This window comes from Monodelphis domestica, chromosome 8 (assembly GCF_027887165.1).
Source record: "Monodelphis domestica isolate mMonDom1 chromosome 8, mMonDom1.pri, whole genome shotgun sequence".
In the NCBI taxonomy this organism is placed as follows: domain Eukaryota; kingdom Metazoa; phylum Chordata; class Mammalia; order Didelphimorphia; family Didelphidae; genus Monodelphis; species Monodelphis domestica.
In genome coordinates this window covers 187,328,684-187,583,499 of record NC_077234.1, presented here as the reverse complement: position 1 = coordinate 187,583,499, position 254,816 = coordinate 187,328,684, and the positions used below count along the sequence as shown (strand labels likewise).

At 36.3% G+C, this 254,816-nt stretch overlaps 4 protein-coding genes and 1 long non-coding RNA gene across 12 annotated transcripts; 2 read left to right on the top strand and 3 right to left on the bottom strand.

The window, feature by feature from the left end:
* The first annotated feature begins 40,849 nt into the window (after positions 1-40,849).
* Positions 40,850-43,514, top strand: LOC100015912 (translocation protein SEC63 homolog). Its single transcript, XM_056808375.1, is given in 2 exon segments — positions 40,850-41,225; positions 41,228-43,514. Coding segments are annotated over 2 exon segments (2,274 nt in total). The 5' UTR covers positions 40,850-40,942; the 3' UTR covers positions 43,219-43,514.
* A 37,427-nt stretch (positions 43,515-80,941) lies between these two features.
* Positions 80,942-106,508, bottom strand: UPF3A (UPF3A regulator of nonsense mediated mRNA decay). 6 transcript variants are annotated; one of them, XM_056807587.1, is made up of 10 exons: positions 106,088-106,508; positions 102,823-102,929; positions 100,154-100,260; positions 99,298-99,396; positions 99,076-99,186; positions 94,759-94,814; positions 94,509-94,667; positions 91,034-91,194; positions 87,084-87,322; positions 80,942-83,336 (listed from the first exon to the last, which is right to left on the bottom strand). In XM_056807587.1, the coding sequence occupies exons 1-10, from the start codon at positions 106,433-106,435 to the stop codon at positions 83,269-83,271; spliced, it is 1,455 nt and encodes a 484-aa protein (XP_056663565.1). In that variant the 5' UTR covers positions 106,436-106,508; the 3' UTR covers positions 80,942-83,268. The 6 variants fall into 6 exon arrangements, with proteins under 6 accessions (XP_056663565.1, XP_056663561.1, XP_056663560.1 ...); XM_056807583.1 differs by having other exon boundaries at positions 87,028-87,322; positions 106,088-106,499; XM_056807582.1 differs by having other exon boundaries at positions 87,028-87,322; positions 94,759-94,850; positions 106,088-106,491.
* Positions 106,509-108,232: 1,724 nt separating this feature from the next.
* On the bottom strand, positions 108,233-156,838 carry CDC16 (cell division cycle 16). Its single transcript, XM_001364559.4, has 18 exons — positions 156,355-156,838; positions 154,253-154,307; positions 154,054-154,151; positions 153,282-153,320; positions 152,771-152,911; positions 151,255-151,414; positions 146,358-146,449; positions 144,440-144,573; positions 143,869-143,948; positions 135,895-135,944; positions 134,985-135,058; positions 128,833-128,958; positions 126,943-127,095; positions 126,216-126,279; positions 124,305-124,366; positions 122,758-122,893; positions 121,562-121,652; positions 108,233-116,890 (listed from the first exon to the last, which is right to left on the bottom strand). The coding sequence occupies exons 1-18, from the start codon at positions 156,400-156,402 to the stop codon at positions 116,622-116,624; spliced, it is 1,872 nt and encodes a 623-aa protein (XP_001364596.1). The 5' UTR covers positions 156,403-156,838; the 3' UTR covers positions 108,233-116,621.
* On the top strand, positions 156,778-246,531 carry LOC103102877 (uncharacterized). Its single transcript, XR_471312.3, has 3 exons — positions 156,778-156,912; positions 245,729-245,783; positions 246,051-246,531. It is a non-coding gene; the product is annotated as an uncharacterized LOC103102877 (long non-coding RNA).
* Positions 197,261-251,800, bottom strand: CFAP97D2 (CFAP97 domain containing 2). 3 transcript variants are annotated; one of them, XM_056807580.1, is made up of 7 exons: positions 251,634-251,800; positions 226,914-227,137; positions 224,955-225,056; positions 216,724-216,804; positions 214,517-214,635; positions 203,381-203,564; positions 197,261-199,078 (listed from the first exon to the last, which is right to left on the bottom strand). In XM_056807580.1, exons 2-7 carry the CDS (start codon positions 227,076-227,078, stop codon positions 197,735-197,737), a joined length of 1,995 nt encoding a protein of 664 aa, XP_056663558.1. In that variant the 5' UTR covers positions 227,079-227,137; positions 251,634-251,800; the 3' UTR covers positions 197,261-197,734. The 3 variants fall into 3 exon arrangements, with proteins under 3 accessions (XP_056663558.1, XP_056663559.1, XP_007501290.1); XM_056807581.1 differs by lacking the exon at positions 251,634-251,800 and adding an exon at positions 251,480-251,498; XM_007501228.3 differs by lacking the exon at positions 224,955-225,056.
* Between the last annotated feature and the right edge of the window lie 3,016 nt (positions 251,801-254,816).

The following is a 254,816-nucleotide window of genomic DNA, read 5'->3' as shown; positions in this document are numbered from 1 at the left end:
GGGGACCCCGAGGTACAGTCCCCCGGCGGGGACTGCTGGTCCGCGAAGGGCCGGCCAGTCGCTGCCGGTACAGCTTCCCAGCCAGCTCTGCACAGTCGGGATCGCCACCTTGTTTCATCCTTGCAGTATCCCGGGATCCTCTCATTATTCCGCTTCATTGTCTATCTCGACCACTTCAGCTTTGGAAGTGGGCAAAAAACGCCTATTGGTACCTGGCGGCCCCCTCCCCACAAAACCCCACCCCCATTCCATGCAAATCTTCACCTTCGGAGCTCGCTCTACGCCTAACGTCCTCTTGCTTGTGCTAGGCTTTATCAGTCAGTCAAAGCATTGATTTCGCGTTTACTCGGTGTCACTGAGCCGCAAAAACCCAGTCCCTGACCTCAGGGAGCTCCCATTCTAAAGAATTGTTAGTAGATTTGGTCCTCACAAGATAGATTCGAAGTACGCTATGTGGAAGCACCTCGGAAGAAAAGGGAAAGTTGGGGGAAGGGAAACCTGATAAGGTCTGGAAAAGATGGGATTTGTGCTGGCTCTTCCGAGCTGCTGAAAGGGAGAGCATACTAGGCTTGGGGTTCAGCGGATGCAGAAAGGGAGAGCATACTAGGCTTGGGGTTCAGCAAGTACAAAGGTACAAATTCGAGAGATTGAATGTACTGTCCAGAAAAGCTAAATTGTGTGGTGGAGAAGTGAACAGTTTACGACCTCATTGCCCCAGGCAATTAAAAAAAAAGAGTTACAAATCTGTAATACAAATTCCTTAAGGGTAAGGTAGGGTTTCATTCTTTGTCTTCGGGCCTGACTTGGGTGTGTGTCTGGAACTTGACTGATTTCTTTCCCCAAGAGCTCCCGTATGAGACTGAAACACATATCTCCATAACTGAGTATGAATTTTAGCATTCAGACCTGACTAGGTCATCTAGTTCAGCTCCTAAAATCTCATAAATGACTAAAATACAGAGTGCTGATAAAATGGCACATCCAGGATGAAATCCACAGCAACTAATTCCAAATGTTGGACCGTATCCATCATACCACTCTGTTAAGGACAAAGATTGTGCCTTATAAACTTTGTAACTTCCCCATCTCTTAGCATAGCTCCCAACCTCCCCTGTCCTCTCCCCAAACTCACTCTATAATTGTAGATTAACCAATTTATTTGCAATTTGGGAACCTGGGTTATAGAGATGTGAGTTTAGGAGCCATTGAGTCCAATCTTATTTACAGATGAGATAATTACAGAAAGATTAAGGGATGGGAGTCAGAATTTGAACCCAAGTTCTTTCTGACTCTAGGTAATAATTAGCTTCCTCCAAGAAAGAAGGAATTTTCCAAGAAGGAAGGTTCAAATTACATTGATGAACTTGGCTGTGTCGTGATATTTTCACCCATTTAGATGAAAAGTGGGAAGTTTGTCTCCAAACTTCCATTTCACACCTGTCATTAGGTTATGTCCCAGAATGTGATTTTTAAAATAAATAAATAAATAAAACTTTAGAGTCTTGTATTATACTTCTTTGTATCCCCATAGTCCATTGCACTGTGGTTGGAATTTAAATATTTGCAGATTGGGCCTGATGCCATTAGTATTGTAAAAGGAAACAGTTTTTCAGGGCAAATTGTCTATATTGGTACTACTGAATCCTGAGACCTTTGACTCAGACTCTAAAAATATGTGAGCCAAAAAAAGTTATTTAAAGGGTGAACTTTAATGTGATTTTTAATTTCATGTATTTAAAAACCATGCTGTGAATGTATTTTCTGAATTACTCAAAATTTTTCACTATATCTGATGCCATATGCCAAGAAATCTGTTCCTGCCCATCATAGCACAATGTTTAGAATTAAAACTAGGATTTGAGCTCCTTGCTTAAGAGCAAAGCCTTATTTCTATTTTTTTCTTTCTTTGATTAAAAAAAAAAACTCAGTAATTTCACAGATGAACAAAAGTCTCTTTTTAATCTGTCTCTTCCCAATGGTGAGTGTTGGATGTTCATCTTTAAATGGGCACTATCATAGGATTAATTGCACGTAATAAGTGTAAATGAAACCAATGGCTTAGGTGACATAAGTTATATACAAGGTAACCTTTAATAAGGAATTTTATTTTTCTCTCTCAAGAGGCTTTTTCTTTTCTTTTGCTTTCTATGGCTGAATAAGCTATTTGAAGAAGTATTTATTTACATACTTGGCTTAATTTGTCTATTCCTTAAGAAGTAGAATAAATCCATGGTACTTAAAGGGCCTACCGATACTTTTTTTTTTAATAAAACCCTTACCTTCCATCTTGGAGTCAATACTGTGTATTGGCTCCAAGGAAGAAGAGTGGTAAGGGCTAGGTAATGGGGGTCAAGTGACTTGCCCAGGGTCACACAGCTAGGAAGTGTCTGAGGCTAGATTTGAACCTAGGACCTCCCATCTCTAGGCTTGGCTCTCAATCCACTGAGCTACCCAGCTGTCCCTCTACCAATACTTGAGTATGGATAGATTATAATAATGTATATTGTAAGCCACGGGTGTCAAACATGCAGTCCCCATGACTACCACCACATTGCTGCTTGCAGCACTCTGGAATGCTGCCTGAACCAGTTTAAAATGAAATTGGGAAATATTTAACAACATAAAAATACAATAGAACATAAATAATGTTACTATGTCACTATGAGAGCCTCAGAGATCCTTATGTAAGCTTTAGTGACCCCCCCCCCCATTTCTATTTTTTTGACACCACTATTGTAAGCAATAGCCTAGATTTGGGGTAAAAATGGCTTGGGACATTTTTGTTTAGAAGGTTTTCTCAGATAAGGTATAGATGTTTTTGCTTTTTTTTTAACTTCCACTTTATTTAGGAAAAAAGTTTTACTATTACCTTTTGTTTTTAATATCTTCATTTAGCAATGCATTCTATTCCCATTCCCTTCCCAAAAAATAACAAAGAAAAACTTGAAAAATGCATTTTGGCAAAACTAACCAACATATCAACTGAGTCTGAAAACATATCTCATACTCCACGCCCATATTCCCCCACCTTCACAAAGATGGGAGATAAACATTTTCATCTCTTTCCCTGGGACCAACTGCATTTATTTTTCATTAAAGATGTTAAACAAAGATACTCTGGAATTATCTGAATCATCAAGCAAATAGCATAAATATTATGGGATCATATAATTTGTAGAAGTAAGAAACTTTAAAGATTAGTCCAACATCCATTCTTCTGCCTTGGAACCTATACTTGATATCAATTCAAGAATCTAGCTACCTTCCTCTTGAACCAGATATTTAAAAGATTTGGAAAAAAAAAAAAGTAAAACAGTGCCACACTTCTCACTAATTTTTTGTCTTAAAAAAGTTATTTTCATTTAAAAATGTTATTTTTGTTGACATGTAAAATGTTTATTAATGTTATTTTAAAATAAATTATCAAATATTTTAAAATGTATCTGCTTTAGTTTCTAATATGGCATATATTGCTATAAACATAAACAAAAGCTCTTTGGAGTCCTCTAATTGTTAAGGGCTAAAGAGGTCCTAAGACAAAAAGTTTGAGAAATTCTGTTCTAGAAGGAACAGGTAGAGGGTATGGCCCAGGCCATAAATGACTGAATGAATGAACAAGAATTCATCAAATGATTACTATGCGCAATGAACTAAGTATACAAATAATAGTAAGAGGGTCTTTGTTCCAAAAGAGCCCATGTTCTCATGAGTGGGTGGGACAGAGAGATCTTATGGTCCTTGAACTACAGCAGCAAAGAAAATTATCAACTTCATTCCATTGATAAAATCATATTGATATCGGATATTGAACTATTTAAAATTGCCAAGGACTTGAGTGGCATGAACTTTTTTTTCTGAGGCTCCAGTAACTTAAGCTGTATCATCCATGGGAGCTATTGCTAGCTCACTTTTACCTCCACAGGAATTCTTCCCCCAATGATGGCTTCAAGGGTTAGGCTGGAAGCAGGATCAATATTCTGATGGGTGGGAAGGAAAGATAGTGCCATTCCCAGGGCTTTTAGACTTGCTAGTCAGTGGCAGTTGGCATTGGTGGCAGCAAGGAAGATGGGTTTCTTCCCATAATGGTGGAGAAAGAGCATTTTATTTTCAGACTGGAACAAAGGAGATGTAGAGATCCAGAGTTATTACCAGAAGCCTGGAGAAAGCTGAATTGGTTCTAAGCCTTTTCATTTAGGGTCAATTAGATGATGGAAGGCAGTGGAAGGAATTGATTCTCTTAAACATCAAAGAGTATGATTATCCTTTCTTCCTTTATTAAGTTTTTGGATATCTCTGTATTCTCTAAGTGGGTATCAGGGAGTTAGACTCAGCAAATGCCTGGAGATTGAATTCCCAAACTGGACTGAACATATATTTGCCAATTGAGAAGATATTACATATGAAAAACATACTTGACTTTGTTACAGGTGTGGTATCTGAGGTATATGATGTTAATACATTCATACTTCCTACTTCATAGAGATTGCTGGAAGCAGTTTGTAAATTTTAAATGTGAGTTGCTGTAATTACTCTACATAATATCTCAGTGAGGGGGAAAATGGGTAGCTCAGTAGATTGAGAGCCAGGCCTAGAGATGGGAAGTCCTAGGTTCAAATCTGTACTCAAACACTTCCCAGCTATGTGAGTCTGGGCAAGTCACTTAGCCCCCATTGCCTAGGCCTTATATAAGGGGTAAATTTAGGGTTGAAACTAAATATATTTTTAGTTGGTCGCCAGGGTTTTAAATTCTAAATCCCAATGAAATACTCAAGTCAGAATGGAATTTTATGGTGGTTTATTTATAATACAAGGAAGAAATTAAGAATGAGAGGGAGAGGGAAAAGGGAATTGATCTGCTGTGGTCTGTCTGAGTCAGGCAGGAGTTCAGAGGCCTCAGCCAAGAGGCCTCTCCAGAAAGCCAAGGAAAAGGGGAGACAGCCTTATAACTCACCACATGATCATCTTAAAGAAAGCAGTCTGAGGTCTCAAGCTGAGCTCCTCCTGGGTCAAATTCTACAGCCAAGTCTGCAAAAGGTCCCTCTCACAGGAAGTGATGTGAATTATAAAGGCAGTTCTTTACATCACTTCCTATGTCTCACATGTACCAATGGTGGCTTAAACTTGGTTTAGGACAGCCCAGGGGGTCAGTCAGTCGTTTCTGATTTGTCACTTGCTAGCACACACAAGTCATAGACCATCCTTCCCCACACTTAATCCTTAAGTGGGGGTGTATACATTCCTGGTTGCTAGAATTCTAAAGACTAAGCAGGATGGAGTAAAACTAAAATTGACACCACTCTTCTGCCTTGGAACCAATACAATACACAGTATTGATTCCAAGATGGAAGGTAAGGGTTTAAAAAAAAAATATATATATATATATATATATCAGTGAGCTACCTTATTAGTTCTCTAACCATGTTACCTATATTTGTATAGCCAAGGCTATTTTCTTTCTTTCTTAAAAAAAGACTATTTTTCCTCAATTATATGTAAATTTTTTTAACCTTTTTTTTTTTAACTTTGAGCTCACTCTCAGCAATGCACTGATCTAGGATAATCCTGAAAGACATGATGGGGAATGCTACCCACCTCCAGAGAAAGAACTATTGGAAATGTCTTTCACATCAGTGTATTTATTATTTTATTTTGGGGTTTCAATTATGCATGAATTTGCTTTTACAACAAAGATCAATATGGAAGTGTGTTTTATGTTACAATAAAAAATAAAATTTTAAATTAGAAAAAAAAAGAAATTTTGAGCTCCAAATTCCCTCTTCTTTCCCCTCTCTGAGATGGCAAGCAAATCAATATAGGATATACATGTGCAGTCATGCAAAACATATTTCCATATTAGTCATGCTGTGAAAGAAAAGAAACTAAAGCAAAACAAAGAATAAGAAGTATGAAGAAATTTTTTAAAAATATGCCTCAATTTGCATTCAGACTCCATTACATCTTTCTCTGGAGGTAGATAGCATTTCTCATTATAAGTCTTTCTGAATTGTCTAGCCATGCCTATTTTCTCAATCTTCATTAGACTGGTCTATTTTTCTTGACCTTCTGTTTACTTGCTGATAAATCTTTTAACAACCAGCGCTCTGAAAACACATGACACACTTCTAAATTTAATCTGCATTTGTAACATTTTCTCTATCACTTCCTTAAGCTTGCTCTAAACAATCAATGACAATAAATCAAGCCCTGATTTCTGGGATATAAATGTTCGCCCTGAAATTTTACAAAAATTTCCTCTCACTACTAAATTTACCTTAGAATTTTTGGTAATTAATTTCAGTATCATTCCATTCAACAAATGCTTAAGCATCTATTTTGTGCCATAGTAGGCACTTTGAGGATAAATAATAGAATAAAAAAATATAATTTCTGACCTCATGGGGCATATAATCTCATAGGGGGGTTAAAGCTTATATTTCAGTATTCCAGTTGTTCATCAACCTCATTACATGAATACTACCAAGAATTTTGAGCAAGTGATGAAATGACTAGCTCTCTAATACCATTTTTGAGAACTGGGAAACATCCCAAAATGTAATACAGGAGGAAACAATAACACAAAAAGGCTAGCTAGCATTTCAGAAAAAGAATGTTGAAGATACATGAGCAAAAAAAAAACCAAAAACCTTCCAATATTGTTAGTAAAATATTAAAAATAAACACACCCAAAGGAAAAATGCTAGAAAGAAATAGGAACCATTAGCAATAACTATAGGAAAGAAGTTAAAATTTTCCTGAGACATGCAATTGAATAATAAATCCTCTACAGAAAATAAGTAATTAATATTAGAGAGTGGAAAGAGAAATTATTTGACTTTGGTAAAGAGATCTGTCATCCGTTTTTGTTCTTTTTAAAGGAAAGAGGTGAGATTATAATGAAATTGTAAAGCATGGAGATATCTATAAAAATGTAAATTAAAATAGAATCAATAAAATAATTGGATTGTCCTGCTTGAATATGAAAGCTTGACAACTCAATTTATCTTTCTGAGCTCCTTTCTTTAGTCTGTAATCTTTATTTGTAAAGTCATCAAATTCCCCAAAGAAAGTGAAGAAGAAGAAAATGTGAACATTATATTTCGGAAAATCACAGATGGCAGTTTCTCAGAATTCTTGACTTTTGAGGCACAAATTGAAGAGAAACTAAATCCACTGGACACCCATGGAAATCAAGGGAGACAACTCACCCAGAAATATTGTCATCAGATTACAAAGTTTCACTGACAAATAATTAATTTTATAGGCAGCTAAGATGAGAAGCCACTTCCAATAAATCCAATAAAAAGTTATTAAGTGCCTACTACATGCCAGACACTTGTCAAGGAATACAAATATAAATTGTTTAGGATTCATCATCTAAAATGAGAAATAACAAGAAAAACTCAAAATAGCAAAATTTTAAAATCAAGGGAAACTAGAGTCAAGTCAAAGTTGAATGCCCCTTCATCCACACCACAGAAATGAAAGGGAGAAAAAATTCAATTCTCCAGAACTATTCTGGGACTTTCTGCAGGAGAAAATAAGACTTTGACATTCAAATCAATTCCAGATTCCTCTCCAAGATGTTTAGATGCACTTCACAGATCCACCAATAGTGTCCCTATTTTACCACATTCCCTCTAACATTTGTCATTTTGCGCTTTTATCATTTTAGCCAATCTTATAAGTGTGAGATGATATCTCAGAGTTGTTTTGATTTGCATTTCTCTAATCAGTAATGATTTAGAGCATTTTTTCATTTGACTATATGTAGCTTTAATTTCTTCACACCCCAAACGATCTGTTTTTATCTTTTGACCCTTTATCAGTTGGGATCTGGCTCAGATCCTTATAAATGTCACATTTTCTATATATTTTCAATATGAGACTGCTATCTGAAAAACCAAAAAACTTCTCACAATTTTCTGCTTTCCTTTTAATATTAGCTACAGTGTAGCAAAGAAGAACAAAACTGATGCAAGGAATGATTGACAGGGCGTGAGACTCAGAATTCTGTCAGGATTCCAAACTGTTGAAGAGACAGTTCCCCAACTGGCACTTTGGACCTGAAAGAAGGAGGAAAGAGGTATAATTTTGAATCATCTTGAACCCATCCATTAAACAAAAATCCTTGAGGATCTTCTAGCTGAGATGGAAGAATAACTCCAGTCTTCCTGGTGGACAGCCAGAATCACTATCCTGCTGTGACATCTGAAGACATCAGCTGAACTCCTGTTTCTGGCTCATCAAGGACTCCTTGTGAGAAACTGATCTCATCCCCTGATGGACTTGCTTTTAGATAACTTAGGGTTTAGTTTAGAGTAAGTCAGATAGGGTTTATATAGTCGGTTAAAGAGTTTAGATTTTCACCTTTTCCACTTTCCCTTTCCTTCATCCCTTCTATGTCAAAATAAATTCTATATTTATAAGTTTATCCCTTTGTGTTACTTTCCTTCCCCCTATCCAAATTATATTTACTTTTAACAATACTTAGTTTTTGCCAAACTGTTTTCCAGTTTTGTCAGCATTTTTTTAAAAACCCTTACCTTCCATCTTAGAATCAATACTGTATATTGGTTCTAAGACAGAAGAGTAGTAAGGGCTAGGCAATGGGGGTTAAGTGACTTGTGCAGGGCCACACAGCTAGGAAGTGTCTGAGGCCAGATTTGGACCTAGGATCTCCTGTCTCTAGGCCTGGCTCTCAATGCACTGAGCCACCCAGGTGCTCCCTCTCAGCAAATTTTACAACTTGTAAATTCTCATTCCCCAAAGCTTGGAATTATACTTTTCTATCAATCAGAGGGTTACTATAATCTTTTACTGCTGTTTATTATATATCTGTTCTGTTCTAATCAGTCTTTCTATTTCTTAGCCAGTACCATATAGTTTTGTTAATTTTTCCTTTATAATACAGTTTAAATTTGGGTACTGCTAGGCTCCCTTCATATTTTTCATTACTTACATTGATATTCTTGACTTTTGTTCTTCTAAATGAATTTTGTTTTTTAGGTTTTTTTCTAGCTCAATAAAAGTTTTTTGGTGAGTAGATTAGTTTAAGTAAGGTTGTCATTTGTATTATATTAGCTCTTCCCACCCATGAACAATTAATATTTCTTTATTTATTTACATCTGATTTTAATTTGTATAAAATATTTTATAATTATGTTCGTGTAGTTACTGGATTTATTTTGGCAGGTATACTCCCAGGTACTTTATTCTGTATATGGTTATTTTAAATGGGGTAACTCTTACTATCTACTCTTGCAGGGCTTTACTAAATGAAATAGAGAAATACTCATGATTAATATGGGTTTGTTTTATATCCTGCTCCTATACAAAAATATTAATAATGTTTCAGTTGCATGTATACAATCATATCTGCAAGAAGGAATCATTTTATTATCTCTTTGTCCAATTGACTTTGGTCTTGTTTGTCTTTAATCAATAACTTGAATAAATGCATATTTAAGCAATTTGCATATGACAGGAAGCTAAGAGAGATAGCCAGTACACTTGATGATAGAATAAAAACCCCAAAATATTTTAGGCTAGTTATGAGTCAGCAAGCTAAGGCCTATGAGCCAAATATAACCTACTGCTTATTTTTATTTTTATAGAGCTCATGAGTTAAAAATGGTTTTTACATTTAGAAAAGTTTCATTGTATTTTAAAATGTAAAAAACCATTATTAATTGAGGGGCCATATTAAAATAGTCTGCCAAGGTAGATTTTGTCTTTGGGCAATAGTTTGCTGACTCCTAGGCAAAATAGAACCTCATGGAAATAACTCATTGGGACCATTTTACACCTATCAGATTGACTAAAAGGAAAATGACAAATGTTGGAAGGAATGTAGGAAAATTGGGACACTAATACACTCTTGTTAGATTGGTGAACTAATCCAACCATTTCTGGAGAACAATTTGGAACTATGCCCAAAGAGCCATAAAACTGTGATCTTTGACTCAGCAATACCATTAATAGATCTGTACCCCAAAGAGAGTTAAATTTTTAAAAAAGGAAAAGGACCTACAGGTATGAAAATATTTATAGCAGTTCTTTTTGTGGTAGCAAAGAATTAGAAATTGAGGGGATGCCCCTTAGTTTGGAAATATCTGAATAAACTATGATATCTGATTGTGATGGAATGGTATTGTGCTATAAGAAATGGTAAGATGCTTTCAGAAAAACATGGAAAGACTTTCATGAATTGATGCAAAGTGAAGTGAGAATATTGTACACAGCAAAGACAATATTGTATGTTGATCAACTGTGAATAATGGCTATTCTCAGCAATACAATGATCTAAAATAATGCTGAAGGGCTTATGATGAAAAATACTATTCACCTCCAGAGGAAAAAACTAATGGAGTCTAAAAGCAAATTAAAACATACTTAAAATTTTCCATTTATTTAGTTAACTAATTTAGAATATTTTTCCATGTTTATATGATTCATGTTCTTTCCCTCCTCTCCTCCCTTCCCCCTCCTGTAGCCAACACGCAATTCAACTGGATTTTACAAGTATCATTGATCAAGACCTATTTCCATATTATTAATATTTTCAATAGAGTGATCATTTAGAGCAGGGGACTCCAAACTTTTTACACAGGGGGATAGTTCACTGTCTCTCTGACTACTGAAGGACTGGACTATTAAAAAAAAAAACTATGAACAAATCCCTATGCACACTGCACATATCTTATTTTAAAGTAAAAAAACAAAATGGGAACAAATACAATATTTAAAATAAAGTACAAGTAAATTTAAATCAACAAACTGACCAGTATTTCAATGAGAACTATGGGTCTGCTTTTGGCTAATGAGATGGTCAATGTCAGGTTCCATATTTGTCACTGCTAGCCATAACAAGTGATGCAAGTGTGCATCAGTTGGTCTAGATCTGGTTAGAGATTTCAGCTGTTTCATTCTGGAAAAAGTCTGTTCACAAAAAGCCAGTTATGGGGTAGTACCCTTTGGCATAAGAGTATACAAACAAAAACAAATGCATTCAACCCCACACAGTTCAAATCACTACATCCCACTGTTCATTCTGGATCTTTTGGTGCAGCATGTTTTCTGAGCAAGCATCTTCATGGCACTTTCTAAAAATAGTTCACTTTCTGGATTTGGAGAGGTAGTATGTTTCTTACCTAAAATTATTCTCAAAAGAATTTAAACTTTGCATTTTAGAATAATACATTAGAATAATATATTCACCCCCTGAAGAGGATGGTGAAAAACACAGGGATTACTTAGGGATGCATGGCTGGGTTAGGAAGTATATGAATCAATGGCAAGAGAAATAAAAAAAAACATCAAAAGAAAAATCCAAATAGAAGAGAAAAAATAATTTCTGGATGAAATATAGACTATCAAAGTCTTATGTGTAAAAATTCAAAGTTAAGGAAAAATAAATCTATAACAGATCCTTGAATCAAGGCCCAATTAAACTGATTTAAGCAATTATGCACTTTCCCAATCAGTAGTCAGGATTACAGAAGGTTTGCCACACCATGAAAGACAGAAAAGGGATTTATGGCAGCAAATCAGAGCCAGAATAATTGATATTATGTATTTGATATAGGGTGTGTGTTACAAGGAAGTCCTGCATTTAACACATGTTAAATAGCTGCAGCCTCTAGTCTAACACATGATCAAGTCCTTGCACTCTTCGTGCAGAATATCATCAATCCACAAAGGATTGGTTTGATCTCTTTGACCTTGTACTCGATTGGCACTTTGCAAGTAGCTTTGTGCTTCTTTGGCACTGTTTAATGGCTCTTTTTGTATTTCCTTCTCCTGGAATCAGACAGAATCATTAAACAAAGTCCCATAATTATTTTTAAGCAATCAGTGGCATCATTTTTATAATCTAAAGCTTTTTGGGTATGCATTGACATTAGGGCAAATGTATTTTAAACTTATATTACTGCAAAATCAAAAAAGTTAAAGAAAATCTTCTCAATACTGGTGACACGTGCTTCAAATACAAAAGAAAAGAAAAAATAAAACTGAAATAGTTTATTGCACATGCAAGCAAAAACAATAAAAACGTTTTAAAAATCAAAACCATATAGTTTATAATCATTGACACACTGAGTCAGCTAAGAAAAGGTAGAATGCAAAGGTTTTCAACAAAAAAATAAGATCCATTTCCTCTTCAAATTTGGCCATGATCCACTCTGTGTGAGTGCCAATGATTTTCACAAAGTAACAATTTTTCATAAAGAACAGTAGTACAACAGGTAATACACATTCAAAAAGTATCAAAACCTCCAAAGTTATAATAGCCCATTTAATGACAATAGCAAAGAAACCCACTATCATTAGGATTCACGTGAATCTGTTGTGTGACATTTAAAAACCTATGAATTGATGGATATTTGTCACAATTTTTTACAGATGTAGCAAATCTTTCAACCTTGGCAAATGTATTTTTATTTTAAATTCTATTACTGCCATCATTACAAAAATGTGGCAGAGGAGTCTAGAAAAAGAAAAAAACCCCTCTGTACTATCGATGTTGGGTCTAAAAATGTCACCAAGAATCTAGATTATTCTAGTGGAAGGGTAGAGTAAGCTGAAGAGTTACAAATGAGAGATACTCCCCTCTTGGGAGCCATCTAGGGGTAGCATGACCTAGGAACAACTTCCCAGCTCCTTTGGTATGAGACTGTTATGTCCTATCCACTCACATTTTTACAAATGTGGAGGTGGGGATTATAAGAGTGCTTCACTTCAGCTACTAAAATGGACTCTACCTCTTGTTACAAATAACTCAGAGGCAGCCAAAATGATCAGTCAGAGTTATTGAAAAAATTTAAAAATCATGTCTAAAGACACCTTAAAATCAATTACATATTTAGCTCATTAAATTCTCTAAAGGTTGTTATACAATTGTAACCAGTTTTGATGAAGTCCATCCATCATCTTTGTAACAATTAACAAAGCCAAAATGGAAGAAAAAACTGTATTTATGGGCTTATACAATGATAATTTGTTCATTATAGTTATAGGGGAAAGGTAACAGAATATAACAGTAGTTAAAACACAATAGATTAAAATAATTTAGTGTAACAGAATAGTATTGATCAGATTAATATATAAACTTAAAGCAAACCAAATTAAATCATAAACAAAACAATCAGCAAAATATAATAAAATACAGAGACTTTCATAAAACAATGGAGTCTGAAAAGGCTCAAACATTTTACATCCAGTCTCTTTAAAGTTCCTTCTCTATCTGTTCAGATTCCTTTTGTCAGAGCTCTGGGATCTCCCATAGTAAGGAAGAACAAGGTTTTGAGAACTCCCAAACTGGATGAATCTTAGAGACTGGGCAGGCCCAAATGGCAAAGGGTTGTAGGGAGATGAATTTTTCCCCTGAATCTCAGGCAAGATAATTAAAACGTTCAGTGCACCCAGGAATGGTAGAAAGAAAAAATTCCTAAAACTGGTAGCTGTTTGAGACAGGTAATGGACTGCTCTTTCATAGAGTGCCCCATACTTGCAATTTTACTTCCTGTTTAGAAAAAGAACCTTCCTTCTCCTTCCCCCTGGGGTAAAAAGCTATGCAGCAGCTTGCTTTTCCTGACACAGGGAGTTAGGGGGCTAATTAGTGCCTAAGAAAAGCACACCATGGTTTTGTAAAATGGAGATTTGAACCCTAGACTTCAATCCCCAGAAGTCCTTGGTATTTCCCAGAATTCCCTATAATCTCACCTGAGTCTCCACCTGGGCAAGATCACAAGGAGTATTTAACTGGCAGCAACGTCTACTTCGCTCTCTTCCATTTGCAAGGATGTAGTGAGTAAGCTAAGCTCGGGGGTTCTGAATTGGCTAATAAGCCTTAGGCACATGGTTGTCTTATTTTGTATCGTTATCCTTGATTTCTAATTAATCCTTAATAAACCACTTAAAATATAATATTTCTATTACTAGAGACTAAGTTTAATTTTTATAGCTTTGGACACCACAAAGGGATGTGATGAAATACCCTCAATCTTCTTAACTTTCCTAAACCTTTTCTCTGCTGTAATTATCCATAAGTTCAGTTTTTAATAGTTTATTTTGATCAGCTGTAGAGGGAACAACTGCCTAGATCATTTTTTTAAGCCACATTTCTCCAAGGCTTTTCAGCAAAGCTTCTGATTCAACTCGCTCCTGCTGCCTGATTGCTGCCTCCAGACATATGCTCAGGACCTGGTTGGCCCTGCCCACTCACCTGGTCCCAGCCCTTCCCACTCCTGCTCCTGCTCCTGCTCCTGGTCTTCAGCCATTTCTCTCACCTGGCCAAATTGATTTTAATTAAATTGATTTTAAGGGTTTTTTAGACATGATTTTTATATTTTTTCCAACAACTCTGGCCATTTTTCCTGCCCCTAACAGGAGGTAAGGTCCATTTTAGTAGCTGAATTGAAATAAAATTATAACCTCCACCTCCCACATTTATAAAAATGTGAATGGATGGGACATCACAGTCTCATACCAAAGGAGCTGGGAAGTTAATCCCAGGGCATGATACCCCTAGATGACTCCCAAAAGAGGAGCATCTCTCATTTATAACTCTTCAGCTCACTTTACTTCCACCAGAATGATATCTAGATTTCTTTTTTTTTTTAAACAAAAAGAGATTTATTAATTTAGAAAGTAATGTTGAGAGTGGCCAGGAGGATAGCAAGGTGGAACAGCAAGATGGGGAGCAGTTCCTTGGGAGGACAGCATGAAAGGAAAGGCTGTTCCCCCATGGGGATAGCATGGATGGAGAAGCTGTCCCCCAGACGACATGAGTTCTGGGGTTTATATACTCTTTAGATGCTATGTCCTAGTGTGGACATGACCTAGAGTGTTAGTCCCTCAGGCATTTGGTGGGGTGAGGTGGTCATCTGACTGGGGCCTGCCTGGAGGCATAAAGAGTCATTTCTTTGTCCACCTTAAATCTAGAGGACAAAAGAGGGTAAACATCTCAGGACCCTAGGTGGGGTCATTGGGTGTTTCTAGGTTAAGAGTCACAAGGATACAAAGGCAAGGTAGTTTCCCTGGTAATAGTTTGCCTGGGTTTTGGGGGTACAGTGCCCATGTCATCTCCCCCCTCTCCTAATATATAAGGGAAAAGGGACAGTGGTCTCTGTCTTCTGTAACTTCTTCACAGCTGAGAATGGGCGTAGGGATGTCCCTGCCTATAGTTAGGAGAGAGAGGTATTGACTGTAGGCTGTGTCCAGAGCATCAGGCTGGGATGGTTGCCGGGGTTATGGTGGCATCTGGCATCTGGGTAACTCCCATGAGTGCTTTTACCCTAGAAGCATCTAGAGAGATGACAAGGTTACAAATATAAGGTCCACATATCCCACAGGGGAGTAGCCAAAACTGGAGTGGTTGCTAATCTCCTTAAAGCCTCAGATCTTGGATACACCTCAGAGGCATTGAGATCTTGGGCTAGAGTCCTGGGGTTCTCTCCACTTTGGGGGTGCTTCATACAGACCCAACAGTTAGAGGGACCCACTTTGGCTAACACTTCCCCAAGGTGAACCAGAGAATTATATGTCCAGCTGGCTGGGTATGCATGATTTAAAACATAGAAGAAGACCCAAAACTTAAGGAAAGAAATAGTTATGGTCAGGTAGCTGGGAATCTGCTTGGAGATGTGAGGGATGTCCAGCAACTGCTTCCCCTGATCAGCAGACAGGTCCAACTTTAATACACTGGGATGAAAATGATTGAGAAGAAAACTGTTTGATAATTTTAAACAAAAACCCATTTTTGGTAAGTTTAAACACTGCTAAAATCTATTTTACAAAACTGATCCGTGACTTTTCTATACAAACTGAAATTTCACTGTCTGACAAAATTAAAATTAGGGTGTTATTTTCACAATTTTGAAATAAAATACCAATAAATACCTCTAATAGACAAATTTAAGCATAACTTCCTTTTGGCTACCAGACAGGGAAAGGAGTTTTATCGGGTCTTCTTATCTCTCCTTGTTTATCTCAAAACAAGATAATTAATAGGTTGTTCTACAAGTTGAAAAAAACCTTAGTTTTAAAAGTGTAAGACATTTAAAAATCCCCAAAATAGGGGTGTCTCACCAGTTGTCTCTCTGTTCAGAATCAATCCCCTTCCTCTCTGCAGTAGAGGAGAAGGTAGATCTGATCAGTGAACTGATAACTATCCAGTTTCCTTCCCCCCATCTCCACCTGGGTTTCTTGGCAGGCCCTTGCCTTAAAATCCAAGTGAAGAGTAGAGTTTGGAGAACTGGGATCCTGGTGAGAGAATAAAGCTAAAAGATAAGGAGCTTTTGTCCATAAAATATGTCCAATTGCCACCTGGTGTTAGAATTTAGGGTAACAAAAAGCCAATTTCCTCATCTTTTTTTTGTTTGTTTTTGATGTTGCTCAGCTATTTAACATGAGAGAAAACAAACAAACAAACAAAAAATCCAACTGAATTTTCTCTCAGGCTGCTTAGGTTTGATCTCTTCCCAACAGGAAAGGCCTTCAAACATGCTTCTCCCTTTGTCTTAATTGGGGGGGCTAGTCCCTATCTGGCTTGACCTCAGGCTGAAGAAAATAAAAAATTTCAATTTTAGGGTGCCATGTATAGGCCATGCCTCTTGCTTACCAAGGATGTAATGTGGCCAGTCAACATTACAAAAAGAAATTAGTTGCTTTTTCTTTAAGCTGTTTAGTGCCAATTTTTTCCAATTTTTAAGTATATACCCCAAAGGGGAATCTCCAGGTACTCTCTATCTCTGTCCCATTTAGATGCAGGATGGCTAATTCCACACTGGAGGGTCAACAACTGTGCATCCACAGAGGTTTCCCGACCAAGAGTACTCAGTGTAAGACTGAGGCGAGACTCCCCACACAAAAAGAGATTTATTAATTTAGAAACTAATGTTGAGAGTGGCCAGGAGGATAGCAAGGTAGAACAGCAAGATGGGGAGCAGTTCTTTGGGAGGACAGCATGAAAGGAAAGGCTGTTTCCTCATGGGGACAGCATGGATGAAGAGGCTGTACCCCGATATCTAGATTTCTTGATGGTGTTCTAGACCCAAATAAGTTTTACTTTGTTTAAAAATATGTTTACCAAGGTTTAAATATTTCTACACCTGAAAAACTTGTGACAAATATGCAGTTTCTTTAAATGTCATACAACAACTTATGTAAAATATGATAGTGGGTTTGTTTACTATTGTAATTAATTGGGTTATTGAGAATTTGGGGGATTTTGAACTACTGTTCTTTATAAAAAACTGTTACTTTGTGAAATTCATTTGCTTGTACTCACAGTGGATCATGGCCAGGCATTAAGAGGAAATGGATCTCATTTTTGGTGAGAAACCTTGTATTCTACATTTCCTCAGCTGACACTGTGTGTCAATGATTATGAGCTATATTTTTGAATTTTACATTTTTTAAAAATTATCATATTCTTCTTACATGTGCAATATACTATTTCAGTTTTTTTAAATTTTTTCTCTCCTTTTTATATTTAAAGCACATGTCACCAGTATTAAGATTTTCTTTAACTTTTTGATTTTACAGTAATATAATTTAAAAATATATTTGCTATAATGTCAATGCATGCCCCCAAAGCTTAAGACTATAAAAAATGATGCCACTTATTGATAAAAATTATGGGACTTTGCTTAATGATTCTGTCTGATTCCAGGACAAGAGAATACAAAAAGAGCCATTGCACAGTGCCAATCGAGCACAAGGTCAGAGACCAACCAATCCCAAAAGGGTTGATGAAAATTTGGGGCCATGACAAAAGGACTTGAACCTAGTGTTGTGATGCTTGACATATGTTAAGATGTAGGCCTTCCTTGCAGCCACGCTCTTTGTGAAAATACTTATAGATAAGTATCTCAAATTTGGCTCCTAACTGGCTCCTTTAATCTAGTTCCTATTCTGTCTTTTATAGTGTGGCAACTTTCTGTAGTCCTGGCTACTGACTGCGTAAATGCTTAATTGCTTACATCATTTTAATTGGGCCCTGATTCAAGGACCTGTTATAGATTTATTTTTCCTTGACTTCGAATTTTTACACATAAGACTTTGAAAGTCTATATTTAACCCAGAAATTATCTTTTTTATTTGGATTTTTTTTCATGTTTTTTAATTTCTCTTACCAATTGATTCATATAACTCATAACTCAACCATACATCCCTAAGTGATCACTGTGTTTTTCAATCACCCTCTTCAGGGGGGAATGTAAAAATATTATTATTATTTTAAATTGCAAAGTTTAAATTTCTTGAGAGAGTAATTTTAGGTTAAGAAAAGTGATACCTCTCTGAATCCAGAAACTGAACTGTTTGGAGAAGACACCATGAAGATGCCTCCACAGACCACATGAGAAGATCCAGAGTGAACTTTGGGATGTGGAGTTCTGAACTGTGTGGGGTTTGTATGTATACTTTAGTGCCAAAGGGGACTGACCTCTAACTGACTTTTGTCAATGCATTTAGCAATTATTGGTTTTGTTCTCTTTTCCTCTTATTCTCAAATTATTGTAATTTCAAAGTTGGTATGTTTACAAGACCCAACAAAGAGATTAGTCTTCCTTGGGCCTCGGGGGGAATGTAAAATGGAGATTTGAACCCTAGACTTCAATCCCCAGAAGTCCTTGGTATTTCCCAGAATTCCCTATAATCTCACCTGAGTCTCCACCTGGGCAATATCAAAAGGAGTACTTAACTGGCAGCAGCACCTACTTCGCCCTCTTCCATTTGCAAGGATGTAGTGAGTAAGCTAAGCTTGGGGGTTCTGAATTGGCTAATAAGCCTTAGGCACATGGTTTTCTTATTTTATATCTTTATTCCTTGATTTCTAATTAATCCTTAATAAACCACTTAAAATATAATATTTCTATTACTAGAGACTAAATTTAATTTTACAGTTTTTACCAGCTGCCCTCAGAGCGGCTCCAAGGACTCCTAGCTTCTTGGCGTCAGCAATCAGCAGTTCAGCAGAATGAACAGCAGTTGGGGCTAGGGCTAGAGCTGAGGCTGGGCCAGGAGCAAGAGCAAGAGCTCAGCAACAACACCAGAGGCAGCAGCAAGGAACAAGGAATATGGGCTCAAGCAGATGAGTGAGAGATAAGCAGTTTATCCCTTCTCCTACCATGTCCCTCAAAGTAAAAACAGCTGGACTGGTGGGGAGGGAGGCCAGGCAAAAAGTAGAGAAAGAAGAAGTAAGGCAGCAGCTCTAAATAGAGTTCAGAGTTCTCTCAGAGTTTGCAAGGATGGGTGGGTGGGTTGAGTGGGCAGAAAAGCCTTAGAAGGAGAAATGTGGCTTAAAAAAATTTTATCGAGGTTATCTTTAAAAAATTGAGAATTCTATCTCCAACTTCTGGTTGCCATAAATGTAAAAATTAAAATTAAATATCAACAATTAAAATACCACATTTTAGGAAATTTATTAATGATTATTGGAAATAAAGGAATAAAAAGGATACAAACTAAAAACCACATACCCATGGCTAACTATCTTGTTAAAACCCCTATACTTACCACCACCATCCTTGCCAGCAAGCCAAAGAGTTTGGGACCCTCCACGTCACTGCCTAATATAACAACAGGAAGTCAGTGGGCTCCCCGGAAATGTAGTTCTTTTTTATGGTAACAGATTTTCAATTATACTTAATTCCCTTAGAATTGTCCTAGATCATTGCATTGCTGGCAATAGAGAAGTCCTCTACATTTGATTGTGCCACAGGGTATTAGTTTCTGTATACAGTGTTTTCCTAGTTCTGCTCTTTTTGCTCTGCATCAATTCCTGAAGGTTATACCAATTCACATAGAATTCCTCCAGTTCATTATTCCTTTAAGCACAATAGTATTCCATCATCATCAGATACCACAATTTTTTCAGCCATTCCCCAATCAAAGGACATCCCCTCATTTTCCAATTTTTTGCCACCACAAAGAGCATGACTATGAATATTTTTGTATACACATTTTTCCTCATTATCTCTTTGGGGTATAAACCTAGCAGTGGTATGGCTGGACCAAAGGGCAGGCAGTCTTTTAAAGTCCTTTTGGCATAATTCCATATTGCCTTCCAGAATGGTTGGATCAATTCACAATTCCACCAGCTATGCATTAGTGTCCCAATTTTGCCACATCCCCTCCAACATTTATTACTTTCTTTTGCTATCATATTAACCAATCTGCTAGGTGTGAGGTGGTACCTCAGAGTTATTTTGATTGGCATTTCTCTAATTATAAGAGATTTAGAATACTTTTTCAAGAGCTTACTCATAGTTTTTATTATTTTACCTATTCATATCCCTTGCCCATTTATCAAATGGGGATCAAAACATACTTTTAAAATAACTTTATTTTTCTTGTTTTTTTTAATCTGTTTTCTTTTACAATATGATTAATATGGAAATATGTTTTGTATGACTGCACATATAGCCTTTATCAAATTGGTTGCAAGCTCAATGTGGGGGCAGGGAAATGGATAGAGAGAAAATTTAGGAGTAAATTTTTTTAAAATAAATATTAATTTTTATATGTAATAAAACAAAATATTTAGATAGATTTTATAAGATCATCTAAGATGAAATTCATAAGAGCTAAATGTAAAGTTTTGAGGGTTAGACAGTAGTTTGTCAGAAAAAAGAGTGTGTGATGGGGAAAGAAATTTAATGAACTATGAAGTCACTATGAAAAGGTAGTTTAGAGGTAGAGTAGACAAAGTGCCAGGCCAAAGTCAGGAATTTTCTTGAGTTTAATTCTATCTTCAGATACTGGGCAAGTCACTTTACCATGTCTGCCTCAGTTTACTCATCTGTAAGATGATCTGGAGAAGGAAATGGCAAACCACCCCAGGATCTCTGCCAAGAAATCCTAAATGGAGTCATGAAGATTCAGATACAATTGAAAAGTGGCTGAACAAAAACAATAATGAAAAAGGTCAATATGTGCCAGTCTTGATGTGGCAACCAAAAAAAAAAAAGATAATGTGATACTGTGCCTCCCAGAGTATTAAATAAAGGTACCAAAACATTTCTATATTTCACTAATCATGATAAAAGAGAAAGATGATTTTAAAATACTGTTTAAAATAATGAAAAACATGCTAACTATTTGGGTATTTGTCTACAGACCTATACAAAGGCAACTATCAACTATTTTTTACTAAAAATAAAAGATTTAGTTGGAAAATATTGACTGATGTTATTTAAGAAAAGTATAGGAATAATACAAAAATAGGACTTGAATGATTATATATGTACACACACATACACACACATATTTATATATATAAAATCCAGTTAAATTGCTTGTTAACTCTGAGAGGGGAGTAAAGAGGGGGGGAGATAACAAGAATCATGTAACCATGGGGAAATTTTTAAAAAGAAAATTAAAAAAAAAAGAAATGCATAGCTCCTAGAAATAGATGCAATCATCCCACTGGTCTCTGCTCTAGTTAAACTACATCTGGAGACATTGTTCAGTTCCGGGCAACAGAGTTTAGGGAGGATCATAGATCATAGACTTAAAACTGGAAAAGTCTTTAAAGGTCATTAAGTTTAGCCTCCTTATTTTACAAATGAGGAAACTGAGGAACAGAGGTTAACACTTATCTAAAAGCCACATAACTCAACTGAAGTGGGATACCAAGTCCAATGGCCTATCCACTGCATAGTGTTGCTTGAGGAGAACAATCAGGATCATGAAGGACCTTGGGACTCAGTTGAAGTAATATGGGATAGTTAGCCTACAAGATAAAAGATTTAGGGGACATAGTAGCTCTGTTCATTTATTTGAAGGAGTATTGTGTAAAAGAGGGATTAGACTTCTATTTGGCTTCAGAGGATAAAACCAGGAACAACTAGGAGAAAATTCAGTGTTAAATTTAAAGTCAGGAAAAATTTCTTAATGGAACTATTCATAAGTGGAATGGGTTTCCTTGAGAGATACAGGGTTACCCCTTTACCTGGAGACTGGATAATCACTTCTTGGCTATACTGAAGTGGGAATTCCCTTTATGTTTGGAATAGACATTTGGTTACTGAAGTCCCCCCAACTTTGATATGTGAGGATATGTGAATAAACCTAAAGACAAATTGGATCCACTGAGGGAAAAATAGCCATACAGACTTGCTTTTTGAGTTTGCCCAGGATTCCATGACATGACCAGGATCTCAAAATAGCAGCTCAAAAAGATGGTCTAAGTAAAACCAAAATATAGACATCTCCTGAAAGTCTCCTTCATAATAATCCTTGAGTAATAATAATCCTTCATAATAATCCTTTTTTCTAACTGTAAGATCTAAATTAATGTCCAGTACTCCACATAATAATTTTTATGAAGTTTATTTAAATAATCACTTGAAGTAGAAGGAATAAAAAAGAAATAGAAGTATAAAAACCTAGTTATATAACAAAAATAAGGCCATGTGAGTAAGTTTTCCTGCCTGCTCACCTCATACCACCTCCACCAAATGGGATCACAGGAAGAGAGAGAGAGAGTCAGGGCTACACAAAATTTATATCCTCCATGCATCAGCATGTAATGTGAGAAGGAAAGTGGGATGATGGGAATTGAAGTTTTAGGGTTCAGATCTGATTATACAATCCCCTCTGTGATTCCCATGGGAAATGAGCATGTAGAAATCTCTCAGATTTATGTGCCTAGTTTCCCCATGGAATCAGTAAACATAACCAACTTATATCTCTAAAGATCTTCAATTAGAGGTACATGCAATATGCACTTTCTAAGGGGAAATTATAATAATTTGGGGATAAGAGGGAAATAAAAGAGAAAAAGAACAAAACTAATGATTGGTAGGTATATTGACAAAAAGCCAATTGGGAGACAGTACCCTTTGGCATAAGAGTGTACATTCAAAATAAATGCGTTCATTCCCCCGCAGTTCAATTTCACTATATACCAAAGTTCATTCTGGATCTTTTGGTGCAGTGAGCGGTTTATATAGTCATCTCCATGGTACTTTCTCCAAACAGTTCACTTTCTTGATTCAAGCAAGTTTCTTAACCTAAAATTACTCTCAAATAAGAAAAAATATAAATCTAGAATTTTATGACAATAATACAATCCCCCCCCCCCCGAGGAGGGTGTTGACAAACACATGGATCACCCTGGGATAAATAGCTGAGTTATGAGGTATATGAATCAATTGTTTAAAGGAAGCAAAAAAGAATCCTAAATAGAAGAAAAAAATAAAAATTTATAAAAATTCTGAGTAAACAAGAATAAGCTCATAATAGGTCCTTGAATCAGGACCTAATGAAGTCATATGTCCCATAAGTTTGTAGGACCATTGCAGCAATATGCACTTACCCAATCAGCAGCCAAGACTATAGAAAATTGCCACACTGTGAACTTTAGATTATTCCGCCCTACTTAGTCTAACAAAAACAGGAATGTCTACACCCATGCTTAAGGATTAAGTATTTAGGAGCATGGCCTATGACAGACATGTGCTATCAAATAACAAATTCAGAAACAACTGACAGACCCCTGGGTTGTCCTAAGTCAAGCTTAAGCTACCATTGGTACATGTAAGACACAGGAAAGTGATGTAAAAACTGTCTATATATTTCGCGTCACTTCCTCTCCCTGGCCTCTTTGGAGGCAGAGAGGTGGCTGGTGGAGCGTGCTGAGCGTTTCAGCATCTTGGGTGGCAGCTGCTATTGTCTGGGTTTAGTGGTGAGTTTTCCTTGATACCTTACTGGAGGAAGCTGAGTAGCCTAGTTCAAGTGAGGCATCGTTACTGAGCTCTAATGGAGTTTAGGCTGATTCTTTCTCCTTTACCTTCCAAACACTATCCTCTTAGAAAGCCACTAATCTTCTTCAGAGACCTCGTGGCGGAGGACTTTTAACTCCCCCTGGCACAGGCCAAATGGTAGAAATCCTTCACCCTTTCCCTCTCCCTTCTCCATAATTCCTTCCCTCTATATTAATTAAACCACCAAAAATTTCCAAACTGACTTGGGTATTTTATTCGGGATATTCCCTGGTGACCAAAATTAGTTTTAGATTAGGTCACAACCCTAAAATTATCCTTACAACACTACAAAAGGCAGAAAAGGATCTAGATTTTTGCAGCAAATAGGAAATAGCATTCCCTGGTCTGATTTTAACTTTGCTTTCAGGGATAGGGGGGCCAAGATGGCAGCTAGACTGAGGTACTTTGTCTGAGTTTGGCATGGGGAAATCCTGTGTCTAACATTGTCAAACAGCTGCTTCCTTGAATGTGGAAACAAGTCCTCTCTCTTGGCACAAATTCTCATCAATCCCACAGGGATTGGTTGATCTCCTTGACCTTGTGCTCCTTGGCACTGTACAATGGCTCTTTTGTGATATCTTCTCCTGGAATCAGACACAATCTTAAATCAAAATCTTATAATATTTAACAATCAATGACAGATTTCTATAGTCTAAAGTTTTTGGGTATGCATTAATATTAGGGCTAATTAATATCATTAATTTATCTCAGTGCAAAATAAAAAAAAACATTAATGTTTTTCAGTCCTACTATCTTTATTTGTATGGCCTATACCTGGACTAGAAATAATACCATTGTAAAATCCCATAGTCAAGTTGTGCAGGGAACCAACAAACCTCCACTTGTTGACATGGTCACAGTAGGGAGCTGAGAACTGCAAAGCAGCCCCCTGAGAACAAAATCCTCCTGCTGACCCCCTTCTGTGACTTCCTTCTCTTCAACTCTCCCTACTAATGAATTTTGTTTCCTTCCCAATATGGGAGAAATAATATGAGAGCAAATACTTTTAGGATCAAGATATATATATATATATATATATATATATATATATATATATATATATATATATATATTTCCCACTTTAATCCTCCTAGATTATTGCTCCAAAACTATTGCATTTACAGAATTAAAGTCCAAAGATCATTACCCATTCCCCCCCTCCCTTCCTTCTCCATAGAGCTACATTCACTCCCATTACAAGTCAGGCAAGCCAAGAACATCAATCACCTTCAAGACACACTCCACTCCACTGAATTCTGCTTATGGACAGAAACCAAGCAACATTGTAAAGTGCTTTAAAGTAACAAAAGAAAAAAAAAAGAACTTGTAAATTGAGGAAAACCCCAAATCTTGTCTGTCACTAAATTGCCCCCTAACCTTGTACTTAGCTACGAAATTTTTTGTTACCCATCTCCTAAGTAATTGTGATTGATTGTGAAAGCTGAACAAAATTAAGAATGATTCTCCTAGGTCAGGGAGAACTAACCTCTAGATCACCTGTTTATGACATTCATCTATAGCAACAGTGTTTCATTGACTATCTCCTTAGGCTACATGTCTGTTGTTAAGTTCCATGGAAACACATATCTAGAAAATTGATTGTGTGCCAAACAAGTATGTAATTACCAGCCTATATAATAAATGAACCTCCATGCTATGGCAGAACACTATGTGATGCCTAAGCACTTGGCCTGAGCATACAGTGTCTCTCATCTCCATTTTTCAACCAGATTGTCACATCTAGACAGTAACCTCAGACCCTCAGAGAGACTGCTGGACGGCTCTCTTTAAAGTTGGGCATATACTACAAGTACCAAAAATGAGAAGAAAAAAAACTGAAATACTTTTTTGAACATACAAGGAAAAACAATAAAAAAAATTTTTTTTTAAATTTATAGTTCACAATCAGTGACCTACTGTGTTACTCAAAGAGAGGCAGAATACAAAGATTTTTCACTGAAAAATGAGATCCCTTTCCTTTTTAATTTGGCTAGGATCCACAGTGTGAGTGCAAATGATTTTCACCAAGTAACAGTTTTATAAAACAGTAATATAACAGGCAATACACATTCAAAGAAGTATCAAAATCCCCCAAATCACAAGAGCCCATAAATTCTACAAAGGTTACTGATACAAATTGTAACCAGTTAGATGGAGTACATTCAGCATCATCTATGTAACAATTAGCAAAAGCAAAAAAAAAAAACACAAAAGGCTGTATAGGCAATATGCGACCTCAATGGATCTGGTGGCAAACTCAGAATCCATAAGGAATTATGGCCAAGCCAAGGAAAGGGTTTGCCCAACTTGATTATGGGCTTTTACAATGGTGTTATCAATAGTCCAGGTATTGGACAGTATAAATAAAGACAGCAGGACTGTGCAAATAAAAACAGTGTAACAGAACATATAGCTAATAGGCAAAACAGAGAAACTTTAAGTGACATAGTGTAACATAATATATTAGATTAGATGTGGAGGAGAGAAAAAGAAGTCTGCAGAAAAGACTGGAAAAGCAAAGACTTCTTTAGTAGCAGCAAGGCAACGATCCAGGACAATTCTGAGGGACTTATGAGAAAGAATGCTATCCACATTCAGAGGAAGAACTGTGGGAGTAGGAACAAGGGTAAGTTTTGGGGGGGTCTCCATCTTTCCAACTGACTAAACTTGAGGTTCATCAGATCTTACTAGGTTACTTGTAACTAAGTTCCAAGTTTGGGGATTTCTAGATTCCATGTCGACAGTTTCCACATCTGTAGAATAAGGATTTTGGAGAAGAGGATCTGTGCAGACCCTTTCAGTTTTAAATTCCGAGGTGGCATTCTTTGATCTGCCTTTTCACTTGCTGGTGACTACACCTAGGTAGCAACTTAAAGAACCCCTTCTTAGATTCTAGGAGATTTTTCTATCTCTCTCTGCAGAGGATCTCTAGTCCTAACTCTGGTCCCAATTAGGACCTTTCCCGTCCTCATGATATCAGTGCCTAACACTGAAATTTTTTAAGGTTAAGGTTAGACACCCTCACTCCTCTTCACTGGACTTTTATATGCCTATCATTCCTGGCCACAAAAATTGTCTTAAAACTTTCATAAATCATAAGGTGTTACCAAAACATTAGTGGGAGGGATAAGCACGAGCAATTCATCTTCTCCTATCATTCTTTCCAACACAACAAAGCCTTTGACCCCTTTCAAAACCATACTTTTGAGATCATGTATCTCATAAGTGAGTACTTACCTTGTAATATCTCCTTGGCTGATCTCCTATAAAAGAGTGTATCATTATAGAGATTAAATATCTTTCATCAGCTCCCAGGCATGTAGAGGCATGCACATAGGTCAGAGGAGAAACCTAGTGGAGGAAAAAGAGTAGAATAAAGCAGTAGGATCATGAATACAGCTGGGAATGTTATTATAGAACTAGTGCTAAGATAATTTAAGGTGTGTACCTACTCAAAATCTCCTTGAAAACAAATTATATTTCGTAAGTGGTACTGAGTGGTAGCTCTCTATAGAAACCTCACTATCAAGTCTCAGCTAACATTCTTCCCTGCCACACTGATATCCATTAACTCTGTTTATAAAACATAAACGGTAATATCCATTGTGGCTCCAAGTTATATGAAAATCCTGTTGATAGTTTAGTAATGTTTAGACTTTATAAAACACAGGAAAAGATTGCCTGTAGGCCATGCTGGCACTGAGGACATGCTTATATGTACTTCATGTTGTCTATTTGGATTAATTAGATGTCTAGTCTTTAACTAGGTTTAATATCGTATATTCAAATACAATTTAATTTTAAATGTTAAAAAAGTTGCCGCATCATATTGCTTTTCCCCCCCTCTACATCTTCTCTAAAAAAGATCTTTTTGGAGACTTTCCTTTTCTTCATTCCTCTCCAACGTGGTAGGTCTTTTTTTATTTTTTATCACTACCCACCCTCTTTAATTATTATTATTTTTAATGAATATGTTAAACTGGATATACAGCTCACTCTAAAACCAGAAATATATGGATTCTAATTTGTCCTCAGACATTTACCAACTGTGTTACCAAAGGCAAATCACTTAACCTCTGAGTTTCAATTATCTTTAGAAGTAGGAATAATGCTACTACCTATTCCTTAGGATTGTTAGGAGCATCAAGTGAAATAATGCATGCAAAAGTTTCTTGAAAACATGAAAGTGCAGTAAAATGGATCAAACAGTAAACATTTATTAAGCATTTACTATGGGCACATCACTGTGCTGTGTTGGAGACATAAAAAAGCAAGGTAGTCTGTTCTCAAGAAGCTCAATATCTATTAGGAGGAGACATATTTAGAAGGCTTCAAGTGGTAGGCTGATTGAATGGCCTGTGGTTGATGGAATGGTTTTAGCTGTGGATTAGGGTTTACATATTTATTTATGGTTTTAATGTTTATCACTCCCTATTCCAGGGAATTCTTCACCTTTTCCCAGAATAGCCCACCCCTGGGCATTCTGGGATGTTCTAGGCAGAAAAAAATATTTTAAATGGGCATAAAGAAGGAGGGCACAAATCCAGGGACAGGTGTGTTTTGGGGTCTGACATATCATAGGTGAACTTAAGGACACCGAAAAGGGAATAAAGGTCATGTGCAAGTTTGGGGGAATTCCCCTAGACTGTGAGAGTCTTCAATGTGGATGTCTTATGTTTCCTCTATTGTCCCACCTGCCATCATTTGTCAGTGTTGAAGTCTTAGGACCTCCTGGAATGCCCTTATCTAGGTAGGGAACATAGGGAGGGTACAGAACAATACAAGACCATCATAGGTGATTAATAATACTGAGCAGTTGAATGATTTATAATCCAGATTTTGTCATTTATGCTTAACTAGTGATAACTGGTAAAAAATACAATATTTCAGAACATAAGAATCTCACTTCTAGCACTGCCCATCTCCATCAATTTGATTTTTGTGGAAATAGTCAAAAGTAATTCATCTTCAGGACTAGTTAATGAGGTGAGTAATCAAGTTGGAGAATATTATTGAGGGCTTAAAATGTGATATAAGTCTAAAACCACTGATAGTTCATGATATAGTAACAATAGGGAACTTTTATTAGCCATATATCTGCTGTTATTCTTTCTCTGTTGAAAACAGAGCAGCTAATGCTTCTAGCTAATTTTAAAAATTGCTGTAATGATAATTACATCCTTTGGAAAGAGGAAAAAATGACAGCTACTCTTCTGATCATGACCCTCAGGAACAAACAGATAACAAGCATTTATGGAGCTCTTACTGTGTGCCAAGCAATGTACTAAGTGCTGGGAATACAAAGAAGATGCAGAAAGTTCCTGCCCAGAATGAATGTCTATTCTAAAAGAGGGAAACAACACATAAAAGGAAGCAGAAAAAGGATAGCAGAGTAGAGGATGAAGGTACCATAGACATGGCAAAGAAAGTTGTTGTTTTATTTTATTTTCAATATGTTTTATTTTTTAACATTAATTTTTTAAAAATTTGAGTTCCAAATTATCTCCCTCCCTTCCATCTTCCCTCTTTCATTACTTTGAACTTCTCCTCCATCTCTGAGATGATAAGCAATGACATAGATTTTACATGTGCAATCATGTAAACCTTTTCCTATATTACTTATTTTATGGAAGAGATCTCCAACAAACAAAAAACAAACAAACAAAGAAAAATATATTATATTCTGCTTTGTATTCAGACTCTATCAGTTCTCTCTTTCTTTTAAACCCTTACCTTTTGTTTTTAGTATCAATTCTACAACAGCATCAACAACAACCAAAAAAAAAACAACTAGGAAAAAGCTTCAGAAGAAGATGCCATTAGGTAAAGAGGTACTTCTACCAGATTCCTTTTTATGACACAAATATGGTGCTTAAACAGGAAGAGCAAAAACTATAGACCAATTTCCCTAATGAATATTGACACAAAAATTTTAAATAAAATGCTGGCAAGGACATTATAACAATATATCACAAGGATCATTCATTATGACCAGGTAGGAATTATATCAGGATTTCAGGGCTGGTTTAATATTAGGAAAACTAACAGCATAATTGACCATATCAATAATAAAACCAACAAAAGACTTGTGATTATCTCAACAGTCAGAAAAAGAGCTTTTGACAAAATACAATACCTATTCTTATTTAAAAAAACCCGCAAGCACATAGGAATAAACAGAGCCTTTCCTTAAAATGATAAGTAGTATCTTTCTTTTTTTTTTTAAATATTATTTTATTTGGTCGTTTTCATACATTATTCACTGGAAACAAAGATCGTTTTCTTTTCCTCCTCTCCCCTTCCTCCCCCCCTTTCCCTCTCCCATAGCTGACGCATGATTCCACTGGTTATCACATGTGTTCTTGACTCGAACCCATTTCCCTGTTGTTGGAGTTTGCATTATAGTGTTCATTTAGAGTCTCTCCTCAGTCTTATCTCCTCCAACCCTGTAGTCAAGCAGTTGCTTTTCAGCGGTGTTTTTACTCCCACAGTTTATCCTCTGCTTGTGGGTAGTATTTTTTTTTTAGATCCCTGCAGATTGTTCAGGGTAATTGCATTGATACTAATGGAGAAGTCCATCACCTTTGATTGTACCACAATGTATCAGTCTCTGTGTATAATGTTTTCCTGGTTCTGCTCCTTTCGCTCTGCATCACTTCCTGGAGGTTGTTCCAGTTCACATGGAATTCCTCCACTTTATTATTCCTTTTAGCACAATAGTATTCCATCACCAACATATACCACAATTTGTTCAGCCATTCCCCAATTGAAGGGCATCCCCTCATTTTCCAATTTTTGGCCACCACAAAGAGCGCAGCTATGAATATTTTTGTACAAGTCTTTTTGTCCATTATCTCTTTGGGGTACAAGCCCAGCAGTGCTATGGCTGGATCAAAGGGCAGACAGTCTTTTATTGCCCTTTGGACATAGTTCCAAATTGCCCTCCAGAATGGTTGGATCAATTCACAACTCCACCAGCAATGAATTAATGTCCCGACTTTGCCACATCCCCTCCAGCATTCATTACTTTGCATAGCTGTCATGTTAGCCAATCTGCTAGGTGTGAGATGATACCTCAGAGTTGTTTTGATTTGCATCTCTCTGATTATAAGAGATGTAGAGCACTTTTTCATGTGCTTATTAATAGTTTTAATTTCTTTGGCTGAGAATTGCCTGTTCATGTCCCTTGCCCATTTGTCAATTGGAGAATGGCTTGATTTTTTGTACAATTGATTTAGTTCTTTATAAATTTGAGTAATTAAACCTTTGTCAGAGGTTTTTATGAAGATTGTTTCCCAATTTGTTGCTACCCTTCTGATTTTGGTTACATTGGTTTTGTTTGTACAAAAACTTTTTAATTTGATGTAATCCAGATTATTTATTTTGCATTTTGTAACTCTTTCTAATTCTTGCTTGGTTTTGAAGTATTTCCCTTCCCAAAGGTCTGACATGTATACTATTCTGTGTTCGCCTAATTTTCTTATAGTTTCCTTCTTTATGTTCAAGTCATTCATCCATTTTGAATTTATCTTGGTGTAGGGTGTGAGGTGTTGATCTAAGCCTAATCTTTCCCACACTGTCCTCCAATTTTCCCAGCAGTTTTTATGAAATAGTGGATTTTTGTCCCAAAAGCTGGGATCTTTGGGTTTGTCATATACTGTCTTGCTGAGGTTGCTTGCCCCCAGTCTATTCCACTGATCCTCCTTTCTGTCTCTTAGCCAGTATCAAATTGTTTTGATGACTGCTGCTTTGTAATATAGTCTGAGATCTGGGACGGCAAGACCCCCTTCCTTTGTATTTTTTTCATTAATTCCCTGGATATCCTTGATCTTTTGTTCTTCCAAATGAACTTTGTTATGTTTTTTTCTAAATCAGTAAAAAAAATTTTTGGAAGTTCCATGGGTATGGCACTAAATAGATAGATGAGTTTGGGTAGGATGGTCATTTTTATTATATTGGCTCGTCCTACCCATGAGCAGTTAATGTTCTTCCAATTGTTCAAGTCTAGTTTTAGTTGTGTGGAAAGTGTTTTGTAGTTGTGTTCATATAGATCCTGTATTTTTCTCGGGAGATAGATTCCTAAGTATTTTATTTTGTCTTGGGTAATTTTGAATGGGATTTCTCTTTCTAGTTCTTGCTGCTGAGCTGTGTTGGAATTATATAGAAATGCTGATGACTTATGTGGGTTTATTTTGTATCCTGCAACTTTGCTAAAGTTGTTGATTATTTCAATTAGCTTTTTGGTTGAGTCTCTAGGATTCTTTAAGTAGACCATCATGTCATCTGCAAAGAGCGATAATTTGGTCTCCTCCTTGCCTATTTTGATGCCTTCAATTTCTTTTTCTTCTCTAATTGCTACTGCTAGTGTTTCTAATACAATGTCAAATAATAGAGGTGATAATGGGCATCCTTGTTTCACTCCTGATCTTAATGGGAATGGATTTAGTTTATCCCCATTGCAGATGATATTAGCTGATGGTTTTAGATATATACTGTTTATTATTTTTAGGAATGACCCTTCTATTCCTATGCTTTCTAGTGTTTTTAGTAGGAATGGGTGTTGTATTTTATCAAATGCTTTTTCTGCATCTATTGAGATAATCATGTGGTTCTTGTTGGTTTGCTTGTTGATGTGGTCAATTATGTGGATAGTTTTCCTAATGTTGAACCAGCCCTGCATCCCTGGTATGAATCCTACTTGATCATGGTGGATGACCCTTCTAATCACTTGCTGGAGTCTTTTTGCTAGTATCCTGTTTAAGATTTTTGCATCTATATTCATTAGGGAGATTGGTCTATAGTTTTCTTTCTCTGTTTTTGGCCTGCCTGGTTTTGGAATCAGTACCATGCTTGTGTCATAAAAGGAGTTTGGTAGGACTCCCTCTTTGCTTATTATGTCAAATAGTTTGTATAGTATTGGGATTAAGTAGTATCTTTCTAAAAACATAAGCAAGTGCTATTTGTAATGGGTTTGAGGAAGCGGCTGTTTGACAAATCCAGAGGTTAAACTTCCCCATGCCTGTAAAAAACACTTTTTTACAAGTATTTTGGTTTGGCTTTCATTTTGGCTCCCTTCTCCCTGTTATGGAAGGAAAAATCAGACCAGGGAATCATACTTCTCTTTTACCCCAGACTTTTTTCCCTTTTCTCTTTTATAGTATAGCAATTTCCTATAGTCCTGGCTGCTGATGGATAAGTGCAATATTGCTGCAATTGTCCTGCATACTTGTAGGATGTAAATTATCTCAACTGAGCCTTACTGGTGATTCAAGGACCTTTTATTATATTATTTTAGCTCATAATTTTATACACATAGGATATAGAGTTTTTTCTTTCTTCTGTTTGGTTTTTGGGTTTTTTGAGGGGGGGAGATTGAGAATTGATTCATATACCTCATAGCTCAGCTAAGTATCTTGGGGGTAATTCTAGTGTTAGTCAACACCTTCCTGATGGAGAGATTGTATAATTATCCTAAGATCCAAGGTTTAAAATCTTTTAAAGCAATTTAAGGAAAAGAAAATTGCCAACACCCCAAATTAAGAAAGTGAATCGGGGATTCTGGTCAAGATGGCGGCTTAGAGAAAGCTAAAGTTCAGATCTCCAGAAACCCTTCCTTACCGATCTCAAACTATATGCTTCTAGGGCACCAAAATTCAAAACAAACAACAGCATAGACCCCGGGAATCCACCTCCTGGGCCTGGATCAAAAGGTATGCCACCCCCCCGCCCCCAGGCTTTAAAGGTCAGAATTAGGCAACTGGAAGACAACGAGCAAGAATTAATAAAGCAAAGCCAAAAGACCAAGAAATTAGAAGAGAACATAAAATATCTCACTGACAAGGTCATAGACTTGGAAAATAGAGGGAGAAGAGACAATTTAAGAATAATTGGACTACCAGAAAAAACAGAAATAAACAGCAAACTCAACATCGTAATACAAGATATAATCAAAGAAAATTGCCCAGTCCATTACATTCGATTGTACCGCATTGTATTGGTCTCTGTGTACAATGTTTTCCTGGTTCTGCTCCTCTCACTCTCCATCAATTCCTGGAGGTTGTTCCAGTCTCCATGGAATTCCTCCACTTTATTATTTACCTTTTTGCACAATAGTATTCCATAACCAACATATACCACAATTTGTTCAGCCATTCCCCAATTGAAGGGCATCCCCTCATTTTCCAATTTTTTTGCCACCACAAAGAGCTCAGCTATGAATATTTTTTACATGTCTTTTCCCTTATTATCTCTTTGGGGTACAAACCCAGCAGTGCTATGGCTGGATCAAAGGGCAGACAGTCTTTTATCGCCCTTTGGACATAGTTCCAAATTGCCCTCCAGAATGGTTGGATCAATTCACAACTCCACCAGCAATGAATTAATGTCTGGACTTTGCCACATCCCCTCCAGCATTCGTTACTTTCCTTTGCTGTCATGTTAGCCCAATCTGCTAGGTGTGAAGTGATACATCAGAGTTGAAAACCCTTATTTCCAATACTTGCATTATTGTGTGAGGAGTCCATGCCGAATATCTCGAGTGTTCTGACTAAAGGCTGAGATGATTTCACTTAGGCAATATCTGAATCTCTACTCGGAATGACTGTCACTCTATCACCTGAATCAAAGCAGAAGATTCTCCATCTATCTCAGCTCCCATCAATTTTCTAACAAAACCAGACAAGCATTCCCCTTCCTCTACTTGTCTTTTCTTGTACCAGTTATCACTAGGACTGATTTTTCCAGACTATTCTCATTCTCTTCCTCAAGTCTCTCCCACCCTCTGACAGAATTTCCTTGAACTATAGGCATCCAGTTCCCTCTCAACTGGCCCCAAAGACCCAGAGCTTCATAGAAAATTTAGTCCTTTCCCTTGGCATATTTTGAAATATACCAACACTTTCCTGTTTCTTCTGAAGATAAAAGAAAAGGTATCTTGTTCCATCTATCACTTCATAGAAAGGGAAATTAGTGTCCTTTCTTTGGCTAATCTTTATTGAGATAAACTGATTAAAAGAGAGGAAAATACAAGATTTCATTGCTCTCATCATTTCTGGATTATGAAAAAGCATTTTATTCAATAGAGAAAAATACCATCTTAAATATTCTCTTCCAACAAGGTGTATCCTATGCACATGTTGGTGTGAGGAAAAAACAAGAGGGATAACTTTATTTTACCTATACTTATCATTTATTTTAGGTGAAAAATAAAGCCAGGAGATAAAGTCTTGCCAAGTGTAATAAAGATGATAATCTGTGGAATTATTTCTGGTTGTGGTAAATGGATACTCTGGCTTGTGACTAGAGAGGTACTAGAGAAACCTCAGGGTACTTGTTATAATGGAGATACTACTACCAGGGGAAACCTCAAGGTACCTAGTTGTTATAATGGAGATAGTAGGGCAGTAAACAGTAGAAGCTGCAAAAACTTGAGAGGTGGCCTCAGGCAAAAACCTTGCTCCTTAGCTCCATACACAGAAAGCCTGCCCATCTCACTCAGACTTCTGATTGGAAAGGGTAGGAAAAACCACCATAGTGATGGGCAAACTAACACCCAGGAAAAACTATTTCCCAACACCAAGAAAAACAAGAAGAAGGCATTGACCCTGGATAATTTTCATGGAGGAAAAATCCAGACTACAGAGGTAATAGCAGAAGAGGACATACAAATAAATGCATCCAACCCCCCCCCCCCCAATGGAAACTGGCCACAAACTCTTGAAGAATTTAAGTCAGAGTTTATCAAAAAGATGGAAAGATTTTGGCAAGAAAAGTGGGAAATAGTTCAAAAAGAAAATAACAGTATAAAGGACAGGAACTCCCAATTGGAGAAACAGCTGAAAGCCACAAAAAGCAGGATAGACCAAAGAGAAAAGGAAAATCTGCCAGGAGCCACTGTTTGACACAGTCATATATTGAAACCAAGTACTGCAAAGCAGCCCCCAGGAAGGATGGAAACATCCACTGAAACTCCCCTAAGTGACTTTCCTTATTAACATCCCCTTATTATTGGAATTGCTATGATTATTATTCTTACTTAGCCCCAGGAAAAATAGATGAGAGAAACATGCTTATAGGGTTAATACAGATGTCCCACTCTGTCCCCCCAGGATATTACCAGGAGATCCCACTTACAAAATTAAACCTAAGGATTCTTATATACTCACTTAGATAGGACCCTCTTTTCTAGGCATAAAAACTTCTGGCAAATGTGTGCTCTGAATTCCCCAACCTATATCTGGGTCATATTGATTCTACCCTCTGACCTAGCTCTTAACAACAATGTTTCATTGACAGTCTCCCTAGGTTTCCTGTCTATTGTTAGGTTCTATGGAAACATATATGTTGAGAATGAAACTGTGTGCCAAGTAGATGTGTGATCTTGAGGGTATAAAATAAAGCCAGGCCTCAGCCAAGGCAGAACAGTTTATCCTGAGAAACCTGTACTGCAGGTTGATTGAGAAAGCTGTGTCCCATCCATCATTCTGTCTGCCAACACTGTCCCACCTCTAAGACCCTATCCCCTGTGGGAGGCTGGCCCACCCCACAGCAAAAATCAAAACATTATAGTGGAAAAACCAGTCCTTAAAGACCAGAATTAGGCAACTGGAAGCTAATGATCTTGTAAAACAGCAAGAATTAATAAAGCAAAGTCAAAAGACTGACAAAATAGAGGAAAACAAAATATCTCCCTGACAAGATGATAGTTCAGGAAAACTGATCATGAAGAGACAATTTGAGAATCATTGTTCTACCTGAAAACTCAGAAATAAACAGAAAATTTTGACATCATACTACAAGAAAATATCCAATAAAACTGCTCTGATGTTCTTGAACAAGGGGGCAAAATATACATTGAAAGAGTTCATAGAACACCCTCTACACTAAATCCTCAAAAGACAAGTCCCAGGAATGTAATTGCCAAATTCAAGAGCTTCCAAGTTAAGGAGAAAATTTTGCAAGAAGACAAAAACAGACAATTCAGATATCAAGGAGCAGCAATCAGGATTACACAAGATCTGGCAGCTTCCACACTAAAGAACCACAAGGCTTGGAATATGATATTCAGAAAAGCTAGAGAATTGGGTCTTCAACCAAGGATCACCTACTCATCAAAACTGACTATATACTTCCAGGGAAAAGTATGGGCATTCAACAAAATAGAATATTTCCAAGTATTTGTCAAGAAAAGACCAGAACTAAATGTAAAGTTTGATATCAAAACACAAAAATCAAGAGAAACATGAAAAACTAAATAAGAAAGAGATTGAAAAGGGGAAATTTTTTTATTTAAATTTTCTTCTTTAAGGGTTTAAAATTGTTTATATTAATATATGGAAAGATGTTATTTGTAACTCAAAAACTCAAAAAACCCTCACTATACCTTCTTTTCAGCAGTACATGGTCCATTCACAAAGACTGACCATGTACTAAGTCATAAAAACATGGCAAATAAGTGCAAAAGAACAGAAATAATAAATACAAACTATTCAGATCATAATGCAATAAAAATAATAATTACTAAGGGTACATGGAAAGTCAAATAAAAATTAATTGGAAATTAAATAATATGATTCTACAAAATTGGTTAAAGAATAAATCATAGAAACAATAATTTCACTAAAGAAAATGACAATGATGAGACATCCTTTTAAAATGTATGGGATGCAGCCAAAGCAGTACTCAGGGGGAAATTTATATCCTTTAGTTCATATATTAACAAATTAGGGAGGGCAGAGGACAACAAATTGGACATGCAAATCAAAAAACTTGAAAGTTAAGAAATTAAAAATCCCCAGATAAAAACTAAATTAAAGATTCTAAAAATTAAAGGAGAAATTAATAAAATTGAAAATGAAAGAACTATTGAATTAATAAATAAGACTAGAAACTGATATTTTGAAAAAACAAACAAAATAGACAAAGTACTGGTCAATCTAATAAAAGAAAGGAAAAAAGAAAATCAAATTAACAATATCCAATATGAAAAGGGAAACCTCACCTCTAATGAAGAGGAAATTAAGGCAATCATTAAAAACAATTTTGCCCAATTATACGGCAACAAATATGGCAATCTAGGTGATATGGATGAATATTTACAGAAATATAAATTTCTTAGATTAACAGAAGAAATAGAATACTTAAATAATCCTGTATCAGAAAAAGAAATTGAACAAGCCATCAAAGAACTCCCTAAGAAAAAATCCCCAGGGCCTGATGGATTCACAAATGAATTCTATCAAACATTCAAAGAACAACTAGTCCCAATATTATACAAACTATTTGACATCATAAAAAAAGAAGGAGTTCTACCAAATTCCTTTTATGACACAAATATAGTACTGATTCCAAAGCAAGACAGGTCAAAAACAGAGACAGAAAAGTATAGACCAATCTCCTTAATGATCATAGATGCAAAAATCTTAAATAGAATACTAGAAAAAAGTCTCCCACAAGTGATCATGAGACTTATTCATTATGATCAAGTGGAATTTATACCAGGAATGCAAGGATGGTTCAATATTAGGAAAACCATCCACATAATTGACCATATTAACAAGCAAATTGACAAAAATCACATGATTATCTCAATAGATGCAGAAAAAGCCTTTGGCAAAATACAACACTCATTCCTATTGAAAACACAAGAAAGCATAGGAATAGAAAGTCCTTTCCTAAAAATAATAAACAGTATATATCTAAAACCATCAGCAAACATCATCTACAATGGAGACAAACTAGAAGCCTTCCCAATAAGATCAGGAGTGAAAAAAGGATGCCCATTATCAGCTCTATTACTTAACATTTTACTAGAAACACTAGATGTAGCGATTAGAGGGAAAAAAAGAAATTGAAGGTATTAAAATTGGCAATGATATCAAGCTTGAAAAAAAATTTTTTGATATCAAGCTCAAAAGATCAAGCTATCTCACTTTGCAGATGATATGATGGTCTACTTAAAGAACCCCAGAGAATCAACCAAAAAGCTAGTTGAAATAATCAACAACTTTAGCAAAGTTGCAGGATACAAGATAAACCCACATAAGTCATCAGCATATATATATATATATATCCAACCCATTTCAGCAGCAAGAATTAGAAAGAAAAATTCCATTTAAAATTACCCTAGACAATATAAAATACTTGGGAATCTATCTGCCTAGACAAACACAGGAACTATATGAACACAACTACAAAACACTCTCCACACAATTAAAACTAGATCTAAACAATTGGAGAAACATTGATTGCTCATAGGTGGGATGAGCTAACATAATAAAAATGACAATCCTGCCCAAATTAATTTACTTATTTAGTGCCATACCCATTGAATTACCAATTTTTTTTATTGAAGTAGAAAAAAACATAACAAAGTTCATTTGGAAGAACAAAAGATCAAGGATATCCAGGGAAATCATGAAAAAAAAATGCAAAGGAAGGAGGACTTACAGTCCCAGATCTCAAACTATACTATAAAGCAGTGGTCATCAAAACAATTTGGTACTGGCTAAGAGACAGAAAGGAGGATCAGTGGAATAGACTAGGGGTAAATGACCTCAGCAAGACAGTCTATGATAAGCCCAAAGATCCCAGTTTTTGGCACCAAAGCCCACTTTTTGATGAAAACTACTGGGAAAACTGGAAGACAGTATGGGAGAGATTAGGTTTGGATCAACATCTCACACCCTACCCCAAGATAAACTCAGAATGGGTGAATGATCTGAATATAAAAAAGGAAACTATAAGTAAATTAGGTGAACACAGAATAGTATATTTGTCATATCTTTGGGAAAGGAATGACTTTAAAACCAAGCAAGAGCTAGAAAAAGTCACAAAATGTAAAATCAATTATTTTGATTACATCAAATTAAAAAGTTTTTTACAAACAAAACCAATGTAACCAAAATTAGAAGGGAAGCAACAAATTGGGAAATAATCTTCATAACAAAACCTCTGACAAAGATCTAATTACTCAAATTTATAAAGAGCTAAACCAATTGTACAAAAAGTCAAGCCATTCTCCAATTGATAAATGGGCAAGTGACATGAATAGGCAATTTTCAGTTAAAGAAATCAAAATATTAATAAGCACATGAAAAGTGCTCTAAATCTCTAATAATCAGAGAGATGCAAATCAAAACAACTCTGAGGTATCACCTCACACTTAGCAGATTGACTAACATGACAGCAAAGGAAAATAATGAATATTGGAGGGGGTATGGCAAAGTTGGGACATTAATGCATTGCTGGTAGAGTTGTGAATTGATCCAACCATTCTGGAAGGCAATTTAGAACTATGCCAAAAGGGCAATAAAAGACTGTCTGCCATAGCACTGCTGGGTTTGTACCCCAAAGAGATAATAAGGAAAAAGACATGTACAAGAATATTCATAGATGCGCTCTTTATGGTGGCAAAAAACTGGAAAATGAGGGGATGCCCTTCAATTGGGGAATGGCTGAACAAATTGTGGTATATGTTGGTGATGGAATACTATTGTGCTCAAAGGAATAATAAACTGGAGGAATTCCATGGGGACTGGAACAATCTCCAGGAATTGATGCAGAGTGAGAGGAGCAGAACCAGGAGAACATTATACACAGAGACTGATACATTGTGGTACAACCGAATGTAATTGACTTCTCCATTAGTGGCAATGCAGTGATCCTGAACAACTTGGAGGGATCTATGAGAAAAACCACTATTCACATTCAGAGGAATAACTATGAGAGTAGAAACACAGAAGAAAAACAACTGCTTGATTACATGGGTCGAGGGGATATGATTGGGGACGTAAGACTCTAAATGAGCATCCTAGTGTAAACAACAACATGGAAATAGGTTCTGATCAAGGACACGAGTAATACCCAGTGGAATTGTGTGTTGGCTGCAGGAAAGGTGGTGGTGGGATGGGAGGGAAATAAATTGAGTATTGTAACCATAAAAAATAAAATATAATAAAAATTTTAATGTTGGAAATTGCTGTAGCGTGGGGGGCGGCGGCGGTGGCGGCGGTGGCGGCGGCGGCGGAGCAGCCCTAGCTGCGCCACACGAAGCCTGGGGGGCTGGGACCGAGACCGCAGCCGGGGCCGGGGCCGCGACCGCGCAGCGGGGTCGTGGCGGCGAGAAAGGGAAGGAGAAGAAGAAGGAGGAGGAGGAGGAGGGGGTCGTCATGGCCGGGCAGCAGTTCCAGTACGATGACAGCGGGAACACCTTCTTCTACTTCCTCACCTCCTTCGTCGGGCTCATCGTGATCCCGGCCACTTACTATCTCTGGCCCCGGGACCAGAACGCCGAGCAAACACGATTAAAAAATATCAGAAAAGTATATGGAAGATGTTTATGGTATCGTTTACGGTTATTAAAACCCCAGCCAAATGTAATTCCCACAATAAAGAAAATAATTCTGCTTGCAGGGTGGGCATTGTTTTTATTCCTTGCATACAAAGTTTCCAAAACAGAGAATATCAAGAATACAACCCTTATGAAGTCTTAAATTTGGATCCTGGGGCAACAGTAACAGAGATTAAGAAACAATATCGTTTACTGTCACTTAAATACCATCCAGATAAAGGAGGAGATGAAGTGATGTTCATGAGAATAGCAAAGGCCTATGCTGCTTTAACTGATGAAGAGTCTCGGAAAAATTGGGAAGAATATGGAAATCCAGATGGGCCACAAGCCACAAGTTCTGGAATTGCTTTGCCAGCTTGGATTGTGGATCAGAAGAACTCAATTTTGGTTTTGCTTGTATATGGGTTGGCATTTATGGTTATCCTTCCAGTTGTAGTGGGCTCTTGGTGGTATAGATCAATACGCTATAGTGGAGACCAGATCTTAATTCGCACAACTCAAATCTATACATACTTTGTGTATAAAACCCGAAACATGGATATGAAACGTCTCATAATGGTTTTAGCTGGGGCCTCTGAATTTGATCCTCAGTATAATAAAGATGCCACAAGCAGACCAGCTGATAATATTCAGATACCACAGCTAATCAGAGAAATTGGCAGTATTAATTTAAAGAAGAATGAGCCTCCACTTACTTGCCCGTACAGCTTGAAGGCCAGAGTTCTTTTACTATCTCATCTTGCTAGGATGAAAATTCCTGAAACACTTGAAGAAGATCAACAATTTGTCCTGAAAAAATGCCCTGCCTTACTTCAAGAAATGGTTAATGTAATCTGTCAACTAATAATAATGGCTCGGAGCCGTGAAGAAAGGGAGTTTCGTGCTCCAACTTTGGGATCCCTGGAAAACTGTATGAAGCTTTCCCAGATGTCTGTTCAAGGGCTTCAGCAATTTAAATCTCCCCTTCTTCAGCTCCCTCATATTGAAGAGGACAATCTTAGAAGGGTTTCTAATCATAAAAAGTTTAAAATCAAAACTATCCAGGATTTAGTGAGTTTAAAAGAATCTGATCGCCGCAACTTACTACACTTCCTAGAAGATGAAAAATATGAAGAAGTTATGGCTGTCCTTGGGAGTTTTCCATTTGTGACAATGGACATAAAATCACAGGTATTAGATGATGAAGATAGCAATAATATCACAGTAGGATCTCTTGTCACAGTATTGGTCAAATTGACAAAGCAGACAATGGCAGAAGTATTTGAAAAGGAACAGTCCATCTGTGCTGCAGAAGAGCAGCCAGCAGAAGATGGGCAAGGTGATGCAAACAAAAATAAGAGTAAAGGATGGCAGCAGAAGAGTAAAGGACCTAAGAAAACTGCTAAATCAAAAAAAAAGAAACCTTTGAAAAAAAAGACAGCATCTGTTCCATTGCCTCAGACAAAGCAGCAGAAGCAAAAGCAGGCAAATGGGATTGTTGGGAGTGAAGCTGCCATAAAAGAAAATGAAGATGACATATCTGACAAAGGCAGTGACTCTGAGGAAGAAGAAACAAATAAGGACTCCCAAAGTGAAAAAGATGATGGAAGTGACCGAGACTCTGACAGAGAACAAGATGAAAAACAAAACAAAGATGATGAAGCAGAGTGGCAAGAATTGCAACAAAGTATACAGCGGAAGGAAAGAGCTCTGCTAGAAACCAAATCAAAGATAACACACCCGGTTTACAGTCTTTACTTTCCTGAGGAAAAACAGGAGTGGTGGTGGCTTTATATTGCTGATAGAAAGGAACAAACATTGATCTCTATGCCATATCACGTGTGCACATTAAAAGATATGGAAGAGGTAGAACTGAAATTCCCTGCTCCAGGAAAACCTGGAAATTATCAGTATACAGTGTATCTAAGATCAGATTCCTATATGGGTTTGGACCAGATTAAACCATTGAAGTTGGAAGTTCATGAAGCTAAGCCAGTGCCAGAAAATCATCCACAATGGGATACAGCAATAGAGGGAGATGTAGACCAGGAAGATAGTGAAGGCTTTGAAGATAGTTTTGAAGAAGAAGAGGAGGAAGAAGATGATGATGACTAAACAATACTCTGAACTGACTACACTCTTTGCACACATTTGCAAACTTCTTGCTCTTATGCTGGAACTGTACAGTAAACCAGAAACACAGTGCAAAAAGTGTTGTTGAGGAAAGTTGTTTAGTTTTTTTTGCCTAGTACGAGTGCATTATGTAACTTGCCAGTGGAAGTCTAGCAATATTTTGCCATGGGTACAACCTGGAAGATGCTTGTGGCTTATTTAAGCCTCTTAAATTGTGGGATGGTGCATTTATTTCAACAAAAGAAAAAAACATGGTAATAAATCTTTTTTTATTATAACTGTCAAAAAAAATGTTGGAAATTGCTTTCACTTGTAAATTAGGGTAAAAATTAAATTAAATTGAAAAAAAATTTAAATAGCTACCATCACAGTGTTCTGGTGGCATATGTTTTTAAGGCAATGCAAACTGAGCAGTCATATCCACTTACCTCTTAAAAAGGATAATGCTGTCAGATTAGGAAGAGTGACATTTATCACTTTCTTCCTCTAGACAAATACCACTTTGAGATCTCAGGGCTTCTCATAAAGACAGCAACCATTCACTAAATAAGCACACCAATAGTTTGCCAACAGAAATGGAGTCATGGTTCCCATCTATTTATTTACTCATCATCGCTGTTGAACATTTACTGTGCTTCCCCCAACCCCTTCCCGTTCCTATAAATATAAACTGAAAATGCTGGCCTGAATAGAGATGCTATGGCTTTTCTCCTGGCAATTGTTCATGTCTGAAGACTTGACAGAGTGGTTCAGGTTTCTTTTGTTTGCAGGCACCTTGTCCCAAGTCTTTTCAAATAGCACTTACATTTCCCCCTGCAAACAGGAGTGGCAGAAGGTGCTTTCCACCAAGGAGGCAACCACAGGAACCAAGGTAACAAATTTTTTCCGATATAAAAGCTGGAGCGGAGAGCTGAACAAGTGCCATTTAGAACACAGGAAGCATTTGATAGAAACAATCTCACAGAGCTCTGGGTGTCTAGTGGTGGCTTCCAGCTAGAATCTGCAGCGACTAGCCATGACTTCTCTTCTGTTGAACATACTATACGAAACCTACAGCCAGGCTCCTCCTCCTAGCAAGGATTTCCATCATTTTACCATCACAAAAACAGAGGTAAAAATGATTCTTAAAGTAAAGGCAATATATTTCACATTTGACTATTTGGTATATTTATGAGAGTTTTCTTTTTTGGCTAGCAGAAATTGGTGAACAAAATAAAAAATATTCTCCAATAACGAGATAATGAACCCATTTTATCCATAGCCACATGTTATGGAAGCATTTGATCATTCTTAAATACTCAAATGGATTGGTGATTACAATGTGTGTCATCCTCTCCACCCAACCCAATGAATCAGATCTCTTTAAGATGAAATTTTGAATCTGAACTTAATGAACAACAAAGGCATGAGTATTTGCATATACATAGTAGGACAGAAAAGGAGTGCTACACATGAAACCTAGGCATCTAGGTGGTATAGTCACTAGTGCACTGGACTCAGTCAAGAAGGCCTGATTTGAAATCCAGCTTCAGTCACTTACTAGCTGTCTGTCACTGGGCACGTCACTTAACCTCCATTAATCTCAGGGTTTTTTTATCTATAACTTAGTAATAATAGTAGCATTTGTCTCACAAGGATATTATAGTTACCATTTGAGATAAAATATTTAAAATATTTTGCAAACTTTTAAGGTCTTTATCAATTTTAGTTTTCTTTAATAAGCAATGAACAGAGTGATATGCCAGGCCTAGAGTCAGGAAGACTCCTCTTCTTTTTTAATAAAGTTATTCATTTAATTAATTAATTTAGAATGTTTTTCCATGGTTATATGATTCACATTCTCCCCCCCCCCCCCCCGCCATAGCCAGTGGGCAATTCAGCTGGGTTTTACATGTATCATTGATCAAGACCTATTTCCATATTATTAATACTTGCAATAGATTGATCATTTAGAAGACTCATCTTCTTGAGTTCAAATCTGGCCTCAGATACTTACTAACTGTGTCACCCTGGGCAAGACACTTCACTCTTTTTGTCTCAGTTTCCTTATATGTAAAACGAACCAGAGAAGGAAATGACAAACTACGTCAGTCTCTTTTCCAAGAACATACCAAATGGGGTCAGAGAATTGGATGCAACTGAACAATAATAATATCATAAGATGAACCTGTCTTGCTTCTCTGGCCTTCTTTATGACCTTCCTTTTGTCCTTTTTTCCATTCCAGCAAATCAGATCTCAATCCACCTTTGCCTGTCCATTGCTTCATATCTGAAGTTGTTTGTCCCATACTCTTATCCACTTCTGTTGGTAACTGTATAACATTGTTCAAAAGTTAGTCAGGCACCATGCATGTATTAATGAGAATGTGACTACTAGTGGAGAACATCCCCACCTCTCGCTACTCTCCCCACACAGTTTGAACACTTAGAATTAGCATACGTTTTATTCTTTCTAGAGGGAAATTTGAGTGTCTTCAGATAGGGTTGGGAGAGGATGAGAGAATCAGCGGGGATCAGTTTCTTCTTTCAAGTCTCTTATAGCTCTTGTACAGAAGGCACATTCCATGTGTGAACACCCAATGTGTAAATATCTTATACAAAGAGGCAGTGGGGGTACATCATGCCAAGTGTGGGAGGATGCCCCTTCTAGAAGTTGGAGAACAATAAGGATTCTTTGAGCTACCATTTTTCACTGAGTGAAAAGTATCTACTGCAGAGGCTATTGGGGGTGGGAGGAGATGGAGTGGAAATAGGTTTCTGACATTGTGGGAAATTAATATTGAACTGTAGTCATTTTATATGAAACCTTTCTTAAAACCTTGGGTTTTGAAGGTCAGCCAATTTCCAAGTGATTTACTTACTGCTGGGCTTCCAGGCTTCACATTGAGCTGGCTTTTGTTACAGGTGAGGTGGGGACTTGCTCCTTCATCTGTAAACAAGAACTCTCTTAGGTTAGAAGTCAGCAAGCTCTAGCCATCTTGAGCGAGGCAGCCTTTTTGACCTAGACCCCATGGTTGGGAGAGAAAAGTTTCTCTTGGCATCTTTAAGCCCTACCTCTTCTTATGACGAAGTAAAGAAGGAGGGGTTGGGATCTCTAGGTCCATCTTTTCAGTGATGATTTTCCAATCAGAGATGTCTTGGGGAGGGATGAAATGGTAAGTAGCATCACAAGGAGTATATATTGGTCTGTAAAAGAGGAAATCAGGCTAGTTTGGTCCAGGTCTCTGGCTCTGCTGCTCTTGGACCTGGCTCTTTTGCTCTGCTTGTACTTCTTGGCATCCTTTCAGATTAAGGAAGGAGTCATTTGGCTAATTTCTTGAGCAGCCAATTAATCAATTAACTTAAATTTAATATATACTGCCTTTTGAGAATTTCAATCATCAATCATCCAGAATTTACAAATCACATAATATTAGGGCACTGGGCTTGGCGTCAGGAAAACTTGGATTCAAACCCACTTTAGGTACTGATGGAGTATTTGGGTGTTCAAGGAAAACTAGCAGGTCTGGGGTGAGGACCAGTGTTCTGTGCACTATGGCACCACCTAGCAGCCCAGGGAGGATGAGCACCTTTGGTGTGAAGGTTTGCTAAGCTGGTTTCAGGTCTACTCATCTACCTTTGCCATCTATTTTTCTCTCAACTCTCACCTGTGGCTCCAAAAATAGTAGGCATAATATATATAATAGGCATAGTAGCCAGACCCCAGGAAACCATCTTGGCAGATGGGCTAAACCAGGTTAAGGGTAACAGATGGGCCACAAACCTATCTGTGACTTAGGGGCAATGTCTACTACTGGAGGATTGTGAAGACTTCCCCCTGGGAGGATGGGGGGGGGGGCGGGACAGGAGATGGGCATATGAGAAGAGTTTATCCTGTGAAGGTGGCTTAAGCAGGTACTGTAGAGCATTTAAAGCTTGGTCAGTCATTGAAGACTTCAAGGTTATCTACTGCATCTTTATCAACAGTGTTATTTTTAAATTTCCTCCATCTTGCTTGGTCTAGCACCTACACTACATGGGCATGTGCTAGTTAATGACAAATCAGAAATAACTAACTGCCCCCTGGGCTGTCCTAAGCCAAGCTTGAGGCACCATTGGCATGTGTGACGTGCAAGAAGTGAGGTAGAGAACAGCCTCTGGAGTTCGCTCACTTCCTGTGGACAGGGCTAGGTACCAGTTCGTTCTTGGAGCTCGAGCTGGGAGGAGGTCCGCAGGCAGCTTTCCTTCAGATGGGTCATGTGAGTGAAAGGACTGATTCCCTTCCCTGCCTTGGCCCTCCAAGTCCAAAACTCCCTCTGGCTGTGCCAGAAGGTTGAGTTAACCTCTTTCCTTCTCCCCTTCTTGCCTTCTCTCCCTCTCCTTCTTTCTTATTCCCGTTATAATTAAATTACCATAAAACTCCATTCTGATTTGAGTGTTTAATTTAGGATTTTCATAAGTAAAATCCTTGACAACCTTAAATTAATATGTATCAGTCTTTAAAAGTGATTTCCTTATCACAACAGTCACCCTGAATTTTGTCTGATTGCTGAACTTGGATGACTCTGGAAGAAAACGAGACTGACAACTGGGCAACTCTGCCTCACTTAAATCTAATTCATGCATGAGTTAAAAAACATCACCCCATGGTGCCATTGGTCTTCAAAATGAAGTGTGAGCAACAAGATATGTTCTAGCTGAGCAATTGAGGGATTTCTGTGACTCAGTTTTCTTACTTGCAAGATGAGGAATTGGACTGGATGACCTGTAAGGTCTTTTTCTAGCCCCCAATTATGACCCTATGTGATCCTTTGAGTTTACCCATAAAAAGCTACATTATTGATGGTGGTTATATGCATGGGCTGGCCCTAGACATATAATATCTTTTTAAGTCCCCGAAAGATCTGAGGTACTAAGCACTTTTTTGTTCAACTGAACTTTTCATTGTAAAAGTATATAATATGTTAAAAAATTTTTTTTTGTGGAACAGAACATAAAAAATTGTAGGCTAGCCTAGGAACCATAACTTCCATATAAACATTATTTTTAGAACCATCAATGGACAAACTTTCATAATAAAACCTTTTTTTAAAAGTTGAGGACAGTCTATAATAGAATTATTACTTAGTGTAAACACTAAAGTGTTGTTTCTCAAGCATTCTTGGTGAGAATTGCCACTACCCACCCTCCTAGGTGAAGTAAAGGAGACAGGGCAGGTTTGTATAGATGTGGGGGTGGTGGTTAAGGTTGTATCTTTAAATTACTATGCCAAAGTCCAGGACAGAGAGGAAGTGGGTATGATAGAGGAAGTTATTGGGGAGGAGGGAGAAAGCTCTGAGGTTTAGTAGTAGTCTCTTGTTAACCAAGGATGATCATTGTCTTTGTGCATTTTCATCTATGGTGTATAGATGAGTGTGCACAAAGACACTTGTGCATGAAGGAGATTTAAGTGGAAAAGTTGTTGCACAGAGACAGTCCCACTCTCTCGGCGTTGGAAGCCTGGGTCCAGTGGCACAAAAAATCGTTACATCTGGAGACTTCCTCAGCTGCATTGGATGGCCCTGTTGTCTTTTGTGCTTCAACATGCCCTAAGCACTCCACAGTGCTTTGCTGCGTCGCCATCTCAGCCGTTGAAACTTCTTATTGGTTTCTTCAGTCTATTCAGCTGAAGTAGTCTTCACATGCTGGGTGAGCAGAGCCCTGGTTCACCAGGGGTCTATGACCCGATGGCTACCCTCACAAGGTTTAGCCGGCCTGTCGAAGCCATTGCCTGGGGTGTGGCCGCTGCCGCATGCTAGCAGCTACTAGGAGCCACAAGTGAGAGCTGGGTGTCAGGTGAGGGTCAGAGGCTGGAAAGATGCCCTAAGAGGGCACAACAAGCCCTCCATACCAGAGATACTACCCCTCCCTGAGCACCCCATATACCCCTGAGGTTTAATCCTTTAAATTATACCATTTTCCTTTAAGGTATCAGAAACATCCCTGAGTATGTAACCCTGAGTCTCAGAATCATTAAATTTTGAAAAGTAACCCTTTGCATTATTGGTCTCAGTGCTAGGAAGAACTGGATTCAATGTCTCTCTCTGATACATATTTGTTGTATGATCCTGGATGTCACAGAACTCCTAAGTAGTTTTGGCAACTTTCTAAGACCTTAAGGTACAGGCCTATAGTGACAGAGAGTGTTTCTTCATCTGAAAGTTCCTTATATCAATTAAATCACAGGTCCAAACCCTATTCTTTAGTTATAAGTTTCTAGGGTCTATAGCTTTCAACATATATGACATTTAATAATTTGTTTTTTTGTTTGTTTTATTTTCCTTTTTAACATTATTTTATTTGGTCATTTCCAAACATTATTCACTGGAAACAAAGATCATTTTCTTTTCCTCCCCCACCGCCCCCCCCCACTTTTCCCTCTCCCATAGCCTACGCACGATTCCACTGGTTATCACATGTGTTCCTGTTTCTAACCCATTTCCATGTTGTTGGTATTTGCATTAGAGTGTTCATTTAGAGTCTCTCCTCAGTCATATCCCCTCCACCCCTGTAGTCAGGCAGTTGCTTTTCCTCGTTGTTTTTACTCCCACAGTTTATCCTCTGCTTGTGGATAGTTTTTTTTAGATCCCAGCGGATTGTTCAGGGACATTGCATTGACACTAATAGAGAAGTCCATTACCTTCGATTGTACCACCGTGTATCAGTCTCTGTATACGTTTTCCTGGTTCTGCTCCTCTCACTCTGCAGCACTTCTTGGAGGTTGTTCCAGTCTCCATGGAATTCCTCTACTTTATTATTCCTTTTAGCACAATAGTATTCCATCACCAACATATACCACAATTTGTTCAGCCATTCCCCAATTGATGGGCATCCCCTTATTTTCCACTTTTTGGCCACCACAAAGAGTACAGCTATGAATATTCTTGTACAAGTATTTTTCCTTATTATCTCTTTGGGGTACAAACCCAGCAGTGCTATGGCTGGATCAAAGGGCAGACAATATTTTATTGCCCTTTGGGCATAATTCCAAATTGCCCTCCAGAATGGTTGGATCAATTCACAACTCCACCAGCAATGAATTAATGTCCCCACTTTGCCATATCCCCTCCAACATTCACTGCTTTCCTTTGCTGTCATGTTAGCCAATCTGCTAGGTGTGAGGTGATACCTCAGAATTGTTTTGATTTGCATCTCTCTGATTATCAGAGATTTAGAACACTTTTTCATGTGCTTATTAATAGTTTTTATTTATTTGGCTGAAAACTGCCTGTTCATGTCCTTGCCCATTTATCAATTGGAGAATGGCTTGATTTTTTATATACTTGGTTTAGCTCTTTATAGATTTGAGTAATTGGACTTTTGTCAGAGGTTTTTGTTATGAAGATTGTTTCCCAATTTGTTGCTTCCCTTCTAATTTTGGTTACATTGGTTTTGTTTGTATAAAACCTTTTTAATTTGATGTAATCAAAATTATTTATTTTTCATTTTGTGACTCTTTCTATGTCTTGCTTGGTTTTAAAGTCTTTCCCTTCCCAAAGGTCTGACATGAATACTATTCTGTGTTCACCTAATTTTCTTATAGTTTCCTTCTTTATGTTCAGGTCATTCACCCATTCTGAGTTTATTTTGGTGTAGGGTGTGAGGTGTTGATCTAGACCTAATCTCTCCCATACTGTCTTCCAGTTTTCCCAGCAGTTTGTGTCAAATAATGGATTTTTGTCCCAAAAGCTAGTGTTTGGGGGTTTGTCATAGACTGTCTTGCTGACATCATTTACCCCAAGTCTATTCCACTGATCCTTCTTTCTGTCTCTTAGCGAGTACCAAATTGTTTTGATGACCACTGCTTTCTAGTGTAGTTTGAGATCTGGGACTGCAAGGCCCACTTCCTTTGTAATTTTTTTTTCATTATTTCCCTGGATATTCTTGATCCTTTTGTCCTTCCAAATGCACTTTGTTATGTTTTTTTTCTAATTCAGTAAAAAAAATTTTTTGGAAGTTCCATGGGTATGGCACTAAATAGATAGATCATTTTGGGTAGGATGTTCTTTTTATTATATTGGCTCGTCCTACCCATGAGCAGTTAATGTTTTTCCAATTGCTCAAGTCTAGTTTTAATTGTGTGGAGAGTGTTTTGTAGTTGTGTTCATATAGTTCCTGTGTTTGTCTCAGCAGATAGATTCCTAAGTATTTTATTTTGTCTAAGGTGATTTTGAATGGGATTTCTCTTTCTAATTCTTGCTGCTGAGATGTGTTGGAAATATATAGAAATGCTGATGACTTATGCAGGTTTATTTTGTATTCTGCAACTTTGCTAAAGTTGTTGATTATTTTGATTAGCTTTTTGGTTGAATCTCTAGGATTCTTTAAGTAGACCATCATATCATCCACAAAGAGTGATAACTTGGTCTCCTCATTGCCTATTTTAATGCCTTCAATTTCCTTTTCTTCTCTAATTGCTACTGCTAGAGTTTCTAGTACAATGTTAAATAATAGAGGTGATAATGGGCATCCTTGTTTCACTCCTGATCTTATTGGGAATGCATCTAGTTTATCCCCATTGCAGATGATATTTGCTGATGGTTTTAGATATATACTGTTTATTATTTTTAGGAAAGACCCTTCTATTCCTATACTTCCTAGTGTTTTTAATAGGAATGGGTGTTGTATTTTATCAAAGGCTTTTTCTGTGTCTATTGAAATATACATGTGATTTTTGTTGGTTTGCTTGTTGATATGGTTAATTATGTGGATGGTTTTCCTAATATTGAACCAGCCCTGCATTCCTGGTATGAATCCTACTAGGTCATAGTGAATGACCCTACTGATCACTTGCTGGGGTCTTTTTGCTAGTATCCTATTTAGGGTTTTTGCATCTATATTCATTAGGGAGATTGGTCTATAGTTTTCTTTCTCTGTTTTTGGCCTGCCTGGCTTCAGAATCAATACAATTTTTGTGTCATAAAAGGAATTTGGTAGAACTCCCTCTTTGCTTATCATGTAGAATAGTTTGTATAGTATTTGGAATTAGCTGTTCTTTGAATGTTTGATAGAATTCACTTGTGAATCCATCAGGCCCTGGGGATTTTTTCTTAGGGAGTTCTTTGATAGCCTGTTGGATTTCTTTTTCTGATATGGGATTATTTAAGAAAACTATTTCTTCTTCTGTTAGTCTAGGCAATTTATATTTTTGTAAATATTCATCCATATCACCTAGGTTGGTATATTTATTGCCATATAGTTGGGCAAAGTAGTTTTTAATGATTGCCTTAATTTCCTCTTCATTGGAGGTGAGATCCCCCTTTTCATCCTTGATGCTGTTAATTTGCCTTTCTTCTTTCCTTTTGTTAATTAGATTAACCAGTACTTTGTCTATTTTGTCTGTTTTTTTCAAAGTATCAGCTTCTAGTGTTGTTTATTAGCTCAATAGTTCTGTCACTTTCGATTTTATTAATTTCTCCCTTAATTTTTAGGCTCTCTAGTGTGGTTTTCTTCTGGGGGGTTTTAATTTGTTCATTCTCATTATCTTCTAATTCTTTAGTCTTTTGACTTTGTTTTATTAATTATTGCTCTTTTGCAAGATTGTTGTCTTCCAGTTGCCTGATTCTGACCTTTAAAGACTGGTTTTCCTTTTCAGTTTGGTCTGACCTGTTTTTTGAGGCTTTGAGCTATTTCTGCATTTGCATATTTTGTTCCCTCAGATTGCTGAGTTCCTTTTGCATTGTTTCCCATTTTTCCTGCCAGAAGGCTTCCATATTTTTGATAATTTCCAACTTAAATTCTTCAAGAGCTTGTGGAGAATTTCCATTTCTTATGGAAGGTTTTGGAGCATTTGTTTGTGTTTCCTCTTCTATCTCCTCTGTATTTTGCATTTTTGCTCCATAAAATGTGTCCAAAGTCATCCCCTTCTTCTTGCTTTTCTTGGTGTTTGGAGGCTCTTGCACCTCTGCACTGTTTGCCATCTCTATGGTCATTCCTCCCCTTTCCAGTCAGAAATCTGAGTGAGGAGGGCTGGGTCTCAGTGTATGCTTCTGATGATCCGAGACTTCAGCCCCAGGCAAATTGTCCATTCTCCGCAGCTGCTCTGTCTTCCTGGGGAAGCCCAGGGTCTGCACTCCCCTGCCTGCTGGTGTTTCAGGTGTTACTGCTCTCAGTTCTCTCCAGCTGCTTCTCTGCTGCCTTACTTCCACACTCTGAGCATACAGCACTGTCCACAAGGTACCCCAGTGCCTTTTCCCACCCTGAGGTTCCTGTCCTTTTGGGAGGCCCTGCACTCTAGGGAGAGGAGGGGTCCTGGCCTCCCTGAGCTCTGAGGACTCCTGATGGGATTAGGTTCAGTTGGGTTGGTCTGGATGTGCCCCGAGGCAAAAACCTCTGATGAGACTCTGATGGAAGTACCTAGCCACGGGGCTACAGGCTCCCCCTCACCCCCATCTCTCTCTGGCTGGTTCCCTACCTTCAGTGCTGGATGCCCCGAGCCTGGCCCAGGTTTCTTTCAAGGTGCACCCTTCAGAACAGTACTTTTGCTGGCCCTGAGGTTCCTGCTGCTGCTGGGTTGGGGGGGAGGGGTCCTGGGACCTTCCTTCTGCCTTCCCCTTAGACCCGAGTGTTCTAGGATTCTGGCTTTTGGGGGGCATACCTTTTGATTTGGGTCCAGAGGGAGGGTTCCCCGGCTCTGTCCTGTTGTTAATTTTGAATTTCAGTCCCCTAGGAGCATTCAGTTTATGATCTGTAAAGAAGGGTTTTCAGAGGTCTGAACTTTTGCTGCTTCTAAGCCGCCATCTTGACCGGAAGTCCATTTAATCATTTGTTTAGAGAACTGGGCACCAAATAAATCCCTTAGTAGCCATAAAAGTTGGGGCTTCCTAATAATTTAGTCTTTAAAGTAACAGGTGGGAGCAGCTGAGTAGCTCAGAGGATTGAGAATCAGACCTAGAGATGGGAAATCCTAGGTTCATATATGACCTCAGATACTTCCTAGTTATGTGACCCTGGGTAAGTCACTTAACTGCCACTGCCTCACCCCTACTGCTCTTTTGCCTTGAAAACAATACATGGTATTGATTCTAAGATGGATGGTAAGGGTTTAAAAAAATAATAGGCACATATATCTATATCTATACATATATTTATATTTAGAGTCCATAATAATCATTAATTATGATTCATAATCTCTTTGTGCTATTTTTAATGTCAAAGACAATATGCAGAGGGGAAGTGACTGACTTAGGGCCTCACAGTTCATGGCAGAAATGGGAAGAGGGCTCAGGTCTATTGGTTCCCTTCTCACGCTTCTATCTATTTCATATAACACTGAAATGCTCTGCATGGCTATGTACCTACCTTACACAAACTGGGGATCTGAAATATAATGTCAAATTTTGGCCCAAGGGTCAGGAAGAGTTCTGATTCATAGGCACTGGGGCTAGAATGAGGGGGTATCCTTTAAGGGGTCAATTTCTCTCTCTGGATCTGCCCCCAAGCTTGGGTAAATTTTGAGGAGAAACCTATCCTAAAATAAAAATAGGGTATAGTTTGTGTGTAGAGTTTCCCCCAGAAATAGGTAACAATGATGCCTAAGTACTCAGTGAATAATAAGGGTATCAGGTTTGGGACACAGCCATTTATATATTCCTTCTACCACAGAAAATAAGACACAAAGGACTCATAGATATGGCTAAACAAATAGAGTATATCTGATGCACTTAGCCTCTGAGCTCAGTCTCCCTACCTCCACTAGTATTGAGAGGTTCAGTCTCCAATGCTTGGTTATTGCTTTCCCAATTCAGGGTCCTAGGGGTGACCCCAAGGAGTTTGAGGGTTTGTGAGTTCCCATCTGGTATGTTCCTCTACATATTAATTGCTTAGTATTTCTCTAAATGTGGTTTGGGGACACTATCCCCAAGAACCTTTCAGGGGGTCCACAAGATCAAAACTATTTTCATAACAATGTCAAGTCATCTTAATTCCTAATACTCTAAAGATCAGTAGATATGATCCACATAAAAACTCCTTTGGGGGTGCTAAACTGAGAGGTCTGAGAACTGCTGATATAACTAGTAATGACTATCCTAATATTTTGATGCAGGTATTGAGCCCAACCTCAGTAAGCTTCAAAAGAGAGGAAAAGCCCCCAGCGGTAGGAGTCCATAGCATAGTCTCCTGGCAGTCACCAAAGCTGAGATGAGGATACAACCCTGAGGAGCAACCTGCATGGGCCAGTCCAGCAGTAACCCAACTTGCTAGCTGGGACACTCAGTCCTGCCAGCAAAGGAATCATTCATCTCTGGGCTAGGTAACACCCAAACAAAGAAGACTCACAGACATGGCTAAACAAATAGAGGAATTCTGAAGTACATGGCCTCTGGTTGGTGTCTTTCTTGAAAGAATTCCACCTCACACCTCCATAGCAATTAGAACAGGACTTCATTGTGGGTCTGCAGGCAACACACCCTATGGGCTCCTCTCCTCTAGGGAGTAAATGTGTGTTCTTCTCCTTCCCTCAGGCAGGCATGTGTGCCCCTTCTTAAGGGAGAAAGTCTATGCAGCTATTTGGAGAAACAGGGCTGATTGGTTGGTGAGAGTTTTCCCTAATCAATATAAATGACACTCACCAGGCCCTCAGATACTGGTTGTTCCAGTGGGATCCGTTTTCCCTCATCAGTTTGACCAGTGATTTCTTCAATATTATAATAACCAGTTGATAACTCCTCAATACCAACTGACTAAATAAAATCAATTTGCTTTTACAAAGGAATATTTACTGATAAGATATAGCCAAAGGAGAAGAAAAGAAGAAAAATCCTAAGAACCCAACCATATTCTTCTCCACCACCTCAACTCCTGAAAAAAATGGTTACTTTGAAAATGGTGACTACAACCATTCCCCCAATCAATCTCATGTCAATGGGTTGCATATCAGGGCTGGCAAATTGGTTTCCTACTGGACTGGCTCATGCAGGTTGCTCTTTAGGGCTGTATCCTAATCTCAGTTACTACGACAGCCAGCAGGCTCTGCTATGGCCTCCTACTTCTGGGGGCTTTTCTGACCCTCTGAAACTTACAAGGTCCTACCAGCTCATAATCTGACCCATTCCATCTCTGCTACTTATTCATCCAAGAACAGGAAAGAATAGGTATAATACAGCTAAAAGAAGCTTAGGCATCACATGTTCACATCGCAGAATGACCATTCTCCTTACCTAGAGGTCCACAATTGTTCTTCCTCTCCACTCAAAAACCCACAGGGAGAGAAATCTTATCTATTCATGTCTTTTATTTGGTTACTCAGTTCTGGCTCATTGGCTAGTAAAGAACCTTTTCATCAGTGTGTAGTGTCTATAAGAAAGGAGCAGAAAATTACATAGTCTCTGAAGTGAAGAGGGCCTCTCCATCACATCATGCATTTCTGGAAACAAGCTCATCATGTTTCCAAATGGGTTGATACCAGGCAGATCATATTGAGCATACTTTTAGGCCTGCTTCCTCAATGACCAGGCTCCCCATTACAAATAAAACACTCCAATAACCTCATTATGCTTATGATAGATACTGCCCCAGAAGGTAATGATCCTTTGTATAATGGCCAAACATATATTTTCCATTCACCTTGGAGATGCACTCTCTGAGCAAATGACAGTGGAGGGTTGACAAGGTCCAGATTTCCCTAGCTATGGTATATGCCTCTAGGTCTCTAACTCTAGGGTCCTCTTGGTGGTTGTTAAGGAAATCATTTCCCTCTAGATAGTGAGCACTTAACTCCTTTATTTAAAAACTATTGAACTCAAAGCTTTTAAATTTTGTTATCAAAATTGGTTATTTTGTTGATTATGATTTTATTTTTCTCTTTGGTTAAGAATTTTATACTGCCCCTCCCCTGTTATAGTTTTGAAACATGCCTTTTTTGTTAGTCAAGAGACTAAATAAGAAAAAATATCCTTCAATATCCTTGTTAGCCTCTTCTAAATGAAAAAAAAACAATAATTTTTTTAAAAGGCAACTGCTGAACTCAAAATTATTCATGGAGTAATCCCAAAGCTGGAAACATCCATTCTTAGTATCATAATTAAATTTAATATTTGAGACTAAATATTGAATTATAATTGTTTATTAGTAAAAGTAAGAATGAAAAAGAGAGGAAAATATCACCAAGTCGCCCTTAACTGCCAAGAACTTCTAGCCAGGCTTCTTCAGTTTTCCAGACTCCCAGATGATCTGGACCCTTTCACAAGTGGCAGCATGGGAAAGATAAGATCAGAGACTGCTGGGAAGAGTGAGAAGAGTTCTTGATCAGAATGAGGCCCATGCCCAAGAGAGAGACACTTCAGCCCAATCTCTCTTTTTTCTCTCTCACTTTTGCATGATAATACATGTATACAAGTGATAAATCATATGTTTTCAGCTGTTTCCAACAGTTCTTTCTTTGGAGGTGGATAGCATTCTTTTTCATAAATCCCTCAGAATTGTCCTGAATCATTATGTTGATGATAATAGTTAAGTCTATCACATTTGATCATTCCACAATATTTCAGTTACTGTGTACAATATTCTCCTGGTTCTGCTTTTTTTTTCCCCCACACTACATTAGTTCACATAGGTCTCTCTAGCTCTTTCTGAAATCATCCTGTTCATAATGATGTCATTCTTACTGGGGGGGGGGGAGGTTCTCTGATAGAACAGTCTGGATTATGATTCCTGTTCTCCAGCACATCACCAAGTATGTCATCTTTCAGCCCATTCAGGAAGTCAGGGCTTCAGGTGGCCATTCAGTCTTCCCCCATCACATGACTTTCTTAATGTGATAACTATATTTTATGCTAATTTCACATATTAGGAACAAATCTCTGACCCATGCTCAGAAAAAGGAAACAGACAAGCAGAAGATAGCCAGGAACTGAGGGGTCTAGGCACTCGGGCTGTCTTGGGCAAGCAGAGATCACCCTTTCCATATGCTTCTGACTGAAGTTGGCATCACTGTTGGGTAGAGGTGGGGGCTAGAGAGAAAGGGAGAAATCTCTTTCATCCTTTGATACACCATAGTCTGGAATTTCAAAGGAAAAAGGAGTGAAAAAAAGTAGATTCATTTCGCAACTTACTCTTATGGGGAGAGTCCTCAGACAGGAGTTTCTACTCCTGAAACTTGTCCAGCTAATCATCTGGAGGCAGTTCCAGTCAATGGGGACCAATCAGAGTTTACCATGTCCTCCCAGAGAAAGGTTAAGGCATATTTTAGCTCCATGGGAAGAGTCCTCTCCCAACAAAGATCCATGTTCTGTAATATCAAGTTGTTTGGAAGTCAAATTGAGTCAAGATTCTTCTTATCATCCCTGATATAATAATAAAATGTTAGGTGGTTATTTTATTTTGTTTCTTAAAATTTATTTTTGGTGGTATCTTTTTGTTTTGACATCACTCAGATCACTCTGTGGTTCTTAGATCCTTCCCTTTCTCCTCCCAGAGAACCATCGCTTATAACAAAGATTAAAAAAGAAAAGAGAAAAAAATTCAAGAAAACAAAACAGCTTATGAAAAAAATTATTATATAAATTATTAATTGATATTTGTGAAACCCAACCTCTAGGAGAGCAGGGGGAGAAGAAAGTGTTTGCTCATATCTCTTTTCTGGGGTCAAGCTCAAGCTTTATTATTTGGCAACATTTGTTTTTGATTATTTTGTGGCTGATGATTTTTACATTGTTATAGTTATTGTACTTGTTGTATTCCTGGTTCAGATAACTTCACTTTGTATCAATTTATATAAGTTCTTTTCCTGCTCAATAACATGTTACTCTATATACAGAAATGCTCCATATTTATGTAACAGTCTTTGTTGAGTTGTTCCCAACAGATGTACATATACTTTGTTTCTAAGTTTTTGCTACCGTTAAAAAGTTCTTCTACAAATATTTTGGTATAAAGTCTTTTTAAAAAAACAACCTCCATGGGATATATACCTGGAAATAGAATCTCTGGATCATTTTAGTCACATTATTTGCATAATTTCCCAATTTCTGTCCACAATGGATGAACCAATTCACAGCTCCACCAACAATTTACTGGTGTTCTTTTCCCACAACCCCTCAATCATTGACTATTCCAGTTTTTTGTCATCTTTGCCAACTTCCTGGGTACGAGGTGAAACATCAAAGTAATTTCTATTTGCCTTTCTCGTTATCCTTGGTGATTTAATGTATTCTTTCATTTGGTTAATAGGATAACTGGAATCCTGCTTTTGAGAATCATTGTTTGTATCCTAAGAAGTGATTATTTTATGGATCTATATGGGGATTACTTTTACTCATCATTCCTTAAGGCACTTGTAAAGGGATCTGATTTTTCCTGTAAAAATTATTTAGCCTGAAGAATGAGACATAATTATGGACATGGCTAATGGGTAATTTGACTTGTTGGAGTATGACTATTGTTATAAATGAGTTTGTTTTTTTAAGTTCAAGTGTGGCAGGAGTGGATGAGGAAAATGGTTAAAAGAATTAGCAAATTTTAAATTAAAAATGAACTTGAAAAACATTTTAAAAATCAAAATAATTTAAGCCAGATTCTTAGGTTTATAACGACTATGAAAGAAAAACCAAGCCCCTTTCTGTCTCAATTTCACATTTGTGGGAAGTGAGGGATTGATGTTTAGGTTAAACTTCTCCAAAGTTGGTCTCTTTCAATTCAATCTAACAGATTTTTAAAAAGTTGTCGCTGTATGCAAGGCATTGTGTAAGACATCAAGAACACAAAGACAAAAAACAAAGAAGTCTCTTCTCTCAATAATTTTAGTCTCAGGCTTCCTTCAAGATTCAACCAAATCTTTTGTAGGAGCAAGTACCTTCCCCACTCAGATTGTTTTTATTTACATTTACACTTATTTACATTGTATAAATCTTTTATGTACAATGATGTTTCATGATATATGCTGCCTTTCCTACTTTGGCCTTAGAATACAAGAAAGCAGAGACTGAGCTTAGCACAGTACCTGGTTCATTGTTCAAACATTTCAATCATGCCTCACTCTTCACAACCCTATTTATGGTTTTCTTGGCTTGCTATTTCCTTTCTAGATCATTTTTTCAGATGAGGAAACTGAGGCAACTCGAGTTAAATGATTTACTTAAGTTCTCATAGCTAATAAGCAACTGAGGACAGATTTTAACTCAGGAAAATAAGTCTTTCTGACTCCAGACCTAGTATTCTATGTGCTGTGCTACCTAGCTCTTTCCTTTTGGTCTAGCCAGAAGGAATCTTATAAATTCTTTTGCGTTTCTGATGAACACAAATAAATGGAAAGTATATACCAAGCAACACATAGTAATTTTAGTAAGGGTAAAGGGCACTAATAATATTGGAGAAGACAAGAATCAGGAAAGATCTTAAGTAGGAGGTGACACCTGGGTGGTGCTTTGAGATCCCTTGCCTTCTCCCAAAGCACCACCCAGGTGTCACCTCCTACTTAAGATCTTTCCTGATTCTTGACCTCTCCAGTACCCAATTATTAGTGTTTCTCTTGTCCAATAATCATGTCTTGCTCATTCCCTATAACCTTTGCTCCTACTTACCTAATAGCTCTAAACTATGCCGACTGAATGACTAGAAACTTATGTTATCTAGTTTCTAGTGCGGGTGTCACTGTAGCAAGGCAATCATCTCCCCTTAATTGACTCTTGAAATCAAAATTGGCTTTCCATCACACCTCCCAGAGCAGCGATTCCCAACTTTTCCTTCTCTCTTCAGACCTCCTTCCTATATGCCATTTCCTCCTTTTCCCCACTCAACAGAGGATCTTTGTCATACATTACTGAGAAAAGGGAAGCCGTTTCATCACAAACTCCCTTTTCTCTGAGGGAGAGAGATGTTTCTTCCAGGTTATTTTCCTTCACGAACTCTTTAATCTAACCAATGGCCTATTTGTTCCTTGAATGTGATACTTTGATCTTCCATCTCTATGCCTTTACTGAGTTTGCCTCCTCTGAAGCTCAGCTCAAATATTCCCTCTTATATGAAATCTTTCTTGATCTTTCTAACTAGGAGTGGCTCCTTCCCAATGACTTAATATATATTCTGGTATTTATTCAGGGTGTACATGTTATTTTCCCTACTAACTAAGTTGCTTGAAGATCAGGACTATTTTATCTTTATTTCTGTCCTTCTGTGAATCAAGTGTCTAGTACATAAGAGAAGCTTAAGAAATGCTTGTTGAATGGATGAATGAAGAAGTACCTTCTAGACATGGGCAAATAGAATTTAAAAAATGGAATGTTGAACAAGGACTAATTATTTCAGGGAATGTTGCTTATCCTTTGGCTAGAATACAAAGTACATGAAGGAAAATAATTCTTAAAAAAAAAAAAAACAACCTTTTCTTCGGGTCAGTTGGGTGGCTCAGTGGATTGAAAGTCAGATCCAGAGATGGGAGGTCCTGGGTTCAAATCTGGCCTCAGACATGTCCTAGCTGTGTGACCCTGGTAAGTAAGTCACTTAACCCCCATTGCCTAGCCCTTACTGTTCTTTTGCCTTGGAACCAATACACAGTATTGATTCTAAGATGGAAGGTGAGGGTTTAAAAAAATAAAAAAACCTTTCCTTTTATCTTAAAATCAATACTAAGTATAGGTTCTAAGGCAGAAGAGTAGTAAGAGCTAGGCAACTGGGGTTGAGTGATTTGCCCTGAGTCATACAGCTAGGAAGTGTCTGAGGCCAGATTTGAACCTAGGTTCTTCCAACTCCAGGTTGGATCTCTATCCATTCAGCTAACTGCCCTAAAGGAATATAATTCAAATAAGATCCAAAAGGTAGATGGAAGCCAGCATGGAGGTCTTTAAATGCTATGCTGAGGATTTTGTAGTGCTTCCTACAGGCAAGAGGGAGCATACTGTCAGTTAAGATCATCAGCTTGCCATCTTTGTGGAGGATGAATTCAAGAGAGAAGAACCTGGAAGCTAGTCACTTAGTGAGAGTAAGGAATGATGGGCAGAAAACTTCCATCTTCTAGTGTAGCATTGGCAAATCTTTTTGACATCATGTGCCCAAACTGCACCTTCAAGCTGCCTGTGAGCCCACTGCATTATCCCAGACAAAGGAGGGAGGAAGTGCTTGCATTGATTTGCTGGGCAGAGGGGTGGGGCATGTGAAAATTGTCCCCAGGCACAGGAGAGAGAGGGAGCAGAGCAGCCCCCTCTGGCACATAGGGGCATGCATGCCATGTCTTCGCCAACACAGTTCTAGTGATATCTTCCCAAAATCAATGCATGGGAGTATTAGAGCATGGATTGGGGCAGAGGTGACTCCTGAAAGCCTTTCCAGGTCTAAGAGTGCATGATTTTGTGATTTTTCAACACTTCTTTTGAATTTTTTTCTTTAGGTTTTATTTCTTTTCCTCCCTTTCCCTTACTTCCTGCTCTCCTTGACTCGAGCCTCTTTTCTGCCCCTCTGTCTTACATGCCTTAGTCAACATTCGCTCCAGTTGGTTTTGTTGCTCTGGCAGATTATCTGGAAGTCATGGAGTGTAACCCTACGAAATGAACCAGGAGCAGCCTTCCCTCGAGAAGCAAGGAGACTGCATGCTGAATTTGTGCTGGATGAGCAGTTACAAAGCAAGTATTTGAGGATCAGTATTCTAGCATCTGTGCCTAATGGCACCTGTTTATTTCCTGCAGGCCAGGAATGACTTTGGCCATTTTCTTTCTCCTTCTTCTTCAAAGAAAACCTTTGGTTTCTGACTGATTGATCTCTAGGTGGAGTACAAAGAACATTTTAAAGAAGGGAATGCAGGGGCCACAATCACCTTAAAAAAAATCCTTACCTTCTGTCTTGGTACCAATCCTTTATTTTTTAACCCTTACCTTCCATCTTAAAATCAATACTGTGCATAGGAGCCAAGGCAGAAGAATGGTAAGGGTTAGGCATTGGGGGTTACGTGACTTGCCCAAGGTCACACAACTAAGAAGTGTCTGAAACTAAATTTGAATCCAGGACTTCCCATCTCTAGATATGACTCTCAATCCACTACCTACCTACCTACCTTCCCTCTCCTAGTATCAATTCTAAGACAAAGGAGTGGCAAGGTCTAGGCAATTAGAGTCAAGTTGACTTGCCCGGGGTCATACAGGTAGTAGTGTCTGAGACCAGATTTGAACCGACATCCTCTTAACTCCAAGGATGGTGTTCTATCCACTCTGCTACCTCACTGTCCCCACAACTAGTTTTGTTTGAATGCTGCCCAGCCTGAGACTACCCGTCTATTATTTTGTTGTTGTTTAGTTTTGTTATGACTCTTTTTGGCTCCATGAGCCATATGGATCATGGGATTTTCTTGGCAAAGATACTAGAATAGTTTATTGCCTTCTCCAGTAGATTAAAGCAAACAGAGGTTGAGTGACTCATCCAGTCACTCTAGTGATACAACTAGTAAGTGTCCCAGGCTAGATTCAAACTCAGCTGTTCCTGACCCCAGGCCCAGAGCCATGCATTTAGTTATCTAGTTGTCTTATCTGCTATTGATCATAATTAAGAGGAGAAGTCAGATGTTTAATGACCAGAGAGTTGGCCACTAGCCAGGAAGGAATAGGTTCAAGTTCTATCTATGACACTATGGTTCTGGCTATGGGATCCTGACCTCTCAGGGCCACAGGTAGCTCTATGAGACTTTAACATACATATCTGCATTGGCGAGAAAAAAGAGATGGCAAGTAGTTAGCCCAACTCTAGATTACTGATGCTGCATCTTTCCATGCATTTTTTTTGTCTATTGCTTGCAATTGCTATTCCTCCCATCTTTTCTAAGAACTACAAATGCAATATTTCATCTTCATGTTTTTACCAATAGCCACAGCCTAGGAAGCTTTACAAAGTCTACTGGAGAGTACCTTTGGTTTGTTGCTTTCTTCCTAAGGTTATTCTGGTCTCACTACCAACTCTTTGGGATCAGTTTGGGTATGAGCCAATCTAGGTTTCCAGAGGTAAAGAGTTCCCTCCCCATTATTCCTGGGAAGCTTTGGAGGATGCTGGGAGATAGAACCTCTATTTCTTTCTTGGTGGGATTCAGTTTATTATTTGTTTCTCAAGTAGTCCTTCTAAATGAATCCAGACTTCCTACCCATCAAATAGGGTAGTGCAGTAGATAGAGTTATGGGTCTGAAGTCAGAAAGACTTGAGGTCAAATCTAGCCTAAGACACTAGATGTGTGACCCCGGGCAAGTCACTTAATACTGTTTGCCTCTGTTTATTCATCTATAAAATAAACTGGAGAAGGAAATGACAAACAACTTCAGTATCTTTGCCAAGAAAACTCCAAATGGAGTCACAAAGAGTCAGGCATGACTAAAATGACTCAACGGTAACATCCCTCAAATGACTAAAATCCCACATGTGGGGCTTAGAGAAGAATTAGTCGCCCAGTTTTCTTGAGACTAAGGGTAATGTAAGGGTGGTACCAAATCAAAAAGCTACCATCCATAAGCAACAAATGGTACTGGGAACTTGGGCTGGTGGATATCTCAATCAGAAACTAAGTATGATTGTACGTTTGGCTTCTCCTCTGTTCATTTCTGAAGACCTTCTCTAGAACCTTGCTTTCCTTTCCTAATAAACTTACTCTCCTTTGTTTGTTTTTTAAAGCCCATACCTTCCATTTTAGAATCAATAATGTATTGGTTCCAAGGCGGAAGAGTAGTAAGGGCTAGGTAATTGGGGTTAAGTGACTTGCCCAGGGGCACACAGCTAGGAAGTATCTGAGGCCAGATTTGAACCTAGGACCTTCTATCTATAGGTCTGGCTCTCAATCCACTGAGCTACCTAGCTGCCCCCATGCCCCTTTTTTTTTTGTAACCCTGATTTCCTTTTCAAAATCCAGTGACAAGTATCCTTTGCTATGATAAGGAAAGTCAAAATGCCCTGACTTCTTCTCCCTCGAGTACTGTTATTACCAGTTTGTAACTTTCTTCTCTGCAAGTATGAATAACCAAACTCATTTCCAGTCTCTTACCAATTAAACATCCGTATAGGTCTTGTCTACCTATTCTGAATTAGCTCCCATGCTCTCCTGTTCAGACCTGGCTTAACCATACACTTCTTCTTTCTACAATAAGGCTTGTTCTCTTCTTATTTGTAAAGACTAAACAGAATATGTACACAACGATTTTATTGCATTTACTGAGCAAGAAACAAAGTAAACATCTAGGACAAAGATGTGTGTGTATGTATGCAGAGAATATGGGGAGAATTGGAAGAAGTGGGGAGGTTCAAAGTGAATAAATGACCCACCATACAACCAACTTTCATGGTAAGAAGAAAAGAAAGAGGGGGGAAAGGTCCTAAGTTGGGTTTTCCATCATGAACTGGAATATCTGACTAAGATTTACCTTGAATATGCACTTTGGACCCGCATCTGCCCTAGCTCAAAACTCCAAATAACTGCTCTTGGCTTCTCATGTACTCCGTTTTCTTGCTTCCTGCTTGTTTCTTTGATCTTGCCTTCTCCATTCCTCCATTTTCACTCCTCCAAAGTCAATGAGTGGCACTGAGTACTTTTCCCTCAGGTCAAGATCAAAAACCCCTCATAGGCTAGAGATGCTTATCAGGAAGGAACCACCTGCCAGGAACCAGCCCCCAATACCTCCCCGAATTCTTTCTTCAAATCTTTTTGCCATGCTCCAAGAGGTGGTTTACACTACCATGGGACTCCAAACAAGGCTAGTGCTAGCTCATAGCACAACAGCCTAAACAGAAATGTTTAAATTGGCTTTGGCTTATTGCAGTTACTGCCATGCCAATTGCCATTACAACACACCCTCTGGGTCTAAGTTTTATCCCAAATCTCTCCTATTTGAGAAGAGACTAGTTTTGAAAACGAAATCCGTGTCTTTTCATGACCAAATGGAACTCATTTCAAAGACTGGTGAGCTCAATGTTGCTTACATCTTATGAAATCAAATCCTTATGACTTTCCTGATGAGTTTATCCAAGGTTGCAGGTGTGTTGGGCTGTGGAACTGTGGATAAAGTGCCTGGCCTGGAGTCAGGGGAAGATTCATCTTCCCAAGTTCCAGTGTGATCTCAGATACTTACTTGCTATGCGACTCTGGGCAAACCATTTAACCTTGGTTGCCTTGGTTTCCTCCTCTGGAAAATGAACTGGAAAAGGAAGTGACAAACCATTCCAGTATCTTTGCTGAGAAAACCCCAAACAGGGTCACAGAGGAGTAGGATACAATGGAAAAACAATCACAGGTGTGCAGATTTTAATGAAACGCTTGACAAAGTCTCTCGTGGTGTTCTTGTGGGAAGGATGGAGCAATGAAGTATTTATTGATAGGTGATTAGGAACCAGCCAGACCTAGAGAAGTATTTGATTGTTTAATGTCACCATGGAAGGAAGACTTCAATGGAATGACCCAGGAAGATGTGCTTGGCCTTATGCTGGTTAGCTATTTCCCAAGTGGTTGGGATGAAAGGAAGATGGTCTGTTTATCACACTTAGAGATAACAAAGCATTATAAGAGATAGCTAACACTCTTGATCACAGTCATAATTCAAAAAGATTTTGACAGCCAAGAGAATTGGGCAGATCTAACATATGAGCCAATTAATTAATTAGCTAATTAAGTAGATTATTAAGTGCCTTCTATGTACCATGCACTATACTAGATGCGGGGGATGAGAGTAATTAGATACGGTACTGGGTCAAGAACAGATTGCTATATCATCCCATTCAAATCGGTTTATAGTTCAGGCGAGGAAGTAGGGCTAGAGAGAGAGATCTGGGAGCCTTAAAGGCATAGGTGATCATTGTAACTGTGGGAGCTGATGAGGTCACCAAAAAGAGAGGGGAAGACCCAGGGCAGAGCCTTAGCCTGTACTCTATAGTTAGGGATCAGAATGTGGGTGATGATACTTCAAAGGAGACTGAGGGGAGGTCAGAGAGGAGAGAGGAGAATCAAGAAAGTGTCTCAGAAGCATACACAGGCAAGATGTTACACTAGGAGAGGGTGGTTAAGAGAGCCAAATGTCCCAGAGAGAACTATGAAGGCCCAGAAGAGACTATCTCAGGTGTGGCCATTGAAAAGAGATCCTTGGGAACCTGAGAGAGAGAAATTCAGTCGAGGGATGAAGCCAGAATCCTAGAGTCCCCAAATATGTGAGGTAGAAGCTATCTTAGAGGACCTTTCAATTCCCTCCTCTTACAGATGAGTAAACTGAAACTTCGAGAAATAATTTGAAGGTGGCACAGCTCATCATTGACAGAGGCAGGAATGAGCCCTCCCTCTCCTGCCATTAGGGCTATTAGCTTCTGGCTATGACAGAGCCACAAGTCCATGGCAGATGCTCTCTCTGAAGTGTTAGAAACGCTTTTTCTGAAGGGCTGGGGGTAGAGGTGGAAGAGTTCTCAGATATTCCTATTAGTGTAGGCAAGATGGTATGTCCCATAGGCAAAAGAAAAAAAAAGATCTATCAGAAACTTTGTATTATCCTTTAAAGAATCATCAAATTCTGAGATGATGGTAAAAAAGCCACCTAGAGGGGCAGCTGGATAGCTCAGTGGATTGAGAGCTAGGCCCAGAGATGAGAGGTCCTGGGTTCAAATCTAGACTCAGACACTTCCCAGCTGTGTGACCCTGGGCAAGTCACTTGACCCCCATTGCCTAGCCCTTACCACTCTTCTGCCTTGGAACCAATACACAGTATTGATTCTAAGACAGAAGGTAAGAGGTTTAAAAAAAAAAGAATCATCAAATTATAAGGCAATTTTCTAAGCCGATTCTAGTTCTAGGTCTATATTATATTACTTTGGTCTTGAATCTGATGTACAAAACCTGAGTTTTTAGTCTCTAATTTATTTTTCAGTGTATATGTGTTTTCAGACATATTATATATGTGTATATGTATACAAATATGCACACATATGTATAGAAGTGTTAATGAATATATGTTCATAAATAGATGTCTATATACACATGCACATACCTAGACACATGTATGTATATAGGTATGTGTAGGTATATGTGTATATGTACATATATAGAAACATACATATACATACCACACACGTATACCCACATATATACAGATGTGTGTTTGTATACACACACATATATTTGTACAAAACTATTTTTAGCAGAACTTTTTTTGGTGGCAAAGAACTGGAAACTGAAGTGCTGTCCATCAGCTGGAGGATGGCTGACCAAGTTGTGGCACCTAATTGTAATGGAAAACCACTGTGCCATAAGAAATGATAAGCACGGAAAGAATTCCATTGAAATGATGCAAAGTTAAGTGAGCCGAATCATGGCCAAAGGGACATACATATAGAAATAGTGAGAGACGCAGAGGCAACTGGGTGGTGCAGTGGATACAGTGCTATAACTAGTCAGACAGTTCAAATCCAGTCACAGATACTAGCCGTGTGATTCTGGGCAACTTAACCTCTATTTATCTCAATGTCCTTGTCTGCAAAATGGGAATGATAATAGCAGTGTTGACGTGAGGATCAAATGAGATAATAATTGTAAAGCACTTAGCAAAGTACCTAGCATATTGTAAGTACTATATAAATATTATTATGGTGGCTGTTAAAATGGGGATAATAATATAAAAAGGGAAAAAATGCTGACCTTTCAGGGTTGTTGTAAGGATAAAATGAGATATTTATAAAGTGCTTTGCACAGTGCCTGGCATGTTGTAGGTACTATATAAATGCTAGCTGTTATATATATGTCTGTCAGTCTATCTCTTTCTTTCTTTCTTTCTTTCTTTCTTTCTTTCTTTCTTTCTTTCTTTCTTTCTTTCTTTCTTTCTTTCTTTCTTTCTTTCTTTCTTTTTTCCTTTCTCTTTCTTTCCATCCATCCATCCCTCCCTCTGACTATCCATTCATCTGTCTGTCTATCTATCTATATATTATTTTCTGTCTGTCTTTTGGTCTGCTGTCTGTCATTCTTTCTACCTGTCTGTGTTTATCTACTTGTCTGTCCACCATCTATCCATCCACCCATCCATCCATCCTTCTACCCAAATAATTCATCTGTCTATCCATTTATCCATCCATCCATCCATCCATCCATCCATCCATCCATCCATCTATCTATCTCTCTATCTATCATATTCCATATTTATGATTTCATTGGCATAGGAAACTACCAGTAGGGAAACTCCCTCTATCAATGTAGGTCTATTAGCCCATGTTCTGCAACTTCTCATCTTATTGCATTGCCTAGAACATTTAGTGAATAAGTGATTTGATGAAGTGCACACATCTAGTATGTACTAGCTTCAATTTAGGAAGTGTAGCCCATATTGGACTGAGCAGTGAGGTGATACAATAGAATGCCAGGCCTGAACTCAGAAAAACTAATCTTCCTGAGTTCAAATCTGACCTCAGACACTTACTGGTTGTGTGATCCTGGGCAAGTCACTTTACCCTGTGTGCCTCAGTTTCCTCATCTATAAAATGAGCTAGAGAAGGAAATGGTAAAGTATTCCAATAGCATTGCCAAGAAAACTCCAAATGGGGTCACAAAGGATAAGACATGAAACCAATGCAACCAGGATTAGAAGGGAAACAACAAATTGGGAAAAATTTTATAGCAACTGTCTCTGACAAAGGTCAGAATTCTTAAATATATAGAGACCTGATTCAAAATTATAAGAATACAAAGCATTTTCCCAATTGGCAAATGGTCAAAGGTAATGAGTAGGCAATTCTCAGATGAAGAAATTAAAACTCTCTTTAGTCATATGAAAAAAATGCTCCAAATATCTATTAGAGAAAGACATTAAAACAACCCTAACATATTACTTCACACCTATTAGACATAGCAAATATGACAAAAAGTAATAAACATTGGAAGGAATATGGTAAAATTGGGACACTAATACATGGTTGGTGGATCTGTGAGCTGATAACTATTCTGGAAAGCAATTTAGAACCATGTCCAAAAGGCCATAAAACTGTGCGTACCCTTTGACTCAGTAACACCACCACATCCCAAAGAGATCAAAGATAGGGGGAAAGGATCTCCTTGTACAAAAATGTTTATGGCAGCTCTTTTTGTAGTGGTGAAGAATTGGCAACCGAAGGGATGTCCATTAATTGAAGAATAACTAAACAAGTTGTGGCATATAATTGTAATGTACTGTGCCATAAGAAATTATAATTAAGATGAACACGAAATAACATGGAAAGGCTTATATAAAGTGATGCAAAGTGAAGTGAGTAGAACCAGGAGAATGTCATGCAGACATTTTCATATCATAGAAAGTATGATGATTAACTGTGGATGACTTAACTATTATCAGCAACTCAAGGATCCAGGACAACTCCAAGAGACTCATGATGAAAAAAAGCTATCCACTGCCATAGAATGAACTGATGGAGCCCAAATGCAGATTGAAACATATCCCTCTTCATTTTATTTCCTCTATGAATTTTCCCCCCATTTCAGTGATATATATCTTCTTTTACACCATGATGAACATGGAAATATGTATTGTATGATAACACATGTACAATCTACATTATATTACCTTCCATCTTGGGGAGGGGGAAAGAGGTGGGAAAGAGGGAGAGAACATGGATCAAAACATATAAGAACATGATTATTGAAAATTGTATCAATATGTCATCTAGAAAAACATTTTTAAGAGTCAGACATTAGTGAAAATGACTCAACAATAACAAAAGTCTGTATTGGGGAATAGGTTATATTTGGATCAAGAAAATAAACAAACCATTCCATATGATGTTCCCAACATAGAGAAACATATCAGTTCCTCCTTTTTATTTAAAATTCCAAACTCTGATGTTTACATGTGGATTGTTTTTCTTTTTAGAACTGGGTTTTGGCATGAGGGATCTGGTACTTCTAAATAAGGAAGTGTAAAGCTTTTAGTATTCAGGTCTCCACTCTGTTTCTGCCTCAACAAGATGGACTTTGAGAATAAAATGAAATATGTTCATTCATCTGAAAGATGTCATTTTCCATCTGATGTGCTTGAGCAAATCACATTCACTGGGCCATTAAGCGTTACTGTGGCAACTTGCCAAGATGATGCAAATTATCAGTTAATTTTGTTGGTGGTGATTTCAAGTGATTTGCATTTGTAATTATTGGGATGGAGAGGAAGCAAGAGGGAGGCAAACCACCAAATAGTATTTTGAAATGTAAAAAAAAAATGGAGAAATATTTCTATTATTGAGCAGTATAATCTGGTTTTCCTTACAACCAAAATTGACTTTGAACCTTCAAACTCTGCATAATCAGTAAGACCAAGAAGAAAAAGCAACGAATTTGAAATGAGTAGATGATTAGATTTAAATTTTAACTGTGCCATTAACTAGCTATGTGAACCTAGGCAAGTCATTTAACCCTATGAGCCTCAGCTTTCTTCTCAGTAAAATAGAAATTATAATGCTTGATATTATGTCACAGATTGTTGTAAGGAAAATGCTTTGTAAATATTACAGTGCTATATGTGTAATGACAATAATAATAATACAAAACTATCCTTTTGAAAAATGCTAATTTAGGTCCTCATCACTTTCCTCATTAGTTTCTTCCATTCTCAAACTACCACCCACCTCTTTTTCCTAGAGAATAGGTCTGACCATGCCATTCCCCTGCTCAGAAATGTTCATTGACTCCCTAATTGCCTTTAGAATAAAATACAAATTCCTCAACTTGATATTTACTCTCCTCTATCATCTAACTCCCACCTAACTTTCCAGTCTCATTTTATTTTCCTCTCCTTGTAGTTGTTTGGTCATTTCAGTCATCAACTCTTTATGATCCCTTTTGGAGTTTTCTTGGCAAAGACATTAGAGTGGTTTGTCATTTCCTTTCCCAGCTCATTTTATAGATGAGAAAACAGAAGCAAACAGACTTAAGTGACCTGCCCAAGGTCACATAGCTTGTAAGTGTCCGAGGCCAGATTTGAACTCAGAAAGATGAATCTCATGTACCCTGTATAATCTAACTCCATCCTAGTTGCATAGCAGAGGTGAAGTCCTGTTTTGTATATTATCTACAGGTATGATTCTACTTTGGTAGAGAGAATGCGCCATAACCCTGCTTCACTACATGAATGTTAGAGTCAATGGGAAGGTTTTGGAGAAGAGAGATGGTCTTATTTCATAATTCCAGATTATCTTGAGGACTTACTTCAGATGAGAGGCAGACAGACAGATAGATAGACAGACAGAGTCAGAGTCAGAGCCAGAGCCAGACAGAGAGGCAGAGAGAAAGAGAAAGGCAGAGACACAGACAGAGAAACTTTAGAAACTTAAAACATCTAGAGTAACTGACTTTTCAACATATCCCTTATTTCCAGTAGGCTTCCTGGAGCCTCTGGAGAACTTCCACTTGGCTGACCTTGAGGACTCTTTTTACATTGAGCTAAGATCTCATCTTACTCTCACATAAAGAACTCATTCATCTTTGCATATTTTCTGGCACATCCTACTCTGTAGAACTCCTTCAGTTTTTGTTTGCTATCTGCTTGGATAAATGTATTTAATTGCTATTCACTATTTGTGAAGGTCTTTTTTGTAATTGGCATTTAGTGAGAAGAAGTCAATCCTGTGGTTGTCAATTACTTTCCCAGAAGGAATAGCTACCAGAAAACCTAAAACCTTTTTGTTTTGAACCTAAAAAGTTGTATCGCTAGAACAGCAATACTTAGGGAAACAGATAAAATTCTAGTCTGGTATCCATATCTCATGGTGTGTTCTACTACCTTCAAAGGCAGGAACCACAGTTCCTTTTGTAGAGGAGTGGGTAAAGATTCAGAGATATCTATCCTTGCTTCCCATGAGCCACATTTAGACAAACCATGTGGACATACATTACTGACATGAGCAGCACATAGTCTACATGCCATTCCAACCGAACTGGATTCTGAGCTGTTTTGTAAACTCAGAATTCCATCTCTAGCAACTGTATATTCATACAAACCATCCTTCATGCCTACAATGCACTCCCTATATATCCCCTACCTTTTAGAATTTTTGACATTCATCAAAGCTCAATTCAGGTGCTACCTTTTCTATGAAACTTTCTCTGGTGCCCTAGTTTTATTTCAGTACTTCTTTTTTCCTTCCTCCCTTCCTTTTCCCTCCTTCCTTCCTCCCTCCCTACCTCTGTCCCTCCCTCCCTCCCTCCCTCCCTCTCTCTCTCTCTCTCTCTCTCTCTTTCTTTCTTTCTTTCTTTCTTTCTTTCTTTCTTTCTTTCTTTCTTTCTTTCTTTCTTTCTTTCTTTCTTTCTTTCTTTCTTTCTTTCTTTCTTTCTTTCTTTCTTTCTAATTTTCTTTCTTTCTTTCTTTCTTTCTTTCTTTCTTTCTTATATATGTTATATATAATGTTCCTTATATATTTGGGATTTTAAACCCTTGTCAGAAAGTTTTGTTATAACCCCCCCACCCACCCAATTTGTTGCTTTCCTTCTAATTCTGGTTGCATTGGTTTTGTTTTTACAAAACCTCTTTATTATAATCAAAATTATTCATTTTACATTTGTAATATTCTCTGTCTCTTGCTTGGTCTTAAATTCCTTCCTTTTCCATATAACTGACAGGTATACTATTCTATGATTTATTTATTTATAATTTCACTCCTTATATTTAACTCATTTGCCCATTTTGAATTTATCATGGTATAGGGTGTGAGATGTTGATCTAAACCTGATTTTTCCTGTACTGTTTTCTAATTTTCCCAGTAGTTTTTGTCAAAAAATGAGTTCTTGTCCCAAAAGCTGGAATATTTGGGATTATCAGACACTAGCTTGCTGAGGTATTGATCCACCCTTCTATCTCTTAGCCAATCCCACGTTGTTTTGATGATCGCTGCTTTATAGTGCAGTTTAAGATCTTGTACTGCTAGACCCCAATCCTTTACATTTGTTTTCATTATTTCCTTTGATATTCTTGATCTTTTGTTCTTCCAGGTGAACCTTATTATGTTTGGTTTTTTTCTAATACTATAAAATATAAAGTTTCTTGATAATTTGATAGGTATGGCAGTGAATAAGTAAATTAATTTGGGTAGGATTGTCAGTTTTATTATATTAGCTTGCCCTATCCAGGAGCAATTAATGTTTTTCCAATTATTTAGATCTGGTTTTAATTATGTGAAAACTATTATGTAGTTGTGTTCATATAATTCCTGTGTTCATCTTGGTATATAATGCCCTTTTTAAATGGAAAGGTGTTTTGAATCTTAGTATGTCGACTTAATTTCTCTCTTTGCTTTTCAGAACAACTTCAGAAGGTATTTGGCAAGAAAGTGCTAGAATATGCTTTGAATTTATGTCAGGGGCATTATGATTTTTTAATTCGAATGCCTGACAACCTACTCATACACATTTTTTCTTTCTTGAATTTGGATGACATTGGACGATTGTCCAAAACCTGCAAAAAATTCCAAAAGGTAACCTTTTGAAATATTTTGAAGCTAAAAAAGAGAGTTCATTTGAGAAACATACAAGAGCTCCAGGCAATGACCATTGTAGCAATAGGGTAGTTAGTAATTAAACTACCTCCTTCTTTTGGCTTTCCCCTTCACTGGAGGAACTGATTTCCCTGCTTATTAGTCTTCCATCATGGGGTTACTGGCTAATTTATATGTATCTTGTATCCTGTTCTAGATGTACTCAGATATTTGCATATATGAAACAATGATAAACTTCCATGATTCATATACTTATTGTTTCTCTCATTAGAATGTAAGCTCCTTGAAAGCAGAGATAGATTTTTACTAGACCATTTTTAATTCCCCTCTTGGCTTTGCTTCTGATTCTCTAGACTTTGCCACCATCTCCACTCTGGCCATCATCTCTTCTCTTGTCCCCTTTTCACCTTTTATGTACTGTCTTCATCTATTAGAATGTAAGTTCCTTGAGGCAAGGACTTTCTTTTTTGCTTTCATTTATATCAACAGCATTTAGTACAGCAGCCTGGCACGTAGCAAATGCCTAGTAAATGCTTATTAACAGCAAAGGGGAGCTCATTACTTTCTGAGGCAAATTTTGTCCTTACATGGAGCCTAATCCCTTTTCTACAGTTAAAACCCGTTGCTCTAATTTTTTGCCCCCTGGAGTCAAGCAAAACCACTATTACCATAGCAACCCTTTAATTACGTAAGGACATCTATCACTGTCCCTCAAGTTTTCACTCCTCTAGACTATACTTTTCCAGGTTTTAAAAATGAATCCTAACTTTGCATGTTCTTCATTCTCTCACCATCCCAATCACACTCTTCTCTCTTTCGGGCTCACATTGTGCTCTTAGTCCACCAAAATGGGCCACTTTATGAATTCTTGTCTAGTCACATCTCCATCCTAGAGATATTACTGGTTTCTTTCAATGGCTTACAATTATAATTGTAATGAATAGAATTATGTTAAAGGAAAATCTATCATTTCAGTTAGGCTCTATAAGGAAACAAGAAATAAATACCGAAAACTATGGATAGTTCAACAGCTTCCCAATTCCTCAGTTCTAGACTTACTCAGGAATTTGCATACATTCAACAATACCAGAATCTTCATCTACTTATTTGACTCAAGGTTAAAAAAAAAGTAAAGGGATAAGGAGGAGGGAAAAGCTTGCCAAAGAATTCCACAAATATCTGAAACATACTTATGGTTAACAGGTATCACCGTGGTTGTCCTTTGTATTTAAAGAAGACCAAAATAACACCACTGGTCATGTCTTTGACTTGAGCACAAAATGGATTTAAGTGAGGTAGATTTGCACAAAGTGGTTGGTCTACTCTCTTCCAGAGTCACTCAAGTCCAGCTGTGAGACAATTCAAGATGACTGGTGATGGCTTGGGATGCAGCGGATGACCTGGCTTTCTCTGAACCAAGCTCTAAGTGTTCCACAATGGCTGCTTCCATCACCTCTGTGGCAGTTCGAACAAATTGTTCTCATCCACCCATTCCACTAAAGGAAGACTTCATATGCTTGGGCTGGACACTCCCTTAACTCACTAAAGAGGTTGAGGACTCTTGGTTACCCTTAACCTGGTTTAGCTGCCTGCCCAGACAGATTACTGGGATGTGGCTGCTGCATATGCTACAGCTTCTTGGAGCCACAGTTAAGAGCTGAGTGGCAGATAGAAACCAAAGGAGGATGAGCAACTCTGAAAAGAGATCAACAAGCCTTCACACCAAAAGTATTGGTCTTCCTTGAACACCCCACATGCCTCATCATAGATGGTAAAGGCATTGAATCATGGTGGATAGCATCAGAACCAGGAAAAACTGAGGTTTGAGTTTTGCCTCACACATATCAGTTATTATAACCCTGGGTGGGTCACTTAAATTTGGCCCTAGACTTAGATCTTTCCTGGAAGAAGGCGTTTTCTCACCTTGTAGGTCTCTATGCTAATGAAATCAAAGGTCCAAACCTGCTCCCTACTGCCTCCAAACAAAAATGTTAATCACAATTCAAAGATGTCATTGATGAAGTTCTACTCCAGATGCATAAGTATGTTGTTTGCTTGCTTTTAAATTAGGAAAAATATCAGTTGGTTCAGTTTCCACCAGATTAATGATAATGTGTTTCACCAAGTTATTCAATCAACATTTATAATTATGCTATATTTATAACCATTTATCTTTTAAATGCTAATTTTTTTTTCAGATGTGTAACAGTGAAGAGTTCTGGGAGAAGATTAGAACACTGCAGAACAAAAGTGCTTTTGATATAAAGAGAGTGGGTCTAACGGTTTATAAGAAGCTCATAAATTTCCATCAAAAAACTGACCATCAGAGGCAACCCAAACAGAGACGACAAACTGCATTCTTCTAAATACTGAAACAGGAATTTTCATTCAGCAACCAGGATCATAATTGTATCATTTTTTTTAAATTTAATTTTTAAATTTTTTCCATGGTTACATGATTCCTGTCTCCCTTCCCCATCCTGGAGTTGACAAGCCATTCCATTGGGTTATACATATATTATCACTCAATACCCCTTTCCATATTATTCATTTTTGTACTAATCTTTTAAAACCCAAACCCCAAATCCTATACCCAAATAAACAAGTAATAAATCATGTTTTCTTCCAGATTTCTGCTCCCAAAGTTCTTTCTCTGGATGTGGATAGCATTCTGACTCATAAGTCCCTCGGCATTGTCCTGTATCATTGCATTGCTTTTAGTAGCAAACTCTATTACATTTGATTGTCCCACAGTGTTTCCATTACTGTGTATAATGCTCTCCTGATTCTGTTCATTTCACTCCATATCAGTTCATGGAGGTCCTTTCATTTCTTATAGAAATCCATCGATATGAACACAATAGTATTCTATCACCAACAGATAACACAATTTGTCCAGCCACTCCCCAATCGAGGGACATCCCCTCATTTTCCAATTCTTTGCCACCACAAAAAGAGTAGTTATAAATATTTTTGTACAAACAGGTCCTTTTCCATTTTGTCTAGAAGGGCAAGGGCTAGGCCATGGGGTTAAGTGCCCAGGATCATCCAGCTAGGAAGTGTCTGAGGGCAGATTTGAAACCTGGCCTCTAAACTCCAGGCTTAGAGCAGTACCCATTTAGCTACTTAACTGCTCAATGACATAATTTTCAATTTGCACACGATGTCCAAATGGAGTTCAAGTGGTGACGGCAAATCAGTATTTGACAAGTGTGGATTCAGTTTTGAATTTGTGCAAATATCAAATAATTACTGTACTGCCTTCACCACTGAACTCTCTGTGAGTCTCAATAGTGTTGACTTTGATTTGACCTTTGCTTTGACTGAAACAGGTAGACATAGTTGTGTGGGAATTGTACTAAAAATATCCAACAATTTGGACATTGCTTTGCATCATTCTTCCCCTCTTGCCCCCTTATGAAATTCTGTCCTATAAAATAATCAGGGGCACAGTTTAAAGGGCTCGCAGTTTCATTGTTTTGTGTCCCTGCCAAGAGATATGGGAACCTTCAGGAAGATGGTAGGAAAGTGTTATTTTTAGGCTGTAAGCATGTCAATTCTACCACCTTTCCCCTTTTCCCCTCCGCCCACCCCCATCTCATCCTACTTTTGCTTGTTTATCATTCACATTATGGAGACAATGCCAACCTAAGAGATATGAGAATTGTCACCCCCACAAAACTGTCATTTCAAAAAGAGGGTTAAAGAAATTAGGAACAAAGGAAATATTATCAGTCAGAAGCCTTGGGTTTGAATTCAGTTCTGACACTGTGAACCTATTATCTCAACTGTAAAACAGAAACAATCCTACCAACCGCCCAGGTTTGAGGTGGAAGAACACTGTTGACCTTAGGATACCACATAAATGTTGGTTATTAACAAAATCCTTTTAGAAGCCTATAGGTATTTCAAAGGCTGAGCTGCAACTGTTTGCTTGAATGTGAACTGCTTATTTCTCAGCTATGCTCAGGCTTTTAGCTTTTTTAACATTTCCATGTGTTGAAAATAGTGTTTGAGTACAGCTAGGTAGGTAGTAATACATCCCTCTGGATCCCTATGCAAGGGTAGAGGTGTTCCCTTAGGGTGCAAGGGTAGGTTTTCTTTTGCTGGAGTGACATACCCTAGTCTGTGATTTACTAAGGGGTAACCTAATGATGTCAGAGAACTGGAGGACTTGTAGGGTCTTGAAAAATGGTGGACTTGTGTAATTTGGTAGATGTTTCATACTTTTACCATGTTACCCGTTAGTTATTATACACTGTTTGCTTTATTATTATATACCATTTGCTTGATTCTGAATAAACAGGATAATCCAGTATTGAAGCAAGCTTCTGTAGAGAGACAACATTATCATGCTTAGCTCTCCCTAAAATCTATTAAGTTCCAGAATGGAGAAATTTTGCAACTGGGTAGATCAGAGTAAAAATCTGATTTGGAAGAGTCACAAATCCACATACCCATTGATGATACTCCACAGAAGCAAACTACAGGATAGGTAAATGACTTTTAAAACCAAGGAACAAGGGGCAGCTAGGTGGCTCAGTGGAATGAGAGCCAGACCATCCTGGGTTCAAATCTGGCCTCAGATACTTCCTACAAGTGTAACCCTGGACAAGTCACTTAATCCCAATGCCTAGTCCTTATCCTCCTGCCTTGGAACCACTACGCAGTATTGATTCTAAGACAGATGTTAAGAGTTTTAAAAAAAGAGAGAAAACCAAGGAGCAGGGCATTTAATCAACACTTCAGCCCATCAGGAAATGCGGAACCTGCTAGGGCCATTGTAGAATTTTTCACTTACCAGCTATCAATTTACAGTGATTAAGTCATGGAATAGCCTTTCTTCCCTTCGACCTAATGACCCACTTGCAGTACTTATAAGTTTGCCAATTATGAAACTCCAATGGGCATCACTGAAAACTATTTACTACTTAGCAGATCTTAGGAGCACAGAAATAAAGCAGGACTTATCTAGGATCATACAGCAATTGTGTCAGGAGGATTTGAATGAAGGTCTTCCTGACTAATTCCAAGCTTTATCCATTCTCACTCTGCTGCCCAACTTCTAAAAACCAAACATGAAAGACTGTATTACGGCCATATGAGGCCCAATACTCTATTAGCCTCTTAACTGCATGAGAACTGTGACCCAGAGCTAGGCTTACCTAAATTCTCTATCTCCCATCATAATACTTTGTAAACACCTGTTGAAACAAAATGCTGTTCTTTCCTCCTTTCCAATGAGAAGCACTTTGGTCACTGAGATTAAAAAAAGAATCACAAATTATTCAAGAACCACTTTTAAGGTAGTCCTGCTTAAATAGTTATTTTAAAAAAATCTGAATTTACAGGATAAATTAGGTGATTATATTTATGTACATTCAATATGCCATTTAAAATTATCCAACTTATAACATGATTTTCTTATTTTCTTTAGAGTATGCTGACTGAAAATATTAAGCATAGTTGTAATTCCTTGGCAGAAATAATTTTTTAAAATAACTGTGAACTGCCTCTGGCTGAATTTAATTTCAGTGCCCATTTACTAACGGACATTTTAGAAATATTTTACTAAGTTCTCCAAATAGGAAAGTCACTTCACCATGGGACTATTTTGTGGTTGAATTGTTTTTCAGTCGTGTCTGACTCTTGTAATTTAATTTGGGGTTTTCATGGCAGATACTGCAATGGCTTGTCATTTCCTTCTCCAGCTCATTTTAGAGATGAGAAAATTGAGGCCAATAGGGTTAAGTAATTTGCCCAGGCTCACACGGTTAGTGACCGAGGCCAGATTGAACTTAAGAAAATGAGTCTTCCTGACTCTTGGCTTGGCTTGACCCCTATGTCACCTAGCAGCATTCACCATGGGACTAATTTAGGTATTTTTTAAAAGTCGTACTAATTGTGCAAATTTCTTGCCAGAGTAGTTTTATCAGGAGAATCTTTGCTTAACAAATATTTTGTTGTCAGTCATGATCATGACTATTGCTGATATTATTGACAGCAGGACAAATTTGGGATTTCACTAGCAGAGGAAATTCCTGTTATGATCTTCACAGCAACGTAGATAAAGGGGTAAGCTGGGACTTCTGGTTTTATAGTTGCCTGATACAATGGGAGGCTAAACACCTTGCAAAGGGTCACCCTGTCTGTGAATTAACAGAGGCAAGACTTTTGTCTTCTTGCCTTTCCGGATCATCCACTAGGCACCAGGCCACACTACTTCATAGATGTTGTATGGATAGAAATGTGTTACAGAAAGAAGTAAGAGAGTCAAAGATTCTATGCATTCAACTTATGCTTGAAGAATGACTTGTATTTATTCATAATTTACTGGTAAGGCTCTGAGTTAATCAGTATAATGATGATTTGAATTCTAAACATAGGGCTCAAAAGCAACAAAAAAGATTTTTAATCAAGGAAATTGTCAAATAATTAAGTGAAGCTAAATGCTGGAATTCAAACTGAAAAAGAAAGTAAAACTTTGGGGAAAATTAAATGAAATCTACCATATCTGTTTCAATGACAAAAAAGTCTTGGGGCCCCTTTGAGAATTTTAATTCTAACAAAATGTGATAAACTGGAATTCTCCCACTCCAAATTTTTTCTTGGGCACTTTTCATGATCTTATTTGATTTCATAAAAACCTGTGACAAGCAAGTCTTAGCCCTATTTTCCAGACACTATATTTCAAAGTGCATAAATGGTAAAGTACAGGACAAAAAGAAGGTATTTAAAAGAAAATCTTCAAAAATGGTTACTAATATTTGGCACACTTCAGTGGGCACATTTCATGTAGGAATAATTTCAGCAGAGGGTACTCATGTTTCCTCAAGAGGAGCTGAATCAAAATTTGATGTGCCCTATTTGGGCTTCTAGAGGTAAAGGTGAAGACCAAGAATCAAGAGATTTTAGTCTCTTTTGTAGGGAAACTGAACCTCATTTCCTGTCTGAAGGATCCCTGGGTGGCCCAATTAAGGGTTTGCTACTAGTTTTTACACACTCAAGGGAACACAGAATTATTGATTTAGAACTGGAAGAAATCTTACAGGTTATTTGGTTCAATTTCATTTTACAACTAAGGAAGTAAAGCCACAAGTGACTTGTCTGAGGTCACACAAAGAGTAATCAGAAGTTGTAATTGGAATCCAGGCTTGTGAATCGAAATGCAACACCCTTTCATGCATGCACAGACCTTCAGGACATACATATGAGTGTAGAACCATGAAAAGCCCAATAAAGATTTGTCTGATTATCCTCTGGTTTTCCAGGGGTCACCTAGGAGCTTTCTCCATCTAGAACAGCATAAGCAGTGACTCAAAAGTCTTAGGAGTTGGTTTTGAAGAAAAACCAAGGGAAATGACATATTCTTATGGCTTTTCTGATACAAGCTGACTGCACATTTTGTAGGTCATCAATTTCCTAAAACCTAATTTCCTATGGTACTTTGATATTATAATAATTTATTTAAAAAATTTTATTATATTAAAAAAATTCTAATTGGATGAACTAAAACATAAGTAGGAAACATTTTAGAGGAATCGTATTTTCAACTTTGATATATCAAATGTCTTGAAAAATACAATTGAACTTTCAAAACTATAACACTAAAATGTCATATTTAATAAAATATCCAATGTGCAATGCTAAAGGTAAACTAACATTTTTAGATTTAGCTAAGAGGACAAAATACTGTACTTCGTAGTTTCAGACAATTGGAAAAGTCACAGTGCATTAAAAATATCTAAAAACTGCAAAATGAAATAATGCAATTGCCATATTTAGTTCCTACCCTCCGCCCCAACATTTTATTTATTACTTTGGGTAAATCCTACAACTAAAGTGTATGTAAAACCTGAACATATGTGTTAAGTTTCTATCAAATCATCTCTTTAAAAGTCAGTGCCCCAAACAGAAAATAATTAAAAAAAAAAAAGAAATCATACTGCTGAAGTGCCGAGATTTATGTTAGATTGATTTGTTTTAAAACGTAAATGTCAAAACTTAGGAAATATTTACAACATAAAAGGCAAAAAGTGGCTGAATTACAAATTTCTTAACAATATGAGAACTGGAAACTGTGTCACACTTACCCGACACTATAGAGTTCTTAGAAAACTAACACAAACACAATGAGGTACTGGTATCAACATGTCATGTTGTCACAAATGTGCAATGAAGTTATTGTTATTCACAGAACATATTTAAAGTGCCTCAGACTTCAAACTGATGCAACACTAATTTTCTTCATTTTTCTTCACATAATATTTTCTGAAGGAGAAAATCTTCTCTCTTTTAGCTAAATAAATACTAGTTTACACTAGCAGAGTAAACTTAAGAAAACACCGGTCCATAACCGGACAAAAAAGTACATCTTTGTCATATAGGATGATTACTAGATGCCTTTTTTAATGGGTTTTGGCTTATTTTACTGGAATCACATCTAGTTCCCTTTTCTAACTATGTAAGAATGAAATTTGTTCATAACCGTGACAAATATGCCTTGCATGGTGGTTTTATTCTGCCTCTTCACTCTTCTCAGAAGTGGCTCCAGCAGGAATCTCAGCCTCACATTTTCGGTCACAAGTTTCTTCAGAGGACTTTGCAGTGCAGTCAGGAGTTTTACTTGTAGAGCCCGTACGTGTTCGAATACGAGCTCCTGGTTGGTATAACTGCATGGCTGGACGGTCCTACATTGAAAGAAAAGAACACAATCAATCTGCATGAAAGACTTTGTCACTTGAAACAGATTCAAAAAGGATGAACTTGTAGGTATACTTATTCATTGATGAGCAAAGACATAAATTATGGAAATAAAAACCAATCTTATAGTGAACACAGGCAAGCAATATTTAATTGATGCTGAATTGTTCTCTAGGAAAATGTTATTATTTAGATCAAGAATGATTTATGGTAAACTGCATGGGGGCAGCTGGGTAGCTCAGTGGATTGAGAGCCAGGCCTAGAGATGAGAGGTCTTAGGTTCAAATCTGGCCTCAGATGCTTCCTAGCTGTGTGACCCTGGGCAAGTCATTTAACCCCCATTGCCTAGCCCTTACCACTCTTTTGCCTTGGAACCAATACAGAATACTGATTCCAAGATGGAAGGTGAGGGTTTAAAAAAAAAATAAAGCATGATTTATGGAAAAGATTAGCATTACCCTAAGAATTCAGTTTGTAGTAGAATTGTCCCACTGACTTAGGAATAAAACTCAACCATTCATGTTGGTATCAATCTTTACAATTCACTCTTTAAGGTTATATGTATTTGTGAGCATATAAGAAAATTGGGAAATGGAAATGGCACAAGGACAATAAAAAATGTGCTTCTTTTGGGGCCACAAACCAACTCATACTGAGCAATGAATCAAGAACTTTTATTAATGAGTGGTCAAGAGTTTCAGTATCGATTGCTTAATTCCCTTTATAACATTAATTACAATGCTTCCTTCTTATAAAAAACAGTAAGAACAACTTTATTAAATAAAGACAAAAGAAGGAAGCTGATAAATGAAGCACAACATTATGAAAAGAGGACATTTTAGGCTAAATAATATCATTAGGGATAAAGAACAGATTGTTAAAAAAGGATGAGACCAGTGCTTGCTGCTCTTCTGAACCCGATGGTTTACATAATTCTTTCTAGAATATTTGCACCAAAAAAGGTGGGGAAAGTGCTCTTCTATTTATGTATGAGTGAAATGGCCCTGTGGTAGGACACTTCCAGTCCAAATACAGTATATGTAGCATATACCATTGACTCTTCTTTTGTCCACGCATAGGTGGGCGAGTACAAGGAGTTTGACCTGGCTGCCATTTTAAAGTTGGCTCTTATACTTGTGGTACAATGGGGAAAAAGTGGGCGTGGGATTGTACTAGCCTGGTGATCTCTGTACTCTAACCTCTTTGTCGTGTACAGGACTATTTGTAGATCTAAAGTGTTTGACTGGAGAGACTAGTCAATAAATCATGGCACAGAGTCAGTACAATATGCAAGATGGCCATTTTGTCTCTCTTTTTTTGATGTAATTTTGAACAAAAAGGAGAATGTAGGAGAGAATGGAGAGCAGAAGTGCTAATTACCTCCTGTGCCTAAAGAATATAAACTCCTCAATATAAGGATGTTTTTTTAATAGAAGAACTTTCTTATAGCTCTGAATGCAAAATCAGATCCAAAATATATATTATAATTGGCCTTGTATTTACCATTTGTAAAATGATTTCAGATCCTCATTAGAAAGCTATTAGATACAAAGTACTTATTAGTATCATTATTATATTTAATTCACAGAGTTATATGATCCTCTAACAGAAACTGTATAAATACATTAGTTATGCTACTACTAAAATAATTCTTATACCAATAGTATAAAAGAAAAATGGCATCTATATTCAATTGTACAAAGAACACTTATTTTCTCAATCAAGTCAATACAAGAACCTATCACATGTGGTTGAATTATAATCATTTTATAATGTCAAGAATCCACCAAAACCTTTTGATTCATCACGGGCACTAGAGAAACCTTTGAAACTTGAAATCTGGGGGCTATCTTTTTTTAATGGATAAAATTCAAAGGCAATTCAATCACTATTTTGGGCATTGCTTAATAGGTAAACCAACTGTAAAAATCATACTCTAGGTTTACTAAGCTTGGTATATACTAAACAAAAAGAAAGGTAAACTGAACCGAGTCATGCTACATAATGAGGTTGATGGCTTGCAGACCCCAAAGAAAAATATAGATGTCTCACATATTCTCACTTTATCAAGTGATTTCTTTTGTTGAAGAACCTAATAAAAACATGGATATTGTCATTTCCCCCCTGAAATTGGTATACCAGGCATAGCACATGACTTTAAACTTCTTCCTTTAACTTTCTAGCTTTGTTAACCTCTACTTCTATTTTTCAGAAATTTTCATATCCAAAAATCCTTCTTAGCAACTTTCTCTTCTTCACTCCCCAATAAACCCCATCATTTTTGTTCTTCAAAAACAGGACCCTCAACTTTTATCCTCCATGGTTTTTGCTCACTTTTACAGTCACCCATCAACCTTCTGGTCCAACTAACTTTCCTTTTCAACTTTACTGGTGGTCTCAGGAATGGGCCTATGAAAGAGAATCCAACACAATGATTACATGGAGAGCACTGGGATTTTTGGGGGAGGGGAGAAGAAGGAAGATGCTTCTACTAGATTGGTAGTAGGACTGGGAGTGTGAGCCCAGAGTTCTTCCCTTCATAGTATGGCAGGCAAAGATGCCTAGTTCTATTTCACAAGACCAGCTGAGAAAAATGTACACTAATGTCTAAAATGTATGTACCAAAAATTCTACCAGGAAACAACTTTCCAAACATGCAAGGGAAGGGATCCCAAAATAAGAACCTGATAGTCTACTGACAAGGAATCTGTTTTTGGTCTTATAACTGTATACTCTCCAAGGCCAGCTAGTGCACAATGTAGAAATTCAGGTTGTAAACCAGACATGTAACAAACTGTATAGTTTTGTTTGGGGATAGGGTTAACAGTTATATACATGTCCTCTTATAAGCAACTCAAGTCTTTTGGTTCTGATTATTTGATCTGTATAAAAGCTACACCCTTTGAAATTTTTTATTTTTTTTCCCTCTGTTTCCACCACAAGAAAATAAACTAGAGGAATTAAACATCATCTAATTAATTTTGCAAAACCAGTAAAAAGGTTTTTTGGGGGGGTAAAGACCAAGACTCTTAGCTAAAATTAACAATTAATATTAGAAGTCGACTTTACATAATTGTCTCTTTTCCTAACCTCTACTCCATGGATAATTGAGTAATGTATCCCACATTGGCTAAGTAGATCTTGCTCTTGACTCTTAGTACAATTATTCTTTAATAATATTAATAGCAATAACAATATATAACATCAATTAATGAAATGCCAATTAGTCTTGTCTTATTATACTGGAGTATTCCCACTGACTAGTTTCCTGAACTCTGTAACTACCCTGGCCCCATTCTAAATAAAACCTTTTATTAATTAACAATTAGGACTTTATTAGAAGATTCCAGTTAGCTTAGTTTATACTTCACTATTTATAGTTTTTTATTGGATAATGATAACTTCTCTAGTAACTGCTACTGAAATATTAAAATATGGCTTCCTAGGATAATGTTGTAAGCCAGATCTGGTGTGCAGTGAAAAACAAAAGAAAGCATGCAGAGAATTAAAATCAAAGCTTATTTCTAAAAGCCTGGTTGTTGCTGTTATTGTCTTTATACCACCATTTAAACAAAGGATGATTGCTGGAAAAGATGGTTTTAGATTACATAAATAAAAACCATTGACCTTGAAGCATAATTTTAGAAATGAAAGATTATCCTAAATGAATAAAAGAACCTTATTTCTTATGCGCTCCTTTTTGGATGCCATGTCATCACACTTGTCCTCTTTACCAAGTTTGTCTACTGCCTCCACAGTGAAGCTGTAGTTGTGGTTCCCTTTCTTCCCTCTGTCTTGGTTGTATCCTTTTCCCCATTTCAGTTCATCTTCGTTCCTTCTCAAAAACTTGTCAAACTCATAGTGAGTTCTATGTTTTCGGCCATCGTCCAAGCGATACCTTTGTCTTTCAGGTTCTTTTTCTCGAAATCTTCGATCCATATCCCTTTGTTCTTTATCACTGTCATTTTGTGACCTGGGGTTTAATGACAAATTCAGAGAAGTTTAGTTTTGGGTAAGTGTGGTCCAAGATGTTGCATAAACACTGCAGCCTGCTGGTTATTCCTTAAACCACTTCACTCCATGAACTATTTTATGCCAGGCAAAAGACAATGAAGACAGTTACCCTACACATTCCCATTTGCCATTGTAAATAATCTCACAATGACAAGACTTGCACTGATTATGATTAGGCACCAATGAGAGATAATATAACTAAATTGTCAATTTGAGGAGAGACAATATAGCATGTTAAGTCAGAGAACCTGGGTTTGACTCTTACTTATGTAACCTTGGCATACCCTGAACTTCAGTTTCTTCTTCTTTAAAGTGAGAAGTTAAGCTAGATGGTCCCCGAGGCCCCTTTCTATATACTAAATCTATGCTCAATCTGTTGCTGTAGCATAATACTAAAAGAGGTCATATCAACAGCAAGTGAGGGAGACAGGTGCCTGAGGTTGAGGGCACATATGGACACCAGGGAGTGGTAGGGGAAAGAGTACTATTACCCCTCTCCCTATTCCTAACTTTCTGGTCCTTTGAAACTGGCAACACTCCGATGCTCAAAAATGCCATGGCCTTATCTACCCTAACACAATGTGAGGTCAACACCAGAAAGGCACACATGCTAAGCTCTATCCTTGCTTCCACCTTACTTTAAACTTCAGTGCCCTGTAACAAAGGTCCATCCCCTTCATGTTTTTGCTAAGCACACAGTTTTTTTTAAAAGGTTATAACATAACTTTTAGTTATTTGGGAAACATGACTCATTAGATCAAATTAAATCAAATATTTAAAGCTGTCATACATAGGATGGAAATATTTATAACAATAAATAGCAATCGGGAATTTATTATCATGTATTAAATAAGAATACTCACTGTAAACAATGTAATCTTCCTTCAATGTATCTTAAATGTAACAATCTCTTCTTTTTTTTTAATACTCTCATCAACATCTAAGGGTTTTGAAGGTATGAGCCAAATTTATTTTTCAATTTGTATTTCAATGCCAAGGAACAATCTTTAATTTACTGTGGATACTCAATAAATACTTGCTGAGAAACTGATCCTTTCCTCCAAGGAGATCATTTAATTCATTCGTCAAAAACTCTTTTAAGAAATTGGATGTGATAAGAATTTTTCATATTTTAAAGAAGAAACCAGTGAACACAGGAAGAGTGAATAAACTAGCTGTCAAGGATGATGTTGGGACAAAATGTTTAAACACAACATTTCTGACTTACTAATTAAAAATCTTTTTGTAACATTTCTTCCCCTTGGTCATCTTAAAAATCTAAGCCAATTCCTAGTATTGTTTTGTCTCTGTTTTTATAGTCTAATTACCTCTCACTAGATCAAATGTCTATACTGTTCAAACTGCATAAGAGTTTTCTTAAAAGTCACACATTCCTCCCAGCTGTGTGACCCTGGGCAAGTCACTTGACCCCCATTGCCTAGCCCTTACCACTCTTCTGCCTTGGAGCCAATACACAGTATTGACTCCAAGACGGAAGGTAAGGGTTTAAAAAAAAAAAGTCACACATTCCTGAATCCCTACTTTCTAGAAATAGTCTAGGTTCTGCTCATTGTGGCCAGACATCTAAATTTTTTAAAGACACTTTTTAAATGTTTCATAGAAAAATGAATTATAGAATTATGTCAGAAAAGCATAATACCTTTAGGTACATTAAGCAAATAAGCCAACCTTATTAGCTCCCCCCCAATATATTTTAGTTTATCTGAGTGAATGAGTTATGGGTATCTAGTTGTTAAGAGTCCCTTGAAAAACAAAGACTTGACTATAGGGGCCAGCTAGGTGTCTCAGTGTACTGAGAGTCAGGCCTAGAGTTGGAAGGTCTCAAGTTCAAATCTGGCCTCAGACGCTTCCTAGCTGTGACTCTGGACAAGTCACTTAACCCCCATTGCCTAGGCTTACAACTGTTCTACCTTAGAGCCAATATACAGTATTGATTCTAAGATGGAAGGTAAGGGTTAAAAAAAAAAGACTTGACTAATTGTACTCAAATATACTCATTTTCTTTCTACATAAACATAATCATTTCAATTGTTTTTAAATGAGGGGGAAAGCCTGTTTCAGCAAGATATGATAAAATAATTATTTAAAAAAATGAAAAAAGACAGATGAAACAGGTAGCATTTCTTCAAAGGAAATGAGAACAACTTTCTGAAATGTGCTAGATGCCTGACACTCAGGTCTTTTTAAAGTTTCAAGAGAGATTAAAAAGATCTCTCTGTTCTCCAATTTCTCTACTAGAAAACAGATATTTTGTGGAAGATGAAATGAATGATCTGAGAAGCCCTATTATTAGAATTCCACTGCATCAGGATGGAGGGGAAGACTTCAGGGGAGTAATGGAGGTTTTCCTGGAGAAGCAAGAAGCCCAGGAATCAGATCTAAAAAAGATCCTACATGTCTACTACATAGGAAGTCCTGGTTTTTAGAAATAGGTATGTAGAATAAGTATGCAGAAAATGACATGGAACTAGAATTTTAGATCATGATGAGACACTAAAGATCATCTAGTCCAACCTCCTCTTTTTAAAGAAAGACTTAATAAAGCCAGACAGTTAGGCTTCCTTTACAAGCCTACACAATCAGGTAATGGGAGAGAAACTAGAATCTGCGTCTCAAATGCCCTTCTACTATATATGTATCTATTTTATATATATGTATGTCTACACACACACACACACACACACACACACACACACACACACACACACACACACACACTCTCTCTACCTATGACTCAGAGGCCCTTTATTCATCTTTCTCTAGAGTTTAAATGAATGCAATACTGATCAAGTAGGTACTGGTTTCAAGTAATGTAAATAAAACATTTAGTGCCAAAGCACTATGGTATGAGCAATGAAAGTTTACTTTCAGCTTGCTATTCTTAATTGGAAGCACCACTTAAAAAGTGGGAATTTGTATACTACCAGGGTTATGTTTTACAGCAGGGGTTCCCAAACCTTTTGAATATAATTACTACGAGTTTTAGTTATAAAATTTGTACTTGGTTACAATAGTATTTGTATTCATTTTAAAAATAGAAATACAGGGGGCAGCTGAGTGGCTCAGTGGATTGAGAGCCAAGCCTAGAGATGGGATTCCTGGATTCAAATGTGGTCTCAGATACTTCCTAGCTGTGTGACCCTGGGCAAGTCACTTAACCCCCATTGCCTAGCCCTTACTACTCTTCTATCTTAGAACCAATATCTAGTATTGATTCTAAGGTGGAAGGTAAGGGTTTAAAAAATAGTAAGACATATGTTTGTTATTGAGATATGCTGCACACTTTATTGGAGCTAAATAAAGATCAAAATGGCAACGCTTACTGCAGTATGGATTTGCAAACCCCTTGCAATAATATTTGATCTCTTCAGGGCTCCAGAGCTTATGGGTTTGGGAACCATTCTTCTATGATCCAATACTCTTATTATTTGAGGACATATTAAAAGTCAAGGAAGTAAACACACCATTATTCTATCAGGATTATTATTTCCCAGGGATTTAGATGTCATCTAGTAAAAACATTACAAAATGGACATATGGGTACACATAAGAATTTCTAATTATTTTTGACTGACATAGTTTGGCAAAAGATAAATCCATATAGTTAAGAAACATCTGCAGTCTTAGATTTACTGTAATTATGACTCACTTTTCCTTGAGTTCTTTCAGTGAGCTTTCCGAGGCTTTGGATTTTATGCTTCCAGAGCTGGAAGATTTTTCCCATTTTCCTTCTTCAATATCAGCTTCCTCACCTTTTTCTTTCTGCTTTTCTATTGCTGGTTCCTCTCCCTTTTCAGGTTTTTTAAGAAGCTGAAAAATCATACTGATATTTAAACATCAACAAATCATAAAAAGTGCACTCAGCCCATAAGATTTAAAATGTCAAAGAATCATTTCAACTGGGGTTCTTAACTTGTGGACCATATACTTGTTTAAAAAAAATTGGGGGGGAGTGGGAAATAACTTTATTTCAATATCATGGGTTTCCATTGTAACCCTATGTATTTTGCTTTTTTGCATTTAAAAATGTGGTTCTGAGGAGGGGTCTGTAAGTTTTACCAGTCTGTGAAAGGGGTTCATGACACACAAAAATGTTAAAAATCTTTAGTCTAAAAAGAGCCCCTAAAATATAATGTTCTTTTCTTTTGGTCTATAAACACAGAAAAAGGATTAGTTGGATAATAACTTGAAAAACATGTAGTTCTATTTAACTATTTTCCTAAACATTTCCTTTTTTTTTATACCGTAGAACCTTGTTTAACTAAAACTTCATACCCTCAAATTCAGGTATATGTGACTGACAACAGAAAAAATTAAAGGAAGAAAAGTATGTAAAATAAAAAATTTTAATTACCCACTAAATCCATACCATTTTCCTAAGCAGTGTTAAGTTTCACAGCAGTTTGCCCAATCATACTCATTCTCTCTCTAAGAAGTGTGAGTCATTACGTTGTTTTGCATACAACTTCAGCTCCCACAGCATTGGTCTTTGTATGGAGCTCTCACTTGTAACAAGTCATCTCTGCATCAGAGGAGTGCTTCTGTGTTTCATTAATGCTATTTAGTTATTAATAATGGCCCCAAAGGATAAGAGTAATAATGCTGGTAGATTTGATAAGTCTAAGAAAAGTCATAAAATGCCTAGGTGTATTCATATAAGAAATACTTTTTAAGTAATGGGGTTCCCTATTATGTGTAATTTTCAACTTAGGCAAAGGGTCTTGGAATGACTGGTCACATAAAATGAAGTCATAGAAATTTGGGCATCACAGGTTAAATTCATATTTCTAAAAAAACTTTGGGGGGAGAGAGGTGTGTAGGTTTCTAAATCTCTCATGTAGACTAGATTTTGGGATGCAATCCAATAGAGATAAAGATCAATTTTTATTGAATGAATTATAAAAACTTACCTAATGTTTATATATATATATATATATGTAAAATACATACATAATATACAGCAATATTTATTGCAGGCATACATGCACAATATGTCCTGTCTCCTACCTCTGAGAAATGCTTCTTTCAGAAGATTACAGAAATTCCTAGACTCTGCAATGTAAATTCACTACTAGTTTTTTAGAGGGAATGAAAAAAGATGTTTGCTATCCTCTGTCAGAGTCCTTTGTTCAGGAAAGACAGAATTAGTTAATCCCTCTGTGTCTTCTCCAATTCCTTAATTTTTTTTTTAAAGAGGATATTATCAAATATTCCTTTTATTGACTGTCTCTCTAAATTTTCTAAATTACTCTTAGTTTAGAGGTTCCCATACTGACCAGGGAAATTTTCATAGTGAATTAATAAAAGATGACTACAGGTGAAGATTACCTTTAATTTCTTGTGTGCTTTTATACATCCACATATAAGTAAATTCTGAATTTACTTAGTAACAAAACTACATTATGACTAACTTCCACTTGTGGTACACTACACCTCTAAAATTCTGTTCTGCCATATCTGCACAAAACACTATTTTTTTCATAGTGATTCTATGTATCTTGTCTTCCACCAATGAAGGATTCTCAGAGGAAAGCATTCTAATAAACTTTATGCTAGTTATTTCTTCAACGTGCAGTGCCATTTTGGATTCTAAATGTATCCTCTAAGATAATACCACCTCACTTGGTTTGCTATCATCTATGAAGTGGTACTATCATTCAAGACAATGATGAAATAACATGAAATTATACAACTTCCATTCAGGCATTAGTAAGGCTGAAATTAAGGTAATAGGTTTTTTCTATAAGAAGCTGCCACTTACATAAAATAAAAAAGGATGTTAGACTTATGTAAAATTAGGTTTATGTAATATATTATAATGATGCCTCTTTGGGATTTTAATATTACATTTGAGTTGGATTTATGACTAACTACTGTTAAGACTATTCCAACAGCCTCCTAACTAGACTCCTTGTATTTCAACCCATGCTCTACATGGCTGACAAAGTGATTTTCCCAAAGCAAAAGTCTATGATACCTTGCTACTCAATAAATGTCAGAGTAACCTAATTATCTTTAGGATCCAATATAAACTCCTTTATTTAGCACTTAAAATTCTCCACAACTTAGTAGCCACATAATTTCCCTGTAGGTACTCTACAGTTCAGCTAAATTATCCAGATGGTAGCTCCTCACACAAGATATGTCATTTTCTGTCTTTGTGTCTTTCAAGCTGCCAATGCCCTATGCCAGGAATGCACTCTCTCTTCACCTGTTCTCCTCAAAAATCTGGCTTCTTTTTAAAAATGCTTACTTTCTGCCTTAGTAACAACTCTTAGACAGAAAGGCAAGGACTAGAAAAACAAGGGTTAAGTGACTGGCCTAGGATTATATAGCCAGAAGTATGAGGCTAGATTTGAACATGGGTCCTCCTATCTCTAGGTCTGATGCTCCATCCACTAAACCACCTAGTTAGTCCAGAATCTTGACTTTTTAAAAAGACTTAGCTCAAGTGCCACCTTCCTCATGAGCCCTTTCCTGATCTTTCCAGCTGACAGTGCCTTCTGCCCAGCCCACAATGCTATCACATATCTATTTGTATATAATGTAGCTATACACTATCTCTCATTAATATCTAGGCTTTGAGGATAAAAGCTATTGTATCATTTTTGTATCTCCAGTACCCAGCATAGTGGCTGGTACATAGTGGATGCTTAATTAATGTTTGTCAATTGATTGTGAAATATCTCAGTGTATTATTGAGTTGGGTGAAGAGATTAATGTCAACTCTAAGAAAAGGGGGAAATATTTAAGCACAATGATTAGTAATAAAAAGCTTCAAAAAGGCTATTACTGTCCTAACTGATATGTAGGTCTTCAGAATAAAGTTTAAATTAGTTCAGCTGTTTAAAAAAAAGAGTACTAATGAGGTCAAGATTAAAGTTTGATTTTTGTGTGAGTCAGATCATTTTGCATCAAGAAAAAAAATGTTTCACACACACACCAACAGCATACCTAATACCAATGTGATTTCAAAATGCATGCCAATGGTCACAAGTGGAACAAGTTGAAGAATTACTACTACTGACGAAAGTCCCTTAAGGTACATCTTAACAACCATAGACACTAAACAAATATAAGATTATATTTTCTGAAAATAACTTTAAATTCTCTGCCCAAATTACCTTGATTCTTATCTCTTTTTCAGCAATTTTCTTTTGTTTTTCAGCTTCTTTTCTCTTACGTCTTTCCTCTTCTCTACGTTTTCTTTTCTCTTCTTCTCTCAAGCGTTTCTTTTCTAATTCTCTTCTTCTTCGTTCTTCTCTTTTTTCTTCTCGGATTCTCTGAAAGCATGGAGAACTGTTAATATAAATGGTGCAAATAAAAATAAGCAGAAACAGAAAGTTTGTTCATCAGATGAAAGGCCAAACCTACCTGCTTTTCTAATTTTCTATTTTTAATATATTCCAAAAGAGGTGTTGTTCTTCTAGCTAAAATACAAAAAATTGTGATGTAGTATATAACTCCTAAAAGAAATATTTTTTTAAAATGTGTTTATTTTAAAATATTTAAATGAAATAAGCATTAAACAGTTTTATCTCGAGTGATTAATTAATTATGGTAATTGTCACTAATAATTATATAGATGGAATTTTTGATACAATGATTTGGTGACTAGTTTGTGTTTTAACATATTACCAAAATAAGTATGTAAACAAAGTGCACTCGATTTCTCAATTGTTCTATACACGTATCATCCATTTTGTCTAATTTGGACATTTGTACTCAATAAGCTTTTTAAGGACACGATTAGGCAATAATATATTTATTCTTTATATGCATCATTTTCTTTCCCCCGGGACCATCCTTTTTTCCAAAAAAAGTGGCCTAAAGCATTTCATATCTACTACATACATATAACCTTTAATTCCTTACAATGTATATTCCGATGAATCAGTCTCAAATTTTTTATAACCACATAAAAAATACACACCTTAGAATGTGTCTTCCAACCTTGAAGAACATTTTTAATGACTGCAAGTGACAGAAGTATCTTGCAAAGCACCAAACACTATAGAATGAATGTCCCAGGAAACATGTCATGCCCTCACCCTAGAGGTAGAATTTGATTTGACTTAGCTGAATGTCAGGGAATACAAATCCATAGTAGAATAGGACTGGTCACAAAGCATTTGTTTCAAGACAGTGTGACTGTGGTTCTGCAGAATCATTCTTGACATGTGAAAAGATATGGAAGATTGTTTAGATCCATTCTATAGTGGGTCTGGGTAGCCTCAGGGATCCCCAATCAGAAAAAGTCTCTAGAGCAAATCAGTTTAGGCCATTCCAAAGGATTCCTGGGATTTGAATGGCCCAGGCTCAAAGTGGACCAACCAGAGCAACTCTGGCATATAAATATCCTTGAATTATTTCTTTAGGGTCTTTTGGAGAAGAAACAATATCAACTAGAATCTATGGAGCACTTTAGGATTTTCAGCATACTTTGCATACAGTATCTCATCTCACTTACATAACAATCCTGTCAGGAAGATGCTGTTAGTAGAAACATTTTACAAATGTGCAAACTGAAGCCCAGTGACTTGCTCAGGCTTACAAGGCCAGTAAGTGTCTCAGACAGGATTCCTGACTCCAAATCCAGCACTCTATTCACTATATCACCTAGCTAAGTAGGAAAATTACTATTAGAAATGTGGTACTCCTTTATTATATTATACAGAATCTTAACTGGAGTGCTGCTGCTCCTTGAAATTTCATGCATGGTATAGTGAGCTATGGAAGTCCCCTCCAGTGTTCTGGGTTGTAATCTGAGCGTATGTAGTAAGCTGATCAAGGTCACCTAAGCATGCCATTTAGGTAGTATAGAGTTAGCTGAATGGACATTATTTAGAAAGAAGTTAACAGAACCTTTTAGGAAACCCAAGACTGACTCTTTTTTTCAAGATTTGGTTTATGAGGCAAAATTGGCTAAAACTTGTTTTATGACATGCCAAATTTTTCTTGATATGCAGGCTAATTGATCTTATTTATCTATTACAATGTACACACAAAAGTTGTGATTATAACATTATTACCCAATGGAAAGGAGTCTGACTACTACTTAATTTTAAAGCAACGTAAATATGACTATAGTGACATTTAACACCTCATTTTTTATGCTCGTTCATAAAAATGCCTTAAGAAAACAGGAACAATCTGCAATAATATTAAATTCCATAATTAAATATACAGAAACAAGATAACAGAAAGGGAAATATTTATAGCCCAATTCCATTAGGTATTTATTATAATCATTAAAACTAATGGATATTTGAGCACGTACCTGGCTGTAGATAACTGATTTAAAAGGGGCAAAAGCATCTCAAAATGGCATTAGGGTGAAAAAAAGAAGCAAGAATTAAAGTTTATACTTATTTTAACCTGACCTACTTCATTTAAAGGAATATTTTAATAACAAGAAAGAAATAAGAAGTTAAAGGTTCTATGAATAACTTTTGTTTGTTTTCCTTTTAGAATTTTTCAAACATACAGAAGGGCAGAGAAGCAAATTAAAAGTAATGACAATGACTAATATTATATGTTTCAAAGGGTCCCAATTTATTCTTTGAGTGAATATTCTTACTTGCACGTAAAGATAGGTAGCTCTATTTCAATTACATCTTCTTCCAAGAAGCCTAAAATATTTTATTGGAAACATTTACTCAAATAATCCTCTCGGTTCACTTTTCCTGATATTTTATTTTAACAGAGGAGAGTATCCAAATATTTTTCTTAACCATGACAAAATTAATCAGTGCCATAATTAATTAAAATCTAGATTTCTTATTATTTTAAATTCAAATTAGAGCAAATTTCTATCTACAATGAGGTGAAAGTCTTTCATTCTGAAACAAAGAGGCAAAAGAGAGTGATTGTCAAATGAATGGAAGGGCTTTTGTTACTTTTAAGTTTCAAGACTAGAGATAACCTTACTGAAATAGAAAAAAAAGTTAAATCTAAGACAAAACTCCTTAGAGCCAGTCTTTCTTCTTTGGTCATTTAAATTAAATGATACTGAACATTTACTTTTCCCCCATTTTTCCAAACACTCTACTGGAAATATTTTAACAAACTATCATTAGTCTTTACTTTTGTTTTTAAAAAACCCTTATCTTCCATATATTGGCTCCAAGGCAGAAGAGTGGTAAGGGCTAGGCAATGGGGGTCAAGTGACTTGCCCAGGGTCACACAGCTAGGAAGTGGCTGAGTCCAGATTTGAACCTAGGACCTCCCGTCTCTAGGCCTGGTTCTCAATCCACTGAGCTACCCAGCTGCTCCCTTCATTAGTCTCTACTTAAAGAGATTTCATTTCAATTTTATGATCATAGTCAATAATAATCACCAGCACCACCATTTACAGAGCACTAGGAGAGGTATTTTACATATATTATAATTCATTTGATCCTTGTAACAAGTATGGTACAAATTATGTTTTACAGTACGGGATGAGAAGCTTTTCTTTCAGGGCTCTACTTTTTGTGTTTACCTTAATGAATTATCCTTTACTTTGGGATAGACTGGTAGCAACTTCATATTGAATCAATATAATTGTATGTAGCCAATTGTTCAATAAATAATTGATTAAATCAAAATAATTAAATTGAAAGAGACTTGTGTGGAAGATAAAAAGAGAATATTGAAGCATTACATTTATTTCTAGTACCAAGAAGCAATTCTGAATGCTTGTTTTTGTAGAAAAAGAGAGAAATGTCATGTCTTTTAGGCTTAAAAGCTCATTAATAAAAAGTACTAATCAATTGTTGTTTGATGGCCTTTAAATATAAGATAACTGCATATGTGTGCTTTAAGTGGCAATTTTGAAAACTAATTAGAAGCATAATGTTCCTGGATATCTATTTTAAGTGTGTATGATTCTAAGTTAGGAATTTTTAACCTGGGGTTCAAGGACCTCTGCCTCCCAATAGGTTTTTGGAAAGATTTCACAGGGCAGGTGTACCTGAATGGGCAAACAATTACATCTTTATTTCCATTAACTTCTAACTGAAATTTAGTGTTTCCTTCAATTTAAAAAAAAAAACATTATTCTGAGAAGTGGCTCATAGGTTTCACCAGACTGCCAAGGAATCCATGACACAAAAAAGGCTAAGAATCCCTACTACAAATAAATTTTCCCCTAAATTTTTACCCCAAACTTCCCTCACCAACATTCTAATGAAGAATAAATAACTTGATCTTCAGAGCTTGTACTTTTTTTCCCTTTCTCTTAATAGGAGATGATTCTAAGAGTTATTTATTTCCTCATTCTGTCAGCTTACAATAAGAAAGGCAAAAAAACAATGTAAAATAGTAACTTTGAGTTAAAAACTCTTTTTTCCAGTGAGAGGCTACTGTGATTGTTTTCTTTTGAAAGATCACCAATTTAGATGCTACAAGTTTTTATTCCTTGTAGGAAAAAAAAAAATTGCTCAGGAACAAGAAGTTCAAAGAGCTCCAACATACTCATTTGGAACCACTCTTGACTGTCTCTGCCATTTGACAGCTGCAAATTCACATATAATCAATTCTGTAAGATTTTTTTTTAGTGGCTTTTCACAGCCACTGAGGGAGTATTTGCAATTGCTTCCAATTAACAGCATACTTTGATTTCTCCATAAAGGAAAATCTAATATGTACTTTAAAAATCTCTATAGAAGGGAGGAGGGGAAGGAAAAAACAAAAGCAAGCAAAACAGACCAATGAGTTCTCGTGTCTTTGCCTCAATTTCTCCCAAAAGAGTTTCAGGATTGGCACTTATTTTCTCCTCCTCAACACAATAGGCTTCTAGAAATTTCCTATATTCAGGATCTGTAAATAAGAATGAAAAATTATTTCTGAGAAACCTGACAAGATACTTGCAGATAACTATAATTAAATTAAGTGTATTTATAATTGAGCATTAAAAAAAAAAAAGATTACCTTCTTCAATGCTCCCTGCTTTGGCATCTTTTTTCTTTAATTTCTTTTTGGAAATCTTTTGGAATGGAGCAAATTCTACTACAGCAGGATATTCCAGTCCTTAGGAAGCAAATACCACAATATTTTTTACATTATACCACGTGTCTTTTTAGTAGCATAGAACTGTATTTGTGAGGAAAACTAGCTATTTTCTTGAATAATATGAATTAAGCAGAGAAGAAGAATTATATAGCATTGATAATGTGCCACTTTAAGGAAACCTGGGACATGTGAATATAAAAGAAATGGCCTGAGAGTGAGGGAAGAGAAAGAAAAATCTATAAAAAGTAGCTCAAAGAACTTAAGTATAATGTTCTAATATTATTTTATATAGCATCAAACAGTTCTATATGCTTCTATTGCTCCAAAGGTTCTCAGTGGGCCATCATTATAACCCTTAGTCACATGCACAAAATTAAGTTATTTCCAGGACACTTTGCTTACAAAGACAAGAAGAGTGTGCAATATACTAGGAATTTTACACAAAATGTTTTATGATTTTTAAAAAAGTTTTAAAGGAATTATGTTTGCCATATTCTTGAATAATGCCAGATACTGTTACTCCATAAAAATCTTTTGCTGGAATGCTTAATAGTATCAAATAATCACAAGGACATAATTTACCTAAATTACTGTCTAACATTCTGGATGGAATTAAATTAAAAATTAAATAAAACCTCTCATAGTAATATTTTTTAAAAAGAGTTTTCTTCTAAGATGTTAGATTTGCTCATTAGGCATATTTATAACTCATAACCATTTCAGCAAAATATTTATAAAATTCAAAAAATTGTAATAAATTAAAAAATGATCCAACCTTTACTATCAATGAAGACATAGCCATCAAAACGGTCTCTAAAAAGAAGGATGTCATCAGGATTTCGAAAATTAATATATGCTCTTGAATAAAGATGAGGATAAAGACTAAAAAAAAAATAGAATAATCAATTAGGGTGTAACAATAAAAAATAAGAAAAAAGATTCATAACAAGTAGTCTTGCCCATCTCCCAACTTAGATTTCTTTGATGAAATGAATAGCATTTTCATGTGAAACATGTTCTCTCTACAGAAAAAGGATTCATTTTTATATATTAGCAAAAATAACTTTCAAATATTAACCATTTACAACTACATATTAACCAAATTATATAAATATACTGCCTCAAACTGAGGAAGCAAAAACCAAAATATTCTTATTTTTCTCATGAACTCTTGGATACATTTTTATCTATTTTATCTAATTAATCCCTGTTCACATTGATGAGATCAAGAATAGCTAATCTAATTATGGATTTAAAATTTGGTATAAGTGCCAATGTACCAACTATTTGGATTATCATCTTTTATGGTATAACATGGTAAAGGGAAAAATATATTGAACTGGGAGTAAGAGAAGCTCTGGCTTCAACTCATAGCCTTCTCTCTAACTAGTGGTACTTAACATTGGGTTGACAAGTCAGCTGATCTTTCAGATCTTGATATCTTCATCTGGAAAATGAAGAGGATGGACTACATGACCTCTGGAGTCCTTTTAGCTCAAATATGTCAAGATTTTAGATTTTTAGCCATAAAAAAATAGACATTCAATGATCAAGGAATTCAGATGTTAACTGAGGAGAAGATAGGGGAAATGGAGAGTCACAAAAACACAGTCATTTGCTGTTTTCAGTACTAAAAATTGAGAAAAATACATTTGAAAAAGCAGATGGGGGGGGACCCCTTTTTAGCTGAGTCAATTAATTTTTTGGCCAAACTATAAATGATTAACTCTCAAGATCCTTGGGAAATACACAAGCCACAAATGTCTTGAGATATTTCTTATATTGTCAAAGGCCTATTTTGACACCTATTTATTTGCCTAGTGAGAAACAGATCAGATTGGAAACATTACTATATAATACATACATTCAATATAATATTACAAATATTGACTAAGAACCTAATATAAGGGCAAAACACTTTTCTAGGTGCTAGAGAAAAATTAAGAAAGCTGTAGATAAGCAAAACATTATCCTATACTTAAAATTAGCCCCATATTGAGTCTGCATCTGTATTAATGAGCAGTTCTAATTGCCATCCTCAAAAAAATTACATAACAGAACAAGAAAATTTCCAAAGTGTACAATGAAAATGATTGGGAATTGAGGTGATATAAAGGGTATTATATCAGAAAAGGCTCAGAGGTCAAAAATTTTAAAAAGAGCTAAAATAAATGAATTAAGAAAAAAATCACAACAATTCCTAAGGGGATCTAGGATACCAGAGTGAGTTTTTGGGTATGATCCACAAAAGAATAATCACACCAAGAGAAGTCCCCAAGACTTCCCTTGATATCTCTATCAGAAAAGAATTATGAATTCAGTGGACCCTGAATCTGTTCTACTTTAGAAATTATGTTCTTACATAGACTAAAATTTACTGTTTGCTGTTTTAGGTTTGGCCATTCAAGAGGATTCAAAATCCTACTGCTGTTTCTCTTGTCACAAAGGCACAAAATGGTGTGAAAGTCATTTCATCAGTTGTGATGGCTCTAGTTGAAAGTCACTTTACCATATGTATTATGATGTTTTGGGAGTCATTAGAAAAGAAGCCTGTACAGAATAATGAACTAGAGGAATTCCATGTGAACTGGAAAGACCTCCAGGAATTGATGCAGAGAGAAAGGAGCAGAACCAGGAGAACATTATATACAGAGACTGATGCACTGTGGTACAATCTAATGTAATGGACTTCTCCATTAGTGGCAATGCAGTGATCCTGAACAACTCAGAGGGATTTATGAGAAAGAACACTATCCACATTCAGAGGAAAAACTGGTAAACACCAAAGAAAAACAACTGCTTGATTACATGGGTTAATTGGGGATGTAGACTCCAAATGATCATCTTAGTATAAATAAACATCAACATGAAAAAAATTTTTCACCAGACATATGTAAAACCCAGTGGAATTGTGCATCAGTTATGGGAAGGGGTAGAAGGAGAGGAGGAAAGTTCTAAATTGATTAATTAAATAAAATGTTAAAAAAAAAACTCATATATTAACATAAATTATGTTTTTGTGCAAAAGTCATTATTTTCCAAAATAAAAAATTAGTTAGAAAAGTAAAAAAAAAGAAGCCTTTACAGATTCACTACTTTAAAGTTTCTCTTTCACAAATTTAGAAACTAAAATATTTGCAAAGATTTCTGAGGAACCCCAAAAGGTTCACAAAATAAAAAGTTCACCTAAAATAGAACAAAATTATAAGTAAAGGGTTCAGCTCTATTCTTTTTTGTTTCAAAATAAAAGCAAAAGATAAATGCTCTATACTTTTCCCTTAGAGAAAATTTATCCATGTAGTCATAATTTACTTTTGAAAGACCAACCAGCTAGAAGGGTATTTGCAAGACAAAAGGGGGGAAAAGTTTTAGAAAGGGGAAAAATTTTTTTGTCATTTTTACTTAACTGCTTGGCTTATGCTGAAAAAAATAGCTCCTTCTCACCTGGGATCCGCTGTACAAAATTCAAAGTAATCATGAGCAGGAAGTGGATGTAACTGTTCTTCTAGCTGCTCCTTGGTTAGACTTGGAGGAAGTCGACGAATAACAACCTGAAAAATACAAAAAAAAAAAAGATATTAAACTTATTAATGTTAAAGTGTCAATTACATTCTAACCTCTCTATAAAATAGACTCAAAGCCAGCCCAGAGCATGAGTTAATCAAGATACATAATTCAGGAAAGGATGACTTTAGTATTCAAAATTTGTTGATGAGGTTGCTTCAATAAACATTTAATTTTTGTTTAGTTTCATTCAGACATCTTCTGAAAGGAAGTCTTTCTATAATGTTTCTTATTATTACAGGAAAGAAGTTTAAAGATCCTGTGATATCAGAATGCATAAACATCTAAAGGATATGTGCCTAAAACTATGACACAGTAGATTAATCTTAGGGTAGAAAGTTTAAATGATTTGTCTAGGAGCACCTAATTAGTAAATATCAGAGGTGGGATCCGAAGTAAAATTTTTTAGTCTTTCAACCTCAGTATCCTATTCACCATTCCACATTGTTTCTGTAATATAAGTATCTTTTTTTTTAATACTCTTACCTTCTGTCTTAGAATTAATACTAAGTTTTGGTTCCAAGGCAGAAAGAAGGCAATTAAGATTAAGTGACCAGCCCAGTGTTACACAGCTAGGGAGTGTATCTGAAGTTAGATTTGAACCCAGGACCTCCTTTCTTCAGGTTTGGCTCTCTATCCACTAAGTCATTTAGCTATCCATATAGGTATCATTTTTTATGCTTAATAGCTACAGACTAGAATTAGAAATATTTTCACAAAAATCACTGAATAAAAAAAAATTAAGTGCTTATCTCTCAATAGACCTCTCAAAGCCATTTAAGTTTTCATTTGTTTGGGGGAAAAAAAGATATTAACTATATAGAATGTTATTCACTTACCATTCAACTCAACAAGACTTTTACAGTCACAGATTCATATATCAATTTAGAGACCTTAGAAGTCGTTTAGTTCAATCCTCTTATTTTACAGATGAAGAAAAACTGGCCTAGATAGTCAGATAACTTGTCCAAGGTCTTTTAATGCATTTAATCTTTCATTCAATTAGGGATTATTTTGAAAGGCTTCCCCCAATATACTTTATATTTATCTGAACAAAAAATTGTCATTCTCTGTACTCTAAATGCATTGTATTTGTAATTATGTTCTAGAATTACAAAATATTGGGTGACCAGAGTAAAAGAAATGATAGTCTAATAGAAAGCTTATTTGTTGGTAACTAGATTTCAGCAAAGTATTTTGACATGTTACCTTTGGATAGGATAGACATATATAGACTAATAGAATAGTTCTAGGCTCCTTGAAGACAAGGAAGCAGACAATGAGGAAGTGACCATTTTGCTGTACTTTGCATTGGTTACAGAAAATCTGGAATTTGGGGTTCAGTTTAGGGTATTTACAGAAGAACATTGACAACCTGAAGTATATTTATAGAAGTGATCAAGATACTGAGAGGATGAGGAAGCATGACATAGGAGGTTCAATGAAAAGAACTAGAGCTATCTACGTTGGGGAACAGAATACTTGGAAGATACATGGAATACTTGGAAGCCTAGTCTTCAAATACCTAGTCTTGTTTTGTGGAAGAAGGGTTGGATTTGTTGTGTATGAGCCCAAAAGGCAGAACTAGAGGCAGTAAAAGTTGGAGAGAGATTTAGTTTTGATGATGGAAAAATTTCTCAACAATTACAGTTATTCAAAAGTGGGAAGGACTACCTTGGGAGGTAGTAGGGATCTTCGAGCTCTTACTGGATAAGGACTTATTAAGGATTTTGTGGAAGAAATGTCAATTTTAGCATAGGTTAGACTGGAATGCTAGTCCCATTCCTCATCCTTGCCCAGCCTAGGTCCTTCCCAATTCTAATACCAGGCTTTTTACTAACAAGGCTTTCCTACTACTACTACTACTACTACTACTACTAACGTGTACTTTCCTACTTATCAAGCACCATTAGTTTGGTTTCCTGTATGTTCTTCATCTTTCATAGCATTATTACAAATTTTAAAAAATACTCTATTGTTAGTATTAACCATTTTTCAGGTATGATTTTCTTTTACAATTGTGTCTCTTTGTTTTACTAATTTATCTTATCAGTTTAAAACCTATATTGTCAGGTCAGGCTGTTATTTACAAATCTGTTTCCTTTATTCATATTCAGATTACTTTAGTTTCATTCGGAATTATTTGGCTTTTAGAGTATAAACTCCCTGCCAGCCTTCTAAGGCCCAATTTGACAGTCAGGGCTTTTCTCCTTTCACTGGAGATAGGAAGTTTCTGCATTTGATAGTGTGGAATTTCTAACAGTAGGAGGGGTTTATAATCAACAAAGAAATTGTCGAGCTCTTTTTGTGGACAAACTACTGTACTAGAAGCTGGAGATACCAAGACAATAAAAGAAGCATACTTTGCCTTCAAGTAGCTTACGTTCTACAGCAAGAATAACTGCTATTGGTTTGATATCAGCTTGGAACTGAGACAGGGAGGATATAGAACAACTCTGCCTCCTAGAGGGCAAAGATTGAATTTTTCTTTTTTTGTCTTTGTGTCCCCAATCCCTAACACAGTTAATTAAACTGCTGAAGGAGGATGGGGGGATGGGGGAAGTAGTCACCATCCACTAATTTTACAGTCCTGAGGCAATAGAGAACATTGCATTTTCATTTTAAAAACAAATTAGAAGTTAAAAAAAGTCTTTGTCTTAAGCGACTTCCACTTTGCCGGGGGTGGGTGTGGGTGTGGGGGTCAAGTAGAACGGGGATTTAAATCCCCGGGGTTCCCATTTCTCCGATCCCTCCCTTTTCTGGGAACAATTTTCTTCTTACACATACAAGACTTTTCAGTGAGTTTAAAGGATTAAAAAAATCATCAAGGCCCGGCCTTTCTAAAGACCTGTTCCTCCAATTCTTCTGTATTTCCCTCCTCTTCTTTTCGGCTCCCTCAGGCTAAGGTGGCAGCAGCGGGGCTGACCCCCTCCCCCACCGCCGACCGCCACTAGGACTCCGGGGCGCTCTCCCCGGTCCTGAAAGCTCGCTCGATAGCTCTTTCCTCCATTTCTCACTCCTCCCAGGCCTCGGGTCCTCCCGCCCGCCACCGCGCACTCCCTCTCGCCCCCGCCAGACCCTACCCCGCCCCCCCCCGCGCCCCTGGCCTCGAGCCCATTCCTCCCCCTCCCCCTCACTACCCCACCTTGCTCAGGACCGTTTTCTTCTCCTCCCGCGGCTTGCTGCCGCCTCCTCCTCCACCGCCGCCGCCTCCCCCACCACCACCACTGCCACTGCTTCCACCGCCCCCGCAGCCCGAGGCCGAGACTGCGGTCGGGGGCGTCTCCACTTCGCGCCGAGGCGACTCGCGGCGGAACTGGATCTCCATCGCCGTCCCTCCGCGGGAAGATGCCGGTGGAGGCGGTAGGGGTGGAGGCGGAGGTGGTGGTGGCGGCGGCGGCAATAGAGGTTTCTCTTTGCCACCTGATCCCCGCCCAGCCCCGCCGACTCCAGAACCCCCGGCCCCGCTGGCTGCCTCCTTCTCGGACCGCATCACGCACCCGCCGCCGCCTCCGGCTCTTTCTCCCGCCCGTTCGGGGAGTGTCCGTAAACCTCGCGAGATCTCCGCCTACGCTCTCGCAACCCCCCCCTCGACCCCACCCTCCGGCCCCGCCCGCCAGCCAGTCATGCTTCTTGCAGACCGTGTAGCTATGCCTAGTAGAGAAGGAAGAAAGACATGCAGTCAGAGCAGAGCGAGAAGACGAGAGGCATCTTAGAGACTTGACAAAACATTTGGGGTTTCTAGGGATGGAGTCCATGTAACCATGAATGTGTCGCTGTCCATCGAGAAAATTAAAGGGGTGGGGTGGGGCAGGGCGGGGCGGGTTCCGAGAGGAGGGATGGTGAGTTTGCGCAAAGGACCAGGGGAGGTATGTTCCCGCTTTATCTGCATTGCTGTCCCCCAAGTCGTGGGCGGCTAGCCGGGGTGCCTTCCTAGAGCTCCACGGCCGTTCCCATGAGTACTAGATGCTCGAGCTCTGCACTAGAAAGTATTTAAGCCAAAAATAGAATTTCAAAGCTCTCTCTTTTTTGGTGCATAATCCTACCCCAGGAGGGTAGGATTAGATTGGTTCAGAATTCCAGGCCCTTATCAAAGAAAATGCTATTTAAAGCTGTTAGCAAATAGTTAGGAAAAACTTACGAGCTGATTAGATATTAATTATTGGTGCATACAATCCGAAAATTGTTATAAAATATTAATATATGTTCTCTCTCACAGAGTAATTCAAGGTTGTTGATACCGGAAGTTACAGTTTAAGATTCAATTTATCAGAAAAATCATAAATGTTACTTCTGAGCTGCATCCCCAACTCTGACCTAGTCATTCTTGGAAAAATGAAAGACACAGCAGGCATCTATTAAAATAATAAAAATCGGTAGCACGTTATGATATTCGCACGCAAATTATTTTAACCCTTTAAGTCTCCCAAATAATTTTGTCTCTAGGTGCTTCCAATTACAGGGACACTATCAAGAATGATCAAATTCATATTTATTTTTTCTTTTACAAGTGCAGCTATTAATAAATACTTTAAAATTAACATGGAAATAATTTAAAAAATTTTTTTACTGTATCTATGGGTTCCCACCCCCATTTTATGCAACTGGGCAATATTTTTGTTTTGATAGCACCTTTCTTCCAAGCACCTCAAAGAACTCTTTTTCATGACATTTAGCAAATAATCTGAGGCACACCGCTAAAGGAGGTTTCAGTGGCAGAAAAATGAGAGAAATCAGGCCCCTTGACTTAGACTATTAAAACATTCAGAATGTACTTTAAATGTGACATTAATAAATGGCTCATGCAAATTTAATATTCAAATTGGATTTCATGGTGTTTAGAGTAAAAAAATTAGCACAAAATTTAAATGATACAAATGGCTAATATTTTTTAAATGTCATGCTGTTTGCCATTCTTCCCTTTCCCATTTATTACAAGCTATTCGCATTAAAGTCAATTCAGTTTTTAGGTTAAGTAATTTGGATGGATTTTTAGATTACTAAAACAAGCCATCCACAATGAGGTGTTAAAGAGATTTTGAACCTTGTTTCTTCTGTCACTTGAACAACAGGTATACAAAATGATCAACAATTTGGAAGGCTTTGGAGTAGGAAACAATGTCCACTTCTCATGAATATCAGGTTTATGTTTTTACCTCTCTAGTCCACCATTTTGTCAGAAAAAAGAATTCTGTTGAAGAACTTTATTTTTCTGTCCTATATAGGGTTGCAAGATGTGTATGGTTGCATTCATACATAGAATGGCAGACAGGAAAAAAGACTAACAGTATTTAACAAGATAATTAAATTTTTGTTAGTTGGAATTTAATAGTATTTCAACAAACAATGGCCACCTTTAAACAGAACATAATTAATTAGCTTGGGAAACAACATACATTTATAAAATGCTTTTTTATTTACAAAGCACTTTCCTTACAACAACTCTTAAGGGGGTAATACAAGTATTCAATTTTACAGATGAAGAAATGAGGCTCAGAGGTGAAGTGAATTTGCCTAGGCTTACCCAGCTAGAATTAAAGGCTTCTGAGTCAGTGCTCTTTTCGTTCTTTTATGTATTGTATGTGTGTGTATTCCACTCTACAATAAACACTGCCTCTCAGATAGAAAACTTAGGTAAGAGAATATGGTTCCCAACCTTCATGCATATCAGAGAATTATGGTTACAAACACAAATAGTGAATATGAGCATGGATAGAGAAGTGCAGATAAAGGTCTAGCTGAGAAGGATCTGGAAAGGATTCTTGGAAGAGCTGTCATTCGAATTGGGCCTTAAAAGATGTATAGGAATTTAAGAGGCAAGAGAGGGAGGCGAGAGCATATGAACAAATGTAGTTTTACACTGTTACTAGCTTTTTTTATGTTTTGTTTCCTCAACTAGATTGTATATTCTGTGAGCAGAGATTTGTCTTGTGCTTTTTTGTGTTCTTTATCCTAGCACTATCTTTTGAAATTGTAAATAAACATCTGTTGATGATTTAAAAGTGCATGTAATTTCAATACTGAACTTGAAATGACAAAACTCACCTCTGGTAATTTTAATACTGATATAAAAACTTAAGGACAAAGCTTATTTCTTGGAGCAGGTATAACATGGGCTTGTTTAATGCTGTCTTTCTGTCCACCAAATAGAATTTAAGCAGATAGACAAGTGATATGAGTTTAAGGAGAAATGTTTTCAACTGTTTTGGGTGGTCAAGATTCTAATTTGGTGACTTCGTGGAAAAGATAACAATGCTTCTCTAAAAATCACGTTACAGCTAAAGAATAATGAAATCATTTTTTCCTTACTGTTTTCTTATTCAAAAAGATTTGGTATTATCTAGCAAAAAGTTTAGAACACATGTATCAGACTACCCCCTTCAAAAAGATGACTCTCAAACATGTTAATACTTTCAATATCCTGTATGACCTATAGAGAGAACACCAAGTCAGGAGACATTGGGAAAGTCTTGTTTCTGCCATTAACTAGTCATTATCTCTCAGATTGGTCATCAGTAATATGACAAGGTTAAAATAGATGATCTCTAGAGTCCAGATATGCTAGGAGCAAACATTTTTAATAAGTAGTTATATTAAATGTAGAATGTTCCTAAGTCTGTCCTTTATTATTATGACTTTTTTCAAGTTTTTGATGGGATCACAAAACTTGAACTTGAAGGGACCTTGGAGATTATTTGGTCCAATTCCCTCATTTCTACCAATGAGTAAACTGAAGCCCAGGGATATTCAATCAAGTAACTTGCTCCAGTCAAACAAGTCGCATCAAAGGCAGGATATGAACCCAGGCTCTCTTAACTGACAGGTGCAAAGGTATAAAGTCCCTGATATTGTATGGCAAGAATCCATGTTGGTGCCTCTCAAATGCTTTGGAAACAAATGGGTTATAAATCATGAGGGAGAAATGGGTGAGGGTAGGGAGGAAACTGTGCCCTCTGAACCTGCAGTTGGGTGTTCAGGCTTGGTCTGGTTTTCAAAGAAAGCTTAATGAGCTAGGATGGCATAACAGACAGATCCCTGGATTTGGTATTACCAAGACCAAGAGCTTTATCCTGACTCCCACACCAAATAGCTATGTGAACTGGAAATGTCATTTAAACCTCACACTGTGCCTCAGTTTCTTCATCTGTAAATTCAGGGGACTGGATTTGATGGCTTCTAAGGCCATTTCCAGGTCTAAATCTATGAATTTATGACAAAAGATTTTCACTGGATACAACATTTTACAGAACAGGAAACGGAGTATACATTGTTAATCTTCAATGTCAATTACTTCTCTCCATCCAGTCAACTAATCAATTTAATTAGAATTTGATAAGCACCTACTATGTGCCAGGCATTATGCTAAATGAAATTTTAAGTTTAAACTGACCTCCTTAATGTGTTCTCTCTCTATTCCTTTTCCTGCCTCTACAACTTTGTACAGGCTGTTTGTTCCCCAAGTTTGGGATGAATGCCCTTTCACTCTTTAGAATCCTTTAAAGCTCGATTAAGAGAGTCTTCTACATAAGCTCTTTTTTGATGCTAGTGCCTTACTTTTGAAATTTATTTTGCATGTGCATGCACACACACTTTTAAACATAATTTAATATTCTTGAGGTCAGGGATTTTTTTTTGTCTTTATCTCTAGTACTGAGCATAGTGCTTGACATATATTAAGTGCACACATTGTTTTCTTATCCTACTATTTCTTAAGCCAAGTTATACCTTTCTCTATTTCTCCTCTGAGTTATATTTAATTTCAGTTTTCACACAAATCAATTAAAGGAATGAGACAATTTTGCTTTTGCATCTTGAAAAAGAACATTTTGATCATGCAAATCATGTAAGACATCACAATGTATGGGAGAGCAAGAGAGTTCATTTTATTTTCAAAATATCAATTCCCAACAACTATAAGAGCACTCATTTAGGACAAATCATGTTTGTATTGTGATGGTTTATAAAATGCTTTCTGAAAACCCTGTGATGTGGGTTGTCATCCTCATTTTACAGTGGAGCAAATGGAGACTCCAGGATGTTAAGTGTATTTAGGGGTATCCTGGTTATCAATGTCGTAGATGAGGTTTGAATTCAGGACTTCAGACTCACAGTCCAGTGCCTTTTCCTTTCCATTCCTAAACATTGACTGTTTACTGCTACTTTTTGCTTCTATGATATTAAATATAATCATTAAACAATTTATGATTTAAGACTTCATAGACAGAATTCCTTTCCTAACCTTTAAAATATGATTTGAATATACCTGTGGTATTATCATTCTTTCCATTTAAAACAACGGTATTTTTAAAAAGGGCAATTAAGAAATACTAGCATGAATTTTCCTTTAAGAAAAGCGCTTAAAGAGGAGTCAGCTGGGTAGTTCAGTGGATTGAGAACTAGGCCTAGAGATGGGAGGCCCTAGGTTCAAATCTGACCTCAGACACATCCCAGCTGTGTGACCCTGGGCAAGTCACTTAACCCCTATTTGCCTATCCCTTACCTCTCTTCTGTCTTGGAACCAATACACAGTATTGATTCCAAGATGGAAGGTAAGGGTTTTATTTTCTTTTTTTAAAGTGCTTAAAGCAAGAAAGGTGATTTTGGGAAACTAAATTGGTTTTGCCAGATGTTTCTTGATATTAACATATTTGATTTCCATGACCAAAACAAAGTTATATTAACTTTGACCAAGCATCAATTATGGGTGTGAATGACTTCATCATTTTTGTTCAAGGAAGTACCAAAGAAAGAAATGCTTATCCAAAGAAGCTTTTGCTTTCTATCATATATAATTGGCTGTTATTTTATAACCACAAAAATTTATCTCTAGTTTTTTTCTAAAAGAAAATTAAGCAGTTGCTCTTTTTTTAAACCCTCACCTTCCATCTTAGAAGCAATATAGTTTTCATAAACACAGTATTGGTTCCATGGCAGAAGATCGGTAAGGGCTAGGCAAAAGAGGTTCAGGGTCACACAAGTAGGACATGTCTGAGGTTGATTTGAACCCTGGACTTCACTTCTCTAGGCCTGGCTCTCAATCTATTAAACCACTTTGCTGCCCCTAGTTGCTCTATTTTTCTTTTAGATAAATTTTTAGCAAAAATATTCATCTGTCTGAACTGTTAGGAAAATAGGCAATTATGGAAACAAAAATGTATGAAGTTAAAAATTAACCTATTGGCTTTTTTATTCACTTACTATCTGAAATTATAAGCACTGAGAGTAGAGTAGTTGATGAGAAATATATACAAGCTTAAACTAACTTAAGACTTTGTCAACCTAAGACAGCACTTCAATGGTCAAGAGGTTATTTATCTAGCAAATTCACCTATCCAGAATATAGCCAAGAATAGCAGCCAAAACAGAGTAACAAAGCCTTAACATTTACATACATTACTCAGTATTAAGGAGCTCTTGTTCCAAGCTAATTTAATCTTACTTTAGAAGCAATTTCCATCATCTATTCTCCCTGTGTGCCCCAACCCCCAACCCATACTTTAGTTTTATCATCTTTAAAAAGAGGTAGTTGGGCTAGATAATCTTTAGTCACTTGAGCTGGAACATTCTATGATCTTAGATGTGATTAAGATTTCTCTGCAATTGCTTATAAGGGAGTAGGCCAGAGGGGTGAAGGCAAACAAAGTAACAAGAAACAATAGCCGAAGCATAAGGCAGGTAGAAATAAAAACGTTAAAAAGTGTGATAGGCTGGAACTCTTTAGGCAGAGGATAATGGCCCTATACACTGCAGAAGTCCATCAAGGTACCCACCACTCTTTGTTTACGATGATGGCTCTCAGTCACTGAAGAAAAGGTTTAATTATGTTCTTTTCATTAAGATAGCTAAAAATGAACATAGAAAGTCCTTCAGTTCCATCTATATAAGTGCTAGTTATTATCATCACTTATTGAAATCCTTTCCTTCCTTCAAGATGCAGCTTTTGCCATGAAACCTTCACTGACTCTTCTACCAGAGCTGAAAGTAATCTTTCCCTCCTTGAATTTCCCTGAACACTTTGTACTTTTTCTTTGCTCCATTAAGCTCTTCTTCACAACATATTTGTTGCAACCCCCACCCCATTCCATTAAACTATAATAACCTCATTGGAAGAAGAGACTGTGTAGTTTTCTCTTATTATAGCTAAGCCACTAACACCATGCCTTGCACATAATAAATATGAATGTATTGAGCTTATTTTTTGTTGAAAATAATTGAAATTCAAAAACAAGTTTTAGCAATTAAGGGGTAAGCTTCAGTTATCTGCAAATTTTACTGTTGTCAAACATCTTATTACCTGATTACTTTTTTTCTTACAACAAATGGGGGATGGCCCTTTTTTAGGGTTGAGAGCTTGGAAGATAAAATAAATTGGAGCTTATTTCACATGAATCAAAAAATTGCTTCTTTTCTATTCAATTTTTGGTTTTTAATCTGGTGGAATGCAGTTGTTCCAATCCTGGGTACAGCGGAAAATTAGGTTGGTTTTTTTTATACACAAAGGGGAAAACTTCCAAAGGTATTCGAGTTTAGTATTGCCAGTTTTGTACATTAAAATGCTGATTTAATAATTCTTTATATTGGGAAAAAAATCCTTCACAAAACTTTGATGGAATTTATACCAAAGAATTCAAAGTAATTCAACAAATATTAAGCACATATTATGTACAAGGTACATGCACTGAATATGAACTTTTGTGAACTTATGGGTTTTTTCACGTTATCACAGGTCGGGGTCTCCAGTATTACATTTATTTCTAGGTATATGAAGAAAAGCAGCACAGCTTAAAAAAAAGAAAATAGCAGAGATAGAGATAGTATCTCACATTCAACCATAGTTCTTAAAGAGTTTTAAAGTCCTATTGTACAAGATGACCTTGTGCTCCCATAGACTATGACAGTAGGGTAATTATATAAAGCCCTACCAAGCCAGAAAGACTTCAAGGTCATGACTAGCTAAAACAACAAAGACCAAACTATTAGGTTGCTTGAAAGTGAAAGTAAGATCAAACAGGAAACTCATTTACTAGATGGGAATAGCATCTGACAACCAGGTGATGATTATTTTTGGCCAAAGCACTTCATAAAACCTATTAAGAGTGGGAATGAAATCACAAGTTGAAGTACTGCAATAAGGGATACTGATATTGGCACATTTTTAGAGCATCAAAATGTATAGCTTTGGGTAAAGATATTAACTTAGAATATCTATGTAATCCAGCAACTGGATTAATAGGTTATTTTATTCTCCTTTACTTAAAACCAAGTGTCCACTTTTTGTGAACTTTGATACATAGTCTAATAAATGCATAAGACGAAGTTCTTAAGGCAGTTTATCAATTCAGAAAAAATCGTTGTAGATTCATTGTGTATTAATTGGAAATTTAATTTTTCTGTGAGAGAGGAAAGAGGGTCTAGTTCTGTGATTGCACTGTTGTAAAGAATATCCAATTTGGAAATTCCCTCCAGTTATGCAGCTTGGCAACTCCTCTGTAATTAATTTTTAAGGCCTTCACAGTACAGGTTCTTAATTTTTTTGTATTGTGGACTCCTTTGGTAGTCTGGTAAAGCCTGTTCTCATTAAAAAAATACTAAGTTTCAATGACTGGGGAGTTTCAAACTAAACCAGGGAAGTCATTTTTCTTTGATGTAAAAGTAAATTTGGAAGGGAACTCTTTTAGAGGTTTAATCTAAATCAGAGAAAGAAGCTGTACTATAAATATTATTTTTTTAAATCTTAAGAATTCGGAAAATTAGCTGGGGTCATTTAACAAAAATAAAGAAATGAAAAAGAAAAAGAATATGACTTTAAAACCTTCTAAAGTAAGTAATATTGGTAATTCTTAAACATTAAGTTACTGATGAGTTAGTAGAGGAAAGCCAAACATTGATAGCTCTTATTTTAGTTTGTTAATGTGGTTTCTATACTAATGAATCACTGGTCTAGAATAACTCTCCATTTCCTGTTCCTTCCCAATCCATTTGTTACTCCACCCCCACCTCCCACCTTTGTCAAGTTTCTACTCTAATCAAGTCAAAATCAAAGATTATGCTACCTGTTTTTGGGCTTGAAAATCCAGCCAGGCAACAAAATCACCACTGCCCTTCGTACATAATGTACCCTACATGTTCTAGCTCACCATCTGTCATTTTGTGAAATTTCTCAAAACCAATCACTCAGGTAAAATATCTATCCACCTTTGTTCTTATTTCTGTGTGGTCATGGGATCATGGAATTTAGATCTGGAAGGCAATTTAAAGGCCATCCAAATCTAACTTCCTCATTAAGTTTGAGGATACTTGAGAGGCCCAAAGAAGTTAAATGATTTGCCTGAGGTCACATAGCTAGCTGGTAGGTGGCTGATCTGGGTAGAGATTTTGAGTAGATGGGGTGGTAGCCAAAATAGTTATCTCAATGGTACTACCATGCATTATGAACTTAATAGGTTATTATAAAACAAATATTTTTATAAACTGGCAGTAGATTTAAGAAATATCATCAAGCAGGCAATACAGCTACATCTATAATCTTTTCACAAATGGAAATGGACACAACTAAGTTTTTAAAAAAATCAAACATCCCAGAGTCAAAAAGGAACAAGAAAAATTAAAAAATACTTGCTAAATATATACAATGGTATTTGAATTACTCAAGGGGCCATATGTAAAGTTTAACATCAAGTGAGTATGAAATGAGTATGACAGTCTCAAGGTTCCCTAACTGAACTAATTACAAATCTTTTCAGTGAATTCACAGTAGGGTGACTCTTGCTAATTAAAAGTGACTAAACTACAAAAAAAAAATCACAGTTTTAGTTTCAAAATAAGCCACACTACACATTTTAACAAAATATTAGGAGACAAAAAAAAGGTCTAACATTATACCAGAAGAAGGTGCCTGATATTTTCTAAATCAAATTCAGAATATATATAACTAGGAGTCATTTGTTCATAACATTAAAATTATGTACCATTAAAAATAATTACTAGCTCACCTTTCACACAATCTTAGAGTTACATAAGAAAAGTGCTTAAGATGCTAAAATTAATTGCCAAAAATAGAAAAAGAGAACCAAACATTTAATATAGCTTAAAAATTTGGTCATCAATTTGGTATGCAAAAATGAGATGAAATCAAATTTGCCTCCCAAATACTAAAGATATAGAAGTTAAAAAGATCAGTGAATCACTTAGAAGTTTATTTTAAAGAACAAAAAGCTAATTTTGTATTAAGATTCCTTATAATTCTTTTGTGTGTGTTTTTTTTAATGACAAAATGTGCTTCACTGGTAGGCTAAAAGTTTGGCAGCCTTAACACTATAACAACCTTTAGCTGTTTTAAATTAATTTTTATGTGTACTGTAAACAATTTCATATGAATTTCTTAGCATTCATCACAGTTTTAATAGCAGTCAAAGGGTCTCATTACAGTTTAAAAAACAAGACGGTTTACCTTCTTTATTCCATTATGTGTAATTTTTTTTAGAATCAGTAAAATTGGAAAACCATCTGTTGTGAAGGTGTGCTATCCAGTCTTTTAAGGCAGGCATTAGTTCTCCGCTGCTAGATGTAGAGATGTAGTTTAGATTCATATAAAAAATAGCAAATTCTTCAAACATGACAGGGATGTGACAAAATACTAACATACTAGGGCAAATTGAAATTTTGACCAGGGCTTTGAATCATGTACTATGGTCTGACATGGAAGTTTCTAACATCATGTCGCTTTCATTCATTTCAATTTCAAAGGTTTCTTCCAATGGAGGCCTGGAATCTGTGTTTTTCCTTGAATGATGGGAAGTTTCTAATGGGATAAGCCCAGTTTCTTCCAGAGTCTGCCTTTCTATATCAAATTCCCTGAAATCCCATGGAGGTGAAATGATGTTTTTCAGTGTCTTCATTGTATGTACATCAAAGTCATAACATCTCAATTTGTCTTTGATCTCTGTACCTAAAAAACAAAAAAAGAAAAACCTCAAAGTGAGTATTGCCACAATGTCTAGATCTGTCACTTATAGAGATAGAGAACTGAATTTGTGATTTCATTAGTATTGGTAGCTCCTGGATGAAAAAATCCCCTCTATCAGGGCACATTGGCACCAACTCTTAAGAATAGAGAGCTGTTTAGAGTAGATGCCTCAAACTTGTAGCCCACAAAACTCTTGGTGCAGTCTGAACTAGATTAAAAATTAGATGTGAAAAAATGTAACCGAAAAATGTTTCAACAAAATAAATAAAAACATAACAAAATACAGATCATGCTAACTTGTGGTTTTCCAAGTTCATGTACAGCCCACAGAGAACCATTTCTATTTTAATCTGATACCACTGGCTTAAAGCATTAAGAGATTAAGGGATTTGTAAGTCACAGAGTCATGTAAGAGGAGTAGAACTTGAACCCAAGTCTTCCCGATTCCAAGGTTGGCTCTTTTTAAATTAGTAAGAAACTGAGAGAAAGGAAGACACTAGTGTCTTCAGGATCAAAGGCAGAGGGAAAGATCCCATTCATATCAGTACTTTTTGTAGTAACAGCTAAATGAAAGCAAAGTGAATCTTTACTATTTGGTAATAAATAAAGTGCAATATAAAATATTTTTGTTCCATAAGAAAGAATGAATAAGATTTTTGAAAAATCTGAGATAGCCTGTGTGAATATATATGAAGAACAAACTAAGCAGAACCAAAACAATGTATACAATGACCACAACATAAGAATGTGAAAGAACTTTGATCAAGGCAATAATCTTATTTTTGAAGACTGATGAAGCATGTCTCCCTCCTTTCAGAAGAAATGGAAGATTCTAATTACAGAGTAAAACATACACCGCAGGACATAGCCAATCTACTGATTTTTTTAGATTAATAATATTTCTTTATTATGAGGAAGAATTTTACTAGGAAGAAGAAATTCAATAGGAAGTCATAGCAATGTAAAAAAAATTAAACTTTCTTAAATAGGAGATGCTATTCACAATAATGATAAAAATATATAGCAAATATTTGAGCCATCACCTATCAAGATCTACACAAGAGATTTAGAGGGAAAATTATAAGTTTTACAGAAATAATTAAATAATTGTAGAAACATTAAATGTATGTGGAATATAATAAACATGGCAATACTATTAAATTAATTTATAGCTTTAAAGCAATGCCAATTAAAATATCAATGGGTTATAGGTCCTAGAATTAAATAAAACGACAACTATATATATAAGGAAGAATTGTCAAAAATATTGAGGGACATTGTAAAGATTAAAATGATCATGTATTAGATAAAAGAAATAAGCTCAATGGTACAAAATAACTGAGCACTAGAACCAAAGTAATGCAATAGATTAATATTTGATAAATATAAGGCTAAAAAACAATAGAATATGCATTAATAATAATAAAAATTACTGGATAAACTGAATACTACTATGGTGATAAAAATGGAACTAGCCCAACATCTCTCATTAACAAGAAGGACTGACTTATAAAGAGTGTACCAAAAAATCTTTAGTTTGGTTTCAAGATCAGTAGGTTCAATAAAACATACAATACTTCTTAGCTGTTTAGCAAATATAAGAAATTATAGAAAATAGAAATAGACAAACTTAATTAAATACAAATAGCTTTTATGCAAGTCAAGCATCCAGAATAAAAAGATAAAAATTGAGGGAAAATATTTGTGAAAAATATTTCTGGATAAAGTTTTAAATCTGATATGGAACTGACAAACTTAAGAGTAATCTCTATTTTCCCCCCAAATATCATCAAATGATATGAAAAGGTATTTTCAAAAAAACACAAAACACTAATAACCATGAGGAATAAAAAATATCACCATTTTAATAGCAAAAATAATTTTAAGTAGTAACTGGATTTGTGGGGAAAAAAACAACAAAAAAACCCCAGCTATATTACTGAATTACTCTACTAAAAGAATTATGAACTGGCACAATTATGGAAAGCAAAATAGAATGATTATAAACAAAAATAGTTTTAAAGTTTCCTTTAATGATTATATTATTTTAGGTATGGATTCATGAATTCCAGATCATTACACACCTTCAGAGACCATAAATAACTTGTTTCCTGGAAAGCTTTAATAATTTTAACATTTACTGATTCTTTCTATATTGTGAATTTTAGATTTACTCCACCCTGCTTAGTCTAACAAAATAGGAATGTCTACACCCATACTTAAGGATTAAGTGTTGAGAAGGATGGCCTATGACAGACATGTACTAGCAAATGACAAATCAGAAACAACTGACAGACCCCTGGGCTGTCCTAAGTCAAGCTTAAGCTACCATTGGTACATGTGAGATGCAGGAAGTGATGTAAAAACAGTCTATATGTTTCACGTCACTTCCTCTCTCCGGGCGCTTTTTGAGGAGAGGTAGCTCTGGCTCTTGCGGCGGGGAGGTGCTGGTGGCAGCATGCTGAGCATCTTGGCATCTTGGCGTGGCTGCAGCTATTGTCTGGGTTTGGCAGTGAGCATCCTTGATACAGTAACTGGGAGAAGCTTAATATTGTAAGTCAGGTGAAGCATCTTCTCTGAGCTCTCTCGGAGTTTAGGCTGATTTCTTTTTCCTTTATCTTCCAAAATGCCATCCTCTTAGGAAGCCTCTAATCTTCTGAGGAGGCCTCATGGTAGAGGTCTGAACTCCCCTTGGCTCAGGCTAGGCCAGAGACATCCTATATCCTTTTCCCTCTGTCTTCTTCTTAATTCCTTTCCTTTATATTAATTAAACCACCATAAAATTTCCAAACTGACTTGAGTATTTTATTTGGGATTTGAATTAAATCTCTGGTGACCAGTGAAATTTATATTCAGTCTCAACCCTAAATTTACCCTTACAATATACACACAGAGCACAAGACCTAGAGTCAGATGTGAGTTCAAAGTCTTCCTCAGATACTTACTACGTGTGTAACTATTGGCAAGTCACCTTATCCCTATCCATCTTAGTTTTCTCATTTGTAAAATGGGGATAACAATAGCACTGATCTCTCTGCCCCAAGATTATTGAGATAAAATGAGATATTTTTAAAGTACTCTGCAAACCTCAAAGTGCTACATAAATACTAGCCACTATTATCATCATCAACAATAATGCTAATGCCATTAAAGAGTCAAAAGAAGACATAACCTCTGAACTGAGGATATTATGATCTAATGGGGGTGGCAGAGACAAAGCATATTGACAGGTGAAATGACTATAAAATATTTCAATAAATATAAAATAAACTGGAGCATTTTTATAATACTGGCTTTGTATATTCATGGTAGATATTGTGCCACCTATCTAGTCACTATTCCTTGCCTGTTAAAAGTTTTCATTTTGGGATGAACTGGATGATTTCTTTAAGACCTGGAAAGACCTACATGAACTGATGTGGAGTGAAATAAGCAGAACCAGGAAAACACTATACACAGTAACTGAAACATTGTGGGACAATCAAATGTAATAGAGTTTGCTACTAACAGTAATTCTGAGGGACTTATGAAAAGGAATGCTATCCACATCTAGAGAAAGAACTATGGTAGTAGAAATGGAGAAGAAAACATGATTGATCACTTGTTTATTTGGGCATATGATTTTGGGGCTTTGGTCTTAAAAGATTACTCTCTTACAAAAATGAATATGGAAACAGGTTTTGAGTGATAATACAGTTTCATGATTCTGCAGTTCTATTCAACATCATATGAAAAGAAGTGAAAGAGGATGTGTAGCAATTCATGGCAGGGATCTAGTGAAGCCAGCTTGGCAGCAGGATTTGAAGGCAGAGAGAAAAGAATACTGTGGAACAGAACTGGTGTACTGAGAGTCAAAAATGAGAGGGAAGAGTGGAGACATGCATGGGAGAATAGGGGCTGGGATTTGAGTGAAGAGGCAGGTTGACTGGAAGTCCTGGTGAGGAGGAATAATAGGATTGGGGTCCTCAGTTAAAGGGAAAGCTAAAACAAAAGATTATCATCAGATGAGGAAATCTGGAAGTTTATAGAGAATTTGAGAGTTGGAAAGGACCTCAACAGTTATTGAGCCTCTGTTCAAAATCTTTGAGGAATTTATGTATCGATTCCAAAAACTTAGAAATGCTTGTTTTAAAATTTAATTTGGTGAAATATTATATGAATAAGCATTTGATGATTACTAAATCCTACAGCACATCTGTACCAAAATAAAAATGTATTTTGGTATATATTAAGAAAACTTAGAAAGAGGAACTTCCACCAAAATACTACTCTGATGCCTTATCATAACATGAAGACAACCTTGAGTTTTTTATACCAAGATGGAAGTTTTAGATATAAGACTGAGTGAGGAAGGACTAAATGCATGCATGTTGCCAGAAGATAAACATAAGTTGAGATATACTCTTTACTACGAGGTGATGAAATTTTTGGCCTTAGCAATTTATGAAAATTACCTATTATGTTAGAGATAGGTGTACTGATCTGTAGAAATAGTACCTATGCTAATAGTAGACCATTAAATTACTGAATTACAATGAAAGACTTCGAAAGGAAAAAGAGGTAACAAAAAAGTGAATGTCTACTAGAAATATCTTTTACACAGTCAAAAGATGTTAACAAAAACAATACAAATAAGAAAAGTTAAAATCTTACCAATATAAGCTTCAGAATCACCAATATACATTTCAATGCAATGCCCAAGCATAGTAACGGAAAATGTATCATCTCTCCTAAGTCCAAGGGCCTGTTAAAAAAGGAGTGAGAATAGTTATTAGAAAAAGAAATAGATTTGTGAAAAAAGCCTTGTTTTTCCATTTTGTAATGGAACATTACAATGTAACACCTAAGGTACCTTGTATAGAGTCCACTACTTATGAAGAATGGCCAGTTAAAGCAATAGGAGAATATATCATACCAATATCTAAAAATACTAGTTTTCTTAAGAATGTAAATATATCTGACAGTGGCAACAAAGAAAGTTTCCCTTTGGATAGAAATATTATTCAGATCTTATTCATGAGGTTAATATCTTTCTTCCATATCATTTTTAACTTCACAAATTAAATGGAATCAAGTACTGCTCGTTGGTTGTATACTTCATCATTTTGTCAGAGATCCTTCTCTCTCCTTGCAAATTATATATATAGATCTGTTAATTCAATTCTCAAACTGGCTTAAATGCTACACCAGAGAAAAATAATTTTTAATCCATAAAAGGGTAATTTCAAATATATTATGCATGCATTTAACTCATCGTATGAAAATTTATGACAAATATTAAGTTACTCAGTAAGCTTAACTCATCAGTTATAATGCACCTAGCCCTATGTCAAATTTCAAATAGACTCAAAGCTGTTCCTAAGTTTAATATCAGTTACATATCCTACAAAATTATTTTCTCTTGCAAAGATATGAGCCCAGAAGGAACTCCTTGCTCCTTCCCTCAATTTGTATCTGAGGAAATTAAATTCATCCTTCAAGGCTAAAATAAATTATTAAATCCCATTAAGGATTACTTAATTCCCACACTTCCCCATCCCCACCCGGTCTGAATAAAATTCTTTTTCAGAATTTTCAAGACTCTTTACCCCTTCTCTATGTGGTTATTGCAGCCTAATTAGGTTACTTTTGTATGGTCTTATTTTCTCTACCAGACTATATGCTATTGGAATGCAAAAAGAATGCCTTATTCACCTTGTGCATAAAAGGTGTTTAATATATGTTTGTGGAATTAAATTATACAATTTTAAAGTAGTAAACCAAAAAAATCTTAATCTAGCAAAAAGGATTTTTTAAAGTTCAGTGTAGTTTAGTTTCAGTTTTAAGTAAGGTATAAATCAAAGAAATACCGTATGGAAATAATCAACTGCACTTTCAAAGTTTCCCATTAGGCTATGTATATATCCTATGGCAGAATAGGTAGAAGCATTCTGGGGAATCAACACCAAGGCTTGACGATGGTACTCTAGCGCTTCTTCATACTTTCTGTAAAAAAATTGAAAATAAGTTGATATTGAATACATTTCTAAAAGCTCAAATCTCAAGTTTTATTTCTAAAATCCAAGAATATACATTTACATAAGAAATGTCACATAATATTAGTTTACTCAATCTGAACAGTATTTTCTGAACAGTTTATTTCTTTTAGCTATATCATGCTTAGACATACATTCCATATATATATATCAGTTTACTGTGGCTTTCCTGAAGAAATTTATATTTTTGGTATGTTCAAATTGTTACGGTGAATAAAAATTTACCACTTTATCATATAAAGAAGTATTTCCTTTGATTTACCCTAAACACTTTATAGTATGTTATTTGTATTCTAGGAAGCAACACATGAAGTAAAAAAAGGACTCTGAATCAGAAAGATGTTGGTTCAACTACTGCTTCTCACATACGCTAGCTGCGTGAAATGAAATATTTTAGTACAGTAAAAAAAAAAAACATGATATATTTTCTAAGGAAACATGGAAAAGATCTATATATGGTGATTCAGAATAAAATCAGAATAACTAGAATTATATATATATATGACTACCACTATATATGTTTTTGAAAAAAGAAATCAAACAGGATCATAAGTTGCAATTTCAAATTGACTTGGAAGGGAACACAAAATAAAAGTATTGTTTGCTATCTGTTAGTTCTTTTGGTTCTGCCTTGTCAAAGGAGAAAGGATTTAGCTAAGATTTTGTTCCTTGTTTTGTCATTAAGTTCATAATAAAATTCTTTTTTAAAAAATGGTTATCTTTGATTCACTATCTCTGTTAACTCTGTTATCTTTGATAACTTTCTTTTCTTTCTTTCTTTTTTTTAAAACCCCTTACCTTCTGTCTTGGAATCAATACTGTATATTGGTTCCAAGGCAGAAGAGTGGTAAGGGCTAAGGAAATGGGGGTTAAGTGACTTGCCCAGGATCACACAGCTATTTTGGAAGTCTCTGAGGCTAGATTTGAACCTAGGACTTCCCGTCTTTAGGTTCAGCTCTCAATCCACTGAGCTACTTGGCTGCTCCCTCTGATAACTATTTTTCAAGTGAGCTAGATGCTTAAAATTATACTTTGCATTTGTAATTTGAGGACTTAAGATACAAGTGATACTTTCACATAGGAATAAAAATATCAAAACTATATATGACTCAGAAAGATTTAATTACAAGACTAAGTGGCCTCTAAGGATAGAAGAGATCAGGAGGTCTCAGATAGGTGGGAAGTTGAAGGAATGCTAAACATCTCTACCTCCACAGGAGATGTATGGAGATAGATAGAATGGAAGAAGTGGGTGGGGACAGGGATACATTTTATTTCTCTTGCCAAATAGAGTTTATTGTTAAATTATTTAGATGATTATTATAGAAGAAATTATGAAAATGTTCCACCCCATCACTTACTTCAGTTTTCTGCATACGTGGCCCAAGTTGTTCAACAAAGGTTCCCATTTATCAACTGTTACCTACAAAACAATGTCATTAAAATTATTACTTTGTACTTTTCAACTAGATTTGTACATATTTAGTTACTTCATAGATATACCATACAACAATGAGATAGTAAATCAAAGCATACTGGAAACTAAAGTTCTTTTTATTTATATTTTATATTAATTTAATGAGTTCAGTGACAAAAAAAATCAGGTGCTATTTTCTTCTGGCTATTTTGCTATTTGATATAAAACAAAATTTCAAGTTTAAACATCAAGAAATATATTCCTGTGGAGTTGTGAATTGATCTAACCATTCTGAAAGGCAATTTGGAATTATGCCCAAAGGGCTTTAAAAGACTGTCTGCCCTTTCATTCAGCCATACTACTACTGGGTTTGTACCCCAAAGAGATAATAAGGAAAAAGACTTGTACAAGAATATTCATAGCTGCGCTCTTTGTGGTGGCAAAAATTTGGAAAATAAGGGGATGCCCTTCAATTGGGGAATGGCTGAACAAATTGTGGTACCTGACGGTCATGGAATATTATTATGCTGAAAGGAATGATGAACTAGAGGATTTCTACGTGAACTGGAAAGCCCTCCAGGAATTGATGCAGAGTGAAAGGTGCAGAACCAGGAGAATATTGTAGACAGAGACTGATACACTATGGCACAATCAAATGTAACTGTTTTCTACTGGTAGCAATGCAATGATCCAGGACAACACCAAGGAACTTATGAGAAAGAATGCTATCCACATCCAGAGAAAGAACAGTGAGAGTAGAAACACAGGAGAAAAACAAGAGACCAATCATGTGGTTCAATGGGGACATGATTGGGGTTTGGGCTTTAAAAGATCACTCTATTACAAATATGAATAACATGGAAAAAGGTTTTGAACAATGATACATATATAACCCAATGGAATTGTCAGTTCCGGAAGAGGAGTAGGAAAAATCATGAATCATGTAACCATGGAAAAATATTCTAAATAAATAAATATTTTTTTTTTAAAAGAAAGAAATGTATTCCTTAGAAGAGAGCTTATGCCTACAGAAATATGCATACTATTAGAATTGTTGTGGGCTAGGGAAGAGTTAAGTGGAAGATGTGAACAAATGGGACAGTTGAGAAGCAGCGCCTCAAAGTGGAGTCAAATAGTGTGGACAGGAATGAAAGGAAGTATAGCTCTGATAGGCTAGTAAGAATAATGTGTATAATCCTCAACTCCAAAAGCTAACAAAGGCTAAAATTTTTATTTTATAAAAAATGGTAACCTGTTGCTCCAGTGTCCATACTTTTACTAGCCTAAAGGTAAAAAACATATTCAAAAGCATCCAGATAAATATTTCAAACATGGAAAATTCTAAAGTTGTATTAGAAAGGTATGAGATTATAGCAATGCTCAATTCTTAAGTCTGAGATTCAATATATACTGAGTCCTTCTGCTTCAGTGATAGAACCTGCTGAGTTTATGAGCAAATGATGTAATTAATGATTCTTCAACCAAAGATGCAATTATTTTAAGTTTTCTGGATCGGTAGGATATTAGACTAAGATTGGAAATGTCCCAAATAATCAGTTTCCTGTAATCATTCAATAAGCTCCAAATGACTGAAATGGCAAGGATGAATGGCTACCCTGCCACCACAAGGTAGCCTATCCCTGCTCTCTTAAATGGTCACGAATGCAGACAATATCAATTGTTAGATGCTGTGATAAGTGCCTAAGTTAAAAAATATGACTGCTCAATAATTTTTAAAAGCTCTTAATAATGACAATTATTACATCAACTCAGAGGGCAGGAACTGTTTTTATGTAATTCTTTTTCTGCAGTGTCATTTGCAACTAGGTATTTATAATGATGACTAAGTAAATACCTCATTTCCAATGGCTTTAATTTTTTCTAATGCATCAAGAAACCATTTTTCAGCTGTTTTCCAGCTAAAATAAGAAAAAAAGTTAATTGGTTATTTGAAAAAAAAACAACAACAAATTTTACACCCACACCCACCAGTAAACTGGCTTAAATTTACTGAAGAAAAAGATAATCAATATTATAGTATTAGGATTTGATGAGTTAAAGATATAGGAATTAATACATTAAGCAATCAATGTGCATAGGAATAAAAATGTATACTGATGTTTTTAAAAAAGCTAAAAAAAGTTGATGGGATACTAAATTTAGTGAATATGAATTTAGGATTACATTTTGAATAATTTATAAAAATCCTTATTTTATTACTTTATTTATATCTTATTATTAGTAAAGCCATAATAAACACAAATATTCAAAAATTGTGTTGATTGGTTGCAATTTCTATTCACTAAAGGGTTAATCAGGAACAGAATGAAATCCTTTTTGTTTCAACAAAAAATTTCTCTAAAATGTATTATAATTCAGTGATTAAATATAGCATAATTAACATAACAAGTTGTCCTGAATGACTAAGATTATACAGTACTTTTGGGTCATCATTTTGAATAGCAATGCTGAGTGAATAGTACTTTGAGGGTTAAACAAATAGGTAACTGGGTTAACAAATATATAAGGCCCCCAAATTATCATTTTTAGACTGAAAGTGCTTTTTGCCTTTATGTACTTACTCTCCATTTTGAAATGCAACCACTCCAACCTCATGCATAACAAAAGGATCTTCAGGTGCAATACTTAGAGCTTGGCTGAAAAATCTTTCAGCCAATTTTGAATTGTTAGTCAAACCATACTCCAACCCAATATATAGCATTGGTAAGTGACACCTAAAAAGAATGGTAAAATAACATGTTCAATTGCATCAAAACAATTTAATAACTCAATAGAAATTCATCTATATGATCTTTTCTAAAAAATATTCAAATAGCAAACCAGTAACTAGGAATATCAATCTATTTAGGAGTCCTGATAGTTATAAAACAGTCTGCTGATCCTTCTACAACCAATTTCAGCCTACCTTACATTAAGAACGGAACATTAATACTTTTTTATTAAAAACATTTTCCACTAATAATGAATTGGAGCAATTCCATGTGAAGTGATGCAGAGTGAAAGGAACAGAACAAGGAGAACATTGTACACAGACTGATACAATCGAACGTAACAGTTTTCAACTAGCAGCAATGCAACAATCCAGAGGAACGTATGACAAAGAATGCTATCCACATCCAGAGAAAGAACTGTTGGAGCAGAAATGCATAAGAAAAACATATGATTGATCATATGATTTGATGGGGATATGATTGGGGATGTTGCCTTTAAATGATCATTCTATTGCAAATATTAATAACATGGAAAGAGGTTTTGAACAATGATACACATAAAACCCAGTGGAATTGCTTGTTGGTTCTGGGAGTGGGAAGGGAGAAGGGGAAGGAAAGAATATGAATCCTATGGGAAAATATCCTAAATTATTATTTTTAATGGAAAAATATTTTTTCATTATCATAGCATTACACCTCTACAAGATAAAATTACAACTCAACTTATAATATCCTGCATAAACCATGATCATTTCTGTGTGACTTTGCTCTGGAATATCTTATTTCCTCTAGATGGCTGATCTATGACCTCATCTTTTAAACTTTCCTTCATGAAGCATTCCTATCTTCCCCTTTTTAGAAAGTCCTTCCTTCTCCAACTATCTCCTAGCTCTCTCCTCATGTTCCCAAACTTCCCAAAAGAATAGCCTACATTTCTTTTCTATCCATTTATTTCTGTCCACAGTTGAGGTTCCATCTCTAGTATGGCAGGTCTATGCTCACTCTTTAAGGTGCCATCCTATGATCCCTTCTTTGCTCACTCTACATTCCCTCAGTAATCTTAGTCACTCTCATGAATTTAACACCATTATGCTCATTAATTTCACAACTTTATCTTGAACTTTGAACTCGTGAGTTTCTTTCAGTCCTAAATTTCCAAATGTTACAAATTTTTTGCCTGAATGTGTGCCCACACCTCAAACTCAACATGGCTAAAAATTAAATGTATTCCCTTCTACCCCCTACCATAAATGTTTCATTATTTCCTTGCTTGAGAACATACCAATGATTTAATAAGTAAACAAATGAAAGTTTGTTTTATCTTTCCTGTTCACTATTAGTAAGGGGGGATATAATGGAACTGGTGTAAAGCTGAAAGGAAACTCTGAAATCATGTAACCAAGTGCTTCCTTATTAGATGATGGACCAGAAAAATAATTTCTTACCAGAGGGAATGAGCATCAGTGCTGAATTGAGATCCTTCAACTTTAAATCCACTGCCCTTTCTCCTATACCACAGCTGTGGAAATGCCTGCTAAACCCTAAGTCCTCAAAAGGAAGATTTCCTTAATCAGCCACATTTTTTATTCCACCAGAGTTTATGTTATCATCATAAGTTGTTATATAGTAACACAATAGTGGTTTTAAAAATATATTTAGTTTAGAATCTACATTAACATGTAGCCTTTTAAGAGAACCATATAATTCTATGTTAAAATGCTCAGTTTGCTTGTTACATACCCTTTCATTAGCTGTGCTGCTGTAAAGTACGCTGCCATTGCTTGGTCATGCTCACTCTCAACTGCAAATGAATGTCCGTATGCTATCCATGCAGGTCCATAGGTTCTTTCAAGTGTAGTAGCCTTGCTAAAATAAATTCATTAAATTGATACAAATTTGTCAACTCATTAGTAACTGAACAAAGACTGTAAAAGTATTTATTGTTTCTGAGATAAAATAAAAATTCTTTAGCTAGCCATTTAAGGCCCTTCAAAATCTATCTAATGTACCTTCTGATAACCATACTTGCCCTTCACATGCTCACTGTTCCAAATGAACTGCATTATTAGGTTCTCCTTGATCTCATTCCAATACCCCTTTGCTTCTATGCCTTCATAAAGGAATAAGTGTTCTCTCTCATCTTCAATTTGAACTTTTTTTTCTTAAATAGGTTAGAAGTTACTGTTAACATGAGTTGTTATTGTTCAGTTGTGTTCAACTCTTTGTGACCCTATTTGGGATTTTCTTGGCAAATTTACTGAAGTGGTTTCTCATTTCCTTCATTTTACAGATAAGGAAACTGAGGCAAATAGGTAAATGACTTGCCCTGGGTCACACAGTTGGTATATGTCTGAAACTAAATTTTAACACAGGTTTTCCTGACTCCAAGCTCAGCACTCTACTGCATCACCTAGTTGTGGCATAATATACTTCATGTACTAATAATTTGTTCAGCCATTTCCCAGTTGATGTGAATTTCCTTTGTTTCCACTTCTTTGCTAAAACATAAAGTGATGCTATAAATATTTTTATGTGTAACTGTTTCTCCTTTAGCTTGGACAGTTTTCCTTAGGGATTGATTGCCTATAATACTGCATTCTACACAGATGGAAGAAGACATGATTTCTGAAAGGCTGAGAAGGGCTGAGCTATTGTGGACTGGCTACAAATGGAGACGCTTTTCTTCAGAGGGTTTGAAGTCTCTGGAACACAGTTGAGGCAGACAAATGTGGACTTTTGAATAGTGGCCATGAACCAGAGATGTGGGGTTTGTAAAAGGACTCCCAATTCTTATTTTTTGCAACATTTGAGATTACTAAGACCTCTCCTTGTTATCTCTCTCCCAGACAAAGAACCCATTTACTCTGGTTCATTCTATTCTCTACTCCAGGTGTCAAACTCAAATTCCACAACCAACCAGCAAAACTCTTCAAGTTTCTCCTGAACCAGATTAAAATATATTTGGAAAATGTTTGACAAAATAATAAAAACAAAATAAAACAGGCAACAGAGATCTATCTTGTATAAATTCTTCAATTTTCTCTTTATTGCCTACTTTGATAAAGACCTATTTGTGATGACTGCTTGTGTAATCTATGTTTGGTGGAAAGGACTTAAGCTCGTGTTACTTTGATAAGTATTCTTTTTCCCTTGAAAATGATTGTGGAAAGTGGTATTTATGCTAAGCTTCTAATTATAGTGATTTTAAATGACAGAATTTGAGGTCTGGTAATCAGAATTAATTCTAGTCAAGTACCCTTCTGGGAGATATAAGTGAAAAGGGATCTATAATCTGCTCTTCAGTCTCCTATTAGCCTGTGGCAATACTGAATAACATTACTCCTACTCTCTGCAAAGGAGAAATCACAGTCTTCCTTGAAGACTAGGTGGTCTAGACCCCAGAACAGAAGCTATATGATATCTAGCTGTATTTATAATAGCAAGCACACCACATATTATAAGTGGATCTTTTTCCTCTCCCTTTAAACTCTTTGGGATACAGGCCAATTAGTGCTATCGCTAGGTCAAAGATATATAGGTTAGTGACTTTAAAAGGTTTGCCATTCTGACAGTAATGAAGTAGAACTTCAGAGTTGTCCAAACTGTAATGTATATTTTCTATCTATTGCTCCAGCCACAAACAGTTTATTTTCTTCTTCAATTGCTTATTGGTGTATATCAGTTAATTGAGTGCTTTTGTATGTTAAGAAAGGAAGGAGGCTACTTTGTACTAGTAGGAGATAGCAAAAGTATATGATGCAAACTATCCTTTGTAAGAACTGTGCCACCTAGCTGCCTGTGAACATGAGACAATATAAATAAAGGATGATTCTTAAAGTCTTTCTATACCTGTGATTTTTAACCTCTTCTGTGTCATGGACTCATCTGGCAGTCTAAGGACTTTCAGGATGTTTTTAAATACATAAATTATAAGGACTGTGCTTCATATTAAAATAAAAATAAAACAAGTACAAAGGAAATCAAATACAAATAATTTGTTAAAATATTTGAAAAAAACTATTTCACAGATCCCAAGTTAAGAATCCATACCAAAGAAGCAATTAATGTAAGATTTTGGGGAATCACCCAACTCAAATTTTTAAAGGATCCCAGATGAATTTTGTTTTAACACATACTACATTTTCAAGAGTTTCTACATGTTAAAGTAAGTAGTAACATTTATTTTAAAGGTACTATACTACTGGACACAAAGTACTAATACTTGTTTTCCCTTTTGAAAAGAGATACATTCATGAATATGTTCAGACTGATCTTTAAAAAAATTTTAATTAAAAAAAATTTTAATTCTTGGTTCCAAATCTTTTCTTCCTTAATGAATTTAGAAAGTAATGATATCCATTATATAATTATTAATTTTATTTTTACAAAAATATTTTTAAATGCCTTTTCTCTTATTCCAATTGAGTCTGTTGTATTCTTACTATAGACAACTTTTATTAATACAGAGACTACCCTCAAAATGTCTTATCAAATCCTGAAATCTTAATTAGGAGTGGAATTTAAAAGCCACCTAACTCAACATCTTCACTTTATAGATAAGGAAACTAAATAAAGTGATATCCCCAAGATCATAATACTAGTAAGCTAGGGTAGGATGTGAGCCCAAGTCATTAACTTTGAGGCAGGACTTTCTATTGTATAACTGACTTCCTAGTCATAATCTTGAATTGAGATTTCTTCAGAAGAGAAGAAACATGTAGACACACACTACAGAAATGCCATTTTTAACCATATCCAAATTTTAATCAAATGCTATCTGGGAGAAAAAGTACAATCTTTAATTGTATCACTACAATTTTAAATCTAATCCACAGAACTGTTTCAAAACCAGAAATGAGTTCAAATTAAAGTTCAAATACTGGCTTTTGTTGAGCCATCTCCATGAACTCCATCCATCTGATTTATCTCTTATAAACAATGAGAAGCTTGATGGTGGGGCTGGATTGAGAGAAAAAGTAAATACAAGTATGCTGAAGTAGAGGAAGGAGACTCATTTGGACTACCTATGTATCTGGATTATAAAGAGATTTCTTTGATCTGAATATAATTGGGAAAAAGAGAAGGCCTACTGATGATGAGCAACAAGGGAGAATATGGAGCATGTAGCACCACAGACATAGGGACTATTGTGAAGATTAAATTAACTCTTCCCTGCCCATTTTTAGATTTAATCACTAAAAGTGTATACAATCCACTTACACTTGAGTGGGGGAGGTCTGTGACCCACATGTGTGACAGTGGGTGACAAATCAGAATCAACTGACTGCCCCCTGGGCAGTCCTAAGCAAAACTTTAGCTGTAACTGGTATATGTAAAATGGAAAGTCACAGGATGTGATAAAAAGAAATATTCTCTAAAAATGCCTGTGAACTTCCTGTGAAGGTTTCTTTAATGTCTTTTTGGTCTTTCATCTTCAACTTGACTTTGGAGGAGCTCTGACTGAGGATCTCGGACCACTTCTTTTATCCTTAAAACTACCATGTGGGGTGAATGAAAAAGACTTACTGTTTCCCTGGATTTTCTGAAGGGACTAGCCTCAGGAGAGACCTACCCTATTAAAAGAGGCTTCCTGAATCCCCAGGTCCTCAGCTCAAGGTTGAGGCCCCTCCGGCTAAGGGCTATTTAGCCCTGCTTCGGTTGAGCCAAGGGCCAGAAAAAAAAAATACTTAGTGCATAGGCTAGATATCTTACCCTATCCTCTCTCTGATTTTCTTACTTTCACTATTTCTATATTTTATAAATAAATTGTTAAAATAAATCTCTTTGGAATTTGACTAAATTCCTGGTGACCCTTCTCCTAAATAATCTAGTCCAACCTTTTATATTAACCCCTTACATTCTGCCCCTTACACTATGGGGAAAAGGTAGGTAAGGATCTGTTACAAAGCAAGAATATTCCATAGCACCAGAGAATCACAGATCTAAAGCTGGAAGGAGCATTAGATGTCAGATCCAATCCCCTCATTTTGTAGATAAGGAAATAAAAAGAAATATCTTGGAAGGAATGGCATATATTTTTATTTTCTCAGTTTTTAAAATTCAAGAATAAATAAATTTTAGAATGTTGCTGGGCTCATGCATATAGGTTATTGTCCCACAGAAATACAGAACTGGGGGGCAGCTGAATGGCTCAGTGGATTGAGAACCAGGCCTAGAGATGACAGGTTCCAGGTTCAAATCTGGCCTCAGATACTTCCTAGCTGTGTGACCTGGGCAAGTCACTTAACCCCCATTGCCTAGCTATTACCACTCTTCTACCTTGGAATCAATACAGAAGTTAATTATAAGATGGAAGGTAAGAGTTAAAAAATAAATATAGGACTGAAAAGTTTTCATGTCATGAATTCCACTTTTTGACAAGTTTTTCCTCATATTGAAATAAAATCTGTCTTTTGGCCCTCCAAAAAAGCCAGACTATAGGATATGTATGCATGTACATACACATATGTATATAAACACATTATGCATATTTATATGTGTACATATACACACATTATTTAATAAATGCATAATTTTACACACACAACTTTTTTTTAACCCTATCCTTGTCTTAGAATCTATACTAAGAATTGGTTCCAAGTAGAACTTAAACTTGGGTTTTTCTGACTCCAAGTCTAACTAACTCACACTAATTCACTCTCACTCTCACTCACTCTCTCTTACTCTCTCTTTCAGAACAGGGGAGGGATGTGAAATGAAGGTAGACAATGCTGGAATAGGCTTGTGTAGACTTAAATGCATGGAGACATGATCAAAGAATTTGCTAGGAAAATTGCTCAGGTGAAAATTGTATGTTTGAAGGGAGAAGTGAGAATATAGGGAGACTATTTAGGAAGAATTTTTGTCCAAAGGTAAAGATTAAGTCTTACATCTTGAACTATGATGGGAAATGGAACAGAAAGATATGGTGGTAAAGAATCAATGGCAATCTAATGGACTTGGGGGAGGCAGTGAGTTTCGAAAAGAGTCAAAGTAACTCTGAGATTTAGAGTTTAGGTGCCTATACAATGAACAGAAAAACTGAAGCTGACCATTCAGTGCATATATCCTACTCATAGTAATTCAACACCCTATCTGCATGTGAATGACAGAATTTCTAATACTCATATATAGTGTGGCAAAGTTAACCTTAAGATCAGGAAGGCTTCAGTTCAAGACCTGTTTCTAACAAACAGAAACTGTGTGATCATAGAGAAGTTGCTTGATCTCTCAGTATTTCTGGCAATTGTCTAAATTACAGTTAAGCTGTCCTGGTGGAGGGAGTTTCAACATAATCAGTTAATTCTTTATATTAATAACATCACAGGACCAGATGCAGCAATAAATACTTTCCTTGAAAAATTTCCTTGAAATTTTTGGACTGGACTTACAGCCCAGGTGGTTGCTTGTAGAGGAGTCAAGTCATCTATCTCCCACAAACCTTCTCCAGAAAACTCTTAAGTTTGCATTAAACTGAATAACAATTAAAACATTTATTCTAGTTTCACATCAGATATCTTCCACCCCAGAGCTATACATGGTTCAATAAGAAGACTATGGGCAGTAGAAAAGGAGATCCACAAGCAAGGCTAGTGCCAGCATAACCAAAGATAGGACAGAAGTGGCCTTTAAGGATTCGTGTCTGGAGGCAACAAGAGTAGAAAATAACTGGAAAAGTTCAGAAGGAAGAACAAAAAGGGAAGAGTTTTGACAGTAGCATTTACAAATTATATACTTTTTAAAAAAGAAAGTGGTGTGAGACTTTCAGTTTCATGTAGAATTTTTTCTGCTATATTTGTAATTAAATTTAAAATAAAACCACAAAAACTTAAATTAAAAAAAATAGGTACTTATGATTTTTTCCATGAGTAGATATAAAAATAAGCACATACCTGAGATATCTTCTGGCATGTTCATTTTTGTGCCCAACCATTAGATAATAACATCCTACTGCAAACCAAGATACCTAAATAAATTCAAAATGAACAATTACCAAAGATGGAACAGATCTATAATACAAATCTAAATAATTCAAAATAAGTTCAAGTTGAATCAGATTCTTTTGATACTTAAATTACTTCCCACTTGTAAATTAGAAATATCTTTATCAGAACCTGTTTGACAGGTATGAAGCTTTGATGAAAGGCAGAATAATCTACTGGTCCACATTTATCTCCTAACCTGATCATACTCAAGCAAGCATCATCATGCTCTCTCTATAGAAAAAAGGAGACAGACTAAAGATTTTACTCTTTTGACATTAGTCTATATTGTGATGGCATCCTGACCTGAACTGTTTATCTTCTCCCTGTTCTGAACTTTCTTTCAATTGTGATACTGGCTTTGGAGTTTCAGTACTAATTTCATTAACTTCTCTACTGTTTCCAAATCTGGTTTGTGTCCTGGAGGTTGAGTGCTATCTGCTTTACCTTTTCCTGCAACCTTGATTTCTACTTACTGATAGTGATCTTTAAGTATTTGCATTTGAAGTGCTCTGCCCCATAATCCTGCTCCTTGCACTCATCTCTCATTCCTTACATTATGGAAGCTACATCAATCCCCAGGGACTTCTAATCAGTAAATTATTGCTCTTGTACACCAAGTTGGACTGCAGTTAATATAGGATCCAAAGGTTTTACTTATAACCAATGAGTAGTTAGAGAAAAGATGGCTCAAACCTTTATTCCAAAGAAAAGTATGCCTACTTGTTTGAGTATGAATTTAAGCTTTTCTAACTTTAATCTATAAAACCTTAATATATTTCAAAACTGTAAAAACTATAGACACACATATATAACTTACAGGATTACTAGGGTATAAATCCACCAATTTATGAGAGAGATAGAAAAGCTCTGTATAGAAAAAAAAGAAAATTATTTGTGTCAAATATTAAAATGTATTTAAGTATTTTTCCTTTTATTACTATATATACTTCATATTAAAATACCCTATTGGTACAAATATAGGCCATTCCCTAAAATAAGATATCATTTAAAGGAAAAAAATTACATAGGAATACAATGATAAATAACAACATATAATTAATTACCTTATTAAAAGATTAAGTTAGATGGCATGAGGGGAAGAGGGTAGATTTGCTTGTCGGCTAGAATTGCTTCTCCCTAGGTGAAAAAAAGGGGCCCCAATACCTGACAACTATAGCAAGCAGGTACCAAATTAACAGACCAGCATATAGGAATATTCAGTCCTCAAAGCACCTACCATTTCTAGGGACTATGTCAAGAAAGCTTTTAGCACAAAAATTCCAAATTCAATCCCTAACTCTTGCCATAAGGTAAAGAGATAGGACAGACAAAATTCAATCAAAGAATTCAGATATTTTAAAAAGACAGTTAGAACAGGGGTAGGACCTATATTTGGACCAATAGAATACATGGTTTTTATGAGAAGCAAAACTCTACTTTAGTCAAGTAGAAAGTCTCAATCTTACATTTACCTATGAAATGTAGACATTCCCTCAAAGCAAGTTTACAGTTTGCAAAAGAGATAAAATCATCACTATCTAATAAAATCGAAATGGACAAAATACAAGCTAAATTTACTATGACTAATGGACTACTACAAAGTCCCTCAAATAAAAGGTACTCATTTCTAAAAAAGAAAAAGAGCAGATTGGGGAAAATACTTATTACAAGTATTACAGATAAAAACTTGAATTCCAAAATATATAAACTTATAAAATAATTATTTTTAATGGTTGTAATTTTTAGTCCATAATAGATAAATCACCAATGGATGTGAATAATTTTCAAAACAGCAAAACTCTGTTAATAATCACTTAATTAAATTCTTACTTTTCAGACCTTTTCGTCTCATAAATGCACTATTGGAAATATATCTTGATAATGCTAAGAAAAAAAGGCTTATCTATTAAAAATACTCATAGTTGTATTATTTGTAATTATTTAAAAGTAAAAGTAATCAAAATGTCCAATTATAGGGGGAAAATTAAGCAAATTGTGGTGCATTAATATAATAATTCAAATTAAGAAAGTAAAACATAGGAACAGAAAGTAACATGAAAATTCCTTTACAAATACAAAGCATGAAAATGCCAACCCAAAAGAACTGCTTATCAGATGAGAAAAAAATAAGACTAAACAAAGAATCGTAATGGGTACTTTATCTTGAAATTAACTTCAGTGTAAATAGATACTAAGCAAGGTTACCTTTCTGAATAAAACAATAAAAGGATAAAATAAAAGAATTAATTTCTAATTAATTAGAATGTAAGCTCCTTGGGAGTAGATTGTTTTGTTCATGTGGGAATCTTCAGAGCCTACCACAGTGGTTGGTATATGGAAAGTACTTAATAAATTTTGATTGATTATGATCATTCATAAATGACCCAATACTCAGAGATAATTTCCAAAAGAACTAGTTTGTCCGAGAATTTCATACATACTTTTATTGTACAGTAGTAAGAAATTTAAGATTACACGTATATAATGGCTGACCTAACACTTTAGTTTTCAAAGCAATTTAAATGTATTATCTCATTTGATTTTCATGCAACCATCTAAGATAGGTTATATAATTATCCTTATTTTACTGATGATGAAAATGAGGCTCAGAGTTGGTAAGTGTTGCCAATGGTCCCACAACTATTAAGTATCCGAGGCATGATTCAAATTCAAGCTTTCCTTACTCCAAGTGAGGCACTCTATCTACAACGCTGGTCTATTTAAAAATACTGCACCTGTGTAAAATCAAGTATCACTTGTGAATTATTTTTGGATAGCAGACTCAAGATATAACACAAATTTCCTTAATTGTAAAAATGGGCATTTAAAAACCAAGTATCTAGCCCCTCCTTAAGTTTCAAGCAATTATCAGGCATAAAGATGAAATTATCAACCTATTATTTTCCTTTTGTAATTTCCAATGAAATACAGCCAATGTTACTTTTTAATTAACCCATTCTCAGAAATAAAAACAAAAGCAACACCAACACTTTTCTACTCCCAAATTTGGCTATTCTCAGTCACTTATGTGGTGGGTTAGGGAAAGAGATTTTTAAAAGTTACTTAAGAATATATTGCACAATGTCCTTTTAGACAAGAAGGAGATATGGGCTAGAGACAGATGATAAGGCAGTTTGGTGGACTCAAAATTATTTGGATTATAAGATCTAAAAAGTAATGATTACAAGGTCAATTTCAATTTGGGTTCTCAACCCTATTCTGTTTAACATTTTTATCAATAACTTCAATGAAGGCAAAAGAATTTAGTATTTTTCAAGTCTGCAAAGCTACAAGGGAATGTTCAAAACCCTAGATGATAGAATCTTGACAAAAAGATTTTGAGATAATGATGAATTTGGACTATATAGAAAATGAAGTTAAATAAAGATAAATCAATGTCAAATCTTATAGTTGGGGCCAGAAACACAAGTGAACACAAACAGCTTAGAGGAAATACTAATACAAATACAGAATCAGATTGTTAGACCTATAAGGGACCTATGGTCATTTAGACCTCTTCCTGATGTTACAGGAGAGGAAACATACCTCATAGGTCAAATAATATGCCTAAGATCATACAGGCAGTAGACCACATGTCTGTCTGTCAGATGTCTGTCCAGTTATTCGATTTCCAAATCCCACCACTCAGCGACACAAGGCTATCTCTGAGTTCATGTGAAAAAGCCCCAAGTGTTTTAATGATCTACAAACTTAAAAGAAATCAGCAGTAAAGGACTATGTTCAGATTTGAAAGTGACATTTTAAGAAGGGAAATGTGCAGGGATTTTAAGAAGGGAAATGCAGGAATGTATCCTAGAAAGTAAATAATGGTAAAAGGAATAGAAAAATACCATAAAAATATTAGTTGAAGATTACAGAAGATAAGACTCAGGGGAACCAAGAAGCTATTTTCAAATATTTAAAGCAATTCTGATATAGTAAAAATGTGCTAGATTTCTTTTTTTGCTCCAAGGGCAAAATAAAATTAGTGGGTGTAATCAAATTAGTGGATGTTTCAGAAGCAAATTTAGGATTAACATAAAGAAAAACTTCCTAGCAACTAGAGCTATCTAAAAGTGGAATAGATTGCTTTAAAAAAATAGTGAGTTCAAGGGCTGGCAGGTTGCACAGGGGGTAGTGCCAGGCCTGTAATAGGGAGGACCTGAATTCAAATTTGGCCTTAGACACTTCCTAGTTATGTGACACTGGGCAAGTTACTTTACTCCAATTGCCTAGCCCTTGCCACTCTCCTATCTAAGAATTTATATTAAGGCAAAAAGTTTAAAAAAAAAAAAGTAGTATTGAGTTCTCTATCATTAGAATTCTTCAGGCAGAGTTTGGTAATCACTTAATAAGAAAGAAGTTAAGGAGACATAAAACTTCATAAAAATTATACATGGATAATGTCCAATAAACCCAAAGATCCCAGCTTTGGGGACAAGAACCCATTATTTGATGAAAACTGCTAGGAAAAGTGGAAAACTGAATTGGAAAATTAGGTTTAGATCAACATCTCATACCCTATAATAAAATTCAAAATGGTTAATGACTTAATAAGAGTGAAATCATAAATAAAGTAAACATAGGACAGTATTATACCTGTCAGATCAATGGGAAAAAAAGCAATTTAAGACCAAGTAAGAGATAGAGAACATTTGATTATATTAAATTAAAAGGTTTTGTTCAAATAATACCAATTCAACATGATTAGAAGGGAAGCAACAAACTGGGAAAAATTTTTTATAACAAAGACCTCAACAAAGGTCTAATTTCTCAAATTTATAAGGAACTGAGTCAATTGTACAAGAAATCAAGCCATTTCCCCAATTGACAAATGGTAAGGGACAGGAATTGGCAGTTTTCACGCAGTTTTCACAAGGTGAAATCAAAATTATCAATAAGCACGTGAAAAAGTGTTCTACATCCCTCTTGATTAGAAAAATACAAATTAAAATAACTCTGAGGTAGACCCTTACACCTAGCACAGTGTGTGACAGTAAAGGAAAATAATAAAGATTGGAGAGAATGTGGCGAAAATGGGTCACTGATACACTGCTGGTGGAGTTGTGAATTGATCCAACCATTCCGGAGGGAAATGTGCCAGGCAGGGTCAAGGGAGGGCAATTTGGAACTATGCCCAAAGGGTATTAAAAGACTGTCTGCCCTTTGATCCAGCCACAGCACTGCTGGGTTTGTACTCCAAATAGATAGTAAGGAAAAATACTTGTACAAAAATATTCATAGCCATGCTCTGTGGTTAAAAATGAGGGGGTCCCCCAATTGGGGAATGGCTAAACAAATTGTGGCATATGATGGTAATGGAAAACTACTGTGCTGTAAGGAATGATGAATTGGAGAATTTCTATATGAACTGGAAGAACCTCAATAAACTGATGTAGACTGAAATGAGCAGAACCAAGAGAACATCATACACAGAAAGTGAAATATTGTGGAAATATCTAATGTAATGAACTTTACCACTAGTAGTAATACAATGATCCAGAAAGAATGCTATCCACATCAAGAGAAAGAATTGTGGGAGTAGAAATGTGAAAGAAAAACAAATGATTTTCACTTGTTAAAATGGGTATATGAATTGGGGTTTTGGTTTTAAAAGATTGTTCTACTGCAAAAAATGAATAATATGAAAATAGGTATCAAGTGATAAGGTACAACCCAGTGGAATTTCTTGTCGGATCTGGGAGGGGTGAGTCAACAGGGGAGGGAAAGAAAATGAATCATGTAAACATGGAAAATTATTTTTAAAATAATAAAAATTTTAAATGCAGAAAAAAATAGGTGGAAGAGGAAGTGGAAGGAGGAAGAGAATCTGGAAATAAAAATAAAGAATGTCAAGTTAAAAAAAAAGAAAATTTAGATATGATCAACCTCTGGAGAAAACTGAATGGAAATAGAAAGGAATATACCTTTTTCTCAGCAGTACATAGCACCTTCACAAAAACTGACCATATAATAGGACATAAAAACCTTAAAACTGCGCAGATGGAAAACTTGCAACACCTGAGCTACAGTCTCAGCATCCTTTTAAGTTACGTCCTAATTTTATGAAAGGATGCTTAGGAGATAAATTTGGCTGAGACCCACACTGCAGGGCTCTTTTTTCGGAGCTTGTGCTTTTGGTAAAGTGCTGCAGTTGTGAGTCTTTGTCTCTCTTTGCTCTGGTCACTTGACTAAAAGAACCTTTTTTTCTTTCCCCTCTCTTTTAATTATTATTAAAAATCCTACAAAGTTTTGGCAGACCACAAAGGGATTAAGAACTAGAGGAACCAGCTTTTTTCTCCTGCCGTGGCTTTCCCTCTTCCCTCTCCCCTTTTCCTTCTCCCTCCTGAAAATCCTTCAAAGCCTTTTCAGGCTCATTGCCTACACCTGCCCGAAAATCCTACACAACCAAACTTAGAAACGCAGAAAATTAAATGCATCCTTTTCAGACATATGTGATAAAAAATAAAAGTAGCACAAAGACTAAAAATTGTAAAGATTAAAATTAATAATCAATAACTATTATATTTTAAAAGTTTTGTTAATAATAACTAAAGCAAAAGAACTGTCTGAACTCATCCCAATCTCAGGTCAAAGACTGCATGGGGGGAGTTACAGAAAACTTAAATACAATCATGTAATCACACAAACATGGACATGGAGGAGAGATTATAGGGAATTTTGCAAAGTGTAGCTTTTTATATTTTAGGGGTTCAAGAATTTCTAACTATACATTCCCCTCTGTAATCCTGCTGGGGAGACCAGTATCCCCAAAAGGATCATGGATATATAACATAAATTTTAATCTTTACAAAACTAATTGGAAACTAAATAATCTTATTCTAAAAAAGGGAGGAAATTTATAACTCATAGATCAAATAACATGCCTAAGACCAACAAGTAGTAAACAGCAAAGCCCAGATGTATGTCAGTTCTTTTATTTCTGAATTCCACTTCTCTCAGTCACATAATGAATAGACACAATAAATAATTTCATTAAAGAGCACAAAATGGAAAAAATGTAATGAAATTTATGAGATGCAATCAAAGCTACACTTGAGGGGATATCTGTATCTCTAAAAGCCTTACATCAATAAAACAGAGATAAAACAAATCAACAAATTGAGGGTGCAACTAAAATAACTAGAAAAAGAACAAATGAAAACTCCCCAATTTAACAACAAATTGGAAATTCTGAAAATCAAAGGAGAGAAATAAAACTGAAAACCATTTAAGTAAGGAGGTGGTCTTATGAAAAAAAAAACACTTGTAAATTTGACTTAAAAAAGGAAAATGTTATGGTCAATCACAGAGATGCATGATCAAAAATGTCAACTGTCTTCAGAGAAAGAACTGATGTTTATGTTAATTTTAATGTAGCTTGAAATCATAATATATTTCATTTTCAATTTGGAATCTCATCAACAAAATGACCAATATGGAAAAACATTTTACATAACTGCACATGTAAAATCTCTATCAGACTGCTTCCCATCTTAGGAATGGAGGAGGAGTGGGAGGTAGTAAGAATGGAAGAGGGACACAATTTCAAAATTTTAAAAAAGAATATTTAAAGAAATTGTTTTTACATGTAATTGGGGTAAAATAAACTATTATTTTTTTAAAACCTTGATGGTCTTTATGATCTCCCTATGACACAAAGCAGGAAAAACATAATTGTACTGCTGTGGATTAACTGAATGGGTAAATAATTTTTTTTCTCCAATTAACTATGCTATTTCCAACTTAGAACATCATTTTCTATATTTTTCTTTATTATATTTATGTTATATTATATTTCTGGCTACAAAAACACTCAGGTGGGGTAATGATCAAATATCATGATTTAAAGAAATCTTAGGACTGTTTTTTTTAATCTTTTTTTTTTTGGTTTTTATTTCTTACATAATACAGATGCATGTATAACACAATAACACCATAATCCCCAAGAATAAAACTTATACACTAAACAGTTCCAAACTCCAAGATCATAGTTATAAAATCTACAGATTCCCCTAGTAGTAGAGTTTTGTATCTTTATTCAAAGGGCCAAATTCTCAGACATTGGAAAATATAAAATTAAATTGTCTATGGAAAGTAAGGTTACTGATTTGCTTCAAAAATCAATGTATAAAACCAAGAAGTTTGGAAACCTGCATTATTTAAATTAAACAAACATTCACCAAGCACTTACTATGTTTGAGGCCTCCTTACCATTTTACTCTATTTTCTGTCAAGAAAATTTACTGTCTTTAATCTAGTAGCATTTACCGTGAACACAAATTGAATTTTCAAAATGAACTTCCACTGATTATCTAATGATTTCCACCAAAGAATCCTCCAGGTGAAATTCAAATGTGATCTTTGATCCAGAATTTTTTTTCTTAATACTTTAAGTTAAACTCAAATTCAGATTAATGTAGTAAAATAGCATTGTGGCTGCCCACAGCCTGTAGATGTTTTTCTTTTATTTAATAATATATGTAAATTGAATTACTAAAGTTATTTCCAGTATAAATAGATTTTTGATGAAATTCCTGTTTTCACAAGTTCCTTGTGCATTTTCAGCATCTTGCTAACATTAGCCCCCGAACCAAAACATGACTGGTTCCCTGAAGTGGGAAATGAAAGCTGGCTGAGCCTGCTGATGAAAGCTAAAGCAGGAACCGGACACATAAACACTGTAAAAGACTAATAGATTTTTTAAATCTTTCTTCCATTCTACCCATCCCACATTGTACTACTGTATCCAAGTTTAATTACCATCTTAATTTAAAAATTAAATTCTCACCATTTGCTTTATTCAGTTCCACAAGAGTCCCTATGTGTACAGGTAAACAATTTGCATGGAAAGGATCTTTTTCCATTACTCTGAAAGTCAAAGTACCATGTATTACTATCCCAGAAGTGGAATAAAACACTTAACCTAACAAGTTATCGTGAACATATTATCAATTCATTAATGCTAGAATGATTACATTTGTCCATTTAACTCTAGACCCAAACAATTTCACTAAATGGTTTGTTCAACTAGGGCAAATATCAGAGGACCAACTGAGAAAAAACTTGGTATTTGAGAAATATGAAGATGCTTAGTTAAGTATTTATATTTTAAATCAAGAGAACTATACTACAAATGACCAATACAAATATTTAAAGATTCTTTTAGTATACAACTTAAAATGGCCTCATCTCCTTAAAGATTTAAATAAACATCTTCATATCTGTAACTTATTCTTTCATACCTCAAGAGAGTGCTGTGCAGTGAAGGTTAATTAAATAATGACTAAATGAGAGGATTCCAAAGAATGGGTCTGAAGTAACAGTAGAGCAGATGGCTTAAAATGGTTGTAGATACTTACACTGAAGTCAGCTTGTAGCACATTTTGAAATCACAGTTATAATAATGTCTTTCTGCCAAAGACACTACCACATCCAGATTGTCCTGCAGACCATCTACAGATTCAGGAATGACAGTTTCACTAGGCTTATTATACTGAAACACAGAGAATATTTTTATATAAATTGAGAAGATGATAAATCTAAATTGCTCAAGTTTTAAAAGTATTCAATTAGGGACATGTGGGTTCCCTAGTAATTTTTATATTTTGTTTTAGAAAGGGTAAAAGATATTGGGCAAAACATACCAATGATTTAATAAAGAAACATGGCACAAGGTAACCTGTGAGGTCCCTTCCAATTTGCAAATTTCAGATTTCTAGCAGAATTCTTTTGAGGGAGTAATTTTTCTAATTTAACTAAAAGGGGAAGGGAGCAGGGGAAGAGAAAACACATTTCCTATTTGCCTACTATGTACCAGGAACCCTGCTAAGAGCTTCATTTGGTCCTCATAACAATTCTAGAAGACAGGTTCTATTTTCATCCCTGTTTCAGAGATGAGGAAACTGAGGCAGAAAGTGATTAAATGGCTAACCCAGGGTCTCATAGCTAACAAATATTTGAGGTAATATTTGAACTGTGGTCTTCATCATTCTAGGCCCAGTAACCACCTAGCTACCTCAAAACCACTCTGGCCTTCCTATTCCTACTTATAAATACATATTACAATTGTTGTATACTTTTATTTGAACATTTTATGAGTACAATTGTTATTAATAAGAATATGACTTCATGAAGTATACACATGGTATGAATTTTTCATAAAATAAGGCAAATACTAGCTATGGCCACACAAGTTCACTATATTAACAACAGAAAATATAGGAGTGGGCAAGGTAAACTGAAGATTAGAAGGTCTATTATCTCTCATTTGCTTAGAGTTTAAATGATAGGATAAATGGAATGATAACAGCATTGCAGCTTTCCCTTACCATGTTCCAACTGTATTTTCAAGGACAAGAAAACTCAAAATTTTTCTCAAAAATGAAGATATAATTTTCCTGAACTAAAAGATTGAAAATGTACAACTTTCACACAATATTACTAGCTAAAAGACTTGGTGAGCACTCAGTAATATAGTCCTTATGAGTGTAACACTTTTAGAAACCTTTTTACTTTTTCCTGGCATAAAAAAATGTATTATGTAAAATGCTTTACCTGTGACCCTAGGCAAGTCACTTAAATCCAACTACCTTGCCCTTGCTGCACTTCTATCTTAGAACTGCTACTAAGATAGGGGACAAGTGTTTTTTTTTTTTGGGGGGGGGGGGGTAAGGGGGAATCTATTATGTGACCTTGAGCACCTGGGCTTCATTTTCCACATACATAAAATGAAGGGGAATGATTAATAATCAGTAAGGTTCCTTTTAGCTACAATATTCTCTGCTCTTAATAAATTATTGCTTCCATGCAATAAGCAGTTTCTAAGACACCTATAAGAGTAATACAACATTCAGAAATACTTTCACTTCCCAGAGTAATTCACACACAAGAAAATCTAGCAACATATCATTTATTTTTTTGGGAACAGAGGAATAAGGAAAAATAAACTTAACTCCATTTAAATAAGATAAATATTTAGTCAGGGATCATAACTTTGAGGACAAGAATTGAAATAGATATTAGTTCTAAAATATCTCTGTATTTTTAAACCAATGGATCATCTTAAATTGTTTTGCATCTCCCAAGTACTAAGACAAATCCTCTCACTATTCTTGTTCAAAAATTTAACCATGGGTAGAAAGCATGGCTAGAGATAAAGGATTATGAATTCCACACTTAGACTCTTCAATAGATGAAAAAGAAGAGGGGCAAGAGGGAGGCATTATGAAGGGCTCAAGAACCAATTGTGAACAATGTGGCTGTAGAATTTTAACTCACCTTTTTTAACTTATTCTCAAATAGAAAATGCAGCAATTCTTGTTCTTCTGTGCATTGTTTGCTAAGAGGTAGAGATTCAAGAAGCTCTTTTTCTGTGAAAAAAAAAAGTTTTAAATGTTAAAATTATATTGATGAAAAAATCTGGCAATTAGAAAATGGACTTCACAATTTTACCCTAAGTAAACACTCTAAAGGGAGGTCAATATAAACATAAATGGACACCAAGATATATGACTATCCCCACCTGCATAAAAGTGCAGACCAAATTTCCCAGCTCCTAATATGATCCTAAGTTCCTTCAGTTTCCTTTCCCCAAAGAAAACAAAAGAGAGGGAATGGCACATTAATGGCACAGTTTATACTAAGTTTCAGTTCTGTTTCCTCATCTGTAAAAATGAGTGGTTTGGGCTAGATGACCTCTGAAATCCTTTCTAGCTCTATATTTGTAAACTCTTCCAATTCAAATGAAAATTTCTTGGTAAAGATCTAGGTAAAATGTAAAGTGGCACCATATATTGATGCCCTTTGGGTAAGTGTCAACTACACTTATATAATACATCAATTACCTTATTTTTTTTTCCAAAACCCTTACCTCCCATCTTAGAATCAATACTCTGTATTGGTTCTGAGGCAGAAGAATGGTAAGGGCTAAGCAAAGGGGGTTAAGTGACTTGCCCAGGGTCACACAGCTAGGAAGTGTCTGAGGCAAGATTTGAACCTAGAACCGGCTCTCAATCCACTGAGCCACCCAGCTGTCCCCTACTTTATTTTTAAGGAGATGTGGATTGAGGAGGAAGCAGGAAGAGCAAAAATGCAAGCAGAGGTACCTTAGAAAGAGGTAGGTATATTTCTTCTTCTGAGATAGGAGAGAAGAAGAAAAAGAATGGGTAATAATACCCAGAGGTTTTGAGATGGGGTGTTAAAGGAGTTTTCATTAGCTGGCCAAAATCTTATAATAATCATTTGGAGTAGAATAACTTTTATCTCTATTTCACAAATAAGGAAACTGAGTTTAAAAAGCTGACTTTTCTGTGTTCAAACAGGAAATTATAAACTGGGACCTGAATTCAGATCTCCTCACTCCTAGTCTGGGGTGCTTTCACTATATATGTTATATGCCATATATTAGTGAAGCTGTTCAACCTTATCAAGTTTTTCCTTCATTTTGTGGATTTAATAAAATGTTTTTAAAATTCAGGTAAATGCACTAAATACAAATACTGCAGATTTAATTTTCTATTTTTTATTTTTTGTCCTTTGACTTAAAATTTTTTTTTTTATCACACAAAACACACATCAATATTGGGTCAGTGTTGTAAGAGCACACTCATACAAAATATTCTGATGTGAAAGATAGTATGCTTTGATCCACATCCATCCTACTCCAACAGTTCTTTCTCTGGAGGTGGAGGGCATTCTCCATCATAAGTCTTTCAGGATTGTTCCTGATTTTGCTGAAATTGCTGAAAGTAGTCAAGTTTTCAGTTGATCATCCTACAATATTACTGTTACTGTGTACAATGTTCTCCTCATTCTGCTTAATTTGCTCTGCATTGGTTCCTGCAGATCTTTCCAGCTTTTTCTGAAATCATCTTGCTTATCATTTCTTATAGCACAATAGTATTCCATTCCAACATGTACCACAATTTGTTCAGCCACTCTCCAATTGATGGACATCCCCTCAATTTCCAATGCTTTGCCATCACAAAAAAGGAGCTGCTTAAACATTTTTGTACAAACAGGTCCTTTCTCCTTTTTTATGATCTCTTTAGGATGCAGACCTGAGTAGTGGTATTACAGGATCAAAGGTATACAGTTTTATAATCCTTTGGGCATAGGTCCAAACTGCCCTTCAGAATGATCAGTTTACAACTCTACCAACAATGCAGTAATGTCCTATTTCACCACATCCCCTCTGACATTTATCACTTTCCTTTACTATTATACTGACTAATCTGATAGGTGTGAGGTGGTACCTCAGTGTTGTTTTAATTTACATTTCTCATATCAAGAGGCATACAGAATATTTTTTCAGGTGATTATTGATAACTGATTTTTTAATCTAAAAATTGCTTGTTCATATCCTTTGACCATGTCAACTGAGGAATTGCTTGTATTCATATAAATTTGACTTAGTTCCCTATAAATTTGAAAAATTATACCTTAATCAGAGAAATTTATTATAAAAATTATTTCCCACCTTATTATTTCCCTTCTAATCTTTTTGATATAATTAAAATTATTCATTTTATATCTTATAATGCTGGATCTTGTTTGATCATAAATTCTTCCCATCTCCATAGATCTGACAGGTAAACTATTGTGTTCCCCTAATTTAGTTACTGTATCAATCTTTATATTTAAATTATATATTCATTTTTTATTGTAGCTTGGTTTTAGAATGTGACATTGGTCTATACCTAAGTTTCTGCCATACTGTTTTCCAATTTTCCAAGCAGTTTTTGTTAAAACAGTGAATTCTTATTCCAGAATCGGAGGTCTTTGGGTTTATCAAACACTAGGTTGCTACAGTCATTTACCTCTTATATTGTATATCAAATATATTCCATTGATTTGCCATCAGTTTCTTAAACAGTACCAAACAGTTTTGATTATTGCTTTATAGTTCAGTTTGAAATCTAATAGCACCAAAGCCATTTTCCTTCACATTTTTTCATTATAGTTCCCTTGATATTCTTGACCTTTTGTTCTTTCCAGATGAATTTTGTTATAATTTTTTCTAGTTCTATAAACCAATTATTTTGGCAGTTTGTCATTTCTATTATATAGTTCAGCCTACCTAGGAGCAATTAATGTTTTTCCAATTATTTGGATCTGACTTTATTTGTGTGAAAAGTGTTTTGTAATTATCTTCATATAAATTCCTATGTTAGTCTAAGCCAGAATATTCCCAGGTATTGCTAGAGTTATTTTAAATGGAATTTCTTTATCTCTTGCTGTTCAACTTTGTTGGTAATATATAGAAATGCTGATGACTTATGTGGATTTATTTTGTATCCTGCCACTTCATTAAGTTATTATTTCAACCAGTTCTTTAGTTGATTCTCTAGGTGATGGTGAAGACATGACCAGGTGTGCTGGAGAGGGTTGCTCCATACCCCTTCTCCACACAGCCCGAGAACATTTTCACATGCCTTGCTCTTCCACCCAGCAGCCCAATGCCTTCCACTATCTGGGGTAATGTGGGGGGCTCACAGGCAGCTTGAAGATGCAGTTTGGGCATGCAATCTCTAAAAGGTTTGCCAATGCTGCTCTAGACTTTTCTAAGAATACCATCATATAATCTGCGAAGTGATTGTTTAGTTTCCTCATTGCCTTAATTCCTTCAATTTCTTTTTCTTTTCTTATTGCTAAAGCTAGCATTTCTAATACGATATTAAACAATAGTGGTGATAATGGGCATTCTTGCTTCACTCTTGATCTTACTGGGAAGGTGTCTAACTTAAACCTATTACAGATGGTATTTGCTGATGGTTTTAGGTATATACTATTTTGGATTTTGAGGAATGACCTATTTATTCCTATGCTTTCTAGAGTTTTAAATAGGAATGGGTGTTATATTTTGTTAAGGGCTTTTTTAGCATCTCTTGAGATAATCATGTGATTTCTGTTCAGTTAGTTACTGATATGGTCAATTATGCTGATAGTTTCCCCAATATTAAACCAGCCCTGCAATCCTGATAAAAATTCCATCTGGTCATATTGAATAATCATTGTGATATATTGCTATAATCTCCTTGCATTTTACTTTAAAATTTTGTATCTATATGCATTAATGAAATTGGTCTATAATTTTCTTTGTTTTTGATCTTCCTCGCTTAGGTAACAATGTGTCATGCTTGTGTCATAAAAAGAATTTACTAGGATTCCTTATTTATCTTCTTAAATAGTTTACATGGTGGTTGGGATTAATTTTTGGTAGATTTCATTTGTGCACCCATCTGACCCCAGGGATTTTTTCCTAGGGAGTTTACTGATGATTTTGTTCAATTTCTTTTCCTGAGATGTGATTACTTAAGTTTTGTACTCTGTTTCCTCTTTTATGAAACTGAGTAATTTAGGGTTAGGGTTAGGGTTAGGTTATCTTTGTAAATATTCATCCATTTCATTTAGACTATCAGATTTATTGGCATATAATTGGACAAAATAGCTCCTAATGTTCACCTTTTTCATTCTGAATATTTTATTTTCTTCTTTCCTTTTATTAATCAAATTAATCAATACTCTTTTATTTTTTTAATAAAACCAACTCTTAGTGTCATTTGAATTAGTTCAATGGCTCTCTTAATTTTCAATTTTATTAATTTCTCCTCAATTTTTAGAATTTCAATTTAGTTTTTAGTTGGGGATTTAAAATTTGTTCTTTATCTATTTTTTAGTAGCATGCTCAATTTCTTGATCTGCTTTTCCCTACCCCTACCCCCCATTTTATTGATGTGTTTAGAGACACAAATTTTACCATAAATACAACTTTGGCTATCTCCTCAGTGTCATTCTCATTAATGAAATTAATGTTTGTTTTTATTTTAGCATTAGTTTCCAATTACTTTTTTTGTCTTTCCACGAATCCTTATTGACTGTAATTTATCTGAAAAGAATGTACTTATTATTTTTGCTTTTATGCATTTGGTGGTGAAGTTTTATGCCATAATAATGGCCAATTTTTGTGAAGAGCCATGTACTACTGAAAAGATATCTTCACCTTTCTAGTCCCATTCAATTTTCTCCAGAGATCTATTAATCCTAACTTAAGTAAAATTTTATTTACTTCCTTTACTTTTTTCTTATTTTTTTAGACCTAGATTAAATCAAATCAAAAAAATAAATTAATTTTCCATAGATGTAAAAGGGAAGAAAAATGCCTTAGTTTCCAAACCTTCTTGTGCTGTCAGCATGTGGTGTGATGTTAAAAGATCAAATGCTTCAAAGCAGTAGACATCAAGCTTCAAGGCTTCTTTGTAGCTATAAGTTGCTAAGGTTCGATTATCTAGGGCATCATAGATCTTCCCTCGCAAAAGGCAAATAGAACTCTTTATCTGGTAAGAAAATATGACATATTAATAGCCTGAATCAAAGTCTGAAAAATATCTCATGAAATTTCTTTCTAATTGGCTACAGTTGTAACAAAAACATTAAAACAAAAGTTAAAAGTTTCTTTAGATGCTTCTTGATATATTTTGATTAATCCAACAAACATTCCCAATTTTTGCACATATACAGGATATTTTCACCAACCACTAGCATGTGAAAAATAATTTATAATAACTATCAAGACAAATGACTAAGAAACTTAAGTCCAAGAATGAGGGAGAAGACAGAGAGAGAGAACTAAGTCCTGAACTGGTGTCCATGAAATAATGAAAAAAGCCTCAAATAAATCCTCTAATCTATTGATATATCACTTATGGAAGATTTATGGAAAAACACAGATAAGAACTACATAGGATGAAAGGTGTAAATGTGCTGTAATATGAACGGGAAAGAAGTTCTGATGTAGACAAGCCTCTAGATCTACTACAGTGCAGTTCGATGAACAGAGTGCTATACCTGGTTTCAAACTTCATTCTGGATGACCATAAGCAAGGCCATCTGTCTGAAACTCATTTTCTTTATCGATAAAATGGGGATAATAATACACTAACTACCTTGCAGTGTTGTGAATAAACTTTGAAGTGCTATTTAAAGTATTATTAGGTAAACAAATAGAAAACAAAGCTAAATAGGCTAAACAGAATATATATATATATATATGTATATATATATATATATGTTGGGAAGGCAATAAAATGAATTTAGGCATATTTTAATAATACTTTAATTTGGAAAAAAATGCTGCCAACTTAATAGTAAAGAAATTGATGTATTGGTACATTATACCAAGGAGACTATATAGGGACATGTAAGTAAGTATTATCAAGAGAAATGAAAAGATTTTCCCTTAAATTAAAATATTTCCTAAGAAAAAGCATACTGGGTACAATAGAGTAAATTAAATGGGGAAAGTTTCCTAGAAAACTAATCTAAGAATTCACAAAAATAGGCAAGTAAAACTAGTCCACATGTCACAAGAAGCTGAACAAAGGATTGTGGGAAAGAGAGATATCCCAAACAGATTTAAGTAGTCTGAAGAAATAGCTTCATGCCTACTAAGACAAGAAAAGCCTTACATTATCTCCCAGATAGAAAGAAGGAAAGTTAAAGGAAGAGAGAAGAGGAAGAGAGAAAAGGAGAGTTAAGTAGATAATAGAAAAAACAATTATGTTCATTTGTTTACAACTATATGAAAGAGGCAATTTAATACACACAAACCTTTTTCATAATATTCTTACAACATAGTAATGTTTTCCCTAATTGTAAGAACTACTATTAGAAAAAAAAATCAAACTACTTACTGAAGATTGGGACATTTCCCAGTCATTAGAAGGTTCTTTCAGCCCATTTTCATCTTTCAAGTATTTTTCAAACAATCTTTTGTTAATTGGTTCTTCCATATCAAGGATATCAAGAGCTTGCTGATGTTCCTTTGCAGCATACTATGCAGAGAATTACAAAATGTTTAAATGAGAGTTTAGCTATACATCATTTTAAATTTTAAAAGGGCATAAGATGACATACTATCTCCTTGCTTAAATTTAAATTTTCCAAGAGTAATCTTTTCAGATACATGTCAATCGGGCTTCCCAAAATTAACAAATGGAATGTGGTAACATATTGATGAAGGTAATCAACAATAAACCAACATTAAGAAAATAATTAATTATCTAAACATTGATATAACAGTATTATTGACTAGCTAAATTCCATCATTGAAACTATCACAATACTGGGAAGGGGAAAATTTAGAGAAATAATACTACTCTTTCATTTAATCTTAATTAAAACAATGTAATAAAAAATACTTACGTGACATCTAGCAGCAAGGTACCGACAGGCTTCATATAACTAGAAAAGAAGTGAATTTGCAAAGCTATCAAAATAATTGGCAAAGAATAACAGAGATAGGAGATTTGAGCTGATCTATCAGACTTATTTTCCTTCCCAGCTTTCTATCATGGTCACCAATTATAAAAAAGCTTGATTTAATAGTCCTGGTATCATTAAAAAGTGCTTTAAGAGTATACTAATAGCTTCTTAAAAGCTAGTGAAATACATTTATTAGGCAGAAAATAATAAATTAAACAACTATATGAAAGTTTGGTCTTACTTTTCTATGAGTATAACTATTAAAAAATATAGTATATACTAGAAACAAAAGGGATGTTCATTGACTGGGCTAAATGTGGTATATGAATGTAATGAAATATTACTGCCCTGTAAGAAATAATACAAGAAATTAAAAGAAATGGGAGACTTTCACAAATTGAAGCAGTGAAGTGGATCCATCCATCTATCCATAAGATAAACAATCCAAAATAATTCTTGTGTAATTATAATAACCAAGCTTGTCTCTTCAGGAGGAACTACAGGTGTGCACTGTTAAGATATACTTTTAAATGTACCGATGTGTCAGGTTTTGCTTAACTGTCTTTCTCTTTGTTGTAAGAGTAGGCTGGGGGGAAGGATGGAGAGCAGTTTATTCAGAAATGATTAAGATGTTAAAACAAGAATCATTAATAAAACTTAAAAAACCAAAATACTGGCTTAAAAATAATTTCAAAACTTTAAAATTACTTACCTTGTCTAACTTACGTGATCGAAGGGCATGTGCTGCCCTATGATACTGAGCTGTTAAGTAAAGACACTGGGCCAACCAATAAATGTCTTGTGGTTCTTCTACAAACAAATGCAAAATATTATATACATTGTCAGAAACACAACTTTATAAGATTTTAAGAGTAATGGTATTAAAATAAAATCTCACTCTTGTCACTTACCATGAGACAATGAGGCTACTTTGTCTGCCCAAAATAGAGCACTTTGATATTGTTGCTATAAAAAAGTGAAAATCATAGGGTTATTACAAGACCCTGTTCAGAGAATCAACATTACTGTGAAACCTCCCTCTAATACTATATTAACAAGACACATAATATTTAGTTATTAATCTCTGTGAAGGATGATTTGCTGTGATGCCAGAACATTATAAGGTAGTTTGACCTCCAAGGCAAGGATACATTATGGGTTTTTTAAGACAGTAAGGCTATGGTGGCTAAGCTTTTAACTTTAGAATTAAGTTCAAATTATTTGAGTAGTTGCTAAAGTTCAATGACCAAACAAGACAGGTATAGATTCAACTACAGCATTTGGAACCTACAAAGAAATTGCTAATGCAAAACCACAACACATAAGGGCTGAAAATTGTAGCCTATATGACTAGTTTTATTCCCAGTCCCAGTAACTTTCTAATATCTATCAAGTCATAACTGCTCTATTTCAGTTTCTCCTGCTGAAAACTAGGAAATAAAATGTTCAACCATGACTTGAGGATTTTTATGGGATAATTCTAGAATATATTTTTCTAATAGTTAAAATCATGTTAGACACAAGCACATGTGTTCTAAATATGCATTAAATGAAAATCATTTCACATTCATTTTGCTAGAATTATAAATTTTAAATGGTCTTCATTGACCACACATTTTTTTTTTAAACTTTAACTTCTGTCTTAGAATCCATCCTTTGGTAGGCATTTGGGATCCAGTGACTTGCCCAGACACAGCTAAGTGTCTGAGAGCATATTTGAAATCAGGACCTCCCATCTCCAGGCCTGGCTTTCTGTCTGTCCACTGAGCCACTTAGCTGCCTCTTGCACTAGCATATTTATTTACCACTATTTATAAGGAAAACATAAGTAAAAAGATTTATCAAATGAGCAGATATAACTCACCTCTCAAATAAATATTGAGTATTTATTTACATACAATGCACACTTTCTCCTTAACACTAACTTTTGGCATACACAAAATTCTATTTTATACAAAATTTAAATGCTGATACAATGATCCTTTATGACAGTAAATCCATCCCCATAGATTGAGATTTGATCTTTATACAAATTCAGTTGGAAGAAGTTTTGGAGTCATCAAGTCTAATCCTCTCGTTTAATAGATGAGATAACCAAGTCGTGGAGAAGTAAAAGTGACTTGCCAAAGTCTGGCAGTTTCTGGAAGTAACTGGAGGACCTGAATTCAAAGCATTTACCTATAAATCCACCTTTTTTCCCATTGCACATCTTGATCTTTTAAACAACTCTAGGATAAACAAAGGCATACTGGGTGTCCTTATACCAAAAAAGTCTTCTAAAAAGCAAATCCCTGCAACTTTGTACTTAAACCAATCCCATACCTCTTAAAAATCAACGATAAACATTTATTCCGCACTTAATTAGGTCAAGATTTTGAAGGGATTATAGAAAGTCACGGAAGACTCTGTCCCTTGAAGATAAGCAACTGGGAAGTAGTTGCTGTTTTTGCCTTTTTTTTTTGTAATCCCCCTTAGTCTAATCAGGACTTAAGTCTAGAGCCTGGTCTTGAGTAAGCACCTAATCAATGTTTGTTGACTTCTCGATTTCCAAAATCGTTCACTTTTAGATGATTTGATAATCAAATTAAATAACAATGCAAATTGGGTGCCCGATGGTAGACAGCGGAGGCCAGTGGGCTCCAGAGAGGGAGGGACCCCGCTTTTCTTCAGGCAAAATGGGAGAAGCAGCACCAGGGGCTAGGGTGGTGAGAAAAGGGCCGAAGAAATTTGGTGACATTTTTACCAGAAATAAAAACAAGTGTCAGTGTTCCCGGAAGAGGGAAAGGGCTCACACCCTTCACGGCGTTTAGGCCCCTTCCTCAGCCAGCCCTGGGGCCTAAACCTTGGTCCCAACCGGACACTCGCCGGGCCGCACATATTACAGGTACCCCTCCACAGCTCAGGATTCGGCTTCCCCAGGTCCGGGCCCGGACTTGGGTCCCGGGCGTTGCCCGCCTAGGGAGACCTCCCTACACACTCACATGCGCACACACAGACACAGACAGACACACACCTGGTCTATGTACTGGCGGACGCGTTTCCGCAGCCGCTCCAAGTTCATCTTCTCGCGGGGACTGGGCCGGCGCGTGCGTGCCAGGGACAGGTCAGGGAAGGGGGGCGGAGGAAGAGGCGCCGGTCGCACGCCCAAGGTAGAGGAATACGGAGGCAGGCGTGGGGAGGGGGCGGGGCACGGCTGCCAAGAGCGTGGCCGTGGTGCCGCTGCAGCTTCGCGTTCGCCGCCCAGGTTAAACGGACCCACGGGCTCGGGGACAGGCCAGCTCCCCACCTGCCCCGCCCCCGCCCTAGAACACGCCGCAACTCCCGCGCGCTATCTCCGTACGCCGCAGCGCCTGGGTTGCCGGCCTTCGCGGCCCAGAGCCTGTCCTTAGGTGTTACGGTAAAAGGAGTCCCCCCTGGAAGTGGTGCCTTCCCACCCCCTGGAAACACAGCACTGAGCGAGGGTTCCGGGGCCTTCTCTACTTCCCCACCACCTCTAGAGAACGGGTAGCAAAGGATGGAGGGAGAGAAGCCTGCGTGCTGGGATTATGACGTCAGTCGAGAAGGAACAGAGGTAGGGATCCCTCTTAGGTGACCTGCTCTCTTAAGGAAAACGCTAGTTTGAGTTTTAAGCAGGCTTTGTCCGGACATTTCGAGGAGAGACCACGTCCTTCAGTTACTGTTTGTGGATAACGAAAATAGCTTCCTTTGAAACCATTGGTTTATGGATTTGGAAGCAGATTTGGGAACCACCAGCCACAATCCCATCTTCTGCAACAAGCCTTTCATGGGCCCAGCCTTTCCACTCCATACTTATTTTCTTATGCATACATAGTTTTCCTGTTGTCTCTCCTATCATATTGTAAGCTCCCAGACGGTAGGGTCTGTCTTGATTTTTTCTTTGAATCTCCAGCCCTTAATTGTGCTTGGCTTTTAAATAAATGCATATTTATCGAATGACCCAAATGTTATTAGGCAAGTTACTTGAACTCTGTAGACCTGAGTTTCCTCATCTGCAAAATGAAAGGGGTTGGACTAGATAACCTCATAATAACGTCTAGTTAATGAGAATCAAATAAGGTACAACCTCTTTATTAGAAATTGGGGCAAAGAATTGATAATACCCAAGAATTTTGACCCATAGGGTAAGAGTAAAAGAAGGTGCTTGTGGTAAATGATAGGGGGGGTGATGCATACAAAATATTGTTCTGGGTAGATTTATCTGGCAGCAAGATTTGTTCGACTGGAAGAAATCATTATTGAGATCATAAAGGAAAGGGCAGTCATTAAAGATGCTACTGAGTGAGATAGAATTAAGTGTATTATTCTCAGAATAATATTTGACTTGTAACCCCAATATTCTTGGGGCAGAGGCATCCAGTTTTTATTCTGACTAGGAAAGGGGATGTAGAGGCTAGTTTGTTGCTTTTATCTTAGGGCCCCAGAGAATCCAGAAAAAAGTAATTGATAACAGACAGGAACCAAAGACCCCAAACCCAGGACGGTTGGCAGTTTGCTCATTTATCTCTTGAAATGTGGAATGTAACTACTTTTTTTGTACTTCTGTGTACTAAGTTAAAAATTCCCTATTCTAGACTGTACCACAAACTTCCCCAACCCAGACTGTGATAAGAAAAGGGAGGAATGGGAGAAGAAGATTTAGGATTAGAGATTCATATATATATACATGAGATCTTTGTTTAATTCTTTGGCATTTGTTACTAGGACAATGTCTCCTTTTGAATAAAACAATTTTTAAAAAGCCTGTTTTCTGACTGGTTTATTTTAGGGAGAAGAAAATTTTAGGACCTTTTTTGTTATCACATCCCATTCACTACAAAAGAACTAAAAGTAGTTAGTGGGGAAAAAAGAGATTTGTTATACATCTCACTAACTTTCTCATGAAATGCTATTCAATGTTGATCAGCATCAGGGAACTTTAGGAAAATGAGGCTTGCTAGGATTCTGAGGATGCTAAGGCTTGATAAATATTCTTTTAGAGCTTAGAGAGACACTGTTTTACTAAGATAAAAAAATCATCTTTAGACCTCTTCACAAAATCCAAGAATCCAGAGAGATCTGTGAGATTCTAAGATAAACTGAGGCAAAGCCAAGTGCAGAAGGCAGTTCTCACTCTTTACTTGAGTTCTCTAGTGCCCAAGCTTAGCTAAGTTTGAGTGAAGCCTGATGCCCATGGCTTTAGGAGAATAATTCTGGGGTGGTTTGGACAGGTCCTGAATAGCACTCCCAGTCCAAGCCAGACAGGTAACTCAGCCTAAGCAGCCTCCCCATCGAACTAGTGACTGAATACAGCTGGAAAAGAGAGCAGCTTCAGGGCATCAAAGGGATTCAGTGCTGCATTCCAGGAAAGACAGCTTGAGGTCAGACCAACCCCAAAAGCATAGGAATCCCTCTTTAGCCTAGAATAAGGTTTGTTCAGTGTATTCAACTCTTCATGACCATATGGGTCATACTGGCCTTGAGGTTTTCTTGACAAGGATACTGGAGTGGTTTGTCATTTCTTTCACCAGTGGCATAAAGCAAACAGAAGGGTCACAAGTATCTGAAGCCATATTTGAATTTACATCTTCTTGACTTCAGGTCCAGCACTTTATTTCCTGTGCACCTAGCCGTCTCTGGGTGATTTGAGAGGCCTTAGGAAAACCAGGGTATTTCACTAGTGGTCTAATCCAAACTGCTGGTCACCCTCAACAAAACCCAGCAGAAAAGTGTGAAATCTTTGGCTAGATCCCAGCATTCAAGTAACCTCTGAGCCCAATAGAAAGTGGTAAAGGGTGAGAAGGGGACAGTAATCATAGTTAGAACTTACAGCAGGGAAAGGTTCCGAATTTTATAAAAAGAGAGAGCCTCCAGATAGCACCAGAACTACCTAAGAGTGTGTGGGGGGCGGAGGGGAGGGATCTGGCCAGGCTCACTATACTTAGGGCGTTGCACAGCCTGCAAATGACACTATTATGGAGCTTGACCCAGCTGCAGTTCTGTTCAATCCAAAAGGTCGTCTCTGAAACTAAACCCCTAAATGAAAACTGGCAAAAATCTAATAGCCAAAATTCCATGTTTAGATCAAAGAAAAAAAACCTCAAATAGCTAAAAGTATGATGATGATATTTTAGCATTAGTGCTTTGATATTTGTAAGCACTTACAAATATTGTCTCATTCTATCCTCAATACAACCTTGAGAGGTAGGTACTATTATTATATCCATTTTACAGATGAAGAACTGAGGTAGATAGAATTAAGTGATTTGCCTAGGGAACATCCATCTATACATCTACCAGGAGCTAATAAGTGTTTGAACTCAGGTCTTCCTGACTCCAAATTCAATACTTTATCCATTATACTGCCTAGTTTCAAATACTTGGTTCAAATCCCAAGGATTATATAAGATTTAGCAGCTGCCACCATAAAAGAAGTTAGATCTTGGAATACAATATAATAAAAAGCAAGAGAAAAGAAAGGTTTACAACCAAATAGCTGGGGAAACTAAATATAATTCTACAGGGAAAAAAGTTAATCATTAATGGAATGGAGGGTTCTCAAGCATTCATAACGAAAAGACCAGAACTTAGTAGACATCTGGAAATGAAAATGCATACATCAAGAGAAATAGAAAAGTACACATATTTGTATAATTTAAAGGTAATATAGAGAGATGAATTTCTTACATGAAAATGATGTGAGGAGAAACAGATTTCTTCTCAAAGCCTTAATATTTTTAACACTAGATGTTTTGATAGTAGAAAGTGACCAGGTTTGTTAAATGAAGAAAAAATTTACTTGATTTTTCAAGGTATTCTTAAATTCAAATGCCTGCTCCATTAGATTATATCCAGTTTAATGCAGAAGGAAAATATATGATTTGAGGTGCTGGTTTTAAAAGATCACTCTATTACAAAAATGAATAATATAGAAGTAGGTATCAAGTGATAACACATGTATAACCCAGTAGAATTGCTTGTCAGCTCCGGGAGTGGGGAGGAAAGAGGGAAGGGAGAGAAAATGAATCATGTAACCATGGAAAAATATTTTAAAATTTAAAAAAATTTTTTAAAGAATAAAAAATAAGATTACCTCCAAGTGGTCCTGTGTACGTTTTATTTGTACAGTTGTTTGCATATCATCTTTCCCATTTGAATGTATTTTTTAAAGTTTTATTGAAATACTTTGTTAGGACAGACATTTACAAATTACCTTGACTCCTTGTCATCTTCTCTTTTAACAAAGTAAAAGTTAAGCAAAACTAATGATAATATGACTTTGTCTTAAAGTTCAAGCAGTATTCCACATATGTAGCACTCTCCCATCTCTCTATTTTTTTTTGTATTATTAAAGAGATATCTATTTTCTCTCCCTCCTATTAAAAATAAGAGGAAAGAAAAACAAATTCCTTGCAACAATTATTCATAATCATGCAAAACAAATTCCTTTGTCATCTCTATATAAAAGATATATGTATATGTGTATTTATACATAAATGTATGTATGTATATATTTCTAGTGATTTTGGTTCAGAGATATATCCACCCTCTTCTCTTGCCCTATTCTGTTACCAAAAACTTAATTGTGTAGGACTATTCAGCTTTGGATATTTAGTCTGAGGCCATGGAAGAAAACTCTTCCAGTGTTTCAGTACTCTATGACTTAATGTACCAACTTTTATTTAAAGTTATTACACAGAACATTAAAGCTAGAAGAGACCTTAGAAGCCATCTAGTCCAACTTACTCATTTTACAGATGAAGAAATTGAGAGCCAGAGAGGTTGTTATCATAAAATTCATACTATGACTGAGCTGGGACTTTAACTAAAGTTTACTAATGTTAAATCTAGGGCTCAGTGCCTTATAACACTTTTAATTATTCTCCTTTCTTCTTATTTTCTATTTTCCCTGGCTTGAAATATGCAGTATTCATTTCTTCTAGCTTGAATATTCAAAAATTAAGATAGCTTCTTCACCCTTTTATGCTCATTATAAAAGGGCAGTTTTCTAATGACCTGTCTTGCTTTTAAATTATTTTAATGGGTCTCTAGGGAATTAGTAGAAGTCATATACTAACATAAAGACTAGGTTTTTCATTGTCTGCCTTTCTGTACATATGTGTGTGTGTGTATATATATATATAAATATATAAATATATATGTGTGTGTATATACATAAAGAGAGAAGGAGAGTAGCTACCATTAGATGACAAGTTTGTTGTAAAGTGTGACAGAGGCTGGAACTAAAGAAAAAGTGCCAGGCTGAAGAGTATGTGAAATTGATCACCTTGACAGGGGAGGGGCCCCAAGGGATTGGAATCTGGAGGAGGGGAGGACTACAGCTGATAGAGGAGTTGGTCTCTCTTTGGCCAAGGGGCCAAACGCAGGGTGAGTCAACCTGACTTTCTCTCAGGGGGCTCAGGCTGCTAAGGCCCAAGTTTCCCTGCAAACTCAAAGAGGAGGGAGGAAAAGGGTTTATAGAGAGACAGGAACCCCTTTTTCCCCACATTCCTTTCCCATTCTTCCCTGCCTGTTATTCCTTTTGTATTACCTGATTGAGTTGACATTAAAAGTTATCTGTTCCCCAAGCTGAGTGTGAGTAAACAGATCAAGGGGAGACCCACAGTTCAGACTCAGAGCAACAGGAGCTGTGGTAAAGTCTGCTCAGGTTTCTCTTCAAAAAGTCTCTTCAATTGGTAAGTGTTGGGGGGAAGGATTTCCAGTCACCAGCCGGAAAAGCGGGTAACCCTCAGGAGAAAGTATTTTCCCACCTTCTGTCTTCTGCTTCTCAAGACTGAGAGAAACTGATTCTGCTATCAGCCAGTGTCCTCCCCTCCTCCAGATTCCAATCCCTTGGGGCCCCTCCCCTGTCGAGGTGATCAATTTCACACTCTTCAGCCTGGCACTTTTTCTTTAGTGCCAGCCTTTGTCGCAAAAGCCTATGGCTTCTGTTACACTGGTTTCTGATTGTGTTTCTGAAAAGACAGTCTCTGAAGGTTTACTTGGTGTCAGGGAGTGTATCTACTTTAGCAAGAACATCCAATAAGAAAAGGCCTGGAGCTAGTATGTCATTTACCAGCAATCATAGAAGGAGTGCATTAGACAGTGCAGAGATGAGATGAAATGTAAAAATAATTAGCAGTCTTTCCAATTTCTGTATGTTATGATGAGGCTTAAGAGTCACCTTCCCAGCAGATTGTAATGGTAGTTGTAAGTTGTGATTGGATCTTGCTTTTCAGTTTGTTTTTGTCAAGTGCATGTTTGTGAGTATCCTGTTGAAATATTTCTTTGGGTGTAGGAATAGAAACTTAACAATCCCAACTGTCTTTCAAATATACCTGAGGGGGATTATTAGAAGCATTATTCAAATTATCTGAGGCTAGTTCCTGTCACGTATGGGCTAAAAGGGTGTAAGTAGAGAAGGACATGGATTTATCCAGTAGTATCATGGGAACTAGTTCCAACATAGAGCTAGTGACTGACAAATAGTCAAAGGATATGAACAGGCAGTTCTCAGATAAAGAAATTAAAACTATCTTTTAGTCATATGAAAAAATACTCCAAATCACTACTAGAGAAGTGCACATTAAAACAACTCTGAGAATACCTCACACCTATCAGACTATGTTGAAGGGAATGTGAAAAAGTCAGGACACTAATACATTGTTGGTGAAGCTCTGAATGGCTACAGTCATTCTGGAGAACAATTTGGAATTATGCCCAAAGAGCCATAAAACTGCATACCTTTTGATCCAGAAATACCCCTATTATGTCTATATCCCAAAGAGATCCGAAAGGTAGAAATGACCTTTTTGTACAAAGATATTTATAGCAGCTCTTTTTGTGATGGCAAAGAACTATAAAATGAAGGGATGTCCATCAGTTGAGGAATGACTGAACAAGCATTTTTATATGATTGTTATGGAATGCTATTATGCCATGAACCTCACATCAAAATGACTGGGAAATACATATAAGACTCTACCAGTTTCAATTCATGACTGTTATTATTAGGTCCAAAGTATGCTGAGTTAAATATTATTAGCCATTGTTGTTGAAGTTTCTTACTCTACTGGTTACAGTGGAGGGCTGGTAGAGTATTATGTGTGATTTTTGGCCCAGTCGAACGGTTCCGAAGAGTTTGGGCTCACTCTGACAGGGTGTGACCCTCCCTTATTCAAACCAAAGCCCTTGAGAATTTTAAGAGAGGTTTAGGAGGGAGGGGGGAGTTGACTACTCTGAGGCAAAAGAGCCCTAAGAATGTTAAAAGATCTAATACAGATTCCTAATTTGCATTATATTAGAGAACACTTAAGGTTGTATATAGCAGCCATATCTAAACCCTAAAGAATCATATCTAGAATGGAGCATTGGGAGGGAAATAATCACAACAGCCAAATTTATACAGTGCTTGGTAGATGTATGGGCAAGGCACTCTGCTTAAACACTTTACAAACAACTATTCCCTGCCAGCAACCTTGAGAAATGAGTGGACTCTTTGAAAAGATGCTTATTTAACTTCAATTGTAACAGACAACAGCAGATTAAATAGATTCAGTGACTCTCATCTAAGATTTCACTGAAATATTTTTTAAACAAAATGTTTTGCACTTTCACTCATGTTTGTCCTACAAGTTTTTTTTAATCATTGTCTAATTATTTTTGTATTGTTCTGAGATATTTGAAGGACACACTAATAATATACATGAGTATATTTGCTAGCAAGTAGATAGCAAGCTTAGGAACCTAAAAGATGTTTAAATATTAATTTCAAAACAACACTTTACAGATTACAGATTTCTGTCCAGATTACAGAAATTTGCTATACAAGGAAAGAGAGAACGTTATAACAGAGGGAATACACTCCCCTAGCTCAATTTGAGTACAGATGAGAGTTATATCCATCAGCTAATCAAGTTGTTAATAGAGTATTATAGCCAGCTCATATTAATCAAGTGGGAAAATTTCCTGCAGCAATTCTCAGGTCTTACTCCTTTTGAGTGACTGGCATTTCCCTCAAAATTCTAAATTATTGGCTTAATGACACTTCAGATAGTCATATCCGAAGTCAAACTCAGAATAATATCGATTATAGTCCCACAAGATTTAATTATAAATAGCAAAAATTTCAGATCACAACATGAGACTAGAAACTTTTTTTTTAATAATCACAAATCATCATGAAATCACTTTTATATTCTAAGAAAACTTGTGAATTCTCCCTTAGCTTCCCAAAAAACCAATGCAGTTTTTTTAGGGGTAGAATAAGATTAGCAACTGTCTATTATTATTTATCTTGTGTTAACATATCAATTTAAGTCAAACCATGAAGTTTCTTCTATGCAGAATTTTAAGTAAGATTAAAATGTACATCTTAGAAATGAACTAGAAGCAGGAAAGCTATTAACTGCTTTCTGTATGTTCTTTCATCAGAATTTCTCAAAATTTTACCTAAATCTTAAGTGTCAAATGTTCTAATTTGCTTCTTCCACAAATTAGCAAAGTTTACCTTGTAATTTTTAATCATAGAAGTTACCTAGTATTCTAAGAGGTTAAGGTTTCATGACTCAAGATGGCATGGTGTAATAGGCAGAAATATGAATTCAGTTGGTTCTCTTTGTAATTTTTAGATAGACCTATGATTTTATGGGTGCAGGGAACCTTGAAATATACTATTATTCCCAATTAAAACTAAATCACCACACTCTAACCTGAGTGTGGATCTAGTTCTTAAAATACTGAAATTTTGCTCAGTTGCCAAAATGTTTGTTACAAGACTCCAATACGATTTCTCAAACTTAATAATTTTAAACTGTTAGCAGGACTCATAACATCTTAAAACTGCATTTCATAGATAAGGACATCTTAAGAGATGTTTGCTACATCAAATTTTCAGCAAAGTGTTTTGTTGTTGTAGTTGTTCAGTCATGTCCAACTTTTTATGACTCCATGGACAATACTATCCATGGAGTTTTCTTGGCAAAGATACTGAATTGGTTTGCCATTTGCTTTTCCAGTGGATTAAAGCAAACAGGAGCTCAAATGACTTACCTAGGGTCTCACAGCTAGTAAATGTCTAAGGCTGAATTTAACTTCAGGTCTTCCTGCTTCCAGGTTCAGCACTCTATCTGCTGAACCATCTAACTGCTCTAACTGAATATTATTACCATTATCTTATATTTCTTTTTTTTTTTTAAACCCTTACCTTCTGTCTTGGAATCAGTACTGTGTATTGGTTCCAAGGCAATGGGGGTTAAGTGACTTACCCAGGGTCACACAGCTAGGAAGTATCTGAGGTCAGATTTGAACTTAGGACCTCCCATCTCTAGGCCTGGCTCTCCATCCACTGGGCTACCCAGCTGCCTCCATCTATTATAAATTTTTTTATTTTATTTGATCATTTCCAAGCATTATTCATTAAAGACAAAGATCATTTTCTTTTCCTCCCCCTCACCCCCCATAGCCGACGCGTAAATCCACTGGGCATTACATGTTTTCTTGATTTGAACCCATTGCTATGTTGATAATATTTGCATTAGAGTGTTCATTTAGAGTCTCTCCTCTGTCATGTCCCCTCAACCTCTGTATTCAGGCAGTTGCTTTTCCTCGGTGTTTCTACTCCCACAGTTTATCCTCTGCTTATGGATAGTGTTTTTTCTCCTAGATCCCTGCAAGTTGTTCAGGGACATTACACCGCCACTAATGGAGAAGTCCATTACGTTCGATTATACCACAGTGTATTAGTCTCTGTGTACAATGTTCTCCTGGTTCTGCTCCTCTCGCTCTGCATCACTTCCTGGAGGATGTTCCAGTCTCCATGGAACTCCTCCCCTTTATTATTCCTTTTAGCACAATAGTATTCCATCACCAACATATACCACAGTTTGTTCAGCCATTCCCCAATTGATGGGCATCCCCTCATTTTCCAATTTTTGGCCACCACAAAGAGTGCAGCTATGAATATTTTTGTACAAGTCTTTTTCCTTATTATCTCTTTGGGGTACAGACCCAGCAGTGCTATGGCTGGATCAAAGGGCAGACAGTCTTTTATCACCCTTTGGGCATAGTTCCAAATTGCCCTCCAGAATGGCTGGATCAGTTCACAACCCCACCAGCAATGAATTAGTGTCCCTACTTTGCCACATCCCCTCCAGCATTCATTACTTTCCTTTGCTGTTATGTTAGCCAATCTGCTAGGTGTGAAGTGATACCTCAGAGTTGTTTTGATTTGCATCTCTCTGATTATAAGAGATGTAGAACACTTCTTCATGTGCTTATTAATAGTTTTGATTTCTTTATCTGAGAACTGCCTGTTCATGTCCCTTGCCCATTTATCAATTGGAGAATGGCTTGATTTTTTGTACAATAGATTTAGCTCTTTATAAATTTGAGTAATTAAACCTTTGTCAGAGGTTTCTATGAAGATTTTTTCCCAGTTTGTTGTTTCCCTTCTGATTTTAGTTACATTGGTTTTGTTTGTACAAAAGCTTTTTAGTTTGATGTAGTCAAAATTATTTATTTTACATTTTGTGATTCTTTCTAAGTCTTGCTTGGTTTTAAAGTCTTTCCCCTCCCAAAGGTCTGACATTTATACTATTCTGTGTTTACCCAATTTACTTATGGTTTCCTTCTTTATGTTTAAGTCTTTCACCCATTTTGAATTTATCTTGGTGTAGGGTGTGAGGTGTTGATCTATTCCTAGTCTCTCCCACACTGTCTTCCAATTTTCCCAGCAGTTTTTATCGAATAGTGGATTTTTGTCCCAAAAGCTGGGATCTTTGGGTTTATCGTATACTGTCTTGCTGAGGTCGCTTTCCCCCAGTCTATTCCACTGATCTTCCTTTCTGTTTCTTAGCCAGTACCAAATTGTTTTGATGACTGCTGCTTTGTAATATAGTTTAAGGTCTGGGACTGCAAGGCCCCCATCATATGTGTTTTTTTTTTCATTATTTCCCTGGATATCCTTGATCTTTTGTTCTTCCAAATGAACTTTGTTACGGTTTTTTCTAAATCAGTGAAGAAGTATTTTGGTAGTTCAATGGGTATGGCACTAAATAGATAAATAAGTTTGGGTAGGATGGTCATTTTTATTATATTGGCTAGTCCTATCCTCCATCTATTATATTTCTAAATAAATATTTTTCAAATACTTTTATGTTGTTCTTTTAACAACTGAATCTATGACCCAAGGGAATTCAGATTAAAAGAAAATTTATTTTTTAAACAATATTTCTAATACAATGATTTACCAAATTTCTGTTAAGCACTATGTCAAACACTTCATAATTGTATTCTTTTGTCCACCCAACAAGCCAGAGTGAGAGGTAAGGAGAGAGAGGCTCCATGGGGCAACTTCTTATTTCCATCATCTTGCTTGAGAACTTGAAAATTTTAAGCTGTAATTTTATTCCTATAGTTTCTATATCATAAAGAATAAACATATAATCTTTCTCAAATTTTTCATATTTTGAGTTCAAAATCCTCCCTCAAATCTTTTTTTAAACTTCAGAATCCTTTTACTTTCTTTAAAAATTTTTTAAATTAAATTAAATTTAACTTAAAATAAAAAAATTTTTCAGAAGGGTAAGGGATAGGCAGTTAAGTGACTTGCTTAGGGTTATATAGATTGGAAGTATCTGAGGCCAGATATGAACCCATATCATCCCCATTCCAGGTCTGGCACTCTATACACTGTACTACTTAGCTGTGTCCCCCCCCCCCCCCGTTTTACTTTCAAACCCTAATTTCTTAAGCTTTTGCTTCTTCTATTTTTTTTTTACTAGAGATTATAGGACAAAATTTTTTTTTCTAAGTTATACATGCTTCATCATGCTAAACATTTCCATACTGTTCATTTCTGTAAGAGAATAATCATATGACATATAAACCCAAATAAGCTAAAGTAATAGTATGCTTTGATCCTTATTCCAAATCCAACAGTTCTTTCTCTGGAGGTGGATAGCATTCTTTGTCTTAAGTTCTTCATGTGTGGGGTGAGATTCAGTGTGTAATTCTCAGAGTAGTATTTGGCTTGTAACCTCAATTTTCAAGACCCCTTAGAATTACTATTCCTTAGACTAAAATTGCCCCTCACCCACCCCATAAAACTTTTAGTTTTCCTGACTTATTTTCAAAAACCTTGAGAAGAGTTTATTTGTATCCTGGGAAGAAAGTCAACTACAAGATAAGAAGGAACAGGGAGTTTCAAAAGTATCATTATGGTCCTTAGGCTAAAAATCCCATAATAGTCACACGTTTTTCTTGATTGTTGGGGTCTTTAGAGGTACATAATGTTGAAAATCACATGCTCAAGACTGTGAATGTCACCCCACCACACACACACCATGGGATTGGACAGAGGGGAGGAGGAGAATTTTGTGTCAGGATTAGTATAAAAGTCTGTGATTGTGCCTAGAAGAAGAGAGGGCATTTTTGCCCTGAGCAAGCCACTTATGTGGGCAGAATCCCCTTTCCTTCCCTTCCTATTCCCCCTCCCCCTGCACACAGAATTGTGCTGGATCCTTGTATTGCTGAAAGCTTTTACTTCTTTAGTTGCATAGTCTGTTAGAATTCATACTAATTTACTCAAACAGTTTTTTCAAACCAGCCTCAATTCTGTTTATTTTTCCATTGGAAAAATCACCTCCTTAACTAGAACAATATATCTATTACCTCTAATAAAGGGGCAGAGTTTTGTGCTGTTTGTCCTTGTAATTATTTCAGAGAGGACCAGTGACATCACTGGGTGATATCTTAATATGGATTAGATTTAAATGAAGCATAGTTGCACAAAGTCATCAGCAACCTTCTTTCTTCCAGTCATCAAAGTTCAGCAGCAGTACAAGTCAGGATGACTGGTGATCTTGGATGACCTTGGCATCTTTGATGTCTGACCAAGCTCTAAGCACACCATAGTGCCTGCACCTTCATGACTGTTGAAACAGTTTGTTCAAATTCATCCATTCAATGAAGGAAATTAAATCTAAGTCATTGATGAGTTTGAGGCTTGTCAGTTATTCACAACCTGGTTTAACCTATCTGCTAAGAGATTTTACTGGAATGTGGCCACTATGCACACTACCACTTCTTAGAGCCACAGGGGAGAGTTGGGTAAGAGTTAGACACCAAAGGTGGATGAGGGTTCTGCAAGCCCTTATACCAGAGACACTAGTCTTCTCTGAACACCCACACTAAATGATAAAGAAGAGATCACCACCATAAGGACATATTCATCTCATCTGTGGTTTGTGCTATATGGCACAAGATTTAAATCTTGGAATTATTCTATATGGCCTTTTCCCCCCCAGCACAGAGATCCCAACAATGCGTGTCTTAATCCCCAACATAATTTTGTTTACATGGTTATCTTTTTTTACCTGGATTAAATTAACTATGCTTCATACATCTCTACTTCATTTTCTGCTATAGAGGCACTAGCCTAATAATTTCTTAGCAAGTATGCTTCCTGTAGAAACCATCCATTTTGATAGTATTGCCAAATAAAGCTAGAGCTTATAAAAAATTACAGGAGATACTTTCTTAGAATTATGGAATAATGCCCTCTTGAAACTAAAGTATAAGCACAAGCTGTTAGTGAAAGAAAGGCACAGTCTCTTCAGTATCATTAATAATACTTCAGTATGTTGCTCAACGTTAAAAGAATTTTATAAACATTTTGATGAATCTGAAGCCAAAATATTTTTACTATCTAAAATCCTATAACCGAGAGCAATAAAAAACACCTTTGTTATTTAAAAGGAGATAACACACATTTTAAAATTAAACACACATGTATACTTTATATGTATATCAGTAGAATTTATTTTTAATTTGTTTTTGAGAATTTTATCAGTTTGTTAGTTGATTACATTAAAATTCCAAGAAAACCCTACCCCTCCCTTCCCTACCCACTCTAGAGAAAGAATCATTTGACATATATAATCTTTGATATTCAGTCGTTTCAGAACTCATTGAATTTCGTATTTGACACATTTTGATGAGAAAATATTATTGCAGGATTCAATGCTAGCTTGGCACTCAACAATAGAACTTGGTGTGAAGATCTGAGGAAACGTATTCCCGCTTCAGCAGAAACAAAGGATTGTATGTTATAGTCTCAGCATAGCTGTCTCATAGTTCAGAACTCCATTCAACCTTGTGTTCACATTTTTGTGGCTTTTGTGACATTTTTTAGATATATTTTATGCAAATAAGTCATTATGGGTCCTATGAAAGTTAATGATAATACCCATCAGAAAAGGAAATTAGAATCATGGTAGAGGTTAAAAAAGACATCAAGAAATATAAGAGTGGTTTCCATGTGTCTGATCTCTGTATGCTGAGAACAACTATCTCCATCATGAAAAACAGAGCCCAATTTGACAAGTTCTGAAGCCATTGAATACTGAGATTTGAATGTATATGTTATATATGTTATGAATTTGCTAAAATTGTTGATTAACTTTTTAGTTTAATCTCTAGGATTTTCCATATATGCCATCATATCAACTGTAAAAAGAGATTGTTTTTACCTCTTTGTCCATTCTGATTCCTTCAATTTCTTTTCTTCTCTATTGCTTTTGCTGTAATTTCTAATATAATATTAAGTAATATTAATGATAATGGACATCCTTATTTCATTCTCATTGTTTTTGGGAAGACTTCTAGCTTATCCCCATTACAAATAATATTTGCTGATAGTTTTAGGTAAGTGTTTCATGTCATCAAAAAAAATCTATACCTAAGATTCTCAGTGTTTTTTAATTAAGAATAAGTGTCATATTTTTTCAAAAGCTTTTTTTCTGCATTTATGAGTATAAATCATATGATTTTATTACTTTTTTATTGATATAATCAATTATGTTGATTTTTTCCTTATACTAAACCATCTCTACATTACTGTTTTAAATCCTGTTTGGTCATAGTGTATATTTGTGATATATTGTTGTACTCTCCTAGCATATATTTTATTCAGGATTTTTGCATCCAATTCATTAATGAAATTGATATAATTTTCTTTCTCTGTTTTTACTTTTCCTGGCTTAGGAAGTTCTTTTATGTCCTATTCAATTCCTTTTTCTATAATATATTTACTTAGATATTCTATTTCTTCCTCTAATAATTTAGTCATATTTTTTAAAGTATTACACTTCATTCACATTGTTAAATTTCTTGGCATATAAATGAGCAAAATAGCTTCTAATAAGTGCTTTGATATATCCTTATCAGTGATATATTTACCCTTTTCATTTTTAATGCTAGTAATTTGATTTTCTTCTCTTTTCTCTTTTTCTTTTCTCTAAAAAGAAATATTAAGCAGTGGTTCATCTGTTTTATTGATTTTTTTTCATAAAACCAACAGTTTTATTTATTAATTCTTATTTTTTTCTTACATTCGGTTTTATTGATCTCAGCTTTAATTTTTAGGATTCCAAATATAGTGTTTATTTGGGAATTTTTTATTTGTTCTTTTTCTAGTTTTTAAAAATTGCATTCCCAATTCATTGATCTATTCTTTCTCTATTTTTTATATAAGCATTTAGAGCTATAAATTTTCCTCTAATTACTGCTTTTGCCATATCCCATAAGTTTTGGTACATTATCTAATATAAATATAATTTGAAAAAATCTATATAAACATATGGACATATAAACATGTGAAGGAAATGTAAGAGCTGAAGGGAGTGGAACAAGCATTTATTATTAGTGCTTACTGTGTGCCCAGCACCATGCTAAACACTTTACAAATATTATTTCATTTTATTCTCACAAACAACCTGACAAAGTATGTGCTATTATTAGCCCCATATTTTTGTTGTTGTTCAATAGTTTCAGTCTTATCTGTCTCTTTGTGACTCCACTTGGGGTTTTTTTGGGCAAAGATACTGTAGTAGTTTGCCATTTCTTTTTCCAACTCATTTTACAAATGGGGAAACTGATGCAAACATAAGTTAAGTGCTTTGCCCAGGGTTGCACAGCCAGTAAATGACTGGAATTTGAACTTGTGTCATCCTGACACCAGACTAAGTGCTCTGATCACTGAGGCACTAAGCTGCCATAATTTCCCTGCTTTAAGAGAATAAAATATTTATTAAGTACTTACCATGTGCAAAACACTCTGCTAAATTCTGTGACTATAATAGAAAGTAAAACAGGAGCCATCACATATGAAAGGTTTAATCTTCAAGTCAGAAAGGAAGATCTCATGGTCCCTAGAAATAAAGGCAAAACAGATGGCAGTTCTTTTAAAATATCATTTCCTCCAATAAAATCCTATCAGTTTCTGATGTTGAAGCATTTGACAATGCCAAGGACTTTGGTTTTTAGGGAACAATGGTGGGAAAAGAGAATCCTGGTAAGATCTGATTCAGTGGATTTTGGACCCTTGCACATGTCTTGTGTGCTCTGGTGGTCTCCAGGTAGGCTGGAGGTTTCATGTAAGAGAGGGGGAAAGTGAGGATGAGAGGGGATTATTGAGGATCTTCAATGACAAAATTATGAGCCACTGAACTGTTTTTAAATAGAGAAATAACATGATCAATATAATAATGAATTGTTGGTTCAAAAACTTTATAAATTAGTAAATCTATATAGCATCTCTTAGAAACATAGTGTATAAGTTTATCGTAGAAGTGAAATTGACTCAAGTATTTTTAATTAGGCAAAACTAAGACTTCTTAAGAACATTTGAAAGTAACAGATAGGCTTTATTGGTTATTGGAATTCTTTTGTGGTAGGGGCAAGGGATAGTATCTCAGTAGTGGTAGAAATGAAACAGTTAATGGTTAGTGTTGAAAGAGTCCAGTGTTAGGGATCCAGGCCCCACAGATGTGTGTGTATATAAGTATACACATATCATTTATCATGTACTATCTAATATCTTACTACTTTCCCCCCTCATTAATATTTTTTACTTAATCACCACCATCAAAAACATTTAAACAAACAAATGCATAAAAAATTATGTGCTACATAAAAAATGTCACAGTTTTACAATTTGCTTAAAAGTAAATTATATATGTGTAGTAATATAAACATCTTTTGTTTTTTAGTTCTCTTTGGGTTTGTTTTACTTTGATGCTTTTTTCTCTTGATTTTGTGGCTTATTTTTAAAAATGTAAACATGGTATATATTATTCTTATTCTCCGGTCTTCTCTTTTCATCTCTTTCCTTTATTTTCTTTATATTTCCAAAAATCATCATTTCTAATAAAAAAATACAATCCATTATATTTCAAGTATTGTAGTCTATTCAGCCATTCCTCCTAATCATTACATTTGCCTTATTTCTAGTTTGTCATTATAAACAAAGTTTCCATAAATATTTTCATGCACACTTAGATTTTTACCCTCTCAATAATGCCTTTAGGGCTTAATCTTAGTAATGAGATTTCCTAGGTCAACAAGAATGACACAGTTCTTTATATATATACACATATATATTCCCATCTTGTTTTCTAAAAAATAATTCATAGCTGCTCTAGCAATGTAACATTGGGCTTGTTTCTCCATGTTCCTATCAGCATTTAATTTTATTATCTTAGCCCATCTGGTTCTCAGTAAATATGCATTAATACTATTATATTTAGTTAGCTTATTTTTAGGCATGTAAAGATTAAAATTTTGGGGAAAGCTGATGTAGGTAAAAATTAGCTTCTCTCTGCAAGGAGTATGATTATTTTTATGAGGTTTACTGAAGATTAAATATAAAGAAAAACACAAGTAAGAAAAGCATGTGTCTAGGCCCAGAGAGCAATGGATTGAAGTCCATTTTTACAGGCAGCAGATACAATCTGTTGCCAGGACCATAGTATTTTCAAAATTGAGTTTTTCCAGCTTGTTCATACCCAGTGTGCCAGTAAGACAATCTCTCAGGAATACAGAATTACCTCCATTGTATGAAGAATGTTAAAGTAAGGCTTTTGCAGAATATTTATGCCCTCCAAACCATGGTTGTCCCATCAGAAACTATGTTTGGATTATGCGTATGCTCAGGCTTAGATATACTATTAACCTTGTAGGTATGTGGGCAGACATCTGTTATATTTAACTTATTGAAGGTTCTATGTATCTCCTTAATTTCTTTCTTATTTATTTTTTGGTTAGAATTTTCCTCTCCTATTATATAGAAAAGTCCTCTCCTATTATTATTATTTTGTTATCTATTTCCACCTGTTATTTCATTTAGTTTTTCCTTTAAAAATCTGAATATCATAATATTTGGTGAAAACAAATCCAATACTTCATTATCGATACTACCATAACACACACAGGCAAGCATAATATAGTTACCTTGTTTATCCCTTTCAATTTTACTCATTTTAGCACTGTCAGATATCATGACCAGTACCCCTGTCTTTTCTGAATCTGAAGTATAATATATTCTTCTCCAGCCTTTCACCTTCACTCTATATGTACATCTCATTTTCAGTGTGTTTCTTATTAAACACATATTGTCAGGTCTTGGTTTGATTTTTTTTATCTTTTCTTTTATTCATTTTCTCCCTATGAATGAATTCATCCCATTTACACTTAATGTCACAGTTACTAGCTGTGCACTTCCATCTATTCTGCTCCTCTTCACTGTTTGTCTTCCTCTTTCTTCTTTTTGGCCATATCCATCCTCAGATGCCCAATTTCCTTTGAGCAATACCTCTCCATTTCACACAGCCCTTCCCCAAAATCCTCCCTTATCTTCTCCTGTAAGGGGTAAAATTTATGGGTGGACTGAATATTTGAGAGTTGGTCGCCAGGGATTTAATTACTAAATCCCAATGAATTACTCAAGTCAGAATGGAATTTATGATAGTTTATTTACAGTAGAGGGAAGATATTAAGGAAATGAGAGAGAAAGAAAGAGAGAGAGATAGCTGCTCTGGCCTTGTCTGAACCAGGCAGGAATTCAAAGACCCCAGCTAAGGGGGTGTGGGGGTGTGCATAGGATTAAATCTAACATGGCTTCCAGCTATTATATGGAAATCACTTTAAAAGACTGATATATATTAATTTAAGGTCACCAAGGAATTCACTTATGTAATTCCTAAATGAAACACTCAAGTCAGCTGTCAAATTTTTATGGTGTTTTAATTATAACAGGAGGAAGAAAGTCTTAGAGGGAGAGGGGGAGAGAGAGAGAGAGAGAGAGAGAGAGAGAGAGAGAGAGAGAGAGAGAGAGAGAGAGAGAGAGAGAGAGAGAGAGAGAGAGAGAGAGAGAGAGAGAGAAGAGAGAGAGAGAGAGAGAGAGAGAGAGAGAGAGAGAGAAGGAAAAAGGGAGAGAAGGAAAGAAGTTTAACTCAGGACCACTCTGGCTCAGGGTGAGCCAAAGCAGGTGTTAAGGCCTTGGATAGCCAAGGCAAGGAAAGGGATCAGTCCTTATCACTCACATGACCAATCTGAAGGAAAGCAGTCTGCAGGGCTCCTCCAACCTCAAGCACCAGCCTTGAACTGACTTTATTCCTTCTCACAGGAAGTCCCAAGAACTCCAGAGGCTGTTCTCTACCTCACTTCCTGCATCTCACATGTGCCAATGGTGGCTCTAGCTTGACCTATAACCGCGCAGAGGTCTGTCCCTTTTTTGCACATGTCTGTTGAAGGCCATATTCTCAAATAATTAAAATTTGAGTTTGCTGCTGCCCTTCCTAATCTTGTTACACTGAGTAGGGTGGAGAATGTAGTTTCCAAGACCTGATTCCGTTATTCCAAGTATCTCTATTGTTATTGATCAGGAAATAGCTAAATCCAATCTTTTTTTTCTTTAAATAATATTTTATTTGATCATTTCCAAGCATTATTCATTAGAGACAAAGATAATTTTCTCCCCCCCCCCCATAGCCGACGCGTGATTCCACTGGGTATCACATGTGTTCTTGATTCGAACCCATTACCATGTTGTTAGTATTTGCATTAGAGTGTTCGTTCAGAGTCTCTTCTATGACCTGTCCCCTCAACCGCTGTAGTCAGGCAGTTGCTTTTCCTCGGTGTTTCTACTTCCACAGTTTGTCCTCTGCTTATGGATAGAGTTTTTCCCCTAGATCCCTGCAGATTGTTCAGGGACATTACACCGCCACTAATGGAGAAGTCCATTACATTCAATTATACCACAGTGTATTAGTCTCTGTGTACAATGTTCTCCTGGTTCTGCACCTCTCGCTCTGCATCACTTCCTGGAGGTTGTTCCAGTCTCCATGGAATTCCTCCACTTTATTATTCCTTTTTGCACAATAGTATTCCATCATCAACATATACAACAATTTGTTCATCCTTTCCCCAATTGATGGGCATCCCCTCGTTTTCCAATTTTTGGCCACCACAAAGAGCGCAGCTGCGAATATTCTTGTACAAGTCTTTTTCCCCATTATCTCTTTAGGGAACAAACCCAGCAGTACTATGGCTGGATCAAAGGGTCGACATTCTTTTATCGCCCTTTGGGCATAGTTCCAAATTGCCCTCCAGAATGGTTGGATCAGGTCACAACTCCACCAGCAATGAATTAATGTCACTACTTTGCCACATCCCCTCCAGCATTCACTGCTTTCCTCTGCTTCATGTTAGCCAATCTGATAGGTGTGAGGTGATACCTCAGAGTCTTTTTGATTTGCATCTCTCTGATTATAAGAGATTTAGAACACTTCTTCATGTGCTTATTAATAGTTTTGATTTCTTTATCTGAAAACTGCCTATCCATGTTCCTTGCCCATTTATCAATTGGAGAATGGCTTGATTTTTTGTACAATAGATTTAGCTCTTTATAAATTTGAGTAATTAAACTTTTGTCAGAGGTTTCTATGAAGATTTTTTCCCAATTTGTTGTTTCCCTTCTGATTTTAGTTACATTGGTTTTGTTTGTACAAAAGCTTTTTAATTTGATGTAGACAAAATTATTTATTTTACATTTTGTGATTCTTTCTAAGTCTTGCTTGGTTTTAAAGTCTTTCCCCTCCCAAAGGTCTGACATGTATACTATTCTGTGTTTACCCAATTTACTTATGGCTTCCTTCTTCATATTTAAGTCATTCACCCATTTTGAATTTATCTTGGTGTAGGGTGTGGGGTGTTGATCAATTCCTAATCTCTCCCACACTGTCTTCAATTTTCCCAGCAGTTTTTATCGAATAGTGGATTTTTGTCCCAAAAGCTGGGATCTTTGGGTTTATCGTATACTGTCTTGCTGAGGTCGCTTGCCCCCAGTCTATTCCACTGATCCTCCTTTCTGTCTCTTAGCCAGTACCAAATTGTTTTGATGACTGCTGTTTTGTAATATAGTTTGAGGTCTGGGACTGCAAGGCCCCCATCATTTGTGTTTTTTTTTTCATTATTTCTCTGGATATCCTTGATCCTTTGTTATTCCTAATGAACTTTGTTATGTTTTTTTCTAAATCAGTAAAGAAATTTTTTGGGAGTTCAATGGGCATGGCACTAAATAGAAAGATAAGTTTGGGTAGGATGTTCATTTTTATTATATTGGCTCGTCCTATCCATGAGCAGTTAATGTTTTTCCAATTGCTCACGTCTAGTTTTAGTTGTGTGGAAAGTGTTTTGTAGGTGTGTTCATATAGTTCCTGTGTTTGTCTCGGGAGATAGATTCCTAGGTATTTTATTTTGTCTAAGTTGATTTTGAATGGGATTTCTCTTTCTAGTTCTTGCTGCTGAGCTGTGTTGGAGATATATAGAAATGCCGATGACTTATGAGGGTTTATTTTGTATCCTGCAACTTTGCTAAAGTTGTTGATTATTTCAATTAGCTTTTTGGTTGAATCTCTAGGATTCTTTAAGTAGACCATCATGTCATCTGCAAAGAGTGATAACTTGGTCTCCTTGCCTATTTTGATGCCTTCAATTTCTTTTTCTTCTCTAATTGCTACTGCTAGTGTTTCTAGTACAATGTCAGATAGTAGAGGTGATAATGGGCATCCTTGTTTCACTCCTGATCTTATTGGGAATGCATCTAGTTTATCCCCATTGCAGATGATATTAGCTGATGATTTTAGATATATGCTGTTTATTATTTTTAGGAATGACCCTTCTATTCCTATGCTTTCTAATGTTTTTAATAGGAATGGATGTTCTATTTTATCAAAGGCTTTTTCTGCGTCTATTGAGATAATCATGTGGTTCTTGTTGGTTTGCTTGTTGATGTGGTCAATTATGTGGATGGTTTTCCTAATATTGAACCAGCCCTGCATCCCTGGTATAAATCCTACTTGATCATGGTGGATGACCCTTCTGATCATTTGCTGGAGTCTTTTCGCTAGTATCCTATTTAAGATTTTTGCATCTATATTCATCAGGGAGATTGGTCTATAATTTTCTTTCTCTGTTTTTGACCTGCCTGGTTTTGGAATCAGTACCATGTTTGTGTCATAAAAGGAATTTGGTAGAACTCCCTCTTTGCTTATTATGTCAAATAGTTCGTATAGTGTTGGGATTAACTGTTCTCTGAATGTTTGATAGAATTCACTTGTGAATCCGTCGGGCCTTGGGCATTTTTTCTTAGGGAGTTCTTTGATGGCCTGTTGGATTTCATTTTCTGATATGGGATTATTTAAGAATTCTATTTCTTCTTCTGTTAGTCTAGTCAGTTTGTATTTTTGTATATATTCATCCATATCACCTAAATTGGTGTATTTATTGCCATATAATTGGGCAAAGTAATTTTTAATGATTGCCTTAATTTCCTCTTCATCGGAGGTGATATCCCCTTTTCATCTTTGATGCTGTTCATTTGCTTTTCTTCCTTCCTTTTTTTAATTAGATTGACCAGTACTTTGTCTATTTTGTTTGTTTTTTCAAAGTACCAGCTTCTTGTCTTATTTATTAAATCAATAGTTCTATCACTTTCGATTTTATTAATTTCTCCCTTAATTTTTAGGATTTCTAGTTTGGTTTTCTGCTGGGGGTTTTTAATTTGATCGCTTTCGAGTTTTTTTTTATTTGTATTTCCAATTGATTGATCTCTGCTCTCCCTAGTTTGTTAATATATGCACTCAGGGATATGAATTTACCTCTGATTACTGCTTTGGCTGCATCCCAAAAGGTTTGAAAGGATGTCTCGCCATTGTCATTTTCCTCGGTGAAATTATTAATTGTTTCTAGGATTTCTTCTCTAACTAAATGATTTTGGAGTATCATATTGTTTAATTTCCAATTAGTTTTTGATTTGGTTTTCCACGTACCATTCATTACTGATCTTTATTTTTATTGCCTTGTGATCTGAAAATGTTGCATTTATTATTTCTGCTTTTCTGCATTTGTATGCCATGTTTCTGTGACCTAGTGTATAGTCAATCTTTGTGAATGTGCCATGTGGTGCTGAGAAGAAGGTGTATTCCTTTTTGTCCCTATTTATTTTTCTCCATATGTCTATTAATTCAAATTTTTCTAAGATTTCATTCACTTCTTTTACCTCTTTCTTATTTATTTTTTGATTTGATTTATCTAAATTTGATAATGGTTGGTTCAAGTCTCCCACTAATATGGTTTTACTGTCTATTTCTTCCTTCAATTCTCCTAGTTTCTCCATTAGAAATTTGGGTGCTATATTATTTGGTGCCTACATGTTGATTAGTGATATTTCCTCATTATCTAAAGTCCCTTTTAACAGAATATAATTACCTTCCCTATCCCTTTTGCTCAGGTGTATTTTTGCTTTGGCTTTATCAGATATCATATTTACCACTCTTGCCTTCTTTCTGTCAGTTGAGGCCCAGAAGGTCTTACTCCATCCTCTAATTCTGACCTTGTGGGTGTCTACCCACCTCATATGTGTTTCTTGAAGACAACATATGGTAGGGTTTTGGATTTTAATCCATTCTACTATTCGTCTACGTTTTATGGGTGAGTTCATCCCATTCACGTTCAAAGTTATGACTGTCACTTGTGGACTCCCTGGCATTTTGATATCCTTCCCTAATTCTAACCTTTCTTCTTCAGCTCTACCTTTTAGTCCAGTGATTTACTTTAAATCAGTCCCCCTTGTCCCCTCCCTTGATATGTTTCCCTTTCTAGTCCCTCCCTTTTTGTTCCCTCCCCTCCCCCCTCTTCTTCCCTCCTTTTTTTGTGTCCCCCCCTACCCCCCCCCCTTGGTTTTCCCTTCTCCTTTCCCTTGTTGGGTAAGATAGAATTCAAGATCCCAATGGATCTGGATGTTCTTCCCTCTCAGAGTTGATTTCCCTGAGAGTAAGGTTTAAGTAAAACCTCTCTTCCTCTCCTTCTTATAGGAGTTTTCTTCCCCTCTCCTTCCCGTGTGAATCTTTGTGTGAGAAAGATTATTCTATTTTGTCTTTCTTTTCCCCCTATTTACACATTACATTTTCCCCACATATTAATATACATAGATTGATATAAATATAGTCCTTATAGAAGAGAATTGAATAAAAGAAAAAGATAACATTTTTCTCCTTTTCCCTTTCCTTCATATTTACCTTTTCAGGTATTCCATGCTCTTTGTTTTTCGATATCGAACTTTCCACAGAGCTCTGGCCTGTTCTTTGCAAAAATTTGGAAATCTTCTATTTTGTTGAATGCCCATACTTTCCCTTGGAAGTATATAGTCAGTTTTGATGGGTAGCTGATGCTTGGTTGAAGGCCCAGCTCTCTTGCCTTTCTGAAAATCATGTTCAATGCCTTACGGTCATTCAGAGTGGAACTTGCAAAGTCTTGTGTGACCCTGATTGGCATTCCTTTTTTTTTTTTAATAGTATTTTATTTGATCATTTCCATGCATTTTTCATTAAAGACAAAGATCATTTTCTTTTCCTCCCTCCCACCCCCCGTGGCCGACGTGTGATTCCACTGGTATCATATGTGTTCTTGACTTGAACCCATTGCCATGTTGTTAGTATTTGCATCAGAGTGTTCGCTCCGAGTCTTTCCTCTGTCATGTCCCCTCAGCCATTGTAGTCAGGCAGTTGCTTTTCCTTGGTGTTTCTATTCCCTCAGTTTGTCCTCTGCTTTTGGATAGTGTTTTCTGATTGGCATTCCTTTATATCTAAATTGTCTTTTCCTGGCTTCTTGTAAGATTTTTTCTTTTGCTTGAAAGCTTTGGAATTTGGCAATTACATTCCTGGGAGTTGTCTTTTGGGGATTTAGTGAATAGGGTGTTCTGTGAACTGTTTCAGTGCCTGTATTTCCCCCTTGTTCTAGAATCTCTGGGCAATTTTCTTTGATTATAACTTGTATTACGATGTCGAGTTTGCTGTTTATTTCTGGCTTTTCTGGTAATCCAATTATTCTTAAATTGTCTCTTCTCCCTCTATTTTCCAAGTCTATGACCTTGTCGGTGAGATATTTTATGTTCTCTTCTAATTTCTTGGTCTTTTGGCTTTCCTTTATTAATTCTTGCTCTTTTACATGCTCGTTGTCTTCCAGTTGACTGATTCTGACCTTTAAAGCCTGGTTTTCCTTTTGAGTTTGGTCAAACTGGTTTTGTAGATGCATGAATTTCTTTTGCATTATTTCCCACTTTTCCTCCAAGAAGGCTTCCATATTTTTTGATCATTTCCAATTCAAATTCTTCATGGGTTTGTGGAGAGTTTCTGTTTCCTTTGGAAGGTTTCGGAGAATTTGCTTGTGTTTCCTCTTCTTTCTCCTCTGTATTTTGTATTTTTGCTCCATAAAATGTGTCCAAAGTCACCCCCTTCTTCTTGTTTTTCTTGGAGTTTTGGGGCTTTTCTGTGCTGTTTGCCATCTCTATCTGAGTGGGGAGGTCTAGCTTTTCTTATCTCTGTCTGGTGTTCAGAGGCTTTAGCCCCAGGCAAATTGTCTGTTCGCGGGTGTTACTGCTCTCAGTTCCCTCCCGATGCTTCTTCGTTGCCTTACTTCCATGCTCTGAGCCTGTCTTGGCACTGTCCGCGAGGTATCTCAGAGCCTTTGTGGGCCAGAAGGGCCTGCACTCTGAGGGGGGAGGGGCCGTGGCTTCCCAGAGATCCGAGGGCTCCTGATAGGATTAACTTCAGCTGGGTTGGACTGAGTGTGCCTTAACGCAGGGACCTTCCCTGAAACTCGGACAGAAGGATCCAGCCAGGGGGCTACAGGCTCCCCTCTGTCTCTCTCTGTTTCCCTGCTGTCTGGGTGCCCCTGTGACTGGCTCAGGGTTTTTCAGGATGCGGCCTTCAGAATAGCTGGCCCTGAGGTCCTTTTGCTGGCTCTTAGGTTCCCGCTGCTGCCTCGGACTCAGCGTTCTGCATTGGGGGGGATGGATCATGGGATCTTCCTTCTGCCTACCCCTTAGATCCGAGTGATCTCGGGTTCTGGCTTTTGGGGGGCCGTACCTTTTGATCCAGGTCCAGGAGGAGGGTTCCCGGGATCTATCCTGTTGTTTGTTTTGAATTTCAGTGTCCTAGGAGCGTATAGTTTGAGATCGGTTAGGAAGGGTTTCTGGAGATCTGAACTTTAGCTCTCTCTAAGCTGCCATCTTGACCAGAAGTTCCTAAATCCGATCTCCTAAAGAATGATCTGAATAGGGTGGAGTAGCTTTGAAATTTACACAGCCAGGAAGCCTCCTCCAAGATGAGGGACCTCTCCAGAGTCTGGGGCCTCCAGAAAAGCCAAGGGAAAGGTAGTCAGTCTTTCACTCACCATGTGACAATCTAAGGGAAGCAGGATGAAGTCTCATGCCCAAGCTGGCTCATGGTCAAGTCCCAAGGCAAATTCCCTCACAGGAAGTGACTGCAAAACATAAAGGCAGTTCTTTGCGATTCTTCCTGTGTCTTACATCTACCAATGGTGGCTTAAACTTGGCTTTAGACTGCCCAGGGGGGCAGTCAGTTGTTTCTGATTTGTCACTTGCTAGCTCACATGGGTCATAGACCTTCCTCCCCCACACTTAATCCTTAAGTGGGGTATATACATTCCTGGTGGCTAAAATTCTAAAGACTAAGTAAATTTCACACTCCCCTTGCCCTCCTAGTTTCACATTGGCTTACCTTTCCAAAGCTCACTCCCTTATCCCTTCCCCCTATATGAATTGAATAATATTTCTACCCAGATACATATTTTATAAAGTTTATTAGAAAGGGTAGACAATTATTCCTCTAAGTAACCTGACTGTGTGGTGCCTAGCCTGCCAGTCTCTGTCCTCCTTCCCCCTCACCTGCCTGCTCTTTTCTCTTCTTGGTTCTCCTCCTTTCTCCCCAAAGCCTTGACCTTTATTGGCACACAGCACATTGACAGACCAACTGTGGTATGTCAGGAATGTTTGATAGAGAGGTCAAGAAAGGGAGGGAGAGGGGATAATCTTCCTTGACACACCCCTAATCTCTTAATTCTATCCACTTTTCCAAAAACCTTTCCTTACCTCTATGCTCTATATTCTATATTCTATATGAATAGAAAATCAAAGTCTTTGTCTATCAATGAGCAACTTTTAAGTTAATCAGTCAAAACCTTAAGTACCCCTACTTAGTACCTTACCAGTCACCAAGTATGAGAGTTCACAAGTCACTTGCTAGAGTGGGTGACAACTCTAGAGGCCATTGCCCCACCCCTGGGTAATGCTAGGCAAACTGAAAGACTTTGATTGGTTCCCATAAAGTGGGGGAGTGACAGGAAGTGACATTGAGAAAACTGCTTTAAAAAGACCAGCTCAAGGATGCAGTTATTCTCTCTGTGCTGCTGAGCCGGCCTGGAGGAGGAGACTCTCCCTGGATCCTACATCCACTTGCAGTGGTGACTGGAATGATTCCTTCCTTGGTTCTTCAGTAAGGAGGCCCTCTCTGCTTGTTGGCGCTTTGGTGGGACACTCCTATGGGACACTCCCTTCCTCGTGTGTTCTGGTGAGGTTCTTGGTGGTCTTAGCCCCGTGTGCACTGAAGGTTCTATGTGGATTCTTTTTTTTTTTTAACCCTTACCTTCCGTCTTAGAATCAATACTCTGTATTGGTTCTAAGGCAAAAGAGTGGTAAGGGCGAGGCAATGGAGGTCAAGTGACTTGTCCAGGGTCACACAGCTGTGAAGTGTCTGAGGCAAAATTTGAACCTAGGACCTCCCATCTCTAGGCCTGGCTCTCAATTCACTGAGCTACCCAGCTGCCCCTCTAGGTGGATTTTTACCATCTCCTGACTTTTCAGATTTTGGCTTCCTAATTAGAACTCTGGATTCTGGTGACATTTCACTTTCGGATTTGCATTTGCAGACTGGAGACATTAGGATTGAATTTAGGGTATTTTATAGCTAGGCAGTACTTTCTATCTCTTAATCTACATTTTTCCTACTAAATTCATCTCAACTTTGAGTCTTCCCTCCATACACATCCCTTCAAAAAACCCAGTCAATACTGCCATTGCCTGGGGCCATAGATGACATTTATAAGTATCATGCAATTTTACCTTTTGGGTTGCTTATGATTACTCTTTCATTATCTTTATATGTTTCTTATAGATCAAGTTTTCTGCTGAGTTCTGGATTTTTTTCCCCCAGGAATAGTTGAAACTCCTTTAGTTTGTTAGATGTCAATTTTTTACATTTTATAATTATGTTCATTTTTTTTCTGGATATAGTATTCTTGGTTGCAAGCCCATTTCTTTTGTTCTGCAGAATGTTGTGTTCCATGTCCTGAGTTCCTTTAATGTTGTGGCTACTAAGTTTGTGTTATTCTGATTATAGAGCCAAATTGTTATTCTGATTATAGAGCCAAACAACAGTTTGCAGAATTTTCTCCTTAACTCGGGAGCTGTGGAACTTAGCATTGATGTTCCTGTGCATTTTTAACTTTGGGTCTCTTTGAAGTGGTGATTTACGAATTTTTTCAATTTCTATTTTTCCCTCTTATTCTAGAATTCTGGACATTCTTCTTTGATAATTTCATGGAGTATGGAGTCTAAACTCTTTTTTTTGATTGTGACTTTCCAGGAGTTCAGCTATTCTTTAATTGTCTCATTCTTGTTCTGTTTTCTAGGTCAGTTCTTTTTCTGTTGAAATGTTTCATATTCTCTTCTATCATTTCATTCTTTTGATTTTTCTAATCTATTTCTTGTTCTCTTAGGAAATTGTTAGCTTCTCCTTGTCCAATTCTAATTCTTAATGCATTATTTTCTTCTGGGAGTTTCTGGATCTCTTTTTCCAGTTAAGTGATCATTCTTTCATAATTTTATTAATTTTCTTTCATTGTTATTTTTTCCTTTTAATTTTTCTTCAACTTCATTTGTTTTTTGAGATCTTTTTAAAGCTCTTCCAAAAAAGCTCTTTTTGAGCTTGTGACCATTTATTATATTTCTTTGCTGTTTTTTAAGTAGGTATTTTTACTGCACTGCCCGCTGAGTTTAAGTTGTGATCTCTGTCCCTATAATAAGTATTAATAGTTAGGTTCTTTCTCCTTTGCTAGATCACTTTTATTTATCTTTAAAAATTTTAGCAGCCAGTTCAGTAGATCTAATTGTTTGACTTTTTATTGAACTTTCAGTGTTCCTCTTGTACTGAGATCTGTTACCTCAGGTTTCAGTATTTTTTTTGTGTGTGTGTTGGTTTTTATCTGGGTCCTATTTAGTTTTTATAGACCAAGGTATAGTGTAGTCCTGGTCCCTTAATCAAGTCACAGTCTGTGATTGACCTTGAATGTTCAGCCCAGAGCCAGCTGGAGCCAGTCTGCCTACCCCTATGGTAATATCCAGGGACTCCACTCTTCTTGTAGTGACCACAGCTGATGGGACCCCAGATCCTCAATAACCACATTCACAGGTGCATGATTTTTCCTCACTCCTCTCCTGCTGCCATAGCCCAAGACAAAGCAGTGTCCAGTCTGTGTTCCTTGTCCCTTATTCACCAGCAATGATGCTGCTGTCAGGGCCCACCTCCTCAGTGACCACTCCTTCAGTCAGTCCCCAGCTGTGGGCCAACAGTGGTCTCAGGAGTGAAGGCTTTAGCAAATACAGCTTCTACTAGGGTCCTCCAAAGCTAATTCTGGTGGTATCCTCAGGGAAGTAGTCAGACAAGCTGGGGTTGCTAATCCTGCCCCCAGGGGTTCTTATTGATTCAACTCTCTCAAAAAGAAAAATTCTCTATGCAATTTAAGAACTTTAAAATATCATATTACCAATTTAGCTTTATCACATTTTATGGTTCTTAAATTTTGTAACATTTCTTTCAGTTGACATTAAAAAGAGCATCTGGATAAAGGTAGTACAAAAATGGTGAAGTATTTATTAAACAGTTATGCCTAGATAAGTGCTAGACACATAATAGTCACTCAGACTCTTTTAAACTAAATTTTACAGGTCTGTGGAAATCATATTATATTATAGCCTTTCCATTTAGCTATGGTCAGATTTTAGAGTACTTCACAGGGAAAATATTTAGGATGCACTTGGTCATTTTTCCAATGGCCTCTGCAATAATATGCATCCCCCCCCTTCTTCTTAACTGTTACAAGGGGCAGCTATCATGGACTGGTGTGAAGACTAAGGGAGCTGACCTCAGAGCCATGAACACCTGGAATTTGAGTTCTGCCTCTGATGCACAGAGACTTTGAGCATTTGCTGAAGCATTTAGTTGTCTAGATAACCTATAAGTCAGTGGTTCTCAACCTTTCTAATGCCATGACCCTGCAATACAGTTCTTCATGTTGCAATTACCCCAAACCAAAAAACTATTTTGATGGCGACTTCAAAACTGTAATTTTGCTACAGTTATGATTCGGAATTTAAATACCTGATATGCATTATGTATTCTCATTGCTACAAATTGAGAGGTTGAGAACCGCTGCTATAAGACTACAAGTTACAGAGAAGGTTGTGCTCTGCATTGGCTCTATACCAATGAAATTCCTTCTGCCTTTATAGGAAGATGGCTAAGTGACCCTAGAAACTCCTTTTAGTAGCCTAATATATTGGGCTAACATATGCTTCATTTTGCATCATGTAAAAGGAGTAACATTACTGTTCCAAATGTCAGAATTAGGACCATTGGGTTGAAAGAAGAAAGCCAGCTTTTATATTAAGTGCCTATTATGTGCCAGACACTGTGGTAAGTGCTTTACATATATAATATCCTTTTTGAGCCACAGAATTAATCCTGGGAAGTAGGTAGAAGTTATGAGGGAAGATTTGACTTCAATATAAGAAATAACTTATTAACTCAAGTTATCTAATAATGGGAAAAGCTTCTTCAAAAGGGATCAAGTTTTGTATTATTGGAACTATTCAAACCTATAATCTGTATTCATGTTGGGACTTCACAAACTCACTGAAATATTGAGAAATTTTAGGAATTTAGAAAATATTTATTGTGTGGGATGAATAAATTTCCATAATATTTCAATGCATCTATACAATCTTATAAATTCTTGTCCATGTTCCTTATCCTCCACAGAGAATCCATCCAACATTGAAACTTCTCTCTGTCTTTTTATATTTCATCAACATTATTTGAACATTCAGACTACCTCACTTCATTACCCCTACTCACTACATTTTTAAAATTAAAATTTATTATTAATTTTTAACATTCTTTTCTTTTTTCATTTTGAGTTCTATATTCTCTCACTCCCACCTTCCCCATCTCTTGAGAATACAAGCAAAATAGATGTAAATTCATGCAAACCATATTTCCATATTAGACATTGTAAAAACAGCCTGAAAAATTAAGTGAGAAAATTGTACTTCAATTTGTACTCAGAGTTCATCAGTTATTTCTCTGGATGTGGAGAACATTTTTTCCATTATAGGTCCTTTGAAATAATCTTGGGCCATTTTATTGATCATAGTACCCAAGTCTTTCACTGCTGATCATCATTATAACACTTACTACTACTGTACATAATGATCTCCCAATTCTCTCTTCACTTTGCATGAGTTCATATAGGTCTAGTCATGTTTTTTCTTTCACATAGCACAATAGTACAGTGTCACAATCATATGCCACAACTTGTTCAGATATTTTCCAATTGCTAAGCATCCCCTCGATTTCTAGTTCTTCGCTACTACAAAAAGCTGTTCTAATTTTTTTTACATACCTATCCTTTCCTTTTCATTTGGTCTCTTTGAAAGACAGCCCTAGTAATGGTACCATTAGGTCAAAGATTATGCACAATTTTATAGTGCTTTTGGCAGTTCCAAATTGTTCTTCAGAGTAGTTAGACCACTTCACTACTCCACCAAGTAGTTAAATAGCATACCTATTTTCCCTCAATCCCTCCAGCATTTATGTCTGAGAGGTTTGAGGTCATATCTCAGAGTTGTTTTAATTTGCATTTCACTAATCAATAGTGGAGGAGTGTTTTAAATATATATATACACACACATATAGATAGATAGATAGATAGATAGATAGATAGATAGATAGATAGATAGATAGATAGCTTTGGTTTCTTCTGAAAATTGCCTATTGATCCTTTGACCATTTATCAATTGAGGAATCTCTCTTTATAAAAATAAATTTGACTCAATTCTATATATATTTGAGAAATGAGGGCTTTATATGAGTAGCTTGTTATAAAATTTTTGACACTACATTTTCTATGGTATCTTTTAGCAAACTGCAATTTCTCTGATTAGGTCTATTTTTGCATTTGGGAAAGGAAGGATACACAGGGTACTCCAGCATTTGATCTGTAGTCAGGAAGACTCATTTTCTTAAGTTTAAGTCTAGCCTCAGACACTTATGAGCTTTGTGACCCTGGGCAAAACTTAACTCTGTCTCAGTTCCTCATTTGTAAAATGAGCTAGAGAAGGAAATAAAGTTACTCCAGTATCTTTGCCAATAAAGGCTGAAATGGGATCAACAAAGAGTTGGACATGAAACAAATGAACAAAAAATTTTGATTTTGTCTGAGATCGTGATTGTTAGCCCTGCCCTTTGTTTAGTTGAAGGGATATTAGATTCTGCTCCAGTCCTTTAACTCTACATGTGTCTTTATGTTTCAAGTGTGTCTCTTGTAAACAAAACAATGAATTCTGGTTTCTAACCCATTCTTCTGGCTGCTTCAGTTTTATTAGTTAGCTTATCCCATTCATATTCACAGTAACATTTACTATATATTTCCCTTCATTTCATTTTTTTGTTTATTCTCTTTTTTTTGGTACTGTCTCCTGAAGTCTGTTTTGCTTCTAACCACTGCTTCCTTTAAACCACTCTTCCTTTTATCAGCCATCCCTCTTTTTCTTATCCCCTTCACCTCCTGTATCTCTCCTGGGGAAGATAGATTTATATACACAACAGAGTGTGTATATATATTCTTCCCTCTTTGAGCCAATTCTGATGAGAGTTCCATTCAAGCATTGCACCCCATTTCCCTTCCTCTGTATGTTCTTTCTTGTGTGTTTCTTTCATGTAGAAAAGTTTCCCCATTCTTCCTCTCCCTTCCCCTTTCCCCCTTCCCCCTTCTCCCAATGCATCCTTTTTTTCTTCTTCATTTTTTGGAAATCATTCCAACATAAAGGACTCATACCCATACGCTCTGTGTAACCTCCTTTTAAACTGCACTAATAATGATAAAGTTTTAAAGTTGAGTGAATTTTTCCCTATAGGAATATAAACAGTTTAACCTTAGTGAGTCTCATTTCTTTTTCATTTTTGTGTGTTTTTTTTTCTTTTTCATATTTATTGCTTGAGTCTTTCTTTTGAAACTCAAATTTTCTATTCAGTTGTGGTCTTTTCATCAGGAAATCTTATGTGATCCTGAATGTGGGTCCATAATATTTGAATTGTTTCTTTCTGGCTGCTTGTAATATTTTCTACTTGTCCTGGGAGCTCTGGAATTTAACTATAATATTTTTGGAAGTTTTCTTTAGGGATCTCTTTCAGGAGGTGGTTAATAAATTTTTTACATTTCCATTTTATCCTCTGAATCTAAGATATTGGGCAATTTCCCTTTATAATTACTTGAAATATCTCTAAGCTATTTTTTTTAATCATGGCTTTCAGGTAGCCCAATACTTAAAAAAATTTTTTTATTTATTTAGAATATTTTTCCATGTTTACATGGTTCATGATCTTTCCCATACCTCTTCTCTCCCCCCTCCCAGAGCTGACAAGCAATTCCACTGGGTTATACATGTATCGTTGTTTAAAACCTATTTCCATGTTATTCATATTTTCAGTAATCTTGTAACATCAAAACCCTAAGCATATACTTATAGAACCATCTGATCAATCCTATGTTTTTCTTCTGCATTTCTACTCCCACAGTTCTTTCTCTGGATGTGGATAGCATTCTCTCTCATAAGTTCCTCTGCATCATCCTAGGTCATTACATTGCTGCTAGTAGAAAAGTCTGTTACATATGATTGTACCACAATATATCCGTCTCTGTGTATATTGTTCTTCTGGTTTTGCTCCTTTTGTTTTGCATCAATTCCTGGAGATCTTTCCAGTTCACATGGACTTCCTCTAGTTCGTCATTCCTTTCAGCACAATAGTATTCCATCACCCTCAGATACGACAATTTGTTCAGCTATTCTCCAATTGATGGACACCCCCTCTTTTTCCAGTTTTTATTGCCTTCAAAAAGAGTGAGGCTATAAATATTTTTGTACAAGTATTTTTCCTTATTATTTCCTTGTAGCCTAATGATTCTTAAATTATTTCTCCTCAATCTATTTTCTAGGTCAGTTGTTTTTCTGATGAGATATTTCACCTTTTCTTCTTTTGACTTTTGTTTCTTAGTGATCCATGGAGTTATTAGCTTTCACCTGCCTCATTCCAATATTTTCTTCAGTGAATTTTTATGCTTCCTTTATCATTAGGCCAATTCTATTTTTAAGTGTTAATTTCTTTCATATTTTTGTGCCTCTTTTACTAGGTTGTTAATTTGTTTTCATAATTTTCTTGCAGCACTGTCATTTCCTTTCCCAGTTTTTCCTCTATCACTCGTCCCTTTAATTCTTTCAGGAATTGTTGTTGGGTATTTTGCTTTGAGGCTTTAATTATAGCTGTTTTCATGCTGTTGTCATCTTCTAAATTAGTGTCTTGGTTTTTCTTGCTATCTTATTAGATTTTTATGGTCAAGTTTTTTTTTTCTCCCTTCATTTTTCCATCCTATTTCTTGACCTTGAACTTTATGTTAAATTTGGACTCTACTTACCTGAAACTGATTAAGCATCATCCCAAGCTTCAGGCTTTTTTTGTACTGCTAATTTCAGAGATAGTTCTGGAGGTCAACAAGTTTTTGGTGTTCCCAAGATAGTGTGATCTAGGGAGACATGTAGTCACTGTTCTCCTGGTCAGTGCTATTACTCTTTGGCCCTTTGGTGCACCCAAAATTTTAATTCTTTAGAGATTATGTTTTGTGGCAAGATATGCAACCATACATCATGACAAGGAGAACATTATCATTGACATGGTAGGTCTTTGTGCAGAGAAGTTTGGGATTATTAAAAGCACTATATAATTTCTCAAATGTAATTTCGTTTGCAATCCCCCTTTTATTCTAGGCCCAACATTATCTATCTGCAGTGAATAGATGTTAGTAGTGATGTATTACTTTATTGGACTGATTGTCCAACTCCATGTTATAGTCTGGACTATATCCAAAGAATTATGTGGAAGATGACAAACTGCCATTCTCCTTTTCATTGATGGATTAAAATAAACATTTCTAATGGTGACTTAGGCAGTATATCTACTAATAGTGCATTATTAATCCTAACTATAGTGCTTCTCTCTTCTGTTTTCATCCTCTAATAGGAGTATTTATACAAGTATTACCTTCACATTTCCAACTTTCATACAAATTACCTTGAAGGTATTAGAAAAGCTTTATTATATGCTTTTATCTTACCCTTTTTTGTTCATGGCTTTGATTTTTTGAATTCTAGGCCCATATCCACAAATTGTTACATGGGTACTATAAAGTACACAGTGTTTTTATAGTAGGTTCTAGTTATATAAGTCTATGCCACTTGAATTATTTGACAATGCAAGACATATTGGGAATTCTGACATTTTATCAGATTGAAATTCACAAGCGAGTGTTCTGAAATTCTGAAATATATCACAAATATGAGATTATTAGAAAATTGCAGACTTGCATGGATTTCTCAGCTCAGGACAGGGACAATTCATGGTGCATTTTACTTGTAGACACTTCTTAGCATTTTGTGACTAATTGAAAAATGTTTTTTCATGAACTTATTTTGTTATGTTATAATTTGTGCATAAAGAGATTAGAATGTAATAAAAGAACCACAAATGTTAAAGAATCAAAGTTTTATCAAATTAATTGTAAATTCATTAAGACATTTCACCAAGTTTGTAAGAAGAGTTGGAAATTCTAAATTTGATCTTCTCATTCAAGGTCCACCTTTTTCTGTGTTGTGTTTTTGCTTATCTTTTCAAGTAGACACTTTTGAGAAACTGCAGTTCTTTTATCCCACCACTTGGTGATAGCATCACACCATTCTTAAGGCAGTATATTGTCTTTCCAGCTAGAAGAATGCTCCTGAAGGTATTTTCATGTGGGCTAGATGAGGCTGGAAAGGCTGCTGTGTGACATGTGTGTGCACGCGTGCACGCGCACATGCAGAATTTGAGAACTCAAAGGGAACTTAAAAATCTTGTAGTCCAGAGAATTCTTAACCTGGAGTCTCTGAACTTTAAAAAAAAAAAAGATACTTGTATTTGGATATAATTGATATCCTTTATAAATCCTAGGTATTTTCTTCTAGGCATTTAATAACATTCTGAAAAGGGGTCCATAGGTTTACCAGGCTCCCAGAGGGGGTCCATGGGGCAAATTAAAGTTCAGAGAAGTTTAATAAATGTGGTCAAAATGTTGCTTTATTTAGTGATAGAGCTCTAAATTGAGAAACTCAGGGTTTCTTAATTTATAATCGAAAAACTTTTCTGTCCTAAGACATTGTCTGGATGGTGTATATTCTTCATGGCATTCATCTATTTAGTCTGGTTGTATGCTTATTCATCCATTTATTCATTCATACATTTATTCAGTAGCACTTATGGAGATGTACCTTGTACAGGAGAGAATACGAGGTGCTGAATAAGAAACAGGGAGGAGATATGGATCCCATTCTCCAAGAACACTTTAGTTGGTGATTTAAGGTATATATGCAAAATCCTGTAACACACATTGTTTCTAAGAATCAGGAATTACAAAGTGTTATTTACTTGACTAAAAGCTACCCTAATATGTGGAAACTAATTGCTATATATATCAGGTGGGTCTGTCAGTTTCTGTTATTTCCCAAAAGCTATCCTTAATAGTTTTGAATTTAACTTCCATGTATATCTATAGGCTCAATGAAATGATTGTAAAAAGCACTTTTATAGATGTTAAAATAGATATTAAAGCCATTTATTATTCTCAGCCTCCAGTCACCAGACCTCCAGTCTTGTGATATGATTCTGAGCTTTTCATTGCTCTTGCTAAACTCTGTATAAAACCATACAGAGGTGTATTAGCAAATGTTTAACAACAGGGATGGAGTGGGAGGAGGGAGGCTAAGTATTTTATTTCAGAGGCTTTTCCTTCTGATTATATGTATTTCTTATTTTTTAAAACTCTTACCTTCTGTCTTAGAACCAATACCAAGTCAGAAGAGTGGTAAAGGCTAGGCAATGGGGGTTAAATGACTTGCTCTGGGTCATGCAGCTAGGAAGCCTCTGAGGCCAGATTTAAATCCAGGACCTTCCATCTCTAGGCCTCTAGGCCAATCTACTGAGCTACTAGCTGCCCCACTTTTAAATTTAGTCTGCATTAATACTTTCTTAAGTCTAAATGACCAACAAAAGAATAAATCTGAGTCCTGATTTCTGAGGTGTAAATGCTTACATGGAGAACTGATCAGGGTTGACTCCAGCTTACCCTGTCTGAGATTCTTCTGCCCATTCTACAGTCAATCCTTATTTCTTTTGGGCATTCTGCTATCAGTCTTTTTCTGAACAGCTTCATAGAATTCCGAAAGATATTAAAGCCATGGTAGGTGAGAAATCCCACAGGAAGGAATCAAAAGTGATTCATTTCTACATTCCCTTAATTGGATTTGGATCTAGGGTTCTTACTCCTAAATGATGCCTGTGTCTAGCAGAGGCTATGATGCAGCAATCATTTCAAATTAGAAGCTCGAGTATAGACCTGAAGCAATAAAGATTTCAAGATCATCCAGTACCCAGCCTGAGATTTTGTTCACTCGTTGGATTGTGTATACCTATTGGTGTCCAGAGGAATTTCCAACTATCTGTGCTCTAGATAAGTTTTCCTTATTCTCTTTTTGGGGCTAGGGTTCAGTGAATCTCCAAAATGCTTCATATAGGGCCTTTACTTGTGCTCCCATGTGGAAAATAGAGCTATCAGAATGAATGACAAGTGTGACTTTTAGGAGCTACTTTATAAGAAGATGAATTTTTACTTCTTTGGCAGGCTCATCTTAACCACTGCAGAAAGAAATGGATAGATGACTATATAAAACATTGTCTGGGTCAGAGGTAGGCTGTGTACCTGAAAAAAAAATCTAGACATTTGTTTCACATATTTTCAAAACTGGATTTATCTAACAGGTCAGATTTCATCCTAATGGATTCTTGTGGATTGAGAAGGATTTTATAAAAGTCATTGAGCTGGTGGGGAAAAGAGAGCAAATTGGTAACCTTGTGGTACTGGTAGTTGGGTAGGGGAAATTATTGTTTAATGCTTTCATGACTTAAATAGCTTCTTTAAAGCAGTTTACCAGTGTTTTCAAAACATAGACCTTAGTAATAATTGGGGACTAGTGTTGTGAAAAAAAGGTTAGAGAAAAGATCAGGCAGTCTTAGTGAATAAAAAGCTGCCTGTGCACAACAATACAATGCTGTAATTAAAAACGCAACCATAGCACAGGGAAGTATACAAAAGAGAATCTAAAGTAATAACCAAGAAGTGTTTATCTCAGTATACTTGGTGATGAGTGACATATTTGCATTTAACTTGTGAATGTGTGTGTGTGTGTGTGTGTGTGTGTGTGTGTGTGTGTGTGTGTGTAAGAGATAAAGAGTGAGAACAAGCAATTTAGTATATGGCAGCAAATATCCCCAGCCATTTCACTAGTTAGTTTACATATGCCCCAGAAAGAACATGAGGTGGGAGACAAATGCTTTTTTTTTCTTTTTCAGGCAGTGTAAATTCTCAGTGCCTCTCATACATTGAACATCTTCCTTCTCCTTAGTGTGATATTGGAATCTCATCTTCATTATATAATAGTTTGATTCTGCTTAGGTTGGTAGCACTAATAAGAGGGACAGATTCAGTTGGCTTTCCCAGCAAGGTCATAGATAATAGTAATAATAGCTAGCATTTACATAAGACTTTAAAGTTTGCAAAACATTTTAAATACGTTGTCATTTGAACCTCAGGACAATCCTGTTATTGCTATTATCTCTGTTTTTTAAAAATTGCTATTATTACCTCCATTTTTAAAATGGGAAAACTGAAGACTGGAAAGGTTAAATGACTTGTGCAAAGTCAAACAGCTCAAAAATGAAGTGAATTTTATACTTAGATCTCCCTGACTTCCAAGCCCACAAGAGGCATGCCCTCTAAATCTAAATCTGGCTTCCTGGTCCTGCTAGAATGCCCCTGAAGTGCTCCCTTTGACTTTCTTCCCTTGGAATGAAACAAGAACAGGAAATGGTTTTGTGGTGGAGAGATCCCCCTCTAATTATAGTTATGCTTATGTATGAAGCCCTTCCTAAGAGTATTTTCACCCTAATGGCTAGTTTTTCCAGGAACTCAGTCTTTCTGTTTTTGTTTTACTTCATTTGGATAGAAACTCTGCTTCCTGCCTCTCTCCTGTTCAGTATCTTTACCTAGTGTAGTGAAAGATAAACTTATTTTTAATTGTTTCCATACCAAATAGCTCAGATCTTACTTCCCTTTCATATAGATTCCTCCATGTCCTTTTTAGAAGACACTTTATCACTTTTGTAGTTAAAAATGTTTAAAAATGGGTGATTCAAGGGACTTTCAATGATAGTCTGCATTATGTGGGATTTTCACCTCCTATGCTAACTAAGAAATTTACGAGGATGCAACTACATTGCCAAGAACTCCCATTGGATAGGGTTCAGAATAGACTTGCCTTGATTAAAAGATTGGAAATGAGAACATTGAGGAAAGTTTAAAGGAAATGGAATTATTCTGTCAAGAAGGCTAGTCCTAAGCAAAGGGATTTGTGCTGGTTTTATGCTCTATGTGCTAGGAAAAAGAATGGCTTTTTTCCTTTTCTATTTCCACTAAGGACAGAACAAGAAGGTATGGCCTAAGATGGCAGGGCATGAAATTTACATTAAACAGAAGGAAGACATAATAATTATCCATGGTGAGAGTAATTAAACAGTAGAATATGTTAAGAGGTATAAAATCACATTTGGGGGGAATATTTGTAGAATTAAAAAATAATTATAGAAAAGGAAATTGGGACCCAGAGACATGAAGCCAGATCCTCTGACTAGAGCCTCAAAAACCCAATCTCTATCCCTCTTTCACTCTCCTACCCCCAAACTTCCTCTCCATAGAGCTCTCACCTGAAGAGAATACTTTCTCCCCAAGGCAATGATCTGACAGAGAGGGAAGTGAGGCAATATATCCATTTTAGGAATAACGGATCATTCCTATTTCAGTTTATACCCTCTTTCCTCCATCCTTGCAACCAACATTGCCTTACTGCCATCGTGTCCCTTTTCTGGGACACTCCTGGGGGAATGGGAAGTCCTCTATTCTTCCAAAGCAACAAGGACTCCAAAGTAGGGTTATGTTAACCAGAACTCTCAGAATCTAAATCTAGTCTGGAGACCTATACCATGTGAGATGCCCAGAATCAACAGGCATGTACATGCATTTTATAGGATGAGAAGGCATGAATAGGTACAGCCTGTACCACTGGAGGAGAGTATTCACATAGATTAGATTAAAGATCCAGTAAGATAGTAACATACCTTGACATTGACATAATCTAATAAAAAAAATTCAAAGTGCCCTCTTCTATTTCTAGAGGAAGGCTGTGGTTCCATTATATTATGTAGTTTTAATTTAATTTATTTAGACACTGGTTAAGGATCCAACTGGAGTGCTTTCTAGGAAAGTGTGTTTTCTTCTTTTTGTTGTTGTTGTTGTTGTTTTTGAAGGAATTAGTTCATTTTGTGTTGTCTTTCTTGGAAATAAGTACACCCAGTCATGTAAGCAAATCCTCAACAGAGTAACTAGCAAGAGTTCAGAAACAAAAAACTGATCTCCGTTCAAATTATCCTGAACAATTTGTTTCATCTTTGGGGCTGAGTACCAACCCAGCAAACAGCAAAAATACATTTGCTGCCTCACTAGGTTAATTTCATCTTTCAAAGTCACAGTATTTATACCCCACATCTCCACTCCTTATTTAACAGCTGCTTGTAGCTTGATAACAGTGAACACTGTACACTGCTGATATTTTCTGTCTTCTCTCGGCTTTCTATATCACATAAAGTGGTGGACATGACTGTCTATTCATCATCTGAACGGTACTGATCCTCTTCTAAGGCTTCCTGAACATTGAACTCATTTCCTTCTAATGGTGAATCCGCTGGAACATTCTCTTCTGTTGGTGTCTTGGGTACTGTATCTTCTTCAGATGGTTTATCCTGTTCTTTTTGCTCTGGTTCTTGTGAATCCTGCAATTGTTCCTCTTGTTCTTGTGGACTCAATTCTTTCTCCGATTCTTTCGCACTCTTCAATTCTTTCTCCGATTCTTTCGCGCTCTTCAATTCTTTCTCCGATTCTTTCGCGCTCTTCAATTCTTTCTCCGATTCTTTCGCGCTCTTTAATTCTTTCTCCGATTCTTTCGCGCTCTTCAATTCTTTCTCCGATTCTTTCGCGCTCTTTAATTCTTTCTCCGATTCTTTTGCGCTCTTCAATTCTTTCTCTGATTCTTTTGCGCTCTTCAATTCTTTCTCTGATTCTTGGGAACTTTTTAATTCTTTCTCTGATTCTTTTGCACTCTTCAATTCTTTCTCTGATTCTTTTGCACTCTTCAAATCTTTCTCTGATTCTTGGGAACTCTTCAATTCTTTCTCTGATTCTTTTGCACTCTTCAAATCTTTCTCTGATTCTTGGGAACTCTTCAATTCTTTCTCTGATTCTTGGGAACTCTTCAATTCTTTCTCTAATTCTTGTGAATCGTTCAATTCTTTCTCTGATTTTTTCGTACTCTCCAACAAATCCTTTGATTTCCGCGAAACTGATATTTTTGCTTCTTGAGAAATGATCTTTTCTACTTCTGTTTCCTTTTTCTCATTAGGCTCTACAGGATCTTTTCCCCCTTGTGAGAGCTCTCTTGCTCTTCTTTCTTCCTGTTCTTTCATTTTGATCATTTCTTTCACTTCTGTCAGCATTTGGTAATCCCTTTCCAACTCTTGTTCCAGTCTTAGCATTCTTGACTTAACGGTTTCCTTCAGCTTAAACTCCATCAATTCCAAATCTTCTGGGGTGACTTCGCGTTTCTTTGAAATCACACTGCTTTCTTTCTCTACTAGCTTACTTGTGTTCTCTATTTGCTTACTTGTGTCTTTCTCTTCTTCTGGGTTACTTATTATCTCTTTCTCTGGCTCTACTTGACAATTTAACTCTTCTGTCTCCTCTGTCTTACTAAACCATTCTTCCTCCTCCTTTACTGGTGTGGAAGGTTCTGTTCTATATTCTGCACTATACACTTCCATGTCATCTTTTTTACACTTGATATTTTTTAATAGTTTTTCACTTGACACTCTCATATCCATGTCTGTATATTTCTTTTGCCTGGACCTTAGTGTTCTTTTCCTTGGTGTTACCTTCCTTATTCTTGTTTCAACCTGTAACAAAGAGATATGTTTAAGAAAAAAAATCTTTTTCTTGATTTTATCAAGATATTCAATAAATGAAATTTTAAAAATATAAGACTTTTTTGACTAACCTAGAGTTAAGCCCGAAACATTTCTTAGTTTCAATTCCCTTGTTAAGACTCCAATATATCTTTTAATACATATCTTTGCCTAAACACAGTGAGATAAATATACGTTGTCCCAAATAGGCTATTAAAGCTTAAAACTGCACTATGATATTAGGACACCCTGTGTAATTGAATGTTTCAAAGATGGCACTCGACAGTTTCTTCATCAGAAAGATTATTTTAGGTATCAATGGTTGTTGTACTATCTTATAGATCTAAAGGGTTGAATTAAATCCCTATTGAAATCTTAATGGACAATGTATGTACTTTTGGTTACTAAATAATTAATGAAAGCCCATTTTCTCATAATGTAAAGTTGAGCCCTAGAGGGGTGGTGGAAAAATTCTAGTTAACTGAAAGTTAGTTTGCTGAGTCATCTTTAATTGGTCTCACTGTAGAATATTGTAGGATTCCTTGGCTGATATTCTAGCATAAGAGCAAATTCTATCATTTAAAATCTTTATATTCCCAGTACCTAGTACAGTGTCAAGCTTAATAAATGCCTGTTGAATTGAATGAAAGTTAATTAATGACTAACTTGGGAATTAAGGATGGAGTGTGGGTTAGTTGCAAAGGGAATAGAGAATTAAAGCCTTCCCTTAAAACAGAGAAGGAAAATACTCATAATACTTCTCAATATAAAGTTTAACCTGGCACAAATAAGAATGAGATGTCTTTAGGAAAAGAAGAATTGTGGTCATTCACCTGCTAAGGAAATTAACAAAGTTCTAATAATATAACCAAATGAGAAGTAAATGATTGGTTCTTGTTTATCCTCTTATCAAGTATATTCTATAAAATGCACACATCAAGGAGGAGGTGAGGAATCCAAGGAAATGTTAACTTTTCTAATTTCATATTGGATTCTCCAAACTGATTATGTTTGTATATTCTGAGACTATCAAAAATTGAGTGTCCACAACACTGTTCAATGCTCCTGTCAGAAAAGGTCATTTTCTCTAACTTTCTGTTTAGGACTAATGGCTAATTGGTGGCATTCCCTAACAACACAAAGTGTCTTTTTTCCACTTTGACACTCCTAACAATCAAAATTCTTATCATTTCTAAACCTGTAAGCATTTAATTTGCTTGATTTCTTTCTCTTCTTTTTAGGAAGCATGTAACTTTCTTAATAGAATTCCTTTTTTTTTTTATTCCTTGGTTACAAGAATCATATTCTTTCCCTCCCTTCCCTCCCCCCACCCTTCCCATAGCCAACACGCAATTTCACTGGGTTTTACATGTGTCCTTGATCAAAACCTATTTCCATGTTGTTGGTGTTTGCATTAGGATGTTCATTTAGAGTCGACCTCTCCAATTATAGCCCCTCAACCCATGTAATCAAGCAGTTGTTTTTCTTCTGTTTCTGCTCCCACAGTGTTTTCTCTGAATGTGGAGAGTGTTCTTTCTCTGGGTTATTCAGGATCACCGCATTGCCACTAATGGAGAAGTCCATTACATTCTATTGCACCACAGTGTATCAGTCTCTGTGTACAATGTTCTCCTGGTTCTGCTCCTCTCACTCTGCATCACTTCCTGGAGGTCATTCCAGTTCTCATGGAATTCCTCCACTTTATTATTCCTTTGAGCACAATAATATTCCATCACCAACATATACCACAATTTGTTCAGCCATTCCCCAATTGAAGGGCATCCCCTCATTTTCCAATTTTTGGCCACCACAAAGAGCGCAGCTATGAATATTCTTGTACAAGTCTTTTTCCTTATTATCTCTTTGGGGTACAAACCCAGCAGTGCTATGGCTGGATCAAAGGGCAGACAGTCTTTTAGCGCCCTTTGGGCACAGTTCCAAATTGCCCTTCAGAATGGTTGTATCAGTTCACAACTCCACCAGCAAATGACATTCCCTTTTTGAGATACAATTTTCTCTTCATTTCAAGACTGGCTAAGAGTCTACATTTTAAAGCCTACTTTTAAAATTTGGTAGGGCAGACACAGGGAGTGTCATAACTAAGGAAAAACACATGCAGTTAGACTTCAACAGAAGTTATTTCTACTCCCTTGTAAGGTCATTTATAGGGGAATATAATTTATATCTGAGTTATGCTGTAATCCTGGCTCTGTGATTCCTAAGTCTGATCTTGCCATTATGGCAGTCACTGTCATTTCCCCTATGCAACACACATATAAGCCAAAGACTTTACAATTTTTTTTTAATTTTAAAAAAGGCATGGAGGACATATTGGTTGTGTTTGAACCCATCTTTTGATTTTGGAAGTCCCAAGTTATTTTTCTATTTTAGGACCACAAAAGGAGAATAATTGCTAATTATTTCCTTAATGCTTTCATTTTGTCTCCATTGCAACAAGTACCAACAGCAAAGATCCTGAGAACCTCATAAAATCTTTTTCCTTCCAAAGAGGCCCATCACTTGCATGGCAGGAAGTATTACAAGTTAAGTGACATGTATTGCCAAGGCTGTCTGGGAAGCCTTTCTAGGAATCCAGTGGCTGCTTCTTTCCAAAGTTCTTACATTGTCTTCTTTGATATGTATACTTGGATTATGTCTACAAGCATATACATACATGTATACATAAATATATATGTGTGTGTATATAATATTTGGTCAAAATAAAATGTATTTTTGATATGCTTCCATGATCACTTCTTCCCTTTGTTTTCTCCTGATTTCGCTCCTCTCTTTCTTCCTTCCCACCCCCCACCCCTACCCCTGCCTGTCTTGTTTTATTTCATCTATCTTCTGTCTTGCTTCCTTTGTGCTATATCTTTTTTCTTCATATTATCCAAGAAGACCATGGGGAAATACAATAGATTTAGTGTCCAAACACCAAGGAATAGATGGAACTGAAATACAACCAAATAAATTACAAGAATTTTTTTCATTTCAGTTGAAACCACCATATTTGTTACCAGCACCAATCAGGACTAATTCTTCCCTTTCAACAAAAGGAACTTTTGGATAGATAACTAGAGTTCTTCTCTGTGTAATGTCTGGAGTTTGAGGTCTTACATGCATAGTACCTGATATTTTTAGAGATTATTAATAGACCATTTTTAATGTAAAAATGCAGAATACCTGATCAATTCAAATTTCCAAAGGCCATAGTAATGCCCTCATTATAAAATGAATACCTTAATAAATGTCAGTTCTTTCAGACCCATAAGATGTATTTCACAGTAGTAGGTTTTAAATCATTCTAGGAGCCTGAGAGAGGGGCAGGTACTTTGAAAATAACCTAACTTAAAGCCTACAGGCAGTTGGGTGACTCAGTGGATTGAGAGCCAGGCCTAGAGACCAGAGGTCCTGGGTTCAAATATGACCTCAGATACTTCCTAACTATATAACCCTGGGCAAGTCACTGAACCTTCATTGCCCAGCCCTTACCACTCTTCTGCTTTGGAACCAATACACAGTATTGATTCTAAGAGGGAAGATAAAGGAAGAAAGAACGAGAGAGAGGGAGAGGGTGGGAGGGAGGGAGGAAGGGAGGGAGGGAGAGAAAAGAACCTAACTTAGAATGAGCAGAGCTTAGGCCTTGAAAAAATTTGTGAACACTATAAACACTTTTTATTTGGCCTTTGTACTCTGAAACATAAACATTTCCCTTATGCAATCTGAATTTCAAATATTAAATTTTGTAAGATCTCATAAAAAGTTCTGTATATAGATAGGCAAAGTACAGTAAAGAGTTATGCAGCTCTATAAAGAACATGATTGCTAGGAATAATGCCAATCAAGAGAACCTAATCTTCCCTTACCATCAACTTTTTCTTTAGTTGAAATTAGAATATGAGGGAGGTCTCAATAATAACTGATCTAAATCCTCACTTTGCTTACCCTTTTTGCACATACCTTATTAGTAGCTTATCTACTCTAGATCTCTTTTGGGTAGCATAATATGAATATGCTCTAAGCTGTTTTGTAAATGTTTGTGGTACATGCAAAGATGTTTTACTACAACAAGGTAAGCATTCATTTCCCCTGTGCTCCCCAAAATGTCCTCCAAAATTGGATATATCTGAACATTATTATTGTAACCATTTTGTTAGTTGTGTGGGATAACTATAAGATATAATATAATACATTGTTTGAATATACATATTTGATGAATCTGGTTGAAGCAAAATAGAAATTTAAGTAAATATGTAATAAAAATTAAAAGAAAACATTTTCAGAGCTTACCACTATATCCTGAGAGCAACAACATGGTTGTGTAATTTCAGTTATAGAATTCTTGAGTTTTTCGTCCATTTCCAAATCATCACACCATCTTCGGAAATGGTACCAAGGCACACAGTTTACAAATTTCTCTTGCATGGTTAGGTTTTCTCTGTTCATTCTCCGAAGTTCTCTTTCTCGTTTTGCCCTATATAAAGTCAAAAAGTTAGAACTGTCCATTCAGATAAGGTTCAACAACTTATTTTATAAACTCAGTATGCAAAATTATAAAATTATCAAAATCCTTATACTTACATCTATTTACTGAAACTTCAAGATGCCTTTCCCAGATAACTCACCCTCTTTGTTATCTATTAACTAATAGCTTGATTCTTTGGCTATGTAATGATTAGTGAATAACAGGTGACATTTATATAGTGTCTTGCCTATTGTGCATACATTACTTCTTTAGATCTCAAAATCACCCTAAAATAATTTCCTTCTTTATCTGTTACATTTGTCTTAATTTCTGAGAGAGTAACATTTAGACTCCTACTATTATGATGTTACTATCTCTTGGTTTATATCTATTCAATTAAATTGATTTTTATTTTGTGAATTTAATCTGCCATTTGGTTTAATATAGTTTGACATTTAATATATTCATATCTATATTATACATCTATTTTATGTTTTATATAGTTATTGGCTCATGTGAATTTTTATTTTTTGTCAGGCAACATATTTGCAACTCTTGGTTGTTGTGGTTTTTGTTGTTGTTGTTCACCTAAGACATAAGCCTTTCATTTTTATTCTGTATGTGTGTCACTTTTTTGGATAGATTTCTTATATGCGGTAGATTTCTCGGTTTTGTTTTCTTAGCCACTAAGAGACCGTGTGCTATGCCTCACCCCCACATTAAGTGCCTCCAGCCCCTGCCTGCTGCCTTATCCCACACAGGAGAGGAAGAAAGTGCTCCCATTGGGCTGCTGGGAAGAGGCACACTAGAGAGGGGGAAGGGAGCACCCCTACCCAAGTCCCTCTGCCTTTCTAGTAATGATCACTGTGGGCCACATGTCCACAGTGAGTGCTCTACGTGCACTCTTTGGCATATGTACCATAGGCATCATGGGGTAAGCTCATTGACGTTTAAAGTTTGTTAGGCTTTTTTCCCCACCCTTTTGTTTCTTTAGTATTAATTTAAAAATTATCTTCCTTTTCTAAATCAATTTTCCCCTCTTTTGTACCTTGTCTTTCACTACTGTAAAGGATGATTTTAGCGTTGTGACCTAAACTATATTAATTATTGATCACCATGGGATATCCCAAATAAAAAAAAACCCAAGTCAGCTTGAAATTTATGGTGATTTAATTAATATGGTGGAAAGAAATTAAGAAGAAGGGTGTAGAACTTGAATATAAAGAAGGAAACTATAAGTAAATTAGGTGAACACAGAATAGTATACTTGTCAGATCTTTGGGAAAGGAAAGACTTTAAAACCAAGCAAGAGCCAGAAAAAAAATCAAAAAATGTAAAATCAATAATTTTGATTATATCACATTAAAAAGGTTTTTTACAAACAAAACCAATGCAACCAAAATTAGAAGGGAAGCAACCAAATGGGAAATAATCTTCATAACAAAACCTCTGACAAAGGTCTAATTACTCAAATCTATGAAGAGCTAAACCAGTTGTACAAAAAATCAAGCCATTCCCCAATTGATAAATGGGCAAGGGACATGAATAGGCCATTTTCAGTTAAAGAAATCAAAACTATTAATAAGCACATTAAATTAATTAATTAATTAAAAAGTGCTCTAAATCTCTTATAATCAGAGAGATGCAAATCAAAACAACTCTGAGGTATCACTTCATACCTAGCAGATTGGCTAACATGACAGCAAAGGAAAGTAGTGAATGCTGGAGGGGATGTGGCAAAGTGGGGACATTAATGCATTGCTGGTGGAGTTGTGAATTGATCCTACTATTCTGGAGGGCAATTTGGAACTATGTCCAAAGTCCACTAAAAGACTGTCTGCCCTTTGATCCAGCCATAACACTGCTGGGTTTATACCCCAAAGAGATAATAAGGAAAATGACTTGTACAAGAATATTCATAGCTGTGATCTTTGTGGTGGCCAAAAATTGGAAAATGAGGGGATGCCCATCAATTGGGGAATGGCTGAACCAATTGTGGTATCTGTTGGTGATGGAATACTATTGTGCTAAAAGGAATAATAAAGTGGAGGAATTCTATGGAAACTGGAACGACCTCCAGGAATTGATGCTGAGTGGAAGGAGCAGAACCAGGAGAACATTGTACACAGAGACCGATACACTGTGGTATAATCGAATGTAATGGACTTCTCCATTAGTGGCAATGCAGTGATCCTGAAAAACTTGGAGGGATCTATGAGAAAGAACACTGTCCACATTCAGAGGAAAAACTGTAGGAGTAGAAACGCAGAAGAACAACAACTGCTTGACTACATAGGTCGAGGGGGATATGGCTGGGGATGTAGACTCTAAATGAACATCCTAATGCAAACACCAACAACATGGAAATAGGCTTTGATCAAGGACACACGTAATACCCAGGGAAATTGCACGTCAGCTATGGAAAAGGTGGGAGGAGGGGAGGGAGGGAAATAATGTGATTCTTGTAACCAAGGAATAATGTTCTATATTGACTAAGTAAATTAATTAAAAAAAAAAGTCAGTAACTGGCTCTAAGTTACCTTTTCAGACTTCTTTTATTCTATTTCCTTTTAGACTCTACCTCTCTGCCCAACTGAACTCACTCTTCTTATAGCCCACCTTGTTTTCCCTTTCCTTCATGCAATTGGTTAGTACAATATGTGTGTTATGGTAAAGTTGGATAGATGACCCATGAGGTCCCCTCCAACCTTTAGATTCTGGGATTCTTTCATAAAGTCAAGCCATTTGAAATCCCTCTCTTTCTTAAAGGTACCATTTCTTCCCTAAAGTCTTCCCTGGAGACTCCCCAAATGAGAATAAATTTCCCTCCCCCAAAAAAGAATAAATTTCTTATAAATTTTTCTATTAATTTGTCTAGACGCTTCCTATGCCATAATCACATTCTGACTTTATCATTCTTATTTGTCTGTAACAAATAAAAATTAATCTAGGAGATGTCATATAAAATTTATAAGGATTTATCAGGAGAAAGAAAGAAAGAACAAAAGAACGAAAGAAGGAAGGAAGGAAGGAAGGAAGGAAGGAAGGAAGGAAGGAAGGAAGGAAGGAAGGAAGGAAGGAAGGAAGGAAGGAAGGAAGACAGAAAGAAAGACAGAAAGAAAGAAAGAAAGAAAGAAAGAAAGAAAGAAAGAAAGAAAGAAAGAAAGAAAGAAAGAAAGAAAGAAAGAAAGAAAGAAAGAAAGAAAGAGAAAAGGAAGGAAGGAAGGAAGGAAGGAAGAGAGAGAGAGAGAGAGAGAGAGAGAGAGAGAGAGAGAGAGAGAGAGAGAGAGAGAGAGAGAGAGAGAGAGAGAGAGAGAGAAGAAAGGAAATATTACCAGCCTAATAGTCTCTTGACTATGGTGCTGCTTCACAGGTCCTAGATTCCTAATCATTTTATAGGGGACAAAGGGGCCCAGCTGACCACATTGTCAGGCCAGATAAATTAAGACCAGCAAAGAAGCAGGCTTAAGTTAGGAAGGGATAAGCCAAGGAGCCCATGTTCCCACTCATCCGGCTCTTATATCTCCAGGGATGTTATCCCTAATTGACTTTCTTTTTTTTAAACCCTTACTTTCCATCTTAGAATCAATACTGTGTATTGGTTCCAAAGCAGAAGAGCAGTAAGGACTAGGCAATGGGAGTTAAGTAACTTGCCCAGTTTAAGTCACACAGCTAGGAAGTGTCAGAGGCCTGATTTGAACCCAGGATTTCTGGTCTCTAAGCCTGGCTCTCAATCCACTGAGCCACCCAGCTGCCCCACCCCCCAATTGGCTTTTGATTGGACAGTCTTGCTTGTGTGTTCTGATGTCCAGGCAAATAATCACATCATGCTTCAGGTCAGAGGCCATACAAGGAGACTTCCACCCATCCATCCTGGAGGTCGGAAACTACACTGTCACTCTGCTTCCTATTTTAATGTGCATGTGCCAACTTTAGAGTTATAGTTTTATGTTATGTCTTAGTCACCTCTATTAAGCTGTAATCTCCTTGAAAGGGAGGAAGATTCTTTTTCATCTTCTAGTCCAGTACTTTTTATAGAGGAGACCCTTAATAAATGTTTGTAAATCTAAAAAGAACAGCATTCCTGTCAGTTATGTTGTATGAATGTATATATGTATGAATATATATGTGTATATATAGTCATGGGCATTTAAGGTGGCACAGTGGATAGAGTTCTGAACCTGAAGTTAGGAAGACTTCTTCCTGAGATCAAATCTGGCATCAGACACTAGTTGTGTGACCCTGGTCAAGTCACTTTACCTTGTTTGCCTCCATTTCCTCAGCTGTAAAATGAGCTGGAGAAATGACAAACTCTCTGCTAAGAAAATCCCAAATGGGGTCACAAAGAGTTGGATATGACTGAAATAACTGAATAACCACAACAAATGTGTGCTCACATCAGGACTATCTCAGATTATTTTATGGTTTTTATATTATGATAATTTTATGATTTTCTTGTATATATAGTGATGAGTGCAACTGCACTGAAGATTATGAGAAGGCAAATGATGATCTCTTTTTGTCAAGAAGGCACACAGCCATTCTCCTCAGAATACACAGCAAGTGTTCTAATCCTAACAAGTTAAACTAAATCAAAGTAAAGCCATTTCCTGTATAATACTACTGAGAACTAGTCGGAAATGCTTATTTATGAGAAGCAGGTACACTCATTTTTCTTCTGAGCTATGTTTTGTTTTTGTTTTGTTCTTCCTTTAAATACAAAGTTCCATTGTGAATCATATAGGATAACCTGGGCCTTCCTTCCTGTTGCTATTTAGTCCACTGGCAGCAGGGCCAACTCTGAAGAGGGGGTGAATATATAATGTCTCAGTGGGTGTCTGGGTGTGTGTTTCTGCCCAGCTGTGTGGCCTCTGACCAAAGCCATTTTATAAAAGCATACGCATATACATATATAGGGGAAAAAATCTATGTATACACATGCATATGTAGCATATTTTTAGGATTATTCATTTTTGAAATATCTGTATTCCTTCCTCTTCAATAGTATGAAAAATCAAATCGCAGTTGGAAATTCCCAGGAATTTCCCTCTCTTGTTGCTCTTAAAACCAGGATCTCACTGTAGTGATTTTCATGTTCTCTTTCCACTACATGGATCACTCTCTCCTGATGACATGTCCAAGGATGAGCACCCTTGTTAAAATTAGGATAGTTTTCACTGTTTTTAATATCTCAGGGCATTTAGATGAAAAAAGATCCAGAGGAAGGGGTCTGCCCACGCCTTCACAAGAAATGAGACACATTCTGTGCAGTGGCTTAAGAAGAGGGTAGAAGAGAGGATAGTGGAAGTGTCAGTCACACATTTAAGTGCTTACTATGTGCCAGGCACTGTGCTAGTAAAGGTTACAGAGAAAGGCAAAAACAGTCATCCCTGCTCTTAAGGTGCATACAATCCAATGCACTATAAACTATGTTAACAAAAAACTATTCTTTTGAGGGAAACAAAGCAGGTGATCTGGGCCAGAATTCTTAATCTGGAACCCATGAATTTTTTTTTAATGTATACATTTAAAAATATTATCCTGAGAAGGAAACCAAAGATTTATCTTTAAATAGGCTACATGTCATTTGACATTTTGAGGTCTGCCCTGTTGATACTAAAAACTGAAATCCAAACTACATGATTTGAACCTGAGTTACCACATGCCATCTAGCTGAAAAACATGCCAAAACCTGAAGGGCTCTTAAGAATCCCTCATCCTCAGCTGGCAGAATGAATAAATGAGTCATAAGCTTGCAGAGGACCGTAGATGCACTGATGTTGTCCTTATAGCCAAGTTTGGAGTCCTTGATTTGATGTTTGGAACTGGCTTCTAATTTCAGATGTCACAAAATCCTCTTCTGGGTCTTGGTTTAAAAATACTCTTCAGTCTTTAGGGAGAAGGGTCTGAAAACTCCACAAAAGCACAAGGAACAAATGTCTCTAAAGTACAGAATGATTTCTAATTCCAACAGGATTATTGATGCTTTGCCATTACTTTGTTATTTCTATTGAATGTGACATGCCTTTATTTGAATCCAGACTCTCTACTGACTCAGCTCTTGCTTACCATGACTTCCTTAGGCCTTTTTCTTCTTCTTCTCCGACTTTTATCTTCCAGAATTCACTTTTTCTCCACTGAATAACAAGTGTGCCCAGGTCATATATTCTACATGGTCTGACTAGTTCCCACTTACAGTGGGAAGTAGACATTGAATAACCACAAGCCTTGTGTGGCTCTACAAGGATTTGGAATTTAGAATTTAGATGGAGGAAAGAAACATGGAAAACTTATGTATTAGAATTTTACAGGCTACATCTTCAAGCTTCATGCTTCATTACATGGTGGCCTTTAGTCCCTTTAGCAAAAGACTCAGAGGTCCTCTAACATTAGCAGATCATTTAAATTCTTCATTATTTCCTCTCTCCCCTTGAATGAATCCTAATAACTCTGGACATGCCATGTAATATTATTCTACCTTCTTGTAAAAGTAGCCATTGTATCTTCCTTGATTTAGTGACTAGCTGGCCCTAGGCAATATGCAAATTAGTCAAAAGTGAATTTTTTTTGTTTGGGGTTTTTTTTAAAGGAGTTTTCCACTTTCATTTCTGCTTCCTGCTACCACTTCTTAGTGTCTGTTTTCCTTATCTTGAAATATTTACTTGTAGGGCTCTAATGTTATCCTACGGCTGTCTGAAAGCAAAATTTTTGTGATAGCCCCCTCAGAATACCACCCCCATCAAAGGATTCAATTTTCATGTTCCCTTCTCTTTCTTCTTCCCTTTAAACTCCCCAGACACCACTTAACACAAAATCAAAAAAGCACAAAAAAACATTTTTTCCCCCTTTGGATGGATCTTAGTTGTTGAGAGGCTGATATTTTTAAATTAATTCATATTAAGATGTAAAGGACCCACCTTAGGGACATTTATATCTTAAAGAATAATTTTAATCAGTGAAACAAAGAAAGCAAGACTTTCAGACTATACCAAAAAACTCAAACATTTTCTTGCTAGGGACCTTCCTTCAGGAATCATTCTGCCTTCTTAATATTGTCCTGACTAGCATCCTTCATTGGATTAAATTAGTTAAGGTTAAAGAAGGTTGGTTACTTCTATTTAAATGAAGTCTTTAAATAGAATTTCAGACATTTTAGGAAACCTTTCCATAAAGGGATTAACTGCCACTACACACTGCCAATTTTTAGCCCCAGACTTATATGAAACAAGAGCTTTAGTGGGAAAAGACCTAGCCCTGGATACTGGATTCTGGTGACCAGAGAAAATTTCTTTTGTCTCTCAACTTTTTCACATATAGTTACATGATGGCCTTATATTATTCTCTCAGGAGTGTTTAATGATTAGTTAATGCTTCTTCCATACTTTAATGACATTTCTATGAATTACAAAATCTTTAAAGCACTTTGAGTTCCTTAGATATATACATGCTACTAATTTTTAAAAATGATTAAGTGCTTTGGAAAAATCTCATTTTGCATCTTTATATAAATTGACATTTGGTAGGTGGATTAAGCAATGATATATAAAATGAATTCTGCCAATTATTAATAAAATAGTTTATTTATCCTAGAATGATTAGTAATCATTTTAAGTACATACAGAATTATTTTGAAGGTGGATAATCAGTTGTTCAAATTAATTTAAATAACTGGAAGATTTGGACAAGATATGAGGAAGAAATTTTTTCAATATGTTTTGTTTTCACAGTGAGGGATGTTGAGCCACAGAATTGGCAACTAGAAGAGTCTATGGAATTTCCATCTCTAGAGAGCTTTAAATGCATAATGACTGTTATAAATACTGAATAACTTAGTGCTTTTTTTGATGTCCAAGCTATCTCTAAAAGTCTGTGGAATTTATATTACCACTACATTAAATTAGCCTTTAATTGTGATGAGTCCCTAGATTTCCAAAAACCAAGGTCAAACAAACCATAAGCACATTCTTTCTGTCTCTGGCTCTCTGTTTTTCTCTGTGTTAGTGGCTCATCTCTATTTGTCTCTGTGTGTCTGTCTGTCTCTCAAGAGAAACTTGTGACTATAGACTATCTCTTGCTGTCCTGTGGATTATTTGAGTTTGGGAGTTCAGAGAAGAAGTGGGACTAAGAGTATTGATATGGGTGATCTCTGAATAAAAAAAATTAGTTTAAAAAGCCACCTTTTGGGGGCAACTGAGTAGCGTGGATTGAGAGCCAGGCCTAGAGAGGGGAGGTCCGAGGTTCAAATCTGGCCTCAGGCACTTCCCAGCTGTGTGACCCTGGGCAAGTCACTTGACCCCCATTGCCTAGCCCTTACCACTCTTCTGCCTTGGAGCCAATACACAGTATTGACTCCAAGACAGAAGGTAAGGGTTAAAAAAAAAAAAGCCACCTTTTATGTACTTGTTTTTTTTAGGGGTGGAATGGAAGGGGTAGGGAAGAACAAGTAAAACAAGATAACCCACTGTTTCTCAGACATAGAGAAAAGAAAAGAGTATTTTCCAAATATAGGATCTAAATTTTTAAAAGTGGATTAAAATGCTATATTCCTCTCAAGCTCATTTTCGCAGCTTTTTATTCGGTCATCAAAGGTCTTAATACTCTTAAATAATGTCATGCATCCCAGAGTTGTTACTTAGGGATATAGGAGTAGTGGTGACAATGAAATGTGCTTTGGAAACCTTAAAGCACTCTATAAATGTGAGTTATCCCATTCTCAGCGTTTTTGATGGGTTTCAAATAGAAACAGTCTTAAGACAAATCACTATTCTGCTATTATTCAATTTTTTATTTCTGCTATTATTATATTGTATTAACTATTGCACAAGGGGATAAAATATTACTATTCTTTTTAAAATTTTCTTTACATTTTTTAAAATTACATGTAGAAATAATACTTTAAGGAAAACTTTTATTCCAATATTTTATTTTATTTTTAACTTTTACCTTTCATCTTCGAATACTGTATTTTGACTCCAAGGCAAAAGAGCAGTAATGCAATGAGGACTAAGTGACTTGCTCAGGATCATACATAGGAAGTGTCTGAGGTCGGATTTAAACCCAGGACCTCTTGTTTCTAGGCCTAGTTCTCAAATCACTGAGTCATCTAGCTGCTAGAAAAATGTTTTCTAATGTTTTTTTTTAAGGAATGGGAGTTGTATTTTATCAAAGGCTTTTTTTGCATTTTTTGAGATAATCATATGGTTTCTGCTGGTTTTGTTATTGATGTGGTCAGTTATGCTGATAAGTTTCCTAATATTGAACCATCCCTGCATTTCTGGTATAAGCCCTGGTCATGCTGTATTATCCTTGTGATATAATGCTGTAATCTCTTTGCTAGTAATTTATTTAATAGTTTGGCATCAATATTCATTAGGGAAATTGGTCTATAGTTTTATCTGTTTTAGCCCTTTATGATTTAGTTATCAGTATCAGATTTGCTTCATAAAGGAATTTGGAATAATTCTTTCTTCCCCAATTTTTCCAATTAGTTTATGAAGTATTGGAGTTAATTGTTCTTTGAATGTTTGGTAGAATTCATTTGCAAATTCATCTAACTCTGGGGCCTTTTTTAAGGCATTCTTTGAAAGTTTGTTCAATTCCTTGTTCTGTGATAGGGTTGTTTAAGTATTTTATTTCCTCTTTTGTTAATCCAGGCAGTTTATATTTCTGTAAATATTAATCTATTTCTTAGATTGCCAAATTTATTTACATATAGTTTGGCAAAATAACTCCTAATAATTGCTAAATATAGTCTTCATTGATTTTGATTTCACCATTTTCATTTTTAATACTGGTAATATGATTATCTTTTCTTTTTAAAAAAATCCAATTAATCAATGCTGCATCTATTTAATTTTTTTCATCAAAACCAGTTTTGTCTTATTTATTAGTTCAGTGGTTTTTTACTTTAAATTTTATCTCTCCTTTGATTTTCAGGATTTCCAATTTGGTGTTTAATTAGAAATTTTAAATTTGTTTCTTTTTCTAGTTTTTTTTTTAGGTGCATGCCCAATTCATTGAATCTTCTGTTTTTGTATTTTATTGATATAAGCATTTAGAGATATAAATTTCCCCCTAAGAACAGCTTTAGCTGCATCCTATAAATTTTGATGTGTTGTCTCCTCATTGTCATTCTCTTTAATGAAAATTTTTCCCCGTGTGGTTAGTTCTTTGACCCATTTATTCTTTAGAATAAAATTATTTCCTTTCCAATTAATTTTTAATTTTTCTGTTACCCTTTGTTGAAAATAATTTTCATTCATTATTGTCTAAAACTGATGCATTTAATATTTCTGCTTTCCTACATTTGGTTATGAGGTGTTTGTGCCTTATTATTTAGTCAATTCTTGTGTAGGTGCCATGTGCTGCTGAGGAAAAAAAAAGTATGTTCCTTTCTATTCCCTTTCAGTTTTCTCCAGGAGTCTGTCATATCTAACCTTTCTAAAGTTTTATGTATTTGCTCAACTTCTTTCTTCTTTATTTTTTGGTTGGATTTATCTACCTCTGAGAGGGGAAAGTTGAGGTCTCCCACTGGTAAAGTTTTACTATTTCCTCCTGTAACTCATGTAACTTCTTATTTAGGAATTTGGATGCTATGCCAGTTGGTGCAGATATATTTAGTATTATTGTTTCATCATTTATGGTACCTTTTATCAAAACAATTTCCTTCCTTATCACTTTTAATTAGATCAGTTTTTACTTTTGCTTTATCTGAGATCATGACTTTTATCTCTGCTTTTTCACTTTGGCTGAAATATAATAAATTCTGTTCTAGACTATTATTACTATTCTAATACTTGAAGTATCTGTGATTTCATCAGTATGGAGAGGGAATTCCCAGTGTAGGAACTCTCTCTGTCAGTGCAGATTACAACCTATCTATCTCAGACTTCGTGGAAAAGTCCTCTGTAGTTGCCAGAGGCCTCCGCTCTAACTCCCTTCCCCTCAGCTACCCTTTTTACCATTTTTGTTTGTATTCATTTAGCATGTCGAAGGTATCTTGGGCCTTCATGATGTAAGCTATCCTCTCCATCAGCATGCGATTCTCCTTCTCAATGCCTCGAAGTCTTTCAGTCTCCTTCTATAGAGTTCAGGGACAAGAAAAAGAACATTTAGAAACAGAGAAATTAGCCCCTTTTGTGAGCATTAGCACATTTCCTGAACATATCTGAGTCTCTCTACTTTGCATTTGCTTTCCTCTAGTGAAGGACCAGCCAGGCAGGCAGCATAAATCTTCAGAAATCATGGTAACAATTAGGAGGTGAAGCTTTTTAAAATGAAGTGAAGACTGCCCTTTTGCCCTGAATAAGAAGTTAAAAACAAAGGTGAAAAGGAATGTGATACAATTGAATGTAATGGACTTCTCTACTAGCAGTAATGCAATAACCCAGGACAATTCGGAGGGGCTTATGAGAAAGGACACTATCCACATTCAGAGGAAGAACTGCAGGAGTAGAAACACAGAAGAAAAACAACTTCTTGATCACGTGGGTCGATGGGGGTGTGATTGGGGATATAGACTCTAAAAGTTCACCCTAACACACAAATATTAATAATATGGAAATATGTCTTGATCAATGACATATGTAAAACCTAGTGGAATTATTTGTTGGCTGGGAGGGGAAGGAGAGGAAAAGAACATGAATCATGTAACCATGGAAAAATATTCTAAATCAAATAAATAAATAAATAAATGAAAAAGAAAAGGAATGTGATAGCATTAGGTCACCTTTCAATGATATTGAAATATGACAATGGCAAATGGAGAAAAAAGCATGCCTCCATAGGGGAGGTTTTACAGAATTGCAAAGCAAAAAACCTTTGAGGCTAGAGGAGAGGACTAGCCTTTTACTGCATGTCTTAATTTTTAGAATTGAGAAATGGTAGCCTAGATTGTTCTGTGTTAGTCATTTGCATTTTATCTCTTCCATTTAAGATCACTACTTGACTCCCAGTTTTATTTCTGTTTTTAAAATGAATGATCTCAGGTTAACTAGAAGGCTTAATGGATAGAGAACCAGGCTTGAAGATAGAGGTCCTCAGGTGTGTAACCCTGGGCAAGTGATTTGATTCCAGTTGCCTAGCCCTTAACTGCTCTTCTGCCTTGGAACCAATATTTATGTCAATTCTGAGACAGAAAGTAAGGATTTTAAAGATAAAATAAAATGAATGAGCTCATGCTACTTTTTATAATTATTACCATCAGTCTCAAAGGTTAGAGACTATATCATTTATAAACAAATAAATAACCTCAAACCGCAACATTTAGATTTTATGACCAGATATTAACTGAGTAACAATGCCATCACAACTTTCCACATGCATCTATCCCTTTATTTTTCCTTTCCTTTCCTTTCCTTTCCTTTCCTTTCCTTTCCTTTCCTTTCCTTTCCTTTCCTTTCCTTTCCTTTCCTTTCCTTTCCTTTCCTTTCCTTTCCTTTCCTTTCCTTTCCTTTCCTTTCCTTTCCTTTCCTTTCCTTTCCTTTCCTTTTTCCTTTCCTTTTTCCTTTCCTTTCCTTTCATTTCCTTTCCTCTTTCCTCTTTCTTCTTCTTCTTCTTCTTCTTCTTCTTCTTCTTCTTCTTCTTCTTCTTCTTCTTCTTCTTCTTCTTCTTCTTCTTCTTCTTCTTCTTCTTCTTCTTCTTCTTCTTCTTCTTCTTCTTCTTCTTCTTCTCTCTTTCTTTCCCTTCCTTCCTTCCTTCCTTCCTTCCTTCCTTCCTTCCTTCCTTCCTTCAACCCATATCTTCCATATTAGAATCAATTCTATGCATTGGTTCCAAGGCAAAAGAGGAGTATGACAGAGTGCTTAGTTGACGAGGAATGTGTTTTTGTCATTTTTCTACTGCTATTTTCCTTCTATCCCTTCTTTTAATTTTTAAAGATTAAGACAAATTTAAAATAAATTAATATTTACAATTTTTTAAAATTAGGAGTAAATTTTTTTTAATGAAGGTAATGCTAAAGAAAAAAAAGTAGAGTTTCTGGTACAGGACTTTTCAGATCTATTCAGAAACAAATGAGGTTAAATTGGTTTCTCTGATTGAGTCCCTTCTTTAAAATGTGTTTTGTTTAACAATTACTGTGCTTAACTTTTTAAATTCTCTGGTTTTGCTGCTGACTACTTTTTTAGTTATCTATTAAATTAACCTAGAAAAATCATCCAAAGGATACCTTGAACTTCTTTAGATTGAGTTGAAGATGACTGTAGAGTGAAGGAGGATGGCAATCCACTATTGCTTTGGCAGAATCAACCTGGAGCAGAAAATGAATATTTTTATTCCCAGTACAAACTGATTGAATAAAATCTGCTAAAGTTTATAGCTACACTATTACCTGTAATGGAATCACAGTTTTACTTCCCTAAAAATATGTTACTAGCATTGACAACTCACAATGTATATGTGTGCTGGAGCCACATCATACCAGTTCAAGTAGTTAATTATTTAATTTCCATTTTGAGTTTTTACGCCTTGAAAATAGGCAAAAGCTGCAAATCAGGATTTGATTTGTTGTTTTATCAATTGTTTCAACTTAAACTAATAGAGAAAATGTTAAAAATACAAGTTAAGGGGTAACTAGGTAGCATCGTAGATAGAGAACCATGCCTGAAGTTGGGAGAACCTGGGTTTAACTGTGACTTCAGACATTCTCTAGCCATGTGACCCCAGGCAAAGCACTTTATCCAGTTAAGACAGAAAGTAAAAAAAAAATACAGGTTAAGCTTAAAAGTGTCTTGCAGGGTTTAGGTTAGTTGTTTTCCTTCCCAGACAGCTGCTTGTTAAACATGTGCAAGCACATCCTTAAATTTCATCTCTCCACCAGCCTCATGAGATCTAACCCCTTCTAGTCAGTCAAAAAGCATTTGTTAAGGAACTATTATGTGCCAGGTGAGGGGCAGCTGGGTGGTACTGTGAATAGAGTATTGGGTCTGGAATCAGAAAGACATGAGTTCAAATCTGGCTTCATATACTTACTAGCTGTGCATACCTGGGCAAGTCACTTAACTGTTTGCCTCATTTCCTTATCTGTAAAATGAGCTGGAGAAGGAAATGGAAAACATCCTAGTATCTCTGCCAAGAAAACCCCGAAAGGAGTCATGAAGGACATGACTTATCTGACTGAACAACTTGTAACATGTGCCAGGCACACTAGAGAGGGGCAAAATAAATCTATATTATTTATATTTAGCAGAATTAAGTGAAAAGGAATGAATGACTTACTTGCTAATGGTCATTTCTATTTTACTATGTAGTTCCAAAAGTCCTTTTGGTCATTAATTAGGGAGGCTAACAGTGACCTATGTTTAAATTCTAGGTCTTCATGTAAATAGCCTCAACTCTCTGTTAATTACAAAATAAATAGATACACAGTAAAGTTTCTATTTGGAGAATTTACAACCCACAGGTTTAATTAGAATCGAAGAACATCCAAAATGCTAAGCAGATGGGGAATTGGTGGGAAATAGTCTAATTCTAAAAAAGAGGTTTTTGAAATAGCAGTTCCCCTAGTATTCTTAAATGTTTGTTTTACTGATGATGGCCAACTTGATCAAGGAGTTTTGCAGAATAAAGTATTGAGAGCCTCTGCCAAGAAGGATGATCAAAAATAAAGGTAAAAGACATTCAAAAGGACTAGATACTATGAGCCAATGGAGAGGCTCCATTGATACAGCAAGCAATTTTTCATGAAGATTTGGGTTTGAATCTCAGCTGTGCTGCTCCCATGCTGTTTGCTCCCTCCTTGGACCTCAATCTCCTCCTCAGTAAAATAGGACAATGCTTGGACTACCTGGGCTTTAAAGGCCTTCCTGACTGTGTGAATCCTACAATTTTTACAAGTCTTTTCTATAAAATAAGATACCTGTTTACCAAATTTGGGGATCTGAAGATTTTGAACTGGGAAGTAGAGTTCTAGTCATAGAAGCCTGTCTGTCGAAACATTCTGTAATAAGCTATAGAGGACTGTTTTGTTTTGGTTTTGTTATGGTGCTTATTACACATACACACACACACACACACACACACACACACACACACACGGCAGGATCAGAGCCAAGGTAAGATAAAATATTTTTTGGTAGGATAAGGGCTCTTGTTAGCAGAAAGGAGTGAAAGGGAAATTAAAGTTGCCTCCTGATAGGGAAGACTGGGGCCCTTTTCCCACTGCCAAAGACATAATATAGGGAAGCAGTGAGGTTAAAGGGAAAAAAGAAGGCAAGAATAGGATAAATGGGAATTTTTACTTACAAGACTAATCTTATCCTGGAAAGTGGATAGAGTGCTGGTCCTGGAGTCAGGAAGACCCAAGTTCATATCCAGCCTCAGATACTTACTCGCTGTGTGATCCTGGGTAAGTCACTTCTTTCTGCCTCAACTGAAAAAGGTCGATAATAGTACCTACCTGGCAGGGTTGTTGTGAGGTTCAAATGAGATAATATTTGTAAAGTGATTTGTAAACTTTCAAGTCACAATGTAAATACTAGATTTGGAAGATATAGTCAATTACAAGGATTCAGAGCTAGCTGAAATAGCAACTAATTGGGTTAGGCTTTGCAAGATGGGCAACCAACCTTCTAGACTGTAATACATAGGTAAAGCTTGTCTAATTCTATTTCCTGTCTTCCTTCATCAAATAAGGCCCACCCCACTGTATATCTAATAGAGTTCCTAGGGCTTAAACCTTTAAAAGATTTATTTGCAAAGTGTGTTGGGACAAAGTTGAATTGTATATTTAGTTTGTGTGTGTACATATATGAGCAATTTTCAGAACTTGAACTGCTTTCTTACAGTAACCAGAAGATTAATAAAGGGAAAACAGTAATCCAGCATCAGAAATTTGCTCTTGGGGCTAAATTATTAATTTTTATTTCTATAGGAATTTATCTTCACTGTGTATCATGAAAGCCAATTGGTATAACAGAATTGTGCTTTCTCAGCAACTTTTTGATAATATGTTCCATAAGTAAAGAGATTTCTGTATGAAAAGGATTATTTGTAGTTAAGAGGAAATGAATTTAAAACACATGGAGAGAATTCAATTTTACATAAGGAGAACTTGTTACCTATAAAGCAACTTTAAAGGCCATTACATTGAATTTCATTACCCTTTCCTTAGAGATATCTTCTAAAACAATGTCATCTTTTTATTGTTATGATTTATGTTATGTCTTATTCCCCCTCTTGCACTATAAACTTGAAGAGCAGAGCATGGGAAAGATTCCAGAACCAGCTGAATTATCAATCAGAGGAGGAACTGTGAATGGGTAAAAAAAAGGCAGTCATCTTGGGGTGCAACACACAGGAAAAACTTATGTAAACTTTGCATGTCCTTAATAAATATGGTTGTAGTGAATTCCTAGGTAGCTATCTTAAACATTCAAAGAAGACTGATCAAATAGAATCCTGCCCATAGGTATCGGCCTTTTTGATTGATTTTTGATGATCTAAGCTGGGAATGCAACTGGGGAGTTTACTAGATTGCAAGCTTCTTAAGGATAAGGTTTTTATATTTATACCTTTGTAATCATATAGCTTGCACTAAAATATTTAGAGTAGAGGTTAGGAAGAATAGGACAAGCCTTTCTTGGCTCTTTCTTCAAACTAGCACACATACATTTATTTTTACATGCTATTGGTACCTAGGAGAGTGTAAGCTCCTTAATTGTTTCTAGTTTTGTCTTTATGCCTTTAGCTTTTCCCATGTTAGGCTCTTACAAAATGCTTATTGACTTGATTTGAATTGGATTGGATTGCTCGTTTCCTGACCAAATTACCATTTTATTTTGTGTAATAGGAGGACTGGGGAGAAATTACAAATATTTTAGTAAATGTTTGTTGAATTAAACTGAACTTGTGGTATATCTCAGTCCATGGCTAAATGATCCAAGTAAAATGTTATTTTAGGATATATGAACATACACTAATGTACATTTTATTCAAAAATGTATTGTTTAGAGCCAAGCCCGAAGATGGGAGGCCCTGGGTTCAAATCTGGCCTCAGACATTTCCTAACTGTGACCCTTGGATTACTCACTTGACCCCAATTGCCTAGTAGCTCTTCCTGCTCTTCTGCTTTGAAACTGATACTTTGGTTTCCATTCTAAGGCAGAAGTAAAAGTTTTTTTTTAAATGTATTATTTGTAATTTACTCTGAATGTAACTCTGAGATTAAGGGAGACCTCAGTTCAAATCTAGTCTTAGACACTAGCTGTGTGACCTTGGACATGTTACTTAACTTCTGTTTGCCTCGATTTTCTTCATTGTAAAATGGGAATAATAATAGCACTCACCTCCTATGGTTGTTGTGTAGATAATATTAAATAATATTTGCAAACTAACAATTGCAAAATTAAATAATTATGTGTAATAACAGTACAAATAAAATAAATATAAATACTATAAATAATATTTGTATTAGCATAGTGCCTGGCACATAGTAGGCACTTAATAAAAGCTTGTTTCCTTATTTCCTTCCTGGAATGCACTTCTTCCTCAAATCCATCTCTCAGAATTCTTATTTTCCTTCAAAGCCAAGTTCAGGTACCTCTTCTTTGGAAAAAAAACAAAAACAAACAACTTCCTTGATTTAATTCTTCACCTCTAACCCCCAGTTACTAATGTTCTCTTCTTTTTCAAAATGACTTTTATTTATGTATCTGTGGATACATGAACAAAAGATAATTTTGTGGTTAACCTCCCCTAAAGCCCTATAATACAGTGTAGTGATACCCCTGTGTTTCTGCAGGTCATAACCAGTGCACTCTGATGTGCCAATCTGGCATGACAGTGAGCCTGGGCTCCTAAGGCTGTACCTGTGGAGCACAAGCCCTAGAGAAAGAGGATGAACCTTTTGGCAGTTATTTGGTGAAGCCTGTGGAACTCTTCTTGATTATTCTTTTTCAGTGCATAAAACAAAATACAAAGTATTACAAATAAACAGTTATCAAAATATATTCTTTAAAATGGTTCACAGACCCCAGGTAAGAACCTTTGCTTTTAGGGTAAAGTGTTCAAGTATGAACTCAGTGATGTCAATGGTGAATGTCTTTTGCCTTAGGGCCAGCACAGCTGAGTTCAGAAAGGCTTATTCCAAAGCTGGCAAGTTTTTTGGCGGTAATAACTCTCAACGACCATCTGCTAAGTTATAGAGAGATTGTCACTTATATCATTGGAGGAGATATTCACACTGATAAAATTAAAGATTCTAGAGGTATTGAAGTGTATACTTTGTACCCCTTTCCCCCTAGCTAACTCTCCCTGAATGAAAATTCCTTGAGGGCAAGCTCTGTTTTTCTTTTTCGTTTTCCTATTCCCAGCACATAATAGGGGCTCTAAAAAATGTGTTCAGTTTACTGAGATGTTAGTTTTAGACATTACTCTTGTTTGCTGATTGGAATGGAAGAGTTTTTGAGCTTTATGATTCTGTCGTTTGAAGACTGGTTACAATGCATATTCTAATTGATGACATTTAAAAGAGATATCCTGATTTGCCCCATTAGTCTTTCATTTGAGGGTGATCTTTTCTTTAATGGATTAAGGAATAAGAATTGGGAATTATGCTAGTGGCTGAAATGTAGAATAAGGGAGTTAGGCCTTTAATAAAACATATACACACAAAACAAAGCTCTTTGGCCTACAAAAGCACTGAACAGCAGCAATATCCCAATATAATTCCCAAGAAACTCCATCAGATGTTATGACTTCCGTTGCAGTCAGAATGAAGATGGACTTTTCTGATGAAGACTGGAGAGTCATAAAAGAATGCCAACAGGCTCAAGAGCTAAATATCGTCAGCTCTCAAGCTGTTCCTGGGACTGAGTGCCCAGAGCCTTAGACTGGAGTCCCTCTGCTGCCCACATGTCTGAAGCACAGATTTGGCTTTCTTAGCAAAGCGCAGATGGTTGGGAAAATAGGAGAACTGTCTTTATATCAGATTAGGGTCTACTCTAGAATGTTCCAGGTAACACCAAATACATGAATCTTTGACTTTATTGTTCTCGTATTCTGGACTTTAGTATTTGCTTAAATGTCATGTTGTTTTGTGTATGCTTGGCCAAACCCCTCCAACTCAATAAAATTGTAAGTTTCCAAAAAGCAAACATCTCATTTCCTATTTTATAAAACCCCACATAATTATTGCAGTGCTGCACACATAGTCATACATACTAAGAATGACAAAATTTTACTAGAAATTCTTTACTCCTCTGATTTTACAAATGAGAGAACTGAGGTCCAGAGAGAAAGTTCAATAGTGGCAATCAAAACTGGAACTTGAATCTCTTGATTCTCAGGCCTATTCTCTTTCTACTATACCACAATGCCTTTTGCTTCTCTAATGAAATAAGGGGTCTCTTGGACCAAGCCTTCATTTTTTTTTACACATTTGTGGGAATAGATCAGGAGGTATATAAAATTACTCTGTTAAAGATCAAACTAGAGAAAAAGAGATAAGCTGTTTGAAAGGCCTGCCAATACATGATCTTTGGAACTGCAGAGAAGAGCAAACCTTTCCTTTTTCCTTCTAGTCTGGCAGGGAGTCATCCTCATCCCCAGGGTAAATGGAGGAATCTGTGACATTGTGAATTGTCATAGATTGCCAGGTGTTATCTGTGAAGTACAGATCTGACCATGCTACCTCCCCATTCAATCTAGTGGGTCCCTATCACTTCTAGTATCAAATATAAAATCATCTGTTTAATACTCAGTCCTTCACATCCTGCATTCTTTCTAATTTCCCAGGCTTTTTTTTATGCCTTATATAATCCAGGAACAGTGGCCCCCTTTCTGTTTCTCAAACATACTTCATCTTCCAGCTCTGAGGAATTTTCATTAGCTGTCCCCCATGTTTGGAATTCTCTCCTAATTCATTTTTTCTGTAGCATCCCATTAAGGAAAACCCCACATTTTCTCCTGGAGTCCCTGGCTTCCTTCAGAGCCCAGATAAAACCCCACTTTCTGTTAAAAGCCTTCTCTGATCTGTTTTTCGTATATCCATATTGTTTGCGTATAATTGTTTTCATGTCTTCTCTTCCCATTACTGTGATCTACTTTGGAAGAAAGGACTGTCTTCTGCTGTTCTTTGTATCCCCAGGTCTTAGCGTAGCATCTAGTATGCAGTAGGTGTTGAATAAGTGCTGATTAATTGACTGATTGACACTTTGGGTAAATGGAGGAGTTTCCTTTGATAGTCTATAGCAGGGGTCCCCAAACTTTTTACACAGGGGGCCAGTTCACTGTCCCTCAGACCATTGGAGGGCTGGACTAACCCTAACTGGGCAGCAGTATACACAGTGTGAAATCCCCTCCCCCAGATCATCACTCACCATGCTGAGGTCTTCCATTGTGCAGCCACATAATCCCTTTGTGTAGCACCTCGTTCTAAGGCACCATGCAAAGGATTATGTCACCAGAAGTAGTACTGTAGTGAGTGACGCAGCCACATACAGTGCTTCCTCTCACTGACCACCAATGAAAGAGGTGCCCCTTCGGGAAGTGCGGGTGGGGACCGATACATGGCCTCAGGGGCCCGCATGTGGCCCTCGGGCCACAGTTTGGGGACTCCTGGTCTATGGCAATATGAATTCATTTTATACAACATTCTTCCCATTGACCTTGCTGGGTAGGTTCTTAGTTTTGCTCTTTCTTTTGAAGAAAGTAAGTCTAGGTAACTTTCCCAAGTCCTAACAGCATTGATCTGGTGATAAACCTGAAAGAGGAAGTGGCAAGGAAGACACCTGTTTTACAGGTAGTCCCCAACTCACAAATTGGTTCTGAAAATTTGTTAAGAGGTCAGTTGCTAGGAAGACAGAATGCATTTATCCATAGAAACAATGTGGTCAAGGGTGGTACAGTTAATAGGCCACAAAAGCCTATTTAACCCACAAAGTAGCTGAATGAAATGCTCTAGAAACTTCTTACTTTTATCAGATTTGTCATTTTATTTGTATAAGGAACGTATGGTGAAGAACTTTCTCTGCCTGTAGAGAATGATGCCTTCTCTTCAACTTAAAGTCTTTTTGTTTTTTAAGTCCTTACCTCTGTCTTGGAATCGATACTGGATATCGATTCTAAGGCAGAAGAGCAATAAGGAGTAGGCAGTAGGGCTAAGTGACTTGCCCAGAGTCACACAGCTAGGAAGTGTTTGAGGTCAGATTTAAACCCAGGTTCTCCCTACTCCAGTCCTCGTGCTATATCTATCCAGTGTGCTATCTAGCTACCCTCTCAACTTAAAGCCTTAGTGAGCTGACAGGAGCCTTGAGGAATTAAGTGATAGGCTTAGTGTTACACAGCCAGGGTCAGAGACAGAACTTGAACCCAGTCCTACCTAAGGCAAGTTGTACGCCATTTTTGTCTCTCTTAGAAACTTGCATCTGTTACATTTTTTTAAGAGGGAAAATTTATAACCTGTTCATCATTTCTTGCAGCACAGTAGTGTTCCATCATAAGCATGTGCCGCGAGTTGTTCAGCCATTCCGGGATCGATGGGTATCCCCTCAGTTTCCGGTTCTTTGCCACCACAAGGAGAGCCGTGATAAATATTTTAGAAAATATAGGTTATTTTCCTTTTCCCCTGATCACCTTAGGAAATAAACCTAATAATGTTATTAAATAAATAAATCTCCCTTCTAAAAAAAAAAAAGAGGGAAAATTTATTTGGAGTCCAAAATGAAAAGAAAGGACACTGGAAACACCTCTATGTAGGTATTTGGTAATGTGACTGATTGGTGGGAGGGAAGGGCTTTCTCTCCTCCAGCTGCCATGGTGACCTAGCAGTGAAGGTATTTTCCTGACACACCTTTGACACCCCCATGATACTGGCAGTAACCATGCAAGACCAACGCATAGTGGCTATTCACAGGTGGACAGAATGATGTAGGAATGAGGTCCTGGATTCAAATCACAGCTCTTCTGCTCACTTGGTAAATGACCTTGGACAAGTTACATTATCTCTTTAAGTCTCAGTTTCCTCAACTGTGAAGTAAGGGATTGCTCTAGATCATCTCTAAAGTCCCTTTCATCTCTGGCATTTTGTAATCTTAACCTATTTGTTTCGATAAATCCTTCTAGGCAGGTTTGATAAAAGGAACATACATGTTTGATACATCCTAAAATATGCCACATTTAAAATCACATTATGTTTAATGGATAGTGAATTAAATGGACAACATATATTTAAAAATGGGAAATAGTGTTCAAGATGTCTAAAATATACCTAAAATTACTTCAAGACTTCCATGGAAAATAATATTTTACAATTAGTGTTCTATAAATTCCTTCTGCTATCTTTGTAGTAGAGAAAAAGAAAATATAGTCTTTAATGAAATGCAGCATACATAATCAAAAGTACTCAATAGGCCCTGAATACATCATTTCACTAGTATTCTAATCATAAAGAAAATATCCTGTGAAAGGATATATACTACACTAAGGATTCTTAACCTTTTTTGTGTTACAGAACCCTTTGGCAATTGGGTTAATACTATTGACTCCTTCTTAGAATAAATAATGCTTTTAAAAAGCATAAAGGACATAGGATTATACAAGAAATCAGCCATATTATTATAATTGTTATTTTTTTCTAAGCTCATGGACCCGGCATTAAGAATCTCTACTGTAGACAAAAATGTAACTCTCAAGTGCCATGGGTCAAGAGCCAAGTGCCATTTTTCAGTAGCCAGGATATAACCATGATGGATGTTAGCAATAGGTCAGTCTCCTGACTCCCCAGTAGAAGAATTGAACTACTGCCTTATTTAGCTGCTGTTGACTACGAGTTGCTAAATAGATCATTATTTCTTCTACCTGGGCTAATTTCTGCCCCTTCTCTCTCTTGCCACTTGTGTCATCTTGGCTCCAAAGTGCTAAATTTACTCTAAAAGTGGCTCCCTGCTCTAATGAGCTAAAGCTCCCATAAGGATTATGCAAGGAATCCCAGTTAGTCTGGCTAATGACTTCAACTGGGTATACATCTTTAAATAGCCAAGCAACATTTCCTAACAATGAAACCAATTAAATGGTGAGAAAGGATCTTCTGAGACAGGTGATTTGGTAGAATCCCTCCTTCCTTGTCAGCATCACCCAGACATAGTCAGGATATGGCAGTTAGAAATGTGCTGTGGGGAAATAGTGTCAGAGAGAAGGACAGGGAATCAAAAGGGTCTCTATCAGCCCCTGAGTGCAGTCTGGGTAATGAGAGAATGCACTAACGGCAGTTTTCTGGTAGTTATCCAGATAATGGTGCCTTTCTTCTAGAAACTCCCATTTGTGAAATTATATAGGGAGAACTGTCTTCATTTGGATCTGAAAATACTGTTTTTCTATTAAAATCATCTGAGCTCAGTTACAAGGTTAGAGTTTACCTACCTTTTTCCTGTGGTCCTTGTAGGCTCTCTCCCATGATTTCTGATTGAACATATTGTCAAAGTAACAAAACATAGGGATAGGTTGGCATACTCGATGAATTTTACACAGAGGGAAGGCGCTCTGGTCATCTTCGTAAACAGACGTCATCTTTATACAGAACTTCATTCAATACCCTGGAGAATGTGTTTGCAGGAGATCACATGGGAGTTGTCATGCCATCCAAGCTAAAAGGAAGAAACAATAGCTGGTGTAGCTTTTCAAACAGTGTATAGAATGGCAAAGAAGAAATAAATTCCAGTATTCTGAGGGGAAATTGTTCCAATAAGACTAAAAAAGGACAAAAAATCCATTTGATTACCACTTTTCCCATTTATCCAGTGACAGAGGAAGAAAATTATGCCAGTTGAATAATATTAAAATATTTTTTTCTTTTTATTTCCCTTCTCTTTTTTCCTCCCATATGTTTTCCTGAATTATCTTTCTCCTCCTACTTCTTTTCTCTGAAAAATTTTCCTATCACAAAGTCTCAACCAATTTCGAAGCAAGCTCTAACAGCCTAGGTTCCTTTCAAACCATTTGTTTCTTTTGTATAATTGTGGTTTTTCTTTAGATAAGCAAAGTAAAAATGATGTTACAGTATATACTAAGTGTCTCATTTCATTTTTGCCAAAGCTTTGGGTTTCACTGGCAACTAACATAAAGTACAATGTGTCAGAATAGAGGCATGGAAATAGCTGTTATTTATTATGGAAGATTTTAATATGTAAAGATGGTGAATGAACAGAAAATCCACAATCTCAGGAAGTCATTGCCTAATGATGAATAAAAGATTGAAATTCATTATTTTATAAAGAATGCAGTCACATATTAGGATGAGTGTGAGTTGCCCATAGCCCAAAAGAATTTAGATAGCACTTAAAAAAAATCAGAATTGCTGTAAGTTAATATTGTTAAAAATGAAAATATACTTTACAATCATGTTGTGGTACTTTATGTAGCAGGGGCATGTTCCTCTTCCATCCAATCAATCAATCAAAATTTATTAAGTGCTCACTATGTGCCAGGCATTGCACTAAGTGTTTTAGCTACAAAAAGGAGCAAAAGACAGTGCCTGCCCCGAAGGAATTTACTACCTAAAGGGGGAAACAACATGCAAACAAATATCCACAAAAGAACCCATTCACAAGATAAATAAATAATTATCAGAGAGAAGGCACGGGAATTAAGAGAAGCTTGGGGAAGGCTTTCTGTACCAGTAATATTTTAGTTGGGACTTAACAGAGGAAGGAGAGTATTCCAGGCATGGGAAACAGCCAGAGAAAATGCCCTGAGAGGAGAGATGATATCTTGTTCCCAGAATATCTAGGAGGCCAATGTCATTGGAGCAGAGTTCATGGAAGGGAGTTAGGTATAAGATTAGAAAGTAGAAGGGTGACAAGGGGCTTTGAATGCCAAACAAGGCATTTTGTATTTGTTCCTGGTGGCAATAAGGGACCACTGGAGCTTACTGAATATGAAGTGACATGAGTTTTAGGAAAATAACTTTTAATGATTTTAGTGGATGAATGGAAGATGGATTGGGATGAGGAAACATTTGAGGCTATTGTAGTAGTTCAAACATGAGGTAATAAGGGCCTGTACTAGAGTGGTGGCAACGTCAAAGGAAAGAAGGGGGGCTATTTGAGATATGTTGCAAAGGTAAAATCAAGACTTTGGCCACAGACTGAGCATGAGAAGTGAGAGATAATGAGATCCAGACTGATTCCTACATTGTTAGCCTGGGGGTCTGGAAGGATGATATTGTTCTCAACAGTAGTAGTAGTAGGGAAGATAGGAGGTAGGGAGGACTGAGGTTGGGGGTGGAGGAAGATAATAGGTCCTGTTTTGGACATGTTGAATTTAAGGTGTCTACATCCAGTTCAAAATGAAAGGCAATTGGAGATATATGAGGTTGAAGGTCAGTAGAGAGTTTGGGGCAAGAAAGATCCATCTGAGAATCATCAACATTGAGATGGTAATTAAAACCATGGGATCTGATTATGACGAAGTGAAGAAATAGAGAAGGGGAGGAGAAGAGGGCCTGGGACAGAACGCTGAGTTAAAGGGTGTGATCTGGAAGAGAATCCAACAAAGGAGGCAGAGAAGAACAGTCAGATAGATAGGAAGAGAATGGAGAGAGAATGGCATTCCAAAAAATCTAGAGAGAAGAGTATCAAGGAGGAGAGTGACCAATAGTGTCAAAGACAGATCAAGGAGAACGAAAACTGAGAAAAGACCATTGAATTTGTTGTCTAAGAGATCATTAGTAACTTTGGGGAGAATACTTTATGTGGAATGATGAGCTCTAAAATAAGAGATTAAGAAGAGAGTGAGGAGAGAAAAATGGAGGCACTTAGAGAAAGCCTTTTCAAAGGAGTTTAGGGATGGAAGGATCAAAGGAGGGTTTTTGCAGCATTAGGGAGACCTGGTCATATTTGTAGGCAGTAGGGAATAAGCCAGTAAAAAGGAAGAGATTGAAAGTAAGTGAAAGTGGGGATGACAAGGAGCCATCTATTGAAGGAAATGGAATGGAAGGGATCACTGATGCCTTGGGAAAGAATAAGGCCACTTCATATGAGATAGGAGTAAAGGAGAGAGTCACAGAAAGCACTTGAGTGATGGGAAATGAGAAGGTAGAGAAGAGAGAGCTTACATCAAATGATCTCAATGTTTTCTGTAAAATATGAGGCCTTGTTCTCAGCTGAGTGTATAGGGGGAAAGGGAGCCATGGGAAATTTGAGGAGGGATGGAAAAGTTGGGAAGAGCTGCTATGAAGAGTGGGATAGTGAAAAGGGAGATATGGAAGTATTATTGCCTAGTAGCAGTGAGGACTCAGGTGAAGTTGTATAGCATAAATTTGTACTGTTCCCAGGCAGAACAGATGCATGATTTTCTCTTCCTTTGTTCAGCAACACATACTAAGGAGCAAAGTCAGTAAATAGTGGAAATGATCCAGGACTGGGTGTTAGTGTCATTGCTATAACTGTAGGAAGGATTAGTGGTAATATTAAAAGACTGGTAAAAATTTTGGTGTGCTGAATGTTTGTAAAAAACCTTAATTTTAAAGGAATTTAACCAATTTATTTTAATCTGTTTATCAAAAAGTTACATAACTAAGTTCATCTAAATAAAGCATATAAATATACACATGTCAGAAAGTCAGTAGGTTTGCTATTTAAGAAGCCAAGTAAAAGTATAATGAAGTCTTATTAGTATATTAAGTTTATATATCGCATCTGGTAGAATTCTACCGGAAGAATCCATTTACTTAACTATTATTTCATTTGAATGATATGCCTAATAGTATTTAGGGAAATTAATTGAGATTAATGTTGCTGAAACTTCATGTTTATGAAAATCCCATGGATGGAGTCATGAAGAGTCAGATACAACTTGACAAAAACAACAACATTGATGAAGATGATAGCATTAATGATAATACACTACATAGAGTCCTTAGGTTTTAGTTTGTTTTCAGACAGATGAGCTAGTTCTAGAGAGAGTAGGGCCATTCTCCTTCCTAAAGGCCTCTTTTAAGGCATTCATGTTCAAAGTTCTTCTAACCACATATTATTACAGATGTAGTCAAGCTGTGACTGATATTAAAGACTAAATGTCAGTCCCATAGGAGTTGACCTTATTTGTATAGTTGGAATATGAATTCAAAGCTAAATAAAGATTAGAAACTGAGAAGAATTAAGTGGTTTATGTTTAATATATTTTTAAAAATATGAGTATTCACAATGGTTTATCTAAAAAACAGTCAAATAAGAGAAAGGCCAAAAATTGGATTTGTCCATGGTTCATCTCAACAAGTCTTACATATTTTAGGTATTCAATAAATAGTCATTTGTTATTGATAAACTGATTTATTTACTTGTACCTTGTAACAAATAATTAGGGCAGCTAGGTATTGCAATGGACAGAGTGCCCAGCTTGAAGTCAGGAAGACTCATCTTTCTAACTTCAAATATAGCTTCTGATGCTTACTAGCTGTATGCCCATGGACAAGTCACTTAACTCTGTTGGCCCCAGTTTCTTCATCTGTAAAATAAGCTGGAGAACAAAATGGCAAACCACTTCAGTCTCTTTGAGAATAAAACTCTAAATGGGTCATGAAGAGTCAGGCACCACAGAAACAACTAAATGACAACAAACAAGCAGAAAATCTGCTAGAATCCATGGGATATATTATTTATGCCCAACTGATTGCCTCTGGAAAGTCATTACCAGCCATATGTTCTGGTCTTATTTGCCTAGATTCTGCCTCAAACAGCTTTGATTCTTACTGTAGTTAGATATTTGGATGTATTGTTGAAAAGAATACTGGACTTGGGAGTCAGGACTTGGGTTTGAATCCTATTGCTGCCACTAGTTAGCTTTGTGACTTTGTGCAAGTCACTCCACAATCTGGGAATTAATTTCCTCATCTTTCTTGACCTTTAAGGACCCAGATAGCTTTGACTCTATGATCCTATTCCTCTTCAAAAAGTCAATCATATTCATCAACCATTCAATATTCAGTCTCGGAAAATTTAGTCTCCATACTTTTAAGCTACACAATGCCCCTTTCTAATTGATGTGACTAAGAAATTGTTTGGTTTCTTTGGAAGGCTACTGTGGTTTAATGGATTAGTGCATTGGCAATGGGTTAAAAATATTTGCTGTAATTAAAAACAATGGAAGTTTCAGTTTAAGAGAGAGATCAAAAGAGAAGACTGATCCTTGCAGCAGAAATTTAAAATAGGAGATTCCTAACCTACCTAAAGTACTATATTATAAACAATAATATCAGACAAACACTTCAGTGAACATCCTGCCTAGTCTTTTGCCAACTGTGTGCCATTCCAGTGACTCAGGTATATATATGAGAGTTCAATTGTCGTCTTTTGAGGGCGAAAGTAAAATGGAAATGGAGATAAGTGAATGTTGAACAAGAACAACAAAACGGTTCCAATGGCATAAAAATTCCTTAGTGTGATTGCTAGTTTAACTTTTTCCCACTTATATGACTGGAATCATAGAAATTCTGTATCAGAAAGGATGCTAATGATTATCTAGGCTAATCACTCTCTCATTTCTTTGTTTAAATGGAAGGGAGAATCAAAATGTTAGTTATACTTTTCACCCCAAGAAAGGGCCAGTTATTAAAATGATGCTATTATGCAATGCTATACTGGGTGTTTCCATGTATATTTTCTGGATAATTCAAATTATAGACAATGTTACTTATATTATGAAGATAATAAAGACTAATGTTCATTTTTGGACCTGTCTTTCCAGATCTTTTACATGTGCAAGTCAAGTTTTAGATAAATAAGTCTAATATCTTGTCCAGTTTAGGGCTAAAATTTGTTTCCCTGATATATTATGAAATTATGTGCTAAATATATTATTATATTTATAAGCATATATTAATGAAAGTCAATATTTTGATTTGTGACAGTAATTTTTTTTTAACCCTTACTGCTGTCTTAGAATCACTCTCAAACCACTGTGCCACCCTGCTGCCTCTGTAACAGTGATTTCTGGTTGGAAGTCTACTTTTTATTTTCCCTCAAAAAGAATATATGTGTTCAATAATAGGATGCCCAACTTATTTCTCATTCCTTAAGCAAGTTTTTGGTTTGGAAGGGGAAAATCTCTAATATTACTGGGGAAAGTGATTGACTAGGAGTTAGGAGACCCAGATTCTAGTCCTGGCTCTGCTTCTTACTACCTGTTTGATGTCAGACAAGTCCCTCAGCTTCCTCCTCTGTAAAATGAAGGAGTTAAATTCAATCAACTCTATGCCCTTTCAGCTTTAAAATCCTATGATTCACTTCACATTTACTCAGCTTTGGAAAGCAAGGTAAACTCTTATTGACTAATAATGGTCCCCGGTGAATCTTGCTTCAATTTCATTGTCTTTATTAATGCCATTGCAATGCATTGCAATGGTATCAATCAATCAATCAATCAGCAAATGTTCATTAAGCACCATGCTACTTGCTGTGGATAGGAAGACAAAATGTCCCTATCTTCAAGAGGCTTATATTCTAATCAACAGTAGGAAGAATGTCTTCTTGAATAATTGAATTGAATAATACATTTCATGCAGAAGAGACCAAGATAATACTTAATCATGTATATGACAGTGGTAATCCAGGACCAATCTCTATGGCTTGAACATAGTAGGTCATATCATTTAGAACTATATCACACGTAAGAGATCATGTGGTCCCTCCAGAGAAAGAACTGTTGAGTTGGATGGATTCAGATCAAAGCATACTATCTTTCACATCAGTGTATTTACGGTTTTATTTTTGGGATTTTGGTTTTATCTGAGTGGCTCTTATAACAATGACCAATATGAAAGTGTGTTTTGCCTAATCTAAAAAAAAAAGAGATCAAGGATAAAATCTACCCCATGCACTAAGGCCTAGAATATTTAAAAGATTTACTTAAAAGTCACACAGAGTTTGACTGCTAAACTGGAATTTGGAGCTCCTGGATTTGACTTCTAATAGTACCTGTTTCTGTAGAAACTTCCTAATTTCTAAGAAGAAATATTTACCTTCTCAGAGGTGTTGTTAATATTAATCTAATACATTTGTAAAGTTCTTTTCAACCAGTATTTTTACATCTGGAATTATTGTTACAATAATGATTATTTGTAATTATTTTCCAGAATCGTCAGACAGGCAGAAATTCAGCTTAGTGTGAAAATTTTATATTGGTTACATTCAATAACTGTCCCCTTTTATCCTTATCTCCTCCAACCCTTATCTTCCATCTTAGAATCAGTACTGTATTGGTTCTAAGGCAGAAGAGTGGTAAGGGCTAGGCAGTGGGGGTTAAGTGACTTGACTAGAGTCACACAGCTAGGAAGTATCTGAGGCCAAATTTGAACCTAGGACCTGGCTCTCAATCCACTGAGCCACCCAGCTGTCCCCACCCATTCTCTTTATGTTAAAAGATAAAGCAATCACCTATAGTAAATACACTGTGTCCCAAAAGTATTAGTTAAATTTTAAGAATGCTTAAAGCCTTTGGGGACATCCCATATATTTAGCTCCTTTCATCCTAATTCACAAATTTTCTCACCCAGAACCAATCAGCCCAGCCACACAAACAAAAAAGATAATAGAAAAAGACTTACTGTTTAACTTTTAAATATGTCTTGGTTTATTTTGTGCCTTGAACATGAGAAATGGCATTTGTTTTAATGGGTTTTATTCAAAGAGAAAGACTTTCAACATAATACATTCATTTCAACAAATTATTAAATACTGTATGAGCTATGTCATGCAAATTACCCAAGTCAGACAGATCATAGTGGAGAATTGAGACAAGAGGTGATTCACTGGAGAAGTAAACAGCAAACCACTCTAGTATTTTTACCAAGAAAACCTCATGGACAATATTAAAATGATAAAAAAAAAATGACATCAGAAGGTGAGTTCTTCAGTTTGGGAAGTGTCCAATATGTCACTGAGTAAGAGCAGAGGACAACTACAAGTAGCTCTAGAAAAAATGAAGTGACTGGGCCAAAGCTTAGCCAAGGATGTATCTGGTGACAAAAAGAAAGTCAGATGCCTCAAAGATCAATATTGCACTGTGAGTTTGGAATATAACACCTATGAACAAAATTGGATATAGTCAAACAAGAGGTGGAAAGTTTAAATATCAACATTTTGGGTGTATGTACTTTAATGGACAGGAATAGTGAATTTGTATTCAAGTGATCATTATATATACTACTGTGGGAAGGAATCCCTTAGAAGAAATTGAGTAGCACTTATAGTCAGTAAAAGAGTGAGAAAAGCAATATTGGGGCATGATCTCCAAAATGAAAAAATGATATTTGTTTGAATCCAAGGCAAATCTTTTAACATCACAGTAATATATGTCCATGCTCCGACTACTGATTCTAAAGAGTCCAAAGTTGCTCACTTCTCTGAAGACTTAGCATCCTCTAGAAATAAACATTTTTAAAAGATGCCACATTCATGACAGGGGATTAGAATGCCAAAGTAAGAAATCATAAGATAATTGGAATAATAGGTTAGTTTGGCCTTGGATTGCAAAATTAAGCAGGGCAGAGACTAATAGAGTTTTGTCAAGATAACTTCCTGGTCATCGCAAACACTCTTCTAAAAAAATCTTTATTTGTTTATTTAATTTAGAATATTTTTCCATGGTTACATGATTTGTATTCCTTCCCTCCCCCCCCCATAGCCAATGAGCAATTCAGCTATGTATTACATTTTTTATTGATCAAGACCTATTTCCATATTATTAATATTTGCAATAGACATTTAGAGTCTACATCCCCAATCATAGACCCATCAAACCATGTGATCAAGGAAATCAAACACTTTTTTAACAACCCCAAAAGCCAACTCTATAGATGGAACTCACCAGATGGTCAGTCTTAAAATCATATTGATTATATACTTTGCAATCAAATGCAGAGAAGCTCTATATAGTCAATTACAACAGGACCTGTAGCTGACTGTAACTCAGATTATGAGCTTCTTATTGCAAAATCTTGATTTAAATTGAAGGAAGTAGGAAAAAGTATCATATCATATAGATTCATGACCTAAATAACATCTCTTATGAATATGAAGTGGAGGTGATAAATAGATTCAAGGGATTAAATCTGGTAGAGTACCTGAAGAATTATGGGCAGAAGTTTATGATATAAATATAGGAGGCAGCAACAAAATATCCCAAAGAAAAAGAAGAGCAAGAAAGCAAAATAATAGACGGATGAGGCTTTTACAAATAACTGGGGAAAAACAGAAAGTGAAAAGGAAAGGAGAAAGGAAAAGATTTCCCAAACTAAATGCAGAATGTCAGATAATAGCAAGAAGAGATAAGATTTTCTTAAATGAGCAATGCAACAAAATAAAAGAAAACAAGAGATATCTAGGGAATGTTTCATGTAAAAATGGTCATGATAAAAGATAAAGATAGTAGAAAATTAACTGAAGTAGAAAAGATAAAGAAGAGGTGGCAAGAATATATAGAACTATATAAGATAGATCTTAACATCACTAATAACCATGATAGTGTAGTTGCTGATCTACAGCCATACATCCTAGAGAATTAAGTCAAGTGGGTCTTAAGAAGCATTGCTAATAATAAGGCTAGTGGAGGTAATGGAATTTTAACTGAACTATTTAAAATCCTTAAAAAAGATGCCTGTTAATATGCTACATTCAATATGCCAGTAAATTTGGAAAACTCAACAATAGCCAAGAGATCAATTTACATCCCAATCCTAAAGAACTTTCAAGTAACCAAACAGTTGCATTCATTTCACATGCCAGCAAAGTCATGCTTAAGATTCTGCAAGTTAGGCTTCAGTGAACCAAGAACTATCAGAAGTACAGGCTGGTTTTCAAAGAGGCAGAAGAACTAGAGACCAAATTGCCAACATTTGCTGGATTATGGAAAAAGTAAAAGAGTTGCAGAAAGATATCTTCTACTTCATTTACCACACTGAAGTCAATGACTGTATGGATCCCAACAAAATGTGGCAAATCCTCAAAGAGATGGAAGTATCAGATCATCTTGTCTCCTGAAAAACCTGTATTCAGTTCAAGTAGCAACAGAACAAAACTTGGAACAACTGATTGGTTTAAGATTGAAAAAGAAGTATTATGAGGCTGTCAATTGTCATATATTATCACTTTATTAATTTAATTTATATGCAAACTACATCATAAAAAATGCCAAGTCAGACAAATGAAAAGGCATAATTGAGACTGCCAGGAGAAATATCAATAATCTCAGATGTGCCGATGATACCACTCTGATGTCAGAAAATGAGGAAGAATTAATAAGCCTCAATGAAAGTGAAAGAGAAGAATATAAAAGCTGGCTTGAAGCTTAACATGAAAAAAACCAAAATCATGGCAACTAGTCCCATCACTTCCTGGCAAATTGGAGAAAAGCACTGTCAGATTTTAAGGTCTTGGGCTCAAAGATCATTGAAGCTAGTGACTACAGCCATGAAATTTAAAATGCTTGCTCCTTGGAAGGAAACCTAAAACAAGTATGGACAGCACACTAAAAAAGAGAGACATCACCTTGCCAACAAAGATCTGTATAGTCAAAGTTATGGTTTTCCAGGACTAGTGTATGGCTTTGAGAGTTAGACTCTTAAGGAAAGCTGAGCACCATAGAACACTTTCATTTTTTTTAAACCCTTACCTTCCATCTTAGAATCAATACTGTGTATTGGCTCCAAGGCAGAAGAGTGATAAGGGCTAGGCAACGGGGTTAAGTGACTTGCCCAGGATCACACAGCTGCGAAGTGTCTGAGGCCAGATTTGAACCTAGAACCTCCTGTCTCTAGACTTGGCACTCTATTCACTAAGCTACCAAGTTGCCCCCTGGAGAAAATTTTTGAAAGCTTCTTGAACATCAAAGAGATCAAATCAGTTGATACTTGAATCAGTTCAGACTATTCAATGAAAGGACAAATGCTGAAGCTTAAGTACTTTGGCCACATAATAAAAAGACAGGACTCATTGGAAAAGACCCTGATATTGGGAAAGATTGAAGGCAAAAGGAGAAAGGGATGGCAGGGAATGAGATGGATAGTGCCATGGAAGCAATGAATGTGAACTTGGAAAGACTTCAGAAGATAGTGGAACAATGGAACCTTGGCATGCTATGGTCCATGTGCAAATCACTGTGTTGGGATGATCCCAAAATGAATAAGATATAGTTCCTGACTTAAAGGAACCTAAATTTAGTAGGAATAATTAAATATAAAATATGATGGGATTTGACGAGCTGGATATGATTGATGAAAGCATACCAAATTTATATAAAATTGAATTACAAAATGGAAGGACATGCTATCTATTGGAGATAAAGATAGTCTAAGCAGGGAACACAAGGAAATTTCTTTGAATTTATGGAAATGGAATGAAATTATACCCAATCTTTCTAAACTTTATCATTATTATTCTTAGGATTTTGATTGGAAGGAGCCTTTGAAATTATCTAGTTCACTCTCTTTTCAACTGAAACTAAAAGAGTGATTCATCTGTAGTTTCAAAGTAGCAACTGTAGGATATGGGACTTGAACCCCCAATTCTTCTGAAATTCTATGTCTAGTGTTCTTTCTTTACCCCATGCTGTAGACTTCCTAGGCCTTATCTCATCAAAGTTTAGGTCAGTGGAGAAGCTCAGATTTCCTGATCTGTTCAAACTCAGAATCCTACATTGATTACCGTTCAGGATTTCTTTGCATGCTGGACAGAAAAAAATGGAAAAGTTTAGAATGAAGCCAGTCAATTGAAAGGAAACTGACATAATCCAAGAGAAGGCACTGGGTGGGAGAAAGGCTTGTCTGCCTCTCAGGAGATCTACACAAACACTTTCTTTTCTAAAATGGGTGCAGCCTCTCTGCCTGCCCAAGCATGGAATCTGTTGCTACTTCCCCACCCGCTCTCTCATTTGTATCTTCCTATGAAGGCAATAGAGCTTTCTTAGTTGTTAAACAGTAATAGTCTTTATGCTATTTTAAAACTGCCTATTTTTTGCTATTGGTCACTTGCCCCATGCAGTTGCCCTGAAGTAACATCCTAACCTAGCTATTCCAAGCAGAGTGGAGTTTTATTCTGTTGGGCAATGGAAAGAAGGGGCTGTCTGGAGTGAAGCACCATATGTTAGCCATTTGCCAAAAAGCCTAAAGCTGTTGCAGAACAGGGAAGTTTTGAGGCAGGCAGAGTTTGCAAGAGAGAAAGAGGGGGCCACTGTGCAGTGCAAAAGCTCTTTAAATAGACAACTTGTGTATTCTGTAGGCTTTACCATGAAAGAGAAATGGGCTGAGGCTAGTGCACATTTTAAAGGCTTTCTGAACTAGTGAAGTCACAAGCCAAACAGGATGTGTGTGTTCCTGAGCCTTAGGGGCCAGCAATCAGGAACAATGGGAGGAGGAATGCTGGATAAGTCCAGTAAGCAATTTCAGTTACAGTGGGAGGGTACTGGGACCCCAGACATCTAAGTCCTAGTAGTGTTTGTTGCTATTTTAATGTGGATATGATTTTAACATAAACAAACCATTCTCTACCCACCCATCCCCCCCAAAAACAAGGAAGCAGTTTGTCGGTATTTTTGGTAACATATCCTTCCCTTCAAAAAAAAAACCCACAAAAAACAATTCACACCCCCCCCCCCACCTCAAATAATGTAGAGCTCTCTCTTCTGATTTGCATGGCTAATGAAAACCTGGGAGACAGTATTTCTCTTAGGTACTTAATGATTTGAACTACCAGGTCAAAAATTGGTAAGTATAAATTATCATCAGTGTTTTATACCTTATGTGTGAACGGATAATGTTATGATGCTTGGATCATTTTTACCATTACAACATCTTTCAGATATATTCCTTTCTTTCCACTCATTCAGCATTGTCCTAGGTCAAGCCCTTTTCTCTTCTTGCCTGTTCTATTGCAATTGTCTCCCGTTTTGTCGCTTTGGCTCAAGTTTCTCCCCACTCCAATCTAATTTCCACTCAAATACCAAAGTGATTTTCCTAGTGTGTTTCTACCTATGCCAAATCCATCCCTCCGCCCATGCTCAATAAATCACAGTAGCTCTCTCTTGTCGCTGTGATCAAATATAAAATCATCTGTTGGGCATTTAAAGCTTTTCACAACCCAGCCTTTTCCTTCCTTTCCATTTACTCTATGATCTCAGCCAGACTCTCTAAACCCCAACTCTTCATTTGTACTAGCTGTCTTTCATGTCTGCAATGTTCTCCACTCTCACCTCTTTATCCTAGCTTCCTTGATGACTCAGCTCAAATCTCATCTTCTACAGAAGGCCTTTCCTGCTACCTTCACTCCCATTGTCTTCCCACAGAGATTTTCTATTTCCATCCTATATTAAATTTATGGGGCAATTTCCATGTTTTTCTCCTACCCTTACATTAGGCTTTTAGCTCCTTGAGAGCAGTAAAACACTTAATAAATTCCTGTTGATTGACTATACTTATTCATACTTAGTTCATGGAGAGATTTATAGTTGGTTGTCTAAAGACTTGGTATCTAATATACTTTTATCACTTAATGGGTCTTGATCAAAATTGTGAATTGAATACAAGAAGCCAGTGAAGTTTGGTGTTGATCAAAAGGTAAAGCAAAAATGTGTGTGTGTGTGTTGGGGGTAGTGTCGGGGTGGTGGTTATTGATATCTGATCTTGCATAATAAAGGTAGGAATATGGACCCTGCCTCCTTCATTTAGCTTCACTATATGCCCATCAAAGAAGATCTTGAAAATGGGGTTTACTTCAGACTCCCAGTCTCTATATAGCCCTCAAGGGGTCTGGAGACAGTTCCACAAATGGATTTGGAGATGGCAGTTAAACAAATAATTTTTTTATTCATTGTCAGATTGTTTGGTGTGGAAAAAAGAGATAATCTGAGACATTTTAATGGATTTTTTTTTTTTTGGTTTCTTGACTAGATGTGGTTAGCTCAGCTATCCACTAAAAAACTACCTGCCTTCAGCTAGGTGACTCAAGTAGATTGAGAGCCAAACCTGGAAATGGGACATCCTGGGTTCAAATCTGGCCTCTGACACTTCCTAGTTCTATGACCCTGGGCAAGTCACTTCACCCCCATTTCCTGGCCCTTAACTCTCTTCTTCTGCCTTGGAACCAATGCATAGACTTGATTCTAAGACAGAAGGTAAGGGTCAAAAAACAAACAAACCTGCCTTACAGTGTTGTTGAAAGATTTATTAGCCACCATCCCTTAGCAGATAGGAGCAGATTGTCAGATGGTTCTAAGAGCAGCAGATGACAACAGAGAACAGCTTCGTCTCTGGGCGACCAGGGAAGATGCTTTGCAGATGTTCTTTATGGTGATCAGAGGTGTGATACTCAGCACATAACGTCAGAAAGCGGCTCTGGAGTGTCAAAGATGATTTTCTAAGTCACATGTGTGTAAGCCACAAGTGTCCCTATATATGTATCTTTCATGTGCTTGTGTTAGGCACATTTTCCTTGTGTGTTCCTTTTCATGCATGTCCCCTGGTTATATGGGTTTTCACCATGTATATTCCTTTAAAATTTTTATTTTTTGTTACATTCAAGCTCTCCTTCTCCCCCTCCACTAGAGAAGACAGCATTTGCCTACAATATATGTGTTTATAAAACTGTCACCTTGCTTTTTTGTTTATCGGTTCTTACTCTGGACACATAAATTATTCCTCAAACAATATTTCTGTTGCTATATCTCTTGGTTCTGCTTGTGTCCCTCTTCATAATTTCATGTTCAAAATTAACCTGCCCCTCATTTCTTCAAGCACATTAGTATTCCATCACAATCATATGCCACAACTTATTTAGTCATTTCCCAATTGTTGGAAATTCCTCACTTTCTAGTTCTTTGCTACAGGAAGGAGAGCTGCTATAAATATTTTAGAACATTTAGGTTCTTTTCTTTTTTCTATGATCACCTTGGGACACAGACCCAACAGTGGTATTTCTGGGTCTAAGTTTTGCAACTCAACATATAATTCTAGATTGCTCTCCAAAATGATTGGAGCAGTTCACACTTCCACCTATGGTGTACTAGTGTTTGCGTTTTTCCACATCTCCCCCACCCCCAATATTTCTTACTTTGCTCTTTTAGTCAATCTGATAGGTGTGAGATGATATCTTAAAGTTGTTTTAGTTTGTATTTCTCTAATCAAAAACTATTTAGAGCATTTTTCATGTGGCCGTATATATGATATCTTCATCCAAAAACTGTCTTTTCATCTTTTTAGACCACTTCTAAATTGAGGAATGGTTTATATTCATATATTAGGAGGGGAGACCAGTATCCAAGAAAGAGTCTATACATTTTCCCCAGACCCTAATTTTCTGCTTTCCTTCTAATCTTCACTACATTAGTTTTATTTGTACAAACCCTTTTAAATGTAATGTAATAAAATTATCAATTTTATATCTCACCATACTTTCTATCTCTTGTACATGTATGCATGTACATGTATGTATACATGTATGATTCTTGATCATTCAACTCAATGTCTAAAAAATAACTCATTTTCTTTCCTTCTAAAGCCTATTTCTCATCCTAACTTCCCAATTTCTCTTGGGAACTTTACTGACTTTTTAGTCTCTCTGGCTCATAACCTCAGTCATCTTCAACGCTTCCCTTTTCCTGATCCTCCTTATTTTGCTAATCTCTAAGTCTTATCCATTTTATTTACCTCCATAACATTTCTTGTAATTGTCCCTTCTTTCCACTCACATGGCTGTCAACCTAATCCAGCCTTTTATTGCCTCTCACCTGAACAATTGTAATAGTCTCCTTGCTTCTAGTCTTTCCCTTCTCCAATTTATCCTCTCCACAGATACCAAACAAATACTCTTAAAGCACAGTTCTATGTTGCTCCCTTGCTCAAGAAAATGCAGTGGCTCCCTATTGCCTCTATATAACTAAATTCCTTTTCTTGATATTTAAAGGCCTTCACAATCTATACCTTTCCAGGCTCATATATTCTGTGTCCCTGCTTAAATAGCCTACTTGCTTTCTTCCATGGTATTCTACTTTGCATCTTATTCCTTTGCAGGTTGCCTCCCTTCTCAGCTCTGTCTCTTAAAATTTGTCTCCCTTAAAGGCTTAGTTCATGTGTCACCTCCTATATAAAGGCTTTTGTAGTCTTTCATCTTTTTTTCTTTTAAACCCTTACCTTCCACCTTAGAAGTTGACTCACCCAGGGTCACACAGCCAGGAAGTGTCTGAGGCAAGATTTGAAACCAGGACCTTCTGTCTCTAGACCTGGCTCTCAGTCCACTGAGTCACCCAGCTATCCCCAGTCTTTTAACTTTTAATGATCTTTCCCCTTCAAAATTACTTTATATTTTGTATTTACTCATCTGTGTACATATTATATCCAGAAGACTAAACTCTTGAGGAAAGGGATGGTTGTGCTTCTGTCTTTGAATCTCCAGGGCTTGGCATAGTGCCTTGCACACATTAGATGCTTAATAAATACTTGCTGAATGAATACATGTGTTTTCTAGTTATGTACTCTATTAAAGCATGTGGGAGGATCTTTTCTTTTTCTTTTCTATTTTCTCTCTCTCTCTTTTTAAACTAATGTCATTTGACTGTCTAATAAGTAGATGTTAATCCATAGAATTCCTTGATCCAGAAGTAGCTTTTTTAAAGGTCTCACAAATGACAGGGTACTAAGGATGTTATATAGGCAAATTTGGTCATCAGTATTTTTTTAAAACCCTCATCTTCCATCTTGGAATCAATACTGTGCATTGGTTCTAAGGCAGTAGAGTGGTAAGGGCTAGGCAATGGGGGTCAAGTGACTTGCCCAGGGTCACACAGCTGGGAAGTATCTGAGGCCAGATTTGAACCCAGGACCTCCCATCTCTAGGACTGGTTCTCAATCCACTGAGCTACCCAGCTGCCCCCAGTTATCAGTATTCTTGATCTTCTGTGCTATACCTTCTTTCTCTTTCTTTGGTGCCCTTCTTTTTCTTACTCCCATAAAATTATGCTATCAGGAAAGGAACTGAAACTTATTCGTTATGAAATGAGTATAAAACTCAATCATGTTGAATTATAAATACCTGGCAGTTTAAAATATTATCCCCTTCCAAAGATACATGCATTTTTAATAGATCTAGCATTTGAAGGTAAAAGGATAATCCTGCATTTCATACAGCAGTTAGAAAGTAGTTGAGGGTTTTTTTGTTTTGTTTTGTTTTGTTTTCGTAGGAAGGGAATTTTTAAAATAGTGGAACCTACTGTCATTCCTGAACTCATATATTATAGTATAGCATTTGCATACTTAACCTCTACATGAGGCAGTTCTGATTTTGTGATACTGGAGAGATCATAAACAGCGTGCTTAGGTCTCAGTTGACCCATGAGGAAAGGACAAAAACTTTCATTCAGGACTATCTTTAATCAGGAAAGCAGATGAAATTGTCTTGGGACCCTTTAGCCTTTCTTCTGTTTTTGTCTTGGTATGACTTTTGCCCTATTCTATATATGTCTATTGAGTTTATGCTGAACCTATGGCTGTTCTAGGTCTTGGGTCTACTTTTACCAAAGGTGTACTGTAGGATAAAGTAAGTGTGTGTGTGTGTGGGGGGGGGGGGGGGGGTTGGGTTTGAAGTAAAATTTTATATCCTCTTTAGGCTGAGATTAAAATGATTCTGAATCATTTTTTACTGTTCCTAATTACAGTTAATCAATTTTGTCCTGTAACTGCCTAAGTCATAGTTATTCGTTTTTGAATTTAGTGCAGAAATTCAGCTGGCCTGTATTGTGTTAGATTTAGAAATCCAATTCTCTTGCTTATTCTCTAATTCTTGCTGCTATCCTTGCTGGATGCAGTGGAAACCACTGATTCTAGTCTAGTATCTTAACTATCCTTCAAGGATGTCTGGTTTGCTATCCAAAGCAGTCTGGCTCATTATCTTTTAACCTTGCAGATGGGCTCAGACACTGAACACTCCTTAGTCACAGGAGGGAAGAAGAGGCTCATTGCTAATCTCTAATCTATTGTTCCCCTTGCCTCAACTATATAACCAGTCAGTTTGTCCTCAACCCCAGGATGCCACAACCAATTTTATTCGTTGTTCTATCTTTTTAAAAAAGAATTTAGTCTTCATTTAGGGATCTTTGGCATAAATCAAGGGAAGCCACTGACCCTTTTATTAATAGGCTTGGCACCCTGTGAATGAATTGTTTTCTTGCTTAGAAACATGCCTTAGTCTTTGTTGAATTTGACTAATACCAGTGCTCTTTACTATCTGTCTGCCCTAAATCAAATCACAGCCTTTTAAGGCCTCACTCCATTCTTCATTAAAGTGAAGGCTGGACTAGATGGCTTCTAATGGTCCATTGCTAGCTTCAGTCCTAAATCCTAAGACTCCATTGTCTCACTTATCTTTACTCCATTATCCCTTCCCCACCTCCTCTTAAGAAGACTTAGTTGTTGCTTGAGAAGCAAGAATTTATACCTTTGCCCCTCAATGAATGGGTTATATAGTGCTTTAGTTCTTCTTAACCATCTTTTGCTACTCCTAAAAGAAAAAATATCTAACTGAATTCTGGTTTGATCTTGATTCTAAAAAATATTAAATTCTATTTCTATCTTTTGTCTTTTTTTTAAATAAGTTTTTATTGATGCCTTTTGTTTTTTATGTCTAACTTTTCTCTTTACAATGACCTACATTTCCCATTGTCTCTTTCTCAAATCCCTCCATTAGCCATCACTTAGAACAAAAAGAGAGAGAGTGAGAAGAAAAAGAAAATTCCAGAAAAACCAATCAGCACATCAGAAAAAGTGCTACTACATGTAGTGTCCCACACCCATGGACCTCTGCAGAGGAATGAGCAGGAACTCTTATAACATGTCTTCTTTGAAGTCAAGATTTATATTTTGCAACATTCAGTTTCAATTGGGGGGGGGTTCTTTCCATTTATATTGTTCTAGTCATTATGTATATTGTTTTTCTTGGCTTTGATTTATTTCACTCTGTATCATTTCATGTAAGTCCATCCTTCTATGCATTCATCATATTTGTCATTTCTTGCCATAGTGTAATATTTCATTACATTTTTGCACCACATTTAGTCATTCTTCAATTAATAGATACGTTTTATTCCCAGTGCTTTGCTACCATCAATTGTGATGCTACAAATATTTTATTATATGTCAATTGTTTTCTTTCTCCTCCTCTTCTCATTTTCTTTTTTCCTTCTCCTTCTCTTGCTTTTAGTGACCTCCTTGGGAGTGATATGTTTAGCAGTTGGATTTCTGGGACAAATACTTTGGTAATTATAACCATTTTATCTGCCTAATTATGAACTTTTTCAGAATGATTATGCCAAATTATATGTTTACTAACAATCCTTTAATATGTCTGTCTTTCCACAACCCCTTCAATACTGACTATTCTTTAATTTGTTGGTTGTGAAAAATATTTATAGTCATGTTCTTTGTGGTGGAAAAAATTGGAAAATGGGGGGATGCCCTTCGATTGGGGAATGGCTGAACAAATTGTGGTATATGTTGGTGATGGAATACTATTGTGCTAAAAGGAATAATAAAGTGGAGGAATTCCATGGAGACTGGAACGACCTCTAGGAAGTGATGCAGAGTGAAAGAAGAACCAGGAGAACATTGTACACAGAGACTGATATACTGTGGTACAATCGAAGGTAATGGAGTTTTCTACTAGCAGCAATATATGACCCAGAACAATTCTGAGGGACTTATGAGAAAGAACTCTATCCACATCCAGAGGAAGAACTGTGGGAGCAGAAACACAGAAGAAAAGCAACTACTTGATCACATGGTTCAATGGGGATATGATTGAGGATGTAGACTCTAAGTCATCACCCTAGTTCAGATATTAATAATATGGAAATAGGTCTTGATCAATGACACATGTAAAACCCAGTGGCATTGCTCATTGGCTACAGGAGGGGGATGGGAGGAGGGGAGAGAAAGAACATGAATCATGTAACCATGGAAAAATTTTCTTAATTAAATAAATTTTTTTTAATTGTTGGCTGTGAAGTGAACTTCAAAGTAATTTTTATTTTCATTTCTCTTATTTTTAGTGAACTATAATTGTCTTCCATATGGTTTTTAGAAGTTTGCAATAAAAATTTTCCCAATAAATATAGGTGCAAATTAAGGATTTCTCTTTTCACTGCCATTATTTGTTATAGTTCTAGGAATGCTCATAATAGCAAACAGACAAGAGAACAAAATTAAGGGCTGAACATTAGAGGAAGAGGAGACAAAATTACCCCTATTTGCTGTTGACTTGATGATGTACTTTTAAAATCCTAGAGAATCAACAAAGAAACTAATTAAAACAACAAGTTCACAAAGCTGTGGCCTACAAATAAAACCACAAAAATCAGGAGCATTTCTACATAATAACAATATTCAGGAGGCAGAAAATTGGAAGAAAGTCACATTCAGAATAACTACACCATACATAAAATATTTGGGAGTCAATCTACCAAAACAGTACTATTCAGTAACTGTGTAGATACAACAACAAAACTCTTCTTAAAGAAATAAAAATAGAAATAAAAAACGGCTTAAATAGTTGAAGAAATGTTGGGTATTAATGGCTGTGCTAGGCAAATAGAGTAAGTATATATATATATACTACCAAAGTTAATTTATAGACAGTGCTGTAACAATCAAAGTAGGAATATTTTATATTTTTTATATTTTATTTATTAAATAATAAATAAAATACTGATATATTTTACATATTTTATAAAGACAGAAAAAAATAATAACCCCTTTCCCCTTCATTTGAAGGGGGAAAAATCCAGAATATTAAAATAAATAATGAAAAAGGTAGGAATGAAAAGGAAATAGTACTTCTTACCTTCAAACTATATTTTAAAGCTGCTTGCTATTATTTGCTTAGTTGTGTTTAACTCTTCATGACCCCAAGGACAACCATGGGTCTTTTTGGGTAGGGATACTGGAGTGGTTTGTCATTTCCTTCTCCAGTGAATCCTTCTGTCAGGTAATCAGAGTTAGGGTCACACAGCTAAGAGGTGTCTGAAGCTAGATTTGCCCTCAAATCTTCCTGACTGCAGGACCAGTGAACCACAGCTATATTTTAAAATAGCATTAATCAAAACTCTTTGGTGTTGGTTAAAAAATAGAAAGGTAGATCAGTGGTAAAGACTAAACTAGGAAGAATTAAAAAATAATTGAAGTCAATATTAGTTATTTGAAAAATCCCAAAATATAAATTACCTAGATAAGAGCTTGGAAAAAAAGAATTTTATTCTATTTGAAAAGAACTTCTATTAGAAAGCAGGATGATAGAAATTCAAAATGGATGGGTATCCTGAAAATTGAAGATCATTATATTAAATAGTTGAAAGAGAAGCAAATAACATACCTTTTTTCACAGCCAGAGGCAAGATATGCATTCTTAACAAAATAAGAGATGAAGACAGTTATAAAAGATAGATAATTTGATTATATGAAAATGAAATGCTTTTGCACAAACACAATATGGGCATTGAGAACAAGAAAAGAAGTGGTCTACTGGGGAAAAAAAATCTTTGTATCAAATCTCTGATAAAGATTTTATATTCAATATATATAGACAACTAACAGAAATATATAAAGTCCAATCTTCAATAAGTGGTCAAAATATATGAATAAATAGGTCTCAAAGGATTCTGTTTTTAGAAGAGTCTGTCCTTTGCCTTCCTGTCCTTTCAACCTTTCCACATAATATCTCTAACCTCCCTAATAGGATTTCAGAAGTCAGTGAGAGCACATGGTTACCTTGTGTTTGTTTCCTTCACCAAGAACAAAGGTTCAAATATTAGAAAAGTTTTGCATTTTCCTCTCAAAGCTCTGTTATACAGGCATTTAGGTTTCTTCAATTGAGAATATTTTCTTAAAATACCCAAGGAGAGTTATTTCAATGACTAAAAAAATCCTTCTATTTTATGGAATTGCATTGGAGTGATTATGTATGTGTGTGTGTGGGGGGGGGGCTTTGTATCCCCAGTTTCTGGATAAAGATGGAGTAATTTTCTTTTTCAGTTTTGCATATCATAAATGTAGGATTATTTTTCCTTTAGATTTATTAATGTTTGTGCCTAGACAAGTGGCAAAGATATCATGAAGGGAAGAGGAGATCCTCTAAGATTGTCTAAGCATAGTTAAAGGGCAAGTGGGATAGTTTGGGTATGCTTTCTCAAATAGTGTGGGACAATAGTAGGAATCTATTTTTATTAAGACAGAAAATCTCCCCAACAGTCAGGAGGGAAGGAAATAAAGGAATGGATGGCCCTGGTGCTGGCCACATAGGGCCTCATAAATTAGGTGAAGGAAATGAGCCATATCCTGGCTCTACCTTTTTTTCTCATGAGTCCTTGGGCAAGTCATAATTTCTCTGCTTCTTAGGTTCCTCATCTGTAAAATGGCTGAGAGTTGAAGAGAGGGAAGGGGAAGGAGAATGTGTACATTAGTTGGACTGTGTGTCTCCTAAAAACCTTTATAACTTTAGATCTGTGATTCTAATGTTAAACTGTGTAGGGCCTAGCCCAAATCTCTGAAGCACTCTGCTGGGGATTTCCTTCCAAGTTGACAGGAAACAATGAATCTCTTCATTTTACCATTTAATCTCTGAATTAATTTCCTAACCTTTGAGTCAATTTCATAACAAGTCACCCAAAATTGCTCTCTCCAAAGTCACTAATAATCTGTTAATCGCCAAATCTAGTCCTCGTCCTTGATCTCTCCATGCATCCTATAGTATTTGACACTGTGACCACCTTCTTTTTCTGGACAATTTCTTCTCAGGGTTTTTGTGACACTGTTCTCAATGGGTTCTCCTCCCTTTCTAATTCTTAGACGCCTTTATAGGATCATCATCCATGTCCTGCTAATGATGGGACCTCTAACTTTGTCTCTTTTCTCCATCTATACTCATGCTCTTGGTGAGTGCATTAGCTGTCATAACTCAGCTATAATCTTTATGTATATGACTTCTAAATCTTTATATCCATATTAATCTCAGTTCTGAGTTACAGGTCACATCACAAGAAACATTAGTTATTCAAATTGCTGGTCCTATAGGTACCTCCAACAACATGCTCAAAAGAGATCTCATCTTTCATTATCTTTAACATTCCCTGTTACTGTTGAATGTACCACCATGCTTCCAACCAAACCTTGATGTTCCTTGGCTCCTCACTCTCCTTCTTACACTCAGTTGCCAAATCTGGTCCTCTCTGATATGCCCCTTTATTTCCACTCTAGTTCAGGTCTTCATTAGCTCTTGTTTAGACTATTTGGTTTACTTATCTCAAGCCTCTCCCCATGCAGCCACTAAAGTGATTTTCTTTTAAATTCAGGTCTGCCCATGCCAATCTGTAATCTCTAGTGATTCCCTATAACCTCTTGGATCAAATAAATGTAAGCACCACTCTGTTTGACATTGAAAACTCTTCACATCTAGGCCCTTCTTCCCTTTCTAGTCTTCTCCATATTGTCCATGATCAGTCAAATTGACCTGCTTGACATTCTTCTTTCTGTGTACCTTTGCAGTTGCTGTCTAACATGATCCTTCTCATTACTTGAGTTTCCAGCAGCACATGATTTCCTTCAAAACTCATTTCAAATACTCTTTACAGCATGCGAGCTGTCCCCATGCTCCCAGCCGCTAATGACTTTCCTCCAAGATTTGCCTGTAGTGAATTTGTATAGATTTTGTATCTTCATGTCATCACCCCCACTGAAATGTCAGCTCCTTGAGAGAATGTATTGTTTTACTTCTGTTGTTAGGCTTGCTGTAATGCCTGGCACATGACAGGTGATTAACAAATATTTGGGTTTTTATTGAATGATTTAACCAGTTTAAAAACACTTATTGTACTCATCATCTCCATCTTTTTCACAAGAACAGTATGAGCTACTTTATCTATTGTTTTCTTAAAATATAGTTAAACTTCCCAATTTGGAAGTCAGGAAGACCTTGGGTCCACATCCTACCTCTGCCACTTTCTGAGATTTTATCCATAAGCTATTCACTTAATCTTTCTGTGGCTCAGTTTCCTGATCTATAAAATGAAGATAATTTGAGTGGTACTTAACCCACAGGGCTTTTGTGAGGCTCAAATCAGAGAATGCAATCTTAAAATCTTTAAATTAAAATCTTTAAAATCTTTTTTAAAATGCTACTTGTCATTTAAAAGAATAAAAATTTAAGATTTAATTTAGTCACTGCTATTATAAAGTGCTCGCCTCAGGGTGGCTGCTAAGTGGTTCAGTGAATTGAGAGACAGTAGTACAGACCGAAGGTCCTGGGTTCAAATTTGAACTCAAGACACTTCCGCAAGTCACTTAGTCCCCATTGCCTAGCCCTTACCTGTCTTCTGCCTTGGAACCAATACACAGTATTGAATCCAAGACAGAAGGGTTCTTAAAAAAAAAAAAGTTGGTCTTAATGTTAGAAAGATTTAGATAAAAGGTCACTTAACCGCTCAGTGTCCCCAGTCAACTAGCTCTCTGACTATAAATTGCAAGGTGATTGCCGATTTGCATTGGCAAAGCGGAATTGCTCAAGGACTCACAGATCTGTCTGATCTAATACGAAACGAAACAAAAGCCAACCAAACCCCAAATTTCTAACGTCTAGCTTTTTTTTAACAAACCCGCCATCATCTAACCCCGGCCCCTTCGCTCCTTGGCGCTCTCTACGCAGGCCCTATCCCCAAGGTCCGTTACCATGACTCCCGCATCCTGGGGGCTGGGCTCCCACCCCCAACGCCTAGCGGGACTCAGGGGCGGAGCTTTGAGGGCTGGGCCTCCGAGTCTCCCGCCCCAACGGTGCATTTGGACGGTTCTCTGAGCTGTCCGGCTGTAAGAGGGGGTTAGTGAGGACTCTCTAGGGACCTAGGTTGGGCTTGGGGGCACAGGCTCAGTCCCTCTCTGTTTACCAACCGACACTTTTTAAGACACTCACACCAAAGTCAGAAATGTGCGTTTTCTTTCTTTTCGCGTCTCGGCCCGGAGGAAATGGAAAGTGACCAAGTAATTCCCTTAATTTCTTCGTTTTGGTTCATCAGTCTCCTGACTGGAGCGAGTTGTTTTTACCTTCTCTGATCTCTAACTCTTACCTGGACTGTGATTTTCCACCTCTGCTTTCCCGGAAGATCATGTTTGCCAAAACTTCAGAAGACTTGTTCACTACCATAAAAGACCCTGAATTATCCTCATACTTCCCAAATGCCTAATCCCTATCCCCTAACCCTCCAGCCCTCCACCCCTTATCTGCAACCCCTTCTCCCACCCCCCTCCCCCTAACCCCTCCCCATCCAAGTTCTGAGACTCTGGATTATCCGGTACCCAGCATCCTCTCGGACCCAGCCTTTCAAGATTCCATTCTCTGTTGGCTTGTCTCATTGGCTGCTGCTCATAAAGCATCTCCTTCAGGATTGAACGTCCTGCCCTAGGAAGGGTTTTTTCCCTGACTCCTGGAGAAATCACCTACTGTCCCGTATTTAGTTATAATACTTGGAGGACTTGTGAGTCTACTTGTCTATCCCTGAACCTAGTAGCCCCACCTAGCTCAAGGGATTTCTAAAATGTGTTCCTATGATCATTAATAAATCTCTTTTTTCCATAACAGTGCAAACATTAATGTAAATAATTTGGTGAAATAAGTAGTTTTGCTTGTCATTAATTAGCTATAATTATTTTAAAAGCAGATACCAGGTGTAATAATGCCCCCTCAGAATCATTACCATCCTTTTCATTTGTTCAAATGAAATTTTGAATATTTTTATAAACTCCTCTTTGACAACTACCATTTGTGTTCTTGACATATTCTTATAAGCATTATTAAGAAGGACTGATCTTTGTCAGTAATTCAGTCAATGAAGTGGCTTGGGTAATCAAACCAGGGAAAAACTGTTAGGGGTCAAAAAGGGGGTGTGATTATGAAGTCACTAATTTATTGTCCTGCTAATGAATTGACTTTGGAAAAAATTCAAAAGCAATAAGATTTCCTTCCTATAAGGTAAACCTTAGGTTTACCTTACATCCCCAAATTTTAGAAGTGTTTCAGGGCAAACTGTAAGCAGGAAAATTCCCTTGCTTCCTTGCATCCTTGTGACCACTAACCCTAAAACATCAAAAACTCCTGATAAGACCCTGCTACCTCAAAGGGAAAGTCCCCTGAGAGAATTATCCTCCTTGGATCATCCTTTAGGTTTTGAGATAGACACAGAGATACACCTCCAGTCTATGCTTTGATACCATTGGGTTGTATCTAAGACATCTATCTGTCCCCTAAACTATGAGGATCACCCCTCTGTCTTCAGGCTGATCCCAGTCAGATGACCAATCCCCCCTTGTGCCTGATTTCATGCGCCCCTGAAGTCATGTATCACCTGTTGTAAAGAGCATAAAGTCCCCAGAAGTGATGTCCTCAAGGAGCAGCTTTCCATCTATGCTGACCTCCCAGCCAAATTCAACATGAGTTCTAAAGTAATAAAGTTCTCTTTCTATTTCTAAGTAAAGTTATGGAGTCTTGCATTCTTGCAAAGGATATCCTTCCTGATCCCAGAGGGTTCACCTCAAGCCCCCCACAACACTAGCAGTTATGATGAAGAAAGGCTAAAGGAGGTGATGTTTAAGCTGTCTCATGAAGAAAGAAAAACACTAGAAGGTCCTGCAATAATCCAGGTGAATGGGGATATAGGATGTGGCTTGAAATAAGGATGTAGCTATGGGCATATATAGCCAAGACATTGTAGAGATGGAAATGACAGCATTTGGCAATTAATTAAATGTTTAGATGAAAAATAGTGGAGATATGAGGATAATGGCAAATGTATAAGCCTGGAAGATTCTAAGAATAGTGGTTCCTCTGATAAAAGGTTTTGGAGAAAGATAATGAGTTCTTTTTGGGCATGTTCAGTTTAAATGCCTCCTGAGCAATCTATTTGAAATGTCCTATAGGAAGTCAGTGATGCAGTACTGAAACATCCTATATAGAATTCATACTGGATATGTTACTCTGCATAAGCCACTTAATGTCCCAATGACCAGGCCACTTTCAAAGACTCTTAAACTGTAGACAAGTGGCCAGGTTTTTTTGCATCTAGTTTTCCCACAGTCATTTCCTGATTACCCTCCCTTAATACCCCCACCCCTCCACTTGCCTATCATGACCCTCCTTTGAAACATAGAAAAACAGTAAAATTAAACTGGCTGACCCAGGGACCTTGTCTAATGGCGTATGCAACATTTCTCACCCATAGACTCCTATCTTATCTTTCCAAGTGTAAAAAGTAGACTCGAATACAGGACTACAAACCCCACGAGCCTTTGCTCCACTTCCCCAGAATGCCTTGTAATCTCACCTGGCCCAAGATCGAGAAGGTATTTAAGCTGATTGAAAGGCTTTTGAGGGTCTCTCTCACTTGGCTTTTTTGGACTTCCATTTTGGAGCAGACGTGGCTTTTTTTCATAATGTAGGTGAGGTTGTGTCTAGGCCACTCTATGGCCTGGACACGTGTTTCTTATCCTGTATTTTCCTTAATCCTTAATCTTCAATAAACCTCTAAAAAAATATAATACTCCTTGCAGAGAGAAACTAATTTCTACCTGCCTCAGTCACCAAATATTTCCCTAAATTTTAATCTTTACACAAGCCCGGGGAAGTGTGTCCTCTGGGATTAAGGTTAGTCATTAACTGCTTTTTAATTGTTTTTTTGTTTGTTTGTTTGTTTAGTAGATATTACTGTACTCATTGAAAAACAGTAAGTTTTCAGAATGAAATTTAAAGGGACAAAGGGAATTGAGCCTGATGGATTAAGGTGATGGGATGGGTTTCCTGGCAAGCATGGTAGCTGGATGCCTAAGGAACAGAGAGAGGTAGGCCTGCCCATTGGACTTGGCTTCTGTGGAATTGAGAAGCAGTGGGCCATTCCACTCTGTTGGTATTGCCTCTGCTCCTTCCAGCTTCCCCCACCAGAATCTTTACTGACACTTGAATCTGCTAGACTCGTTCACACTAAGGTATTAGGGACCGAATGTTATTCCTCTCCTCTGTATTCTCCCTTCGTCTCCCCCTACTTTAAATGAGAATTCTAGCGCCCAGCACACTGCCTGGCACATAGTGAGTGCTGAATAAATGCTTCCTAATTGATGGGACTCCTACAATTATGGACATGCTTACAAGCTAAAAGTGTCATTTCAAGCTGTCAACTTGGAAAAACACCAAACCACTGGAGTAGTCGGGAAGACCAAATCTTTAATCAGGGCCAGAGACCAGGCTTAATATTTGGCCACCA

What these genes read in the sequence shown, in the direction of transcription:
- UPF3A (XM_056807582.1), bottom strand. Translation starts at nt 106,435, where the DNA reads ATGCGGTCCGAGAAGGAGGCAGCCAGCGGGGCCGGGGGTTCTGGAGTC. An exon ending in AAAGACACGAGAACTCATTG is followed by an intron (nt 94,851 to 99,075) that starts GTCTGTTTTGCT and finishes TATTTCTTTTAG; the next exon opens with GAGTTATATACTACATCACA. An exon ending in AAAAAGAGATAAGAATCAAG is followed by an intron (nt 91,195 to 94,508) that starts GTAATTTGGGCA and finishes ATGATTTTTCAG; the next exon opens with CTTCTTAAAAAACCTGAAAA.
- CDC16 (XM_001364559.4), bottom strand. Translation starts at nt 156,402, where the DNA reads ATGAACTTGGAGCGGCTGCGGAAACGCGTCCGCCAGTACATAGACCAG. An exon ending in GATCACGTAAGTTAGACAAG is followed by an intron (nt 153,321 to 154,053) that starts GTAAGTAATTTT and finishes CTTCTTTTCTAG; the next exon opens with TTATATGAAGCCTGTCGGTA. An exon ending in CATGCTGACAGCACAAGAAG is followed by an intron (nt 146,450 to 151,254) that starts GTTTGGAAACTA and finishes TTTTTTTCACAG; the next exon opens with AAAAAGAGCTTCTTGAATCT.
- CFAP97D2 (XM_056807580.1), bottom strand. Translation starts at nt 227,078, where the DNA reads ATGAAGTTCTGTATAAAGATGACGTCTGTTTACGAAGATGACCAGAGC. An exon ending in ACAAGGACCACAGGAAAAAG is followed by an intron (nt 225,057 to 226,913) that starts GTAGGTAAACTC and finishes GTGGTGGCAAAG; the next exon opens with AACCGGAAACTGAGGGGATA. An exon ending in CTGCAAGAAATGATGAACAG is followed by an intron (nt 216,805 to 224,954) that starts GTTATAAATTTT and finishes TTTCTGCTCCAG; the next exon opens with GTTGATTCTGCCAAAGCAAT.